General features: G+C 40.7%; 2 protein-coding genes across 3 annotated transcripts; both read right to left on the reverse strand.

The window, feature by feature from the left end:
• Window positions 1-5,586: 5,586 nt before the first annotated feature.
• LOC136857989 (anionic trypsin-2) lies at window positions 5,587-210,014 on the reverse strand. The gene is made up of 7 exons (XM_068225745.1): window positions 209,913-210,014; window positions 93,558-93,631; window positions 74,273-74,379; window positions 59,264-59,414; window positions 52,605-52,718; window positions 39,633-39,788; window positions 5,587-6,254 (listed from the first exon to the last, which is right to left on the reverse strand). Exons 1-7 carry the CDS (start codon window positions 210,001-210,003, stop codon window positions 6,066-6,068), a joined length of 882 nt encoding a protein of 293 aa, XP_068081846.1. The 5' UTR covers window positions 210,004-210,014; the 3' UTR covers window positions 5,587-6,065.
• Window positions 210,015-255,517: 45,503 nt separating this feature from the next.
• Window positions 255,518-282,140, reverse strand: LOC136863064 (trypsin-3). Of its 2 annotated transcripts, XR_010859141.2 has the most exons (5): window positions 282,081-282,140; window positions 280,023-280,136; window positions 263,940-264,098; window positions 259,486-259,638; window positions 255,518-256,035 (listed from the first exon to the last, which is right to left on the reverse strand). XR_010859141.2 is itself a non-coding variant. In XM_067139398.2 (4 exons), the coding sequence occupies exons 1-4, from the start codon at window positions 282,093-282,095 to the stop codon at window positions 255,889-255,891; spliced, it is 435 nt and encodes a 144-aa protein (XP_066995499.1). In that variant the 5' UTR covers window positions 282,096-282,140; the 3' UTR covers window positions 255,518-255,888. The 2 variants fall into 2 exon arrangements, 1 of the variants encoding a protein (XP_066995499.1); XM_067139398.2 differs by lacking the exon at window positions 259,486-259,638.
• Between the last annotated feature and the right edge of the window lie 6,218 nt (window positions 282,141-288,358).

A 288,358-nucleotide genomic window follows, 5' to 3' on the forward strand; every position in this document is an offset into this window, starting at 1 on the left:
AGCAGGATAATGCCCGCCCACACACTGCTCGCATCTCCCAACAGGCTCTACGAGGTGTACAGATGCTTCCGTGGCCAGCGTACTCTCCGGATCTCTCACCAATCGAACACGTGTGGGATCTCATTGGACGCCGTTTGCAAACTCTGCCCCAGCCTCGTACGGACGACCAACTGTGGCAAATGGTTGACAGAGAATGGAGAACCATCCCTCAGGACACCATCCGCACTCTTATTGACTCTGTACCTCGACGTGTTTCTGCGTGCATCGCCGCTCGCGGTGGTCCTACATCCTACCGAGTCGATGCCGTACGCATTGTGTAACCTGCATATCGGTTTGAAATAAACATCAATTATTCGTCCGTGCCGTCTCTGTTTTTTCCCCAACTTTCATCCCTTTCGAACCACTCCTTCTTGGTGTTGCATTTGCTCTGTCAGTCAGTGTATGTTTAAGAGGTGATGGGTGAACTCATGATGATTCAAGTTAAGAATGGGCGGTACAAATGTAGTGAAAGAAGGTGAACTTGCAAACAAAAGCCGATAAGACCTTAAAAAGGCTAAAAAAGGACGAATAAAACCCACCATTTTCTGGCCTACTATGATCCAGAATGAACATGACACTTATGTTCATAAAAAAACAGAACACCTTGAAAGACTAGAGATACAAAGTTCATATTCACAGGACATGTTCATTGGTAAGTTCCGCAGAAACGATTAGCATTTCAGTCACCTAGGTTCAGCATGTGTTATGTTGCCTAGTAGGGACTGGTAATCCATGGGCACTGCGTTCCATGCGTGATGGTATCGCCGCGTATAAGGCGCGAATGGCGTCCTGTGGTAGCTGCATTCACCTGGTTCCACAGTTCATCTTTGGTGGTTGGCATTGGGTCACAGCGCCCCACTCGTCGTTTCATCATACCCCACACATTTTCGATTGGTGAATGGGCAGACCAGGCAACGGTCTGACACCCTGGGACAAAAAGAAGTACCATACGTGTTCGTGCAGCAACATGTGGTCATGCATTCTCCTGTGAAATATGGAGTCTGGAGTGTCGTGCAAAAAGGGTATGGCTACGGGTTGCAGGATGTCATTCACGTAGGTCAAACTGGTCACAGTGCCATGGACACGCACCAACTGTGATTTATGATTGTACCCAATAGCGCCCCACACCATAAGGCCTTGAGTTGGCGCTGTATGTTTTTTGTGCGAATGCAGTCAATGTGATGCCTCTCCCCCTGTCTGCGGCGAACCAAAATGCGGCCATCATTTTCAAACAAAAAGAACCTTAAGCATATATGCAAAGTAGTGTCTTAGTAAAATGTGAGTTGAACAAACATATTATTGCAGTGGAAAGGAAATTCTATATAGTTGTGTATAAAGAAAACAATGCAAAAAGTGTTGAAGGTATCCATGGAGATTAATGAATTTAAAAAATGAAAGTGAAAAGGCACTTGAAGATATGAATTAAGTTAAAATTTATATATTCTTTGTATTAAAATTGTGGAATGAATTCTCATCTAATGCTGATATAAAAGAAAGTAAAAATAAATAAAATTAGAAAGATGTAGGAAATGTTAATGAAATTAAAGGATGTAAAATATTGAAAGAAAGAAAGGAAATAAGCCAAAATGTGGCTCATCTTACGTAACCAAGAGTTGAACATGTATGTAAACTAACGTACCTGGAAGCAAAAGACATCAAAAAAGAAAAATACTAAGGTTTAAAAGTTGAATAAATATATTCTATACTAGTATTATAAAGAGAAAAAATGTGTATGTTTGTTTGTAACGGATAGACTCAAAAACTACTGAACCGATTTTAAAAATGTCTTCACCTATAGAAAGCTGCAATGCCAGTGAGTAACATGGGCTGTATTTTATTTTCAAAACAATTCGAAGTGGGGGGCATGGGGAGGAGATATAAAAATAATAGGCTAGTATAGGCAAAATATCGAATTTGTCGTATAAGGACGAGACAAAACTCAATTTAATCCTCCTGGCGCAACGAACAAAACTTGGTAGGCCCTATGGGCCCGAAAACCATGTTTTAAGGCCCTAAAACCAACCATTACGGAGATATTGGCACCACACTACCCCTGCTCTAGGAATCGGATAAAAGAAGTGAACTGCCTTAACCATGGCAACGTCAGCTCCAGGATTCTAGAGCAGCGAGATTATGTATGTACATTTGGGCATAGCTGCCAACCAAAATTGGTACAAATAAGACTTAATATCTGGAAAAAATATACTGTTGTGTAAGGCAATCATAGGACTCCTTTGGGTGGGGATGGAAAGGGTGTGAAGTATAAAATCTTACTATATATAAAAAGATGTGTGTGTGTGTGTGTGTGTATATAAATGACACATCTCCTAAACCACTGGAGCAATTTCACCAAACATGGTACACTTATCAATTAGTATCAGAAGACAAACTGCGTGGGGGGTAAGACACCCCTAGCACCCTTATGGGCAGGGAACGAGGGGTGTGGTATAAAATAATCTAGAATATTATCGAATCCATAGTTTTCGTGGTCGCTGAAATGAATAGTGACACTCCGAATTTTTTAAAGTTCATGTTCAGCTCCATTTGGGGTGTGGGTGAGGGAGAGTGTGATATAAAAATAATCGAAAACAGTGTCGAATCTGCAGTTTTCTGGGTCACTGAGATGAATGGTGACAATCCAGGTTTTTTATCTCTTAGGGGTGGGGGCGAGAGGGGGCAGTCTCATTGACAGTTGAAATCCTGTACATCGTATCTATATTGTGACGGCTAAATACATACAGTTATCATTTATTAATTTTTGACAGGATCAAATAGTTCCCAGTCGATTGCAGCTTCCATAAGGACGAAGTTTTACTCGAAAATTAAGTAATCTAAAACTTGAAATCAAACACATCTAAATAATTCTAAAACTACATAATAGATCTAACATATCAATCTGCAATTCAAAAAGGAATTCTATAAAAATTCACATCACACATAACTAACTGGTAATGTACAACCTTAAAGGTAAATATTCAGAAACTATTCAGGGAACGCCGGTTACTACACAGCTAGTTATAATGAAAGGTGTTTTGAATGGAGAGAAAAACTTAAGGTGGGGCTGAAATTTGAGGGAATGGGGGGTACATGCTGAGGAGAGGTGTAATGAATAGAATGGAAGATTTAATTTAGATCGGTTAAATTAAAATTTTTGAGAATGATGATTAAATTGTAAAAACGAATGTTGGTTTTTCACATATTTAATTTTGGTTGTAATTAGAGTTAAAATATTGATCTAAATGTATGAAAAATTCTCTGTTATACCAAGTATTGGGCCTTTGTGTAATGTTTTAAGAATTTTTAGGTCTCGTTGAATATCAGTGAAATTATGGTTATAGTCATGCATATGTTGACCTACAGCCGAAAACTTATTGTATTTATTGGCATTCTTATGTTCTGAGTATCTAGTGATGAAGTTTGTCCCTGTTTGTCTGATATAAGATAAAATTGCAATCATGGCATTTGAATTTATAAACACCTGATTTAGAGAAACAATTAAATTTATTAATAGAGGTGGAGTTGTATAAGATGTCTGAATTCTTATTATTAGTTTTGAATGCTATATTTATATTGTATTTTTAAAGGTGGTAGTGCTTTTGTAAATGTCGTTGTTAAAAGTAAAGGTTGAAATTATTGAGGTGTTAGGTTTATCTTTCTTTAAAGTAGTTGAAGCGCGATGTCTGTACTTATTAATTATTCTATCAATGAAAAAGTCGTTGTATCCGTTTGATTTAGCGATGAAACGAATGGTATTTAATTCACTTTTTAGACCTTGTTTGGACACAGGAATTGTGCAATCTCTATGAACTAAACTATTGTTTATAGGTTCAAATGTCATGATTGCAATTTTTCTTATATCAGACGAACTGGGAGAAACTTCATCACTAGATACTCAGAACATAAGAATGTCATTAAATACAATAAATTTTCGGCTTAGGTCAGCATTTGCATGACTGTAACCATAATTTAACCGATATTCAACAAGACCTAAAAATTCTTAAAACATTACACAAAGGCCCAATACTTGATATAACAGAGAATTTTTCATACATTTAGATCAAGATTTTAACTCTAATTACAACCAAAATGAAATATGTGAAAAACCAACATTCTTTTCGACCTTTCTTCATTATTCTTAAAAATTTTAATTTAGCCGATCTAAATTAAATCTTCCATTCTGTTCATTCCACCTCTCCTCAGCATTTATCCCCATTCCCTCATTTTTCAGCCCACGTTAAGTTTTTCCTCCATTCATAACGCCTTTCATTGAAACTATATATTTATTCAAATTTTAAAAATTAGTATTTTTTCATTTCTTTTGGTTCCACGTACTGTAAGTTAGTTTACTAATATGTCCAACTATCGGTTCCGTAGAATGAGCCACATGTTGGCTAATTTCCTTTCATTCTTTCAATATTTTACATCCATCAAATTTCATTAACATTTCCTACATCTTTCTAATTTTATTTATTTTTCCTTTCTTTATGTCAGCATTAGATGAGAATTCATTCCACCATTTTAATGCAAAGAATATACTTTTTAACTTAATTCATATTTTCAAGTGCCTTTTCACTATCATTTTAAAGTTATTAATCTCCATGGACACCTTCAACATTTTTTACATTGTTTTCTTTATACACAACTATATATAAAATCCTTTCCACTGCAATAATATATTTGTTCAACTGACATTTTATTAAAACAATACTATATGATCAATTCCACATCTCATCAAGATTATGAATGATTTTAAAGTGTATCTACGCTTCGCAGTGATAAGAAGAATATCATAAGACTTCTTCTCCTCTACCACAACAACACTATGCATATATGCCCATTTCCACATCTCATCAAGACTGTGAATTTTGAATTGTATTTACGTTCTTGAATACTACGAAGAATATTTCAAGACTTCTTCTCGTATATTCCTACAGCTAAGTGAACTAATTTCTTACAACAAATGTGTTTTAACTGCACTACCATGAGTCAAAATGGTGTTACATGTTGATGGGAACCGAATTAAGGGGTTTCCAGAGGTTTTCATTTGTTAAATAGTAGCAATATCTGCAGACAACCATTTTCGTGGATGCGGAGAATATCTTGTATATCTGCCAAAAGCTATTTTATGTCTCTTAAGTGGAGGGATGTAGTCATTATTGTGTATTTCTATGGCAGTTGGTAGTATGGTGTGTTGTATGCAGATGAAAAGAGGTGTGTTAAGACGTTCCTTCCCTCAGTGAGCCAGAAGGTGCTAATACAGATCAGTCTGCCTAGCCCACTGAAATCCACACCTCCACTGTCACATGCACAAATCACTCTAAATAGGGACTGGCTGTATAATGAACCCTTGGATCTGGATATTCAGCTATAAAATATACATTACCTCACGTTTGTTGATAACATGCCATGATATTCCTCTCTACAGGGTCGCTTACGGTCCTTTCTTCACTTGCTGACATATCCTACAGGTGTTCAGGATTTCTTAACTACTTTGAATTAAAGGCTGGTATAGGCTAGTTGAATGATTTATTAAATGCACGAGAGGAAATTAAGTGAACGTAATAATCACATTATTACTGTTGGAATAAACCTGGATGGCTTCTTGAATTAAAATTAAGTGTAATTATTAAATTAAATCTTGCAAATGAATAAATAAATTGTGGTTCCAAAGTTCAGGAGATTCACCTAACCGTCTGAAGGGCGACTTTAATGGTAAACAATTCCTTACAGTTAGTATCATTGACGAACACGAAAACACAGTCCCCGCGTCAGAAAAATTAACCATACGCAGTAAAATCCTTGACCCTACCCGGAATCGAACTCAAAGCCCTCTGAACCGAAGGCCAGTGCGCCGACCTTTTTATATATGTTTATTAAATAGGAAAGTGAAGGAATATAAGATGTGCCTATAATTGTTTTTATTAGATTGGAATGTGCGTTTATATCAAATTAGAAAGTGGAGGAAAGTAAAAAAGTCAATAAATGACCATTTTTACACATTTATAATTTAAGAAAGTAGCATGTTTTCATTCAGGAAAAAATGAAGAATTTTCCCAACCATCATCAAAGCTTTTGGCAAGAGTCATCTTGATCCAGTCCTTGTAGTATGCCACCTCAGTGTACACTCCTGGATATTTGGGAAGGGCGCAGTCATTGCCCCAAGATACGATACCGGTCAAGAGGCCTCCACACTGTAAAGGTCCACCAGAATCACCCTGGAAGTACATAATATGATGTCATTAAGAAGGACACATTCAAGGAAAACAGTGGGGATGCTTCCATATTTATGTTATCACGATGGGAAATTGAGGACAAAAGATGGGAAGGGATGAAAGTGCCGAAATATAAAAAATGTGGGGTTTTCTTGTTTTTGTTTTTTGTAATAGGGGGATGTATTAGCCATGCCGCATATGGTGGTCATTAGTTTGGTTGGTACGAAGTTCAACAAGTAGTGCCACAGCCCAATGTGCCCAGCTGAGTTTGGTGGAGAAGGGTGAATGTGCCAGCGTCTCGTGCTGCAATTCTTCTGTGCTGTCTATTGTGTCAGTGAGCTATAACTCATGCATTTCCTAATTTCTGAACCACTTACTTAAAGAAATGAAATTTATAGAAGCTAAATATTGTATGTAATTGTATGAAATGTATTGGATGTGGTATAGCCTATTTGCTTTGCAAAGGCCGTAGGTAGTCATTAATTCCAGGTCTCCAATGGTAGAGAAGGATGAATGTGCCACTGTTCTCCGGAACTCAATTATTGGCGTTTACTTGAAAACATGTTTCTGGCACTTTCATCCGTTTCCATCTTTAGTCCTCAATTTCAACTTCCCTAATAGGAGCGTAAGGAAAATGAAACACTTCAACAATCACTGAACTTCTTAAAGGATAAAAGCATGATGCATGGGCAGATTGTTGTCCATCCAGTACCAATGTGTGTGCGTGTGTGTGTGTGCGTGCGTGTGTGTGTTAAAAGAGAATTTGAATGACACTGTAAAAATTGTTAAATTTTTTCGCCTGTCAAGCACTCAAGCTAGAAGTTTTAAATTCTTAGAGCTGTTATTGGTAAAAGATGATCAATAAGAAGCGCATTACGCAAAACAGGACGTTGGTGACCTACTCGCTGTTCCATCTAAGCCACTGGCCACTGAGCCGGAGTTAATTTATGGTAGTGTGGCCAGTTCGTTTCTGCTCCTCCTCTAGCCAACAGGACTCCATCAACCCATCCAAGTGATGACCAAGCCCAATATTGCTTGAATTCTCAAATCTCTTGCGATCCGCTGTTTCTGCCCCTGTGAATGAAGGTGGTAGATCCCCAGTACCCTCCACTTTTTGTAAGAGGTGACTGAAAGAAAACTCAGGTGGTGGTGACTACAAATTTAAGCGGAAGTACAATTAGGCAGCCATTCTCTATATAACATTAATCAGAGAGAAAGAAATGGAAGAGATCCGGCACTTCGAAACATGACGGTATCGGCCAAAGAAAGACAAGGGCCACGAAGGGCGTGAAAGTGAAAGAAACCCTAGCCCTCGGAAACCTAATGGTGTCTGGGTGGGAAAAGAACAAATGTTGACCAAGGAAGGTCGGATAGGATAGATGAAAGTGAGGAGCCTAGCACAAGTAAGTGGAAGCAATGCCAGGACTCAGCTAAGGGCCCCCAGGTCATCGACCCACGCTCCAAAGTTCAGCGCCCCTGGGGCCCCTGTTTGTCGCCCCTTAGGATATGCAGTGAATACCGTGGGTATTATTCTACCGCCCCCACCCTCAGGGGGGAAAGAAGACTCAAAGGGCTTTCAACTCACTAGGGTCGTCTGAGATGAAGTCGTGTGATTGCGGGGTAAGGGGTGAGAGTGGGGCTGCCGCGTATGCGCTTGTCTCAAGTCTCAAAGCCTGACAATAAACATCTGCTCCTTCCGCGGGAACTCTTGTAAATTGAAGTGCTGTTGTGTTCAAAGTGGTAGTGCAATTGTGTTTCAGATACACATTTCCTATGATCATAAGTGACGTATAACGAACAGTTTAATAATGAACATGGATCTGTTTCTTCTGTCACGACTGTTTGTAATGAGTATAATACCGGTATCTGTTACTCCTCCTGTACCTACAAACTGCCACGGCTTCTCGTCAGCGTGTGTTGGCGACCACGTGTCCCCTACCTGAGTCTGGCATTGTTTCCACTTACTTGTGCCCATCTCTTCACTTTTAACCTTTCCTATCCGATCTTTCTTCATCAGCACTAGGCCTAGGGTGTCTTGCATTTCCACATCTTCTGTGGTCTTTTTCTTTCTTTTCCCTATTCAAAGGATCAGAATTCTTCCTTTTTTCCTCCGATTAATTTTAACAGATGGTGACTGCCTGGTTGTACTTCCTCTTACAACAACCTTCTGCAACACCACTACCACAGTTCACCCGGGAAAATCCCGATAGATTCACATCTAATGGTTTATATGTAGATTGACAGACAAATTAGAGTTGACGGCAAACTCAAGCGAGACGCACATAGCGAGCTGATAAGAACGTCTCTACTGGCCCTTCCCTCTGAAGACAGCCTCTGTTCTCTTCAACAAGAAATGATTAGGAAGTATTCTTACTATCGTAAAACTGTAGAAATCAATTATTTGCTCTTCGCGAAGACTTTGCTCAGAAGAGATACACGTCCGACCATACCCACGACTCTTCTAAACAAAGACAAAAGGTTTGACCTTCAAAATCAGTTGATCGTTGTTCCATTGATATGATAATCTCGTTTCTCATCAAATGGCTCACGATGCTCTATTAAACTCCAAGTAGGAATTGATAGCGTCGTATATGCTCCAAGTCACATGTTTCATACTTGCCCGTCCGTGAGTTGTAGACTAAACAATATAAGGTCATCAGACAGATTTGGAGAGAGGTGGCCAGGATGAATATTGTTATGAATAAAAGTCTATGTTATCGATCTAATGTCTGCTCCGTAGCGTAACGGTTAGCACGACTAGCTGTCGTACTCGGGGTTCCGGTTTCGATTCGTGGCGCTGCCATAAATTTAAGAATGTCAGGAGGTCTGATATGTGGTTAAAATTGTGCATGTAGCTCACTGAAAAAGAGCTGTACGAGACTACTTAAGACCCACACATATACACACAAAATAATTCCCTAATAATTATTGGCTATTTACGAAGTATTTAGTCTTCACAGGTGGTGGTGGTGATTATTGTTTTAAGATGAAGTACAACTAGGCAACCATCCTCTATATACACTGACTGACAGAAGAAGGAGTGGTTCGAAAGGGATGAAAGTTGGGGAAAAAACAGAGACGGCACGGACGAATAATTGATGTTTATTTCAAACCTATATGCAGGTTACACAATGCGCACGGCATCGACTCAGTAGGATGTAGGACCACCGCGAGCGGCGATGCACGCAGAAACACGTCGAGATACAGAGTCAATAAGAGTGCGGATGGTGTCCTGAGGGATGGTTCTCCATTCTCTGTCAACCATTTGCCACAGTTGGTCGTCCGTACGAGGCTGGGGCAGAGTTTGCAAACGGCGTCCAATGAGATCCCACACGTGTTCGATTGGTGAGAGATCCGGAGAGTACGCTGGCCACGGAAGCATCTGTACACCTCGTAGAGCCTGTTGGGAGATGCAAGCAGTGTGTGGGCGGGCATTATCCTGCTGAAACAGAGCATTGGGCAGCCCCTGAAGGTACGGGAGTGCCACCGGCCGCAGCACATGCTGCACGTAGCGGTGGGCATTTAACGTGCCTTGAATACGCACTAGAGGTGACGTGGAATCATACGCAATAGTGCCCCAAACCATGATGCCGCGTTGTCTAGCGGTAGGGCGCTCCACAGTTACTGCCGGATTTGACCTTTCTCCACGCCGACGCCACACTCGTCTGCGGTGACTATCACTGACAGAACAGAAGCGTGACTCATCGGAGAACACGACGTTCCGCCATTCCCTCATCCAAGTCGCTCTAGCCCGGCACCATGCCGGCACCATGCCAGGCGTGCACGTCTATGCTGTGGAGTCAATGGTAGTCTTCTGAGCGGACGCCGGGAGTGCAGGCCTCCTTCAAACAATCGACGGGAAATTGTTCTGGTCGATATTGGAACAGCCAGGGTGTCTTGCACATGCTGAAGAATGGCGGTTGACGTGGCGTGCGGGGCTGCCACCGCTTGGCGGCGGATGCGCCGATCCTCGCGTGCTGACGTCACTCGGGCTGCGCCTGAACCCCTCGCACGTGCCACATGTCCCTGCGCCAACCATCTTCGCCACAGGCGCTGCACCGTGGACACATCCCTATGGGTATCGGCTGCGATTTGACGAAGCGACCAACCTGCCCTTCTCAGCTCGATCACCATACTCCTCGTAAAGTCGTCTGTCTGCTGGAAATACCTCCGTTGACGGCGGCCTGGCATTCTTAGCTATACACGTGTCCTGTGGCACACGACAACACGTTCTACAATGACTGTCGGCTGAGAAATCACGGTACGAAGTGGGCCATTCGCCAACGCCGTGTCCCATTTATCGTTCGCTACGTGCGCAGTACAGCGGCGCATTTCACATCATGAGCATACCTCAGTGACGTCAGTCTACCCTGCAATTGGCATAAAGTTCTGACCACTCCTTCTTGGTGTTGCATTTGCTCTGTCAGTCAGTGTAAAACTAATCACAGAGAAAAAATGGAAGGGGTCCGACAATTCAAAAAATGAAGGTATCAGCCAAAGAAAGACAAGGACTACAAAGGGCATAAAAATGAGTCTCCCTAGGCCTCGAGTGCTCTAATACCGTCGGGGTCGGAAAAGAACATGAGTTCACCAAGGGAGGTCGGATAGGATAGATGAAAGTGAGGAGCCTAGCACAAGTGGAAGGAATGCCAGGACTCAGCAAAGAGCCCCGTGTTCGCCATCCAACGCTCCAAAGTTCAGAGCCCCTGGGGCCCCTTTTAGTCGCCTCTTACGACAGGCCGATGTACCGTGTGTGTTATTCTACATCACGTCTCCGACTAGACAGTGTTTACCTGGAACCGAGTGCCTTTTTAAGAGCGCACCTTTCACTCACTTCGCACGCTCAGTCACCCCACTCAACAGCTTCGCACACACAGATTCGAACACACAGTCTGTTAGCAATCATGACGCATGACGACTGTTGCTTGGCTCGACTCCAGACTAGTCCGTCACCACACAGTCAGCACAATGAATTCAATTATCTCATAATCGTCGTGACCACTCCACACAGTGATCTACTCGGCATAATTACTCGGCAAGACGATAACGCAGCGCCGCTAAACAACATTGACCACACTTTAACATTACTTACCGTCGTACTCTTGCAGTACACTCAGCGACAACAACCACGACGAGCGCTGTTACTGTTTATATATCTTCATTTCTACTCATTACACTAGTTTAGGTAAGCACATTATAATATAGAAACACCAGCTTCATCACATACATTCTTTTATTACCAGCTGTTGACCACAACTATCACACACACCAAGCAGTTCAAACCTTCAAAGAACAAAGCAAACCAAGATGAACCACTCGACGCAATTTACCTGAGTTGCCAACACATAACCTTAATCTTATTTTCTTATAACTACTACAAGATATATATACATGGCATCTTATTTTTATTTTTATGTGAAAATCACAACATTCCAACACTTCTCCTTTTCTCATAAATATAAAACAACTACACTTCAATCAGTTATCCTCTCATTGCAATCCTATAAGCCTACAGAAACTCTCAAGCTTGTTGCTTGATAAATTCTTTGTGAACAAGTCTGCAGCATTTTCCTCCGATGCTACATATACAAACTCAATGAACCCCTTTTTACTAGTTCTATTTTTATTGACTTAAGTTTATTACTTTCCCTATATCTTTAATCCCTAACTCATCTGCCAACCTTATTTTAACCATCTTAACAACTTCTATGTCACCTATTACAATTATGTTGTCAGCATACTTGCCAATGATACAACACTCCTTTACATACACACATGGCTCTTTGACACATCTCTTAAAATGTAGTCTTCTAATTATAGCATCAACACAAGCATTGCAGTCTTTACTCGAATTAGGTAGTCCATAGATACCTTTCTTCAATTTATATACATAGTTTTGGACATATTTTCCTACGAACAATCCTGGTTGTTCCATCTATACAGTACATCACCATTTAAGTAAGCACTAGTTACATGTAGATGTTCTACAGTCCAACCTTTACGTACTGCAATACCTATAAATAGTCTCATTGTTTTCCTCTTTATAACAGGACTAAATGTTTCATCATAACTAAGGTTCATCTGTCTCTTAGAACCTTGGGCAACCAACCTGGCCTTATATTTCTGAATGTTATCCTCATTGTCATATTTCAATGCAAACATATGCAAACATCCACTTAGAACTAATTACCTTGATATTATCCGGTCTTTTTACAATTTCCCAAACATCCTTATTTCTCATCTCATTGATCTCCACCTTCATGGCTTCCATCCAGTTATCAGACTCTTGGCTTGACATAACCTCCTCAACTGTTCTAGGTTCCACTACACTCACATGTCTAACTTCCATCACTGTCTTACAATCTGCACTAGTCTTACCTTTCCTCTGTCTTATTGACCTCAGATTATTCCCTGGCTCTTGTATTGCTATAGAACCAAACTCTAGCTTTTCCTCTCCGGTCGCTGATTCCTCCATCCTCCCCTGTGTCTAACTCAGTCCCTAATTTTATCTCTGGAGTATGTCAAAGTATGTTTCACTAACACTCTGCCTTTGGTACATTTATCTTTTCTAAGATATCAGTTCCAGGAATTTTCACCTTAAAGGGAAATATCTGCTCCTCAAAAACCGCACTTCTTCTCATTATTACGTTTTTCCTTTCAAGACTCCATAATCTACATCCATCTTTAGTACCTGCCTCGTACCCTATCATAACGCATGACTCTGCTCTGGGATCTAACTTCCTGCTGTCTGCTGTCACAGCCCACGCCTGACATCCAAATACTTTTAATCTATTTCTTCCTCATCTAACTTTCTACTGAACCACAGTTCATACGGTATCTGAACATTTATTGCTGAGGATGGGCACCTCTTTCTTAAATACACTGCAGTCATTGCCGCTTCTCCCCAAAATGCTTTTAATAACCCAGACTGGATCAATAAACATCTAACAGTATCAAACATCGTTCTAATCTGCCTCTCTGCTAATCCATTTTGTTGTGGAGTGTACGGAACAGACCTCCTATGAGTAATACCACATTTTTGCAATTGTGCTTGAAACCCGCTACATGTGTATTCTGTACCATTGTTAGATTGCACTACCTTAATTCCTACACCATGTAACTTTTCTGCCTTTGCCTGATAGCTATTAAACAACCTCCAACACTTCATCCTTGTTTTCACACACACAGCCACATTATATCTGGAGTATTCATCAACCATAGTTACAAAATATTGATCTTTCCCGAGTGATGGTGGACTAATTTTTCCAATTACATCAGTGTGCACAACATCAAGTGGTTTTTCTCCCTTACGCTCAGAAGAGCTTCAACGATTAAATTTTTATTTCTTGATATTTTTAAACTCCATTGAAATTGAAACTGTATTCCGGATCCAAATGTTCACCCTCAATGGAGGACGAACGATTAATTTCTTTAATACATCTCTCTCTCTCTCTTGTTACTTAGTTTCCCATGAATGCATACACCAGTGTTAATATCATTACTCCTTTTCTATTCTAACATAGGCAGTTTAAACAAAGCTTCAGAATGTGCATGTCCATATCTCTCATGCCACAACCTAACCTGCCCAATACATTTAAATGTTACATTGTTATTACATTCTTGATCTATTATTTGGCCACAATCACTCACAGCTACAATATAATTTCTTCCCTCTATCTGCACTGCATACACATCATTCCTCCTGTTTGCAATAAACAATGTTTAATCTCAATTCTTATCCACAACCACTGCTTACTCTCCTGCAAATCCTATTTTGAAACCTTTGCTGGTTAACTTACAACTGATATTAAATTTGCACCCAAGTTTGGTACATACAACACATCTGTAAATGTAATTAACCGAGCTCGATAGCTGCAGTCACTTAAGTGCAGCCAGTATCCAGTAATCGGGAGATAGTGGGTTCGAACCCCACTGTCGGCAGTCCTGAAGATGGTTTTCCGTGGTTTCTCATTTTCACACCAGGCAAATGCTGGAGCAGTACCTTAATTAAGGCCACGGCCGCTTCCTTCCCATTCCTAGGCCTTTCCTATTCCATCGTCGCTGTAAGACACATCTGTGTCAGTGCGACGTCAAGCAAATAGCAGAAAAGAACGTAACTGTCCATTCTGTTGATATTTTAATTTCACTTTACCTACAGTATACCCCTAGCATCCAGCTTACTGTTATCTCCTATTTCTACATTCCCAGTTACATTTATTGACATGTCTATAAACATCTCCTCTGTTGGACACATATGATGGGACGCACATGAATCGAACAGGCAATCTCTAATTTTCTCAGTTCCTACAGAAACTACCATGCACATTACTTTATCTACTACATGTATAATTTCTGAGCGTACCGCTTTTCCACTTGCATTCACTGATTTACTCTCCCGTGATGATTCGTCACTCTTCATTGTTGAACATACTTTACAATAATGTCCTGACGTACCACAATTGGAGCACTTTTGAGTACTGCGACAATATTTAGGTACATGTCCCTGTTTACCGCCATTGTAGCAACTATACTGTTTTCCTCGTCCCACGTCTTCTTTCTTGATATATCGCTTCAGGGTGCGAAATCGGGATAAAATGGTGGGGGTGGGGGGGAGTATCATAGGGCTTAACTACTAGTGTTTATTTCAAGCAAGCAGTACCCGGCCAAGGAGGGGTATGCAATTCCCTTGTGAGTAAATTACCCCCTCCACCTGAAAAATGTAAATTTAAATGTTTTTGTTTGAATTCTGTTGTTATAACAAGAATGCTATCCAATGAAAAATTATTTCCGGGTTTCAAATGGACTTGACAGAGGTAAACGTGAAAAATAGGCTGCATGTGTAGAGTTGCCACCGCTGCGTTGGTTTATTGCTCAAGGTCTGGCAGTCATCCTATTATTTCTATCTTATGTGTAATATTGTTGATGTGTTTATGAAAATGTGAAAAACATTGATTTCAGTAGATAAATATATGTGTTACATTTTGCTCATTTTATAATGAAATAATACCCCCTGGGCAATTTTAGTGGGGTGGGACCTTTGAGACAAAATCATGTGTGGGGGGAGAGGGGGTAAACCCTCCCTTCCCCCCCCCCCGCCGCGATTCTGCACCCTGTTTAGCTTATGTTGAACAACCATGGCTTGAGCTTCATCTCCTCACGTTTTCCAGTGTCGTAAGACTTTCCTCCATTTTTCTGAAATTTCCTTTTGCTTTTCTCAGTGAGTAATCTCGCCTTCACCTTCGAGATTGTCAGTTTCGCCAAATCAGCTTCCAAGAAAGGTATACAACCTGCATATTCCTCTGTAAGATTTCCGATGATCATTCCTGCAACTTCTTGATCTGTGAAAGCGTATCCGGCTTTACTCGTTCTCCACAGTTGATTTATTTTTGCGAAGTATTCTTGAACACTCATGTCCTTAGGCTTCACAAAATGAGTTAACTCTTTCAGGGTCATCGCACCATTCATTAGCCCTCCGTCATTACACAACTCGTCGAGTTTTCCCATGACTTTTTCGCTGATTCAATATCTGCAATGTCACTTTCAAAATGTTCTCCCACATATTTGAAAATAACCCTAACGCGATCACATTGTTTCGCGCTCGTCGTCTCGTTTCTTTCTGAGGCAGTTGACAACCTGACGTATCATCATACCCTATTACTGATTCTCACACATCTTTCAACAACAGCTCTTGTTTCACCTTCAATGCCCACAAAAATAGTTCTCCACTGTAAGCTTAGCCAGATTCATACTCAGTGTTCTTCCACCGGTCCACGAGGTCGCCATTTTCCCCGTCAATAATGTCACAACTTGCTTCGTCCGTTAATTCTCACCGGGCGAGTTGGCCGTGCAGTTAGGAGCGCGCAGCGGTGAGCTCGCATCCGGGAGATAGTGGGTTCGAACCCCACTGTCGGCAGCCCTGATGATGGTTTTCCGTGGTTTCCCATTTTCACACCAGGCACGTGTTGGGGCTGTACCTTAATTAAAGCCACGGCCGCTTCTTTCCCACTCCTAAACATTTCCTGTCCCATCGTCGCCATAAGTCCTATCTGTGTCAGTTCTACGTGAAGCAAATAGCGTTAATTCTCGTTACTCAATTTCAACTTATATTGTCCGGAATGTACTGCGGCGTTCTGAGTCTCTAGCACTCTGGAGCTCTTCATTTATACGAATTACAATGGTGTAGGTAAGCAAATTATACCATAGAAACACCAGCTTCATCACATAGACCCTTTTATTACCAGCTGTTGACTTCAACTATCACACACACCAAGCAGTTCAAACGTTCTAAGAACAAAGCAAACCAAGATGAACCACTCGACGCAATTTACCTGAGTTGCCAACACATAACCTTAATGTTTATTTTCTTATAAGTACTACAAGAGATATATATATATATATATATATATATATATATATATGCATGACATCTTATTTTTATTTTTATGAGAAAATCACATCATTCCAACAGTTACTTCTCACCCACTACAACAACAACTGCTGTTCTGCTCCAAAACATAATCACAACAACAAAGTACTGCTATCCAGCTCCACAACATAACAACAACAACGACAAACTATTGCTGCCCAGCTCCACAACATAACGACAACAACAAACTCCAATACTACTACTGACACTGACACTCCGACGACAGACAACACTTCTGCTGTCCAACTTCTCTACACTAACTCTCATTCGCGGCTAACCTCCTTTTAATACCCTGGTAACGGAGTACTAGAATCTTCAAGATTCGGCCAGAGTAGCGTTCCGGAAAGGTTCACGGGGAAAACAAACGAAATCACGCAGTCTGGGTGTTCACCGGTCTGATTTACTCGTCTCTTCTAGGAAATACCGAAGGGGGCTTGGACAGGGCTGATGGTTGCTGGGAGTACCAGTGGACTGGCATGTTTAGCCAATGGATACCCTGACAAAGACACGTGGAATGTCGTATACTCAATGGTGTGATAGTGGGGGCAATTTGTCCTTGTTTGTACCTAAACTAAGATCAATTCTTGTGGACAATACATGACACGGTTTTTATACCGTGTTAGCGGAGGGTCTTAGCAATTCCGTCTTGTGGTATATGGATACATAGGGAATGTAGGCACTTTATTCTGTGAGGTTTGTTTATTCTTCCTTCTGGAATGCAGGGCTCGATTAATCTGTACATCGTTGTGCAGAACATGACACCGAAAGTGCCAATCTCGTTCTAGATAGCTGTTCGTTCACAAATTCGTTTCGTGACTGTCGTGATACTACCCTGTGTGGTGGTAAGAATCTGCATGGTGATAGTGATTTGTGCGAGTAGTCTTGCGGTAAACATTGTGTCATACGGAGCCGTGAGGGTGCTTGACACTAGAACCGTCCAAGAAAGGATTTCATCCATCCGATTCCATGTCCACTGTGAATTTAGATGGTCTAGGAACTGGTAAAGTTTCTCAGGAATTCTGTCTACACCACAAAGATATAATTCGCATATCTCCACCAAATCACTGGTTTGACGGACGCGGATTGATTAACCATGTCTGATTAATTCCTCTGGCACGAGGGCTGGGCGTTTCTGTTTATCTTACTACCAGGTGTATGCGTAAGTCTTTTCCGGATTCACTAAGAGATGGCGCCAGCGAACAGTACGCAGCAAATGGATTTGACACATACGTCAGTTTGTTCGTGTGACATTAACCTACCAAAACACACAAACTGAGTCCGCCAAACACTAGCATCTGTGTTGTATCGTTCAGTGGTCATGTCGACGTTTGTGCCTGAAAAAGAACATTTGCGGCACGCATTGCTTTTCTTATTTAATCAAAAGGAAAAAGTCGTGGAAAGTCATCGTTTGATGGTAGAAACATACCGTGAACACGTTTCATGGATTAGAACATGTGAGAGACATGGTTTCGACAATGTAAGACCATGTTTTGTGTCTGGTGGGACCAGAGCGGTGTTGTGTATTATGAACTCTTGAAGTCTGGTGAAACCGTTAATGCACAACGCTATGGCCAACTAATGATTAATTTAAATCACGTATTCTCGTAAAACAACCGGAATGGGCCAGAAGACATCGCAAAGTGATTTTGTTACACGATAATGCGGCGTGTCACACAGCAAAACCAGTGAAAGACACCTTTAAATCGCTCAGATGGGGCATCCTTCCGCACCCGCCGTACTTTCGCGACCTGGCGCAATATGACTATCACCTCTTCGCACCAATGGGGCACGCGTTCGCAGATCAGCACTTCAGCAATTTCGAGGAATTTGGAAAATGGCTCGACGAATGGTTTGCCGCCAAAAAACAAACAGTTTTTCTGCCATTGTATTCATAACTTACCTGAAAGAGGGGCGAAGTGTGTAGAAGCCGATGGCCAATGAATAAACAAAAAAATGAATTTCCCTTGAAAATGACATATTTTCTTTACCACAAAAACCGGCAAAAACTTATGCACAACCTGGTACACACGACTTCATACACACAAGTCATGATCAGTTATAAGTATCAACCACCACCGAAACATGCAAAAGTGAATACTTACCCTTATAACTAATGTTCGGATGTAAAGAAAAATACTTCTTTCCTGAGGTCATTTTACCCGAAATATGAAAAATAAGATTGAATTACGAGTCCCTGACCACGTTGAAAGCAATTTAATATTGCATGTAAATACATATTGCGGCCAGTTATATTGATTTGGTCATTTTTTTTTCGCAGTTTAGTGATATAAGGTAACATTTCGTGACATTTTGAACATTTTAGTTTTAGTTGAAGCACCGTTTTTGACAAGGTATATGTTATTGCGTTGACTTTCAAACACACTATGATTAATGTTCAAACGCATTATTATTGTTGTTTGCATGAAGGAGCTATACCAAATCTGTGGAGAGTTGCTATAGTAGCCCCCGTGTATAAAGGAATGTGTGATAGACATAAAGCTGAAAATTACAGGCCAGTCAGTTTAACATGCATTGCATGTAAGCTTTAGGTACGCATCTATATATTTAAAAAAATATGAAAATTAAAGTCAGTCAGTCCAGCCATTTTATCCGGTCGATTTCCTTCATTTTTTAACTGAAAGGTATTCATACACAGATTTGTCATCAGGTACTATAAATCACTTGATTTCCGCCTTCCTCAAATTATTTGATTTTTCAATTTTTTGTCTCTTGAAGCAATGATATCTTTGGTTCTAACTGAGGTACGGAGTTCATTTTGACCTAAGAACACTCAGTGGATCAAGCTCTTTCATTTCAGCTCTTATCTATTCAAATTGGTCGATTCTGAGGAAAGTTATGAGTGCACATTCAATTTGACGCCTCATTTCTTCAACTTTTGTTCTCATTGAAGCAAACATATCTTTCGTTCTAATTGAGGTTCTGTACCATTCTGTTTAACCATGGGAATGGATATTTAACGCAGTAAATAATATTGCGCAATATGACGCCGCTTGTGAGGGCGTGATGCTATACAGAGCGCGGGAATTCAGAAGGTAATTCCCTAGGCAGGGTGTGGCTGTGTACGAGTCAGAAAGGATATATGTGGAAGAGAGAAAGAGAGATAAGATTTTGTTATGGGAAGTCCCAGCGCCACCCTAACAATATTTTGAGCGGGAGCAGACAGGTTCGCCACACCACAGGAATTGAGCCATAATTCTCATATTTGGAGGTTTCCCAGGATAGCAAAAGGATGGGAATTATCACTAGAATTTTACGAAGCGAAAGGTACGTCAAAGTCTATTAACATATAATTAAATCAATAAATACGTAGCAAGCCGAACCACCGTGGGAAGATCTTTAGTGGCCACATTCCAGACTCAAGTTGTTTCTCGGGGCATTCCCTAGCATCGTTTGGTTTGGTGCTTCCTGTAAGAGCTGAGAGATGAGGAGGAGGGCATTCATTCAACGATCACATTGCTGCTCGTGCGCGTCGCGTCTGCCTAGATTGCGCCAGAAACCTTTTTGTTCAGGACAAAGACAGTGAGTAATTAGTGCAGTGCGCTAACTTTGATTCAGTGGATCAGTGATCTATAAAGTTACATGTGGTAGATTCATAGGTGTGACGATATTTAGATACTTATCAGCGAGGTCGTGTGTGGCTAATTCATTGGCAACAAAAGAACGCTGTACTTATAGACGTCAATAAGAAGCGGTATGGGCGAAGGTCGCGAGGTGCAGAGGAAGTGCGGACAATAGGCTAAGGAGGTCTATATTCATTCTCTGATAGACTTGTGAATCCGAATTAGGCGGGCATGAAAACACGATAAGTGAGTAGATAGGTTCGAGGGCTGAAAACAGATAGTGATTTAGTGCACAAGTTAGTGAGTATACGGTTATACGAGAATAGAGGACAAGGAGTTGTAATGTTGCAGAGTGTTAGAACTGTATGCTAGCTCCAACCTTAAATAAAGGTCCGGAATGATGTTTTGTAATTAAAGTAGGCATCTCATTGTAGTAAGAGGCCGAGACGTGTTCCAAGAGACGTGAGGTGCAAGATCTTTAGAACGTGGCTTCGAGAAGACGCTACCTTGAACGAGGCATCCCTCAAGAAGACAGCACCATGGACCAGCGGTACGTGGAAACCGGACTCCAAGGATCGACCCTGGACGAGACCACTACCATGATGGGCTAAAACATTATAGCCTACCCAGATGGGGAGAGGAGGAGGTCATCATAATGAGATAAGTGAACCATAGTCCTAGGCATGCAATAGAACTGGGGAGTTACGCAGAAATGGAAGGATTAAACGTGTAAATATTAACATAGGATTTGATTGTAGCCTATCAGGCTGCGTATTAAGGTTGTTTTGATGTATTTATAGTGTAAGGGTAGATATATTTTTTTCCTCTATATGTAATGCAGACAATGATGTAACTTAATAACGCGGCAAGATGTAGTGTGCGTAGTTGGTATGAGCTGTTTTAGAGCGATAGACCAGATATTTTTCTTTGTGTCGGTCGTTGGATACGTTTCCCTTATATGTTAGGGCCACTTAGAGTAATTATCATTTCATTATCTGGGGAAGGGCAGGCATATCTGCGTAATGTAGATGTGCATGCTGACTGTATTGGATTATATGCATGGCTCTATCTATGCTACTTTGATGAACATTAATCTATTAACGTAGGCGGAAACATTAACACTATTTTGGGCTCTGTGCTACTCTGCCAAACACGGGCTTGAACCTCTGACCCCAAGGTTACTGTATACTCGTTGCATAATTGGCCGTGATGACCTTACGGGGTTGAATAGTTGAATACTTTATATAATGTAATTGAGGCCCGCGGTGGTCTATTAATGAAGTCGGATACGTAGGGTGAGATGTGTTTTTCCTCACTTATTTTTGTGACCATTCCTTCGCTATTTGTAGAAGTATATAAGCCCCTTTGTGAAGAGAGCTCTGCGAGCGCGAGATGTAGGGTACGAGGCCACAGGCAGTAGTTTGTTTACAATTTTTTTGTGATGGGGGCGAGGCGCTTGGCGAGACAGTAGAGGTCAACGTACGGCGTGCACTGGGGTAGGTGCAGCCATCTTTAAATCGCCCGGGTGAAGAACATTCTTCCTTTGGCAGAGAGGCGTTTGGGGGGCAGAGTCGCCTCATTTATTTGATTTTTACCTCTCTTTCTTTTTTTTGTTGTTTCGCATTCTTATTGAGGCGTATTTTACTTATGTTATTCTGGCACTATGTAATGGGTAGTGGTAGTCCATCTGTTGACACAGTTTTTGCTTGGTGGACATGAGTTCACGCCGATGTATATATGTAGAATATGCCTGTAGAGTAGCTTATCTGAGACGTCTTTGACATTTGTTCTGCTGCCATTTATGTGTCTATACCCAAAAGGGGAGAGAACTTTTAACAGTAGCTCTATTTCTGCGGAGTATCCCTAATTCTACCATCATGTACTTTTATGTCGTAGGCATAGTGGTGCTGTTTCCGTGTAGGGGACACATCCGTTTTTTTCCTGGTTCACAGATCTACAACTTCAGCACAACGTCATCACGCAAAATGTGTTTTCTTTGTTTTCTTTTAAAATTGTAGATGTGAACCCTTGAGGCACTTATTTTGGCACTACAGGTGCAATTATTGTAAATACCCTAATTTTTCTAATATACTGACTTATGCTCAAAATTCATATCGTAGCGAAAGTGTTCCTCATTCAGTAGTTTACTGTAATTGTATTATTCCCCATAATCCTCTCGTCACAAGAAGCCAGTCAACAACCTTCCTGCCGACTGCAGTTGAGCTGGTGCCCGTATGTAATAACAGATGAGCAGGTAAGTATGATCCTGCAGTGTTGTTGTGCCCTGTAGGGTACATTAAGCAGTTCGTTTTGGTCTAAAAACACTCAGCGGATCAAGCGCTGTCCTTTTAAGTAATAACTACTTAAATTGGTAGATTCTGAGAAATGTTATGAGTACATTTGTCTCCATGACGAAGATATTTGAAGGACTTTTAAACAGTTCGGCGGGTAGTGTTGTACCAAGGAACGTTTAATTCAATTTCTGCGTGTGGTATATTTTCAAGTGTTTTATTGACATAATATTACATTCTATTACCACAGCAGATCATGTGCTTGATTTCATTAACTCGAAACTTTGCAAATACATTCATGAGGATAGTAACGAACAACACCACACTTTGTACATTGCGGGCGGAGCCAGCCGGAAACTGCTAGTACTTTCTGATTAAATTAGATGTGTTTGTGAAATTAATAACTGGTTCGATAGAAGGCAGTTCGGGTTTTGGAACGGTCATTCCACTGAAGCTCAACTTCTAGGATTCCAGGAAGGTATAGCAGATATCTTGGATTCGGGAGGACTGTATCGCGATTGACCTGTCTAAAGCATTTGATAGGGTGGATCATGGGAGACGACTGGCAAAAAAGAGTGCAATTGGACTAGACAAAAGAGTGACTGAATGGGTTGCTATATTTCTAGAAAATAGATCTAGGGCCGATGACCTTCGATGTTAGGCCCCTTAAAACAACAACCAAGAAAATAGATCTCAGAGAATTAGAGTAGATGAAGCTTTATCTGATCCTGTAATAATTAAGAGGGGAAATCCTCAAGGCAGTATAATTGGACATTTATGTTTTCTAAGAAGTGGAATCAGAGATAAGGCACTTTGCAGAAGACGTTATTCTGTACAGAATAATAAATAAGTTACAAGATTGTGAGCAACTGCAAAATGACCTCGATAATGTTGTGAGATGGATAGCAGGCAATAGTATAGTTGTAAAGGGGGTTAAAAGTCAGGTTGTGTGTTTCACCAATAGGAAAAGTCATCTCAGTTTTAATTACTGCGTTGATGAGTGAAAGTTCCTTTTGGGGATTATTGTAAGTATCTGGGTGTTAAAATAAGGAAATATCTTCATAGAGGTAATCACATAAATATGATTGTAAAAAAATGGTACAGATCTCTGTACATGGTTATGAGGGTACTTATGGGTTGTAGTAAAAATGAAAATGATAGGGCATATAAGTCTCTGATAAGACCCCCAACTAGAGTATGGTTCCAGTGTATGGGACCCACACCAGGATTACTTGATTCAAGAACTGGAAAAAATCCAAAGAAAAGCAGTTCGATTTGTCTGGGTGATATCCGACATAAGAGCAGCGTTACAAAAATGTTGCAAAGTTTGGGCTGGGAAGACTTGGGAGAAATGAGACGAGCTGCTCGACTAAGTGGTATGTTCCGAGGTGTCGGTGGAGAGATGGGGTGGAATGTCAAGCCTTCTCGGAAAGAATGAAATCCTACTGGAAAAACAAGAAGAACCCACAGAAGAACTGATTGAGTTACTGTACTTGCTTAACGTCTTCCAATATTGGGACAATTCGCTAATGATAATAATTAGAATAAAGATGATGATGATGATGATGATGATGATGATGATGATGATGATGATGATGATGATGTCCGCCTCTTTGGTGTAGTGGTTAGTGTAATTAGCTGCCACTCCCGGAGGCCGGGGTTTGATTCCCGACTCTGCCACGAAATTTGATAAACGATACGAGAGCTGGAACTGGGTCCACTCAGCCTTGGGAGATCAACGGAGTAAGAGTTCGATTCCCACCTCAGCTATCATCAAAGTGGTTTATCGTGGTTTCCCACTTCTCCTCCAGGCAAACGTCGGGATGATACCTAAGGCCACGGCCGCTTCCTTTCCTCTTCCTTGTCTATCCACTCCAATATCCCCCCCCTACAGCATAGCCGGTGAAGCCGCCTGGGTTAGGTACTGGTCCTCCGTCTCAATTTTATCCTCGACTCAAAATCTCACGTTCCAGGACACTGCCCTTGACATCGTAGAGGTGGGATCCCTCGCTGAGTCCGAGGGATAAACCAACCCTACACGGTGAACGGATTAAGAAATAATAATAATAATAATAATAATAATAATAATAATAATAATAATAATAATAATAATAATAATAATACGCCTCGGATTTTTATTTCAAATTATGACAATATTTCTGTTACTTTTTCAAAATGTACAGTCGAAGGTTCCACCTTTACAATACTGAAAAGAGAATATGTTTAATTAACAATTAACAAATATCGGTACATGTTTCGTCCATCTTAGTGGACATCATCAGCCGAAATTGTAAGAATAAGTAGAATAGACAAAGACAAATACGCATTAAAATATGATTCGGATTACCGAATACGTCAGTTAAAATGCATGTTAAAATCTTTGTTTGGAGAATGTTCTTAAAATGCTAGAGCACAAATGTTTGGTTCTGTTAAAATGAAGGGAAACATATTAAACACACGTGATAGTTCCAATAGAATACGAGAATCGAGCTCTTCTTGTTGGCGTGATGATATACTTAGGTTATGAGGCAGGCGGAATATTTGGCTGTAAGTTCATACATGGAGAAATGGTGTTGTAGCTGAGTATCCTTAGAACGAAAACGATGGCTATTAGCAACGTTAAAAGGTAGGCAAAGTTGAAGCATCTTAAAATTACAAGTGAAATTGAATTAATATGCGATGCATGTGACTAAATGCAGATGGCATGAGGGTGGGGGATATATTTATAAAAATACACCGCCCCTTTTGCAATCCTCGCATTGTGTCCAGTGAATGTGAGGCGACCGCACGTCATTCAGACTAACATTATAAACTTGTTGGGGAGATTAAGTCCCCAGGTAGGGAAGGTAGTTTTGGTCAAAGTGAAGATAGACTGGAAGGCAAATTGACGTTATTCCGAAATGTGGAACCACCATGTAGATTCACATCCAGGCAACAGACGGTCATTATAATGCTGAAATCCTGCAGTTGAATTAGAAATTATCATTGATTTACTTTACTGCTTGTGCGGATCGGTGATTCGAGGAACTTGTTCGGTTCGTGAGGAAGAGAACGTGCGAAGGGCATTAATTTTATGTCGTTTTTTTCAGGTGAACGATATCAAATAAAAACGAAAGGAAGATTATGTTTTGTAAAGCCACTATCTGTCGAGTTGGCTAGACAAGGAATTGAGAAAGGCTGGTGAGCCTGTTATGATGCAAGGCCACATACGAGTTCTAGGTACGTCAACTACCATTTTAAGTGTATTTGTTTATTTAATTATGTCACCATTTTATTTGTTTATCTGTGACTCATTTTGGTCACCTTTCTATTTCGTGAAAATGTCAGAGGAATACAAATAAAGGTCATTTTATGTTTCTTGGATAATAGGGAGAGCCGTGAAACTAGCGTGTGAAATGTTGTACAGTAGTAGATTTAATGGCTGTAAGACGAATATAATGTCTAGAGCGAAGTATCATTCCCGTATATTTATTTCCTATATTTGTTGCTTGCCCAAGTTAAAATATTAATTTATCACGAAATTCTGCTCAGTGTAAAGATACAGTTCCTATAAGTGTAATCCGTAGTTTACCATTTAGAGCAGTTGCGTAGTGATGATGGGATGCCAGCTGTTGCGGAAAGCACACCATCCTACGTTCGAAGCTGTAAATTTGTCAAGGGAAGGCACGAGGAGAAAATGGTGTGTGTGATTTGTGGAAGGGAAGTATTATTCCAATGGTCTGTTAAAATTTGTGTAGAACTGACGAGAGAAAAATAACAGTAAAATTTGTGTAAGTGAAGTTGTGAGATTCGGTTTTGGAAATATTTTGTCAAATTCAGATATGAGAGGAGGGATGGTTAGTTTGTCAAAGATTGTTTTATGCAACAACACAGTGGAACACATAAGAGAGTTATTCCATATTATTGTCGTGTAGATAATTTGTGATAGCAAGTGGTTCAAGTCTTGCAGAGATAGAAAGGAATGTGGATCAGGTTGTTGAAATCCTGTACTGTTGAAGATACTTTGTACCGGAATTTTAATTGCAGGGAACCCGAGGATTTATTTTGTATAATTTAACGATATGGGGATATGGTCATCCCATAGTTAGGATCCCACGCGAAACCGTAGGACCATGATGGATAATAATATTTCAAGTGACATTTTAAATTAAATCTCTCTTCTGTGTTGGTCAAGAATTGTATTTCATGCGAGTTGTCAGCGAGGCGAGGTTTTCATTTGATACACTTCAAGATAACGTGTGTGTGTGTGTTTCTTCAGGGATAGCGAGAAGAGGTCTTCTTTCCAGGTAATAAGCCACCCGTGTTTTTCGGCGGTCGAGCCAGTCCATTGTCATAAAGAAACTGTAACTGAGATTTTGTCATTTATAATAAATGTTTGGAATTATATTTCATTATTTAAGAAGAGAGTCGTTTGGTAGAGAACTTGAGATTCATTATCGGTGCGACGGAAATGACACGATGTTATGTTATGTTGTGAAGAAGCATTTTCTGGGTGTCAAAATTTGAGAATCGTAGTGATATTGCTTCGTGTTGTTGAGGGTTGTCCAAAGTTTTGCGATTATTTTATTTGAATGTCATGATATCTTGTCAATCCATAGAGTTCGTGATGGATGATTATTTGTTGTTATTATTGTTGTTGGCTTCCAAGGCACAAATGTAGGTTCATATTATATGAGGTCATGCTTGTGGAGCACACGGGGTGCAGTAGTCCTCCCTAGAGTTGGGTGAAGTGCATTACGAGATTTGAGTCTCATCGGCCTGAAATCATATCGAAGGAGATGCCGGAATTAGTCTGAAGGATAACCGTAGGCATTATAAGTGATTTGACGTGGGTTGTTTATTTTTGCCTCGTGTGTACATTTATGGAGATTATATGATTTAAGGTTCGGATTATCCTACCTAATGTCTTCATTATTAGTGTTATTATTACTTGTTGAGTGACATCATGAAATAAATAAATGTTACCGGTAATTATGACAAGGTCTTTCACCTTCCAGCTGCGGAACAAGAAAAGTATGAGTATAAACCAATAGTAAATCAATATGTTCTTCAAAGGAATGTTTCTGGTAAACATGTCCACGTGATAACGAAAATTTAATTGAAACACTTCGAGAGTTTAAAGAAACTACTTCGTCCGGGATAGATAAATTTGTTTTTAATTAGGTTTATGAGGTTACTTCATTTATTAATTTATTAACTTCAGTGGAACCGTATTTTGTGAATTTGCTTAAAACTAAGTGACTAACTTGATAATTAATTCTGGAAATCTTCGTTTTATTTGCTGGTAAATTTCAACTGATTAACGTAACGATTAAGGGGACATGTCCGATGGCAAGGGACTTTACTGCCACAAGTGTTGTGAGCGTTTGTTGTTGTTGTTGTTTTGATTTCGATTTGTTGAGCATCAGATGTGTTGGGGTTTATTAATGTGGAAACCTTGGTCATCAACTACTTTAACTTAATTCTCTTCAGCCTTCAGCTTAGAAGTTTGGATGGTCATGGGGTCATCAACCTCAGTGACTTAGATTAGGGTCATCTGGCATTATAACATAAGTTCTGTTGCGGTCAAAATCCACAATGACTTCAACGTAAATCACAAAGTTAGATGTCAGTCCATGACATAGTTGCAGGTCACATCGGTTCAATAAAGAGTCCATGCCGTACACGCACTTGAACCTACTGTACTGTAGACTACTGTAGACAAGCAAGAAGTAATCTGAGCAAATTTATTACTCCGCTAAACTACATACCACAGCCACGTAATAGTTATATGTAGTTGTATCGTACCTAGTTTTGTACGATATGTTTCTCATGTTTCAGATTATATAAATTGAAATATCTTTCTTTATTTTATTAGTAAACATTTTGAATATGGACAATAATATATTTACATAATCTGTGCAAAATATGTCAAGTGATATTAAAAACTAAACTGTAAGTGCTGAAACTGTGGTCATAAGTCGTTCGACAGGATTGGGCGTGAACAATAAGTTATTTACAGAATCTGTGCAAATATGTCAAGCGATATTAGGAACTAAACTATAAGTGCTGACTCTGTGGTAAAGATCGTTCGACAGGAACAATAAAATGAGTTTCAACAATACTATTCTCGGCGCTTCTGGAGATGTAGAACGAATTTGGTAAGTCTACTTTTATGATAAATAATTTTCCAGTATATACAAGTGGCCAGTCCATATACAGTTGTAAGAGAGAGATGTTTCATCCTAGCAAAGAAAAGTTAAAATTACATAAATCATGTTTTAATATAATATTTTATCAGCTCGCTCCCCTTACAATATTATATGGGCCTCTATCAAAACGATATGACATTATGAATATTTGTAACTAGGTATGCCTTTCATAATAATATTAGCCACTTATTTTCTCTTAATACTGTATGTTATAAATAACAAGTAGCATTAGAAACTATTATAGCATTGTGAACGTTCAATTATAACACTGAGCCTGTAATTCTGTCCACAATACACTCAACTCGAGAAAAGTGTTAATCCTTAGTTTTGAAACGCTCAAGCAGAGGGAGGATGAGACTAAATATCAGGGGCGGTGCGTGGTATTGTTGCAGGGTTGCACAGCTCGCAATAATTTTACACTTTATTTGTCGTCCTTTATTCTAATGTTTCAGTTTAATAAACCTAACATATATTCAAAAACATATTAGAAACAACCACCTTTGTACTAATGCTTCGTAACGAACCAACAAACGCCGCTGGCTTCGAATCGAACTCCGTAGGTTTGCTTTCCTACGGCAACTCCCAAGCGGACCACACGGCGCGATGAACCTCAGCAGCGACGAGCCTTAAGGCCGGTCTCCACTGATTAACATTTAACAACAACATGTTAAATGTTAACTGGTGACACCATCAACATGTTAAATGTTAAATGTTGAAAACTGTTTCATTTAACATTGTGTCCACACTTAATAAACATGTTAAACTTAACTTTCTTTGTTTATATGTAGGTAGTTCATCATATCGGTTTGCGGTAATAAATTTAGGTGGTGTCTAGTATTTTCAAACAAGGACAATGGACTCAGATGAAAAAGATTTGGCCTTTGTTATTGCCACTGTTTCTTCTTGTTATGATTTACAAATGCAGTTTTATTAGACACATGTCCTCTCCTCATCCTGCTCATTGCTTCAAAAGCAAAACACTATGAAGTATAAACTTCGTCCGTTCCCGTCCCCCGACTTCAGACTTTTTCTGATTTTTTGCTATACTCGACTCTACTGGGAGCGGAGGTACGCTAGGTTTTTTCCGATGCACTCGCGGGAATAATTATAATATAGAGTTCCTGGAAACTGTCGGCTTTCTACGCTTTATCTCTGTATTTCTTTGATGAGACATCCCACAAACAAGGCCTTTCTATTATATCATTAATTAAGTCCAAAGGAATCTTGCTCCACTCCATTTCTGACTATACATTTTAGTATAGTGCAGACAGAACGACAGGCGTACACGTACCGGTATTGGTACTATATTTGGAACTTATAACAAAGATAATGACTGTTGCGGAGTGTTGTAACTATAATCCTACTTAACGAGAAGCTCGTCGTTTGCGTCGTTTGGCTATCTGTAGACATGGAAACGGCAAGGAAGTTGCCGAAGCTGTGCCAACATCTCACGAACAACGAATTGACTTGACATGTTTTCCACTTGGAGCGGAAAACACGCCAACATGTTAAATGTGTTAACCTCAACATTCTGAGTTAACATGCAAAGTCAACTGGAAGACACAAACACAATATACATGTCAATTGTAATATGTTAAATTTAACATGTTGGTGTTAAATGTTAATCAGTGGAGACCGGCCTTAAGGCTACGGCCACACTTGCGTGTTTTCCCGCAGCGGGACTGCGTGTTTTTCACGCAGCTGGACGACCTGCGAGGGGGGTGGTCACACTTGCGGTTTGTTCACGCTGGATTTTTGCGGGTTTTTCACCAACTTGACGACAACACGTGGCCACACTTGCGTGTTTGTACGGCGTGATTATATTAGTGTGTTGTATATTGTGATGCCGGCCCCGTGGTGTAGGAGTAGCGTGCCTGCCTCTTACCTGGAGGCCCCGGGTTCGATTTCCGGCCAGGCTCTCTTGTGGGTGGGGGCGGTAGAATAACACCCACGGTATCCCCTGCCTGTCGTAAGAGGCGACTAAAAGGGGACCCAGGGGGTTTGAACTCCGGAGCGTGGGTTGGCGACCACGGGGCCCTTAGCTGAGTCCTGGCATTGCTTCCACTTACTTGTGCCAGGGTCCTCACGTTCATCTATCCTATCCGACCTCTCTTCGTCAACTCTTGTTCTTTTCCGACCCTGACGCTATTAGGTTTGCGAGGGCTAGGGAGTCTTTCATTTTCACGTCCTTCGTGGCCCTTGTCTTCCTTTGGCCGATATCTTCATTTTTCGAAGTGTTGGATCCCTTCCATTTTTTCCCTCTGATTAGTGTTATATAGAGGATGGTTGCCTAGTTGTACTTCCTCTTAAAACAATAATCATCACCACCACAATTCCGGCCAGGTCAGGGATTTTCACCTGGACCTGAGGGCTGGTTCGAGGTCCAGTCAGCCTACGTGATTAGAATTGAGGAGCTATCTGACGGTGAGATAGCGACCCCGGTCTAGAAAGCGAAGAATAACGGCCGAGAGGAGTCGCCGTACTGACCACACGACACCTCGTAATCTGCAGGCCTTCGGGCTGAGCAGCGGTCGCTTGGTAGGGCAAGGCACTTCAAGGGCTGTAGTGCAATGGGGTTTGGTTTTGGTTGTATATTGTGAGTAGCAAAACAACGCCATTGCTCTTCGTATAGAAGGCATTCCATTTTTAAATAATAATTCCGTTGTTGTGTTATGTGCTTGGTTGTTCTTCGCCGTCGTCAGCGTCAAAGAAAACATTGCATCCATCCTGTATTAAGTGACAGGTCATCAAACGGACAATTTGTGCCCTACACAATAAACTAAAAGACAACCAAGATATTTTTTTTTAGTAATACAGAATGTCCGTGACCTTATTTGAACTGCTTTTCTGTATGTTGAAAAATGCTATCAGCGAAAGAAACACAAGGCTGCGGGAATGTATTCCTGAGGAAGAAAAACTCGCATTGACATTAAGGTGTCGTTGAGGCATGGGTACCTTTGTACCTCCAAAATTACCAGTTCACTGTATAATATTCTCCTAAGTTTTAAACACGAACAAGAGCACAATAAAACCGCAGCGTCTTCTTCCCGCAAGTGTGGCCAGTCCCATTAAAGTTAGTGTTGTGCATTTTTAGCGCGTGTTTTCCCGCGGTCACGCTGCGGGAAAACACGCAAGTGTGGCCGTACACTAAGCCTGTATAGTATCAGGTAGCAGCGCACCAATGTCAGCCTCAGCACGAGACTAGCAAGTCCCTTACGCGATACCCGCTCAGGCTATAAAAGCCGGGGGGTACAGGAGCTCTGGGACAGTCATGAGCCAGGGAAGGTAGAGGCAACAACTGAAGGTCCCGCTGGAATGCCTAAACAAACGTCGATCACAGATACTTTTCCAGAGTCTCGCACAGCTTCCGGCGTCACTCCCAAGAAGACGACCCGCAGTCGTGAATCCTCGAAAGATCGACTCGCCGAGGATCAAGATAGCCACACACTCCGCATGGCTACAGGCACACCTGATCTCTCCACAGCACGTGCCATAACTGAGATTCATACACTTCTCAAAGAGCTGACAGTACAACAAGCAACATTCAACGAACGCCTGCAGAACCTCGAGACCTACGAAGACGACGATCCCAATATGACTGTCATGGAACAACGCCAGCAACAGCAGCAGCAGCTCCCGGACCAAGACAACGAACAACGGCCGCCACAACCACGTCAGCCATCCCCATGGAGAAATCTGCAGCCACTGGAACTAACGGCCGGATGGACCAACCCAGACCCGCAACGAGTACTTCAATTAGCTCAACATCTCAAACAGCAACGTCCCCGATAGATCGCGCCACTCTGCGGAGATTACTTCATTACTATTTTCTCTCATCTTGCAAAGGTAATTACATTTCCATTTTTTATTTACAATTTTTACTTTACGTTGCACCGACGCAGATAGGTCTTACGGCGACGATGGGGTAGCAAAAGGGCTAGGAGTTGGAAGAAAGAGACCGTGGCTTTAATTAAGGCAGAGCTGCAGCATTTACCCGGTGTGAAAATGGGAAACCGAGGAAAACCATCTTCAGAGCTTCCGATAGTGGTGTTCGAACCCACTATCACAGCTACGCAACCCTAACCGCACGGCCAACTTGCTGGGTAATTTATTTTCCATGCCATACCAGACAGGACCGAAAATTTTCACTTCAAGGGAGGCAAAAGTAACTGTGCCAGTCTGAGTAACTCAGACGGTTGAGGCGCTGGCCTTCTGACCCCAACGTGGCAGGTTCGATCCTAACTCAGTCCGATAGTATTTGAAGGTGCTCACATACGTCAGCCTCTTGTCAGTAGATTTACTGGCATGTAAAAGAACTCACAGTGGGGCAAGCAGGCCATTGGATTCTGGGGAGCCTGCATCTTCATGTAAGAGGAAGAAACACAGCAACTATCTGGCAACAATAAACATTAATTCCCTCCTACAAACGGGAAAACTGAAACATACATTGGACGTCCTAACAAAACACAACATCCTTGTTACGGCTTTACAGGAGACAAGATTTACGGACGAAGAACCTTTTGTGTCACAAGGCTTCAGGGTCTCCAAGGGACAGCCAGGTCAGAGAGTGATGAAGAATATGCCTCATCTGGGTACAGGCTTAACAGTCAACAACAAAATGATCAACTTTATTATCTCCTTCTCATCACCGAATGTGAGAACATCCACTATAGCCTTCAGAAGTCTCAACAAAGCCTACACGATTGTTAACTTCCATGCACCTACCAATAATACTAATAAGAGTGATATTGAAAGTGTTGAATATTTTTGGGAAGAACTGGAAGAGACAATGGATAAGATTCCAGAACATCACGTGATCATCTTGATGGGGGACTTCAACGGCCAGATTGGTAAGGAGCGCAGGTTTAAGAACATAGTCGGAGAATACCCGGCCCACAAGAGAACCAATTGTAATGGTGAGAGGCTGATCAATCTGTGTAAAAATCACAACCTTGTTCTTAAATCTACAGCATTCAGTCACCTCCCCCGAAAAGCCAAGACCTGAAGATGTCCCAATCCCTTGCTAGGAGAGTACCAGTTAGATCACGTTGCCATCAGTAGAAGGAATAGCAAGGAAATAATGAACGTCAAGGTATTGAGAGGTGCCAATATTGACTCAGACCACTACCTATCTTTGGTCAAAACAAATTTAATTCCACTCACGAAGTGCAGAGGTAACAATGACACCAGGTCCAGAATCCCAAAATTTAATCCAGCCCAGTTGAAAGAGAACAACAACTTTACTAAGGTACTAAGCAATAATCAGAATAAAACGGATTGGCCTAACCTACAGAAGACACTGACAGATGCAGCAACAGAAACCATCCTTGCAACCAGAAGGAGTAAACACCCATGGTGGACACCAACGTGTGATTAGGCAATAGAGGAGAGAAGACAGGCATGGGTGAAATGGAACTGCAACAAAAACACAGAAAATCATACAGCCTTCCTAACAGTCAGAAAGAACACGGCCAAGACCATTAGAAATGCTAAGAGGCAATATAACAACGACATCATAGATCAGGCAGAGAAAGACTTTCAAAGGAACAACACCAGTAACTTGTACAAAACTCTAAAATCTCAGACAAACGCTTAATCAGCCCCTACACTCCACCTTCGTGGACCAGACGGAGAACTGAAAATGAAAAATGAAGATTGTACTACAGCCCTTGCAAAATATTTTGATGAACTCCTCAATGCAGAAGAACCAGAGGAAAAACTACAGTTTCAAGCTAAGAATGTTATTAACCCTGACTCCCTTCCTCCTACCAAGGAAGAAATCAATCAGATCATCTCTGAACTGAAATCTAACAGAGCAGTAGGCGAAGATGGCATCATTGCAGAATTATATAAACATGAAGATGAAGAGTCAATCGACAGTACCCACAGAATCATAACTGACATCTGGACAACAGAAACACTACCAAGGTATTGGACTTCAGCTATCATCCACCCACTGCACAAGAAAAGAGACCAGTTAGACCCTAACAACTATAGAGGGATCTCTTTCCTATCAGTGATTTACAAAATCTTCCCCAAATCATTGCTTAAAAGAGTGGAGGCACAATTAGATTCCTGCATAGGAGAGTACCAAGCTGGATTTAGGAAGTCAAGATCATGCACAGAGCAGATTCTGAACCTCAAAACTATCTTTACCTACAAAAACCTCAGCACCTCACCCTATGTAGCAATTTTCGTTGACTTCCAGAAGGCTTACGACTCGGTAGACAAACAGTCCCTCTTTGAGACGTTGACTGAAATGGGACTGGATAAGAAGACTTTGAATCTTGTGAAGGCTACTCTAACGAACACCATGTCCAAAGTCAAATTCAAAGGGGCATTATCAAAAAGCGTCGAGATCAAAACAGGTGTTAGACAAGGAGATGGTTTGTCCCCTATCCTGTTTAACTGTCTGCTGGAGAAGGTCATTCGGGAATGGACGAACACACTAGCTGACAACTCTGGATTAAAAATCGGCCACAAGAAAGACAAGTTAACAGTTACTTTCTTAGCCTTCGCAGATGACCTCACACTCTTAGCTTCAAGTATGGAAGAAGCTACGTACCAGCTATCCTCCCTAGAACGCAAAGCAGCTAAAGTAGGGATATTTTTTTGCTATGGTCTTTACGTCGCACCGACACAGATAGGTCTTATGGCGACGATGGGATAGGAATGGCCTAGGAGTTAGAAGGAAGCGGCCGTGGCCTTAATTAAGGTACAGCCCCAGCATTTGCCTGGTGTGAAAATGGGAAACCACGGAAAACCATTTTCAGGGCTGCCGATAGTGGGATTCGAAGCTACTATCTCCCGGATGCAAGCTCACAGCCGCGCGCCTCTACGCGCACGGCCAACTCGCCCGGTAAAGTAGGGATAAAGATCGCTGTCAATAAAATAGAATTTCTGACCAACATCAGAGAAGCACCCAACTTCATTTCTTTGGGGGACAAAATAATACACAAGGCCAACTCATTCAAATATCTTGGAGATTGGATAATCCCTAAAGTTAATGAGGACCTTGCAATGAAAAGTAGATGCACTAAATTAGAAAGAGCTTATCATCTTTGTAAGGACATATACAAGTCTAAATCCCTCTCCTTGAATCTTAAACTTAGACACTACAAAACCGTAGTAAGACCATCTGTACTGTACGTCTCAGAATGCCTAAACATGGCCCAGAAAGGACAACTCAGAAAACTGGAACTGAGAAAGCGAAATATCCTCAGAAGGATTATGGGTCCCATTAAAGAAGGAGATGGCTACAGAATCAGGCACAACAAGGAACTGTACAGTAAAATAGAGAGCATTACAACAGCTATGAGGAAGAAAAGACTAATGTTCTATGGTCACGTAGTCAGGATGGACAGCCAGAGACTCACTTCAAGGATCTTCAACACTGTATCTAGAGGGAAAGCAACAAATACCAAATGGACGAATTTAGTGCGGAAAGACCTACAATACCTAAACATTCATTATATTGACATTTACAACCGAGATAAGTTCAGAAAGTTAGTCAAGACACCTGACTCTCTCCAGTCTATAACAACTAAATCACTGCGTCCAGGAGTAGGAGTGAAATGGACTCAAGAAAGAAAAGACATCCATAGCGTTAGAATGAAGGAATACTGGGCTAAGAGGAAGAAAAGAGCTCACCAGAGTTAAGAATCACGTGGTCCATCGTAGGTCTAAACGAAGAAGAAAAAGAAGAATATAAGTTTATTGACGAATTAGTTTATACATAGTTCATAAATACTGCGCCGTTCCTGCGTCCAGGTCGAGTCGCAATTAGAACCAGACTAGCTCGATGTATCGTTAACTTTCATTTGGGGTCGGATTAGGGTCATGAGTTCAATATCGAGAGTAGCGCATCGGGGTAAACGGTTGAATAAACATAACCTACGCATTGGACGTCTCCAGTTCGCGATCCGGTTTGTTTCCGTCAAATTTTTCATTGACTCTTAACCTACGTTTACTTATGATTACATACTTAGCCTAATACGTCATTGAAAGAATGAATAAGTTTTCCTAATATTATTTTAATAAATAAAGAGAAAATCTTGAAAAATAAATTTGAAAATCCGATATCAAGTAAAAAGGAATCTAATTAATATCAACTGACTTCGAGGTTCATCTATTATTCTTACAATATTCTAAGATAGAGGCCTCTAATTAAATTGAAAACAAGAATAAGTTCATATTATATACAAGTTTAGATTGGGAGCTGGAAAATGTCTCTGATGCAGATTATTCAAGGTGGAATCAACTATAAAAATCACATTTCTTACTTTCATCCCTCTTTACAAAATTTAGTTTCTTAAATTTTTCCTTTGATTTACACATATATCACCTTTACTAATCAATTCATAGTAAGTTAGCTTCACCTGTAAGTAGCTGTCCATATTTCATCATCAGTATCAATGTTTGTTAATTGTCATAAAAAGAAAACTGTTGGTCTTCTATTTCATTTAAGGAAAAAAAATACGTGTTTATTTCAAAATCCTCACGTTTGTCATTCACTTTATATGGTAGAAAAGATCATTCATTAAGTCATCACTTCACTCTAGAAAATAATCGAAATATCATTACTGTTATTTACTCAAGTTGTTCATCAAAAATAAATATTAATTTCGAAAAAATATATTTAAGTGCCAACACATTAATCATAAGTGATCTGTCATCATGCTATCATTTACATCTGGCAACTATTCAATGAAATTATTCTAGATATTCAGTAGTCTGACTTGTAAGAAGACCCTATCAGTCACTGTCAACCTTCAATTACAGATAATATTACCAGTGATATCATTGAATATAACGAAATAAGCTTCCTAACTTTTCTTATTTGAGTGAAAATATTTGTGGTTAGAAATTCGTACTAATATAGGCTACGTTTACGTTATCCTCCCCATGTGGATTTATTTTTGATGATCTACAGGTGCTGTATTTAGTTAACATACACATGTTATATAGATCGTATTCGGTATTATATGTGGATTACTGAAGAACTAGCATGCATTAGAGAATCAAATATAACTATCCTCAACCTTAAAATTGCGTCAATTGACCTAACACCGTCGTTAAAATTATCTATTTCTTCACACTCGACGAAACAATAATCATCATCACCATTACTCTTCATAATACCCGACCATTCATTCTTCACATATATATCATCTACTTCATATTACGCATCTCATGTTTTACTTTACATTACACTAAGCACAATAATCCACTTCAACTTGACGCATGTTTTTATTATAATCATCATTCATCCACTTAATTACCCCATTCTGTTCTCAATTTTCTTCAAATTCCATTAATGATCATCATATGTCTTCCTAAGACGTAGCTATAACCTGTATACGATCTTATTTCAACCCCACTTCGCAGTATTATGCCCTAATGTAGTCCTAATATTAACCACAATGTCGTATCATATCTGCATTTAAGCTAAGTTAACCTTTTTCATTCAACATTGACAACATTACGAACGCAAGGTTTGATTATCACTGGTTAAATACTTCCTAATCCAATGAACTTGTCATTCTGGTCAGATGACTACCTAATAACCTCTAATGTTATTAATTTGGTTGACTTTCAGCATAACATCACTTCTTTGGATAACTCAAAATAGCACTTCACATGTATATTTCACGAGAATAGAAAATGGCACCTCTCAAACAAATATTATTTGAATTACTTTAATATGAGATACTTAAATTACTTATTTTTTCCTCCTGTTTCCCTCGTCGCTGTTATATGACCAACTGCCTAGGACATGCTGTATTTGGGTTTATGACATCTTATCAGCCTCTGGGAACAGATGGGAAGGTCTTTGGTCTTCTGCGGTCATCAGGGAATCAATTTGCCGGCTCGAGTCCCCATAGTCCAAGTAGTTTCCGTCTCGGCCTTCTTAGCACATGACGTAGGTGGTTTCTTGCGCAGTTGAAACAGAAATACACATTGGTATGGTCATTTTTGTCATCTTCTGATTACAAGGCCTGCTATGATATAGTAATATGCTGTGACTAATGCTTCTTCTAATGGTATCTTATTAAAATTCTGCAGTTTATCAATATGGCTATTAAAGCTTCAATCGTAATGTTATTTAATTTCCTACAGCTTGCTCTACAGGTTATTATTCCTCTCCAATTTCTTGAGATTGAACCTTGTCGCTGAGCACGTCGTTTTCTCTGTATATCGCGACGTACCGGTATAATTACGTAATCTGTTGATCCAGCTGTTCTGTTTTATTTTATGAAGCTGTCTAAATGCTGTCACGCGATGACTTGTAGGGTTCTTGTCGACGGCTACTCTTAATTATCTTTTAATTTGAACCTTCTTTTACACGTTCAGTTTTCTTCTTGAATTAATTTGCCGTACTGATCTGCTTGTAGCTCCTTCTCGAATCGAATAATTTTCCAATAATAAATTTTGAACAATATTCCGTCTTCTTTCTTTTTCACCGCCTTCTATACTTCATTCCCTTACTTGTACCTAGTGAAAGCACTTTTTTGACATTTATGAATATGTTAACATGTTATTTCCGACGTTCTCGACGCGTAGCGACCATTTTTGCTCCAGAAATCTTCACTGCTAATAGTGAAATGGCACAATACGCACACAAGGGAGGCTCGGATAAATCAGCAGCACAACTAATTCTGAAGTGACTGAAATATACAGTAATTTGACTGTACCTTTCGAAAAAGTATACGAACAACAATACGGGCTATGCAATGAAATTTGTTTTATGTAATGACCTTTCTGTTGTCAGCAAAGACATAATGCGAATAACTGAACAGCCGTAGGCCTATATTTCTGAATAAATTGTGAACGATATAAGCCACAAAAGCTACATATGTGTTAAGTAAAGTAAATTATGAAAGAAAACTTACAAGACATGCATCCTTTCCTCCTTTCACATATCCAGCACAGAACATGCCCGGCTCGATGCCGCCTTCGGCGATGTTTACGTAACTAGCCACGCAGATGTCTTGTGAGATCAAGGGCACATAAAGTGCTTGCAAGATGTGAGGGTAGTGGATAGAGTTCTGTAAATTGTAATCATAATCACATAAACTAAATATCAGTTGAATGTCTTCATGTCTTAATTAAATGGGTGGGGTGAGTGAAGAGAAGTGAACTTAGTTGAATTATTTTTATTGGGATACTTATACATCAAATACTGATGATGGCACAGACGTGAAAATTGGTATTTGGAATCTGCTTTTGCTTAAAAAGTACGCGTTTCTTTATTTTTAAAGAATATTCCAAATACTAATTTTCACGTCTGTAATATCTTTAGATTTTCAGATACCAGTATCCTAATCAAATAATTCAACCCCTCTTTCAGTCCATTTTATCACCCCCGCAAGTGATTTTTCTGAAAAAAGTGTTATTTTATATTTAAAAGAGATTAGAATACCAATTTTCACGTCTGTAATATGTTATGTTTTTGAGATGGTTTCATTTTAAAAATTTACCCACTTTGTTAGCCCTGTTCACCTCCCCCCTTTAAGTACATTTCCCTAAACAAGAAAAATTACGTGTTTATTTTTAAGGGAGATTCCAAATAAAACTTTTCATGACTGTAACATCTTCAGTTTTCCTCCAAAAAGGTATTCAACCGTTTTCTTACATTTCCTCACCTCCTTAAGAGGATTTATCAGAAAAAATATGCGTTTCCTTAAAATCCACTTAAACGGGGTGTAAAAAGGACTGAAAAGGGGTTAAATTACTTTTATGAGGATACTTATATCTCAGAAACTGAAGGTGTTACAGACATGAAAATTTGCATTTCGAACCTTCTTTAAAAATACAGAAACACGCATTATTTTGTTTATGGAAAATCCAATTAAGGGCGGGTAAATAAATTGAAAAATGAGCTTAATTCTTTGTATGAGTAGGCCTATACTTATATCACAAAAAGGAAGGATGTTACAGATGTGAAAATGGGTATTTGGAATCTCCTTTAAAAATAAAGTAACATGAATTTCTTTGTTTCTGGGAAACCTACTTCAGGGGTGGGGATGAACAGGACTGACAAAGGGGTGAATTTTTAAAATTAGTATATCTATAAAACGTAACATGTTACAGACGTGAAAATTGGTATTTCTAATCTCTTTTAAATATAAATTAACACATCCTTTTTTGTTTTCAAAAAAACACTTGGGGGAGAGGGTACAAAGGACTGAAATAGGGGTTGAATTACTTTTATTAGGATACTGGTCTCTCAAAATCTGACGATATTACAGATGTGAAAATTGGTATTTGGAGTATTCTTTGAAAATGAAGAAACGCGCATTTTTGTTGGGGGCGGACGGGGACAGGGAAAAGGGGATGTAAATGTAGTTGAATCCTTTTATGAGGATACAAATAAGAAGTGGACTTAAAACAATACACCGCTAAGGGCTATTGACTAGGGGAAAAGGAATGATGACAAAAAAATACCATTTGAATTACGAAGTTAAAAGGTCAAATCATATGCTAGGTGTTGAATTGGAAATAAATTGAACCTCTCAGAGAGTTAAATGGGGGTTAAGATCCGGAAAGAAATGTATTAATTCCTTCCTCCGAAACGGTTTAACGTACGAAGACAAAATTCCAAGGTGTGAAATAGTAAATATGTTTAAACGTACCACCGCTAAAGTGTCAAATGAGGTTAACTCCGTAAACTAAATTATTCTTCCCTACATAACCGCTTAGCGTACAAAGTTGTAATCTTGCCAGAAGGTCTTCTTTCATGTCCTGAATATAAAATACCGCTTTTTAAAAACATTTTTTCCTTTTAGTTGCTTAAAGTCGCACTGACACAGATAGGTCTTATGGCGACGATGGGAGAGGAAATGGCCAGGAGTGGGAAGGAAGCGGTCGTCGTCTTAATTAAGGTACAGTCCGAGCATTTGCCTGGTGTGAAAATGGGGAAACCACGGAAAACTATCTTCAGGGCTGCCGACAGTAGGGTTCGAACCTACTATCTCCCGAATACTGGATACTGGCCGCACTTAAGCGACTGCAGCTATAGAGCTCGATACTTTAAAACATTTCTCCCCTAAGAGGTTTAGATTGTACTTGACTCTCATAAACACAATATCCATCCTTCCGAAACAGTTTCAGGTATTGCATCCGCTCACCCTCTGAGTTCCAGGCTAGCATTAATCTCAGGGGTGACCGGTTCTTCAATATATGTCAAGATAAAACAGAATATAAACATACGCGCACAAATAAACACAGGGATGAGCGGGGCATACAAATTAAGGTAGGGGAAGGCTCAATAATAGACACAACTTAAAGGACGCCACAATAGCCTGGCAAGTGACAATTTAAATTCCATGGGCATACTTGACTAACTACAATAAAAAGATATGGTAACAGATTCCGTTTGAAATTGCAATAGGGGCCGATGACCTTCGATGTTAGGCCCCTTAAAACACCAAGCATCATCATCAAATTGCAATAAGGAGCAATTTACTAATATCATCTTGCAAATTTCAATTCATGACACATTTACACCTTGCAGTTTCAATCCTGAAAAGAAAAAAAAAATACATGGTTGCTTTGTTACACCCCTGATAGTGTGGGTATCACTGTGTGGGTTCGACGAGCTGATCCATGGGGATCGAACCAATATCCGTATGAGTGGTTATGACACCACTGACAATCCTTTTAGGAGACGTGAGCGCGAAGGTAAACTTGAATTACCGTCGCCTTCACGTTCCCTGTAATGAGTCACCTCCAGGTATTTACATTCAGGTAGGCCGGATTCCCAACGTGGAAATGTTATCGTATCTAAAACGGGAACTAATTGGACGGATGGACCCTGGCGTACCTATCCAGATACACGAGCAGCCGAGAACTAGCTCGTCAACTCCAAGCTTAAATCAATATTTACATTTGTCAGTACGACAAGAACACACGGGCAGTTTGAACAGAACTGTAAACGTTGCGCCGCGTAAAAGTTGCGCCGTGGAGATTCCCCGCCGGGAATATAAGTGGTTTGACAGCTGTCTTAAGTAACTGCTACCTGCGCTGCACCGTAGGGACTTATTTCCAAGTCCAACGAATATCTGTAGTACTGAGGTTTCGAAATAAATATATACATACATACATTATCATTATAGACTGTTATGCCTTTCAGCGTTCAGTCTGCAAGTCTCTGTTAATTTACTTTTTTTTGCTAGTTGATTTACGTCGCATCGACACAGATAGGTCTTATGGCGACGATGGGAGAGGGAAGGGCTAGGAGTGGGAAGGAAGCGGTCGTGGCCTTAATTAAGGTACAGCCCCAGCATTTGCCTGGCGTGAAAATGGGAAACAACGGAAACCATTTTCAGGGCTGCCGACAGTGCGGTTCGAACCTACTATCTCCCGAATACTGGATACTGGCCGCACTTAAGCGACTGCAGTTATCGAGCTCGGTGTGAATTTACTAAACGTCGCCACAATCCTCGATTTGCAACTAGTGTTGTGGCCCCATTTAGTTCTATACCTCTTATCTTTAAATCGTTAGAAACCGAGTCAAACCATCGTCGTCTTGCTCTCCCTCTACTTCTCTTACCCTCCATAGCAGAGTCCATTATTCTCCTAGGTACCCTCTTCCATTCGCCTCACATGTCCCAACCACCAAAGCCGGTTCATGCGTACAGCTTCATCCATCGAGTTCATTCCTAAATTAGCCTTTATCTCCTCATTCCGAGTACCCTCCTACCATTGTTCCCACCTGTTTGTACCAGCAACTTCTAACTTATGAATAAAATATCCTGAGTCCACCCAGCTTTCGCTCCCGTAAAGCAAAGTTGGTCTGAAAACAGACCGATGTAAAGATAGTTTCGCCTGGGAGCTGACTTCCTTCTTACAGAAAACTACTGATCGCAACTGCGAGCTCACTGCATTAGCTTTACTACACCTTGATTCAATCTCACTTACTATATTACCATCCTGAGAGAACACACAACCTAAATACTTGAAATTATCGACCTGTTCTAGCTTTGTATCACCAATCTGACATTCAGTTCTGTTGAATTTCTTACCTACTGACATCAATTTAGTCTTCGAGAGGCTAATTTTCATACCATACTCATGGCACCTATTTTCAAGCTCCAAGATATTAGACTGCAGGCCTTCGGCACAGTCTACCATTAAGACCAAGTCGTCAGCATAGGCCAAACTGCTTACTACATTTCCACCTAACTGAATCCCTCCCTGCCATTTTATACCTTTCAGCAGATGCTCCATGTAACCTACGAACAGCAAAGATTAAAGATTACAGCCTTGTCTAACCCCAGTAAGTACCCTGAACCAAGAACTAATTCTACCATCAATTCTCACTGAAGCCCAATTGTCAACATAAATGCCTTCGATTGATTTTATTAATCTACCTTTAATTCCATAGTCCCCCGGTATAGTGAACATCATTTCCCTCGGTACCCTGTCATATGCTTTCTCTAGATCTACGAAACATAAACACAACTGCCTATTCCTCTCGTAGCATTGTTCAGTTACCTGACGCATAATGAAAATCTGATCCTGACAGCCCCTCTGTGATCTGAAACCACACTGGTTTTCATCCAACTTTCTCTCAACCAATGATCGCACCCTCCCTTCCAAGATGCCAGTGAATACTTTGCCTGGTATACTAATCAATGAGATACCTCGATAGTTGTTGCAATCCTTCTTGTTCCCTTGCTTATAGATAGGTGCAATTACTGCTTTTGTCCAATCTGAAGGTACCTTACCAACACTCCACGCTTTTTACTACTCCATGAAGCCATTCCATCCCTGCCTTCCCACTATACTTCATCATTTCAGGTCTAATTTCATCTATTCCTGCAGCCTTATGACAATGGGGATTATTTACCATCCTTTCCACTTCCTCAAGCATAATTTCACCAACATCATTTTCCTCCTCCCCATGAGCTTGGCTGTTTGCATCACCACCAGAATGATTACCTTTTACATTGAGAAGGTCTTCAAAATATTCCCTCCACCTCTCCAGTGATTCCCTGGGATCTATTATGAGTTCACCTGAATTACTCAAAACACTGTTCATTTCCTTTTTCCCTCCCTTCCTAAGATTCTTTATTACTGTCCAGAAAGATTTCCCTGCTGCTTGCCCTAGCCTTTCCAGGTTATTACCAAAATCTTCCCATGACTTCTTTTTGGATTCAACAACTATTTGTTTCGCTCTGTTTCTTTCATCTACGTATAAATCCCTGTCTGCCTCGGCCCTTGTTCAGAGCCATTTCTGATAAGCCTTCTTTTTACGTTTACAAGCTGCTCTCACTTCATCATTCCACCAAGATGTTTGCCATTTCCCATCTTTACACACAGTTGTTCCTAGGCTTTCCCTTGCCTGTTTCTACTACAGCATCCCTGTATGCCACCCATTCACTTTCTATATCCTGAACCTGCTTACTGTCTACTGTTCGAAACTTCTCACTAATCATATCCATGTACTTCTGTCTAATTTCCTCGTCCTGGAGACTTCTACACTTATTCGTTTGCAGACAGATTTCACTTTCTCTACCCTAGGCCTAGAGATACTTAGTTCACTACAGAGCAGATGGTGGTCTGTATCATCGAAAAATCCGCGAAAAACTCGTACATTCCTAACAGATTTCCTGAATTCAAAGTCTGTCAAGATATAGTCTATTATGGATCTGGTACCCCTTGCCTCCCATGTGTAGCGGTGAATAGCCTTATGCTTGAAGAATGTACCGTATTCGTAACAGCTAAACCCATACTAGCACAGAAGTCGAGCAAACGCTTCCCATTCCCATTAGCTTCCATATCTTCCCCACATTTACCAATCACACTTTCGTATCCTTCAGTTCTATTCCCAACTCTCGCATTGAAATCGCCCGTTAGCACTATTCTATCCTTTCTGTTGACCCTGACCACGATGTCACTCAATGCTTCATAAAAGTTGTCAACATCCTCATCTGCACCCTCACATGGTGAATATATAGACACAATTCTTGTTCTAATTCCTACAACTGACAAATCTACCCACATCATTCGCTCATTTACGTGCCTAACAGAAACTGTGTTGCGTGCAATGGTATTCCTGATAAAGAGCCCTACCCTTTCTAACACCCGTCAAGTACACTTTATAATCTCCTATCCCTTCCTCGTTATCTCTCCTTACCCGAATATCAATTACTTCTAGCACATCCAGATGCATCCTCTTTGCTGACTCAGCCAGTTCTACCTTCTTTCTTCCATAAGCCCCATTAATATTGATAGCTCCCCATCGAATTCCATTTCGTTCGCCAAGTTGTTTCCAAGGAGTCCCTCGCCTGTCAAATGGGAGTGGGACTCCATTACTCCCATAGGTCCGAGGCTTTCTTAAAATGTTCTGAGCTCGGTAAATTAATGAAGCAGGATGCTACCCTGCACATAGTCCAAGTGAGGATCTCTCCTCTAACGGGTTATGGACCACCGGTGAATTGTATAGTCCTAGCCGCCTGAGCACAAGGAGGGCCATGACTCAGAATATGTCCGAGATGCCCACTCCCATTCCATAGCAACTGGTATCCCAACTCTCAGGACCACTTACTAGGCCACTCAGCCGTTGCCCATGGTTCACGAACTAGGACGTGACTACAGTAACCCACAAACATGAAAAATGTTATTCTCTCTATCAATGTTGGTTTCTTGCACATTTAGAAAACCTGCATCGTATTTATATCAGTGGGTGAAATGTAACCTAACCTAACCTAACCTAAGCTAATCCAACCTAACCTAACCTAACCTAGAATGATTAATGACCACGGCGCAAGTTTTACGACACCGGTTGAACACTATGCTCGCCTAATTATGACAGGTGTCGTCCCTGGGAATATCCGCACATACTGCAAGTAAACTCCCAATCGGAGTACAAATTATGGGTCCGAAACAACCCGACACCAGACGAGAGTCTCTGTTATTATCCTCCTATTATTATTATTATTATTATTATTATTATTATTATTATTATTATTATTATTATTATTATTATTATTATTATTATTATTGCCAACGGCCGTAGCCGTGTCGAAACACCGGATCCCGTGAGATCTCCGCAGTCAAGCAACAATGGGCGTGGTCAAGATTTGGATGGGTTGTCACGCGCTGTTGGTGGGGGTAAGGGAATGGAGGAGCGGAAAGGAAATGGCCCCCCTACCACACGTAAATTTCGGCTCGGGCACACCTCTGCGGTGGTTCGGACTTGCCTTCGGAAAGAATACACTATTATTATTATTATTATTATTATTATTATTATTATTATTATTATTATTATTATTATTATTATTATTACTGTTATTATTGGAGATCATTATCGTAACACTTAATCGTCCCCTAGTTAATATTTTAATTCCCTTTTTCACTTTATACGACCTCTCCGTTCATATATCCGTATATATATGGATATGAATATGTGTATGAAACCTTCATTTAGAGACCATTATATTACTGGAATCAAAATGCATAAATTTTATCATTGTGATTTGTGAAACTCAAGACATGCTATTCACTACCAGAGTCTAATGAATACTATTGACCTATCGGCAGATGTATTCGTTGCTGAAATTCCCTTCTGAAAGACTACGGATCATTTCTAAGCTTTGCAAATGCTGTAATACTGACAGAGTTGTTGTAAAAATTGTAATTATTATTCCTTGCTTCAACATGAAGTATAAAGTAAATCTATATAGCCTACTGTATATATATATATAAAACAACATGTCCTCACTGACTGATTGATTGACTGACTGATTCATCATCGCCGAGCAAAACCTACTGGGCATAAAGAAATGAAATTTTGGGGATACAATCATATTACTGTTTAAGGGCTCACTAAGGGAAGATTTTCGGATATCCCATTCCTAAGGGGTTGAAGAGGTGGGTGAATTTTTAAAATGAGTGTATCTATATCTCACAACTGAACAGTTTAAAGACATGAAAATTGGTATTTGGAATCTGCTTTAGAAACAAAGAAACACGTACTTTTCTGTTTTCGGAAAATGGTGTTAAGGGGGGTGGAAAAAGGTGAAAAAGAGTTGTGGATACTTATATCTCAACAATTGAAGATGTTACAGTCATGAAAATTGGTATATGGAATCTCCTTTAAAAGTAAAGGGACACGCATAATTTGTTTTCTGAAAATCCACTTAAGGGAAAGTGTTAAAGGGGTAAATTTTTAAAATGTGCATTTAATATATATATATATATAAAACTTAACACGTTACAGACGTTAAATCGGTATTTTTAATCTATTTTAAAAATAAAAGTAACACGTATTAGTTTGTTTTCGGAAGAAGCACTTCAGTGGGGTGGGGGTGTAACAAGGAATGAAAAAGGGGTTATATTCTTTTTATGTGGATACTTATATCTCAAAAACTGAAGAAGTACAGAAAAGAACATTGGTATTTGGAATCTCCTTTAAAAATAAAGAAACATGTAAGGGGTGAATTTTTAAACTGAGTACATCCCATAAATGTAACATGTTCAGACGTGAAAATTGGCATATGGAATCTCCTGTAAAAGTAAAGAAACGCGCATAATTTGTTTTCTGAAAATCAACTTAAGGGGAAGTGTTAAAGGGGTTAAAATTTGATGAGCATATATACAGTATATATCAGAAACGGGAACTCAACACGTTTCAGACGTGAAAATTAGCATTTTTGATCTAATTTAAAAATAAAAGTAACACGCATTTGTTTGTTTTCGAAAAAAACACTTCAGTGGCGGGGGGAGTTGTAAACAGGACTGAAAAATGGGTTGAATTCTTTTTATGTAGATACATATCTAGAAAACTGAATATGTTACAGGCGTGAAAATTGTTATTTGGAATCGATTTAAAAATAAACACGTATTTTTTTGTTTTCGGAAAATCCACTTAAATGAGTGGGGTAGGTGAAGAAAAGTGAACTTACTTTAATTATTTTTATGGGAATACTTATACATCAAATACTGAAGATGGTACAGACGTGAAAATTGGTATTTGGAATCTGAAAATCCACTAAAAATGAGGAAACACGTATTTTTTGTTTTCGGAAAAATCCTCTTAAGGGGGGTGAGAAAAGGTGAGAAAACGGTTGAACACCTTTTTTGAGGATACTTATATCTCAAAAACTGACAATGTTACGGTCATGAAAAGTTTTATTTGGAATCTTCTTTAAATATAAAGATAGAAGTATTTTTTTGTTTTTGGAAAATCTACTTAAGGGGGTAGGGAGTAAACAGGACTGCTAAAGTTGGTGAATTAGTATAATGAGTATATCTCAGAAACATAACATGTTACAGCGTGAAAATTGAAGTATAAATTTAAATATAAAATATACAATTTAAATATAAATTACACTTACTTTTTTCGAAAAAATCACTTGGGGGGGGGGGGGAGTAAAAGGACTGAAAGATGGGTTGAATTATTTTATTATGTTACTGGTACCGGGCGAGTTCATTGAGAGAGAGACCGTAGGGTAAAAGGAGGAGAGGAAGCCCCAAACAAACGTAGCGAAGGTCTGTGCACATGGAGGCAATGGAAGAAGACAAGACCTGGAGAGAGGTGAAGAGGTTGGCTGGCAACAGGTTCAGATGGAGATGCTTTGTTGATGCCCTATGTTCCACAACAGCAGGAATTAAGTCAAGTAAGTCACCGGGTGAGTTGGCCGTGCATTTAGGAGCGCGCAGCTGTGAGCCCGCATCCGGGAGAGAGTGGGTTCGAACCCCACCGTCGGTAGTCCTGAAGATGGTTTTCCCTGATTTCCCATTCTCACACCAGGCAAATGCTGGGGCTGTACCTTAATTAAGGCCACGGCCGCTTCCTTCCCATTCCTAAGCCCTTCCTGTCCCATCGTCGCCGTAAGACCTATCTGTGTCGCTGCGACGCAAAGCAAGTAGCAAAATAGTAGGATACTGTTAACTGAAAATACAGACGTGAAAATTTGTATTTTGAGTCACCTTCAAAAATAAAGAAACACGTCCTTTTTTCGTAAAATCCACTTAAAAGGGATGTAAGAAGGACTGAAAAGGGTTGAATCCTTTTCATGAGGATGCTTATATTTCAAAAACTGAAGATGTTACGGACATAAATATTTGTATTTGGAATCTTGATTAAAAATAAAGAAACACTCATTTTTGTTGGGGGGCAGGCGGGGAGAGGAAAAATTAGGGGGATGTAAAAGTAATTGAATTCTATTAATGAGAATACAAATAAGAAGTGGACTTAAGACAATACACCGCTAAGAGGTTTTGACTGAAGGAATGATGACAAGAACGTACGTTTATATGAATCCAATTGAATTACGAAGTTAAAATGTCAATGATATGTTAGGTTTATATAACAGAAGGTTTGAAACAAATTAAATCCCTCAGAGAGTTAAATGGGGGTTGAGGTCCGAATGTTTACATTACATTCTTAATCTTGGTTGGAACTAGTTTCTACCTTGACTAAGCCATCATCAGCCATAACATAAAATTGTACAAATACATCAAATGACTAAAAATAAATGCACAAGCACAAATGACATTTGTACCGGGCGGTACACCTCCACGCCGCTAATTCAAACTTTGCGCCAGTTGAAACTCCTCTGCTGGAGGAAGTCTGAACTTTATCTACTGTGTTAATTTTCAAGTTTCTCAGAAGATGTCACTACTTGGAAATTTTGGAGTTTCTGAACTGGGTCGTTTTCGATGTATTTTTGTTTTACCTGTAGTAAGAAGTGTGAACTTTCTCTTCTAGAGGACACTACTGAAGAACTACAATAGTGCACCCTAGTGCGAAGTGAAAGAACTGTTTTTTTGGAGAAATTTTTATTTCAAAAGTTTGTTTCTTGTTAAATTTCCTTCTGTTATTGTTTAAGTTGGCTGTATAACCCTTTCGTTCCCCTTGTTTTGAATTTAGCCAATCCCGAATTTCTTTAATTAATTTCTGACCAATCCGATGTATCTTCTCCAACTTGTATATCTTGCTTAACCCTAGCCAATAAAGTTTTTGTGGGCGGGTGTTCTCATTTCCGAAACGCCTCGAACTTTCCACGAGAGTATATAAACTGCTGATTTTCGGGTCTCTGCGCCACTTCAGTACTATCTTTCAGTGTGTAAAGTACATAGCAGGGGGCGGGAAGCGCCTCTTTCTTCGGGCAGCAGTTCAACAACAAGGTAATGGCCGTTTAAGAACTTCTTTTCTTGCTAGCTCAGCAGTTGAACTCTCGGGGCGGGTCCGAAGCGTTTCCACCATGTAACTTTCCTCTAAAATGTAAAGACTCTTAGTATCGATTCTCTTTTAAAGCTACATATTGGGATAGAGAGTGCTTAACCCTCTCGAGCTCCCACGCATATTGTTTTGAGGTGAACTTATTTTTCATAACCGATTCTTCCTTAACGTAGTGTAAATTGTTTCCTTCTAAAGTCACCTCTTTAGTATGGGATTAGCCCTTGCATTAGCGGCCTAGAGCCAGATTAGGTTTTAAACAAAAGGTATTAGGAGTGCAGGTCGCCTCCTCTCAAATTGTTATTTTGGAGGTCATGTAATTAACCTTTTTCTCACTTAATAGGCCTCAGTAGGTTGGGTATTTTACCCCTGTGTTTATGTCCTTAGAGGACAGCTTGAAGGTGGAATTTGGTGTGGCCTTTGACAGGCTTAAATTTTGAGAGCGAGTGGCTCTTTCTTGAAAATTGAGTATGTATGCCTCGAGGAGGCTTTTCTGTGTAATTTAGAGCAAGTGCTCCTGGGCATGAATGGGGTTTTCTGCCCCTCTGTTAAATCTTGTTTTGGGGTAAAGTTGGGCTAGTTGCCCGAGAATTGTGAGTTCGGGGCTTGAAGCCCAAATCCTGTAAATACTGTAATTGTACTTTTGTTGCCTTGCTACTCTGTACCTGCCATTCTTGTTATTTCTGAATTTTGAAAAGAAAATATAACCTTGTTAAATTTTAAATTAACTTTAATTTCGTAGCCTGAGACCTGTTCACCCCCGCACCTTCTTTCACCTCTGCTGTTCCACAGATACCTCGGAACAACATTAAAAGGTAATAAATGAACTATGTGCACCACAGGTAAAATAAAATTAATATAAGACTCTAAAGTCCTTGGATGCACTGCATCACGTTGAAATGTTAGTGCTTTTAGTTAAAATATTCTTGAAAATGCTGATGGGGATTGTCGGAAACGGCACACGAAGTGTCAAATGAGGTTAGCTTCGTAAACTAAATTATCCATCCCTACAAAACCGCTTGGCGTACAAAGTTGTAATCTTGCCAGAAGGGTCTTCTTTTATGTCATGGGTGTAGAAAACATATACTTTCAAACATTTCTCCCCTAAGAGGTTTAGATGGTAATTGACTCTCAAAAGCACAATACCCATTCTTCCGAAACCGTATCAGGCACAAACATAACTTTTTTTTTTAATGAAGGGTGGTCTTCAATATCCTAAATGTGAATACATATTTCAAAACAATCATCCCTTCAAAAAGTGTTCATTCCTCCATTACTGTTCTACAGGTTCACAGGTTGGTCGCTTTTACGTCGTAGATGTTAAATCAGATATGGTTTAGAGCATTCAAATTCTTCCGTACGAGGTTCAATTGAGTGGTAGATTACAAAATAAATAATCATTCCCCCAAAAAATTTTGACGTACGAAAAGAGGACGCATTTTATAGGCTCAGCTGACTCTCCACAGTAATCCAGGTACTATCACTACAACAAGAAAACAATATGCGTCTTCTATCACTATCACTTCTGGCTGTGGAAAGTTTCACCAACAAGTGTCTTAAAAAAATTCTGTAAACTGATAAAATAAATATGGGAGAAAAACCCACCCAACTGGAAATTATCTCTTAGGTTGCCAAGACTTGAATCTGGCACTGAATGGAGGTGCCAACTTACCACCAGAGTATTGCCCCAGCCAGATACAATACACATCACGGACGGTAACAGGTGATCTTCTTGTAATGAAATGGCGCTGATTACAGGACTGTTGAGTGGAAATCCACCATCAACCTGAAATAAATATAAAAGAAATATATACTCTAAAGCCGATCCTGCTGTAAGGTGGGAAGGATAAAGTATAAAACAAATAATTGATTTTAGGAAGAGGATTGGAATAATTTACTACGGAAGATGTTTCCAACTGCCCTAAATGCAGATCACTGGTGATTGATTGAGCATGTTAATCATAAAACGGAAATAACAGACATGGAAGGAACAAGTAAGAACGAAGAATTGGAAAGAAATAAGTAGAAGGTAGAAACATACTCTGATATTCATCTATATACAAAAACAATAACAACATTCAATCGGGGCTGAGTCGGGATCAAGCAACAAGGTTTGACTTAAAATCGTCCCACGTGATAGGAATTAAAGAAATAAAGCATTATCTAGTCAGAAGGGGTTTACATTTTATTGCTGACATTTTGCTTAATTCTAAACAAACCAAGACCATGAGTTCAAAATAATAATAATCCTTTGGACGCTCAACATTTCTAATTTTGGCCTTTATAGAATTCTGGTTAACTGCTCTATCCACTCAAGTGCGCTTTCTGTCGTCCGCATGCTGCGACATTTGACGAAATAAAGATATTCATCGCAATTCGACCATCACAAATTTTCTCAAAAATTCTCTAGTTATTTGAACTTCTTATGCTCTCTAAGTGCAGAAACCACTGAAATGAATCAAACGATACCTTGCACGATGTGCTACCACGTCGAAATCTAAAACGACACTGCAATCTTAGTACCTCAAGATTGCAGCACTATTGCATCAACCCATGACGTCATAGCGAGGTAAGACATGTGTTACTAGATACAATATTTTTTCTTCTTTAAAATGAGATATTGAACATTTTCGTCACTCACATTGTCTAGAAATAACTTCGATTTTAAAAATTTCACGTTTTTCAAGACTCACCGACTCGAATACGGTTCCGAAATTACAGATCTATTCTACGTCAAAATACTGCACCCTTGCTTACCGATAGTCAACATCTACCTATGGCTTTTGCTAATGAAGACTCTTTTAATCTCAGGGGTTCCGGGCTATTCAGTCACTTGCTGACATGAATCGGCGGGTAGCTTAAGGAAATCTAATTACTACTTGAAATATAATTTTAGAAGGGGGCTCAAATGGATTTATTATAAAAAGGAAATGTTTACGTTTCGTAAACGTAAAGCATCTAATAACTTTGACACAAATGAAAAAATATGAAGACCTCTGGAATTATTTTATTGATATTTAGGTTAGTTAAACGTTAACTGGCATCCCTCAATAGAATTCAATAACAAAAACAATGAATATAGAAGAACCTGAAAATTACTATCGGATTTCAAGTAGCAATATTGGTCGATTCACTTGATCCGTGAGGATTCATTTTCCGTAATCGGACCTCGAATTTTTCTTTAACTAAGGTACACCGATCACAAAATACCAAGTAGGATATCACCAGCTACCGAATGGACTTTTAATCGAACCGAAACAACCTCAGGTTATATTTGAACCAATTAATTATACACAAAGAAAACAAATGAACATGTTAACTTGCACTTTGCAAGGCATGGTGCTCCAAAAAAATCACTGTTATCAACTCCCTAATATCTCTATAATAATACATTATCGCACCATGTTGTGTCACAACCAGACACCCAGAAATAAAGTTATTTAATTAATTAATTAATTAACTAATTAATTCATATTATATAGAATATTGTTCCACTGGACTGCAATATTTATAAAGTGTAATTAAAAGCTTGAGTTTACATTTAAGTTAACACACAAATAAATTTCAGGTTATTTAGTTTATAATAAAATAATTTAAATTGAATAAACTAATAAGCACGGATTTCTGAAAATTAATCTTATCGCTTCACTGAATTATAATTAAATAAATCCAATCGTCTATGAACGGTACCAACAAACTAAACTGAAAAGAGTAACGTCAATGGACGGTGTTGTAATAATCATCACCATGCTATCAATAGCAACTAATGTGAACTTATTAAACAAGGGTCTTGTAGAAAACATACTCATTACAATAATCATGACCACTACTGTGGCAAGGAACACAGATAAACGTCTCACTCATGTAGAACGATTTGTTATTTATTTCAGTAATCACAACCGTCATCTTGACCATTGAATAAATGTGCTACTCAAAAACCTATGACCAGTGCTATCATAAACCAAAGTAAATTTTTATCACAAACACTTAACTTTAGTGATCAACACCAATAAAATTTAGCTGACGCACTATCATCGCAGACTGAACTGATCGTAATGACTATCCACAAATATTAATTTTCACTAGAATAAACTAACCAAAAGTCCTCACAGACTGAACTAACCATCTAATTGAATTCATGAATGTTTAAACTGGACACTGATAATTGCAGACTGAACTGACTATCTAATTAATTTCATAAATGTTGGAAATAAATCGGACACTGATCACTGCAGACTGAACTACTATCTAATTGATTATATGATCGTTGGAAATACTATCATCAACATATGCTGACTTTATAACTAGTGATCTCTCTCTCTCTCTTAGTGGATGTCTTTATATGCTGTTACAAGAAAAACATGAAATATTATGCATGGCATAATCATTCTGCATCGTTACGTTCACGTACCCTTAAAATTATTTTCATAACTCACAACTATCCGCGTGGTGCACTAACCAACTAATAAAAATTACGTATGAATCTAGCCGCTATCATTACGTCTTTAACAGATCACTACTGTGAAACTAACCACCTGATAGTCCCTCAGTCAACCAGAACTCATCTAAAAATTAAGACAAAATCCCAGTTGTGGGTGCGTGAGAGACGAGTGCCATATTTACTCGTACCATTCGATAAATTCTCCACAACACACATCAACAATCTACTGCCACAACATCTTTGTCAAAACTTCGCCGAAACAACTATTGCACCTCAAAAAAATTATTCCAGTATACAAAATATCATCACTATAAGTTACGAGATTTACTTATTATCAATAGTTCTTCGACCCTCTCAAATCTCCCAGACAGTCGTCTGATAACGGATCGCAGTATTCTAAAAATATCTCACCTTTTTCGCCTAGCGGATTGTCAATCATCCCGTACCACCTGTCGTTGCGGTGAATCTGCGTGGAAAGAGGCTCACTTTGAAACAAGCCAGATTATAATATACTCCTTTCAATTGAATTTATCTCTCATAACATCTAACCTTCCGAGATCACATGATTCCTAAAACCAACAGTTCTCGAACCCTGGACATTGCACATATCTCCCACGGCTTACTGACACATATTATTTCCTCGGGGCATTTCCATCCCGGAATCCAACAAAACTTATTTATTTTGACATTCCCTCGGCTGGTTCTTCCTTTCTCATCATGGCTATTGGATGTCTATATGATCTCAGATTACTTTCTTATACAATTATATGGCATATCTTAATCTCATTTTTATATTTCATTTTAATATTGTGGCTTGTTTCATGGACTCATCCTCGCACTAGAATTACGTAACTCTTGAAACTAACTTCTAGCAAAATATTAACTTTAAATGATAGGAATGTCACGGTGATCTTGACTTAATTTAGACATTACGATATCTTTATCCGATACTCACAAACTAAAATTTTCCAACACTCAACTATATTTACATTATACTTTGACACGGAATCTTGACACACAAATTCTCTAACGATAGACTGGCCTAAAACTTATATTTATCCGATACCTTCTTTAATCCGATTTAACATAATCGTCTGAAATTTTGGGATTTCAACATAAAATGTACGTAAACTTCTCGTAACATCTCTGCGCCACGCAGCACTTAATATTTGAACGAACGCAAAGAAGAACATCAAACTATCGACCTGAACTTAGGCCCTTATTTATACAGAACATAACGATGCAGTAATACACTTTAAATAATACAAATCATGTCACCCACCTTGATTTCTGCTGAACAATGGCATGTTCTGAGACATTGCCATTCGCCGACTGACCAATTATGGCTTAATACAACATGTTGATACAAACTATACACACTTCACACATTTCTTCTCGTAGATCATTAATTAACATTATTTAATTCTATTCTCTTACATTCTACACACTTAATAAATGTATGTGAATCTTCAAGTTTTCGTCGCCATAAGACCTATCTGTGTCGGCGCGACGTAAAGCCCCTAGCAAAAAAAAAAAAAAAAAAAAAAAAAATCTTCAAGTTTATCACACAGACCTGTACTCGCGTACCACCGATGAAGGAATGAAGCTTGCACCCCTGATCACTCTTAGTATATCCGAGCTTTTGGCACGCGAAAAGTGGTAGGAAGATTGCACCACATGACACAATTTCATTATCCCATGGGTCTCATATCTGGTATTGGTATCCGTAATGTTCAGAAATATTCAAATATGAATCTCATGATTTTATACTTTTAATTTGCCTCTAAATGGTCTAAAACACAGAAGCGTGGGTTGAATAAATACTTTTCTCCCTCTATGACAACGTACACGTTTATCTCCGAATCTTCCCAAGGTCTAGCACAATCTTTCCATCTTTCGCCAGAAGAGATTTCATTACATTGCAATTCATTTCAATGTAATAGGCGTTCCACTGTACCAATCCAAGTGTTAATTTACCTATGAATAATCGTCGTATTTTATGAATTAGCCACGAGTATGCTCGAATCCACCTGAAATTCTCCCCTGGGATCTTATAAATCTGGATTTGTTTCCTGCCCAACGAGATTGCAATTTAAATTCAGCACTCTTGTCTCGTGGGTACGAAACATGAAGAAGATACAGGGTGCTCAACAAATAATGATGCGAAAATGGATGCTCCTTTCGCAACAATGTATCTCGCGGCTAAGTTGACTAGTAAATTTAGATATCCCTTCTGATAACTGAGAATGATGGTTTCAATACTGCATGGCTCCTTCAGTGCAATGTGGGCATAGGCAAGGCAAATGGCCTGCAGATATTGGTGTGTCACATAGTCGGTGTAACGACACCCTGAACTGTATTGCTTGGATCTTTTAGCCCTCTGCGATCTTCTATTATGCTCAAATGTTGGAACTGTTCCGAAACGGCAGCTTTTTCGATTTGAGAAACTCTCGGATAATATCACATCTTTAAAATAGCAGTTCCTCTTTAGAATAGATTCTTCCTGTCAAGACGAACAGCCGCTGAACGGTAACTACACTTCATCTAAAACAGCACGCGTGAAGAGCTTGGCAGGCGTGTTCGCTCTCGAGAAGAGAGAGACGAAATCTGGTGGGGAGCACAGACCGTAGAGTTGGCCAGGTGTATTGTATGAGTTTGATCACTAGGGAACGTAGCATGCACGGTTCAGGATGGTGGATCATTGGAAGCGCTGTTGCAAACGCATTCCATTATGAAAAGCATATCAGTAAAGAGAAGAGGTTGCGAAAATTTGTATAATCCTTTAAAGCATATGTGTGTGAGAGATTTTCTTTGTAATGAAACTTCACAAGCCAGAATTGCATGCGACATTATCTGACGACAGCTTGCGAAACAGCTTGCACTTGTCTGTGTGCCGTACGTTTGTGCCGGACATTGGTTTCATCATTACTGGCTGTGCACTTACAGCCACTTGTGATGGTTCATGTCGTGGGACTTCTCGAGGCGGGACGGATAAATCGACGAATTGCTGCACATGTTGGACATTAACCGAACTTTTTAACGGTTGTCAGCTGAACAGGCCTATATATGTATGTTAGATTCGGGATGGCCGCATAGTATAGACATATGTCAATATCGGCGTATTGTTAGGGCATCGCTGGTACACCGTACAACATTCGCACCAGAGATCCGAGGGCCGCATAGTATAGACATATGTCAATATCGGCGTATTGTTAGGGCATCGCTGGTACACCGTACAACATTCGCACCAGAGATCCGAGGGAATATGAAACCAGGGTGTGCACACGTAACACTGGGAACCGTCCACTTGCAGTGATATTACGGAACCCCCTCACCCCCACCTTGACAAGGCTCCACTTGTGTCACAACACCGTCGATACGTCTCCTGTGTCGGGCAAGGATCTCCTGGGCAATGTAATAACGTTCGCTCTGCTGTGTAACTGCGATGAGGGATGCTTCAGCTCTCATGTAAGTGATGACCCTCGTGCAAGTAGATTTGCGCCACGGTCAAGTTCACTCTGGTAGGCTCTAAAGTGTTGATGACATTCAACACGCCTGCCACGAGACGACTCGCAGTTGGGCCTGGAACTGACTGTTAAGATCACAGAATTAGCTAAGCAAGCGTATCATTTAGAGATCAATGTAAAAGTGGCCATCAAAGCCAGTAACGTTAACCTCGTGAGCATCATACTCCACCGTGTATAAACCGCCGACTTATGGACCCAAATCCTGGTATCATGGTACAGGGCACGATAAGCTATAATTCCCGTTCACCTTTGGTGTTTGCCGAGGATTCGTTAAGCAGTGCCCGCTACATCCAGGACATTGTTCGACCCGTCCCGTCGACCCGATAATCAAGACTTCAAATAATAAATCAGAGCTACTCTTACCCGTATTAGAGCAATGTCGTTCAGGAGTGTTTCGAACACGAAGCCCTCGTGCAAGTAGACTTGCGCCAAGGTCAAGCTCACTCTGGTAGGCTCTAAAGTGTTGGTGACATTCAACACGCCCGCCACGACTCGCAGTTGGGCCTGGAACTGACTGTTAAGATCACAGAATTAGCTAAGCCAGCGTATCATTTAGAGATCAATGTAAAAGTGGTCATCAAAGCGACTAATATATTATGATAATTAGAAGTGTATGTGTGTTCAGTCTTTGGGCCTGAAGACTGGTTGGATCGTCGACAGCTCCACCATCAGCTGCCATAACTAGTCTAGTAATCACTGAAGAGGCGTAGTAGGGAAATGGAGAAAAGTAGTTTCCTGGTGTTTTCCTCATTGAGCCAACCCAGAGAGGTCTTATGAGGATGATCGGATAGGACTGGGATGCAAGCGAAATGGCCTGCATTAAGGTGGAAATTTGAAACCAAGGAAGAACATTCTCAGGGCTGCATTCATTGCGATTTTAACCCATTATCTCCCAAAGGCTAGCTCAAAGCTGCGTGAGACGAACACCGCAGCCAAATTTTAGTCTGCCACGCCCACTGAAACGCATGCATTAATCGACCCTATGTATAACTGATATTTTCATACCATTCATAACGGGACTGGCTTCATAAGGAATGGAATTACTATAATCTCTTGTACGTGAGTCACTTGCATATTGTTAAAGCCAGGGACGAGACTACGGCAGATTAATAGAAGCAACAAATTAGTTCTAGCCCATACGAAAAGACATATAGCGCAGTCGCTGTGTAAACACCATCTCACCGGGCGAGTTTGCCGTGCGGTCAGAGGCGCGCTGCTGTGAGCTTGCATCCGGGAGACAGTGGGTTCGAATCCCACTGTTGGCAGCTCTGAAGATGGTCTTCTGTGGTTTCCCATTTTCACACCAGGCACATACTGGGGCTGTAGCTTAATTAAGGCCACGGCCGCTTCCTTCCAACTCCTAGGCCTTTTCTATCCCATCGTCGCCATAAGACCTATCTGTGTCGGCGCGACGTAAAGCCACTAGAAAAAAACCCACCATCTCACCAGCAATGAAGGCCGATAACTAGGAGTATCTCATTCTTTAAACCAGTAGAAATAACAGTTTCCAGCTTCTCGAACAGCAGATTCCCTTTCCGTTCTTGGAAGAGTATTTCTATCCTACAACAATTTCGTGTGTATGTTATTAGCTTGGTGCAACCCTTGAAAGGAACACTCCGATGAGAGTGTAGGGAGTCTGCCCCGTAGAGGAAACTTCGTGTTTTAGAGGATGTGTGTTGTGTAAGTTGTAGAAATTATGGGGACTGGTCTACCTCTCAGTTCCCAAACAGAGTGAAATAACCGTCCACAACTGAATCCCAAAGGCATAGCCTGGAATGGAATTAGAGACTTCTTCTTCTACCGTTTCTCCCACACCTTGTCGTGTCGCGGATGCAAACTGTGTGTGTCGCACATGTGGATTTGCTCGTGTTTTACGACTGGATATCAACCCTATGTGGAGGGATGTAACACTATTGCGTGTTCCTGTGGTGGATGGTAATGTGTCGTGTTGTCTGAATGTGAAGAGGAGAGTGTTGGGACAAACACAAACAATCAGTCCCCGAGCCAGAAGAACTGATCGCACGCGATTAAAATATCCGACTCGGCCGGGAATCGAACCCAGCTCGCTCTGAACCGAAGGCTTCAATGCTGACCATTCAGCCAAGGAGTCGGACGGAATCGACGTACGGACTCCGAAGCCCGAAACCAAGACGCTGGTCAGACCAGTTAGACATGGACCCGGACGTATATTCTATCACTGCATTATTAACCAGAAACTAAAACAACGAAAAAACCTAGCTTAAATACTGCCCGGTACGGGTCATACAAGCTTGCATTCGGTAAATAGAGGGTTCAAACCCCACCACTGGGATGAATATATTATTTCGTAGATTCCCATTTTCACACTTGGACTTGGATCGAAGGTAGATTGCCAGGCAGGAAGATGTCTATTCAGCACTCCATGTTGTACGATGTCGGGATGTAAAAGGTTCCTACGAATTTGGTGCTAACTCGACAAAATTCATTTACCCAGTAATAAATCGCTCAGTAGTATCTGGATTCTGTGATAATTAGTAGAGCAAAAGAGAAGGTGGAAACTAAATCACAGGTAGCTTAAATGATGAAAATTAAAATGAAAATCCAGTCTGATACTGATACTTTATTATTTTTCCCTAGATCTACAGTAATAATACCCATTTGATCCTTTAAATGAGAAAAATAACATGTTCAGCCCATGCCAAAATTCACTCTTTCAAACTCTACATACTGTACAGATAAAAGAAAAGAAAAATAAAACACGCAGAGAACAAAAATGAGCAAACAAAACAATATTAATAAGAAAGAAGAAAAGAAAAAAATCAAACGTACTCCATGGACATGCCATGAAATTCCTCAGATACTCCGGAAACGTAACCCCCAAAGTGAGGGTCACCACGGTAGTCATCCTCGGCCCTTTCATGCCACGTCCAACGTCTTTGCTGAATATTCCTGTTGTCTTCCCAGAATGTGTAGTTTAAATAAACATAATTAAAGGACATAATAAAGTTGAAATAAAATCAGCAGTATTAAGAATGTCAAAGACCTTCATGCCTCTCTTAACTAGACACGCAAACCCTTGCACATTCCATTCCTCCTACCTTATTTTACTTGACCCACTCTAGGTTGCTGAGTCCAGACTTACGTTACATTCTGCCATTGCGTATGCTCACGTTGCAACTTCATCCTTGTCAGCCATGCTTAATCAATTTAAATACCAAGCCATACTCCACCTAAACTTGTCATCACGTCCACCAAACCAAAGTCTACAAACAAACACCAATTCTCAATTCTCCCCCCTCTCAGCACTTAAACTCTGCCATTACATATACCACCCCTTCTCCATCTCCACATTTCAGCAATAAATTACCGTCTCTACTGCAATTTAATACCAATACATCATCACTCAACACTCACACAATATAGCAATAATCAAACGTCCACCATCCATCTGTCATCACGTCCACCAAACCAAAGTTTACAAACAAACACCAATTCTCTATTCACATCCCTCTCAACACTTAAACAACTTTCATCTCTAGCACACACTCATCTACCATACTCAATTTACCATACACTCATACTCATCCTATTACCCATCATAATTACCTACCGAAAACTCCATCTTCCACCAAACCAAAATTTACAAATAGCCAAATTACATTACTACATCTTCATACTTTTCCAACACCACATTTCAACATCTACAAATACCACCCACTCATATACCATCACATTAAATACAACTTACTCATGAGTGCACCACCACTTCTCCATACCTTTCCAGCACCTCATTTCAACATATACCACCTCTACTTCCAACACCACATTTCAGCCCTAGCACACACTCGTCTACCATCAAATAAATCTCCATCTACAAATACCACACACTCATACATCATCACAACCTTCAAAATATCACTTCATCTTCACCTACAAATACCAAACACTCATTCCTCAACACTACATTCTTACATCTAACAATCTTTATTTTCACCACTCCCTATACTATTGTTCTTTTTACTTCTAGTAACTACACCCTTCTCATTTCTACCTGAATCCCACATGTCTGTCAGTTTTCTATACTTTCCTGTTTCTCTGCCACCTCTTTTGGCCTCCACTTCATCACCATATTCACTCTGTTGTGTTCTTTTGCCTCCACCTTCAGCTCCCATCATCTCCGTTAATCTTCTTCCCTTGCCTCTTTCCCAACTCCTATTGAGACATCCTCCGGTTGCCTCTGACGTCACCTTTTTACCCGTCACTTCCCTTACTTCACTGCTTTCACTCCCCTGCCTTTCTTCTTCACTGCTTATGGTCACCCTTTCACTTGTCGCCTCTTCCTGGACTTCTTCACTGTTAATGGTCACATTTTCACTTGACGTCTCTCTCTGACCCTCTTCACACATTACACTGTTACTGTTATCTCTCCTCACTTCCCCACCTCTCGTTGCACTGCTAATTTTTTCTTCGTCTTTTTTAATCTTCATTTCTAAGTCCAGCAGTATATTCACAGACCAGTTCCTCTTCCAATTTCTGCCTGATACCACTAGCTCTTGTCCTTTAATAGTAGCTCTCAGTCCTTGATTTATCGCACGTATCTTGTGTTTTTTGAGTATTTTCTCATTCCTAATAGCCTCCCATCCCACGTCTCTCTTGATCCATATTTTTTCTCTCTGCATGTTACTCGCATTGCCTATCACAGCATCAGCCATCAACGTAGAAAACAGTTCTACTTTGATAGGCCTGTTGCCCCTAGTTCTTCCCACTCTCTGTACGTCATCTATGTCCACTTCGCTAAAGTTAAGTTTCAATTTCCCCTGTATTAAGTCGACTACTTTGTAAATTGTACGTACTTTGTCTTCTCTCACCTCCTCAGGCACCCCATAAATAAATAAGCACTTCTTCCTGCGATTCAATGTATTGGCATTCACTTCCGCTTTCAATTTCAACGTCTCCTCTTCCAGTCGTCCTATTCTTTCTCTTAATATTGCCACTTCCTCGTCGTTCTTTCTCACTTGTGATGTTATATCGTCCGTCATTTCTCGCAGCCATAACTTCATTTTTCCAAACTCCCTGGTTTGTTCTTGGATCATATTCTTAATTTGCTCAAAGGGGCACACTTCTACCACCGTCTCTTTTACCCATTTTTTGAATTCTTCTATGTCTTCCCATCCCTCATTTCCACTAGATGTCGGGCCTGGGTTCGGCTCTACACCTCCAATCAGTAGCAACATTATAACCACCGCCGCTGTTAACACTACTTCTCCTTTGATTACCAAATCCACTTTACACCCACCTGATTTTACTTCTTCTTTCTTGATTCTCCTCTGCCATCCTCCAATAGCCGCCCTGTATTGATCTACTCCAATCATTGTTGTCAAACTCCTCACAAGCTTCCTGCACTCAGCACTCACTCCTTACTCCCACTCCCGAGCTCTCTACTCATGCGTCCGCTCTCCTTCGTGGCTTAAGCTGAACTGAAAATCCAGTCAGTTACCCGGGTTAAGAATGGAATGAATTTAGCGGCGAGGACAGGAATTGTGCCGGCTGCCGAAGCCTGTCGCACTCCTCAGGGACAATGTTCAATGACTGACGGATTGTAATGGAGAGTGTTGCTGGACTGAAAGATGACAGGGAAAATCGGAGTAACCTGAGGAAAACCTATCCTGTCTGCGCTCTGTCCAGCACAAATGTCACATGGAGTGACTGGAATTTGAACCGCGAAACACAGCTGTGAGAGACCGGTGTGCTGCCGCCTGAGCCACTGAGGCTCAACCTAAATGATATTAAATCAAAATGTCTGCACTTGTTAACTGAGGCCAGACGATCATAATAATGGTATATAGATACTAGTTAACAAATTACAGCCTTTTGTCTGCCACACGGAAGAAATCAGGTCATTTCAACTAAATCGATCCTCTTGATCACGAAAGTGACAGTGAAAATTTCATAACAGGTCACGTTTTTGTCTGACGGATGTAACATGGCCCGCCTCTGTGGTGTTGTGGTTAGTGTGATTAGCTGCCACCCCCGCTGGCCCGGGTTCGATTCCCGGCTCTGCCATGAAATTTGAAAAGCGGTACGAGGGCTGGAACGGGATCCACTCAGACTCGGGAGGTCAACTGAGTAGCGGGGAGTTCGATTCTGTCCTCAGCCATCTCCGAAGTGGTTTTCTGTGGTTTCCCACTTCTCCTCCAGGCAAATTCCGGGATGGTACCTAACTTAAGGCCACGGCCGCTTCCTTCCCTCCTCCTTGTCTATCCCTTCCAATCTTCTCATCCCCCACAAGGCCCCTGTTCAGCATAGTAAGTGAGGCCGCCTGGGCGTAGTTGTTGATATATCTTCATTTCTTGCTCGTTACATTGGTTTAGGTAATCAAATTATACCATTGAAACACCAGCTTCATTCACACACAACCATTTATTACGAGCGATTCACTACAACTGGCATTGGTTCACACACACACATGGCAATTCAAAACGTCCAAAGAACTAAACGAAGATAAACCACTCGACTAAATTAATATGAATTACCAACACATAACCTCAATGTTGTTTCTCCTTAAAACTATTTACACATGGCATTTTATTTTTATGAGAAAATCACAACATTCCAACAGTGTACTAGTCATCCTTCCCAGTAGTATCCCCCGACCCAATGTCTCACGCTCCAGGACACTGTGCTTGAGGCGGTACAGGTGGGATCCCTCAATGAATACGAGGGAAAACCAATCCCGGAGCGTAAATAAATTAAGAAAGAAAGAAAGAAAGAAAGAAAGAAAGAAAGAAAGAAGGGATATGACACGGATTATAAAATTGAGCGATAAAATCATATCTCTTCCTAACTTGAATTCTAGTAGAAACATTAATGTAATAATTTCGCTATGAATTCCAGCCAGTTAAAGGTGTCTGTTTATAGTAAAATTAACATAAAATACAAAAACTGATGTTAATGTTTTGAAATGGGTACATATTAGCAATTTTAACTAATGTATGTATACTTCCGGACTAATTACAACTCACTGTGAATAAGGGAGAAATATTCTTCAAAAATTAAAATATTATAATACATTCACTGGTAGCAGGTAGGGACCCTCTTCAGAGGTAGCCCTGCCCAGGGATTGGCGCCCCTGCCTATGTGAGTCCCAGAGCACACTGACCCGGTGTGTAACATCTGGTAAGGGTCCCAGCTCAGGGTTACGAGTGAAGCCTTCAACGGAATCTACAGCAGAGATGGTGGAGATTGCGGAAGAGGCAGCCCAGTACTCGGGGAATAATATGAGTACGCTTGGCATCAGCAGCGTCTGTTTTCCATGTCAGGGGTGGCTGCAAGGGCGTCTGTTCCCCATGTAAGGGGCGGCCTAAATAATTGCTGGCAGTAGCTCTAAAATGCCTTTGGGAGTGGCGACCCCATTGTAATCAACTCTCCTGAATAAGATTCGGAGTGGCCAACCCTGAAGTCGTTTAGTCTTCACTCCTAGTAAATTTCTTTACTAGTTCGCATACGATGATAAACAACGACGCAGATGTCACTACCCCAGGGAGTATCCAATTTCCCGTCACCAATGGTGGCGCATTCAGATCTTAGGATTCTGGGGAGCCTGACCTCATCGTGCGGGGAAAGTCGGAGTTCCCCAATATCACCAATTTATTGAGACCCAAAACTTTCACACACTTTGGAACCATCAATATTCAAACCCTCTGTAAGACCGAAAAACTTAAACAATTGACCGACATCCTGCATAAGCGCAAAATTGCAATAACAGCAGTCCAAGAAACCCGATTTACTGATGATGTGGCTTTTGAGTCAGAAGATTATAGAGTAATTAAGGGGAAACCAGCATCCAAGAACACACATAGCTCCAGCGTTTTTTGGTACAGCCTTTTTAGTACGACGTGATATAATGGATTCTGTCATCGGATTTACATCAACTAGCGAACGCATCTCCGTGTTATCTCTAAGATGTGGCAACAAGGGATACTCTATTGTAAATGCACACGCTCCAGTTAATGATGACAATAAGAAGAACCCTGAAGAGGTCCAAAGTTTCTGGCAGATGCTAGAAGACGAGATCGGTAAGATCCCCGGTCATCATGGCAAAATACTCGTAGCTGACTTCAACGCTCAACTGGGAAAAGAACGACAGTACCAAGATATACCGGGGCCTTACACAGCACATAGACGAACAAACACCAACGGCAAGCCCTTAATTGAACTGTGTAGATTATATCAGTTGAAGATCATGTTCACAGTTTTCCCCAGAAAGGCAAAATACCAGACCACCTGACAGTCACCGAACGCAGCTATAGGATCATTTCAGATCGATCATGTTGCAATCAGTGTAAAATACAGGAAAGAGATCATGAATGTCAGAGTTCGTAAAGGTTGGAATGTTGATTCTGACTATTTCTTCACAGAAATAAAGATCAGATTACTGCCCAAACGAAAGATACCTTCTACCACAATTCCACCAAGGATTGATCCCCAATTCCTGTCGGAGAATAAAGAACGTTTTTGCAACTGACATCTTGCAAAAAGATATGAAAGACTGGAACCAACTGAAGTCCACCATATGCGAAACGACCAATAACCTCGGACAACCTCGAAGGAAGAGACGACATAGGTGGTGGAATACTGAATGCGATCTTGCAGTTGACGAGCGCGCTGCAGCCTGGACGAAGTGGTACTCGACTAAATCAAAGGAAGACTGGGAAAATTTCAGAATGATGCGGAAACTGTCGAGTAAGACCACCAGACGTGTGAAAAGATCTTACGATCGGTCAAGACTGGAGACGTTAGATGAAGAATTCAAAATATACAACACCAGAAACGTTTATCGGGCCCTCAAAGAGGAACTCTCGGGTTATAAACCACAATGTCTTCACTTTATGAATACAGACGGGGAGTTGGTCACCTGTAACTGCTGGAACGTAGAACTTTTGGCAAACTACTTTGAGCAGTTGCTTAATTGCGAAGAGCCCACGGAAAGATTACCCGTTGAAGATCCTCCAAAGATACACTTCCCATCTAACCCACCAACCATGCAGCAAGTTGCTAATGCCATCGGACATCTTAAGAACTGCAAGGCACCCGGGGAAGATGGCATCATTGCGGAAGCTCTAAAAGCAGGTGGAAATAAGATCACAGAGGCCATATACCAGATCTTGATCGACTGCTGGGAGACTGGTAGGATCCCTGATGACTGGAAATCAGCTATCATACACCCTTTACACAAAAAAGGTGACCGCAGTGATGTCAACAACTACCGAGGGATATCTCTGCTGTCAGTATCATACAAAGTGCTATCAAGGATTTTACTGGACAATGTGGAAAGTCAATGTGATTGAACGATTGGTTAATATCAAGGAGGATTTCGGCGGGGACGGTCCTGTACCGAGCAGATCTTCAACCTAAAAACCATCCTCCAACTAAAACAAGTAAGGAGTATGAACATCGCTGTGGTTTTCGTCGACTTTAAATAAGTTTATGATTCCATCGACCGCCAGACACTCTTCTCCTTACTACAAGAACGAGGTGTCGATTACAATACACGCACCCTCATTCAACAGACTCTTACGGATACAACATCTAAGGTGAGGTTCAGGGGAGAACTATCTCGGAGTTTTAAGATAAAATCTGGAGTACGACAGGGAGATGGCCTCTCACCCATTCTGTTGAATCTAGTGCTTGATAGTCATCAAAAACTGGGAATGTACACTGAGGAATCTAGAAATCAAACCAGTTGCCATTGGAGCCGGAACCCGAAAGATTGAGATAAGCTGCATAGCATTCGCAGATGACATTGCAATCCTAACCAACAACTCTAAGGATGCTGTTATTGCTATCAAAGCCCTGCACGAGATATCGGTGAAGGCAGGATTACAAATATCGTACGACAAAACTAAGTACTTTGAGAGTCGGCATCCCGGCAACCCCCTTTGACGACCATACAGGGAACGATTGGAAGAGTCAATCGCTTCCGCTATCTTGGTGAATGGGTCCATCCCAATGGTAGAGACGGTACATCCATCTTAGAAAGATGTAACAAACTCAATGCAGCGTACCAACTATCCCACAACCATTATAATAAGAGGTGCATTTCGAAAAATGCTAACGAGGGAACGGCGAATTTCGATTTGATTTTTACATATTCGTGAAGGTCTCTTTAAGCTGAAACAGATAGTGGAAGTCTAATTTTTCGCTGGTTCTTTTTAAGGGGCCATTTGGGAGTCCAAAGTTGGCGGTGCACGCAATGAATTGTACTGTACATACTGGCACGCGTCAGCGCTCACAGCCAGCGGCTGCCCTGCCTCGCCTTCCCTCTCCACTCCTTCGGTTCTCCTCTGTCCCCCATCACATACGGCTGCCTACAGTTGTGTATATGGGACGGCGAGTCCTATTCTATTCGGTCAAGTTCTCCACGACTGATGGCTATTCCACATACAGGAGATCGCACTGGATTATTCACTTTGTTATGGCTGCTTGCAACATTATTGCAGCTCTTATTAATGCCTACGGTGTTAATATTCAGGAAGCTACAGTGCTTTCTGATGAACAGCAAATTATGTCCTGTATATACAAATAAAGACAATGATGAAATTTTGGAGGGAAAATGTGAATTTATTCAGGAGGAAGAAGCCGTTTTCATTGATTCAGAAGACGAAGATGGCGTTGAAGAGGAGTCAACATCACAAAAACAAAACGCAAACACGGAGATGAGTTTAACGAAGATAACAAGTCTTGTGATGGTCGAGGAAGATCCTGTAAGTCAGTGGAAGATTATGATTCCGAATCATTGTTGGACATGTATCAAAAAATAAAGGACCGAGCTCGATAGCTGCAGTCGTTTAAGTGCGGCCAGTATCCAGTATTCGGGAGATAGTAGGTTCGAACCCCACTGTCGGCAGCCCTGAAAATGGTTTTCCGTGGTTTCCCATTTTCACACCAGGCAAATGCTGGGGCTGTACCTTAATTAAGGCCACGGCCGCTTCCTTCCCACTCCTAGCCCTTTCCTGTCCCATCGTCGCCATAAGACCTATCTGTGTCGGTGCGACGTAAAGCAACTAGCAAAAAAATAAAAATAAAGGAACGAGGACCTATGTACGCTGTACGGAAGTATAAGAACACTCGGAGACAAATTTTTGAAATCGTCAACCACGTTGAACACAATGGAGAAATTAGGAAATGTACAGTGGTTCGAACTTATGTGAAAGAAGAGTTCACCAAGGCAAGGATGCGTTATTTATATGTCACAAAATCGGACATTGAGCGTTGGATTGGTGAGGTTAGAGAGTTGTATTTCCCCAAACACTCTCTCCAAAGCGACTCATACTTGACAAACCATAAAAGGCGTTTGAAAATTCGGTTCCGAAAAGTAACCAAACTAGTGAGTAAAACGTTTAAAACAGACGAAGAAGTACGACACGAAGTGGCTAAAAAGTTTGTATGAAGTGTAAGAAAAAAAAAGAGATACCGGAGGCCAATATCTGGAATTCGGACCAGTCCCGATTTGTGTACGAAATGGCAACACAGAGAAGTTATGATTTTCGTGGTGTAAAAGACGTTCTTGCTACGGTTGTTTGCCGAAATAGTTTTACTCACTCCCACACAGTGCAATATCACATTTCTAAAGCCGGCGAAATGGGACATTTGTTCTTGATCGTTTTCCAAAAAATTAATGGAAAGTTTGGATCTAGAGTACAATAAAGTATCAAAGCCTACATGGATGCCTTTAAATATGTCGTAATTGATTGTTCATCTTCCGGTAAAATGCGGAAAGGGCATGTACGTGACTGGTTCCAAAACGTTTTCCATCCGCAATTACAGGAAGACGGAAGAAATCTTCTTCTCATAGATTTATTCAGTGGCCAGGGCAAAAATGCACAACTTGAATCCCTGACGAACAAACATGTACACATTGAATACATACCGAAAGGAACTACGTATCTTTGCCAGCCGTGTGATCTTGGACTCTTCCGACAACTAAATGTTTAGTCCGTCGAATGGAAAACATTTGCCGGGTAAGGAATTTACACGGCCAGTGAAAATTACAACCAAAAAACAGACTTTTCATTATAACTAGTCAAATACTAGCGCATAACCAATTACAAGCTGATTGTGTTGTACCAATGCTGAAATATGGTTGGAAAGCGGGTGGTGATTCCATTACTGATATTATACTACAATTTCATACTGCCTCGCAAACGAATTTTCATGATTTGACTGATAAAAAGTGTGCTGGAAACGATTGTACCAATTTTTCGTTTATAAGGTGCGCACATTGTTGTCTTGTGTTTTGTTATTCACATTTTGTGTTAATTTTCACTATCATGCCATGAACAATGAACCAATGCCAGACTGTGTTAGAAAAAGTCATTTCTTGAACACTTTGAATGTCATGATGATGCGGATGATATTTGGTTATGTATTATTTGTATGTTAAGTAGTGATTTGTAAACTATTTTTATTGTTTATCTATTCCATACTGAATTCATCTTTGTAAAGAAAATGTCCCAAATAACGTCAGTCTTCACCCGCAATCCCGTGTACACAACTGTAGGCAGCCGTATGTGGCGGGGGACAGAGGAGAACCGAAGGAGTGGAGAGGGAAGGCGAGGCAAGACAGCGCACCACCAACTTTGAACTCCCAAATGGCCCCTTAAAAAGGACCAGCGAAAAATTAGACTTCCACTACCTGTTTCAGCTTAAGGAGACCTTCACGAATATGTAAAAATCAAATCGAAATTCGCCGTCCAACTTCGTACCGTTCACTCGTAAGATCTGTCATTACAAAAATGTTGTCAGATCACATTTTTTGTACGCCTCAGAGACCCTCCCGATGAACAAAAAAGGCACCATGGATGATCTAGAGAAAGCCGAAAGACGTATCCTCAGGAAAATTCATGGAGCGAAATTGCTCCCAGATGGAACCTACAGACTTAAATCGAACTCTGATCTGTATCGACAGTTAGAATCAGCCAATACCAGCATGCGACGTAGGAGTTTTAAGTTCAACGGACACCTACAACGAATGGACACCAACAGGCTTACCAAGAAGATCTTCTCTTTGGTTAAAAGCTACAAGACTGGAAGCTTGTGGCTTAATGAAGTACAGAAGGACTTGGATTCGGATGGGATTTCAGACATTGATATAGAAGATCGTTCCAAATTTTGTGCTATGGTGCAGTCTTGGACCCCACCTCCTAGAGTCCCTAGAAGTAGGAAGCCCGTTTCACAGGAGAGAAAGGAGAAATTATCAGCAGGGCTCAAGAGATATTGGGATCGAAGAAGAGCATTGAGGAAGAACTAGTCATCAGCGCTCTTTAGTGGGATTAAATCAATAATAATATAAAACATTCACAATTAAATATCTAAGAAAATCAAGTGAAATGTTATTTTTAAAGTCACCTTTGGGAGAAGTGAAAAATTAATTTGGCAACACTTAACGGATTTTTTAAATGTTGAAAACACCTCTTAGACGAAGAAGTCAGGGTCCGCCTACCACGAAAATCGTAAAATTAAGCAATTTTCTCAATTTTGTCGAAAGTTGAAGGACAAAAGGGCCCTGAAAGGTTTCAAATTGTGAGTCTTGAATAGTTCTATCAAACTAAGAAACAAATTTCGAAAATCACTTCCGGCCTAAATGCCATTCCGGAAAATCTGTCTAAAATCGCTTGCTTCTTTATTCGTTTTCTTTTCGATTTAAATTCTAGCCAAATTAACTTGTTTGCATAATTATTTCTGTGATGTATTCCGTGGTTCAATACCCTCAGGAGCTTTTTGACTTTTGAAAAATGTCCACATCGAATGTAGTTATAAAGGTCTTAAGTGAAACTCTGCAATGACTCGTAGTAGTGCTTAAGTGAAACAATGCAGGGGCTCACATTAGCCCTTGTAGTGGTAGAATAAGCCAACCTGCTAATCTAATCGACCGCATAACGATAATTAAGAATAGGTTTGTAATTTTTAGGAATAATTAAAGTATATATTCTCATGTGTTATGTACCTACAGTTCGTAGCTCATATCCCTAGGATATTTTCAACATTGAGATGCTTGCCTAAAGGGCTAGAACTGTGTTTTCTTCTTCTTGTGGCGCTTCTCATCTTCTCTAATCAAAAACCAACAGTAGTCACGCAACATGTTAGGATCCCATCTTCTATGGTATCGCTGTTCTATTTTCTGAATATCCTGATGGATTCCTTCCCCTTCTCAGGAAAATACGAATATAAGAAGTGAATTGTTTAATAACTTTCGACAGCCTGGTTGTTTATAACTGCACAAGAGTAATGGTAATGTTCAGATTTATTATTTCCCAAAAAAAAGCATTACCCTCTGCATCACGTTCTCTATCAATAATTTTTTCTCAAAATTCTCACCCATTAGGAGTTTTTTTTTTAAATTTTGAGACTCTTGCATCACTCAGTTTTGAAAACTGGCTTCTGAGACACGTAAAATCATTTACACTCTTGCCTATGGCTTTAATAAAGTTCTTCATATGACCTAATTTCGTGTGTAGAAGGGGAAGTAGTACTTTGTTTGGATTTACCAGTGAGTCATATCAACATTATGCCCTCCTGGAATAAAGGTATATAATTTTTTATGAAGTGGTGAATATAAAATTATCATCCTCGCGTACACTGCGGAAAGAAGCCGAGCAAGTGTAAAATATGTTGAAGTACGCTCTCAGGACAGAGGCGAGAATACAACATACAACTGTACGCTTCGACGAAGAGGATACCGTGATGGTCATCTTCTGTGCACTCGGGAGAATAGCAAGACGAATGTCAAACAGACAGACGTTTGCATGCAGTAGTGATTTGATAACTCATCACGTAACACATAGTGGAAGGAGGATATGCACTTGCAATGTATGTCAGGAGAATTTCAACGGAGGATAAGGTCAAGAAAATACAAGAAACGTCTACAACATTCGGAGAAGAAGCTATGCAAGAACGAAGAGTGCAAGTTAACGCTTTTACCTAAAAACAACCTGAACCCTCCCTGGGATAAAAGTGTACACGTGTCATTAATGCAACAGTGCGTTTTCGCGAATTGTTGTTCCAGAAAAACACAATTGCATTCACTCGGGGGTGAGACTACACAAGTGTACAATATGCGGTAATACGTTATCATGAAAAACTACAGATTAACCAATATAATAATGCTCTTCAGGACCTGCTCACCTGATGAGCTAAACTGAGCACTGTCCCTGCATTGCAGGAGGCCATAGCCCTTAGGGGATTCATACGGCTAATTTATTTATTTAATTATCTCTCGGAGCCCGGGTGGCTCAGGCGGCAGCGCGCCGGCCTCTCAGTGCTGGGTTCCGCACTAAGGTCCAGTAAAAGACAGATCAGCAAGTGAGTGAACAGCTTCATCTAAGTAGTACTCACCCATAAAGGCAGTGTGCAGCTGTGAGAACGTGGTGTTCATCAATAATAGCGCCTCCACAGATGTGCTGGGCTCCGTCCCAGAAGTAGTCCTTCCTTTGCAGAGAAATCTGGAACATTGTAGATTCTAAGTGAGCTGGTTCTGTTAACATTTACCAACAAAATATACCAGTTTTCCATTCAAATTTCACAATCTTTCCGCTAATAAATCAGTGGCGCCTCGTGAAGTTTCGTATAGGAGGGTCACGTTATGGTTCAAATTCGGACATGGATTAATATAAGTCTAAGATACTCACACATATTTACACATGCAAGTATAAGCAATACAAGACAATATGTCAAAACACCCCTAGGTGTTAATTCTTATGTCAGATCCACCCTCATTTCTTTAGCTGTAGGACCGATGTTAGGCCCCTTTAAACAACAAGCTTCATCATCATCGCCTTTAGCTGTAGCAAATCTCTCGATCATAGCTCGGGCATTTTGTCCTCTCACTTACCGTTGTACTGCTAAGGAATGTAGAGAAACACGTTTCTGCACAGTAGTCATTGGTATAGTTATAGCATTACCGATATTTTCAACAATACCACAAGTCAATAAACTGTGTAGCTTTCTTTTTTTCAGAGATCTACCTGCTACCCGTCCTGGTCACACTTTGCATAGCCACCAGGATGATATACCAAAGTGTGTCCTTCCTTTGTAGTAGAAAGGATGGCTTCATCAGAAAATATTACCCTTTTCCAATCCCAACCACACTCTCCCAATGTGACTCTTGAAATTCAAAACACCTACCAAATGTATAGTTAGTTACCATCAACTGGGGTGACTATGGTCGAGAACTAGAACTAATGTATTAAAAACATATCTGGAAGCACTTTGCTGTGTTCATCACATAAGAAGAGAGAAATCTCTTTAGAATTTAGGGATGATATAAAACTACAGGTTTGAAAAAAGTATTCCATAAATAGGTGTAGTTAAGTTGTTTTGACCATAGTCTTCTGCAGTTGATGGTAACATGCTGGGTGAAATCTTGGGATGAAGGATATTAATTTATTACCCTCTTTGCAAAAAGCACATTCATTTCGTGCCATTCAACATGCAGCTGTCAACAACAAAAATAAGTGGCCGCTGTCTTGAACCTAAGTTGCCTTCTGATCCCTTTACTACTATTCAGAAACAGGCAATGTTACATGTTTTTGGACCACAGTGTGTCGTGCCAACGAGTTGGACTGGTATTCATGAGGTCGTATGTTCGAACACAACCTACTGCTGGTTGCTTTTCTAGAGAGAGAAAATATAAATGCTCCTGCCTCCAGGTTCTTGAATTCATTATGCCATGACTTTATCATTATTTACTGTGACATTTTGGTTTCAAATAGAAAGAATGAAAGACTATTCTCAACAAAAACATCTTTCGTGACATAAACATAAAACTTAGAGGTGTCTGCCTTAGAAAATTAAACAATAAAAAATTTAAATATATTAAAAAACAACGCCATGATTCAATATTTACAGTTTGCTTGTGACCGAGGCTGTCTTATTACACCAGGCCTCCTCCGCGAGAAACAGCCAGCGGCAACGTTTCGAGACCAAGTACTTTAATCGACTGTTCTCGGAGTTGTGACCGGGAGCCCATATATATGATTTTACATTCTATCCTGCTGCCACATTTTGCACTTTAGAAATAACAGTCAGCTTCCTTATGAGCTTAAAACCTGTGTGCAGTGTTGCCAATTTAGCGGATTTTCCGCTCAATTTGGCGGGATTAGAAGCCTCTCGGCGGAGAAATATAGCATTTAGCGGACAGCGGATTTTTTGGCGGAATTCTAGATTTATATAGCGGAATTTAGGGTTTTATCCATTTTACGTTTTTTAAAATTTGTACTCCAGTCTGTCTCCGAGCTATTCCGTAGGCTATTTCTTGTCAGGAGCTAGCAGTCACATGAGGAAAACATGATATTTGGATTTGATGTTATGAGATCATGATAATATCATAAATTTGTAATGCATGGGGAAAGTTTACTTATCTCTTAGTTGACGATTGACGACATATAACGAAACTGTGAGAGAGTAGCATTTATATTTATGCTATGAAGGAAGACCGTTTAATGAACTGGCCTGTTCTGTGTGTGGCCCTTGAGGTAGGGGATTAACCTAGTCAAATACAGGAGAGTAGTCTCTACTGTATTTGACCTAGTTTGCACCTGGCAGTAAAACGCCTACAAGTGTTTTTTTTTTTTTTTTGCTTTACGTCGCGCCGACACAGATAGGTCTTATGGCGACGATGGGATAGGAAAGGCCTAAGAACTGGAAGGAAGCGGCCGTGGATTTAATTAAGATACAACCACGGTATTTGTCTGGTGTGAAAATGGGAAACCACGGAAAACCATCTTCAGGGATGCCGACAGTGGGGCTCGAACCCACTATCTCCCGATTACTGGATACTGGCCGCATTTAAGCGACTGCAACTATCGAGCTCGGTCCTACAAGTTTTAGCTCGCCGGCTCGCAAGCAGGGGGTTAATCCCAGTGAAACGCACAGATCAGGTGAGTGCAAACATTTACGCTTATTATTATTGCTCATTATTTGAGACTGGATTTCTTGGCGGAATTTTAGCGGATTTTTAATAGTATTTAGCGGATCTTTAAAATATAAGTTGGCAACACTGCCTGTATCCTCCTGTGTATAATGTACTGAAGAGTAAAAATTAAAACATTAATGTTTATTGGGAGGGCACCGAAGGGATAGACAAGGAAGAGGGAAGGAAGCGGCCGTGGCCTTCAGTTAGGTACCATCCCGGTATTTGCCTGGAGCAGAAGTGGGAAACCACGGAAAACCACTTCCAGGATGGCTGAGGAGGGAATCGAACCACCCTCTACTCAGTTGACCTCCCGAGGCTGAGTGGACCCCGTTCCAGCCCTCGTACCACTTTTCAAATTTCGTGGCAGAGCCGGGAATCGAACCTGGGCCTCTGAGGGTGGCAGCTAATCACACTAACCAGTACACCACAGAGGCGGACTTAAACGTAGTACAAAGTTTAAACCAAGGTGGGGAAAATGAATGTTAGTTTAAACTCAGACTTAAACCAGATTAAAATAAACCTAGTTTAAACTCATTTGGAGAAAACTGCCCTGAGTGGAGCCAGACTTCGTGCAGAATGGATGTGACGAGTTAACTTCAGCGGTGGGTGTGGGAAGTACTGGAACACCTGCCATACTCACCGGATCTGTCTCCGTCTGATTTTGACCCAAAGTGAAAGAACTATTGCGTGGGATGTGCTTTGGGACACGAGAGGACACTGTCAACGCTGTGAAACATGAAATTCCAAAATTCAGACATGGTGAGGCAACTGGTATCTGACGTCTCCGCTGGAGGAGTACGCAAGAGGCTGAGATCAGGCATTCTTGTGTCGAACAATCAGAAATATGTATATTTCGAAGAAAATTGTTTCTCTGCCTTATCTTTATATTCTTTAAATCCATGAAGTCCAAAATAACAGAAGGGCTTAATGATTTACTTTCTTACTTATTATATAATGTATGTCTTAACCTTACTGGATTTGGTATCTGCATTTTCATTTTTTATGTTTCATGTTTAGTTTAATACTTTAATATTATAAAAATGTAGTTACTGTGATCATAATTCTGTACTGTATTATAAGAAGACGCTACATAAAGGGGCTTTTCAGCCTCAGTGGCATGTAAATCATGATCAATAAATACAATTCAATTCAATTCAATTCAATTCAATTCAATTCAATTCAATTCAATTCAATTCAATCGATGTCAACGTGTAGTAGACAATCTAGGCGACTACTTTGAACATTTACTGTTTGGCAGTTACTTCATTCTCTGAGAATAAACATTATGTAGCAAAAGGATTTCATGGCTGACAGTTTATATCCTACACCTGGTAAACCTGCTCGGCATTATTCATGCATTCTACAGCACCTTCCGCTCCCAATTCCCATCTGTATATTTCCATGTATCTGGTAGATCCCGCATTCGCGCGAAAAGAAGTAGTTGCAATTACTTATGCCCCAATCCTCCTATTTAGTGAAGCATTTCCATATGTAAGACAATCAATCAATCAATCAATCAATCAATCAATCAATCAATCAATCAATCAATCAATCAATCAATCAATCAATCAATCAATCTTTCTTTCTGAATCTGCTTACCCTCCAGGGTTGGTTTTTCCCTCGGACTCAACGAGGGATCCCACCTCTACCACCTCAAGGGCAGTGTCCTGGAGCTTCAGACTCTGGGTCGGGGGATACAACTGAGGAGAATGACCAGTACCTCGCCCAGGCGGCCTCACCTGCTATGCTGAACAGAGGCCTTGGTGGGGATGGTTGATTGGAAGGGATAGACAAGGAAGAGGGAAGGAAGCGGCCGTGGTCTTAAGTTAGGTACCATCCCGGCATTTGCCTGGAGGAGAAGTGGGAAACCACGGAAAACCACTTCCAGGATGACTGAGGTGGGAATCGAACCCATCTCTACTCAGTTGACCTCCCGAAGCTGAGTGGAACCCGTTCCAGCCCTCGTACCACTTTTCAAATTTCGTGGCAGAGTTGGGAATCGAACCCGGGCCTCCGGCGGTGGCAGCTAATCACATTAACCACTACACCACAGAGACGGACCAATCAATCAATCAATCAATCAATCAATCAATCAATCAATCAATCAATCAATCAATCAATCAATCAATCAATCAATCAATCAATCACCAAAAGGCTAATGCCTTGTCGATACAACCACTCTCTTCTTTCACTGGCTCTTCGTTTCAGTTCCATGTAATTGTCACAACCTAACCTCTTCTTGATGTCGTCCAAATACTTCATCCTAGGTCTTCCTCTTCCTTTCTTTCCCAGTACTTTCCCTTCAATAATGTTAGTGATGAAAGTGTTGTGTCTGATAAGACATGTCCAATAAATTTTATCACCTGTTTTCCAGTTCCTTTAATAATCTTCTTTAACTTCCCTGAAGATTTCCAGGTTGGTTTTTTCTTCCGTCCAGCTCGTTCTGGCCATTTTCCGCCATATCCACATTTCAGCAGCTTCAAGTCGATTCCTTTCTAATTTGCCAGAGTCCAACTCTCACTTCCATACTGCAGTGTACTCCATACAAATGATTTTGCAAAGGATTTTCTGATATCTATATTCATGTGTGTGCTGGTTAAATGCCTGTTTAGCCAATGCTATTCTTCTCTTTAGTTCCAGGAAGCATCTCTTATCTTCTGTTATCATACTACCAAGATAACAGAATTGTTTCACCTGGTCAATTCTGACGTCATCAATTTTTATATTGATTCTAATTTCTTCCATATTTTTCCGTATTACCATTACTTTCGTTTTCCGTTTGATTACTTTTAATTTCCATTGTTTAAGAGTGTCTGAGAGGACTTGCAGCAATCTATTCATTTCTTTTTCTGAGTCTGCAATAAATACGATGTCATCTGCAAATCTGATACAATGTATCCTTTCACCATTTATTCCCTTTTTTCCTCTCCTTCATGATCTGAATAGCTTCCTCGATGAACATATGAAATACGATGATAGGGGCAACCTTTTCTAACTCCTTTTCTAATCCTGTACAATTACCTTTTGGCAGCATTGCAACTTTAAGGACGTCAAAATTTCGCACTCTTGGCATTGCAACATATGCCATGGTTGAAATCTGGCTGAGATAAATTGAAACCTGCACGCTCCAGTGTTTTCCTTTGAGCTTTATTAATCGTGACACAAAATTCCAAGTGAATTGGAAACTGGTGCTACTTAAAAGAAAATGGAAGTGTTTAATATGATCGTGTTAAATCATCTCGAAGAATTATGGCTCTCTGCCTATTTCGAATGTAAATTGCACTGGTTTGCTATGGCCACAATGTCCGCCAAATCGGAATGAAACAATGGCACATTAGCAGTTTGCTCCTAGTAAAGGTACCATCCTTCGGGTTTCCATGACATCAATTTATGACACGGAGGAACGACTCACTTTCCTAACTGCCGGAGTGGAAGAAGTTCACAGCTTTAGTATTAAACTTACGACATAAAGGAAAGGACTTTTACATTTCTCCGACATCACTTCCATCTAGCAAATATAGGGAGAGCAACGAATACACAGTAACATTGCGCTGAATAGTTTCTTCTCGGATAAGCGACTCTCGGCAATACGATACAGACCGGAACAGCTGACCAGGAACTCGTCGCACTGCGCATGCGTGCTTCGCCCCTTCCACCTTCCCAACCCGTATGCCTTAGCACTCAGAGCTCCCTCTCGGCAATACGATACAGACCGGAACAGCTGACCAGGAACTCGTCGCACTGCGCATGCGTGCTTCGCCCCTTCCACCTTCCCAACCCGTATGCCTTAGCACTCAGAGCTCCCTCTCGGCAATACGATACAGACCGGAACAGCTGACCAGGAACTCGTCGCACTGCGCATGCGTGCTTCGCCCCTTCCACCTTCCCAACCCGTATGCCTTAGCACTCAGAGCTCCCTCTCGGCAATACGATACAGACCGGAACAGCTGACCAGGAACTCGTCGCACTGCGCATGCGTGCTTGGCCCCTTCCACCTTCCCAACCCGTATGCCTTAGCACTCAGAGCTCCCACAGTCCAGGTAGCCTTGAAGTACTGGCGAGCGCTTTGGCCAATCAGAATGCTACATTTTCGTCAATAATTTAAAAATATTTGACAAGGATTGTTTGGGCTTTTAAAAGCACTCTGCAAATCTACAGGAAGAGCTTTATCAGAATGCTTCACGATGACAATTGGTTCAGTCGTTCTCTCAAACTCGTGGTAACGAAAATCAGCCTAGTGTTTTAAATATATTGATTACATAAAGTGAAAGCCTCTGAAATGTGGATTTAACGTAGAATGTTCAAGATGCCATGGATAGAGCACGTTACAAACCAGAGGTACTCCATCGTGCTTGGAAATCAGGAGAAGTGTTAAAACTCGTAAAACGCAGGAAAGCAGTCTATTTCGTTCACATCTACCGAAATTACAATCTGATATAACTGACCACAGAAGGCAAGACAGAAGGACGACGTGGATGCAAACAGAGTATATTATCCTGGATGCAGAACTTTCGACATTGCCGATACGGCTACTCTGATAAGAGACACACAGCATAGGAAAACTTACTCCATAACAATCAATCAATCAATCAATCAATCAATCAATCAATCAATCAATCAATCAATCAATCAATCAATCAATCAATCAATCAATCAATAAATAAATAAATAAATCAATCAATCAATCAATCAATCAATCGATCAATCAATCAATCAATCAATCACCATTGATCTGCACTGACGGCTGTCGCCAACTTTCCGTAAGAATACGGCACATGAAAAAGAGGAGGAGGAAAACGAAACCATGAAAGCTACTGAATGATTTTGAGAATGGTTGTTGTTTAAGTCATCAGTTCACAGATTTTTTGATGCAGCTTTCCATGCCACCCTACCCTGTGCTAATCTTTTCATTTCTACATAACTACTGCAACTTACATTTGCTCTAATCTGCTTGTCGTACTCATACCTTGATCTACCCCTACCGTTCTTATTGCCTACATTCCCCTCAAAAACCGACTGAACTAGTCCTGCGTATCTTAAGATGTGTCCTCTCATTCTATCTCTTCTTCTCGTCAAATTTAGCCAAATCGATCTCCTCTCACCAATTCGATTCAGTATATCTTCATTCGTGATTCGATCTATCCATCTCTCCTTCATCATCCTTATGTAAGACCACATTTCAAAGACTTCCATTCTCTTTCCTTCTGAGCTAGTTATCATCCATGTTGCACTTCCATACAATGCCACGCTCGAGACGAAAGTCTTCAAATCTTCTTTAAAACCAAAACTCCGCCCTGGATACACTATGAACATTGCATTGCCAGTCTCAATCCCGATTATAAGACGGTGATGGGTACCAGTCTCTGCAATAAGATGGTCGATATTGACATATCACGCCACTATTATAGGACTGGAAATTAATATGCAGCTAGCAACGCAGACGAAACGTCGAACGTCCCGAAACTCGCCCGATCGGGTCGATAACTGGTTGAGAGCTACCTGTCCTAGACGAAGAAGTGCAACAGAAGTGGGTTCAAATTATTCGATTTGCGACGACGAATATAGGCATACTGACAGCATGAAACTGGGAGTTGGTCCGCACCGCTGGAGCGAAGTCGGATTGATATTGCCTGCATGCAAGAAATAAAGTGCAAAGGCGTGAGAGTTTGGGATATCGATAAATGCTACAAACCCTTTCACCGCAAAAGAGCATATAATGTACCTGTTTTCATATAAAAGCATATAGAAAATAGTGTCACCGAAGTAAACCACATGGTTATTTACATTTGAACATCCAAATCGTCACTGAGTCAACAACGTTATGATTCCAGGCACCACAAGTTGGAACGCCTGTCGGAAGACATAATGAATGTTGGTCTGATCTAGATATACACATCCGCTGGAGCGAAACCAGAGAGTTCTTATTCATTGTTAATGTTGCTACGTCAAAGTTAGATGACGATACGGCACATACAACGAAGCTGAGAAACGCTTTTTAGTTTGTTGCGAAAAATGCGGCCAGGCACTCGCAAGTAAAGTCTTCAACACACAACCATCGCATCGTTACACTTACGCTACTGCAGTCCCACCTATCATGATCTAAAAGCTATGCCTTGTCGATACAACAATTCCAGTCTAGTACCAGCTGACCTCTTTCATGTGACGTAGTTCTTACAATCCATCGTTGTTTGTATTATCGGCACACTTTTTCTGGATAGACTTGTGTACGGGGTTGAGGAGTAAGGAGGGAGCTCGCCCGGTTCCGGTAATTCTGCCAACTGAATGGAAATGAAATCTGAATTGAATCGATAATATGATCGATCGATATGAAGTTTCTAAACCGTTATTATCTTAAGCCAACAACTGTGTCACACACACATTATATAACATTATAGAACAGTTCTCGGTGCGAATCTTGTTCCTAACATGAATTCTATAGTTTGGCTTTGCTGTGTAAACAACAACAGTACTAGTACATAAAGTGTACGGCAGATGTCGCACAGCGATGCATACGCGATTCATAGTTTTTGTTTAAAAGGTTGCCAGTACGAATCTCGAAGATTGCCGGGGTCTACCTATTCAGCACTACGGTGTAAATCTATCCAGAAAAAATGTTCCGATAATAATTATATCAGTCAGGTAAGATTTCCGAAGTCTGCCCCTTCCCTTCTTCCCTCGTCCTTTCTCTATACGATATTCGTAATTACAGTGTTGTTTCTAAACATACTAGTGGCCTGTCACAGCAATAGCTGCGAATAAAGACTAAACATGAAGCTGATGTTAAAGGAAGCGTGAGAAAAGTAACGGAAAATTTACTTAATACTTCTCCAGAGTTAAGTAAATTTGACTTTAAATGTACACTTCACTTGTGACTAACCTTTTAAGTGCTGAGTTACCAGTTGACTCTTTGGTACCTCAGTGCTGAGTTTTTTCATTCATATGTAAAAAAAAATGTAGAAGCCTCAATTTTTAACTTATCAGTGGGGTGATTAGCTTAAAATGTTTATAAATGTTGGTTGTTTATAAATTTAATGCAAATGGAAAATACTACACTTGTGTTCAATATTATTTTGAGAAAAAACAAAATTACACTTATGTGCCCATGTATGCATTATCTGTATACAAAATAAACAGCCCAAAATAATATTATTTCCTAAAATCTGTAGGCAACTAATACATGTAACTTCTTAGAAGTATATAAGTTGATATTTTAAAATACTTTCCAAAGCTGGAATGTGTTGTTAGTTAAATGTAGAGGCGGCGAACTATCGATAGTAATCGATAGTTTTCAAAAGTGCAACGAATCATATCATTATGCCCGAAAATAGAACATTTATCGAACACAATTCACAAAAGTCAGTGGAAAGCACAACTATTCCATGCTATGTAATATCTGAAATTCAAATCGGAATCACTCAGAAATCTCTTCAGTGGCACGTCCGAGACATTCTCGGGCTGCACGCGCTTGCCCATAACGTGACCGCCCGAGAAATACTTGTTCAGCTGCAGTGTTCATTTTGCGATCGCCCGACATTTTCTCGGGTATTGTAATATCTTGGAAGAATGTTTTACAGCATTCTCAACAGACACAGGAGAATTTTCAGTTGCTTTCATGAAGTCTTTGACTTAAAATGTGCCTTATCTTCTCTCGCCTACATACAGTCACTGACAACATATAAATCTCATTGCTTGTCCCGTTTTGGCATCAACTGAACTAAGGTTAGGTTGAATGGAGAATCCCACCTTCCAAAATGCTAAATAGTCTTTCGGCTAGCACAGAAGTCACAGGTACGCAGAGATACTTAAATGCACGCCTATGAATCGAAACAAACTCCTCACCATTTAACTGCAAACAGCTGTACAATTTCTGTTAGCGTGAAAAATAAGCCAATGAGGGGAAAAAAATACTATCGTTGACTATCGATAATGGGCAACTGACTATCGATGTATGACGATACTGGTCACTATCGATAGCGCTATCGATAGTTTTCCGCCTCTAGTTAAATGTTTTCTACTGGTTGTTTGTGATGCCGATTTGTTCAACTATCTGCACCAACTCCACTGGCAAGAAGTTTCTAAAAAAAGTCAATGATTTTCGGGTTGTCATTAAACACTACTTGGCCTTCAGAGCCTGTCACAGTTACCTGAAACTCTGGTGAAGAAAAGTAATCCATCCGCCACGAAATTAGCGATAAAATTGCTTTTGTACTCGCCGTGTTTTCCTTCTTTCGTTTAGAAGGAGGCTCTGTTTCTCTCTCACATACAATATTTTCGGCACTCTATCACTCTCACTTTTAAAATCGCTTAACAATTCCTTAAAATGATTATCTCCATCATCACTTTCCGCTGTGGTTAATAACTGAAAGATTCTATGATCCGAAATAACATCGCTGCAAGAGTAATTAAATTGTTGTTCCGCCATGCTTGTTTACATCACAGATGAACTCCACAGACGTCTACAAAAGGCTCTGTAAGTTACTTCCCGAAGCTATAATCTCTGATCAGTTAGTTCTAGATAATACCCAACAGATGGCAGAACATGTCAGAGATCAAATTCGCACTCGAAAGTGAACCGGGAAACTCAAAAAAATTAAAATTTTCGCGCACCGTCTATAGACGGGCGTAGCACTGATGGACCGGCCGCGTCAGCCCGTCTACAGGCGTGCGTAACACTCATCGGGCTAGAAATATGGAATGTTTTAACCTTGGCAATTATCGTAATCTTCTTGTGCATGTTGTAGGAGTCATGAATCTCTTTAATAAAGTATGCTAGAGCTCACTGTAAAATTACATTCGACTGTTCTGTTCATTGACTGACTTTAGTATTCCATTGTAAACTATGTTTTTTGTTAAATACCCTTCAGGTTCGGGGAACTGACCCTGATATGGTGCAATTATAATGTTGACGTCCCTCGCAGCTTTAACTCTACTAAATGCCAGATATAACTGATCATGGCTGAAAACGCACCGAGAAAGGAAATGCCTATTTTGTCAAAACTTTGACCCTGTGCTTTGTTAATGTTCAGTGGGAAAGGATGATGTAACGGGAGCTGTCTCCCTTTGCATTTGAAAGGTAGATTACTATCAGTAGATACTAAACCAATCCCAGGTAGATACATTACTTGATTCTTGTAAGCATCTATAATGACTTCTAATTTTATAATTTTGTCATCATCCCTTATTAGAACCAACATGGAGCAACAACTTACCATCTGCATCTCACGTGAAGTCACGGCAGCTTGTAGGTACGCCAGGAGTAACAGATACTACACTATAAGCTACAAATATTAGTCGTGATAAACGTTCTGAAAGAGATGCGTGTTCATTATTAAACTATTCATTACGCAGTATTTACGGTGAATGTGTAGCTAAAGCACGATTGCGCTACCCGTTTGAAACTTCACAGCAGCATCTTAGTTCACAAGAATCACCGCGGACAGAACCGATGCTTATTGTCAGGTCTTGAGACTTGAGATTGGCACATGCACAGCACCCCTTACCCCGCATGCATGCGACTTCTCGTCAGACGAGACATTTTGGTGATAACTTGATTTCACAGAGCCATCTATCGGGCTGGCATAGGAAGATCAGCAGAGACAACTTTCATAGAGCCAGCTACCGGCCTATACAGTTAACTGCAATGACCTAAGCATCATATTATTCGAATAAATTACTATTTTACGCAAATAAAGGAAGTAATGAAATAAACAGCATTTTTCTAGTAATCCTGAGATGGAGACCTTTCTTTTGATGTATAACACATAGGCGATAGTATTGCGGTTTTCTCACAATATTGTGTTACACGTTCAATTCTCGAATATGTAAATGTCCTATAAATTTAATTTTTCTCACATCCACTTCTCTTGTTAACTTCATATCCTCTCCAGCTCATTGCGCGAGAATGGTGAAAAGCTTGGACAACAGGCAATTATCCGTATGCTTTAATGTGTAACTTGGAGAACAAAAGAATGAAGACGTATTTGCCCATGCATAGTTAGCATAGGTGCAATAAGTAGCTGACAAGGGGTGTAAGCTGCCCCCTACCCCCAATATTTCGACGGATACCAAATGTTCATAAAATTACAAACTTTGAAATACATATTTAGAAGTACGTTTCTCGTTACTCTGTTTAATTTAGCTCAATGAAACAAAATGATCGTTAAAAATTGTATAGGCTACCTAGTGTATATAGAAATGCTGATAGAAATAATTTCTATTATTGTTCAATTTTACCTTCACAAGATGTAAAATAAAGAAAAGTTTTTTTTGTCCATGTTGTCTGCTTGATTTTTACCTTTACGGATAAAACAACCCAAGTGATAGAAATAATTTCTATTATTGTTCAATAAAATTTTACCTTCTCATTGTGTACAATAAATAACAGTTTTGGTTTTTGTCCATGTTGTCAGCTTGATTTTTACTTTTACGGATAAAGACAGCAAAGTAACAAATACAATTGAATTAGATCTCATTTTTAATTTTGTACGAATGTTCTTTACTTTACAGAGGTTTGGTTATTAATTTAAGTGATTAATACGGAGCATTACTGATAATTTTACTGTCGCAAATTTCTCTCAGAAGGGAGGACACATGGACTCCCCCCTGTAATCCCTGATTCCCCAGTCAAAATGCTCAAATTACGCCCATGCTTAAGGTAGACTTTCACACAGTGCCCAAAAATTTTCTAAACACTTTCTAAACTTGGAAATTTCCCGTTAAAATGGTGTCAGTACGTTGGAACCGTTTCGTGTAATTGGTCTACTGTTGATGGCGGCTTCTATTTCTGCCAGTATTGTTCTCAGAGTTTCCTCGTCCACTTGAGACGTGCCCAACACTTTTCTCAAGCATCGTTTTGTTGTGCCCACCATTCGTTCCCACCAGCCTCCCCACCAAGCCGCCCATGGAACAATAAACTTCCAGGATACACCGTTGTGGGCAAAATGCTGGCTCGTACGTGGTTCCGTGAAGATCCGAGAAAGTTCCGCTAATTCTCTGCTCGCCGCTTGAAAGGTCTTCGCATTGTCCGAGTAGATGATGTGAGGCAATCCGTGTCTGCTGGAGCAGCGTCTGGACGACATAACGAATTTTTCACTATTCATGTCCGATGTTAATTCCGGGTGCAAAGCCCTTGTAGTGGTGCAAGTGAACAGTACAATATACGATTTCTGTAACATGCTCCCCACTCTGACATAAAGTGGACCGGCGAAGTCCACTCCCGTGACCGTGAAAGGTTTAGTGGCTTATATGCAATCCACAGGTAGGGGTGCTTCTATTTCGTCTCCCTCTTCTCCTCGCACCCTTCGGCTCTCCATATATCCAGTACTGCGAGCGTAGTTCTCACAGCACTTCCAGATGCTGTAGATAAATATGCGTCTGTTCGATGAACTGTTTTGTAAATTGATGGGATCCATCGAGGAGGAGTGGATGCTTCTCTTGAGATGTCAGGTCTGCATGATCCAGGCGTCCCCCCAGTCTGATGAGATTTCCCTCCAGGAAGGGATTGTAGCGTGCAATTTTGGACTTAGATGGGAAATTCCTCTTATCTTGTAGACATGCGTGTTCTGCACCAAAGCTTCCCAGTTGTACAATGTAAATCCAACGCAGTTTCGCCGTCTCCAGCTCCGTGGCAGTTAATTCACCGCCGTGTTTCTCCGTGCTTCGAACATTCTTCATAAACCGTAGAATCCAACCCATGACCCGAATCATCTTCCCATAAGAGCTGAATCGACTGGCATCTATGGGACTTTCCCATGTGCTAACTGTTAATACTTGGCCATTCTTTCGTGCCTCTGGGAGTGGGGTGGTGTAGACACCGAGTGTTGAGGCCAGGAGTTAGGAGCGTTGGCAAACCATCGTGATGCGTGCACCATCGTGAGCTCTGCAACTCTTTTGCTAACATCCCCGTGATAGCATACCTGCTGGATTGTCTTCACCTGGACAATGTCGCCATTGTGCAGGATTGGAGCTCTGCTAGATTTCCGTGACACGATTGGAGACGAATGGTTTTCATCTATTTGGATTGTTCTGAATCCAGCCTAGTGTCATCATAGTGTTGCCCTCGTGATATCATATCCTGTAGACTGACAGAAATACTTGAGAAGTCGTATACCCTCTAGAGCTGAAAGGAGTTCAAGTCTTGGGAGGGTCACTCGCTTTATAGGTGACAGTCTGTTCTTGCTGCAAACCAAGTGTACCGAGACTGCATTACTCTCCACTACTCTGAGATAAAGTACGGCACCGTAAGCCCTCTCCGAAACGTCACAGAATACATGCACTTGATAGTTCTCTAGCGTTGTAGAAGAAGATCCTATGCATCGAGGGATTTGAATGGCTGACAAGTGAATGAGGCTGGAAATCCAGATTTGCCACCTTCTTGCTAGGTCTATAGGTAGGAGATCGTCCCATGCTATCCCTCTACACCAAGTATCCTGGAACAGGATTTTTCCTGTAATCGATATTGGTGACAGGAGACCAAGCGGATCATAAAATCTTGCTGTAGCTTGTAGTACCTGCCTCTTCGTTGCCGGCTCTTCTGGTAGCGTTGCAATGATGTAGGGTCGAAAAGAAGACAGTCCGTGTGCGTGTTCCAGTTAACATCCGAAACTCGTGTCTCCCTCTTCTCCTCGCACCCTTCGGCTCTCCATATATCCTTTAACTGTGCTGAATTGGTCGCCTACTTTGACATCGGCATTTGTACCTCTCGGAGAAGCCATGTTATCTCGTAGTACACAGCAATGATTTCATTTTCGTCTTCTGTACTGGCTGTGAAATCATCCATGAAGGTCCCTTCATCTAGCAGTTTTGTAGTCAAGGGATATTTGTCACAAAATCTGGAAGCCAATTCACGTAATGTAGCTGATAAAAGGAATAGGCTGCATGTAAGTCCAAACGGCAAGCGGGCGAATCTGTATACTGCAGTGTTGTCAGTTGTCTTCCAATCTCCGTTTCCCCCCCCCCCTCTCTCCATTACAAACCATAGAAATCACGTTAAGTCTGTGTCATTTTTATCCAGACACAACTGCAGAAAGGCTTGGGTTCCGTCCCCAATTAAAGCTAGTCCGTAGAGTCGGAAGCCGAGTAGTGTTGCCAGAATTTCTGGTAGGAGATTAGGCCCTGCCTCCGAGGCATCATTGAGCGATAGGGAACCCCTTTCATGAGATGAAGCATCAAAAACTATTCTCCACATCGTCGTGCCGTCTCTTTGCTTCTTTATAACATGGTGAGGCAAATAGAAGGTGTTGGTAACCAATTCAGCCTCGGGGGCTATCTCTACATGTCCCTTCGCAAAGTAGCCGGTCATTAGAGCGCGGTATACCTCTCGGAACTGTTTGTTTCCATTAAGATTGTTCTTCAGGGAATCAAAACGTCTCTCAGCGTTCTTGCGATTCGAGTGTAGTATTGTTCCTTCCTTCCTTGGTAGGGAGACAACCCTGCTTACATCTTCTATTTCGAATGACTCATGAAAGCCTTCCAAGATTGCAGACTCTCTCGCAGTGAGTGCTCGTTGCTGATCTTCCTTTATCCCTAGTGTCTCTAGATCCCAAAACTTGCGTAGATTGTCCTCAGTAGATAGTAATTCTTCATTGATACTGACGTGGTTTACGGGCACGTGATTCACTGTAGTACCAGACTTATTCCCACTAAGAATCCAACCAAACCTAGAGGGAAGAAGTACCATGGAACTCGAGATGCGTATTGGCTGTTCGTCCTTCATCACCTGCCAGTGTCCGGCTCCATGGCTAAATGGTTAGCGTGCTGGCCTTTGGCCACAGGAGTCCCGGGTTCGATTCCCGGCAGGGTCGGGAATTTTAACCATAATTGGTTAATTCCGCTGGCACTGGGGCTGGGTGTATGTGTCGTCTTCATCAACATTTCATCCTCATCACGACGCGCGGGTCGCCTACGGGCGTCAAATCAAAAGACCTGCATCTGGCGAGCCGAACTTGTCCTTGGGCACTCCCGGCACTAAAAGCCATACGCCATTTCATAACCTGCCAGTACTGGTCTCCTCCTATCAGGACCTCAATCATCAGATCGTCTGCATCATCTTGAGGATCTGCTAGTTGCAATTTGTGAAGGCGTGATAGAATCTGGATGTCACGTAGGACGGTTGGGTGTGGTGAGTACGTGTTCCTTCTCTCGAATGCCGAGATTCGCACGGAATATTTCGTCCACATTCCACTTATGCTGAAGTTGGCCAATCTGCGAGTCACCGATGTACTTATTGGTGCTTCAAATGCCGTGACTGACAGATCTCTCCTGTCATCTACCAGTTCCGAGCTGATGAAGCTAGACTGACTTCCGGCGTCCAGAATGCAACGTGTTCTTTTCCGAAGACCGGTTGGTCCGATTACCCAAATTCGAGCTGTTCGGAGATATGTCAAGTTCGGCATGCTAACATTTATTTTTCCTACAATTACTCCCACTTGTCCTTCACAGATGGAGATGTGATGTGGTCCCTTACATTTAGTGCAGGATACTTTGTTCTTCTTGCCACAGTTTCTCAAGGTGTGACTTCTGTTTAGGCATAAAAAGCATCGTTGAGTACACTTCAGCTTGTCTATGAGTTCCTTGACATCTATCATCTTGGTACAATTTCGAGCCCAATGGTCTTTCCCTTCGCAAAAAACGCCAAAAGGTGACGTCTTCATCTTCTTGGTCGTTTGGCCCGTCCTAGTAGTGACTTGCAAGGCAGCAACAGTTGGGTAATATGAGTTTGAGATGGAGTTGTCTCCTTTGATTTTCTGCACCGTCATTGCGCCCTCCACTTCTTCATTGAGGAAATCCATAAGCCTAGTTATGTGTTCTTCGGAAATCTTCTCTCTCTTCGCGTAGATTATCCACCTTCTACAGATATCATCCGGAAATGCACGTAGCAGTTTGGGGGCTAGCATTCTCCCGTAGTGGTCGACGTTTTCCCCTAATGCCCTTAAAGCCTGAATACGTCTATTACATTCTATATAAGTATGATTGAGGGCGTCGGGCGTAGCATCGCGAGCTGGTCTCATGATCTCCAGGTAATCCAGATGCGCCTGGATGATGCGGTTCCTATCGCCATATCGTCCAATAAGAATCCTCTTTATTTCCTCGTATGCGTCTGCAGTCACCGCTATGCCATCGATTAGCTCCTTAGGTTCTTCCTCCAGGTATTCATGAAGGAAGACGTGTTTGTCGATAGTGTTGATGGTCGGGTTGTTGTCTACCGCTGACTGGAATTGCTCCCAAAACCGGGACCATTTTTCTACATCTCCTGCGAATGGTTCTAGTTTGATAGTGGGTAATTTTACGGAGTGCGTGATAAGTGTGATGGCTCTGGTACTGCGGATAAAGGTCTGGAAGGGTCAAGATTCATGTTTCCGAACGACTCAGATAATTTGTCGAATTAAATATCGCGCGCTTCGCGACCTCGATGTATTTCTCACACTCTATGACGTCTGCGTCATATTCAGCGTCTGATAGAAGTTCGTGAAAGCCATTATCGAGGAAAATGAGTTGATCTAAGGTCTCTTGCAATCTCGTCAGGTTATATTCGTGATATATTTCTGCATCTGACGGTGCCTTTGTAATGTGATTACTGAATTTGGTTATGTTTGCTCGCACTGTCTTTCGTTTTCTCTTCATCAATATTAACGCCTTATCTCCGTTCTCGTCTGCCATACTCGTGAAATATTACTTTAAAGAGACTGCAAAGGAAGTTCTTGTTGGTTATGTTGCTATAAGTATCCGATAGATAGCAGCACTAGTCACATATACGTTCGTAGATTCCTTTAGCACTCATTGTATCTAAGAAAACAAGATGGCTGCTCTTTTCCTTCAGTATTACTGGCTACTCTCTCGCAAATAAAGGAATCCAGCATTTAGCTATACAACCTCAAATCAACACTTAACTGGCAAACATTCAATGAATAACTCCCGTATAATATCTCAAAGTAATTCAAATAGGTAATTTGGATACTTATCAGCGTTCTTGATATCTCGTGGCGGAGCACCATGTGATCGTGCTGTGAAGGTCGTTTAATAAGAAATGTTGACAGTTTCGTTCACTTTCTTCGCCAATTCTGAAGTCAACTAGTGAAAGTATTCAAACTTGTCGTCTCGTGTTCGTGTATCTCCGTAATTCATTCCATATTTCCCTAAACTTCACGGGGCGGGTTTCGGCACCCAATTATGTCGTATATATAAACAAGTTTTCTTTATTGCACTTCACTTCGTACCAAGAGAAAAACATAGTGATGTCAAAGAAGATACAAAGAATTCACACAGAGAGAAAATAAAGGCATCGTTAATCCTCCACACAGGGACCATGTGGGAGAATGGGAAGATTGGAAGTGATAAACAAGGAAAAGGGAATGGCCGTGGCATTAAGTTAGGTACCATTCCGGCACATGCCTGGAGGAGAAGTGGGAAACCACAGAAAACCATCTCGAAGATGGCAGAGCCGGGAATCGAACCCGGGCCTCTGGAGGTGGTAGCTAATCATGCTAACCACAACACCATAGAGGCGGACAGTTTCCGTTTAATGAAGGGAATTTAACACGTGTTTCACCACTACAATCACGCGACAGTCAAATATTTCCATTTAACACAAGTTTCCGTTTAATCAAGGGTCCATTCAAAGCAGGGTTTACTGAATTATAACTTTGAGAACTACCTCATTTTTTATCAGTGCTACATAAACAACATCGAAAGTGTAGTAGTTGAGCTTACCTGGTAAGGAAACTCTCCAACACGTGCATTTCGTCCTCCAATGATCTTGCTTCCTCGGGGTCTTGGTCGCCGTCCTGTGAACGTAGAACACACACTAGCTACAAGATTGATGCTGCTTTGATGCGGCTAACGCGAGGGAGTTTGTATGATAGAAATTATATAAAACTGGTCTCTAAAACAATTCGAACGGGGCTGTGTCGTGACCGTAAATGTCGACGTAAAGAACATATCCCATGTTAATTGTTTTTCGAAATAAAGTTGGTGTAGTCAATACAACTTGAAATCCTATTGTTATCATATCATGTCATAATTCCCAACAAATTCACCCAACTTCAACAGTGCTAGTCTCAAATCATTCTCCACCACTGGGATAGTATGTACGTCGGCTGAGGCCCTAGTCACTTAACGACGGTCGGCCGCCTTAAATTTGAGAGGCCCAACTCCATGGCTAAATGGTTAACGTGCTGGCCTTTGGTCCAAGGGGCCCCGAGTTCGATTACCAGCTGGTCGTGGAATTTATAACTTTAATTGGTTAATTCCAGTGGTTCGGAGTCTGGGTGTGTGTCGTCTTTAGCATTAGAATTCCTCACAGGCAGGGCCCCAGACGCTCAGGTCGCCCGTCAGGCGTCAACTTGTATCGGCCACTCGCCTACTTAGACCGCTGTTCTCTCGTACTCCGCTTGTCTTGCTATACATTCCGCTACCAACACTCATGGAATCAGTCTTGTACATTCGCTGCTGCCTCGCTTATCGCCCGAACTGATGGACATCTGCTGCATACTGAACTACCACTGGGTTACGTCACGCGCTACGTCACTATCAGCTGTTTCTCAAAGCCATGTGCGCTTTCTTCACGAACTTTTTGCTGCCCTATCCATTCGTCCCCCGAACCCTCGGTCTGGGACTTCATCGATTTCGTTAGCGGACTCATACTCTCCGTCGCAGAACCTTCAAATATTTTGCTCGGCCGGGTGGCCTTCATCTATACTCACTACCCAGCCGACCTCAAGACAAACATATAGGCTGGCACCTAGTTGGAGGTCAGCCTTCCCAACACCACCATGCATACCTGTCTTATCAGCGGTGTTGATCCCACTCTCACCGATACTGACATCTATCACGAACTCCGCTCAACCGGCGCTCCCATCTACGATGTCTGCAGGCTGTTGGACTGCACTACTGGATTACGGTCATCAGAGGTTCTTCTGTATATCCCCAGAGTGGACGATGTGGCCCGACTCCTCGACACCGGCGTTACTATCTACCAACGCTTTTACCAAGTGGAGCCTACTCCTCCGAACATCGCCGCCCAGCTCAACGCAGATCCTGCTCTTCTGCTCGCCGAAGTTGATTCTCCACCCGGGACGTCGCAACAACAGTCATTGCCCCCTTTTCCCACTTCCCCCACGACTACCACTACCACCACCACCACCACCACCACCACCACCACCACCACCACCACCATTGCGACTTCAGTCTCTACCACTTCCCATACCCCCTCCCCCCACTACTGTAACAACCTGCCATCCTTCGTCAATAATGATATCATCCCTTCCTCTTACTTCACTTCCCGCACAACCTATCCCCCAGCAACCCCCTACGAGCGTCTTGCATTCCCCAGCTGCACCGCCACCGCCACCATCTCCACATGATGACGCCGCAGCAACCGCCGAGTCTCTGTCATCGCCAACGCAGCTACCACCATCATCCACAGCTATGCCCAGCTGTGTACTTCGCGACATCGACCCTACAATCTCAGCACGGGAAATACTCCGGGAATTTCATGCAGCTGGCGTCCCCGCCCGCCCGTGTGCCCAGGATCCAGAACGCCTCCGGTCCTACATACCTGGTCAGGCTACACCTTCCAACTGCCTACGACGTACACCATCTTATTCAAAACGGAGCAACTATCTACCGGCATCGGTATAAAGTGGAACCCTCTCGTTCACCGCCCCTACCTCTTCGCCATTCCTTTCCAAACACGTCTCGTCGCTCCCGACCCCTCCTCCCTTCGAACCTCGTCAACCAGTCTGTCCGCCCCTTCCCCGACAAGTTTCATCTCTACACCCCTTCCGACGTTCGAACTCCTTCGTCTCCTCACTACCTCCCGTTGTAATCTCACCGCTACCCTCCAACTTCTAAACTTTCATCTCCACCCAAGTACACCACTCTAAACTCCACACCTCGCACATAGCACATCTGTATTTGTAAATATGTCACTAAAGCACTACACGTTCTTTATTCTCATCTCCTTCACTTATTCATGCCGCGCTTTACCCATCTCCCTATTCTCAACCCCGTCATCTCTCCTGGCCAGAGAGAGGGCGACACACTCTAGGTGGCCCGCCCCACCCCTTCAGGGTGGGGAATGAAAACAAGTAAACAACAACCTCGGTCTTCAGAGGACGAGCTTGACTGCCGTAGTGGAAGGACGTGTTCCTCTTACTCGCTCTCCCTCTCCTCGCCAGGTGATCTGAAATTTCCCAGTACTAGTCAGGCAACTGTACTTGTTGGTACACTTCCGAAAGAGCTTTGTCTGAGCTGTAGCACTTTTCACTGCTCGCTTTCTCTTTCAGGAAATTTATTTCAGGTGGACTGCGGCGGACATCGACGAGGGCAACCAGGTGGAACCGAAGACGACCGAGGAACGTGCAAGGGAGTTCGGGCTCTTGCTCCGAGACCTCTTCAGTCGAGTTCCACCGGCGCCGGAAAGAAGCACGGACCCGAAGAAGACGGAACCCGAGCCCGAGACCCCGGCACCTGAACCGGAGCTGGGGGAGGAGGTGCTGGAGATCGAGGTGGAGATGAAGCCGTACAGGGACGGGTGCGACCCCACTAAAGGCTTCCTCTTCTCCGAGGGCTACACGGACCCGGGGTACGAGGCGCTGCTCGTGTACTACATGCCGGGGCGCCCTGTATCTTGTGAAAGGGGCCTGGTCCTGGACAGAATGCGGCGCCCTCGCCACGCAGGCAGAATCATCTCGGCGACCATGTCCGTTGAGAGCTTCCTACCAGGAGGCCTCATCATCAGGCATCACGACCAGGAGCGGATACGCGACGCAGAGAAGGAGCTCTCTATTCTGTTCCAGGTCATCCGCCTACCAGGGAGGGACGGCGTGCCAGGGACGAACGCCGGCGCCCTCAGGAGGAGGGCCGAGACGGAGACCAGGGAGGACATTACCCAGACGCCAAGGAGGCTGGGGCATAGGGCGATTAATACCGACCTAGTCCAAGCCACCCAGCCGGAGACCAACGATGCCACCACCCAGGTGGTGCGCACCGCCCCGCGGAGCCGCACTGTGCGACCCAGGCAGAGCGGTTTGGCTCCGCCAGGTGGACGCAGACCGAGGTCCCGAAGCCGCCAGCGATGATGTGGTCGAAGTGGGCGCAGATCAAGTCCTACCAGGAAGGGCCTACCACCCGGGCGCAATCCAGGAAGGCGCTTAGGACGGTGGACGACAGCACAGCAATGGAGGACGCCCCCAGGTGTTCGGAGGCTGCTACCCAGGCCCGGCCCGCCAGCGTGTCTGTCGAGCTGCAAACATCAACGTGCGCCTCACAGGACAGAGAACGCAGGCCGGGAGCACGGCCACCAGGGCAAGGCCTCTTCCCCTGCCGAGAAGAGACCCCTGGGACCGGACGACGATAAAAAGGAAGATGCAGGCCCACCAGGAGCGGGCCGACCAGCCGTAACCCACGATTGCTCCCAGGACAACAGTGGGCCGAGGAGCCAACCAGGAGAGGACCCCACCGGGTAACGGCAATGAGGTGAGACTGAAACGTCCCCCTCAGCAGCTCTTGCAGTGTTTCCGCTGTTTGAGGTGGGGCCACCGGCAGGAGAGGTGTGGGCTCCTAGTGAGGTGCAACCGTTCTTGGGGTGATCACCACTACACGGCCTGCGCAGCACGTAAGAAGGCGCCGGTGTGCGCCAACTGCGCGGAGGGCCACCCGGCCTCCCATCGCAGTTGCCCCATTTACCGGACCATGTCGCGGGCAGAGAGGAAGGAGGCCCAGCTTCATGACCCACCCCCTTCCAGGAGGCCCCCGCCCCGGCGGGCTTGGCCTCATTCTCCGGGATCGGAGACTGGGTACGAAGGACCCCAAGGAGGTGGCGCTGTGCGGCAGGCCCTAGTGGTACTAGACGCATGGCTCCGCAGCCGGCAAGGCCCGCGCTAGTTAAGGCAGTGCCCAGACGGACTGATCCCCAGGCAGATGAAATGGCGAGACGACGGTTCTTGGCTGGTGCATGATACCTCTTCTCAACTAACACAACCACTGGATCTTTCCAGCCCACATCCTTGCATGTGCTATCACAAGATGTCAGGTTTTACATGTAGGCTCTTTATCTGTTCTACGTATGTGGTTTTCCCCTGACACTTCAATACCACACCTTAACACCACCTTACCAACACAAACTCTGGCCGTGGTAGCGAGTCTAACTCGGAAACCGGCAGATACTCCTTGTATCACTTCCCACTCTTCCCTGCTATCTCTTTCTTCTTAGAAATAATAACATGTCGGAGGCCATGTAGATTGAGTCGATGGTCACGCGGGGGAGCGGACTTCGGGGACCACCCGAAAAAAATTAAAAAATTAACTCGGTCTTCAGTCCAGCGCTGATACCGAGTGAGGTTGGAGGATCGTTCCACCAGTTCCCCGTATTCCGCTGGGAAACTCTATTTTATTTTCTACTAGATTGGGTGAGCAACTGAGTGTATTATTATTATTATTATTATTATTATTATTATTATTATTATTATTATTATTATTATTATTATTATTATTTGCCTAGTGGACTTTGGCAATCTGGTCCTAACTTTAATTTCGTCTCCATGGCCAGTTTCAGTTTACATGAGTGTTTTTATACCCAAAAAATGGCATCAAGCAGTGGCGGCTCGTGACAAAATTTTTAGGGGGTTCACAACAACATTTGTGTTCATGTCTCAAATTAGCAAAAAGTAACATAGGTACCTAAATCACTTCACTAAAAGTTCCTTGTACGGTTCCTTTATCACAAATAATATGGTAGAACCCCTTTAACCGCGGGTAAATTTTATACTAGACCAATCTGTTAGTGTGGAACAAAAGTAAATTTCATAATAACTTTACTACTCTGCGAATATTGAAGGATGCAAGCACTATTTTTGTTTTTAAAATAGCACGAAGTTCACCAGGCTGTTAGTGTAAACAAAACCAAATCCATGACCTGCCAAGCGATCGCTGGTCAGCCCAGTGGCCTGCATATTATGAGGTATCGTGTGGTCAGCACGACGAATCCTCTCGGCCGTTATCCTTGGCTTTCTAGACCGAGGCCGCCATCTCACCGTCAGATAGCACCCGAATTGTAATCACGTAGGCTGAGTGGACCTCGAACCAGCCCTCAAATCCAGTTAATAATCCCTGACCTGGCCGGGAATCGAACCCGGGGCATTCGGGTAAGAGGCAGGCGCGCTACTCCTATACCACGGGGCCGGCTGTGTTAGTGTAGAACAAAAGTAAAATTCATAATAACTTTACTGCACTGCGAACATTGAAGGATGCGAGCACTATTCTTGGTTTTCAAATAGCACGAAGTTCACCTGGGTATGACGAGAAGCATAGAAATAATGTGTACCGCATATAACGGTCGAATTTTTAAAAGAATTGTTTCCGAATTGACCCCAATAGTCTCCACATTATCTCGGTTAATCAGGGTTCTACTGTATCACATGTTAATTATTCTCGTCTTGGAAATTATAGACAACACTAGTATAGAGAATTCAATACTCACGTTTTTTTGTGCAATATAATTTTCTTCTTCTTATTTATCTGTTTACCCTCCCTCGGACTCAGCGAGAGATCCCACTCTACCGCCACAAGGGCAGTGTCCTGGAGCTTCAGACTCTGGGTCGGGGGATACAACTGGGGAGGATGACCAGTACCTCGCCCAGGCGGCCTCACCTCCAGCCCTCGTACCACTTTTCAAATTTCGTGGCAGATACGGGAATCGAACGCGGGCCTCCGGGGGTGGCATCTAATCACACTAACCACTACACCACAGAGACGGACACATGAGAATTTTCATTTTTATTTATTTTTGCACTCAAATGAGCAAGGTCTGTGCACCCAGCTGAATTCCATACACTTCTTTCTTTGTTGAACAATAAACAGGGCAAACAGAGCGCATTCCACAGAGCCACTTGCGTATTTCGTACACGTCTCTCTTAAACTTACGCCTATACTCGCGTTTGTCAGTTTTTGTAATTTTTCGATAGTCAAATCTGGTCTGTCCGGTCCAAGTCTTTTAATTTCTAACTTATCCTGATAGGTTAATATTTCGCTGGTTAAAATTACCTGAACTGAATTCATTTGCTCTTACACAAAGAATACCGTAGTTACAAACCTTACAAACAGAGAAGCAAAACACAACGCTGAAATTAATTTCACTTGAAAATATTTTCCAATCACAAGGTAGAGCAAACTTCTTCCCGCGATTACGAACACTTGTTCACAACGAGCCAGAAAATAATGCCTATCCAGAATTACTAGCGATATCTTCCGGTAATGTAATGCAATAGTAGCTCCTGCTGTGGCTAACCGTAATAGGGGAGGTGGCGGACCCTTGTGGTCAACTGTAATACTAGCTCTAGACGGCAAGGCACGTACCTTACCGTGCTCCTCGCTAATGAAAATATCAGTACATAAACCATGACGTCATCTGCTTTGCGCGTGCGTATAGTCTTCAGCACAATAGCGTCGGTGCAACGGAGCTTCGATATAAGTCGAATGCTTTCGATCGATTGTCGAAATCAGGTCGAAAGAAAGGAAAGTTTTAAATTATCCACGAATGCGTAAAGATGTATTAAAACTGGGTGTTCACGTGCTCATGTGCTCCTGAGAGCCCACCGCCACTGGCATCAAGATAATGAACTGATTCAGAGTGCCAGCTTTACATAGCATGTAATTAAGTCTGAGCAGCTAAATAAGAAGTTACTGACACGTCTGGCAAGTATGGCGTCTTAATTGCCGAATCCTTCCGTTGTTTTATTACAACAAAATAAAATGTTCAAACATCGTTATATTTTGTTGCTATTGATGCTTTCACGGCCAGTACTCACAGACATGATACTGTATAGGCTCTTGAGCTTATGCCGTGTCAAGAAAATAAGGTGAAATTCTTTACGTTTCGCAGACAACTGTGTCCTGCGTCATCAGAATAAATCTCGACTGTCCACGGGAAAGGCTTCTTAAACAATGACTCTCTTAATTTAGACGTTATAATAGAAGTTGTAGTGGTACGTTAATTCGCCGCCAGATGGCTCCCATAGCGTTCGAAGCGGAAGGTGACCGAACCATTAGAATCAGTCTAAGAGGTGAAGCTCTTAAGGCAATCTTCAATTCCAAAAGAGGAGGCTAAACATCTGTCCCCGGGGGATGCAGTGCAACCTACATTATATGGACTTTCTAAGATCCATAAAAAAGATGTTCCCTCAGACCTATTGTTAGTGCCATAGGTTCTCCTACGTATGCTTTGCCTAAATACATAAGCAAATTGCTTCAGCCACGCATAGGACGAATTGAAACATACGTCAGGGACTCTCGGTATTTTGCCAACAAGCTGTCAACCATAACCCTTTTGGTGAGTTTCGATGTGGAGTCCTTGTTCACTGAAGTGCCGATTGACTCGGTCATATCTCTCATTGAACACCTGTTTCCTGAGGACATTACTAAGCTATTCTACCACTGCATGACTTCCAGCTATTTCTTGTGGGGTGGGAATTTTTACGAACAGACAGGCAGAGTGGCTATGGGATATCCACTTTCGCCCGTAGTGGGTAATTTCTTTATGGAGCATTTTGAGGAGGAGGCTATTGCTTCGGACGTAAACCAAATAACATTATTATTATTATTATTATTATTATTATTATTATTATTATTATTATTATTATTATTATTATTATTATTATTATTATTATTATTATTATTATTATTATTATTATTATTATTATTGTTACGGAGGTTTCCGTGGTAGGTAGAGGTGAAAGAAGGTGCGGGTGTGAATAGGTCTCCAGCTACGAAAGCAAAATTAATTTAAATTTAACAAGGTTATATTTTCTTTTCAAAAACAAAGAAATAACAAGCATGGCAGGTACAAAGTAGCAAATCAAAAAGGGTAGTTACAATATTTACAGGAATTGGGCTTAGCGCCCTGATTTTACACTGCTTGGGCAATCAGCTCAGTTTTACCCCGAACACGAGTTTTAACAGAGGGGCAGAAAACCCCATTCATACCTAGGAGCCCTTGCTCCAAATTACACAGAAAAGCCTCCACGAGGCATACAACACTCAATTTTCAAAGAGCCACTCGCTCTCAAAATTTAAGCCTCTCCCAGGCCACACCAAACTCCACCTTCAAGTTGTCCTCAACGGACATAACCACAGGGGTAAAATACCCAATCTACTGAGGTCTATTAAATGAAAAGCAGGTTAATTAAATGACCTCTAAAATAACAATTTGAGAGGAGGCGAACTTGCACTCCTAATACACTTTGATTAAGACCTACTTGGCACTAGGCCGTTAATACAAGGGCTAATCCCATGCTAAAGAGGTGACTTAAGAAAAGAACAATTTGTTTTACATTAACGAAGAATAGGTTGAGAAAATAAGTTCACCTCAAGACAATGTGAGTGGGAGCTCGAGAGGGTTAGCACTCTCTATCCCAATATGCAGCTTAAAAGAGAATAGAAGAAAAGATCGTTACATTTTAGGAAAAGGTTACATGGAGGAACGCTTCGCACCCGCCCCGAGAGTTAAACTGCTGAGCTAGCAAAGAAAGAATTTATTAATCGGCCATTACCTTATTGATGACCGCTGCCGAGGAAAGAGGCGCTTCCCGCCTCCTGCTATGTACTTTATACACTGAAAGATGGAACAGAAGTGGCCCGGAGACCCTAAAATCAGCAGTTTATATCCTCTCGCGGAAGGTTCTAGGCGTTAGGGGAATGAAAACACCCTCCCACAAACTTTTTATTGGCTCGGGTACAGAAACATATCCAAGTTGGGGGAGGATACATCGGATTGGTCGGAATAACTCAAAGAAATTCAGGATTGGTTAAATGCAAAACAAGGGGAAAGAGAGGGGTATACAGCCAACTTAAACAATAACTGAAAAAAATTTAGCGAGGACAAACATTTGAAATAAAAATTTCCCCAACAAAATAGTTCTTTGACTCCGCACTAGGTTGCACTATTGTTGAACTTCAGTAGTGTCCTCTAGAAGAGAAAGTTCACACTTCTTACTTCAAGTGAAACAAAACCACATCAAAAATGACACAGTTCAAAAACTCAAAATTTTCCACGTGGTGACATCTTCTGAGAAAGTAGAGAATTAATAGCGTAGATAAAGTTCAGACTTCCTCCAGCAGAGGAGTTTCAACTGGCGCACATTTTAAATTAGCGGAGTGGAGGTGTACCGCCCGGTACAGACCTCCCCCCCCCCCCAAAAGATCCTCCCGGGGTGACACATGCAATTGTTTGAAAACAAGGTCCAAGTTTTGATGTAGATATGGAGATTAATTGCCAAAAAAATATTTATAAGATTTTCTTAATTTGGTTTGATTCAGTTTCAAAATTTGTTGTTGCAGGTGAAGTAAAGTTTTTAAGTTTGTAGAAGTAGAATTCCGAAGATGGACTTTTAATGCTTAAAAGTGATGAAAAATTTTGCAATGTCCACCAAATATTGCAGTTGAATTCCCAAGTGTAGTCATTGCTTATAGTAACTGTTCATGTAGTTGATGTTAATGAAGTTGGATGGCCAGACCGGCCGTTGCAGCTTGCGTCCAAAGGAGGCCGCTCGGACCCCTCAAGTACCCTGAGATACCGCTCGCCCGCACTATGAGGGGAGCAGAGGTGTTGAAACACGCCGCGCCCGCGGAGAACATATACAGGCTGCGGGCAAGTGGCAGGTCGTGCGCCGCACATCAGCCTAGGCCGGGAGGAGAGCTCCGGCTCGCCGTGCACATGTCGTCCTCGCTGGGGCCGAGGGGGCCCGTCCTCGAACCCAGCCGCGGCACAGCGCCGCGCGGCTGCGGGGGCACTGAAACATTAAAGCTAGGCGGCAGAATTGTGTTGGACCATCATGTTTCTTTTGAGGGCACAGGCATGTAGAGAGATTGAGGGGCCAGCGGCGTGCAGATATCCATGGCATTTCATCTAAGCCAGCCACTGCGTGTAGTGGAGCAGGAGACGGGAGCGTGGTAATGGCCGTGGCAAGGACAGGATGGCAGTTTAACAAATCGGGGGAGGTTTACAAGAAATGCTTAAATATAGAGAAATATAATAGAAGGAGCAGAAAGCCTTAAGAGTGGAACTCACAAAAAAAATATAACCTTCATATTCCTATCAAATTATATGAAGCAAGTTGAAACAAAATTTACACCGGTTTCACCTGGGACAGGTGAACCCTAAATATCCTCTCGGTGGCTGGATTGCGTACTAACAATGTAACCGGAGTAAGAAAATCGAGAATGATGCATGGCACATGAAATCTGGGGGCAAGCTTGCCCGCGGGAACAAAATTCTTGACCATCACCTGGTCACCTACCTTCAAAGTGGTGGGTCTCCGTCCACGATCATACTTTTCCCTAACCTTTTCATGAGATACCTTAAGATTGGCTTTAGCCTTCTTCCATAGATCTTTAATATTATCCGGATCTATTGTCTCGGGTAGAATGTCACTCAGAGACCAAAGGTTAGAGAGCGGCGTGTTGGGAACAAACTTGAACATCAAGGAAGCTGGAGTGAACTTATGAGATTCATGAACCGCCGAATTCAAGGCAAAAGCTGACCAATGCAGGGACGTGTCCCACCTGGAATGATCTTCATGATGATAGGCAATAAGTGCGGACCTGAGATTACTATTAACCCGTTCAGCCAGAGATGGTTGAGGGTAATAAGCAGAAGTAGTTACATGAGAGATGGATAAGTCAAAACAGAATTTACGAAATAAGTTAGATGTAAAAGCCTTAGCATTATCAGATACAATATATTGGCACGGACCAAAAGAAGCAAAAATAGAATTTAAGCAAGTAACGGTAGACTGAGCGGTAGCCAGCTTAGTCGGAAATAACCAAGAAAATCTGGTAAAACCATCTACACACACAAGGATGAACTTGTTGGCATTACCCTTTGACTGGGGGAATGGTCCTCAATATACAGGCGTTCCATGGGGCGCGACGCTTGCTGAGAAGACAAGAGGCCTACCTTGGTGGACATGGTCGGTTTACTAAGCAAACAGGATTTACAAGCCTTTACTAGTTCACGGATTTCACCGTCCATACCTTTCCAGATGAACATTTCACGAATCTTTTCACGGGTTTTAAAGATTCCAAGATGCCCTCCTAATGGGGTCTCATGATAATACTTGAAGATCATAGGTACAAGAACAGCTGGAACAACAACTTTCATCATCTTATCATGCCTCGAGGGGCAACATAGAACACCATTCCTCAGAACATAAGGGACAACATGTTCCCCAGAAGAAAGGGTTTCCATTATCGGAGCCAGCGTCGGATCTTCACGTTGGTATTTCTCGATATCCCTAAAGAGCATGGGAGCATCTGTTAGGATGGCATTAACCTCAGATAGTATGGACTCGGAAGGTGATGAACTGTCGACCGGTTCGTGGGTCTCGACGTCGTTAGAAAACATACGGCTGAGTCCATCAGCAACAACATTTTCGGTACCTCTGATATGTCTAACATCAAACTGGAAGGCAGAAATACGGATGGCCCAGCAGGCTATACGACCAGTTCGACGCGGCCTACCTAAGACCCAGCTTAAGGCTTGATTATCTGTCTCCAGGTCGAATTTGGCATGTTCCAGATAGAGACGGAACTTCTCTAAGGCGAATAAGACTGCCAAACCTTCGAGCTCATAGATGGAGTACTTGGCTTCTTGAGCCGACAAGGTCCTAGATGCATAGGCGATGGGTCGCCTCCCTAGTTCAGTCTCTTGAAGAAGGACTGCAGCTACCGCCGACGACGACGCGTCGGTTTGTACGATGAATTTCTTCGAGAAATCAGGCATAGCAAGAACAGGGGCATTACAGAGAGCTAATTTAAGGTCTTCAAAAGCGGCTTGTTGAGAAGGTCCCCACTCGAATTTGATGCCTTTCCTACGAAGAAGGTTTAAGGGCGCCGCTCTATTAGCGAAGTTAGGAATAAACTTCCTGAAGAAATTCACCATACCAATGAACCTGGCGATACCTTTAATGTCCTTGGGAGGTTTAAAATCACGGATGGCCTGTGTTCTAGAATGATCGACTGCTACACCATCAGGTGACACAATATGCCCTAGGAAAGACATAGAGGGCTTAGCAAAGGCAACCTTGGACAACTTAACAGTTAACCCAGCCTTACGAAGGCGATCGAGAACTTCTCGCAGATGATCTAGATGTTCTTCAAAAGTCTCTGAAAATACGACGACATCGTCCAAGTAGTGATATAAGTACTCAAATTTGATGTCGGAGAAGACCCTATCTAGTAGCCTAGTGAGTACAGCTGCTCCCGTGGGGAGCCCGAAAGGCACACGGTTGTATTCGTATAAATTCCAGTCCGTGGCAAACGCTGTAAGATGTTTAGACTTTTCGGCAAGGGGAATTTGATTATAGGCCTGACTCAAGTCCAAGATAGTAAAGAACTTGGCCTTACGAAACCATGAAAAACAAGAATGAAGGTCGGGAAGGGGCACAGATTGTAACACCACCTTCCGATTGAGAGCCCTGTAATCAATGACAGGCCTGAAGCCCCCTTGGGGTTTCGGGACTAGAAAAATAGGCGAAGAATACGCTGACTTAGAGGGCCTAATAATACCGTCCTTCAACATCTGATCGATGATTTCTTTTAGAGCCTTCATTTTAGGTGGAGATAGCCTATAAGGTGGAAAACGGACAGGAATCGAATCCGTGACCTCAATTTTGTATTCAATAAGGTCAGTAACACCAAGAGTATCAGAGAACACCTCGGGAAACGACTGACACAATTTGCGAATACTATCAGCCTGCTCCTCAGGTAGATGTCTAAGGTCTAACAACATCTCATCCTGGGTAGGCGAAATAGAAGAACATGATGCAGAATTACACTTTAATAGAGGGATATTACAATTAGAGGCAAATTTGAAAGTGCAAGACCTACTCTGAAGATCGAGCACAAGACCAGTGCGAGAAATAAAGTCCGCTCCCAATATAATGGGGCAAGACAAATGCTTGGCCACAAACAATTTAACTTTCCATGTGAATTGAAAAATACGAATTTTGACATATAAGGAACCGAGAATTTCTAATGGAGAGGAATTAGCCGAAACGTATTGGATCGCCGACAAACAATAGTTAGGAAGCTTACAAACAGATTTCAATTTTGAATACCAATCAGCCGAAATAATAGAACAAACACTACCTGAATCTAAGAGAGCTGTTATAGGCTCGTTATTTAACTCAATTTTGAGAAAGGGGACCGGTGCGGGGGAATCCGCCGCAATCCTAAGACACTCTTTGGGACCTTCAAAAGATGAATTTGAAAATTGCTCGTTCCCTGAATTTACAACCTGTTTACCCGGGGCTGAGTCTCGGGAAGATGGATTAGTCGACTCAGCCGAAGCCACTAGTCACTTTTTATTATTGGCATAGGTGGAATTTGCACCAGAAGTTGAGCAGGAGGGGGTGCTATTCGAATTTGGACAATTCTTGGCGATATGTGAGAAAGCCCCACATTTAAAACAGCCTTGTGATGACCCGGCTCCATTCCTTGTCCCACTTGACTTGATCAGAGGACACTTGTTGCGCAGATGGTCAGGCGACCTGGAAGCATAACATTTACGGGGATTGACTGGTCGGCGAGGTGGAGGCCGAGTATTACTAAAGGAAGGCGGGGGTTCTTTCGCGACACGCAAAGAATCGGCGTATCTAACTCCTTCCGCTGAGACGGCCAATGCTTCAAGTTCAGAGAAAGTTTGCGGGCACGCCGCGAAACACAAATATGACCTGTAGGGTGGTGAAATCCCTTCCACAATAGCTTGTACAATCTGATCCTCATGGAAATGAAGAGCAAACACCCTAGTATAAAACTTAATGTCCTGTATGAAATCAGCCAAGTTTTCATCCAAGCGTTGTACACGGTAATAGTACTTCTGAATAAGGGAGGACCTGGCCCTAGCCGGGATGAAGTTAGCTAGCAAATGGGCATGGAAATCCTCAATAGATGATTGCTCGGCAATGGCTCTTACGATTTTATCTGAGAGAATACCAATAGCATACGGATAGATAATTTGCAAAATTTGACATGGAGAAAGAGAAAACACAAGTGCATGATCCTGAAATTCAACCAGAAATCTTAAAAAAGAAATTACATCACTGGTGGTATTAACGGAAATCTTAGAGATACCTCTGAGCAACATTGCCAATGGATGAGGCAAGCTGCCAAACCCGGGTGACATAGTAGGTAAAGGTTTCAATGGCAAGGAAGTTAATTCAGAACGGATGTTACTCAATGATGCACGACGTTCAGATTCGTTGTCCAATGGGGCAGGGATAGTTTGAGCAGCAACGGTTATCCTATTAACTTCTCCCTTGGGAGGCGCTTCCTCACTACCTGCATTCGCTGTGGTGGGTAGATCGCTTTTGGGAGGAACCTCCCCTGTTAACAATTGAGTGACCTTGCTAGATAATTCAGACATATTTTCAAGCAGCGTACTAGCTTCCTTCTTCTGAACGTCATTCAACTTTAGAGACAAGAGATCGTTAACCCTATTTGAAAAATGATATAGCCTAGCTTGCACACGCTTAATTTAATTAGGAGAAGGATCATTTTCATCAAAAAAACTAACTACAGAAGCTAGCCCAGTAATATTCTCCGTGATCGTGGAAAGAGAGTCGTCAATTTCTTTCTCTCCCAAATTGGGGATGGAAATGGGCAAATCTAGGGACTCTCTAAGCTTGTTTGTGTCTACTGCAACCGTGCCTCCAGATTGTACATTTCTAATAGTCAATTCATAGATCAACTCCTCCTTGCGCAAATAGTTAAGATGGAGAACATCGCGAGGGCCGGGCATGGTGGCAGAACAATTTTGAAAAACTCAAAAAATTCCAGCAACTGGGAAAATATTTAGAGTTCGGAACAAACAATGTTTAGCCGTCAAAAGGGGCTAAATTGAGACCCATTCAACCACGCTCTGCTACCACTTGTTACGGAGGTTTCCGTGGTAGGTAGAGGTGAAAGAAGGTGCGGGTGTGAATAGGTCTCCAGCTACGAAAGCAAAATTAATTTAAATTTAACAAGGTTATATTTTCTTTTCAAAAACAAAGAAATAGCAAGCATGGCAGGTACAAAGTAGCAAATCAAAAAGGGTAGTTACAATATTTACAGGAATTGGGCTTAGCGCCCTGATTTTACACTGCTTGGGCAATCAGCTCAGTTTTACCCCGAACACGAGTTTTAACAGAGGGGCAGAAAACCCCATTCATACCTAGGAGCCCTTGCTCCAAATTACACAGAAAAGCCTCCACGAGGCATACAACACTCAATTTTCAAAGAGCCACTCGCTCTCAAAATTTAAGCCTCTCCCAGGCCACACCAAACTCCACCTTCAAGTTGTCCTCAACGGACATAACCACAGGGGTAAAATACCCAATCTACTGAGGTCTATTAAATGAAAAGCAGGTTAATTAAATGACCTCTAAAATAACAATTTGAGAGGAGGCGAACTTGCACTCCTAATACACTTTGATTAAGACCTACTTGGCACTAGGCCGTTAATACAAGGGCTAATCCCATGCTAAAGAGGTGACTTAAGAAAAGAACAATTTGTTTTACATTAACGAAGAATAGGTTGAGAAAATAAGTTCACCTCAAGACAATGTGAGTGGGAGCTCGAGAGGGTTAGCACTCTCTATCCCAATATGCAGCTTAAAAGAGAATAGAAGAAAAGATCGTTACATTTTAGGAAAAGGTTACATGGAGGAACGCTTCGCACCCGCCCCGAGAGTTAAACTGCTGAGCTAGCAAAGAAAGAATTTATTAATCGGCCATTACCTTATTGATGACCGCTGCCGAGGAAAGAGGCGCTTCCCGCCTCCTGCTATGTACTTTATACACTGAAAGATGGAACAGAAGTGGCCCGGAGACCCTAAAATCAGCAGTTTATATCCTCTCGCGGAAGGTTCTAGGCGTTAGGGGAATGAAAACACCCTCCCACAAACTTTTTATTGGCTCGGGTACAGAAACATATCCAAGTTGGGGGAAGATACATCGGATTGGTCGGAATAACTCAAAGAAATTCAGGATTGGTTAAATGCAAAACAAGGGGAAAGAGAGGGGTATACAGCCAACTTAAACAATAACTGAAAAAAAAATTTAGCGAGGACAAACATTTGAAATAAAAATTTCTCCAACAAAATAGTTCTTTGACTCCGCACTAGGTTGCACTATTGTTGATCTTCAGTAGTGTCCTCTAGAAGAGAAAGTTCACACTTCTTACTTCAAGTGAAACAAAACCACATCAAAAATGACACAGTTCAAAAACTCAAAATTTTCCACGTGGTGACATCTTCTGAGAAAGTAGAGAATTAATAGCGTAGATAAAGTTCAGACTTCCTCCAGCAGAGGAGTTTCAACTGGCGCACATTTTAAATTAGCGGAGTGGAGGTGTACCGCCCGGTACAATTATTATTATTATTATTATTATTATTATTATTACCTGCTCAATACCCCGATGTGTCCCCAATCGAACATGTATGGGACATCATTGGACGACAACTCCAGCGTCATTCACAACCGGCATTAATCATCCCTGTATTGACCGACCAAGTGCTACAGGCATGAAACTCCATCCCATAAGCTGGCATCCTCCACGATACAATGCATGCACGTTTGCATACCCGCATTCAACAGTCAGGCGATTACATCGGTTATTAATGGACCAGCATGGCACATTTGCGAAGGCTTTTCTCGCGCGGATATTAACCTGTAGTTTTGTACCTTCAATCAATTAAATACGTTACCTCAACAAATATATTGCCAAAATTTCCGTGTTCTACATTCCTTATTTCATGGTGTTTGGATATATTTTTCCGCCAGTGTATGAACAAAAACAAAACCTAACAAACCCCATGGCACTACAGCCTTTGAATGGCCTTGGCCTACCAAGTGACCGCTGCTCATCCCGAAGGCCTGCAGATTACGAGGTGTCGTGTGGTCAGCACGACGAATCTCTCGGCCGTTATACTTGGCTTTCTAGACCTGGGCCGCTATCTCATCGTCAGTTAGCTCCTCAATTCTAATCACGTAGGCTGAGTGGACCTCGAACCAGCCCTCAGGTCCAGGTAAAACTCCCTGACCTGGCCGGGAATCGAGCCCGGGTGAGAGGCAGGTAAGCTACCCCTACACCACGGGGCCGGCTAGTGTATGAACAAGTATTAACAAAAAAGATTGTCCGGCTCAGTGGCTTAATGGTTGGCGTGCTAGCCTTTGGTCATAGGGGTCCCAGGTTCAATTCCCGGCAGGATCTGGAATTTTAACCATAATTGGTTAATTTCTCTGGCACGGGGGTTGGGTGTATGTGTCGTCTTCGTCATCATTTCATCGTCATCACGACACGCAGATTACCTACGGGCGTCAAATCGAAAGACCTGCATCTGGCGAGCCGAACTTGTCCTCGGGTACTCCCGACACTAAAAGCCATACGCCGTTTCATTTCAACAAAAAAAGGTTGTATTAGAATTCAACCGTTACCGTATTAATTTAATGAAATGCTTCTGTACTTATCCAGTCTGGCTAAGCGTAGTCTTTTGTTTCCAAACACTGTTTCAGAATAGTGATAGTGGACAGTGGCGGTGAGCTCTCAGGAGCACATGAGCACGTGAACACCCCATTCTAATGCATATTCACGCATTTATGGATAATTCAATGTTGTTTCCTTTGTTTCGACCTGATTGAATCATTCGACTACAAGCATCCGAATTATATCGAAGCTCTGTTACATTGACAGTTGTTCGTTTCGACTGGCAACGCAGGAAGTACACTGGCGGTTGTGATACGGGCCTGAAGACTATACGCATGCGCATGTAGATGACGTCATGGTTTATGCACAGATAACCCCCATGAGCGAGGAGCACGGTAAGATATGTGCCTTTCAGTCTAAGCCACCCTCAAACTAGAGGTAGTATTACAGTTAACCACAAGAGTCCGCCACCTCCCCTACTGCTGGCCACAGCCAATGTTGCCACAGCTCCCAGAAGTTAGTGTTGCATTACATCGCCGAAAGATTTCACCAGTAGGTAATTATGAACAGGTGTTCGCAATCGCGGGAATTAGTTTCCTTTACATTATAGGTGGAGAATGGTTTCCAGGGAAATTAATTTGAGTACCGGCAAATGTGGTACGACAACGCATTATTTTTATGCTTGTCATACCTAGGTGAATTTGGTGCTATGTAAAACCAGGAATAGTGCTCGCATCTTTTAATATTTCACTCGGCCCGGCAGTGGTAATTCTAGTTTTGTTGTACGCTCACTCGGATAAATGCATCCTCGTTTGCAATGGTTGTACCATATTATGAGAGGAGAAAGAACCGTACAAGGAACTTTTAGTAAAATGATGTAAGTTGTTTTGCACTCCTTTGCATTCTACTTTGGTACATTTGAGGCGTGAACAAAAATGTTACTGTGAACCCCCTGAAAATTTTGTCACGAGCCGCCAATGGTAGTGGAGAGGCTAGTGGTAAGTTTTCCTGGGAGTAGCAAACTGTTCCACGGAGAGGGTAGGGGAGGCAGGGGAGGAGCGAAGGGAGTGATGTGATCCCTTCTATTGGAAGGGGAGACAAGGTTAATTCCTTTTTCATGTTATAAACTAGTATACTGTTCCGCGGAGAGAGGAAGGAGCGATCAAGCGACGGGAACGTTGTGAATCGTTCCTTCTATCGGAGAGGGGAGAGAAGGTTTTTAACCTTTTTCATGTTATGATCTATTGTAGTATGATACAAATACGTTTTACGTAGGCAACGTAATTGAGTTCCAGGTCCACGACTGTCGTTTAAGTTGACTGCAGCACTCTCACGTTAATGTGGGTTTTCTGGTAGCTGATTTCGCATAAACACGCCGCGAAAATCGTGAATGCCTAGTTGTTTAGTAAACGTAGCAACTTGTTCGTGGGTAAGAGTTCGATGTGGCAGTTAATTCGGTAGACGTTCTTTGGCGATATGTCGATACCAAAGCCTTTTCTGAATGGTGCTAGCTTCATATGTACACCTTTACCTCGCAATACAATTCCTTTCAGCATTGTTTGCTGGACTAGCGGCTTCAGGATCTCTGCTAGGTGGCGCTAGTGCTGTAGCAAGTACTGTCAAGGCTGTAGAAGAGGCAAAGCAGCAGTTGAAACAAAGGTAACGTCATAATAAGATGATAGAAGGAATTGCATTGCAATTTGCATTTCAGGCAAGCTAGCCCTGCCCCCATATCAAACTATACTCAAAAGAAAAGTGCCTAGTCCTCGCGTACACTGTCTCCAAAAACGTGGGCAGCGTCTGCTATGTATGAAAACTATGTGTATTTATGTCTCTCCCGATCGAGAATTGCAACATCCAGAATATTTATGTCAGCTTAGATTATAAGCATTCTCGTTTCTACATCGACCACCAAGGCGCGCCACATACAGCTCCACGTGGCAAATCGTTTACTCATGTTTTCCACCAGAATGCAGCTCAAACCTCTTTCCAGCGTTCACACACTAACAACATTTAAACACGCTGCTCCAATACCATCACCATATTCACACAACAAATTAATAACACTACTATCAGGTTGGCCAAACCTATGCAGCTCTCGTTTCCACATTTACCACCAGAGCTCGCCATACACAAGTCCACGTGCTACAGACAGACGTCAGAAGAAGTCGGAACTGTCACCGTTTGTCCCTATGCATAGCAGCCAGCAATTTCGTTTAAGGTAAATATAGAATGATATAAGCATCGAATTTGGGTCTGTAAGGTTTGCAATCCCTCTGTCAGGTTGGCAAATAGCCTAGTTAGGTTAAGCCCTAGGTCGAACCCGCCACGTGCTACTGACAGACGTCAAACACCTCTGACAGCTCGCCAAACATTCAAATTACCCACGCAAACGCACTTCAGATTGGCCAACTTAACCATGCGCGTTTCTACATCGACCACCAGGGTCTGCCACACACAGCTCCACGTAGCAAAACGTTTACATTTTTTCCACCAGAATGCAGCTCAAATATTTTTCCAGCGTTCACACACTAACAACATTTAAACACACTGCTCCCATACCATCGCTATATTCACGCAACAACTCGACAACAACGCCATCAGGTTGGTCGAACTCAATGTAACTAGAATACTAACAGGTAGGCCATTCCGGGGAGCTGCGCTGCCATTGGTTGGTGCGCGTGACGTCACCTGAGGATTGCGCTACCACCAGATTCAGTGCATTATGTGTTATATTAGACCAGGGCCTCTCAGGGTGCATGCACCAGTGCATTGCGCTGTGCACGATGCAAAAGACGACTTCGCTTGGTTGACAAGAGTGCAGACTCCCACTCCTCGATTCGGAGCAATAGCGCTGTCTCTCTCTTTCCTCACACCTGTCTCGCTCGCTCCGCCTGTCTCCCTCTTCCTCACTTGCTCCGTAGCCCTCCAAATCCGAGCCGAGTTGAGCTTAGCTTAGCTGAGTAGCCCAGAGACGAAGCGTTGGTCCGAGCCGAGCCGAGTGGGACCGATGCACTGTGCACAGGACCTCTGCGCCTCAGTTTGCATGCGTGAGATTTTGGGCGTTTGGGGGGCCCTATGTTAAAGTGCACAGTTAGTTAAGTGTTTCTTGGGTTTATCTTGTTAGATATTATGTTAATTACAATCCACTTAGTCATGCAACTTTAGAGGGCATAACATTTATAATTTAAAATGAATACGAAAACACAGTGCCTCAAATATGTAGCTGTAATGATACGCCTACACTCACAGCGGCGATTGCCAAATTGAGAAAATAACATTTTATGAACGGGGTACTCGAACTAATAAGCATACATCAACACTTTACCCTACCTATGGCGCGACGGCTCGTTTTCGGGTCATGGCCTCCCCAGTTGCTCTCCGCCAAACTTGTTGAACTCGTGCAGCTACTCTCCAATTCCGGATCTTGAGGATGTATACTTCCTTCTCCGAGCCTGCACCATTACCTTCGTCTCAGTACTTTCAGTGCTCCGGCTCGTAGAAGTGTGCGTACATTCCTTGTACCAATTGCGTAGTCCATTGCCTTTAGCTTAGCTCGTTGTCTATTAAATCCACCATTCCGAGGCATATTCTGGGGCTTCGCAACAGTTTGTTTTCCGGAGCGAGGTTGTTAGCCTTGCTCCAACCCCCAGCAATCCTGGAGGACCGATGTTTTCTGTTAAGGTTGTCTCCCTTAGCTGATTGGTTCCCATTTAAGCGTCTGGAACTCTCTTTCTGCCCTTACATGACTTAGCCGTGTACCTTAAAGAACGTACCCGTTGCCCAGAGGCCACGGCGTTGACGTGCATGTATCGGACTTGGTAGGAATAAATTGCATTTCCTGTGTTTTGCTAGTGCACTCCCATCAGCAAGAAGTGCACCCACAGGACCACATACTACCCCTTCGACCCCCACATCAACACTTTGGGAGACAGTTTGTGTCCAACTTATTATAGTTAATTATCGCAGCTTCAATAGAAAGAAAAATACGAGTTATATGAATGTAGGTTACAGGAAATGCAATCATTTAAGAATATCTTGTTATACATCTAGATTTACGTCTAGTGGAATTAAGATATTAACTCGTCTTAAATTATGATAATGCTACCCAGAGAAGATTGTTCTTCACCTCATTCTTTCGTGAAATGTCCATTATATCTTCTCCAGTTCGTGTACTCCTAATGAATGTTTTTGTTCTCACATACAGGGATATTACTTTGTGAATTTCAGGAAATTATGCGGACAAATCACGTCATCAGATGAATCGTAGCACACGATCATTTTTATTCATTTCTACGAAGTTAATAACTGCTGCCTTCTGTAAGTGCTGGAATGTTTCTGCCTTTAGCCTTAATGAGATCGAGAACCTCTGCCAAAATTCCAGGTTGCACTTAAAAATGCTTGGCCCAATTTCGAAAGGTTGAGCGACAAGTTAGAGGATATCCGTGTTTTCGCAAATAAACATGTGGCTAAGAAGAGAGAGCTCTTCAGGTAAGGGTATTTGCAATGTTCTGGAGACCCCACTTCATTCTTGTTTTTGTTCCGAAAGGATCGAATTTGGCCGGGAAAGAAACATGGAGACCGGACACGCTTCAATTCGCTATGTGCTTCTGGGTTTGAATTGTGAGGAGATCCTTTCGTCAAGTTGGGACGGGAATGATTTCCTAGGGGGGTTATGACTGAAATTCGTGGAATTTGGGTCGAAAAATCACTTTTTGAGTTTTGTGTTTAAAAAATAGCTCCATATTCCCTCTATCAGAAAATGTTATAAATTTCCTTCCAGCGCCATTTTTAAACCTCCCAGCGGCTGTTTAAAGGGAGAGCGCGTGGGATTTAATGTCCGGTCTACGCCCTCTTTCTACTGAGACGCCACAGTCTTCGTTGTTGTTGAGTTGTTTGTTCGGAGTACTAAAATAAGAGATATATTTACTAGTCCAACAAAAGGAACTAAAAATGTGTTGCAAAACAGGAGTAGATTTATTTTAGCCACACAAGTGCATTTTCAAGGTTGCATATTTTCTCTTCTATCTTTGTTTACATTTTTTACTTAGTATTTGTATACGTCGCGTTGTGGAAGCATGTTCCTGTTTTAATTTGTATACATTTTGCACGAGAAATCTTATTCCTGAGTGATAAAATTATTTATCCAGTGAAAAGCAGTACCCTAAGTTCATTTTACTGTGTATATATAGTGTGAATATTTTAAATTCAGTGCATATAACGGGATAGTGCTTTGTTTCGAGTATATTGGTAATTATATACATTGTTAGGTTAGACAAACATCTTGTGTTATGATGGATAAAGGGCCCAGAACTTCTTATAGGTCAGGAAAGAAACGCCCTTCTAGGAGAAGTCTGGCTGCAAAATTGAGATATTCAGCAAAGAAATGTCTGGAGGTCCATTTAGGCCTAGTGAGGAGGTTCCTGATTCTAGTACCTTACCACCTCCAGTTATTACTGTTTCAGAAGGAAAAATCGACTCATTTTCTGATTCTTACCCTACCTCTAAATGTTCTAATTTTGCACCTGTAAATTACACCTTAGTACATAGTGATGTGTGGAGTGAACTTGTGAAAGAACTGCTATGTGGTGAGTGTCAAACCAAATCAATTTTCATTCAGTTTAGAGAATTCAATTCGTTATGTGCTTCTGGGTTTGAATTGTGAGGAGATCCTTTCGTCAAGTTGGGACGGGAATGATTTCCTAGGGGGTTTATGACTGAAATTCGTGGAATTTGGGTCGAAAAATCACTTTTTGAGTTTTGTGTTTAAAAAATAGCTCCATGTTCCCTCTATCAGAAAAGCAGAACTTGTGATTGCAAATGTATATAGTTCTCCAAGAGTGAAAAATAATAATTCACAGAGGCCTGCTTTCCATGTGAACAATGCTATGGTTGAGACATTTAGCACTCTAGGTAAGGGTCAACGAGGGTTGGAAAAATTCTCAGTTGGTATGGGCATGAACACTTTAGGACCTAAGCCTTTTTCAGCCCATCTGAAACTTTGGATTGATGAGGGAAAATTAATGAGGAAAGAAGTACTTGATATGGTTGCACAAGTTGTACGCAGTGCTCATATAGCTAATGCCAATGAAATATTAGATGTTTGTGTATCATATGATGCCAGCTGGCATAAACGTGGTCATACGTCCAACAATGGAGTAGGGTTTGCTATTGACATTCAGACTGGTATTGTGCTAGATTACCATGTGCTGTCAAAGTACTGTCAGAAGTGTGTGGTAGCTGAAAGGGACTTGGGGAAACATAGTTCAGAATTTGATATATGGCATGAAGGTCATAACAATTCTAGTGAGTGTGAAAAAAATTATTGTGGGTCCTCCAATGCTATGGGAAAAGATATTGGAGAGATTCTGTGGAGGAGATCACTTGACAAGAGGTTCCGCTACACTACCATGTTGTTAAATGGGGATGCTAAGACTCATGCTCATTTAAATCAGATTCAAGCATATGGACCAGGTATCACTATAGCAAAGGAAGAGTGCATTAATCATGTATCGAAACACTTTGGCACTGCTCTTCGCAATACTATTAGAGATTGGAAGGCAAAGGGTGAAACACTAGGTGGGCGGAAAGAGGGCAGCTTGACGGAAACCACCATGACCAAGGTTGGGCATTATTTCAGACATGCCATAGTCAACAACATCCCAGATGTGGCTAAAATGAAAAGGGAAATTTATTCTACCCCTAGACATTGCATGTCAACAGATCTCAACCCTCAGCATATAACTTGCCCCAAAGGTGTCGATTCTTGGTGCTTCTTTAATAGACAGCAGGCAGAGGGGAAACCATTGACAGTCATAGTCGAATGACTTGCAAGCTTAGGCCATCTGTTGTAACAAAGATTACACCAGTATATCAGCGACTGCCTTCGGATGAAATGTTGCGACGTTGTTGTGCTGGCAAGACCCAGAATGCCAACGAGTCACTTCACAGTATGGTTTGGTCTAAGTGTCCGAAGGAAGTATTCATTTCTAAGTCAAAACTTGAACTAGGTGTACTCAGGGCAGTCTCAGAGTTCAACATGGGACACTACAAGACAGCTGAGACCCTTCATGCCATCAGGAATTCAATTATTTCTTCAACCACCCAGTCATTGTGTAAATCACAAGACAACCGTCGTGTGGGTCGGGGCAGGAAGAGGAGCAGTGAACAACACAAAAAGGAGAGAAAACATCACAAACTGCTAAAGATATCAACAGAAGAAAGATTAAGGAGGTCTGAAGGTGCAACGTATGCTGAAGAACAGTTCTGAAGTGAGTTGATTTTCTTATGCATTTTTCTCGAATTTGTTTTTTCTCATGTATTTGTGTCTTAAAAATGCTCCTTGCGACACAATTGTGATCTGAAATTAATGAAATTTAGTGAGTCTACTCTTACTGTATATGTGCTACAATAGGAAGTTATCATAGGTTTTGACATGGACTGGTTTTTTCTATTGATTTCATGATGTAGAATTGGGGTCATGTTGTGAATTTAAAAAAAAAATCAAGATTTCAGAATTTCTGGAAGGAAAACTATAACTCTGATAACAAAACCGTTGATAACTTTTGTTTCTGTATGCAAGAGCTACATTTTAGCAAATTATTAGCTTCATCAGATAAAAACTTCATGGCAAGGGACTTTTCCGCATGAGTGCATTTTAGATGACAAAAAAAAAATTAATAATTTCAGAACCAAGGTACATACACAGCTAAAATTTAGTACAGGGTCTAACTGTATTACAACACATGTGTACATAAAATTTGGTTCCAATAGCACGTAAATTGTAGAAGTTTTAAAATTCAGTCATAACTCCCCTTAATGGCAAATTTTCCGTCTTTAGTCTCTGTATTTCTGTTTTCAGCCGATTGATTTCTTCTCTGGTATTGTCAGATATCTCGAGACTCGTGTCTGTACTCGTTGACTGGTGAAGTTCTATAGAACATAATGTAATAATTTCTGTGTACAAGCGGAAAATCATACAGAGAAGTAAATAGAGTAACAGGAATAGCCTATTCACACAAATTTCAGATTTTTTCCATTCAGAATATCTGTTTAATAATTATCTTAAAACCAATATACCAGGCGATTTTGCCATGCTGTTAGGCGCGCGCAGCTGTGAGCTTACATCCGGGAGATAATGGGTTCGAACCCCACTGTCGGCAGCCCTGAAGATTTTTCGTGGTTTCCCATTTTCACACCAGGCGAATGCTCGGGCTGTACCTCAAATAAGGCCACGGCCGCTTCATTCCCACTCCTACTTTCTCCTATCCCATCGTCGCCATAAGACGTAAAGCAAATTGTTAATACCAATAATGGCACGAATATTGTCAACTTATCGTCATCAGTTCTTGTGCTTGTAGCATCGATGTCATTTCAGTACCAGTTAGGAATGTTTTGGGAGGGTACAGAAACTTCCTTCAATTTCCTTTTATAATGGCAAGCCCAGCAGTTCGTCCTTTTAAGTCCCATTTATAGTTATGAGGGAGGAAATGCGCGGAACTAATTCTAGCAGAATTGGGTTGGTTTTATCAGCTATTTGAAACCATAACATTCATTTAGCCCATAATTTGGGGGGCGGGGGGTAGAGCCGAGATAAATTATATTCTCTGTTTTATAGGCCATATGTTTACACTCTGCAACAGCGCAGTTATCCCTGCTTTTACTGATTTCACTACCTCCTTGCACTAAATTACAGTACGTAATCTAAAATTCTCTCACACATTGCATTAATTCGTTCAATAAACAACTAAACAGCTGACAGGTGACCGGTTACTAATGTTACCGCTTTGAACACGCTATAAAAGTGTCCTCACAGTGACGTCACAAGTTACGAGAGCAGTTAGCGCGGGAAAGCGAGTCTGGCACCCTCTGGGTCAAACCTGGTTTACACACGCTACCACCAGAGCTCACCACACACAGCTCCATGTGCTACTGACAGACGTCAAACACCTCTGACAGCCCGCCAAACATTCAAATTACACGCGGACCACATTTCAAATTCCCGCCACACGACCAACAGCCGGTCACAAGCCTTCCCGCCTTAAATTGACCAATCAGAAGCCCATTTGGTCTGGAAATCTCACAAACTAACTACTATCGGGCCTGGAAAAAGAGAAGAACATAGGGGGAATCTGCCACTCTTTTCAAGGAATTGATGGATATTGGATAGAGGTGGTGATTATTGTTTTAAGAGTTAAGTACAACTAGGCAACCATGCTCTGGACATTGGAGCATGGTTTCACGAATACTTCAGAATGTCAGAAAATGCATTTAACATTATGTTGAACAAAATGGAAGTCAACTTGAAAAAAAAAAAGACACAAAATTAAAAGTTATTAACAGAATACTTCAGTTCTGAGAATGGGTCTCTTCCCAGGTCATTTACTCTCTAGGTGAAAGATAATAAATATATCTAGGTGGATCTAATAACAGTTTACGTGGTTCACATAAGTTGTTGAAAACATTAAATTTATTGTAAAAATTTAGTTATATTTACTGTAAAAATTCATAAAATTAATAAAAAAGTACTTACCAGCTGTTTTCATTTGATCTCCTATTTGACTCCTTGTATTACGTTTAACCGTGTCCATGTACTTGGGGTTGGACTGATCATACAACGCAGGATAATTGCGCGGTGGTTCAATAAGTTTTCCATCATTCAGTTTTAACTTTGAAGCAAATCTTAGAAAATTGAAACAAGCCGGTGATACGACCAGGTAATGAGAAAAATATCGGTGCGGACAAACCTGACTGCCACGGTACAGTGACGGCGGGAGCACTGACTCTACTTCCACGATCAGGTGCTCGGCAAGTATGAACACCAACACTAGGGTGTCTCTTATTTTCCGACTTCGAAATCTTTGAACGCTCACCCTCCAGTTTTGTTGGAGTGACCCTAAAACATGCCCATACAAAATTTTATTGAGATTAGAGCATTCTAACCCGTGCCGACTTGAGCGCGAAGTCGCATGAAGAAAAGGTCCGGACTTGCCACCCAGCGCTGAGTCAGGCCTGAGCCTATCGTTGTCCATCGTGTCACACGTGTATTCGGCTCGCTAATCTAACATAATGCCACATCAACTAAGCAGTGCAAGGGAACGTGTGCTTTTAATAGCAGATATAAAACACCAAATGAATGGACACGAATTACCATGAAATAGATAAGTGCTTGTAGTTTTCTTTTATAACACACGGGACGTAAAACTGACTGTCATTGCGACTACTAATCTTATGGTTCGTGAGTGCATAATATTTTGGAAGAAAGCAAGAATTCCAACAAGAGCTAATCAGCATTGTTCATACAAACTTATTAATTTGTATGCGGAGTGAATAAAATTGAAAAAAAAAAAAAAAGCAAACATTTGAATATATTTTTAAGCATCAAGAAGAGGAGTTTAGAAATAATTTGAACAATCTACTTTATATTGCACATGCGAATGCTCTATAAATGATGAAGTTCGAAGAAGATAGATAGGATGTTTTTACTTCTGCATTAAGAGCCAGGACTTAATGGTTACCTTGCAGGAGTAGACAAAAAACTCGCGAATAAAGAAGAAAGGGCGAGGCTAAGAGTATTAAAAAAGAGAAAAGGAAAGAGAAAGAACAGTGTCCAGCATCTACATTTTTAGCTATATCTCCTTCTCCATCGTCTGGATATTCAGATAAGGCACTTCCAAGTTCAGATGAAATCAACGTTAGTGAATTTTTAGGTGAGACTTCTGAGAGTAGGTGTACGCCAATGCGGAATGCTGCAAGACGTGGTACGAAAACCTGTATTACTCCTAAATTGGTGGCTACTTTGGGTAGATGCCATCTGAGTGTAAGAGATTTAGTATACATCCTTCAGGCTACAGAAGAAGCACATGGCCACAATACTGAAGAACTCTCTGTTAATACATTTTCTATTAATCGAACCAGGCAAAAGAAGTGAAAAGAACATTCTGAAACAATTAAATCCGCTTTCGAGGACAATATACCTGCAATTCTTACTGTCCATTGGGATGGTAAACTGTTGCCTGCAGTGAATGTTAGGGACCCAAAAGAAGAGAGACTTCCAATTGTTGTTATATTTGGTGATATTGAGCAGCTCATCGGGCGTCCAAAATTACAGAATTCTTCTAGTAAATAGCAAGAGAACGCTGTTTGGAATGAATTCACGTACTGGTATATGGAAGACAGTGTATAAATTCTCTGCTATGACACAGCTGCATCGAACACTAAACTTTTTAATGGAGCATGCGTCTTTGAATGTAAAATGCGGTACATGATGTATCAAGCAGTCCTGACATACCCATTTTTAAACATTCTAGTGAGAGCTGGGAAGTGTTAATTACGATGATTTTCGAAGTGGCAAAGATAATGTGAAAATGTCTTTTAGTGAGTCGGAATTTCAAGAAATGTTAGACTTTTATGAAAGTGAATTACATAAACCAACATTGACAGGTGATTATCATGAACTCTCTAAAGTTTTTGGGAGGACACACTGGAAAACAAGTAAAAATACGCCCTCCTGGGGCGATGCATCAAGCTCGATGGATGGCAAGAGCTATTTATTGTTTAAAAATGTTTCTGCTAAAATTACAACTTAAACTATCCAGTGTAAATGAAAATGCGTTAAGAGATGTCCCTCTGTTTGTTGTGACTGTTTATGTCAAACCGTGGCTTCAATGCAGTGCAGATCGTTATTAAGATTTCAATCACTCAATCAATCACTACTGATCTGCATTTAGGGCAGTCGCCCAGGTGGCAGATTTCCTACTGTTGTTTTCCTAGCTTTTTCTTGATTTCAAAGAAATTGGAAATTTATTGAACATCTCCCTTGGTAAGTTATTCCAATCCCTAACCCCCCGCCCCTCCTATAAACGAATATTTGCCCCAATTTGTCCTCTTGAATTCCAACTTTATCTTCATATTGTGACCTTTCCTAATTTTAAAGACACCATCCAAACTTTTTCGTCTACTGGTGTCCTCCCACGCCATCTCTCCACTGACAGCTCGGAACATACCACTCAGTCGAGCAGCTCGTCTCCTTTCTCCCAAGTCTTCCCAGCCCAAACTTTCAACATTTTTGTAACGCTACTCTTTTGTCGGAAATCGCCGAGAACAAATCGAGCTGCTTTTCTTTGGATTTTTTTCCAGTTCCTGAATCAAGTAATCCTGGTAAGGGTCCCATACACTTGAACCATACTTTAGTTGGGGTCTCACAAGAGACAAATAAGCTCTCTCCTTTACATCCTTACTACAACCTCTAAATACTCTCATAACCATGTGCAGAGATCTGTACCCTTTATTTACAATCCCATTTATGTGATTACCCCAATGAAGATCTTTCCTTATATTAATATCTAGGTATTTACAATGATCCCCAAAGGAAACTTTCACCCCATCAACGCAGTAATTAAAACTGAGAGGACTTTTCCTATTTGTGAAACTCACAGCCTGACATTTATCCCCGTTTATCATCATACCATTGCCTCCCGTCCATCTCACAACATTATCGAGGTCATTTTGCAGTTGCTCACAATCTTGTAATTTATTTATTACTCTCTACAGAATAACATCATCTGCGAAAAGCCTTATCTCTGATTCCACTTCTTTACACATATCATTGATATATATAAGAAAACATAAAGGTCCAATAATACTGCCTTGAGGAATTCCCCTCTTAATTTTTACAGGGCACCTACTCTAATTCTCTGAGTTCTGTTTTCTAGAAACAGAGCCACCCATTCAGTCACCCTTTTGTCAAGTCCAATTGCACTCATTTTTGCCAGTAGTCTCCCATGATCTACCCTATCAAATGTCTTAGACAGATCAATCGCGAAACAGTCCAATTGACCTCCTGAATCCAGGATATCTGCTATAACTTGCTGGAATCCTACAAGTTGGGCTTCAGTGGAATAACCTTTCCTAAACCCAAACTGCCTTCTATCAAAGCAGTTATTAATTTTGCAAACATGTCTAATATAACCAGAAAGAATGCCTTCCCAAAGCTAACATACAATGCATGTCAAACTGACTGGCCTGTAATTTTCAGCTTTATGTCTATCACCCTTTCCTTTATATACAGGGGCTACTATAGCAACTCTCCATTCATTTGGTAAAGTTCCTTCATGCAAACCATAATCCAATAAGTACTTCAGATATGGTACTATATCCCAACCCATTGTCTTTAGTATATCCCCCGAAACCTTATCAATTCCAGCTGCTTTTCTAGTTTTCAACTTTTGTATCTTACTGTAAATGTCATTGCTGTCATAGGTAAATTTTAATACTTCTTTAGTATTAGTAACCTCCTTTATCTGGACATTATCCTTGTAACCAACAATCTTTACATACTGCTGACTGAAAACTTCTGCCTTTAGAAGATCCTCGCATACACACTCCCCTTGTTCATTAATTATTCCTGGAATGTCCTTCTTGGAACCTGTTTCTGCCTTAAAGTACCTATACATACTCTTCCATTTTTCACTAAAATTAGTATGGCCACCAATTATGCTTGCCATCATGTTATCCTTAGCTGACTTCTTTGCTAGATTCAATTTCCTAGTAAGTTCCCTCAATTTCTCCTTACTTCCAGAGCCATTTCTAACTCTATTTCTTTCCAACCTCTTCTTAAAAGTTCTAAAACCATATGAAAGGATTCCACAATTTCAAAAGCAGCTCTTAAGAAATTTAGTCACCATATGTGGTAATTATCAGAAAAATTGTCTGCCCTATCACACTTTGATAATGAAGTAGACGTACAAATTAAAATCAAAATGGTAGCAAATTTAGCCAGAGAGAATCTACATAGGTATGGAAAAGATATAAGTTATCCTCTTTGTGGAGAATTTAGTGGACAACTATGTGCTATGTTTATTTTTACCCTGATTACCATTGTTTAAATTTTTAATTCGTTAATATTCAGTACATCTCCTAATTAAATGTTATCTTAATTTCATTGAAAACAATAGACGACTTTGTGTCAACCAAAAGCAGAGATCAGTTCTCTTGCCTGAAGACGGGCACTGGTTTTATTTAAGAATGGCCTTCGACATGGTTGAGCAATACTGTATTTCATATTTAGAAGCTCAAAGGATAGTTACGGAGTTAAAAGCTGTGAATGGCTGTGCTGAAAAGCGTGTTATACTAATGAAAGATTTTCATGGACTACTGACATGAGGAGCAAAAGCAATGTGCGTTGTGTTGTGTTGTGTTGTGTTGTGTTGTGTTGTGTTGTGTTGTGTTGTGTTGTGTTCAAGAACATCGTACACTCTACTCAGACTGAAAGAAACACTTAAAATAGAGTATACACAAGGAAACTAAAAATAATACAGTCTAAGGAGTGAAAATGTATTAAAATCTAGTACAAAATTAGATACTGAACATGTATCAATAGCTTTTCGACTAACTTAAAACTACAGAGCGTATAATTCCTAACATTCAAATTTCATGTTCAAGTCGGCCTATTGTGATGAAATTTTGTTTTCGAGTAAATCTGACCTAATGAAAAATATGTATGGGATAAGCCCCCAAAAATTAGCATTTTAAAATATATGGGACACACTAACCACCACTCGGTTTTATAGAAGAATATTTTCAGGCTCATCGGTAGAAGCACGTGCTTGTCACGCTACGGTCATCTCACCTCTAAGTATAAATAGACCTTTATCATTCTTATGTAGCTCATGTTTATAATGTTTTAGTGTATGTTATTCAGTTTGCAAAATTCAGATTTTAATATAATTTTCTACCTTTTCCCCCTGTAGTAATTGTTCTATGTATGTATTGCACCCGCCCCTACCTAACTGGCACCGGCATGAGATCTACAGGGTCGCTAACAGGTCATGAAGTAAGAAATAAATAGGCGCTGAACTAAAGTAAGCTTAGAGGCGTACAAGGGAGGAGAAGCGGGGCATATAACTAAAAATGAGAACACCTTCGAATTAAAATATTTGACTCACAAACCGGTTTATTGAACCTTAATGATAATGGGAAATGATGCATTAAATTACCCTAATGAACTACATTAACATTTACAAATGCTTGTTGTAGGTTGTTTGTGGACCTCAGTCCGTTATACGTGATAGAAACGAGTACGTTATCGCGAAGCGATCTATCGTGACATATAGCGAATGGAAACTTTATCATAACACTGAGGCTATATTATCGCTAACACATAAAACTAACATGCGTCCGACCACACGTCTGAGCAATCCCTATTATAATAAAGACCTAAATGACAAAAAAAAAATGAAAATACACACATATGATACAACACCTGGGATCGAACCGACCCTCGCTATTCTAGGCATCGTCGAGCTGATGGACAGAACCACCACTGACCTTATGTACAACCACACATGACACAAAAAAAACACATACATGGTACATGATATGCAAGAAAAACACGTAAAAGGCACTTGATCTTCCTTCTGACACTGTAGGCCTCCAATGCCTACGTTGAGCATCGAACTGACAACCTCTTGCGATGAAGGCAGGGTCCTGTAATCCCTATCTAATTATACTGGTACAATTAACAACGATTCATTGGCAAACATTACCATCATCGGCCGGGTCGTGTGTTAATTATTTCACAGCTCTGCCGTGTTAGGTAGATCACATTATTTCGCCGTTCAAAGAAACTAACTTCCCTTTTAACAGCCACGTCCTTCCTTCCTCCGCTTACGGGACATTCAGACAAAAAAATACACGCTGGGCCAAGGCCAGGCGGTGATTCACCCTCCCCTAGGGGTCCACCCACATTAACAGGCGTAACATTCCCTTTTAAAAGGAAACTGTAACACATCACTCGGACGTACTTCCACAATAAACTGCGGTCTTAAAATGACTCGCGCAACTCACCTTAAAAGAAACACACATCTACCCAGCAGTATCATATCGTTCTTACAACGCGACTCCCGTCCCATAATGGTAATCTTTGCCCGATTGTTATTATTATTATTATTATTATTATTATTATTATTATTATTATTATTATTATTATTATTATTATTATTATTATTATTATCGTCGTTCTACATAGCTTACCCGCTACCTTACTTATACGTGGCCATCGCGCGGAATCTATACAGCAATTACAACACAATTAAGCACTCGCGCGGCAATTAACATCTGATTACTGACTGCTAATTAATCGATGGTCGGCACACGGCTACTCTATCGTCACATGGCAATACATGCATTAATTAATTACTTTTCACACGAATCGATGTTTAATACACTTATTATGATCACTTCCTGGTATATTTAATCACCACAACAATCTAAACTTATCACTCCTTATCTAAGTATTTCAAAGGGTGGAAATTTGAGGTTGTCACGTTGGCCGCTGGGTCTCGTAGTGACGTGCCTTTGCATACCGCAGTACTTACCGTTTTATATACCATGCACTTATCAAATTAATGAATACTCTAATAACTACTCTCACTGCACTCCCATAAACTAATTATTACTGGTCTTCTGACGCAAATAAACAACAGAATCTCCCAAGAAAGAAATAATTGAAAGAATCACTATCCCAAGCAAAGCTAAAGTATTATATTCCCTTAATTATTTACACTCGATTACTCAGACCTGTAGTCGGTTTCCTAAGCTAAGAATTAATTACTACGCGCCCATTCCGGCGCTCTATTTCCACAGGACTACATCTTTAAATCCCTTATAGCGTCAGTTTACAATAAATATTCCCATCCCCTCTATGCATGCCAGGTATTAGAACTTTGTACTCATCTCTATCACATGGTGATGATGCCGTCGTCAACTCGGGAAGTCCATCCTGAGTTTACTCCTCCTCCATGGGCACCACGGTGATGATTTCCATTAATATTCCATCTTGAAGTTGCTGAGCCATTGTTTGATGATGTTGGAGCCGCTAACACTTAATCCTGCACAGACACAACGACACTGTTTAAGTCACACTCCGGTTGACAGCGTTCAATGTGAACGTCCGGTCACGATCTCCTATGCGACTACGTAAGATTCTTATATTATAGTAATCATAATAATATGACTCTCCACGTCACGGTTTTCCAAAAGGTTAACACTGGCGTCACAGAGATCAAACTAAACACTGTTTATGCGAATTGGATTATTTCAGCTTAAATAGGAATTAATTTCTATTGAACAAAGACCTAACGAGGGCTTAAAGGAGCGTAGCTGCGCCGTCAATGAACCGCAAACCCGGACTGACGCTTGTCCCGTCCTGCAGTAGTTTTTACTAGGGAGCGGTACCCCTTCCCCTAATTTGCGTAGCGCCTATTCCCGGCGTACTCGAGGTAAAATAGTGCGGGCGACCGGTGACCAATATCTAGTTGGTGCGATTTAGACATAACCACTCAATTATCCTTCGGTGAATCTCTTTAAATTAATTAAAATCTGTTCTGCTTCCCCTACCACACGGGGTGAAGTCCCGATCTCGAGGAGCTGTCGTGAGACTAAACAGATGGCCCCAGTACTTTTCCACGCAGAAACAACACAGTATTCTTTCTTCGGCTGAAAGTTATCACGGAAGAGGACATTAAACACTCTAAATAAATGTCCCAATGACATTTATCCCTTTTAAATCGGGAGATGAGCCCCTAATTAGAGTTTTATTAATTTTCTATCTCGTAGGTAATTAAGTTGGCCAGTCCGATTCCAAGATGGCTCCTATATTCCGTTTCGAAAAAGTTAGTTTCCCCTCATTCTGTGAGTCTTGAGGAGGGATGTCTTCTCTCGAGTGATGTCACAGGGAATCCCCATTCATAACCCCTCCCGGGTCTAAGTTGGCTTGGCTTCATCTACGGGGCCCCCGCTACACAAAGGATAATACTGCGCAATAAGTCGCAGACAAAGAAATCTCGCAGAATAATTTTGAAATACACAATTTATCTATCTCAATGGTATGAATATTAATTAGTTTCGGTATGACCTCTATTAATGATATGTATATTAATCATTTTCAGCGTTCTTTCATTTTAATAGCATTGCGTGTGTAATTATGGAGATCGATATCAACCAAAGGTCCTTGGATCATGCCCCTGTCGGGTTCAGTATTCACTAGCCTAAGTGGCAAATTCTAACCAATACATTTTCTTTAATTCAACGTGAAAACTACAGAATGTGGAGAACAGCTAATGAAGGCAATCGTACGGGACAAGAAACCTAAGTGGTGCAATCTTGTCCAAAGCCTAGATATGAAGTTAAGCGAAAGACGTGCCTGGAAGTCCCTAAAAAACATCAGAGGTGAATCAACTAACCAGCAGAGTAAGATCAGTGAAGTGACCGCAGATCAGACCGCTTGCCAGCTTCTTCTGAACGGGAAGACAGTTGAGAAGGAAAACAGGGAACCACTCACCATTAGAGAATGTAAAGACACCACCCCGTTCATCCTAGAGGAGCTTCAGTCTGCCATCATCGGTCTAAAACCAACAAAGCGGCCGGTATCGACGATTTGAGAACAGAACAAATCAAACGGTTTGGCCCAAGGACCCTCAAGTGGCTCCTACAGTTAACGAATATTTGTATTACGGAATTAAGGATACCCAAGGAATAGTAGGACAATAGGTTTCCCACAGCGGGCCAATCAGAGGCCGCGGAGCGAGTCACGTGACTGCTGACTCGGCAGCACAGGAAATTTGAATTTACGGGAGGTCATTGACCCCTAGTATACCTAGGCCGACTCCAACTCCGCGGTCATTAATCCGAGGTCATTGACCCCTAGTATAGCAGTAGAGCAATGGCGATTTGCGGATTTTGTTTAAGAAAGCGAGCGGAACCTCACAGTCGCCATCTTGAGGGCGTAATCTCACTTTAACGGCTAGTTGCCCTTTCCGACGCCTAAGAAAGCGAGCCTAACCTCACATCCGCCATCTTGAAGGGGCCATCCTTAGTTTTACGGCAAGATGCCTGTCCCGACGCCTATTGCACAAGATGGCGGCTATACACAGCTCCTTATGAGACGGCTTGTGGCACTTGCGCAAGATGGCAGCTATACACGGCTTCTTGTGGAGAAAGATGCCGGCCATGTGCGCTTGCGCAAGATGGCGGCTATACACAGCTTCTTATGGAGATAGGTGACGGCTATGGGCGATTTTCAAGATGGCGGCTATACATACGCTCTTATGGAGAAAGATGTCTGCCATGGGCGCTTGCGCAAGATGGCGGCTATACACGGCTTCCTATGGAGAAAGATGCCGGCCATGGGCGATTGCGCAAGATGGCGGCTATACATAGACTCGTGTAGAAAAGATGCCAGCCATGGGCGGTTGCACAAGATGGCGGCTATACATGGGCTCTTATGGAGAAAGATGACGGCCATGGGCGCTTGCGCAAGATGGCGGCTATACACAGGCTTATATGGAGAAAGCTAGCTTAGAGGCTACTGCGGAAGATGGTGGCTATACATAGACTCGTATATAAAAAGATGCCGGCCATGGGTGATTGCACAAGATGGCGGCTATACACGGTTTCTTATGGATAAAGCTGCCGGCCATGGGCGATTGTACAAGATGGCGGCTATACATAGGCTCTTATGAGAACGCCTAGTGCCATAAGAAATATATTGGTTACAGTTAAGCCCCTAGCAGTCAAACAAATTATCGAATAAACATGTAACTTGAAATTTAGGTTCGGAAATATACTATTTGAATTTGTTGGCATCGGTTATAAGCATGTAGCTCACGCGGAAAGTGAAATTAAACAGAACGCCTATTGCTATAAAAAGTACATTGGTTACACTTCAGCCCCTAGCAGTCGAACAAATTATCGGATAAACATGTTACTTGAAATTTCGGTTCGGAAGTATACTATTTGAATCTGTTGGCATCGGTTATAAGCATGTAGCTCTTGCGGAAAGTGAAATTAAACAGAACGCCTAATGCTATGAGAAATATATTGGTTACATTTTAGCACCTAGCAATCGAACGAATTATCGTATAAACATGTATCATGAAATACCGGTTCGGAAACATATTATTTCAATCTGTAGGCATAGGTTATAAGCTTGTAGCGCATGCAGGAGCGGAATTAAACAGAACGCCTAGTGCTATAAGAAATACATTGGATACATTTAAGCCCCTAGCAGGTCAAACAAATTATCGTGTAAACATGTAACTTGAAATTTCGGTTCGGAAATATACTATTTGAATCACTTGACATGGGTTATAAGCATGTAGCTAATGCAGGAGGTGAAATAAATAGTTCGCGTAGCACTATACGAAATACATTGCTTACATTTAAGCCACAGCCGCCCTCCTCCTCCTCCTGTTTATTCGTATAGCAAAAGGGCAAAAGCGCACGGGACACAACCGTCCTCCTCCTCATCCGTATGGCAAAAGGCAAACGGGCAAAAGGGCTCCTCCTCTTGGCTATACATAGGCTCTTATAGCCGCCGCCTCCTCCTCCGACGGGACGTAAGACGGCAAGAGAAAACATGTTGACTATTGAACAGAGAAAACTTATGACGCAAACATAGTAGTAGTTACTGTGCTGTATGTTTCTATTCGACAAGACAAGTTCAATCCTATTACAATTAGCACACACTAGAATTGATTGTAGAACAAGTTAATGCTGTATGTCTTCATCCAGCAAGAGAAAACATGTTGACTATTAAACAGGAAAACGTATAACGCAAACATAGTAGTTACTGTACTGTATGTGTCTATTCAACAAGACAAGACAAGTTCAATCCTGTTACAATTAGCACACACTAGAAATGATTGTAGAACAAGCTAATGTTGTGTGTCTTTATCCGACGTAACAAAACATGTTGACAAGTAGTGTTGAGAACAGAAAAACTTTTAACGCTACTGTGCTGCATGTTTCTACTCGACAAGACTAGGAACAATTAGCACACACTAGAATTGATTGTAGAACAAGACGAAACAGGTTTACGATTAGTGTTTAGAACAGAGAAACCTATAACGCAAAACATTATGAGATTTGAAATGCGCATAATAAGATTAATCTCTCTGTTGATACAAACGCACTTCTATGCAATCAACACGCACACATAGAACTGCAAATGTTGTAGGCCTATATCTCCATCCGACGTACTTCTCCTTAATCACTCAATTATTCCACTTGAATTCCAACTTCATATTAAGAACTTTCCTACATTTAAAGACCACACTCAAACTTATTTACCTACTAATGTTATTCCACGCCATCTCTGCACTGACAGCTCGGAACATACCACTTACTCGAGCAGCTCGTCTCCTTTCTCCCTAGTCTTCCCAGCCCAAGCTTTGCAACATTTTTGTATCGCTACTCTTTTGTCGGAAATCACCCAGAACATATCGAACTGGATTTTTTCAGTTCTCTAATTAAGCAATCCTGGTGCTGGAACCATATTCTAATTGAGGTCTTACCAGACACTTATATGCCCTCTGCTTTACATCCTTACTACAACCCCTAAAAACCCTCATAACCATGTGAAGAGATCTGGAACTTTACTTAAAATCCGGTTTATGTGATTACCTCAATGAAGATATTTCCTTATATTAACACCTATGTACTTACAGTGATCCACATGAGGAACATTTACCCCATCAACGAAGTAATTAAATCTGAGATGATGCACCTGTACAGTCTGTGTCACGGAGCTCCGCACTCAGGATATTGCACAGGTTCTTCTTACTACAAGAATTTATTGGGATAATTGCATGCCTCAGCTAGCTAGGGTGTCTGAATGCCAGTTAAATGCCGTTACATATATCATCGTATCAGTTGACATCTAAAAATTACCAAATCAAATTTCTTCAGGAATCCTATTGGGCAATCGCCTTACAAGATTGGGAATCCGATGAATCAAGTCATACCATCGAGCTTCATACCGTGATTAATTTTTTGCTAGACGTTATACTATTTGATATACTACATGATCGCGTGTAATTATAATCTTCGTTTCCAGATTGTTTACGTTCGAAATATTGACGTCATCTTATATATATCGATTGAAACAATATCATTAAATACTATCATGGATGATACGGCATATCTAAAATACATTGAACAACAACTAGGTTATTCTGGATAGTAACGTATTTTTTCAAATAAAATCTCTAAACTATGCCTAGACGAAACCAAAGAGTTAAAATTAAGGTAAAATATTCGAACATGAAACGATAAAATTGAACTCAGTTATTAATTTGAACCTATCACAATGTAATGCACTGACTATCGGTTTTCATGGCTTATCGAATTTCAATTGTTCTATTTATACCAACACTGATTCACAATTGATAAATATATTATTGTTTTCTTCAATTAACTTACCATTAATGCAATGTTCAATCTTAATTAACGTTCATAAATTCTGATGTAATGATTGTATTACACCACGTAAACTTATTAATACTGATCAATCAATCAATCAGTCACTACTGATCTGCATTTAGGGCAGTCGCCCAGGTAGCAGATTGCTTATCTGTTGTTTTCCTAGCCTTTTCTTAAACGATTGCAAAGAAATTGGAAATTTATTGAACATTTCCCTTGGTAATTTATTCCAGTTCCTAACTCCCCTTCCTATAAACGAATATTTGCCCCAATTTATCCTCTTGAATTCCAACTTTATCTTCATATTGTGATCTTTCCTACTTTTAAAGACACCACTCAAACTCAATCGTCTACTGATGTCATTCCACGCCATCTCTCCACTGACAGCACGGAACATACCACTTAATCGAGCAGCTCGTCTCTTTTCTCCCAAGTCTTCCCAGCCCAAACTTTGCAACATTTTTGTAAAGCTACTCTTTTGTCGGAAATCACCCAGAACAAATCGAGCTGCTTTTCTTTGGATTTTTTCCGGTTCTTGAATCAAGTAATCCTGGTGAGGGTCCACTACACTGGAACCATACTCTAGTTGGGGTCCTAAGAGAGACTTATACGCCCTCCCGTTTACAACCCTACTACGACCTCTAAATACCCTCATAACTATGTGCAGAGTCTGTACCCGTCATTTAGAATCATATTTATGTGAATACCCCCATGAAGATCTTTCCTTATATTAAGAGCTAGGTATTTACAATAATACCCAAAGGGAACTTTCACTCCATCAACGCAGTAATTAAAACTGAGAGGACTTTTCCTACTTGTGAAACCCACAACCTGACTTTTAACCCCGCTTATCATCATACCATTGGCTACCGTCCATCTCGTAACATTATAGAGGTCATTTTGCAGTGCTCACAATCTTGTAACTTGTTTATTACTCTGTACAAAATAACATCATCTGCAAAAACCTTATCTCTGATTCCACTTCTTTACACATATCATTGATATATAAGAAAACATAAAGGACCAATAATACTGCCTTGAGGAATTCCCCACTTCATTATTACAGGAACAGATAAAGCTTCTCCCACTCTAATTCTCTGAGTTCCATTTTCTAGAAACATAGTCTCCCATTCAGTCACTCTTTTGTCAAGTCGAATTGCACTCATTTTTGCCAGTAGTCTCCTATGATCTACCCTATCAAATGCCTTAGATAGGTCAATCACGATACAGTCCAATTGATCTCCTGAATCCAGGATATCTGCTATATCTTGCTGGAATCCTACAAGATGAGCTCAGTGGAAGAACCTTTCCTAAACCCACTGGCTTCTATCAAACCAGTTAAAATTTCGCACGCATGTCTCATATAATCTGAAAGAATGCTTTCCCAAAGCTTACATGCAATGCATGTCAAACTGACTGGCATGTAATTTTCATCTTTATGTCTATCACCCTTTCCTTTATACACAGGGTCTACTATAGCAACTACCCATTCATCTGGTATAGCTTCTTCAACCAAACAATAATCAAATAAGTACTTCAGATATGGTACTATATCCCAACCCATTGTCTTTAGTATATCCCCCGAAACCTTATCAATGCCAGCTGCTTTTCTAGTTTTCAACTTTTGTATCTTACTGAAAGAGTCATTGTTGTCATAGATAAATTTTAATACTTCTTTAGTATTAGTCATCTCCTCTATCTGGACATTATCCTTGTAACCAACAATCTTTACATACTGCTGACTGAATACTTCTGCCTTTTGAAGATTCTTGCATACATACTTCCCTTGTTCATTAGTGTTTCCTGGAATATCCTTCTTGGAACCTGTTTCTGCCTTGAAGTACCTACACATAACCTTCCATTTTGCACTAAAATTTGTTTGACCGCCAATTATCCTTGCCATTATGTTATCCTCCGCTGACTTCTTTGCTAGATTCAATTTCTCCTTACTTTCACAGCCATTTCTAACTCTAATTGTATTTCTTTCCAACCTGCACCTCCTTCTCAGAGTCTTTGCTTCTCTGTTATAATATAGTGTACATTTACCATTCCTTTGTAGGTACAAACCTATTTTCACATTCCTCAACAATTGCTTTAAACCCATCTCAGAGTCTGTTTACATTTTTATTTACCGTTTTCCACCGATCATAGCTACTTTTTTTAAATTCCCTCATGTCTGTTTTATCAGCCATATGGTACTGCCTAATAGTCCTAATTTGAATATCTTCCTTTCTGTAACATTCATTTTTAACTACCACAAAATCAGCTTCGTGATCACTAATACCATTATTACCTCAGTTTCTCTATGGAGCTCATCTGGTTTCACCAGCACTACATCCAGGATATTCTTCCCGCTAGTTGGCTCCATGACTTTCTGAATCAGATACCCTTTCCATATTAACTTATTTGCCAATTGTTGGTCATGCTTCCTGTCGTTCGCATTACCTTCCCAACTGACACTTGGTAAATAGAGATCACCCGCTACAATCACGTTCCTTCCTTATCGTTTCCCACATAGCTGATTATATTGTCAAATAACAAGCTTATGTACCCGTACTTCGCTATGGGATTTTCAGAAAGACTGACTTTGTGGTTTTCCTAACTGAAGTCAATACAGGTCATTACAAAAACGTCAGTAAGAAAGTAGCAATTAAAAGCAATGTTGTGATATAAAATACTCGATCAAATGAAAAATCGCGTATTATCTCACTTTTAACGAACAGTACTACGGTGCCGATCTAATAGACCAAAGTTCCAGTGCTGGAAAGTCCAGGCCGCAGACAGCCGTGAACACTCCTCTGCCTTTACTCCGTTAAATATGCTCACTGCTCATTCAAATCAGTGGCTCAGAGTAGGGATTGACTAGCTCGAATGCTATAATGAACCAATGTGTTACGTACCAGTAGTACCTGAAAATTTAAGAACCATAGGAAAAGCATGCTAAAGAAGAAAGTTATCTAACTCCGCAGCTACTTCTCGCCAATATTCAGGGAAGGCTGTTTATTACACGCGCTACGACCGGGCGAGTTGGCCGTGTGGTCAGGGGTGCGCAGCTGTGAGCTTGCATCCAGGAGATAGTGGATTCGAACCCCACTGTCGGCAGCGCTGAAGATGGTATTCTGTAGTTTCCCATTTTCACACCAGGCAAATGCTGGGGCTGTACCGTAATTAAGGCCAAGACCGCTTCCTTCTCACTCTTAGCCCTTTCCTCTCCCATCGTCACCATAAAACCTATTTGTGTCGATGCGACGTAAGGCAAATTAAAAAAATACTCGGTACGCAGCAGTAATCCTATCTATCGGAGATGAGTGGCAACAGAAGACAAAGCACATCACAACAAACAATGGTCAATGTAATGTTATTATTGATCAGTTTTATGAGCTTTCTATATTGTAGGCCTTAACATTTAGTTCTTCCAACTCTGTGATATTAGGGCGTCTTATAAAATTATTGTAGTTCCTTTTCCTCCGACTTTACATATCGATTTTCATTAAATTATCTTTACCCATTTTCTCGTGACTCGGCGCTGATTTTGGACTAAGGAACGAAAATCCAAATTCATGAATATATCTACGATCATAGCCGGTACGGTAACAATGTATAAGACCTAAATGATAGGAAATTTAATACTATATAACTTTAGTTACGTAGTATTTATCGATACGACCACTAATAACACAAACATTTGAGAATTAAATTTCAGGCCTTCCCCTAAAATACCATTTCACTCAACGTGAATACAAGTATTTATGGCCTAGATTATAGTGACTTATTCCCCGACTTCGCCTACCGAATTTCGTAAAGATACTACCACCAATGACAAATACTTGAGAATTAAATTTTAGGCCTTCCCCTAAACTACCATTTCACTCAGCGTGAATACAATTATTTATAGCCTAAATTATAACGATTTATTCCTCGACTTCGCATACCGATTTTCATTAAGATACGACCACTATTAGTATGTATATTTGAGAATTAAATTTTTGGCCTTCCCTTAAACTATCTTTTTACTCAGCGTGAGTAAAATTATTTATGTCCTAGATTGTAGCGACTTATTCCCCGACTTTGCGTACCTATTTTCATTAAATTCTCTTCATCCGTTTACTCGTGATGCGTGTAAATACAGACAGACAGACAGACAGACAGACAGACAGACAGACAGACAGACAGACAGACAGACAGACAGACAGACAGACAGACAGACAGACAGACAGACAGAAATTACGGAAAATTAAAAAGTACATTTCCTTGTTACCGTGGACACGACTGATACAGAAATACCACCCTTTTCAAATTCTTAGCAATGTACAGACAAAACTCTTGTTATATATAGATTCTGAATCACCGTCTGCGCAGGCCTTTTCCGATCTGTACACTCCAAAGATATCAAGTTGCCTATTATCTTTAGAGATGAGCCTTACACCTAGAATTTCATGTTTGTCATCTTTAACTTTTTCGTAGCTTACAAATTCTTCTTTCACCAGAATGAATACTCACCCTCCTACCATTCCTATCCTATCTCTACGATACACACTCCAGTTCTGTGAGAATATTTCTGCATCCATTATATCATTTCTCAGTCATGATTCAACTCCTATTACAATACCTGGTAAGTATTAAATTACTTAATTCTATTCCTTTCTTTACAACATTTCTACAGTTAAGCACTAACATGTTTATGTCATCCCTAATTGATTTCCAGTTCCTGTTCCCTTATCACCGCTCCATAGGCCACTCCGTTTCCCTGAATGTACCTGATTATAACCCTTCTAAACAAATTTCCTAACTTATATGTACCACTGCGGTTTAAGTGAAGGCCATCTGAGCGCAGATCCATATCTTGTAGCCACCCATTAGGATCTACAAATCCCACTCCCAGTTTCCCACATACTCACTCCATAGTCTCATATAAGTCCCCAATCACCTTTCAGTCAGTATCCCTCCTACACAGTATTCCACTGTTAACAATCTCCGCTTCCTTAAACTGCACCCGTATTGCATTTACCAGGTCCCACACATCCCCAACTATGTTGGTACTTATACCTGCTTGTCTTACGTTGTTAGTACCAACGTGAAACACTACCACCTTCTCCTTTCCCTCCTCCTTCTCTTATACTTTCCTCAACGTCTGCCATAACCTAATTCCTGGATAACACTCTACCCTGGTACCTTTTCCTCCACACACTTTCCCGTCATGTCTAACAATGGAATTCCCCATGACCAGAGCCTCAAGCTTACCCACCTCATCTGATCCCCTCCCCTCCTGGTCAATCCTATCTTTCCTGACAGCTGTATAAGCTACTTTCTCCTCCCTTTTCTCCGACCCATGACCCTGTTCCACCTGTCTTTTCCTATCCACTACTCCAGATTTCCCTTTCCTACCATTTCCCTTTTTTCTTCCCTTCTCTTGAGTATTCTGTCGTACTATATCACACTCATTAAATTACATGAAAGTTTGCTATCCAGATTTGCTTTCGGCACGTTGTCCTATATAATTAATAATGTTTTGCATAATATGAAAATTAAATAAAATGAACCTAAACTAGCCTACATTAAATGAAAACTGCCCTGAAGACGTTCACACGCATAAAAGATCAAACACATAATAATGTGCACACATATCTCCGAGGATGTATCTTATCGACGAATTAATGAATGATATGATGAATGAATGACATGAAATGATGATGATGATGCTTGTTGTTTTAAGGGGCCTACCATCGAAGGTAATCGGCCCATGGCATGAAATAATAACAAGAAAATAAAATCATACTCAAAAATAAAATAAATGAATCTTATAACATCTAATCTGCGAAACAAACTATTACTTACTTCAATAATAACTACGATTAGGTTATCTATATAAAATAACTTGCCCTGACTGACTGACTCATCATCTGATATAGATGTTGATTCCCATAGGGAATCTGAAATATTTGTCCTGAATGAGCAAATTTATAATACCAATATAAATGGTCCGTTATTGGACATTATAAATTTTCCAGCTAGCTCATTCTTGGTTGCCAGCGTTTCGCCCTCATGTGCTAGGGTGGGCTCATCAGTTGGTACCTAGCACACTTACCAATACGCTGGCTAGTGCATACCGTGGAGGCCACTGCGTAGGCTAACTGGAGCCACCGGCAGTGCCAATGCACTAAGAGACTTTGTCTCATCACTAAAAATTGATGCCTGCTTGGCCATCAGATGATATAGATGTTGATTCCCATAGGGAATCTGAAATTTTTGTCCTGAATGAGCAAATTTATAATACCAATATAAATGGTCCGTTATTGGACATTATAAATTTTTCAGCTAGCTCATTCTTGGTTGCCAGCGTTTCGCCCTCATGTGCTAGGGTGGGCTCATCAGTTGGTACCTAGCACACTTACCAATACGCTGGCTAGTGCATACCGTGGAGGCCACTGCGTAGGCTAACTGGAGCCACCGGCAGTGCCAATGCACTAAGAGACTTTGTCTCATCACTAAAAATTGATGCCTGCTTGGCCATCAGATGATATAGATGTTGATTCCCATAGGGAATCTGAAATATTTGTCCTGAATGAGCAAATTTATAATACCAATATAAATGGTCCGTTATTGGACATTATAAATTTTCCAGTTAGCCTACGCAGTGGCCTCCACGGTATGCACTAGCCAGCGTATTGGTAAGTGTGCTAGGTACCAACTGATGAGCCCACCCTAGCACATGAGGGCGAAACGCTGGCAACCAAGAATGAGCTAGCTGGAAAATTTATAATGTCCAATAACGGACCATTTATATTGGTATTATGACTCATCATCGCCGAGCCGAAACTACTGGACACAAAGAAATAAAAATTTGGGGATACATTCATATTAACATGTAGGTGCTCGCTAAGAGAGGATTTTTGGATATTCCGTCGCTAAGGGGGTGAAAAGGGGGGGGGTGAATATTTAAAATGACGATATCTAAATCTCAAAAACTTAAAAGTTTGCAGATGTGCAAATTAGTATTTGGAATCTCCTTTAAAAATAAAGAAACACGTATTTTTTTGTTTTCGGAAAATCCCATTAAGTGGGGTGAAAATGGGAGATAAGGGGTTAAACACCTTTTATGAGGATACTTATATCTCAAAAACTGAAGATGTTACAGACATGAAAATTGAAATTTGTAATCTCATTTGAAAATAAAGAAACACGTATTTTTGTGTTTTTGGATAATCCGATGAATAGGGGGTGAACAGGAGTGACAATGGGGTGAATTTTAAAAAGACTTATCTGCAAATTGTATCAGACACGTAACATATTACAGATTTGAAAACTGGTATTTGGAATTTCCTGTAAAAGTAAAGAAACATAAATATTTTTTTCGGAAAATCCACTTAAGGGGAACTGAAAAAGTGGGTGAATTTTTAAAATTAGCATATCTGCAGTATATCTCAAAAACTTAACATGTTGCAGACCTGAAAATTCATATTTGGAATCTTCTTTAAAAATAAGGAAACACCAATTCTTTGGTTTTCGGAAAAGACTCCTAACGGGGGGGGGGGGGGGTAAAAGGATTGAAAAATAAGTTGAATTATTTGTATGAGAATGTACAGTATATATAAACATACAAAAATTCTAAAGATGTTAAAACGTGAAAACTGGTATTTGGAATTTGCTTTAAAAATAAGGAAACACGCAAACACGCTTTTGCGGTGGCGGGGGGGGGGGGATCAACTTGGTAGAGGGGTGATTAAAACGGAGATGAATTCCTTTTACGAGGATACATATATCTCAAAAACTGAAGATGTTACAGACATGAAAATTTGCATTTGGAATTTTCTTTCAAACTAAAGAAATACGTAATCTTTTGTCTTCGGAAAATCCACTTAAGAGGGGTGAATGAATTGAAAAATTAGTTGAATTCTTTGTGCGAGGATACTTATATATCAAAAAATTAAAAATTTTGTCTGGCTCCATGGCTAAATGGTTATCGTGCTGGCCTTTGGTCACAGGGGTCCCGGGTTCGATTCCCAGCAGGGTCGGGAATTTTAACCATCATTGGTTAATTTCCCTGGCACGGGGCTGGGGGTACGTGTTGTCTTCATCATCATTTCATCCTCATCACGACGCCCAGGTCGCCTACGGGTGTCAAATCAAAAGACATGCACCTGGCGAGCCGAAGCCGTCCTGGGATCTGCCGGCACTAAAAGCCATACGCCATTTCATTTCAACTAAAAATGTTAAAGTCGTGAACACTGGTATTTGGAATCTCTTTTAAAAATAAAGAAGCACGCACTTTTGGGGAGGGGGAATCAACTTAACGAGTAGGAAGGGGGGTGAAAAGGAGTTGAATTACTTTCATAAGTATAATTATGTCACAAAAAATGAAGCTGTTACAGACGTGAAAGTTGGTATTTTGAATTTCATTTCAAAATAAAGAAACAAGTATTTTTTTGTTTTCGGAAAGTCCACTTAAGACGGGAGAGGGGTGGAAAGAAGTGAGGAAGAAGAAGTTGAATAATTCTTATGAGTATACATTTATCTCAGAAACTGAAGGTGTTATAGACGTACAGGCATGAAAACTAGTATTTGAATATCCTATAAAAATAATGAAACACGGTTAAAAAGAATTGGAAAAGCGGGTGAATTTTTAAAATGAGTACCGGTATGTCTATATTATATATCGTCCGGCTCCATGGCTAAATGGTTAGCGTGCTGGCCTTTGGTCACAGGGGTCCCGGGTTCGATTCCCGGCAGGGTCGGGAATTTTAACCATCATTGGTTAATTTCCCTGGTACGGAGGCTGGGTGTATGTGTTGTCTTCATCATCATTTCATCCTCATCACGACGCGCAGGTCGCCTACGGGTGCCAAATCAAAAGACCTCCACCTGGCGAGCCGAGCCCGTCCTGGGATCTCCCGGCACTAAAACCCATACGCCATTTCATTTTACATTATATGTCAAAAACTTAACAAGAAACTTGGTATTTTGAAAGTCTTTTAAAAATACAGGAACCTGTACCTTTTTGTTTTCGGAGAACGCATTTAACAGGGGGTGAAAAGTAGTGAAATATAGTTGGATTATCTTTTATGAGGGTACTCAGATCTTAAAATCTGAAAATGTTACACACGTGAAAATTGATATTTGGAATCTCCTTTGAAAATAAGGAAACATGTACTTTTGTTTTCGGAAAATACAGTTAGATGGAGGTATGGGAAGGACTGATCAAGGGGTTGAATTCTTTTTATGGGGATACTTATATATATATCTAAAAAACTGAATATGTTACAGATGTGGGAACAGGTATTTGGAATCTCCTTTAAAAATATAGAAACATGTATTTATTTTTTGACTTGAGAGAAGACTGTTTTCTCTCATGTACAGTTCTATATCGTATGGTCGTCTTAGCCCCAAAAGGTAATACCACAAACATGGTTTACAAATAATTTCTGGGGTAAATGAAACTCAATTTTTGGGTGAGTTTTTATACTTTAGGAATTTTCAGATAGTCTCTTAGTACAATGCCGAGGAACGATTACTCTGATCAAATTACGAAATTCACGCGAGCGAAGCCGCGTGTAATTGCTAGTAATCAAATAGTCCCGCAGGTATGTATGGCAATTACTTAACTAAGAATAAGATTACTCGCATTTCGTCTTATATCAATCATTTACATATTAAAATGTGTAGCGGTGATGATCATTCACATAAATATCTAACTTAGCAGGCAAATAACCCAACATTAAAATATCGGTAGCTTACGAGTTGAAATCACAACATCAGTTTGATAGTTATACTCTCAAACATGGATAGTAATTGAAAGTACACACGCTTATTACTTCTGTTATACACGATACGAATACAGCATATGGGTTCGAGCAACAATCTTAATTATTCAAGATCAACGTAAATCTGATATAAATTCGAATGATTTCATCTGCACTCTATGTCTTATTAATTAACACACGCTAGTTTCATTAGGACATACTATGCGTCTTTTACACACCTAGAAGAACAATTCAGTATCAATACAAACTTACCCGTCATTTGTATCAACACTATCATTCATCAATACATTATGTACATTATCATATCACATCAACGAAGACCAACCAACATAAATTCACATGCTCAATTTCACGACGTACCCGCATGATATGTGTCGAAGACCAAATATACACTGACTGACAGAGCAAATGCAACACCAAGAAGGAGTGGTCAGAACTTTATGCCAATAGCAGGGTAGACTGACGTCACTGAGGTATGCTCATGGTGTGAAATGCGCCGCTGTGCTGCGCACGTAGCGAACGATAAATGGGACACGGCGTTGGCGAATGGCCCACTTCGTACCGTGATTTCTCAGCCGACAGTCATTGTAGAACGTGTTGTCGTGTGCCACAGGACACGTATATAGCTAAGAATGCCAGACCGCCGTCAACGGAGGCATTTCCAGCAGACAGACGACTTTACGAGGGGTATGGTGATCGGGCTGAGAAGGGCAGGTTGATCGCTTCGTAAAATCGCAGCCGATACCCATAGGGATGTGTCCACGGTGCAGCGCCTGTGGCGAAGATGGTTGGCGCAGGGACATGTGGCACGTGCGAGGGGTCCAGGCGCAGCCCGAGTGACGTCAGCACGCGAGGATCGGTGCATCCGCCGCCAAGCGGTGGCAGCCCCGCACGCCACGTCAACCGCCATTCTTCGCCATTCTTCAGCATGTGCAAGACACCCTGGCTGTTCCAATATCGACCAGAACAATTTCCCGTCGATTGGTTGAAGGAGGCCTGCACTCCCGGCGTCCGCTCAGAAGACTACCATTGACTCCACAGCATAGACGTGCACGCCTGGCATGGTGCCGGGCTAGAGCGACTTGGATGAGGGAATGGCGGAACGTCGTGTTCTCCGATGAGTCACGCTTCTGTTCTGTCAGTGATAGTCACCGCAGACGAGTGTGGCGTCGGCGTGGAGAAAGGTCAAATCCGGCAGTAACTGTGGAGCACCCTACCGCTAGACAACGCGGCATCATGGTTTTGGGCGCTATTGCGTATGATTCCACGTCACCTCTAGTGCGTATTCAAGGCACGTTAAATGCCCACCGCTACGTGCAGCATGTGCTGCGGCCGGTGGCACTCCCGTACCTTCAGAGGCTGCCCAATGCTCTGTTTCAGCAGGATAATGCCCGCCCACACACTGCTCGCATCTCCCAACAGGCTCTACGAGGTGTACAGATGCTTCCGTGGCCAGCGTACTCTCCGGATCTCTCACCAATCGAACACGTGTGGGATCTCATTGGACGCCGTTTGCAAACTCTGCCCCAGCCTCGTACGGACGACCAACTGTGGCAAATGGTTTACAGAGAATGGAGAACCATCCCTCAGGACACCATCCGCACTCTTATTGACTCTGTACCTCGACGTGTTTCTGCGTGCATCGCCGCTCGCGGTGGTCCTACATCCTACTGAGTCGATGCCGTGCGCATTGTGTAACCTGCATATCGGTTTGAAATAAACATCAATTATTCGTCCGTGCCGTCTCTGTTTTTTCCCCAACTTTCATCCCTTTCGAACCACTCCTTCTTGGTTTTGCATTTGCTCTGTCAGCCAGTGTAGTACCTATGTAACACACGACATAAATGCACCGTAATTATCAGTAACTTGGATAATATTAGACCATTAGTCACAAGAATCCGATTCCTAGCATTCAGATGGGACAACGCACACCGTCGCACGTGCTGGTAATTTTTCCATGATAATAATATCTTGCCAACGGCCGTAGCCGTGTTGAAACACCGGATCCCGTGAGATCTCCGAAGTTAAGCAACATTGGGCGTGGTCAGGAGTTGGATGGCTTGCCATGCGCTGTTGGTGGGGGGTAAGGGAATGGAGGAGCGGAAAGGAACTGGCCACTCTATCGCACGTAAATTCCGGCTCAGGAACACCTCTGCGGAGGTTCGGACCTGTCTTCGGGCAGAATAACCCTTACCTTACCTAATAATATCTTAAGAGAGATCGACATAAATTACAATCAAACCAATGCATATCATACATGGTTTTCACTACACTCTTCACTAATAATCATTGATATCATTATCTATTAACACTACCGAGATCGACACATCACAATAAAATAATCACGTATACGCTAATTAATATAGTTACATTTAGAACATCACTCTCGGATAAGTAATTATCAACATCGCTCGTGATCGCCTTTTATATGTTTGCTCCATAATCGATTAAACTACTTCAGGACATCTACACTAATTATAAATTACATACTACGTCTACAAAAATAGAGGAAAGTCTACAAGAAGAACATTATTTCACATTTAGAATATTATAAATTACTGACTTGAAAGCCAGGGTCCAGGTTGCTCATGACTTTGTACCTCCTTTTCATGTCCACAAGGCTTACGGCGATTGGAGCACACCTTTACAGGTTTTTCTTGCTAGTTGCTTACGTCGCACCGACACAGATAGGTCTTATAGCGACGATGGGACAGGAAAGGGCTAGGAGTAGGAAGGAAGCGTCCGTGGCCTTAATTAAGGTACAGCCCCAGCATTTGCCTGGTGTGAATATAGGAAACCACGGAAAACCATTTTCAGGGCTGCCGACAGTGGGGTTCGAACCTACTATCTCCTCGATACTGGCCGCACTTAAGCGACTTCAGCTATCGAGCTCGGTCCTTTACAGTTTAGCCTTCCATTTCGTGACTCTGGATTATATTCCAATTCAACATTATGTGTCTCCGTTGTAGAATGAGCCAGAAACAATCTTTGTTGACATTACTATGCTTGTATACATGATTTGCTTTAGCTAGTTAATATCAATCCTTCTGCTTGTAGTCAATCTGAACATTACCGTCTCGAAAACTTTTATCATTTTTAACAATAACAATAATCATCTGATTTTCTATTTTTCAACATAAGCAGTGAAGAAGAGAGGAATCTTTAATTCAGTGTGTTCATTGCCACATGTTCAAAGAGTACAGCTTCTATAAACACGGCATGCGCAGCGCAACCATCCTATTTTCGTAACTTCGATACTTCACCGTTATGTATTGCTCATTGATATGTCTTCTTTAGCTTCTCTATTAAAATTAACTAATTACAACACACATAACTTATGAATTAACGCTAAATAACTAACATTACACATAATTAACTTCTTAAAGTACTATAAAAGTCCATTTCTCTTTCTCAAGATTTTCCATTTGCGATGTATATATACATTGCCGAGTCAAGTTATTCCGGTGCCATGTTGGACGCATCTTGCCATGTTCGATTCTATGCACCAGCACTCTCGCTGCTCAAATCGTGGTTATTATTGATAGAATCGTATAGACATCATGTGAAAACGGCACAAGGACTTTCCGTCTTTGTAAAATCACAGCGTAACTTTTCACCCCACTTACCATCATACCATTGCCTGCTGTCCATCTCACAACATTGTTGAGGTCTTTTTGCAGTTGCTCACAATCTTGTAACTTAACTTATTTATTACTCTGTACAGTATAACATCATCCGCAAAAGGCCTTATCTCTGATTCCAGTTCTTTACTCATATAATGTCCGAGTGGTTGGCTGAATGGTCAGCGTACTGGCCTTCAGTTCAGAGGGTCCCGGGTTCGATTCCCGGCCGGGTCGGGGATTTTAACCTTAATTGGTTAATTCCAATGGCTCGGGGGCTGTGTGTGTGTGTGGCGTATTCAGCATTAGAAATCATCCTAGGTAGGGCCCTCATCTTCACAGGTATGCAGGTCGCCTAATAGGCAGTGTACTAGAAAAAGACCTGCACCAGGCCTCTCCGGAAGCCATACGCCATTATTATTATTATTATTTATTATTATTATACTCATATAATTCGTACTTATAAGAAAACGAAAAGGTCCGATAATGCTGCGGTGAGGTATTACCCTCTTAATGTAGAAGAGACTTCGATTATTCTGGATTTCTCGAGCAGGCAAAATTGTCCTTCTAAGTTCATAGCATGTGCTATTATTATTATTATTATTATTATTATTATTATTATTATTATTATTATTATTAATAATAGTAGCAGTAGTAGTTTTGAGTATACCTTCACATATTAACAGGGATTCCTATGGTAACCGCTACTAGACACGAAAGACCCCTTCAGAGCCACAATTCTCATCGGTGCCGGGAAGTCCCGGTACCAGTGAGTGATTTTAGCCCATCGACCCAAACTGGGCCTTGAGTGCTATTTCTTCATAAGATACTAGCTAGGAACTGCATTTTTGTTGGTTGGTTGTGGATATTGAAATTTTAAATCACGCTGACCAGGGTATGGTCTGCACCCCTCTAAGAGGTGGGGGTTTAGGCTAGGATGTCCTTAGGTCTTCGGTATCGAAGACCCACGGTATCATAATTTCCTATGTTCCTGATCAGCGGATTTTTGCTCTAAGTGAGCGCGTCATAAAATTTCGCGGCAGTGTTGCGAATCCTGCTATGAATGGTTGGGAGTTGGTACCGTTCATGCAGGTCGTCATTTGATTCATACCACTGGGCACCTGTCATTCGGCGCAGCGCACGGTTTTGTACGCGCTGTACTTTTAACAGGCGCGTCTTAGCTGCAGTGCCCCAGATAGGGCTGGCATACTCTAGTCTTGGTCTGATAGTCGATTTGTAGAGCAGGAGTCGGTTTTCTATAGTTAGCCCTTTGTCGGCTCTAATCATCGGTAGTAATTTAGATAGGCGCACATTTGCCTGCGCAGTGATATTTGAAATGTGACTTCCGAACGTCAATCCTCTGTCTAGGGTGACACCTAGATACTTAGTTTGCTTGGTCCACCTGATGGGTTGGTCCAAAAACATCAGGGGGTCGGGGGTGGGGGGGGAAGCGTTTAGTAAATAGCGTGGCGCTACTCTTGTCAACATTAATTTTAACTCTCCACTTCTCTAGCCATGGCTCGAGGGTGGAGAGCGCGTCTTGGAGGTAATCTTTTAGCTTAGGTGTCTGCCACGAGACAGAGGATATCGCCGTATCGTCCGCGTATAAGTGTAATTGCGCGTGCGTCGGTTTTGGCATGTCTGATATGAAAAGGTTGAAAATTGTCGGCGAGATCACACTGCCCTGTGGTACCCCAGCCTCTATAGGCCGCGGGTCCGACAGGGCTGTGCCAACCTGCACCTGGAATTTTCTGTCATCTAGGTAGCTTGTTAGTAACTGTAGTACGTAGGGCGGGAAACCTAAGGTCTTTAGTTTAAAAATGAGTCCTTGGTGCCAAACCTTGTCGAACGCACGCGCAATATCGAGAAAACAGACTACTGTGTGTCTACGGTCATTGTACATCTTAGTAATTGTCTCAGTGAGACGAATCAACTGGTGGCAGGTGGAATGGCCCTGCCGTAAGCCGAACTGTTCGTCGTTCATCACTTTAAGGTCGTCAATAATTACATTTAACCGGGTAAGGAAAAGGGTCTCAAAAAGTTTGGAAATGATACTGAGAAGGGATATCGGGCGGTAGTTCTGTGGGAACGTCTTGTCTTTTAAGGGTTTTGGGATCATAATTACTTTCGCTATTTTCCAGCAGGCCGGGAAATGGCCAAATCGGAAAATAGCGTTAAAAAGTTTAGTTAGACATGCCAGTGCCTTTCTCGGGAGATTCTTAAGACCCCTTCTTCAACTGGGGTCCCCTATTTATAGCCCACCTGGCTTCTAAAAGATCTTCCTAGTCTTCCTATTTGTGTAAAGCATCTTGTAACTTTTGGAACGCCTGCCAGTGCCCTATATTCTATTATTATTTCTCCTATAAAACATGGATAGTTGGGCAATCTCTGTACTATGCCTTTATTAACAACATGCCTCTACGCCGTTTCTTAATTATCTTTCCTTCCTTAAATGATTATGCCGTATTTATTGACCATATGAATTCTTCACTTACTGCTATGAGGGTTGCAAATAAAGCTCTGTAATGGCAACGTAGTTCAGACGCTCGCAGGAGATCGGGCATGCGCAAATAGGATATGGGAGCGGTCTGGTGTCACTGTTGTCGATGTGTAGTGAGCATTTGACGGGCATCTAGTTGGGAGTGTTGTTGCTGCGTGGCGATGCAGTGAAGAGTGTCGATTTCACCGCTCTAAAGCATGTTTTCAAAAGGTGATCAGCGTTCGTGGGTTAAAATCGAGGTTGTCCGTGTCAAAAATACTTCAGAATGTTATCGAGGATGATGTGAAGTCTGTGGCGAGAATCTATCACCCTACAGGACGGTTGCACGATGGGTCAACGCGTTTCGTGCGGTCGGAATGAGATTGCGGTAGTGCATTCTTAAAGATCAGATTGACATCGTGAGTGGTCTCGTTTCCGTAGACCATATATGGACTCTCTGGGAAGTATCCCAGAGGTTGGTTTCAGTCAACAAACGGTGTCGCACGTACTGACGACTGCTGTGCCTGAGGAACAAACCGTAAACTATTGTCGATTCCTGCAGCGACATCTGCATCCAGCTAGGTGGCGCAAACGTGCACGTTTATTGCGAGACGATCGTCCTGTCGTGTCGGCGTTGTCATGCCGCAGACAATGTCAAGCTCTTTTTGGAACGGTGGCATTGGGAGGTCTTGGAACGATCTTCCGTACTCACCGGACATGAGTCCTTGTGACTTCGATCTGTTTCCGAAGTTGAAAGAAACCCTCCGAGACCGCCGATTTCCTGACGTGGCATCTGTACTCCGCGCAGTAGGGCGCTGTCGCTGTCATCAACAGAGAACGCCTTGCCAGCGGTTCCCAACGGCTTTCCGACATTTGGAAAACAGTAAGAGACTTTGCGGGCGACTGCACTGAAGGAATGAAATGCAAGTGTACTGGTTAGTTCATTAAATATTGCATTATATCAATATTGCCACTACAGTCCTCCTATTATTTTCCTTCTAACTTGAAAGCAGATGCTTCAGTAGTAGTAGTTATTCCTTCACAGACTCAACAGTAAGTGTCGTTCATTTCATCGGAATCACTCTATAGTCCTCTCCGTGTAAGGACGTACCCTAAGGGTGCAACCTTACCCTTTCTCCCCTGTAATATTAAGGTATTGATTTATAGTTACTTTTCTTGTTGTTGGGTATTTTGCAGGTCTTTTTCAGTGTCGGTAACCATACAGTCTAGGGACCCTACTTGCCGGTACGACGTCTTACATTTACCGTTAATCTGGCACGTTGGCAACGTTCAATCACTGTTCTAGCGTGAATTGCGTGTTGCCACCGCATTGCCGTTAAAGTCACATTTGCGAGAATATTTAAAGCACATTTTCTTTTTCTGTGGGATTGTAAATCTATTTGGCTAATACTAGGTAAGTAGAATTGTGGCATGTTCGGATAATGCATTTAATAACATAGTTTGTGTGAAATGATGACAGTGCTCAAATACGCCAGTCTCATGTCTAGATCTACCGGTACATGAAATAACTCTTGCGGGACGAAATTTGGGCAGTAGAACTTATGACATTATTATTTTCAAATCCGCAGTGAACTTGAAAGCTGACCTAATTTCCGTTCACGGAGCTTGAAGATATTACCAGCCTGCAGGCTGAAAATATGCCCAATAATCTATCTCCTTATTGGTTACCGGTATTGAAGAGAGAAGAAAATGTTCGCGCAAAAGACATGGAAGTCACTGGATGTCTGGAACTTTCGAGAATCACACTGCAAAGGCTTACTAAATAAATTGCATCGTTTAACACGCCCCTCTTTTCAAGAATATGGTTATAGTACGCCTATTGTATATCAAAATAAAGACAGATATATGTAATATTAATTTGAGTGAGAAAGTGTGTTTGTTTCCTTAATTCCTCATTGAGCGTGGAAATCGACTTAATTATGAATATCTTGATTTATTTCATCTTAACTTTTATCATTTACTAGGGTAGGGAAACATTCATTATCGGTGTTTACATTGAGGTTAGTTTGTTATGGTTATGTCTGGTGATTTTAATATATAAACAGGCAGGTTGGCAGCAGTGATCAGCCATTACAAAAAATAGAAAAGAAGAGCATCGGGCGGCGATATTTACTTTCTGGGGTATTGCCTTACGTGGCAATTACTATACTTACCTTCACAGTCTAATAGATGTTGCCTCCACCAAAAGTCGTTGGACGGCCTTTTCAAGCGTTTTCGGGGTTCTATTTTGAATATTATATATATAGAAAATTCGAGTTACAGACGTTCGAGTTACAGAAGTTTATCTAAAAGAATAAGCCTTGTTCGGCTTCGTTAATCACCAACTGCCCGGCATCTACATCTGCAATAAATTCGCAAAGCCTATCTGGCTTACTATCATCAAACTCATTACTAATTAATGTCCGTTGTTAAGAAAGAAACCATATTTTCCAGTGTCGACTTATTAAATGTAATAAAAAATTTACAGTCTCTCAGACACCCACAACAATTTCAAATGCAAATTAAAACACTATAAGCATACCAGTAAGCCCTTTCCGATCCCATTGTCGCATAATACCTGTCTGTGTCGGTGCGACGTAAAGCCACTAGCAAGAAAAAGTGCATGTGAAGAAGGAGATACTTAATTTCTTTCCTTTTTGTAGCTTATTTTAATCGCACAAATAATAATAATAATTGCTTTAGGTCCCACCGACTACGTTTTACTCTTTTCGGAGACCCAGAGGTGTCGGATTTTGGACCCGCAGGAGTTCTTTTACGTGCTAGTAAATCTACCGACACAAGACTGACGTATCTGAGCACCTTCAAACACCACCGAGCCAGGATCGAACTTGCCAAGCTGGAGTCAGAAAGCCAGCGCCTCAGCCGTCTGAACCCTCAGCCCGGCCCACTAGAATATACATGTACACTATTCATAATATTTACACCAATAAGTTGGAGTTTATATCGTGAAATTAGGTAGGAAAGACTTCGGCGATTGTGCGCTTATTCACTGGCTTACTCGAGATATTTAAATGTTCCATCTTTCAAAACATATGCTTTATTTTTATTATTATTATTGTTATTATTATTATTATTATTATTATTATTATTATTATTATTATTATTATTATTATTATTATTATTATTATTATTATTATTGCGCATTATTATTATTATTGCGCTATACCTCCAGAGACTAACAAGGATTCATCTGGCAACCGACACGAAAGACACCGGGGCGGGGTCCCATTTTTATAGCCCTGTTGGCTTCTAGACAAATCCCATAATTTTCCTAATTTTCCAAAGCATCTCGCAATTCCTAAACGCCGATCAGAGCTTTGTATTTCAGTGTTTGTTGTATACGTCACGAGTAGTTGGGCAATATTGTACTATCCCCTTACTGACAACATACCTCCACGCCATTATTTAATCCTCTTCCCTTACTTAAATGATTACACCATATTTAGTAACCATACGAAGTTTATATTGTGAGCCTCTGCGGTTCAGACGGCAGCGTGCCGGCATCTAAGCGCTGAGTTTCGTGGTTTAAATCCCTATCACTCCATGTGAGATTCGTGCTGGACAAAGCGGTGCCGGGACAGGTTTTTCTCCGGGTACTCCGATTTCCCCTGTCATCATTCATTCCAGCAACACTCTCCAATATACTGGCAGTCATTAATCACTGCCCGAAAGAAGTGCGGCAAGGTTCGTCAGCCGGCACAATTCCTACCCTCGCCGCTAGATGGGGCTTCATTCATTCCATTCCTGACCCGGTCGAATGACTGGAAACAGGCTGTGGATTTTTCATTTCGTGAAGTCTCTGGCTTCACAAATGCTAGAATATCATAATTCTCTTTTCTATATCCTTTTATCATTTTGGCATGTGGCGTATGGAAATACTTGTATACAAATAAAATCGCAACTATCGTGTGCCTTTACATTGACTATTTTGGCGAAATTTTCATTCAATTATTCGTTTCACGAGCAATAATAACCATCTGCATGTTTTTTAGTCTTGGTGTTTGTTGTTTTGTTTGTTTGTTTGTTTGTCTGAGTTGTTATAACTTGAAAACTACTGAATATATTTCTACCTAATTTCATATTTAGAATCCACCTTTCCTTTGGTAGGCTTTAGGGCCAATATTTTTTCTAAATCCCTGAAATGACTGCGGGTTATACGAAACCGATGTGTGCTTTTGCACTCCCACAAAATATGCACAACCAAACTTAATGGAAATGTACCTACCTTAATGGAAATCAATTCTAAAACTTTTATCATGCGCATCATTTCGATACGAGGATTAATAAGAGAGATGTCATCAACGGACTGTTTTTCAGTCTAAGTTGGAGCGGACATTTTTTTAGTTTTTTTGTCGATTTGTCTGTTCGTCCGTTTGTTGTATTCTTATAAGTGGGAAACTACTCTCTATACATTTATACCAAACTTTATATCTGTCCTTAGGTACGTATTAGGGTCAATATTATGTCTAAATTCCGGATTGGTTTGGGTGTTTATAGGAAGTCGAAACAGTGATTTTACCCTCCCACTAAACATACATGACCAACCGTAATTGAAAGATACCAGCCTTAATGGAAATCAATTTCAAAAAATGTTTTTATCATGTGAACCTTTTCGATAGAAGGATAACAAGGGCGTTATCGTGAACTGACTGTTTTACAGGCTGGCATGTCATTTCAAGGTGGGTTACAAGGTTTTAGTAAAGAGTCATTTTACTCTTTTCGATAGAACAGATAATAAAAGAGATTAACTTCAACGATTGGCTTCATGAGTCTTCAGCCACACTGCCACTCCCAGTTTCAGATGAACAACAATATGTAACCTCGAAATAGGGAGAATTACGCACAACTTCGGACCAGGGACTGTTGCTTGTTGTTTAAAGGGGCCTAACATCTCGGTCATCGGCCCCTAATGGTACGAAATGAGACGAAATATTATGACAAATTAAAAGTCCAAAATCCTCCACTGACCAGAATTAAAAACGTGAGGACGAAGAATGAATAGATGGATATGAATTTAAAATAATCAGTGGATCCGACTCGCAATGCCTCACATTCACAGAAACTGACGTAAAACAATAGTATTACTGACCAAGGGACTGCTTCTAAAGCACAATACTGAATCGACGATACTTGAAGTCTAAACAGGTCCAAAATCCAAGTCATCGGCCCCTCATAATGGTATTTATCGCTAGGAAAGGAGAACCATGGTATTTGTCATGGTGCGGTACTAACCAAAAGTAACGTAGACTCACAGTATTCCACACATTATGGTACTACTCACAGGTAATGAAATTCGCACATGTAATACAGACCTATTGAACCCATAATTCTACGATGAGAAAATTATGTTTTATTTTTCTCAATATTTATTTCAAATAACAAGCTACTTTTATTTTTGAGAGCAGCCATGTTGCACTTCCAGAGCCTCGCTGTCGCGTGGGAACGAACTCACCCGCGGCAAGCTCGTGAAATACCGTGACACCTCGGTGGACTTCGAGTATCCAACAATATTTTATATTCACGGAATTTATATTCACGGAATTCTTAGTAACGAGAGATTTTGACAACACAGTAAATACAGAAATAAATTATCTAAATTATTCTTAAACCCTACGTGAAGACAGAACCCCCAGGTTAAATATAAATGCAGTTAAGCCTAAGTAAAAATCAGCGTCAGATCAGTGGACTAGCTCCACGTGCCAAGGTCAATGGATGAAGAAAACCCGCGAAACGCCCGGGCAGAAATAATTTATTTCACCTGTTGCGAGTGTGGTAAGATTATGAGATTAACACCTAAATAAATCGCAAGTCTGTCCGGAACTCTGGAACAAGTTTCATGCAAATCGGTCTATTGGACGCGAAATTAGCAGATTACATAATCAAGCTTAGTGGTGTCAGAGGCGTCACCTCATGAGACTATAAAAGAAACCCCCTCTGCATATTTCTCAGTGTCGGTCTGGTTTCTGAAGCAGGGGAAGCTTACGCCCGTCGTCAGCAGAAAATTATATAAGATTGATCTACAAATAACTTAGTACATGTTCGAGGCTGTGGTCCACATCTACTGTTAGAAAGGGAAGGTGATAGAAATTTTTCTGAACTTTTGCCGACAAAACTGTGAAAGCATAGGTGCTGTTTAAACACATAGTTGATTTTATTGTATCACATCGTGTGTGTTGGAAAGTGTTAAGGGAGTTGGGAAGCTAGTCAGAGTAGTTCTGATTTCGTTATCTGCGGGACACCTGTTGTATTAGGGTGAATGAAAGCTGAGTCTGGGGAGAAGGGAGACAGTCGCAGTCGACTGCAGAACGAAGGAGGTTTGCTGTACAAAATCATAACGAAGAAAGTGCGTGATTTGTGTTGTCATTTAATAACGTGTGAAAAGGCAGTATTTGTAAGATAAGGAGATGATGTTCCTTGTACCAATGTGCGGCTAAGCATGAGGTCAGCTGGAATAATGTAGCCAGAATACTGGAGATGACATCAATGCAGGTCTGTCCATATTTTGTATTATGTTGTAGTTAGAATTTTTGTTTGTCCCAACCAATTTTTCAAGGCGAGTGTCGGGTTGATATTTGTAATTATCAGGCGAAAAGTGTTATAAATTTGGTCAGCGTGTGAAAATCTTTAGTTTTGTAAAATTTCACGTCAAGAAACTGTAAAATGCGACGTTTAAATCTGGTGTTAATGTTCTATGAGATATTGTCCAAAGTGAGGAAAATTAGGAAAATGATAATGGTAAAGTAGTCGTGGCGAATGTCTTAATTTCAAATATCGTTTGAATTCAGAAATTTTTTGTCGAAATTAATAATAATATTAATAATAATAATAATAATAATAATAATAATAATAATAATAATAATAATGTCTACCGCGAGATAAAATTTTCCTATGTTAAAAGTGCATTTAACAAGTATGTTTTACAAGGATCGCAGGCATTTAGAAACGTTCCAGTGAAATTCGATAGAGTTATGTTTTATTCATGGAAAGTAACATTTTGTGACATCGTGTATGTCGATGATACGGAAAATCGCGGTGTGTTCTTGTATTCTCGAGGTCCGAAAGTTGTAGTAACAGTAAAATAAAGAGGTGTATTTTATAATGGTTATTGTTTTTCACAAGAGGATTGAAATTTGAAAAGGGTCTTGAAATATAAGAAAATGGATTGAGAGCGAAGAATTTATATATGTGGAGATGAGAGTGGTAGGAATATTGAAGGTGAAAGGGAGCCTGGATTTTAAGTAATACCGCCGGGATAAGGCGAGGAGAATGAGTTATGAGACAGGCTATGTTTGCCGAGGAAGGATTTGTGAGACAGGCTGTATTGAGGCAGGCTGTAGTGTATTCCGCTGACAATCCGAAAATTGAGACGATTACTGTGTGAAAACACAGTAGATTTCTAGTAAGATCCCAAGTGATAAACGATTCTAGTAAAGATTAAAAATCTTGGTAGTAAAAGTCAAGCGACCAGTTACGTAAAGTCAGTATGAATATTAGGATAATGTGACCTCAAGGTTAAAAAGCATTTAGAATACACGGTTGGTGTTGTTTGACCGTGTAAATTTATTGAATTTCGTTTCACTGGATAGTCATGGATATAAATATTTGGAAATGACGGTAGGCGATTTGAGGGTTTCCAATGCGGTGGTGATGATTATTATTTTTGGACAACATTCACTAAAATGGTAGACGTGTGTTGGGAATTATTCTTCCCTAAAACTTCATTGCACATGCTGAGATCGTGTTTGAGTTGGGGGATTGTTCGTCACGTAATATTTATTTTCGAGTTCACGTTTTGTAACGAGATATAGACTTGCTGCATTTTCGGACTTGCGTTTGTTTAATAGTAAGAGACGTTGTTCCGTGTGTGTTATTAGTCTGACCAGGTTTACAACTGAAATGTTAGGGTTTGTTTGAAATTGCTAGTTCGCCTGATATGCTAGGGGAAGCATAATACGACCCAGTTTACGCCCGACAATAGATTTAGGACGTCACATGTTACCCTAGGAGTGTACTGATGATGAGACGTCCTAGTTTACGCTCGACGATAGAATTAGGAAGGTGTTGTGTACATAGAGATTAGTGTTAGGGTATACAGACTGTAAGTAAGCCCGACGATAGGTCTGGGATGTCAGCTGTACATACTCAAGTCTCAGATTAGATGTTTTTTTCTTTTTTGCGAAGTGACCTGGGCGAAGGTAGCATCTAGAGTAAGATATGAAATATGAAGAGGGTTAGATCGGTAATAATGAGGCCAACTTGTGCGCAGCTCCCAGCAGCTGGAAGGTGCTCCCTAAAATATGGGACCGTTATCGGCAAATGAGGGTTGGCCAACATTGGATATCGACCTAAGGGAGATTGAATGTTTTTTTTTTGCTAGGGGCTTTACGTCGCACCGACACAAATAGGTCTTCTGGCGACGATGGGATAGGAAAGGCCTAGGAGTTGGAAGGAAGCGGCCGTGGCCTTAATTAAGGTACAGCTCCAGCATTTGCCTGGTGTGAAAATGGGAAACCACGGAAAACCATTTTCAGGGCTGCCGATAGTGGGATTCAAACTACTATATCCCGGATGCAAGCTCACAGCCGCGCGCCTCTACACGCACGGCCAACTCGCCCGGTGATTGAATGTTTTACTGTAATTCTCCATGCGTGTTGAGTTTAAATAACTTCGATATTTTATTTTATTTTACGGACTTAATTGTTTTGTCGTTCTGACGTCCGTTTCGCTTTGATAGTGTGCATATTGACACTCAATGTATTAGTTTGAGACTTGAGTTGCGAATGTGGATTCGATTCGTCAGCCAGTAATATATTTTATTTTCAATCTTTGTCGTAACATAACCATTTCTAACCTGAAAATCGGTTTGATAATACTTTTCAAGTGATTTTCCACATTTTAATTAACTTCAGTGTTTGGCCTTTCTTCTAAATCCGTGATGAATAAGTGTTTCCTGCATTTCGCAGTTTTGTTCCTTCAGAATGACGTAACGTAGGATCCTCGCGGATCATGTTGTTGTTGGTTCCTTCTGAACAGCTGTTCGGGTGATGCACATTTAGCATCGGGATTATTTTATCACTTAAGGGCGTCATGAAATGACAAAGACATGGTGGAAATTTTATTTCAATTGTGAATGATGCTGTTAACTCGTAGTGAACACCATGCTTTCCCATAATATTTCGCAACCTATCCAAAGCAACTGATAGTCAATTTGGTTCGATTAAGGGTCCATTCGGCGGGTGTTCCGTATCCGCAAGGGTATTCGACTGGTGGATAACCTTAATTGAGGGGAAATCAGGCGTTCTGCTTGTTCAAAGTCAGATTTTCCACGGATCGTGTGGATTAATTCTCAGTTCTCGTTTGGAATAATAGGTGCCCGGTTTCCAGGTCTTTCCTTTTTCAGTTTTTCAGTTTCGCTGTCCACCAATTTATTGCTTTCCCCGGAGCAACTCTTCGATATTGTGAGAAATAAATCAACGCTATGCAATGTGACTGCGTTTGAAACATTCAATAATAAATAATTTATATTTTTTTCAAGGATTTATATAAAATAGTAATGTTGTGCCATTTCGAATTTAATGAAAGTTAGTAAGCACATATTTGCTCCTCATTTCAAGTAGTTAGGCTCTCTTCCGAACCCCATCGTTTCGTTAAGATCGTGACCGATTTTCTTCCCGCAACGACCCAAGATTTAAGAGTTCAATATTTTTTTTGCTAGTTGCTTTACGTCGCACCGACACAGATAGGTCTTATGGCGACGATGGGACAGGAAAGGGCTAGGAGTGGGAAGGAAGCGGCCGTGGCCTTAATTAAGGTACAGCCCCAGCATTTGCTTGGTGTGAAAATGGGAAACCACGGAAAACCATTTTCAGGGCTGCCGACAGTGGGGTTCGAACCTACTATCTCCCGAATACTGGATACTGGCCGCACTTAAGCGACTGCAGCTATCGAGCTCGGTGAGTTCAATATTGCTCTGCTGTAGCAGCTGTGGCCGACCAACGATGGAATGGTAAGTCCAAGGGTTCACTATGGTGTTTCGCACATTGCGGTACCATTTACAGGCAACGCAAGCCTATGGTGTTCATCACATAAGTGGAACAGGAACTCGCGCTATCCGGTGGTGTGCCTCATATAGTGGTACTAATCACAGGTACTGTAAAAGCCGACGGAGCACTCTAAGTGGGGGCTGACTGCATGGTGCTCCTGCGTGCTATTAATCACAAACCTATTTGGTACCTTACATGGTGGTACTACGCGCAAGTAAAAGCGATCCATGGTGTTCCCCGTGTGGTGGTACTGTGATGTTTGGAACATCATAGCAAGTGATAAATTATTGAGATGTGTAATTAATTGATAATATGTGTATATTTATTCACTGGTAGATCATTTAAATTAATATATATAGGGTTTTAATTATCCATTTTCACATCATCATTTCATTTCTTTGTATCGCGGCTATAACGTAATCTGAACGAACCACATTTTGTGTAAAGTATTTCAACATCAGTCGTATTTATAGCTTGCAGTAAATTTTCCAATAGACTTTGTGAGGTGACAAGAGTCAGCAGGCTAATTTCTGCCTATTTCCTAGAAAAGTACGTCATCAAGGTTACGAGAGACCTACCCTCTCTACCTTCTGAAGAGACAGTTGAAACATTATGAACGCCTACTTTTCGTAATTCTCTACCTGACGCTTCGTTTCAGCGGGAAAGTTCAGCCTATGTGAATGGACGTAATGAAGTAACGTGATGGATTCCTAGCAATACATAGGAGAAGGGATGAGACGTCGAATCTTACTGGACCATGTGATATGGCTTATGGAAGGAGACTTTTGACGTCTATATACTCGCCTACAAGAGCTGGAGAGGCCATTCGGATTCTCATTCTGATTCGGATTGTCATTCTGACTCTCATTCTCATTCTTACTCGTATTTGGACATCGGAGAAGATTTTAACTTAGCGCAATTCGCATCTGAGTATATTCTACTCAAAAGTTACTCTCATTGGGATCTGTTATCTCAATGACGAGAGGTAGTCAACGGGAGACTGGTTGTGACTAGTATAGGCGAGGAGAGCTTTCATTATGAATTTAGCTACACTACTGTTCCGTAATACGGAAGAATACAAATGTATTCTCTCCATGAACATAACCCATGGTGGTTTTGCATTGAATATTAGGACTCATTACGACTTTATGTAAGGAGTACAGTAGGAAGTGTTAAAGACAGGAAATGCAGAAGTAGGACTGGAATCCAACAACAGATGAGGCAGCTGGTACGAGGGATCCACCGATCATCAGCTTCAAGACAACAGGATCTACAATTGGTGAGCTAATGGTATAAGTAACTTTAAGTCTTCGCGCAACAGTTCATTTTCTTAGAGTTAATTTCATTCAATTTTTCTCTTGCTTCCGTAAGTTCAGATTTCGTTAATACGCCGTTACGTCACGTTTTTTCATCCTAATAAATAGCTGTTTTAATTTGTATTTTATGAAATGATTATTAATGATCCTTAAATTCCAAGTTAGTGTACTTAATGATTAGTGTCCTGTCACCCTACCCCTGGGAGTATTTTGAGTCACATTACGTATTATTATTATTATTATTATTATTATTATTATTATTATTATTATTATTATTATTAATTATCAACTTTCGTTTTCAAGCCATAAGCTTGAAGACTGGCGCCCATGGGATATTGTTTATTGAGAAACAATGAGATATCATCTAATTATATTACTATTAAAGTGACCCGCCACGTTATAATACTGTCACACATCTGTGGGCTGAGTGGGTACGTCACATTTTGACGTCGCAAGTGTGGGGCGCGTAAATCATTAAGTACTTGTATAGAACGGCTAGAATCAGTATTTTTGGGGTAACTGTTGTGTATCCACAGTATATTCTTCTTGTGTGTTTGATTTTGGGGGTAGCATGGCTGAGCAAGAGGAGAATGACATGACGCTGCGTAGTGGGCACGTGCTGAAGGGTAATACTTTAAGTAATTCTAAGGAAGAGGTAGATAAATGTGTAGAGGAGGAAACTGGTATTAGGAGCGAAGATAGCGTAGGGAACAAGAGTAGGAATGACGAAGTTACGTTAGATTCAAACGATAGTACGATGGGAGGCGAGGCGGAGGTTATCCCTAACATTGAGAGTATTAATAATCAGTTACTTGAAATGATGCAGTTAATGTTGAGTAGGGTAGAGGATAGTAAATCTGAAATAAAAAATGAAATGGAACAAAATAAATCCGAAATAAAAAATGAAATGGAACAAAATATATCCGAAATAAAAAAGGAATTGGAACAAACTAAATCAGAAATTAAAAATGAAGTAGAACAAACTAAACGAGAATTAAGGCATTGAATGAACACAAGGTCAAAGCTAATAAAAGGATGAACGAACATAGCAAACAGTTACAAGAATTATTTAAACAAAATGAAAGATTTAACAAGCAGATAGAGGAACAGAAAGAGAGAACTAAGCAAAACAAACAAGAGGTAGAAAAGAAATTTGTAGAGCAGAGGAGTGAGTTGTTGGGATTAATGGAAAAAGAAAGCAACAACACCAGAAAGGAGTCAGAGACACAGATGACAAGTATTGATAATAAAGTTGAGACCCAAAAGGAAGGAATAAAAGAATTTAAAGATCTGGTACAAAACAAGTTCGATACGGTTAAGTGTATAATAGAAGACAACACTAGGGAACAAAGAGAAAAGTTTGCGATGGTAGAAGGCAATACAGTGGAAATTAAGACATTGAAAGAAAAACAGAACACTGTAGTGAATGAAATTGAAAGAAGAGATAAAGATGTAGAGAACCGCATAGCGATGGCAGAAGCACGCATACAACGAGAAGTAAGAGAAAGGCAAGGTAACACTGACAGGCAAAGTCATCGAGGGATTTACAGTAAGGAAATCGAATTACCGAAGTTCAATGGGAAACAAACTAACCCACTAGAATATCTGAAAATAGTAGGAAAATGGTTTGGGAAACGGATTGAGGAAGGGTTTATGGACTGGGAAGAGGCGATCGACATTATTGATCATGCTTTTGTGGGAGATACGCGTTCCTGTTCCTGGTTTTCAGTCTATAAAAGTAACATGAAAAGTCTAAAGGAATTTAAAACGAAGTTCACAGACAAATACTGGAACGAAAACGTTCAAAGCCGTGAAAGAGAAAGGGTAGTATTTGGGAAATTCAAACATAATGAAGGCGTCTCTATGACTGAGTATTTCTTGTCACATGTTACGATTTGCCAGAATTTAGACGGAATCACGGCTGATTCAGACATTGTCTGGTTACTGTTACGACATTTTCCGGACAGGGTACGCGAAGCAGCGTGTATGCAAAGTATTAAAACTATTCAGGAGATGGAGCAATTATTAGGGAGTTCTGATGCACTAGGAAACACTGGGCATAGAACAGGAAACTCGCATAATTTTGTTCCTCATAGTGAACCAAGGGACAATAGGAGACAGCCAAACTACGAGAATCGTAATCCGTTTCAGCCAAGGAATAACGGTAGGGGTGGAGCAGCTGAAAATAGAACAGGAAATGCCCAACCAGTCAGAGGACAAGTTACTAACGAGCCAAGTGTAGGTACACGATCGCAACCTTTAAACTAAATGCAGGCTGTAATGATGGGTCAGAATTCCAGCCTTACCAGGAAGTAGTTAGGAATTGTGTTATGAAACTATTGCCATATGACCTAGATGTTAAGGAAGATCTTATGTGTGAACCAGATCATAATTATTTAGATTCGGGTGATGAAGTGGTTAATCCTGTGGTTCAATTAGAAGTATGGGGGGCGTATGTTAATGCGTTAATTGATACAGGAAGTCAGAAATCATGTATTAGTTCAGAATGGTATGACTCTTTAGTTAAACAGGGCATTATGATGGAAGAGATGCCTGTTAAGTCTACATTCATTATTACAGCTGTTGGTAAAGAGTCGAAACAAATCTGCAAGCAAGTCGCGGTGCCGATTTGTATAGAGGGTTTAATTTCAGTACAGGTATGTTTGGTTATTCCTCACCTGGTATTTGATCTCATCTTGGGATGTAACTGGTTGACTTTGAAATCGGCTCAGTTAGATTACAAAGAGGTAGTGGTAAATCTGAAGTGGCATAATAAGTATGTCAAACTCGAACTGAAAAATGACATTCAGAGGAAAACGAATGTTTGTGTTATGTGGAGTGTAATTGAGGTTTCTAGATATGAGGAGAAACCCAGTGAGGGGTTTAATTTATGCCAGTTGTGGTTGAAAGAGGATCAGAAGGATGCCTTATTTGCAGCTGCGTGTAACAGTAAATTAGAGGAAGTCCAGAGGGACGAATTGTTGGCAGTGTTATGTGAACACGCTGAGATTTTTTCTAAGAAACCCGGTAGAACACATGTTTATGAACATTCTGTTTCAGTGCTGGATGACAGTCCTTTCAGCGGGCCACGGTATACTATCCCACACAAATATGCCAAAGCAGTTGAGGATCAGATACAAGCTATGTTGGCCGATGGGATTATTGAAGTGTCGAATAGCCAGTATTTAAATTCTTTAATCGTTGTGCCTAAGACTGATGGAAGTGTTAGATTGTGTATTGATGGGAGAGATATGAATAGACGTATTTGTGCTGACCAGTTAAAATCGCAGACTATTGAAAAGTTAATTCAGGGTTTTCAGGGTAAAAATGGTTTTCATCTGTTGATTTAAGAAGTAATTTTTGGCAGATTCCTTTCAGAGTGGAGGACAGGCCTCTGACAGCATTTAGTCATAAGTACATGATAGAAGAGGATAGAGTGGAGGAAGCCCTAAACAGGATAGAAAATTTAATAGGAATGGCAGGAAAAGGTATGAGGCAAAATCTAAGTAAAATGCAGATAAGAGGTGGATGGTATAATACAGAATGTGTAAAGAAAAAGTCACAAGTTATGAAGGCACTTAGGATATACAGGGTGGATGGTGCTCAAGTAGCTAGAAACGAATTTTGTAAAAAAGGAAAGAATACAGAGAATTGTTAAGAAAGACGAAGTTGGAATGGCAACAAAAGTTGGCTGCAGATATAAATAAAAAGTGCAAGGACAATGACAGTAGGAAGGTATGGGATAAAATAAATCAAATAACCAAGAAGAAGTCGGGCTCTGGGGGGACCAATATAAGTTATAGTACATGGGTCCAGTATTTCGAGAAATTATTGAATAAAGAAGACACATGGAGAGCTCAGCATGAGGGGATTACTGTTTCGAGGGGTTTGAGTGTCACTCTGCCTGAATTAGATGAGGCTATTCCGACTCATGAAATAAGAAACCTGTTACAACGAGCCAAAAAGGGAAAATCAGGAGCTATTTCAGGTATCACATATGAATTTTGGAAAGAGGTGGGAGAACGAAGCGGCATGTTGGAAATTTTGACAAAGATGTTCAATAAAATATTCGAGAAAGGGATATTTCCAAAAGCTTGGAAAGAGGGGATTATATGCCCTATATACAAAAATAAAGGGGATAGATTCAATCCAGGAAACTATAGGGGAATTACCTTATTAGATACATTGGGGAAAGTATATACGGGTATACTAGCAAATAGACTAAGGAACTGGGCAGAGAGACATTCAATCCTCTCGAAATTTCAAAATGGCTTCAGAAGAGGGAGAACAACACCAGATAATGTTTTTATTGTGAGAACTCTTATTGACAAATATGTAAAGAAAAAACGTGGAAAGCTCTATATTACATCTATAGATTTAGAAAAAGCATTCGATACTGTGAACAGGGGGGCAGTCGTTACTAGATTGAGACAAGTAGGAGTGTCATGTAAAATGATAAGGGCTATAGAAAAGATATATGCTGAAGTAAAGTGTACTGTGAGAGTCAAAGAAGGAGTAGTAGTAGGAGATATTATTTCTAAAATGGGTTTGAAACAGGGATGTAAATTGTCACCGATTTTATTTTTATTGTTCATTAACGATATACTAGAATTTGAAGTTGAAGAAAGATTAGCACTGCCGTGTTTAGAAAATCAGGATATTCCTGGTCTTGTCTTTGCTGACGACATACTCCTGTTCACACTAACGCCAGTTGCAATGCAAAAAAGTATTGATGGTATCGAGAAGTACTGTAAAGAGTGGAATATGAAAATTAACGTACAAAAAACTAGAGTAATGGTGTGCAAAAACGGGAACAAATTAGCAAAAAAGGAAAAATGGTATCTTGAAGGAGTAAATTTGGAAGTAGTTAATAAGTTAGAATATTTAGGAATTATCATATCAGGAAATGGAAATTGGTCTGAACACGTCAAGAGAGCAAAACTGATTGGTACAGCAGCCCTAGCTAGTATAAGAATATTAGATAACAGGATGCCTAATATTGATTTTAGGGTACAAAGAAATGTATACAACGCTGTGATTAAATCTAAAATGATATACGGTTCAGAAGTGTGGGGCACAGAAAAGGAAATAGTAATGCTCGATTCAGTCACTAGTAGATTTATTAAAATAATTACAGGCTTACCAATATGTACAGCGAATAGTGGAGCAAGATTAATGTGTACTGACAGTAATATAAAAGTGGATATAATTAAGAGATTAATAAAATATTGGTTTAGGTTAAAAAGGGGAGGAGGGGGAGAAATTCTAGATATAGCTTACCGACACCAAATGAGGTATGAGGATGGGTACTGGGCGGGCAACTTAAAGAAAATACTAGAAGGAATTGGGATGGGGAACTATTGGGACAACGATTTAGAAGAAAGAAAAGTCTGTGGGAGAGTGGCACAGAGGGTAGCAGATATAGAAATACAAAGGCTAAGAGCTGAGGGTAATAATAGGAGAACTCTGGAGGAATTCGTGAATATATACCCAGGTATGAAAATAATACATGATAAATTAACCAAAAGAGAATACAGGGGAATGATACGGTGGTTGATGGGAGTTTATAAAAATAAGGCATTTACAGAAGTCGCAAATACATGTTTATTGTGTGAAAAGGACTTAGGAAATGCACATTTCTTGAGACAGTGTGAAAGTACAAGAGCATTACGGGTTAAATACTTGGAAGCGGAAGAGATAAATAAAATGGAAAGAGAATCTGGGTACTATACTCTTGTCAAATTAATAAACAGGGAATGGAGAAGGCCAGGGAAACTATTAAAATTATTCACAATTATAAAAAGCTTGTGGGAGAAAAAAATGAAATTAGTGCATGAGGGAAGGGGCACATGCTGCTGAAAAAAAATTATGAAACAGCGTAATCAGCACGAGTACACATGGTTAAAAGGATACTGAATAAGAAGTTTAAAATTGAATAGTCAGTAGAAGAAAACATACGGAGAGTAGTTATCTCTGAAGTATAATCTCTGTATGGGTTAATAATAACGAAGTTTTGTAATCATGTATATACATAAAACAACTTTGATTCACAGATATGGAACATTATAGAGTTTAACTCACTAATAACTAAGGGAGACAATAATTATAAGTTTAGTATTATTTTCGTTTTTTATATCTGTTATGTTTTGTTCCCTTGTTCCTTAGGTATTGTTGTTTGTCTGCCTGTTTTATTTTCTTTGGTTGTTAGTTAGTTTGTTTTGGCTACCTTCTAATGAGACTGTTGGTTATTTGTCTGCCCGTTTTTATTTTATTTTATTTTGGTTTTATTCTAGTTTGGTATTGTTAGTTTATTTGTTTTTGGCTGCTGACGTAGAGTAGAGTTGGAAGAGGCGGGGATAGGCCTGACCTATCTCAAGCTAAAGTGTTGATTCGGTACGTCTGCACATGTAAAGTAGAGTAAAGTAGTGAATAGTGTTAGGTTAGAGGAAGTAAGTTGTCAATGAGACAGTGAAAGATGAGCCGAGTTATGGAATCCGTCTCGGCAGTGAAATATAGATGTGACAGCCTACATGTAGAGCTAGGCAATCCGCACACATGTGGGTTGTTACAGGAAGGAGTGGTGAGGAAATAACATTGACAGCTTAAAGGGTCTATGAGGTATCGGTTTCCGAGCCTCATGAGACATGTCTGATCGTGACATCCCAGGGAAGGGTGGTAGCAGTTCCTCACCAGGGGTGATGTCGCGGCCAGACAGATTTAGGATAGATTTAGTATATATTCATGTAGTAAAGTAGTTAGTTTCGTTAGGTGGTGTCTTGCATGTGGAGTTGGCGATCCGCCCATGTGCAAGATGCTACAAAGTAGATTTAGAAGTAGTTAAGTAGTATATTCAAGTAGTAAAGTAGTTAGTTTAGTTAGGTGGTGTGTTGCATGTGGAGCTAGCGATCCGCCCATGTGCAGGATGCTACAAAGTAGATTTAGAAGTAGTTAAGTAGTAAGTAGTTAGTGTCTAGCTATAAATAGTCTGTGAGTGTTTATTTTATTGGAACATTGTAACTGGGCGAAAGCCTGTTATGTTCAGTTCAATAAATTCATTCATTCATTCATAAGTACAGCTTGTATCAGTTTCAGCGCGTTCCCTACGGGACGAAGACAAGTTCTGCAGCCTTAATTAGAGCTTTAAATATTGCATTAGGTGATGATACAGGTGATTTCGCCACGGTTTATATTGATGATCTGGTGATCGCTTCTAGGACCTTTGAAGAGCACTTGTATCACTTAGAGAAGGTGTTTACTAAGTTAGAGCGTGCTGGTTTTACTTTGAAGTTAGATAAGTATGTTTTTGTAGACAGGAGGTAACTTTTTTGGGACACCGTGTATCTGCGATAGGGGTTACGCCTGAGAGTACAAGGATTGAGAAGATATTGAATAGCAGTGCACCTAGAAATATCAAGGAAATAAGGTCGTATATTGGAGTATGCAATTTCTTTAGACGCTTTGTACTAAGATTTGCAAACTTACTTGAGCCGTTTAGAGACTTGTTAAAAGCCGGCAGTAAGTGGAGATGGACAGGTCACCACAAAGCTTTTAATGATTTAAAAAGAAGGTTTCAGGTAAGCAGTTGTTCTTATGTACCCCGTGGCAAATAAGAAGTATGTGTTACTCACTGACGCATCTCACTATGGTGTGGCTGGAGTATTATGTCAAGAGGATGACAACGGAGACTTAGGAATTGTGTCATTAGCGTCTCGAGGTTTAAGTGGACCTGAGAAACGGTATTCTATTACCGAGCTTGAATTCCTAGCTATTGTGTATTCCTTAAGTAAATTTAGGATGTATGTTTTAGGTGTAAAATTTGAGATTAGGACTGATCTCATGCTCTTTCATTTATACCTACATGTAAGCTATCATCCAATAGGGTTAGTAGGTGGATACTGGCCTTACAGGAGTACGATTTTTCTGTAGTGCATATAAAAGGAAAAGACAATGTCCTTGCTGATCTGTTGTCCAGAGATCAGAAATTTGTGTGATGAAGGAAGTTTCCTGAAAACACAGGAAGGCATTTTAATTTGTGCATGCCGTAGTAAGGACAATAAGCCTGCTCTAAACAGATTACGCATCCTGTTGGTGGACGTCTGTGGACGAAGAATGTAGGGAATCTTTGTCTGTACTTCAGGGAGGTGAGCAGGTTACTGTAACTCGTGGTAGACACGTTTTTAAATTGTTAGACGGATTTCTAGCTAGAAAATGTAGCGAACATAAATGGGCTATTTGTGTACCCGAATCGCTACGTGTGGAGTTAATTTGGTTCATCCACAGGGAATTAGGGCATTATGGTGCTAATAAGGTTCTGTTTGAAATCCAACAGAATTTTATCTGGGACAAGATGGGAAGAGAGATCAGAAAGGTTCTTGTTACTTGTGATCTATGTCAGAGAAGTAAGATACCGAACCGTTATTTAGAGGAACCTCGTCAGGCAGTAATTGCAGAAAAAGCTGGTGACTTAGTGTGTATCGACCTTTACGGTCCTATTGTAAAAGGGAAATACGGCTTTCAATATATTTTTGTTTTGATTGACGCTTTTTCGAAATTGGTCAGATTATACCCTATGAGGAAAGCAACAGGAAATTCCTGTAGTCGTATAATCCAAGAGAAGTATGTCCCTGAATTAGGTACTCCTCAGAGAATACTGTCAGACAGTGGACCACAATTTACATCGAAGAAGTGGAAAGCCGTAATTAATTAATTAGGTATTACTCAGGTCCACTCATCCATCAGAAATCCTCAGGGGAACATGTGTAAACGGGTGATGAAAGACTGGCGCGCATGTTTAGGTCACTAGTGCACCAGAGACATTCCGCTTGGGTAGCGCATTTATCCCTTATTGAGACATGGATCAATGCCGTACAGCACGATAGCACTAGATTGACACCATTGAAAGTGCATTTCGGTACTAAGCCACAAAATGAATTGGTGAGAGTATTGGGTATTACTGAGGTGCCACAGCGTAATGCTGAATTTTATGTTAGATTGGCCAGAGAAAACCTAGTAAAAGCTGGCAACCTTCGAAAGAAGCAGCAAAAACGTAAGGTACTGGATGAATTCGAGGTAGGTGACCTTGTTCTTTTGAGAGTTCCCATGTTATCTAACAGTGAAGGTTAAGTCACAAAAAAGTTTTTCCTTTTATATCAAGGGCCTTATCGTATACATAAGAAACTCGGACCTTGTGCTTATAAATTATCTGACGGCGATTGGATTTTACTGGGTTCGTACAACATTAGGAGTTTACGTAAATATATTACGAGTCCGGTGGATTTTCCCTAGAGCTGGAATATAGGTCAGTGAGCCAGGCCACGCTTATCTCTTATATAATATACACCTGTCGCAGCGTGGTGTGACCGCTCTCTGGAAGGTGGAGTTTCCCAAGTTTTGTTTTGCTTGCTATACGATGTGTGTGTATACGATTGACACGAGTTCATTACCAAGGTTACGTCTGTTCTTTTTATGTAATGTCATGTATGGGTAATCTAGTAATCGATTTAATATTACGAGGATCATTAATATTGCAGAGTTAGATTGTAAATTCCCCGTAGACTATAAGAAGTCGTCATAAAGACTTGCAATAATTTTATCCTAGGCTAAAACCACGTGAATGTGTTAGCGTGTGTGAAGTGATAGTCATACAGCAAGAACGTATAAACACTTGAAAGAGTAATACGATGCATTTTTGTTTGTGTAAATTTTATACAGATCTAAATTGAATTGTCAAGTGTTGCATACACTGGATTCATGAAATCAGCAAGAGATGACGAACATTTGAGAAAGTGAGACATCAGAAACTCGCTAAGTTGAAATATTGTGTTTTTAAAGGAAATTTTGAAGTGTAAGATATTATTTGTTATAATTAAGTTGTAGGTGGAATCATCAAATTGTAATTTGGTAAAATATTGTTATGTTGTATACAGTAATGAGTGAATATAAAGCTGCTTTTAAAACAAGTGAAGCGTAAGTGGCAATGTGTAGGTGTGAGCCCTCAACGGAAGTGGTACTTGTTTCAGGCTCCGAGGGGCGAATGTGATGTTTGGAACATCACAGCAAGTGATAAATTATTGAAATGTGTAATTAATTGATAATATGTATATATTTATTCACTGGTAGATCATTTAAATTAATATATATATACAGGGTGTTAGGTGTATACCTGCAGATATTTCTTCTAGCAATAGAGAACGATGTGACGAACCACTATATATCAAACTTTTAGTAATTCTCGGAAGTTATTTTCGAGAGCAAAGAGATACGATGTTTTTAGAATAGGTAGTATGCCTTGTTCTTGTGAATGAATAGCTTCCCTTTGAGAACAGGCGAGTCACGCGCCATGCGTGCCAAACTGGTTTCTGTTTATGTTTACGTACAACAGCTGAACGCTACCACGAGATGTTACGTAACATCCTTGTCAAACTGGTTTTATGTTTAAGAGCAACTGAGCTACGATAACAGCTGAAGGTGGCTACTACAGTAGCGTATGCCTTGTTACGTTACATTCTCGCCAGACTGGTTTCGTAGTTGTCAGTATTCAGTTTCCGTCTTAGGGGCTTCAGACAACCCTGGTCATCGGTTTCGGACCCTGGATGTACCGAATTCTCAGTGTTAATACTGGTTCATTTGCTGTTATGTCCTTTAAGGGATTGGGATACGTGTGGTCATCAGCCCCGTGGTCTAGTGAGTATGGAAATGACCTGAAAACCTGAATCGGTGAGGGACCTGTACGAGCGTGTGATATAATTATTGGTTGGTATAGGCGCGCCGGGACGTGAAATACAGTAGATCCCCGTTGTGCATTGCGTAAAGGTACAAGAAAGATGGCAGGTCCTTACGCCAACGAAAGCAGTTATGGGATGCCCAAATGAGTAGGATCGGAAGTGAATTATCGAAACACATCGAACGTTTAGTTTCAAAGGAATATTGGACATGTTATACAACTAAATAAATTAAACGTACCTACATTTCGTGCCTCCTTCCGGGCTGAGTTGCTCAGACGGTTGAGGTGCAGGCCTTTTGATTCCAACTTTACAGGTTCGGACCTGGCCCAGTCCGGTGGTATTTGAAGGTGCTCAAATACTGTAGGTCAGCCTCGTGTCGGCAGATTTTCTGGTACATACAAAGAACTCGTGCGAGACTAAATTCGGGCACCTCAGCGTCTCAGAAAACCGTAGAAGTAGTTAGTGGGACGTAAAGCACTTAACGTTATTATTATTATTATTATTATTATTATTATTATTATTATTATTATTATTAGGTCATTAAAAGCTGAAATACGTGGAAGAAAATAGTAAAATATGCGTGGTTTAAGAGGAAACAAGATGAAATGTATGTCACGTGAGTTAGCATCGTTCGCAGTAGTTACCTACAGATTACTATGCGTAAAACGAGAACCAGGTCAAGCTCGTGGGGATGAGTCAGCTGTAATCTCGTATTGTGTATAAACATCAAACATACACATCAATAAATATAAGAAACATAAACAAGGTTACACGTTAGAGACATGTAGCTATTAACCTGAACGCCAGGCCGACGGTCGCTTTCATGAGTACAGATGAGTTATCAAATTATACACAATCTACAGATGTCGAACTTATCTAAGAAGATTCCGCCACAACTATATTACATTTTACTATGATGTTGCTAATAACAAATCGCAGCAGCTATTGGCTTTACGTCGCACCTACACAGATAGGCCTTATGGCGACGATGGGACTGGAACGGGCTAGGACAGGGAAGGAAGCGGCCGTGGCCTTAATGAAGGTACAGCACCAGCATTTGCCTGATGTGAGAATGGGGAACCACGGAAAAACATCTTTTGGGCTGCCGAGAGTGGGGTTCGAACCCACTATGTCCCGAATAATGGATACTGGCCACACTGAAATGAAATGTCGTATGGCTTTTAGTGCCGGGAGTGTCCGAGGATAAGTTCGGCTCGCCAGATGCAGGTCTTTTGATTTGACTCCCGTAGGCGACCTGCGCGTCGTGATGAGGATGAAATGATGATGAAGATGGCACATACACCCAGTTCCCGTGCCAGGAAATTTAACCAATTAAGGTTAAATTTCCGACCCTCCCGGGAATCGAACACGGTACCCCTGTGACCAAAGGCCAGCACGCTAACCATTTAGCCATGGAGCCGGACTTAAGCGACTGCAGCTATCGAGCTCGGTAAATCGCAGCAGATTACGCTACAGCGTGTTGAGATGATGTCGGTAGAATACAGTATACCTGTTAAGACATAAGGCTGCAGTAGAAGAAGAGGAAGAAGAAGGTAACGAGAGCCACATAGTCAAGCAGCACACAGCTGAACAAAGTGCACATTAGTGACACAGACATAAGAGTGGCGTGGTCGCGGGAACTACAGTCGCATTCGTAACACTCTGTTGTAGAAAAATAATGAACTAATATACAGTACGGGCTCCGTAATTCCAGGTGGACGGTAACAAGACTATCTCGAATAGAAAAGTACGGATTTACGAACGTACACGAAAACGCCTGTGAACAACATAATGTACCTATGTTAAACATTACAGTACAACAGTTTAAAAAACAAAAACATACAGATTGCATTAAAAGAAATGTTAAACTTTCTTTTGTAAATTAACAAAACACTCTAGGCAATCTTCTTAAGTTAAATGTTAACTTAGAGTTCCTATTTCAGTAATGATGAATATAAAACGATTATTTTATTGAATATTTATACGTGACGACGACGACGATGATGATGATGATGATTGCTGCCTTAATGTCATCGGCCCTTAAAACGCAAAGTGTCCTCTGTTTTAACTCGTAGGGAATAAGAAATATAATATAAATTGCTGGAAGCCTTTCCCGATAGATTCATGAAGGGCGACCCGTGTTCTGTTCTGCCACACGATACACTAGCAGCATATAATGGTATTCGTGGTATTCATACACTGGCATTATTCAAATACTACTACTGATGCTACTTCTACGAAGTAACTCGCGTACTAGTTCGGACGATAATTCGCATCTCTGACAGCTGTTATTCAGGTCAAGGTCAGACAGACCGGTTTCATGTAGGGGTGGGGAACCCGTCCAGCGACATCTCCGTCGCTAAGAACAGCAGACAACCGGCATGTGACAGGTCTAGTGCTTTTGTCGAACTGCTTATGTGGAATATTCTCCCACAGTGCGATTTCAATATCATGGTCTTTTGGGAGTCCAACTCGCCGTATGCAGAAACAACCCGTGTTGACGTGTACGTAAATAAAGTTTATTACGTCAACGAAAGAATGCATGGGATAGAATTTCAAAGTGAGTAGTATCGGAATTGAAATGTCAAAACACATCGAACGTTTTACTTCATAAAGTAAGGGACATGTTATAAACATAAATTAAACGTACCTTCCTTTCGTGCTTCCAACCGAAGAGAACATGTTTAAATGTACATGAGAACCTTCTAGCTTACTGCTGATTTTGCAGTGCCTATTCAACGTATCAAAATAAACGTTGCCAGGCTGAGTGGCTCAGACGGTTCAAGCACTGGTTTCATGAACTTAGCAGGCTCGATCCTGGCTCAGTCCGCTGGTATTTGAAGGTGCTCAAATACGACCGCTTCTGATCGGTAGATTTACGGGCACGTTAAAGAATACCAGTGGGCAAAATTCCGACACCGCGCGTCTCCATTGGCACGTGAAGATTTTTTATTATTATTATTATTATTATTATTATTATTATTATTATTATTATTATTATTATTATTATTATTATTATTATTATTATTATTATTGGGCGAGTTGGCCGTGCGATTAGCTTGCATCCGTCGAAAAGCAACTAACAATATTATTATACAAACTGTGTTAGTCTATTATTACTGACTATTATGAAAATAAAAGTTAATCGCCCCACTCAAACTTCGTAGCTCGTAATCTGTCAGAAAACACTAAAGAAAATTCTGAACTTTTAACAGGTCCGAATTATTATTAATAATATAATTGCAGACATGTCTCAGAAATTACCGAAGCATGTACTTACAAATTGTTTTACGTCGCACCGACACAAATAGGTCTTACGGCGACAGTGGGAGAGAAAAGGGATACAAGTGGGAAGGAAGCGTTCGAAGTCTAATAAAGGTACAGTTCCAGCATTTCCCTGATGTGAAAATGGGAAACTACGGAAAACCATCTTCCCGGGTACCGACAGTGGAGTTCGAACCCACTATCACCAGAATACAAGCTCACAGCTGCGCGCCCCTAACCGCACGATCAACTTACTCTAAGCCCCATTGCCGGTCTGCGTAGCTCGGACGATAGAGCGCTGGTCTTCTGATTCCACCTTGGCAGGTTCGAAGGCGGCTCAGTTCGGTGGTATTTGAAGGTGCTGAAATACGCCAGTCTCGTGTCTGTGGATTTACTTGCATTTAAAAAAGTACTGCTTTACAAAATTCTGGCACTTCAGCGTCTTCGAAAACCGTGAAAATTAGTTAGTGGAACGTAAAGATAGTAGTAGTAGTAGTAGTAGTAGTAGTAGTAGTAGGAACATTATTTTTACGGACGTTTTAATTAAACGGGTCCGTTACATTACCTATCGGCACTTACTGTCCGGTAATTAGCCTTCTGTCCACCTCTGTGGTATAGTGGTTAGTGTGATTAGCTGCCAACCCCCGTAGGCCCGTGTTCCATTCCCAGCTCCGCCACGAAATTTGAAAAGTGGTACGAGGGCTGGAACGGGGTCCACTAAGCCTCGGGAGGTCAAATGGGTAGAGATGGTTCGATTCCCACCTCAGCCATCCTGAAAGTGGTTTCCCGTGGTTTCGCACTTCTCCAGGCAAATGCCGGGATGGTACCTAACTTAAGGCCACGGCCGCTTCCTTCCCTCTTCCTTGTCTATCCCTTCCAATCTCCCCATTCCCCCGCAAGGCCTACACAAGACCCCTGTTCAGCATAGAAGGTGAGGCCGCCTGGGCGTGGTACTGGTCATTCACCCCAGTTGTATCCCCCGACCCAATGTCTCACGCTCCAGGACACTGCCCTTCAGGCGGTAGAGGTGGGATCCCTCGCTGAGTCCGAGGGAAAACCAACCCTGGAAGGTAAACAGATTAGGAAAAAGAAGAATAAGTCTTCTATTAGGAATGCCCGGCGGCAATTCCATAGTAGACCGAGCTCGATAGCTGCAGTTGCTTAACTGCGGCCAGTATCCAGTATTCGGGAGATAGCAGGTTCGAACCCCACTGTCGGCGGCCCTGAAGATGATTTTCCGTGTTTTCCCATTTTCACACCAGGCAAATGCTGGGGCTGTACCTTAACTAAGGCCACGGCCGCTTCCTTCCCACTCCTAGCCCTTTCCTGTCCCATCGTCGCCATAAGACCTATTTGTGTCGGTGCGACGTAAAGCATCTAGCAAAAGAAATCCACAGTAGCTATTGTTCCTTCGAGCAATGTTCACGCATGGTTGCAACTACGGTTTTTGAAATCTGTCTCATTAATAACAATATGACTGAATACTTACAGCCTTTTCTTTCAGTGTCCACCGTCCTTTCATTGATCTGAAAAGTTTATGAATAAGCATAGACAACTCGCATTGTCTATTGTCAGAAATTCATCGTAGACTGTCGCAATATGCTCATTTTTCATTTACTTATTAACTATTTCCTTTCATTTTGTCAGGTTGGATCACTGAGTAATGCCATTGACGTCTTATAAATCACACACAACTACACAATACTTTATTCGCACGTATGTGCTGGTGCGTATCTTCGAGGTCACTGTAAGGATCCTGTGTACATTTCACACAGAGTACCCTAGACCGGTTTTCGAGTACAGCAAGTGGCCTGGCACGTGAGTCATCCTCGCCTACTTGCCAAGCCTTTAGGGGAAGTGCACAACAACATGTGTTGGCCTGCGATAAGAAACAGGTTCAACAAGCCCTAGACTCTGCTACTGTACTTCCACTACGCGTGGACAGAATGACGTAACCGGTATATCCTGCTACGGCCGTTCAAAACACATTAGGTCCTGAAATATTTGGCTCAGTTATGGGCAAACTAATAGGACAAGATAAAAAGTACATAGCATATATTGTGAGATGTCTTTTTCTTTGCCGACTAGCTTAATATCTGCACGTATACACCTAACACCCTGTATATAGGGGTTTAATCATCCATTTTCACATCATCATTTCATTTCTTTGTATCGCGGCTATAACGTATTATGAACGAACCACATATTGTGTAAAGTATTTCAACATCAGTCATATTTATAGCTTGCAGTAAATTTCCCAATAGCCTTTTTGAGGTGACAAGAGTCAGCAGGCTAATTTCAGCCTATTTCCTGGAAAAGTACGTCATCAAGGTTACGAGACACCTACCCTCTCTTCCTTTTGAAGAGACTGTTGAAACATTATGAACGCCTACTTTTCGTAATTCTCTACCTGACGCTTCGTGTCAGCGGGAAAGTTCAGCCTATGTGAATGGACGTAATGAAGTAACGTGATGGATTCCTAGCAATACATAGGAGAAGGGATGAGACGTCGAATCTTACTGGACCATGTGATATGGCTTATGGAAGGAGACTTTTGACGTCTATATATACTCACCTACAAGAGCTGGAGAGGCCATTCGGATTCTCATTCTGATTCGGATTGTCATTCTGACTCTCATTCTCATTCTTACTCGTATTTGGACATCGGAGAAGATTTTAACTTAGCGCAATTCGCATCTGAGTATATTCTACTCAAAAGTTACTCTCATTGGGATCTGTTATCTCAATGACGAGAGGTAGTCAACGGGAGACTGGTTGTGACTAGTATAGGCGAGGAGAGCTTTTATTATGAATTTAGCTACACTACTGTTCCGTAATACGGAAGAATACAAATGTATTCTCTCCATGAACATAACCCATGGTGGTTTTGCATTTAAAATTAGGACTCATTACGACTTTATGTAAGGAGTACAGTAGGAAGTGTTAAAGACAGGAAATGCAGAAGTAGGACTGGAATCCAACAACAGATGGGGCAGCCGGTACGAGGGACCCACCGATCATCAGCTTCAAGACAACAGGATCTACAATTGGTAAGCTTATGGCATAAGTTACTGCAAATCTTCGCGCAACAGTTCATTTTCTTAGAGTTAATTTCATTCAATTTTTCTCTTGCTTCCGTAAGTTCAGATTTCGTTAATACGCCGTTACGTCACGTTTTTCATCCCAATAAATAGCTGTTTTAATTTGTATTTTATGAAATGATTATTAATGATCCTTAAATTCCAAGTTAGTGTACTTAATGCTTAGTGTCCTGTCACCCTACCCCTGGGAGTTTTATGAGTCTCATTACGTATTATTATTATTATTATTAATTATCAACTTTCGTTTTCAAGCCATAAGCTTGAAGACTGGCGCCCATGGGATATTGTTTATTGAGAAACAATGAGGTATCATCTAATTATATTACTATTAAAGTGACTCGCCACGTTATAATACTGTCACACATCTGTGGACTGAGTGGGTACGTCACAGTACTAATCACAAGTCCAGTAGTTTCATAGTTCCAATACAATCATCCCTTGGTCGCCCCTTTTAGTCGCCTCTTACGACAAGCAGGTTATACCGTGGGTGTATTCTTCGTCTGCGACTCCCACCCGCAGGGGGTACCAGGAACTGTATCGTTCAATAAACTCTGTTATCTACCCCATTCTGTCTCCACTTTGTTCAGCGTCATAGTACTTTACATTACTACCACGTGTTTTCGTAGAAGAATATCAGTTTAACATGCCGTATTAAACGTTTGAATACAGGCATGTAACTTCGCATAAATTCATAAAAAATCTTGAAATCGATTACCAATTCCCGTGCGAAGAACGGGTAGCATAGGCTAATTATATTAATATGAAGGGTGGCCTCCGGAGAGGCCTGGTGCAGGTCTTTAGATTTGCCTCTGTACAAGCGATCTGTGTGTGTGTGTGAGAGAGAGAGAGAGAATGGCGCCCTACCTAAGATGAAATCTGATGCTGAAAACGTCACAAACACCCAGGCCCCGAACCATAGGAATTAACTAATGAACGTTAAAATCTCCGAATATTAAAAATGGAACTCAGCAACACTAATCATCTTACGTTCCCATCGACTTCGGATTGGTTAGATTCTCGGATGGAGTAGTATCATAGGTTCGACTTGATGCACACAAAACATTATATATCTGTATTATTTTATTTTATGTATCTTTTGTGTCTAAAATGCAATCAAAATTATGACTTTACACCATGTTTTGGTCGAAATATAAATAAAATATAGTAGAAATACACACTTATATGACCAATGAAAAGAATACTATTGTATCCATTAAAGCAAAATACATGTTTAAATTAGCTTAGGTATAATGTGGCAGTCCAGGATAAAAATATTACGAGTTAAAATAATTCTAGGGCCTGGAAATTACTTTTCCAAATTTTATCTAGTGACTAATGTGGCACTGGCCCAGCAGATCTTTATTGTACACCTCTTATTTCACTGATTAGTCTTCTTAACTTAGACGAACTTCCAATCTAAATTAATTCAGTCTTGAAATAATTGTCTATTACCTCAATTACATATTTGAGTGTTGGGCCGAAAAGCAAGTTACACTCATGGAGCAAGGAATGGATAGAAGAGGCGAGAATCTAAGACTGAAGACACATACACTACCTGACAAAAAATGTAAGCATCCAGAAGGTGAGGAGGAAACGAAATGGAACTTCACGTGTTGAGAGGGTGTGTGATGCTATTTCAGTGATTACAACATCGAATCAAATTCACAAAGAACTTGGCAGTATGAGGCACCTTATCAATATAACGTTGCACCTCCTCAGGCCTGGATGCATGCACTGATTCGGTTGGTAAAGAGTGTCTTAAAGCCGTTGTACCCTCTCCTGAGGCAAGTTGGCCCACGACTGTTGTAACTGATCCTTGATATCCTGGATACCGGCACTGGGAGAGTTGGTCCCACACATGTTCTATCGGGGACAGATCTGTGGGATCTTGCTGGCGCCACTGGAGTACCTCAACATCACGCAGACAGTTCATAGAGACTCGTACCGTATGTGGACCACCATTGCCCTGTTATGGCACCAAGATACTGTCGCATGAGAAGTAACACATGAGGACGCAGGATGTCCGTGACGTACCGTTCAGTCAGAGTTCCCTCAATCACTACCAGCCGTGACCTGAAGTCATACCCGATGACTCCCCACCACATGACGCCAGGAGTAACACCGCTGTGCCTTTCCAAAACATTGGAAGAATGGGACTCCTCCCAGGTCACCGCCATACTCGTTGACGATGGTCATCTGGGGTAGTGCAGAACCGCGATTCGTCGGTGAATAAAATACGACGCCATTCATCTGCAGTCCATGCTCCCTGCTCACGGCACCACTCCAAACGCAACTGTTTGTGTCGTGGGGTTAACGGAAGCCTGCCCATGGGACAGAAATTCCCTAGTCCGCCTGCTGCTAATTTCCGTCCAATGTTGCGGGATGACACAGAATGTTACAAGAAGTCCATAACTTTCAACCTATTAGGTCGTGTTACGTACCTGTAGTACGTGTTGAAGAGATGTTAAGTACAGAACAAAAATCGCCAACCGGACAGCAGTAGAATCCAAACCCACAACCTCGCGTCATCGATTTGGCCCTCAATGGGCGACTTTAACGCACTCTACAGTGTGATGGCAGTAGTGCCAGACCTGTAGCTAAGATCCTTTTCAACAGAAGAAAGATGACCTTCGCCACCATAGCTCAATTGGTAGAGCAATCTACGCGAAATTGTGTGGTTATGGGTTCGGATCCCAGTCTGGTTGACCACTTTTGTTCTGTACTTAACATCTCTTCAACACGTGCTACAGGTACATAACACGACCTAATAGGTTGAAAGTCGATTTCGATTACAATGCGGTCGTGAACATTCAATATTCATAGTCCATAACTTGTTTTCGGATGGTGGGCGTAGATGTGAAGGGGTGCACAATACGGCGATCCCCCCGTGTGGTGGTCAGACGTGGTCAGACCATTTGACGATGAGTATGCTTGACTTCACGTTCCCATGCAGTGCAGCATCGGGCCACTGTCACATCCGAATGCCTCACGATCTGAATATTCCACAAATCACCAAACTTTGTCAGGTGCTGATAACGCTGTCTCACACGAGTACGCGGCACCTCCACAGAGATCACTCAACATCTGACGCTGTTCACACCCATGGTACATCCTACCAGGCCTGGGAACAATACTAAACTCGAAAAACACTAATGCACACTGGTGGCCGTTCTTCCTGTGACAGACAATTGGAACTCTAATAATTTACATACCCGCCGATGGTTTGTCCATTTACGAAGTTACATTGAAATCCAAACATTTTTTATAGGTGCTTCACTTTTTTTGTCAGGCGGTGTAGTTTACACGAGGAAGGTATCTGGTTATCTGAATGGTAGCGAGGCACTGACTACGTACAAAATAACGACGTTCACTGTTGTGGGTAATATCCTGCTCCCTGTTGCATTCAGGTTGTGGGAGAACTCTGCTTTGATTTTAACCGGGCTTTGGTAATTCTCTGCTCTGCGGGGAACAGGAATTTCAGTAATTGGTAACGAAGGGGGAAAAATCTCTTCTTCGCATGTAAAATCGGATTTACATGTCAGATTCCCAAAGTCTGAGAAATACAAATGGATCGGCAAGGACCGCGTCACATTAACGCATGTACACTGTAGAGGGTTACCTCCCAGGTAAAGATATTGCAACTTCGGGAGCTGGTTCAAATCTGAAGGGACTGTTTTGATGAAGTTGTTCGAAAGATTAAGTTTCCATAGGTTCATAATGTCACTAAAGCTATTGCTCGGTATTCGACTTAGTCCACAATTAGCCAAACTGACACTCAGATTTTTACCACTGTCAGATTTTAGAAAGCGACCGTCGACGCCTAGATTAAAACCTAAGTTATTTTCAAATGACAACCACTTCAGCTTAAGGAGATACTTAAAGACATAGGCGTTGATCCTTTTCAATCTGTTCTGTGAAAGATCGATTACTTCCAGGAGTCTCTCGTCATCAAAGGTAGTCCTTTCGATGTACCTGATGTGATTTCTTGAAAAATTGAGGGTAACCAAGAATCCGTACGCTCCTAGGCCATCGATTGAAGATTTTATGAGTTCGGTGATAAAGTTGTTTGACAAGTCTACATGTCTAGCAGATGAAGAGTCTCCGTGTGGAAGTTGTGTTAGTTGCAAGCTGGAACAGTTTAGTGTTGACGGTGACTCACAGGTGCACATGCTGGGGCAGATTGCATCTGAAACAACATGACAGACACTGCTGAGTTACCATAGTTGTAAGACTTATTATTATTATTATTATTATTATTATTATTATTATTATTATTATTATTATTATTATACTTAGATTACAGAATAGTTCAACCTCGAACCAGTAGCTGATGTATTTCTAACCCGTAGTTATGGATCACATACGCCTCTGTCGTGTAGTGGTTAGTGTGATTAGCTGCCATTTCCGAAGGTCTGGGTTCGATACCCGGCTCTGGCACGAAACTTTAAAAATAGTTTGAGGGCTTGAAAGGGGTCCACTCAACCTCGGGAGGTCAAATGAGTAGAAGGGGTTCTATTCCCACCTCAGCCATGCTCGAAGTGGTTTTCCATGGTTTCCCAGTTCTCCTCCAGGCAAATGACGATATGTTACCTAACTTAAGGCCACGGCCGCTTCCTTCCCTCTTCCTTGTCTACACCTTCCCATCTTTCCGTAACCCCCCCAAAGGCCCCTGTTCATAGCAAGTGAGGCCGCCTGGGCGAGGTACTGGTCCTCCTTCCCAGTGGAATCCCCCGGCCCAAAGTCTCACACTTCAGGAAACTGCCCTTGGGGCGGTGTAGGTATGATCCCTCGCTGTTACTAAGCAGTGGAATGGAACAGACAACTGTCGTATTTAGAACTAGCAAGATACCCGTGCTTCGCTACGGTACTATAATGATATTTATAATTGAATGCTTTACGTTTTATATATAATCCGCCGAAATTCGCGATCTAACTCGTTTTCTGAGAGAATCCGCCAGAATTCGTGATCTGACTCGTTTTCTGAGAGATTACGGCAAAGTTCCTCCCAATTTTCAATATTTCTTTCCAGCAATCGAGTTCGTACTTCGCGGGCTAGGTCCAGGTATTCCACCCGGCCAGTTCGATCCCTACATCTTTGCCATCTTTTCCTATAAGCATTTTAATACGGATCAAATCCTTGAGGAGATGCGGCGTGGTGTCGTCTGGGGTGCCCTGGTGGTACTGAACCCGCGGCCGAACTGCAATCGTAGTCATTACCCGGCCAGGACCCGTTTCCAGCGCGATCCGCACATTTTGACGACGGTCCAGAACATTATTATTATTATTATTATTATTATTATTATTATTATTATTATTATTATTATTATTATTATTATTATTATACCGCTACTTGGCGGTAAATTATATCCTCTGCCATTGTCGTTGCTGACATTGTGACCAGCACCATCGTCGCGCGTAGGCAAGGTCGCGAGATTTCTGGGGACACGAATGATTTAACCCTTTCAGACCGAGTACGCACAATTGTGCGGGTTCGTATTTTCGTTATCCCTGACCGTATTTGGTGTTTTTTCGGCGCTACACCGGACTGCAGTGATTGTGCAGGACACGTGGCGTGTATTTCAATTGATTTTAGTATGCGCTTGACCGCCAGGGCGAAGGAAGAAGAGTTTAAAAAGCACAGTTGATCGGCGAGATGGCAGGAAGCAGTAGTGCCGAAAGTAAGTATTTATTTACTGCGTTTATATTAATCTAGAAGCTTTACTGAATACCGGAATATATTCAATGAAGTGTGTACATCGGTTAGTGAACGTAAATTTTGAAGCTACACCATCGTACGTGATACAACGAGGTTTTGAATTTTGATACGCACAATTGAGTGGGTCCTGTTTTTCGGATGTTAGTTTTTATTTTGTAAAATAAACTATTAATATGTGTATTGAGGAGCATTTTAGTCAGTTCTTGACGTACAAACAAAAATTCACACCTCCAGTTTTCTTTCCGGTCTGAAAGGGATACTTCTGTGAATTAATTGACCTTATTATAGAGGTGAACAATTGCGCGGTCAATATCATTCATATCGTTTATTTCAAATGTGTTTAAATTTGTATTTATATGCCGGGATAATCTACTGTAATCTAACATTATGTACTCCAAAGGAAAAGATGGTTCTTGAAAACGAACCCAGGAAAGATTAAAAATGATCAGTTTAGGATCAGAATAAGTACATTATGAACAGTAAAATAAATTGGTCTCAACTCCTTTTTCACCCCAGTGTCGTTAAGTTGATTTACCCTCCCCCCACCAAAAAAAAACAAGGCAAGTTTCCTTATGTTTAAAGGAGATTCCATATACCAATGTTCATGTCTGTTACCTTCAGTTCTGAGATATAAGTGTCCCCATAAAAAGAATTCACTTTTTTCACTTCCTTTCACACTCCCCCCTCCCCCCTCAAGTGAATTTTCCGTTAAAAGTATGTGTCTCTTTAATAGTAAAAGATCTTCTAAATACCAATTATCACGACTCTAACATCTTCGGTTTTTGAGATATGTGTCCACATAAAAGAAATTCAACTCTTTTTCACCCCCGCCCTCCAAAATGATTTCGATCAAAAACGCTTTTTTCTTTGTTTTTAAAGGAGATCCAAATATCAATTTTTATGTCTGTAACATCTTTAGTTTTTGTTAGATGTAAGTATCCTTATACAATTAATTCAATTAATTTTTCAATTTTCACCCCCTCCCCCCCTTTCATTGGATTTTCCGAGAATGCATGTTTGTTTTTATTAAATCAGATTCCAAATACCAATTTTCACGTCTGCAAAATCTTTCGTTTTTGAGATAATAGTATCCTCATACAAATAATGCAACTAAATTTTCAATTTCTCTCTTCCCTTTAGGTGGATTTACAAAAACAAAAAAATACGTGTTCCTTTATTTTTAAAGGAAATTCCAAATACCAAATTTCACGTCTATAACATCTTCAGCTTTTGAGATATCAGTATCCTAATTAAAATCATTCAACCCCATTTTTCAGTCACTTTTAACCCTCCACCCAAGTGGTTTTTCAGAAAACCAAAAATACATGTTTCTTTATTTTCAATAGAGATAAAAAGTACTATTTTTCACTTTGGTAACATGTTAAGGTTTTAAGATATACAGTACTGTAGAAATGCTCATTTTAAAATTTCACCCCCTTTTTAGTTCCCCTTAAGTGGAGTTTCCAAAAACAAATCACCTGTTTTTCTTTACTTTTACAGAAGATTCCAAATACCAATTTTTACGTCTGTAACATTTTACGTTTCTGAGATATACTGTAGATATAGTCTTTCTATAAATTTACCCCAATTTGCCACTCCTGTTTAACCCCCATTAATTAGATTTTCCAAAAAAAATATGTGTCTCTTTATTTTCAAAGGTGATCCCAAATACCAATTTTCAGGTCTGTAATATCTTCTGTCTCTGAGATATAAGTATCCTCATATAAGGCATTCAACCCATTTTTCACCCTTTTTCACCCCTCCTATTCGGATTTTCCGAAAACAAAAAATATGTGTTCCTTTATTTTTAAAGGTGATTCTAAATACGAATGTTAACATCAGTACATTTTTAATGTTTTGACATATATATACACTCATTTTAAAAATTCACCCCCTTTTCACCTCCCCCTCCCCATCAATTTGATTTTCCAAAAACAAAAAATGTGTTTCTTTATTTTTAAAGGAGATGCCAAATACCAATTCTCAGGTACGTAATATCTTCAGTTTCTGAGATATAAGTATCCCCATTAAAGACATTCAACCCATTCCTCACCCATTTTCACTCCTCCTATTGGGATTTTCCGAAACCAAAAAATACGTGTTTCTTTATTTTTAATGAAGATTCTAAATACCAATTTTCACATCTGTAAACTTTCAAAGTTTTGAGATATAGATACACTCATTTTGAAAATTCAACCCCTTTTCACCCTCCCATTAATTGGATTTTCCAAAAACAAAAAAAATCGTGTTCCGTTATTTTTAAGAGACATCAAAAGTACCAATTTTCATGTCCCTAATATCTTCAATTTCTGAGATATAAGTACCGGTATCCTGATTAAAGGCATTCAACCCCTTTTTCACCCCTCCTATTGGGATTTTTCGAAAACAAAAAATACGTGTTTTCTTATTTTTAAAGAAGATTCTAAATTCCAATTTTTACATCTGTAAACCTTTAAAGTTTTGAGATATAGATACACTCATTTTAAAATTTCACCCCCCCCCTTTTCACCCCGTCAGCGAGGGAATATCCAAAAATCCTCTCTTAGCGAGCACCTACATCTTAATATGAATGTATCTCCAAAATTTCATTTCTTTACGTCCAGTAGTTTCGGCTCGGCGATGATGAATCAGTCAGTCAGCCAGTCAGTCAGTCAGGACAAGTTCTTTTATATCAGGTGGCTCCCGGACGCCGTACTTTCTACTTATAAATGTCCCGCATGCATAAGTGATGTGTGGGGTGTCTACCTCCTAATTTTAGCAGGGAAACTACTGCCAGCGGGCAGGTTACGTCAGAATATGAAGAGATAAGAAACAGAGTCACACTCGCAGCATGTTACTCAGCGTTCCCGGTCGAATGCACCCCTTGCATTAGTAAACATCGTTTTCGACCGCATACTTCTAGGCTGGTGTATGGTACAGCCGCACTATATTTACTGTCTGCTTATCGACAATGGCTAGTGTGTTCAGCAGCGATGAATACACATACATTACTTTTAACTGGACTGCCAGGTCGGAATGCAACCGAAGCTCCAAACAGACATATGCCGTCTACACAAGTATTTCACCGAACAGTACCGTGTTTGTTTCATACAAGCAACTCTTTTATCGCGTGGAATGTCTACACGTGTATAAATTAACACGTTATTAAATTTCCTTTTCTGCATCTTTGGCGTGTTACCAAACAGTTGCGGCGATTAGGGGGTGGGGCGAGAAGGGAACGTCGCCCCCGCCCCTCGCCACTTTGTGGAATAAACATTACATATTCACTTTAGTCACCTGGAACTAGGAATATAATTTTTTTGCTAATTGCTTTACGTCGCACCTACACAGATAGGACTTATGTTATTGTTGTTGTTTTACGTCCCACCGACTACTCCTAAGGATTACAGATACGCCGATATACAGAAATTCTGTCCAGCAGTTCTTTTGTGTGCCAGTAAACCTATCGGCACGACGCTGGCGTATGTGAGCACCTTCAAAGACCACCAGCGTGAGCCAGGATCACACCCACCACTTTGAGTTCAAAAGGCTACTACTGAACTACTCACGAATTAACGATTATATGAGGGGAGAAACTAAAAACAAGTTTCCTTCTTTCCTTTAAAAAGATGGCCACCATCCCGATAATCGAAATTTTCTTTGAGTATCCGAGGGACAGAGAAGACCAGAGAGCTACAAATATGTGGGTGCCACCGGATTTATGAGACCACGGTGGGGTCGGAGGAATATCTGCGTGCGAGGGTTATGGTAGTGGCGGATGTTCGATTACTTTGTGTTTGTGAGCAAGTGTTCCGGAACATAATACATATATACATACATACATATCTTTATTACCCACCCTAGAATACACCATCGGCTTTACAGGTAATAAAGACAGACAGAGCGAAACCCAAAAACAAAATAACAAACAAACAAACACTAGGCACTACATCTCTCCTAAAACTACTTAGCTAAATTATTTACCTCTAAATCTACTCAGTGTCCTCCCACACGCACGCGGATAGCCGGCAAACGTGCAGAAAGCACCGCACTACAAATTACCCTATTTCCCTATTCCCCTATTCCTACCAACCACCTAGAAAAAAAATATATATAGTAGACCGGTCTCTGCGTCAGCCCTGGTATGGAATACATGCCCACCAACCCGTTGATCGCAGGGACCAGCCTCGCCACGTGAGAACTGATCTTATTTCTCACCTACACCTGCTGACAATGTATTCCTTACCTACCATGTGTGCCAAGCCAGCTTGGCGGAAACCCGACCCATCACATGGCTTGTCACACACTTCCGCTGTATACGTCACACCTTCTCTATTCATTGTCAGCTCACTACCTTCCCTCTTCTTTTTCTTTTCTTGCCGTGCAGACATGCTAAGCCTAGCTTCTTTGGGTTGGGTCAAGCCCCCAACCCCTCCCTCTTCCCTTGATACGCCACCTTCTCCTCTCTCGCACTATTCCTGCCCACTACATCTCACCTTCTTGCACTTAAGACTTAAACATCAACAATTTTTTTTTCACTTACACACAAACAGACAGTTTCCATTCCAAGTCCATCAGTTCACTCAGTCTTCACAATCTACAACACCACACTTGCCTCAAACTGTTAAACTTAATTTTTATACTTCCAACATTCTCTCCTTAACTACAGTCCCCCTTAATCTATCTAAATTACTATTACACACACCATCTTTATCCTCCCTCCTCACACAAATACTTTTTTTTACACCTCATATACACACAAACAAATAGTACTCCATTCCAAGTTCATTAGCGGAACATAATACGCAGGTACAATTTGTGTATCTCATTTATTGGTCGCCATTTCGAACTCTTTTTCCAAGTGGACGCAGAAACACTGTAACAATCGTGGTTTACTGTCCTAAGGAATAATATCACTAATTCTCAAGCTTGCCAGGAAGGCAGGGATCTGTAATTTGACACGCGTGTTCCTTATAAGCTTCCTAGGAAGTAAGAAACTCAGTGATATATTGATTAAGGTATTTACCCCGATATCGCCCATTTAGTCGCAAGAATTAGAATGAACTTTAGTTTTCCTAAATACGTTAACTACTACAGTCAATAAGTTCGTGGATTGGCGCCTACAATGTAGGCAATACAGTGAGCACCTGTGTACTACAGTCAGTATGTTCGTGGACTAGTGCTAACAGTTCAAGGAACACATCTTTTGCCTTGCCTTTTTGCGACCTTTTCCCATCGTGGTAATATGGACGATTTCGGCTTTATAATCTCAAACGTTTCGCTAGCAGATTTGCGTAATTTTTGGCAGAACTTTAAATATGCCTATTGCTCAAAGTACGGCATTCTCAAATTCCGCCGCTCACATTTAACTACCCTCACAACAAAGATCATAGTTCTGCTTGCACTGTAACATGCAACTGCCTCTTGCTGGAACCAGCGAAGAACTCCCACAGCACCATCCTGTTGGGAAAACTTACAGCTGTAGTGCACCATAACGACACTAGACGGCCAGTCCACGAACTTAATATACTATGTAAGGAAAACTGTAGCTCTCTAGCTTCGTAGGAAGTGTGTGAATTAAATATTGTAATTAGGTTAGTTACCCCCATTACACCCCCTTAATCACGACATATCGAAATAAAACATCCTGATATTTCTTAGTTAGCTTACAAGATAAACTTATGCCAAATATCAGACCTCTACCTTTGTGGGAAGTGCGCCATTTAGTGATACTGTGTTTAGGGTTGTTACCCCCAATTTCACCACATTTATCATAAAGTATCAGAATAAAACATCTTTACATTTCCTTGTTAGCTTATAAGAAGGGCCCAGTTTTTTACGTAATATAAAAATGCGAAATCTATTTATGAAAAATAACATGCCTTGACTGACTGACTGACTGACTGACTGACTGACTGACTGACTGACTGACTGACTGACTGACTGACTGACTGACTGACTGACTGACTGACTGATCATAGTCTAGCCAAAACTACTGGACATAAAGCAATGAAAATTTGGGGATGCATTCATATTACAATCTAGGTGCTCACTAAGGGACGATTTTTGGATATTCCGTCGCTAATGGTGTGAAAACGGGGTTGAATTTTTATATCTCGAAAACTGAACAGTTTAAAGACATGAACATTAGTATTTGGAATTTCCTTTAAAAATAAATAAACACGTATTTTTTCGGAAAATCCCATTGGGGGATGAAAAAATTGGGAAAAGTGGTTGAACACCTATTATGAGGCGACTATAGATCTCAAAAACTGAAGATGTTACAGACATGAAAATTGGTATTTGGAATCTCCTTTGAAAATAAACACGTATTTTTGTGTTTTTGGATAATCCGAAGAATAGGGGGTGAACAGGAATGACAAACGGGGTGATTTTTAAAAAATACTATATCTGCAAATTACCTCAGACGCGTAACATATTACAGATTTGAAAACTGGTATTTGGAATTTCCCGTAAAAGTAAAGAAAAATATTGTTTCGGAAAATCCACTTAAGGGGAACTGAAAAAGTGGGTGAATTTTTAAAATAAGCATATCTACAGTATATCTCAAAAACTTAACAAATTGCAGACATGAAAATTGCTATTTGGAATCTCCATTAAAAATAAGGAAACACGTATTCTTTGGTTTTCGGTAAAAATCTTTAACTGGGGGGGGGGATAATTGAAAAGTTAGTTGAATTATTTGTATTATAATGTATGTGTATATACCAAAAAATCTGAAGATGTTACAAACCTTGAAAACTGGTCTTTGGAACCTCCTTTAAAAATAAAGAAACACGCATTTGGTCGGGGAATCAACTTGGTAGTGGGGGATGAAAACAGAGAGGAACTCCTTTTACTAGGATACATATATCTCAAATATTAATGCTGCAGACCAGCCGATCTATATAAACGAACACTTAACTCCCAAAGCAAAGGGACTCTTGAAGAAGGCAAAGGACCTTAGAACAAGAGGATTTAAGTATATATGGTCCAGAGAAGGGAAAATATTTGCTAGGAAAGATGACACCTCACAGATAGTAACCATACGGAGCATAGAGGACATCTTAAAATTAGAATCGGCGTAACTAGGTTATGTTATTCTTAGTCTAATGACATGATTTAGGTAGGCTATTTACTTGTAGGTAGATGAATAATCCATGTTATTTTTTATGGAAGGTTTTGAATTACAACTAAGTGAACTACAGGAGCTTACTAGCAAAGAAGGAACTAGATTTCTATACATCAACTCCCAAAGTATTTGTAATAAGTGGAGTAATTTACTTTATACAGTACAGGAAGCACAATATCCTGAAATCATTGTAATTGTTGAAACATGGGTTTCTCCTGAGGAAGAAAAACATTTCAATCTGAATGGATATGATGGTCTTTTTTGTTCTAGATCACATAATAGGGGTGGTGGAATTGCCATTTATATAAAGGAACCGTATAAGGCTAATGTATTATTATCTATTAACAGTAATGCCAGTTCATATAGTATATTATTAATCGAGATAAAGGGTTTTGTGAATGACATTCACTTAGTAGCAGTATATAACCCTCAAACTAAATTTTCCAAATATTTTCTAAAATTGTTTAGAAGATATTTGGAATAAAGGTGGCGAAACATTTTGTATTACTGTTGGTGACTTTAATATAAATAAATTAGAACAGAGTCAAATATCTACTGAGCTTCAGAATCTCTGTGGGTGTTATAATCAGAGTTCATGTAACACTCTCTTTCCTACTAGAATTTCATTGACAACCTGCACTTATAGACCATTTTTACGTAAACAGAGTCTGCAAATACAAAATATATAACATAATAAATGATCTGAGTGATCACAATTTATTAATCTTGGATATTAATATTACACCCAAAATGAATACACAAAGAAATTATGTAATGCGACCTACAAAATACCATGTCCCATCTATGGAAAAATACATGTCTCAGACGCCATTAACTATAAATGATGAGGATGGTTCGGATATCATAACAGATAAATTAATGACATATTTTAAAGAAAGTACTGCTTTAGTTAAAAATGAAGGTCCTAATCTAAATAAGAAAGTTAGACCCTTTTGCCCATGGTTCACTTCAGAACTGTTAAATTTAATCAAACAAAAAAATATTTATATTATAAAACTAGCAAGATACCCGTGCTTCGCTACGGTATTATACTGAAATTTACAATTGAATGCTTATTGTTTTAGATATATAATCCGCCGAAATTCGCGATCTGACTCGTTTTCTGCGAGAATCAGCCAAAATTCGCGATATGACTCGTTTTCTAATAGATTACGGTATTTTTCCTCCCATTTTTCAATCTTTCTTTCCAGCAATCGATTTCGTACTTCCGGGGCTAGGTCCAGATATTCCTCCCGGTCAGTTGGGTCACTAAATCTTTGCCATCGTTTCCTATAAGCGTTTTTAATATGGATCTAATCCTTCAGGAGATCCGGCGTGGTGTCGTCTTGGGTGCCTGAACTCGCGGCCGCACTGCATTCTTAGTCATTACCCGTCCACGACCCGTTTCCAGGGTGGTCCGCACATTTGTCAACGGTTCAGAACATTATTATTATTATTATTATTATTATTATTATTATTATTATTATTATTATTATTATTATTATTATTATTATTGTTATTATTATTATTAAAAGATGTTCTGGACCCCACAGCAAGATGCAAGACCGCTACTTGGCGGTAAATTACATCTGCTGCCAGTGTCATTGTTACAATGTGACCAGCACCATCGTCGCGCGAAGGCAAGTGTGCGGGATTTCTGGCGATACCAGTGACATACTTCCGTGCATTATTGACCTTATAACAGAGGTGAACAATTTAACGGTCCATCTCATTCCTATCGTTTCTTACAAATGTGTTTACATTTTTATTTATATGCCAGGAGAATCTACTGTAATCTAAGAACGTTCTCCGTATGAAAAGATGGCCGTTGAAAACGAACCCAGGAAAGATTAAAAATGATCGGTTTATGATCAGAATAAGTACATCGAAACTATATAGCCTGTTTCCAGTCATTCGACAGGGTCAGGAATGGAATGAATAAAGCCCCATCTAGCGGCAACAATAGGAATCGTGCCGGCTGCCGAAGCACACATCTGGGGCAATGATCGATGAATGACAAATGAAATGAAATTTGGACAGTGTTGCTGGAATAAATGATGACAGGGAAAATCGGAGTATCCGGAGAAAATCCTGTCCCGCCTCCGTTTTGTCCAGCACGAATGTCACATGGAGTGACCGGGATTTGAACCACGGAACCCAGCCGTGAGAGGTCGGCGCTCTGCCGTCTGAGCAACGGAGGCTCCTTATAAGTACATTATGAACAATAAAATCAATTGGTCTCACCTCCTTTTACACCCCACTGCCGATAAGTTTATTTACCCCCCCCCCAAAAAAAAAATTAATAGAAGGCGTGTTTCTTTATGTTTAAAGGAGATACCAAACGCCAATGTCCACGTCTGTTACCTTCAGTTTTAAGATATAACTATCCCTATAAAAATAATTCACTTTTTTTCACTTCCTTTCACACTACCCCCCCCCCCCAAACCGTAAGTGAATTTTCCGGCAAAAAATACTTGTTTCTTTAATAGTGAAGAATCTTCTAAATACCAATTATCACGACTCTAACTTCTTCAGTTTTTGATTTATGTGTCTTCATGAAAGGAATTCAACTCCTTTTCACTCCCACCCCCCAAGATGCTCCCCCCCCCCCAAACGCATTTTTCTTTGTTTAAGGGGATTCAACTACCAATTTTCACGTCCGTAACAACTTTAGTTTTTATTAGATGTATGTATTCTCATACAATTAAGTCAATTAATTTTTCAATTCTTTCACCCCCACCCTTCATTGGATTTCCCGAGAATACGTGTTTCTTTACTTTTGAAGCAGATTCCAAATGTCTAATTTCACATCTGTAATATCTTCATTTTTGAGATATCAGTAGCTTAATTAAAAGAATTCAACACCATTTTCAGTCACTTTTACCCCCCCCCCCTTCCACCCAAGTGGTATTTCCGAAAGCTAAAAATACACGTTTCTTTATTTTTAATAGATATAAAAAATACCATTTTTCACTTCTGTAACATATTAAGTTTTTGAGATATACTGTAGAAATCCTCTTTTTAAAATTTCACCCCTTTTTATTTCCCCTTAAGTGGAGTTTCCAAAAACAAATCACCTATCTTTCTTTACATTTACAGGAGATTCCAAATACCTACTTTTTACGTCTGTAACATTTTACGTTTCTCAGATATTCTGTAGATATAGTCTTTCAAAGAAAATTAACCCCAGTTTGTCACTCCTGTTTAACCGCCATTAATTGGAATTTCCAGAAACAAAAAAATACGTGTTTCTTTATTTTTAAAGGAGCTCCCATATACATATTTTCAGTTATGTAATATCTTCCGTTTCTGAGATATATGTATCCTCATTAAAGGCATTCAACCCATTATTCACCCATTTTACACCCCTCCTATTGGGATTTAAAGAAAGCAAAAAATACGTGCTCTTGTATTTTTAAAGGAGATTCTAAATAACGATTTTTTACATCTGTAAACTTTTAAAGTTTTAAGATGTAGACACACTCATTTAAAAAAAAAAAACCTTTTCACCCCCCATTATTTGGATTTTCCAAAAACGAAAAATACATGTTTCTTTATTTTTAAAATAGATCCCTAATACCAATTTTCAGGTCTGTAATATCTTCCGGTTCTGAAATATAAGTCGCCTCGTTAAAGGCATTCAACCGCTTTTTCACCCTTTTCCACCCTTCCTATTGGGATTTTCTGAAAACAAAAAATACGTATTTCTTTATTATCAAAGGAGATTCTAAATGCCAATTTTTACATCTTTAAACTTTAAAAGTTTTGAGATATAGATACACTCATTTTAAAAATTCACCCCCTTTTCACACCCCCTATTAAGTGAATTTCCCAAAAGAAAAAAAATACGTATTTCTTTATTTTTAAAGGGCATCCCAGACACCAATTTTCAGGTCTGTAATATCTTCAGTTTATGAGATATAAGTATCCTCATTAAAGTCATTCAACCCATTTTTCACCCCTTTTCACAACTCCTATTGGGATTTTCTGAAAACAAAGAAATTCTTGTTTCTTTGTTTTTAATGAAGATTCTAAGTACCAATTTTTACATCTGTAACCTTTAAATGTTTTGAGATATAGATGCACTCATTTTCAAAATTCACCCCCTTTTCACCCTCCCATTAATTGGATTTCCCAAAAACAAAAAAATACGTGCTTCTTTATTTTTAAAAGAGATCAAAAGTACCGATTTTCAGGTCTGTAATATCTTCAGTTTCTGATATATAAGTACCGGTATCCTGATTAAAGGCATTCAACCCCTTTTTCACCCCTTTTTGCCCCTCCTATTGGGATTTTCTGAAAACAAAAAAATACGTGTTTCCTTATTTATAAAGAAGATTCTAAATACCAATTTTTACATTTGTAAACTTTAAATGTTTTGAGATATAGATTCACTCACTTTAAAATTTCACCCCCCCTTTTCACCCCCTTAGCGACGGAATATCCAAAAATCCTCTCTTAGCGAGCACCTACATCTTAATATCAATATATCCCCAAAATTTCATTTCTTTCTGTCCAGTAGTTTTGGCTCGGCGATGATGAATCAGTCAGTCAGTCAGTCAGGACAAGCTATTTTATATATATAGATTAAAAGACAACAGATGAGATTTAGTATGGGATGTGGCTATATTTCACAGCAGTTAATACAAGACTATAAAGACATACGTAACAGGGTTACTAGAATGAAAAGAGATCTAGAAAATAATTATTATATCAATAGGTTAAACAGCAGAAATAATCAGTGGAAAGTTATTAATAATATTTTAACAACTAATAACTGTATCAATGAAGAAATACAATTGAAGGTAAATGATAAGTTGGTGACTGACTCTAGTTAAATTTCTACTATATTTAATGACTATTTCACTGATATGGGTCTGTCTTTAGCTAAGAACATTCCTCAGTGTAAATACCCTCACCTTGAACCTGGCCCATCTAATTCCTTGTTTCTAACCCCTACTAATGAAAATGAAATTGAACAAATAATTAATAATCTTAAAAACAGTTGTAGTGTTGACTGTTTTGGTATTAGTAATACTCTTATAAAGAGACTCTCTAAATTTATTATACCTCACATCACAAAATTAGTTAACAAATCTCTATCAGAGGGTAAAGTACCAGCCAAACTTAAAATCGCCAGAGTTGTACCAATCTATAAAGGCATGGATAAATTTAATGTAAGTAATTACAGACCAATCTCGGTACTACCTCCTCAATCTAAGATTTTAGAACAAGTGGTTAAAAAAGATTATTAGATTTTTTGTTAAATAATAAGTATTTTTATCAATTTCAGTATGGTTTCTTACCTCACTCTAGTACCAGTAATGATATTGAGGATATTATTATTAAACTACAACACGCTTTAGACTCAGGTATGTTAGCAGCTGGTTTATTTATAGATCTTAAAAAGGCTTTTGACACAGTTGATCATAAAATTCTATTATATAAATTAGAAGTAGCAGGCATTAAAGGTATTGCATTGGATTGGTTTGTTGATTACCTCTCTAATAGGGAGCAGTTTGTTACATGTAATAATACTCAGAGTAATGTAAAGGTGATATCAATTGGTGTGCCTCAGGGTTCTGTTCTTGGACCTTTATTGTTTCTTATCTTCATTAATGATATTGGTCACCTTAAATTAAATGGAAGACTATCCACTTTTGCTGATGACACTAATATTTTTATACAGGCTCTAGCAATCATGAACTTGAACAAAATATGCAGCAGGATATTCGATTACTTGAAACATGGCTTAATTCCAACTGATTAACTATAAATCTAACAAAAACAAACTACATAAATTTTCACAAACCTTTATATGCATTAAATTTGGATAAAATCTGCTTTTCTTCAATCACAGAGTAATGAAAGTACACAGTACTAAATTCTTAGGACTGATTATAGATGAAAATCTGTCGTGGAGTAATCACGTAGAGACTATCTGTAATAAAATTATCCCTGTGATTGGTATCCTCAGTAGATTGCGATATAAGTTCTCTCGTGGGTTGTTGAAGGGTATTTATTATGCTCTTATTTAAAGCCACATCTCTTATATGATACATGCCTAGGCATGCTGTAATAAAGAATTATTTGGAAAGGTGGAGGTCCTTAGGAAGAGAGCACTAAAAATAATTTTCAAACTGCCCATTCTGACACCGACTAAACATCTGTATAAACATTGTAATATATTATCACTTCCAAACCTCCGCATAAAGGCTTCTATAATTATGATCTATAAAATTCAAAACAAATTGGTCCGCTCAAACACATCAGTAATTACTAATTCACCGGTTCATAATTATGAAACAAGAATTATTTATAATATTCACTACAATCAGATTCATTCCACTAGTTATGGTCAAAATTCTCTTTGGCATTTTTCTATAACTATGTATAACTCGCTTTCAAAAAGTATAAAAATGTTACCAACTTTATCTATCTTCAAGAGTAATGTAACTAAATTCTTGAAGTAGTATAGTAATTATGGTTAGGAAGCTTTGTCCTATCTTATCTATTACATCATGTTAAATTATATACTTACTGTATTTTATTTTATAATTACATTGTGAATATAGCTGCCATTGTAATTTATTTGTATTGCACCAATAAGAGCCTTGGCTCAGGTGCCTATATTGAAATGAAATAAATAAATAAAAAATAACGGGTGGACGGGGAGTGAAAAAGGAGTTGAATTTTTTCATTAGGATACTTATATCTCAAAAACTGAAGATGTTACAGATACGAAAATTTGTATTTGGAATTTTTCTTCAAAGTAAAGAAACACGTGTTCTTTTGTGTTTGGAAAATCCAATTAAGGGGGGTGAATTAATTGAAAAATTAGTTGAATTCTTTGTGTGAATATATTAATATCTCAAAGACTAAACATGTTACAGAAATGAAAATTAGTATTTGGAATTTCCTTTAAAAATAAAGGTCGTCACCATAAGACCTACCTGTGTCGGTGCGACGTAAAGCAAGTAGCAAAAAAAAAAATTTTAAAAATAAAGGAACACGCATTTTGGGGGGAAAATACACTTGGGGGCGGGGACGATGAAAAGGGAGTTTAATTCCTTTTTATGAGGATACATGTACCGGTATCTCAAAACTGAAGATATCACAGTCGTGATAATTGGCATTTGGAAGCTCCTTTATAAATGAAATAAGTATCCTTAGTTTTCGGAAATTTCACTTAAGGGGGGAGGGTGAAAGGAAGTGAAAAAATGTAATTCAATCAATCAATCAATCAATCAATACTGATCTGCATTTAGGGCAGTCGCCCAGGTGGCAGATTCCCTGGCTGTTGTTTTCCTAGCCTTTTCTTAAATGATTTCAAAGAAATTGAAAATTTATTGAACATCTCCCTTGTTAAGTTATTCCAATCCCTAACTCTCCTTCCTATAAATGAATATTTGCCCCAATTTGTCCTCTTTAATTCCAGTTTTATCTTCATATTGTGATCTTTCCTACTTTTAAAGACGCCACTCAAACTTATTCGTCTACTAATGTCATTCCACGCCATCTCTCCACCGACAGCTCGGAACATACCACTTAGTCGAGCAGCTCATCTCCTTTCTCCCAAGTCTTCCCAGCCCAAACTTTGCAACATTTTTGTAACGCTACTCTTTTGTTGGAAATCACCCAGAACAAATCGAGCTGCTTTTCTTTGGATTTTTTCCAGTTCGTGAATCAGGTAATTATGGTGAGAGTCCCATACACTGGAACCATACTCTAGTTGGGGTTCTTACCAAAGATTTATATGCCCTCTCCTTTGCATCCTTACTACAACCCCTAAACACCCTCATAACCATGTGCAGAGATCTGTACCCTTTATTTACAATCCCATTTATGTGATTACCCCAATTAAGATCTTTCCTCATATTAACACCTAGATACTTACAATGATCCCCAAAAGAAAATTTCACCCCATCAACGCAGTAATTAAAACTGAGAGAACTTTTCCTATTTGTGAAACTCACAACCTGACTTTTAACCCCGTTTATCATCATACCATTGCCCACCGTCCATCTCACAACACTATCGAGGTCACCCTGCAGCCGCTCACAATCTTGTAACTTATTTATTACTCTGTACAGAATAACATCATCTGCAAACAGCTTTATCTCTGATTCCACTTCTTTACACATATCTTTGATATATATATAAGAAAACATAAAGGTCCAATAATACTGCCTTGAGGAAATCCCCTCTTAATTATTACAGGATCAGATAAAACTTCGCCTACTCTAATTCTCTGAGTTCTATTTTCTATAAATATAGCCACCCATTAAGTCACTCTTTTGTCTAGTCCGATTGCGCTCATTCTTGCCAATAGTCTCCCATGATCCACCCTATCAAATGGTTTAGACAGGTCAATCGCGATACAGTCCATTTGACCTCCAGAATCCAAGATATCTGCTATATCTTGCTGGAATCCTACAAGTTGAGCTTCAGTGCAATATCCTAAAACCGAACTGCCTTCTATCGAACCAGTTATTAATTTCGGAAACATGTCTAATTTTCTTATGGAGAAACTTAGATCTCAAAACTTAAGTTTACACACGTGAAAATTTGTATTCGAAATCTCCTTTAAAAATAAAGAAACACGCATTTTTGGATGGGGGATCAACTTAATGGGCTGGGGTGAAAAACGAGTTGAATTCTTTTTATGAGGGTACTTTTTCTCAAAAGCTAAAGATGTTAGAGGCATGAACATGTGTATTTATAATCTTCTTTCAAAGTAAAGAAACACGTGTTCTTTTATCTTCGGAAAATCCACTTAAGGGGGGTAAATGAATTGAAAAATTAGTTGAATTCTTTGTATGAGGATTCTTATATCTCAAAAGCTAAATATGTTAAAGACGTGAAAATTGGCATTTGGAATCTCCTTTAAAAATAAAGAAACACGCACTTTTAGTTTTTAAAGCGGGAGAGGGGGTCGACAAAGAAGAAGAAGAATAAGTTGAATTATTCCTATGGGTATACATTTATCTCCTTTAAAAATAATAAACACACGTACTTTTTTGTTTTCGGAAAATCCAGTTAAGGGGCTGAAAAGAATTGGAAAAGCGGGTAAATTTTTAAAAAAGTACCGGCATATCTGCATTATATGTCAAAAAGTTAACATGTTAGAGGCAAGAAACTTGGTATTTGGAAAGTACTTTAAAAATACATGAATATGTACCTTTTCGTTTTCGGTGAAGGCACTTAACAGGGGGTGAAAAGAAGAGAAAAATAGTTGAATTATTTTTATGAGGATACTTATATCTTAAAAACTGAAGATGTAACAGACGTTAAAATTGGTATTTGGAATCTCCTTTAAAAATAAAAAACATGTATTTTTGTTTTCGGAAAATACTGTACACTTAGATGGGGGTGGGGTTTGAGGTGCAGTGGGGGAAGGACTGATCAAGGGGTTGATTTATTTTTATGGGGATACTTATGAATATCTCAAAAACTAAAGATGTTACAGATGTGGGAATAGGTCTTTGGAATCTCCTTTGAAAGTAAAAATAATCACATGTATTTATTTTTTCGACTTGAGAGAAGACTGTTTGTTGATAAACTTAACCGTGATAGGTTAAAATGATTGTTTGATCCGTATTGACTAATTTGAATGTAGTACAGGCTGATTCAAATATAACTATTTTAAATATTTCTGTACTACAGAAGACTTTTTCTCATATGTACAGTACTATGTCGGATGGTCGTCTTAGCCCCAAAAGGCAATGCCACAAATATGGTTTACAAAGAATTTCTGGGGTAAATGAAACTCAGTTTTTGGGTGAGTTTTTAGGCCCTATACTTTAGGAATTTTCAGATAATGTCTTAGTACAATGCCGAGGAACGATTACTTTGATCAAATTACGAAATCTAATCGAGCGAAGCCGCGGGTAATTGCTAGTTTAAAAATAAAGGAACTTTATTTTTGTTTAGAAAAATTGACTTAAGGTGGGGGGGATAAAAAAATTGAAGAACGAGTTGAATCCTTTTTATGAGGATACTTATATCTCAAAAACTGAAGATGTTACAGACGTGAAAATTGGTATTTGAAATTTCCTTTAAAAATAAAGACACACATATTTTTGGTTTTCGGAAAGTTCACTTAAAGGGGTGGGATTAGAAAGAAGCTATAATGTTGAATTCTTTTTATGAGGATACTTATATCTCAAAAACGGAAGATGTTACAGACCTAAAAATTGATATTTGAAATTTTCTTTTAAAAAAAGAGAGCACGAATTTTTTGTTTTCGGAAAATCCACTAAAGTTGGAGGAGTGGGTAAGGACGGATAAAGGGGTTGAATTCTTTTTTATGCGGATACTTATATCTCAAAAACTGAAGATGTAACACACGAGGAAACAGGTATTTGAAATCTCCTTTAAATATAATGAAGTTTTTTTTTTTTCTCGACTTGAGAGAGGACTGTTTCTCCCATACACAGTTCTATGTTGCATGTTCCAGAGTTAACTCTGCCAGTAGTCTGGTCACCTTAACCCCAAAAAGACAATACTAAAAACGTGGTTTACAAAGGGGTTCTGGTGAGTTTTCATACTTCAGGGATTTTCAGATATATGTCTTAGTGCAGTACCAAGGAACGATTACTTCTATCAAATTATGAAATCCTCGCGAGCGAAGCCACAGGTAACAGCTAGTATGTACATAAAAATGTAGTAAATAAATCGGCGAAATATGTAATTAAATGTGTAATATTCATAAAATATTTAATATTCATAAAATGTGTAATTACATATGTAATATTCATAAAATACGAAATATGTAATTAAATGTGTAATATTCATAAAATACGGTATGTGATAAATTAGTGTTGTTGTTTGAGTCATCAGTCCATAGTCTGGTTTGATGCAGCGCTCCATGCCATTTCATTTCTACATAGCTATTGCATCCTACATCTGCTCTAATCTGCTTGTCATATTCACACCTTGGTCTACCCCTACCGTTCTTACCACCTACACTTCCTTAAAAAACCAACTGAACAAGTCCTGAGTGTCTTAAGATGTGTCCTATCATTCTATCTCTTCTTCTCGTCAAATTTAGCCAAATCGATCTCCTCTCACCAATTCGATTCAGTGTATCTTCATTCGTGATTCGATCTATCCATCTCACCTTCAGCATCCTTCTGTAACACCACATTTGAAAAGCTTCTATTCTCTTTCTTTCTGAGCTAGTTATCGTCCATGTTTCACTTCCATACAATGCCACGCTCCACACGAAAGTCTTCAAAAACATTCATAAAATATAGAATAGTATTAGTGAATTTAATTTACCAAAAAGTTCGTACAGTCCTTTCATTATGACTTATGGTTGTGATATGAGTCATTAAAATAGTTTTAAATACCTCCATATTTTATGACAAAGTCATCGCTCTTGCTTTAGATAATTTTTATAGACTACTGTTTTCTAATTTTGACAGTATTAAACAATCAAATTAAAGGCATAATCAGAATACTACAAATATTCAAAAAATTAATGTCAAGCTCTCTAAATCGCGGAGTATAATACACACCGTAGCTAATTTACTGTCGGCCTCAGGCCCTGAAAACGAAACAGATAAATGTTACTAAATAAAGTTAATATAGAATCTGTCTTTATAGCCCTATTAAGTAACAGAAATAATACGATAACTTTTTTTTAATCGTGATGCGCAGTGTGTTACCATGTTTTCCATTGTGATGTTTCGGCGCTGATCGGATAAAATTATCTTGTAAGCTGAGAAGGACCGTTCAACATCGCACTAAGTCATCGGTGCATATATTAAAGGATAAAACTAGCTGGGTTAAATATCTTCCGAGGGTCCTTATTTTTAGCCACAAATGATCCTGCAAATATATAGAGAGCATGAACAACTTAGATTTCTTTTCAAGACTGCATGGAGTTTGTTAGTAACTCTGACAAATGAAAGGTACCTAGCCATCCCAGATTCTGAGATAGGATCAGTGCTCTTTTACGCAGTTGAGGAGCTCCGACCCACCGTATTTCACAGACAATGGATTACAAATCGCAATTGTAAAGGACTTTTGTCAAGTTGTTTTACGTCACACCGACATAGATAGGTCTCATGGCGACGTTGGGATAGGAAAGAGATAGGAGCAGTAGCGGTGCTAAGAAGCTCGCCACCCCTCCCCCCGCCCCCTGCGCAATAATTGAAAATGGGTCCCTCGTTTCCTGGTAAAGAAAGTTACAAGTTTATTTCGTAGTATAAGGTCGTACTGTAGATTATTATAATGAACAACAACAACGCAACGATAATAATAATAATAATAATAATAATAATAATAATAATCATAATAATAATAGTAATAATAATAATAATAATAACATAATTTAGTTTTCAAATCCGAAGGAATTAAAATAATGCACTTATATGGTGCGAACACGCACATACAAGAAATGCGTATTCCAATTATAGTAAGCAAAACACGCTGACCGTGATCTCGTTCCTAGGTCCAAATAATTTACAACTCAACCGTCGATCGTAAAGCCTACTTAGCTACACTGACTGCCCAGAATTATAAACAGGCTCGAAACTTCAGTATTTGGAGTTTAGATAAGGTGGATGTCTTTGTTATCGCATCTTCGCTGACAACTGGGTTCTCAGAACTGGCTAATTACTTCAACAGCCTTGTTGATTGTTGTGAGTGGCAGCAAGGGATTGTTATTATTGGAAGAGGTTTGGAAATCCATATTTTTTCAGAAATAACTACCGTACTCCTACTGATGAGAGAAGCTCTGCACTACGACGGCCTAAGTTTGGAATAACCCTCCGTAATACAAATACTGTGTTGTGTGCTGTAACTTTATGAATACGTAAAATCACTCTTCAGGTACTACATTAAGAAACTCATGGGACCCCACCCCGCGGGTTCTGCGGGAACCAAAAATGTTACATTCTTCACATAATATGTAAAAATATGTCATACTACTAAGAATAGGCCTATGTAAAAATATGTAAAATGAAACATAGGTATAACCATATATGAGAACAACAATCCGCCGACATTTTCAATTTTCAGTTGTCTACAAGTAAATGAATCTTCATCATTATCTAAAGGCTTTGCTCTCTTCTCTCTGCGATCCTTTTCATCTCTCCATAACCTTGGCATCCCATCATCTCAACTACCTCTTCAATGATCTTTCCGTCGTTTCCCTCTGCCTTTCTGTCCAATCACCCTGCCTTCGAACAAATTCTTTATGAAGTCATGATGCCGGAGAATGTGACCAAAAACTGAATTAAGAAACAGTCATGGGCCCCTCACAAGCCATGCCCCCCCACCTCCCTTCCCCGCCCTGCGGGATCTGCGGAGTCCTTATCGCCACCACTGGATAGGAGTGGGAAGGAAGCGGCCGTGGCCATCAGCATTTGCCTCGAGTGAAAATGGGAAACCACTGAAAACCATCTTCAGGGCTGCCGACAGTGGGGAATGGAATATGTAATTACATAAGAATGCGGACCCTACTTATGCGGAAAACCTGTGCAAAATGTCAGCCCTCTAGCTTTGTGGAAAGTGTGGGTTGTGATGAGTGAGTCGGCTAGTCAGGGCTTTCTCTTAGATATATACAGATTATAAGAGTGAAGAACTAGAATCAGAGATGATGTTTTACTTATAGAGTAATAAATAAGAGTTATGAGCGATTGAAAAAATACCTCGACATTGTCGTGAGATGGACAGCGGACAATGGTATGATGTCTGCCTCATCAACAGGAAAAGTCCTCTCAGTTTTAAGGTCACACTCCGGGTAGGTCTACCTAATGCATGGATTTTCACGAAACTTTGCGGAAATGTCACCTACATAAAAGTGGAGATATCACGAATATTTCTTTCATGTACAATTAATAGTTATTCCAATTTGTTTGTAATTTTAAATTCCATTTTTCATGAAATTTAATTTTAATGTTAATTCGTAATTAGGTAAATAATACTTCTTTTAAAAGCACTACGTATCGATTTTTCTGTACACAAAATATATAAGGAGATATATTGTACTAAAGTTCGTGTAATTGTTACGTTCAAAAATTTTGGACTTAAGGATTGAAATAATTGACTACGAGAGATATTTGATAAATATCCAACTTCTTTGAAAACATTTAAGATTGTATGTGTATGTTGAGTGCTCAGCCCAGAGGCTGGTGGGATCCTCAACGGCTCCACCATCAGCCGCCATAGATGGCCCAGGCGTCACTGAAAAGGCGTACTAGGGAAATGAGGAGTGAGGTAGTTTCCCCGTTGCTTTCCTCACTGAGCCAGAAGCTGCTATTACATATCAGTCTGCCAAGCCCACTGAAATGCATGCACCAACCGACCCTATGAGCAACATTTTCACACCATTCATAAAAAGGACTGGCTGCATTAGGAATGGTGGTGGTGGTGGTGGTGATTATTGTTTTAAGAGGAAGTACAACTAGACAAGCATCCTCGATATAACACTAATCAGAGAGAAAGAATGGAAGGGATCCGACACTTCAAAAAATGAAGATATCGGCCAAAGGAAGACAAGGGCCACGAAGGGCGTGAAAGACTCCCTAGCCCTCACTAACCTAATAGCGTCGGAGTCGGAAAAGAACAAGAGTTGAGCAATGGAGGTCGGACAGGAGCCCGGCACAAGTAAGTGGAAGCAATACCAGGACTCAGCTAAGGGCCCCTTGGTCACCAAAGTTCAAAGCCACTGGGGCTCCTTTTAGTCGCCTCTTACGACAGGCAGGGGATACCGTAGGTATTATTCTGCCACCCTCACCCACAGGGAGTCATTAGGAATGGCATTACTAGCATCGCTCACACCTCAGTCACTTTCATTTTGTCAAAGCCAAGGATGAGACTGAGACAGATCGGTGAAAGTACCAACATTGTTCTAGCCCACACCTGAAGACATAGTGCACTGTAAACACTAGGTCTTGCCAGCCAAGGCATCATTTAAGATTAGATAAACAATTGATAGAGAATCTGTCACCTGGGTGACAGTCCCAACTGTAGACCGCCAGTGATTTATTGTATTAAACGGAGAAAGATACCGCAGACCCAGAAGTATATCTTATACAAGATTTAATCGACATTCTGTACAAAAGATCGCCTCAGTTTTATGTACACATAGAAAGGATGGAAGAATCAAGGCTCACCAGCATAACTGAGAGAGCCTAATATCGTACATCACCATCATCATCATCGTCATCATCATTTTACAGTTCCAGTTTCCCGGGTACTGTTGGCGAGCCTCTTCCATTCTGTCTTATTGAGATACGTTCTGTTGTTAATGACGTCCTCCATTGTCCTTCCCCGATCTACAATGTCCATCTTTACGATGCCCATCCAGTGGGTTCTTGAGAAATTCACTTCAGTACATCCCAGGAGAATAATCACCCTGGGCTCTATCTCGTTCCTTCTTATTCTTATTTTTGCGCCTCTTCTTGGTTTCTGAATCCCTTTTCATGGCCTCAGCAGCTCTGTCAGTATAATATAAACGCTTCCGGTCGATGGACTTCAGTGATGCCAGACAGTATTTCCCAACTCACTCACACACACACACACACATTTCCTTTAACACATGTTCCCTTCCATTGACACCATCACTAAATATAAGTGCAGCCTCCATTATCCTTACTTTCAAGGCCTCAACCCTTGCAAATACATTTCTTGGTATTCGCTCCCATATGTACACTGAAATGAAATGACGTATGGCTTTTAGTGTCGGGAGTGTCCGAGGACATGTTAGTGTACGTCCAAGATGCACGCTGGTTTTCTGAGTCAGACAGTCGACGCCGATTCGGCATAAGTATATCCTTTGTTGTTGAGCGGGACTGGCCATAATGCACCTGCGCACTGGTAGTCTGACTCAGATATTTACCGGAATGATTAGTTCATTCTGGTTTCAGACAACCTGCCGCGCAGTCTGTTGATTTTCGTGTTGAGTGTGGTAATTCGCCCAGTTCTTCGTAAGCCTGTGTTCAATTTTTAACAAAATAAAACGTATCCGAACTCATTCTGAAATATTCGAAAAATCTGTTTCCTTCGGCAAGTAACTGTGGAAAAAGGTGTTTGTATTCCCCGTAAATATATCTTAATTCATTAATTGAATGTACAGTATATCACTTCTCATTGGTTTTAACTTGGTTGTAGCATTGTCACTTGGCAGCAATAGAGCTGCAGCCTGTTCTCTTGTTAGTTCCATGCTACACTGATCAGTTGTACCTCATGTCTCTTTTTGTGTGTGTGTGTGTGTGGCAGCTCTGTCTGCGCTGACAACCAGCTTTCATAATGGCCGCATCCCACCTGCCGCTCGGAGTCAGACAGTCAGCGCGCATCTTGGACGTACCCTTAGGCTCTCCCGTAGGCAACCTGCGCGTCATGATGAGGATGAAATGATGATGAAGACGACACATACACCCAGCCCCCGTGCCAGCGAAATTAACCAATGATGGTTAAAATTCCCGACCATGCCGGGAACCGAACCTGGGACCCCTGTGACCAAAGGCCAGCACGCTAACCATTTAGCCATGGAGCCGGACATATCTACACTTATCCTGTGTCAAGCAATGTTGCTGATAATACACCATGCAGCTAAGAATGTCCTCTTCGCATCCATGCTCCGTCCATAACATTTACATCAGCTGAACTATCATTTTCACTTACGGCTTCTAAAGCAGCAGTTGTCATAGAACCCAAGCTGACTTTTGCTACACTATTTCCAATAACAACATTTTAGTTTGTAAACCTTGATGGAGGAGGTGGAAGATCCAGCACCCCACATAGAGTTTCTACAAACTTCTGTCCCTTGCCTATGCCTATACCAATCGCAAGTTATTATTATTATTATTATTATTATTATTATTATTATTATTATTATTATTATTATTATTATTATTATTATTATTATTATTATTATTATTATTATTTTCTTATTATTACAATTTACTTTACGTTACACCGACACAGATAGGTCTCATGGCGACGATGGGTCAGGAAAGGCCTAGGAGTGGGAAGGAAGCGGCCGTGGCCTTAATTAAGGTATAGTCTCAGCAGTTGCCTGGTGTGAAGTTGGGAAGCCACGGAAAACCATCTTCAGGGCTGCCGACAGTGGGTTTCGAACCTACTATCTCCCGGATGTGAGCTCACACCTGCGCGCCCCTAACCGCACGGCCAACTCGCCCGGTACGAATCTTTTACGTGCCACCATTGCACGACGTGAAGTGATGGATGGAGTTCTCTCTGTCTTCAAAAATCCGGCTGCCTCTGCCACGTTTGAACTGGCAAGCTCGAGACTTTTTTTTTTTAAACAAGTTGCTTTAAGTCGCACCGACACAGATAGGTCTTACGGCGATGATGGGACAGGAAAGGGCTAGGAGTGGGAAGGAAGCCTTAATTTACAACCCCAGCATTTGCCTGGGAAACCACCGAAAAACATCTTCAGGGCTGCTGACACTGCGGTTCGAACCCATTATCTCCTAAATGCTGGATACTGGCCGCACTTAAGCGACTGCAGCTATCGAGCTCGGTCTTGAGACATCTTACACATCTATGATGGGCACAAGTCAGTAGCATCGCGAGCTATCGACCTATCAAGGACGGATACATTCCGCTAATTATGCGTTAAATACATGACACTATTCCTCTTCTGTTTATGTAAGGGGGGAGACCTTGCTGAGTTTTTAAGCCAAAATGGTCCAAAAACCAAAACGGAGGTGTTTGCCATGAAAGTTACCTCATTCCTTGGGGCACATGGAGATATATTTTTTTTCATGTGCGGCAATTTTTAAATGCCCTGCTGAAGTATTTAAAAATTTCTTCGAAATGCCAAGCCCAATTCTTCGATTAGTAACTTCGGAATTTCACTGTATTTCATAATTCCGCATTTGAATTTCTGACGGTTCCTGGCGTACTGGCCAGTGTTGTCATCTGTGGACAGTTTCCATATTTATGTACACAAAGGAACATTAGAGATAGTCGAATTAACCCCTAAGAACTAACACAAAAGAATTTCAAATTAAAAATTCAAATAATGGTACGCAAGGCCTGTTTTGAAATTATTCTAATTATTTTTATAAAATGTCTTGTAAATCTGAAACTATTTTTCTATCGTCTTGTTTTCTATGGGGTTGCTCAGGCTACAGAGCCTGGTATTACGCCCAACCATAATACAGTGTCTAATTTAAGTTAAATTTTACAACATGCGAAAATAGACTAACTGTAAAAGCGTATCGTCTAGCTCCTACGGTTAATATTTACATGAAGAAAGTAAATTATCTTTGATATGTGCTATAGATTATATTCTTACATATAAGTAGTGTTTGCAACGCCTTCTTTTGAACAGCTGAGTACCGTATGGGAATGTCTCTAATTTCAGTCGGCAGGTAATTTCACAGGCGGATAGTAGCGGGGATCAATGAATCACTGTAATTAGTGGTGGTGATGGTGGTGATTATTGTTTTAAGAGGAAGTACAACTGGGCAACCATCCTCTATATAACACTGATCAGAGAGAAAATATGGAAGGAATCCGACACTTCGAAAAATGAAGGTATCGGCCACAGAAAGTCAAGGGCCACGAAGGGCGTGAAAATGAAAGACTCTCTAGTCGTCGCAAACCTAATAGCGTCGGGGTCGGAAAAGAACAAGAGTTGACCTAAGAAGGTCGGATAGGATAGATGAAAGTGAGGAGCCTGGCACAAGTAAATGGAAGCAATGCCAGGATTCAGCTGAGGGCCCCGTGGTCGCAGCTCACGCTCCAAAGTTAAGACCCCCTGGGTCCCCTTTTAGTCGCCTCTTACCACAGGCAGGGGATACCGTGGGTGTTTTTCTACCGCCCCCACCCACAGGGGCAATGTAACTAGTAGTGTGATGGGTAAGGAGATTTTGCAGGGAATTAGTTAATGACCTTGTTTGGTCATTATTTCTGGCTGATAGGTACTGAAGATCATCTCTCAAGTAAGCCGGTATTTTGCTCCGTAGTACACAATGAAACACTGACACAGAGTGCAATTTTCGTCTCTCCTTTAAATATAGCCAAGATTGAGGTGATCATACTAAAAGGTTCCAAACTTTAGAATAATCTTAATTTTGGTAACATAAATGAACTCACAGAATATGGTGAATATCGAATTCAAATTCCAAGACTTACAAAACTCAGTAGATCCGCAGTTACAGTAACTGCTAAGATAATGTAGGCTTGCAGCCATTCTGACTTACCTACAGCTCTGGCGATCAACAGAAACAAACTGAAGACTTTCCCAATTAGTTTGCCTTTTCTTCCAAACTGATCATCCACAAGTGCCACCATTCTAACTCTCACACCACGTATATTCTGAGCCACAGAGCCAAATATTGTATAGGTAGTTTTCAGCTGCAGATAAGAAAAATCAATATCCTCTTTAGTAAACAGGAAGTACTCCAACCAATGGCCTGGCATCCCACTACAGAATTCGTTGTTCGCAATCTGTATACGAAAATTCAAAACATGTACAATAATGAGAACAGGCTCCCAACACTGTGTTAAGAATGTGTCAAGCCATTTATATGAATAACAACACACCACGGTCCCACAACATTGGAGAGATCGTGGCAACTAAGGCAGCTGTGATGAATCAGGAATTGCTTCCACCACGGTTGGGATTAGTGACCCAGATGGTAAGTACTTGCCTTTGTAAGCTCAAGTTCACTCAGTCCGACAGTAATTGAAGGTGCTCAAGAAAGCACGTGAAGGAACTCCTACGGGACAACATTCTGACACCTCTGCGTCTTCGAAAATCGTAAAAGTAGTTAGTGGCCAACAAATAATATTTCTCTTCTTTGACGTGTCTTCTCCAAACTTCTATTCTCTCCTGATTTCATGGTATTTCTATTACAGGCTATCAGCCCAGAGGCTGGTTGGATCCTCAGATAGTCCCACCAAAGACTATGTGGTTATAGGGAAACCGCAAAAAGTAATGGCAGCGCCAAAATGAGGCGTACTAGGCAAGGTGAGGGGTGAGGTAATTTGCCATTGCTTTACTCACTGGACCAAAAACTGCTAATGTAGCACATCTGACCCCATGAACAACACCTTTCATAAATATCAGACGCTCTAGTTGTGCTCCGAATACAATTAGTCAGCGCCACCCATACACCGCAGTTTCCGTAGTCACACCCATGGATGAGACTGGAACTTTCGGTGGAAGATACACTTTGCTTTTGCCTGTGCCACGAGATGGATCCAAAATACTCTATCCATCAAGAAAAGACAATGGACGGTATTAATCCGTTAAGCGTCAGTTTTTCCCATAATTGTTTTCTAAATTTCCTAAACCAGTATCCAGTATTCGGGAGATAGTAGGTTTGAACCCCACTGTCGGCAGCCCTGAAAATGTTTTTCCGTGGTTTCCCATTTTCACACCAGTCAAATGCTGGGGCTGTACCTTAATTAAAGCTACGGCCGCTTCCTTCCTTCCCACTCCTAGCCCTTCCCTTTCCCATCGTCGCCATAAGACCTATCTGCGTCGGTGCGATGTAAAGCAACTAGCAAAAAAAAAAATCCTAAAGCTTCCAGTAGCGACGACTGCCCCCCTCCCCGCCCCCTTTTGGGAGAAAACATTTCAATTCCATTTCAACTCTCTGAAACTAGGAATTATTATTTTTCATAAAGCAATTTTTATATACCCTTTTGTCTTGTCAGGTAATTCTTTCCTTTATTTTCTTTCATTATTAACAACATTTTTAGCGCAAATACGCACAAAATATCGTTCTTTGCGGCTAACCGATTTGTATAGTGGAGACTTTTGCATGTGCTGTGAGGAAGGGTAGCAGGGGTATATTCTTTTGGCGAAGTCATGGACACTGAAGTATGACTCACCCAATTGCCGCGCGCATTCGTCAGTCTGGCTGTCTCTTTAGTGTCTGTTAGTTTCTTAGTGTGTAGTCAAATACTAAATGTTCTTTAATTGTAATCAGGGCGTACGTCTATTTAATTGTAAAGTGTAATATTGTTCCTTTGGTGAAAGCTTTATTGTGGTTAGGAGCACACAGCTGTGAGCTTGCATTCGGGAGATAGTGGGTTCGAACTACACTGTTGGCAGCCCTGAAGATGGTTTTCCGTGGTTTCTCATTTCCACCCCAGGCAAATGCTGCCTTAATTAAGACCACGGACGCTTCCTTCCCGCTCTTAGCCATTTCCTATCCTATCGTCGCCATAAGACCTATTTGTGTCGGTGCGACGTAAAACCAGTTGTAAAACGAGTTTTATTGTGTATTATTGAATCAAAATGTATAAAAACTATTATTACCGCACTTAAGTTGGTAAACTGTCAACCTTTACCTCTGAGCCCTTATGCCTGCGTGCTCATTATGTTCTATATAAGCATTAATTGGAGCCAGTTCGCAGTCACGAAATCTAAGTGTGAATTGTATGATTAGGTTAAAGGCAAGACAAGAAGGAGGAGAGAGAGAGGCAGATGAGTAAAAGGACGGACAGACCAAAAACACGACAATACCGCCCATAAATACAGTATGTCCCTACCCGTCATAAACCATGGCTGAGAAAGTATACAGACGAAAGAACGGATTGCTTACCCGGCAAAACAATATGTCGCAGGAGACAAAGCCTGGACCGACTGGATATGATTGATGAAAGGGTGAGCAAAGAAAATATAAGATTTGTAAAGAACTCTAGAAGAGTGTCATGAAAAGTAAACAAACCTTGAGAGAAGGCCGAAAGTTCGAAAACATCTTGCAAGTCTCAAGAATGGAAACGTGAAGAAAGAGGCAGATTGAGGCCAGACCCGGTCAACTGACGCCAAGGGGGAATCGTACTTTTTTACAACTTGCTTTACGTCGCACCGACACAGATAAGTCTTATGGCGACGATGGGACAGGAAAGGGCTAGAAGTAGGAAGGAAGCGGCCGTGGCCTTAATTAATGTACAACCCCAGCATTTGCCTGGTGTGAAAATGGGAAACCACGGAAAACTATCTTCAGGGCTGCCGACAGTGGGGTTCAAACCCACTATCTCCCGAATACTGGATACTGGCCGCACTTAAGCGACTGCAGCTATCGAGCTCGGTGGGAATCGAACTTGGGGACCAAGCCATCCGACACAAAAATGAAGCGAGGACCAATGAGGGATAGCGTGGGGAGGAGGATTAAAATGTGATTGGAAGAGAACCCGGGAGATGTATCTGAAAATCTAGCGTAGGAGGCGCTACAGAAGTGTTAATAGCGCTAACTCGGAGCGTGGAGCAGGATTACCTTAGTACTGTTCATTTTATTTGCCTATCAGTAACTTTTACCGGTCTGTTGTCCGCCTCCGTAGCGTGACGGTAAGTGTTATTAGCTGCCGTCCTTGGGGGCCCGAGTTCGATTCCCGGTACTGCCAGAAATTTAATAATGGCAGGAGGGCTGGTATGTGGTTCAAATATTACACGCATCTCACCTCCATTGGGGATGTGCCTGAAAAGAGCTGCACCACATCGCGATGAGGAGACGAGTTTTTACCAGTCTGTTAGCAGCCTATTAATACATTCGATCTTCTAAGAATGTAATACTTTACGTAGCTAATTAGAGGGGTTTCCATAATTAAATCATTTATTTAATTCTTAGTGATGAGGAAATCACCAGATTCATTTAACTACAGATAATGATTAATTGGTCCGTGAATCATGTTCATTTCATCCCGATTACATTTTATTTGTGAGAAACAGTAAAGCAACAAGCATTTCATTTGAAGTAATTGTATATACGGGAATAAGAGAATTCCTCAAGGCAGTATTATTGGACCTTTATGTTTTCTTATATATATATATAAATGATATGAGTAATCAAGTGGAATCAGAGGTAAGGCTCTTTGCGGATGTTATTCTGTATAGTGTAATAAATAAGTTACGAGGTTGTGAGCAACTGCAAAATGACCTCGATAATGTTGTGAGATGGACGGCAGGCAATGGTATGATGATAAACGGGATTAAAAGTCAGGTTGTGAGTTTCACAAATAGGAAAAGTCCTCTCAGTTTTAATTACTGCGTTGATGGGGTGAAATATCCTTATGGGAATCATTGTAAGTATCTAGGTGTTAATATAAGGAAAGACCTTCATTGGGTAATCACATAAATGGAATTGTAAATAAAGGGTACAGATCCCTGCACATGGTTATGAGGGTGTTTAGGGGTTGTAGTAGAGATGTAAAGGAGAGGGCATATAAATCTCTGGTAAGACCCCAAGCAGAGTATGGTTCCAGTGTATGGGACCCTCACCAGGATTACCTGGTTCAAGAACTGGAAAAAATCCAAAGAAAAGCAGCTCGATTTGTTCTGGGTGATTTCCGACAAAAGAGTAGCGTTAGAAAAATGTTGCAAAGTTTGGGTTGGGAGGAATTGGGAGAAAGAAGACTAGCTGCTCGACTAAGTGGTATGTTCCGAGCTGTCAGCGGAGAGATGGCGTGGAGTAACTTACCAAGGGAAATGTTCAATAAATTTCCAATTTCTTTGAAATAATTTAAGGAAAAGCTAGGAAAACAACAGATAGGGAATCTGCCACCAGGGCAACTGCCCTAAATGCAGATCGGGATTGATTGATTGATTGATTGATTGATTGATTGATTGATTGATTGATTGATTGATTGATTGATTGATTGATTGATTGATTGATTATATTCATCTTAATCAGCAGGCTTAAAGGACCAAGGCAAGTGTAAAGTAAGCATATCAGCCTCTAAGATCATGTCAGGTCTAGCGCATTTGAGTAGTTGCATGTTCAGTGTTATGATTATGAATATAAGCATGGATGTAAAAGTCATTCAGGGAATGTGATTCTGACTGAAATGGTTGCCATTTCAGTTTATTTGTGTTTAGAGTCATCGTTGAATTCTTGTGTGTTCAAATTGGAACAAGGGTCAGTGTGAATTTTAGTTAGATTCGGATCTCATGTTTAATTTGAAATCAGTTGAAAGCTGTAGGTCTTCTTCTTCTTCTTCTTCTTCTTCTTCTTCTTCTTCTTTATCTGTTTACTCTCCAGGGTCGGTTTTTTCCTCGGACTCAGCGAGGGATCCCACCTCTACCGCCTCAAGGGCAGTGTCCCGGAGCTTCAGACTCTGGGTCGGGGGATACAACTGGGGAAGATGACCAGTACCTCGCCCAGGCGGCCTCACCTGCTATACTGAACAGGGGCCTTGCGAGAGGTTGGAAAGAATCGAAGGGATAGACAAGGAAGACGGAAGGAACTGGCCGTGGCCTTAAGTTAGGTACCATCCCGGCATTTGCCTAGAGGATAAGTGGGAACCACGGAAAACCACTTCGAGGATGGCTGAGGTAGGAATCGAACCCTTTCTGCTCATTCGACCTCCCGAGGCTGAGTGGACCCCGTCCCAGCCCTCGTACCACTTTTCAAATTTCGTGGCAGAGCCGGGAATCGAACCCGAGCCTCCGGGGGTGGCAGCTAATCACACTAACCACTACACCACAGAGGCGGACGAAAGCGGTAGGTCGTGGTTAAATACAGTAATTGCTGGACGCAAAATAAATCATCGAACGAAGTCAATCGGTTAGGTTAGGACTGTGGAATTATTTTATTGTGAAGTCCATATATTAATTCGATAGAGAGCCCTTTGTGCCATGAACAGGCAATTAACTGACAGGCCTTGGGGACACTAATAATGATGTTTTGCAGCATCCTCTTCGAAATGAAGGCGAGGCCGTGGTTGCCGGTGTCTTAGATATGCGCAATTTGAATCTTTGAGAGAAATTATTGAATTAGAGGAGCATGTGATCTCCGCATGTACTGGACGTAGGAATCGTCTAACGAGAGGAATACAGTCCCAAGGATTGTTTAGATAGTAGCCTACATGCAGGGAATATCCAGAGTAGAATTATATTGAGTGAGTAACCATAGCTGTTCCGATGTCCGACTCGTTGGCTGAATGGGTCAGCGTACTGGCCTTCGGTTCAGAGGGTCCCGGGTTCGATTACCGGCCGCGTCGGGCATTTTAATCGCTTCTGATTAATTCTTCTGGCCCGGGGACTGGGTGGTGGTGGTGGTGATTATTGTTTTAATAGGAAGTACAACGAGGTAATAATCCTCTCTGAACAAATTAGTGGAGAAAAATTAAAATAAAAACGAAATTTTTATTCAACAAATTAATTTGGAAACGCAGTACAAAATAAAATAAAAATTAATTTAATTAGGCCGAAAAATTACTAACGAATTAAAATGGAACTTGCGTTCCCTGAGTAACAGTATACTTGTAATTTATATACCCTTGATTAGTCCACTGTCGCACATAAAGCGGATGACGAGATCAACAGTAGTCGCGTCAACGGCTAGTATGCGTTCAAGTGTTTCCTGCAGGCCGAGGCTCCGTCTTAGGCCAGAGAGATCGGCGCACTCTGTGAGGATGTGGGCCACGGTGGAGTCGGCACCACAAGAACACACTTGGGGGGGGGGGGTCTTTCCTCTTTAGAAGATAAGAGTGCGAGGATCGTAAATGACCTCTCCTCAGCCAGCACAATACTATGGCCTCTCTCCGTGAAGGTCGGAAAGAGGACCGCCACACGGTAGTTGTCTTCTTAATTGCTCTCAGCTTGTTGGGAGTTCGGATAGCTAGTCACTCTGATTCCCAGGACGCCAAGATGGCTCGACGTAGCTGAGAACAAATATCCTTAGCAGGTACATTGACTGGTCTTGGAGGTAAAAGTACCGCTTCATTTGCAGCTTCATCCGCAAATTCGTTTCCCGCAATCCCAACGTGGCTTGGAAGCCACGCGAAAGTGATTCTGGTGCCAGCATCCCTTAACCTGGCTAGAAGGTCATGTATCTGCTGTACGAGTGGGTGTTGCGGGAAACAGGTTTCAATAGACTGCAGAGAGCTTAACGAATCGGTACACATAAGAAAGTGGCTTCTTTCGTCACGCAGTGCAAACTGCAGAGCCTCTAAGATGGCGTAAAGCTCTGCAGTATACACGCTACATACTCTAGGACGCGAGATCTTCGTGCTCATATCATCAATGACGAAAGAGCAACCAACACTATCTCCAATTTTAGAACCATCCGTGAAGATATGTCTCGCAGCCGGATATTGTGAACGATGTCCTGGAAATACCTACGATAAACGGTGGAATCCGTGTTCTCCTTGGGTCCACGGAGCAGATCTAGACGTATATCCGGTCGCGGAACCAACCACGGAGGTACCTCGCTAAGAGTTTGTTCAAGACAACCACCGATATCGATATTCAAATCGTGACACAAGCTATCAATTCGAAACCCAACCGGCCGTGTGGCATTCGGCCGGTCTTGGCACCTCTGGTGGTATTCGGTACGATAGATGCATTGATAGCTTGGATGTAGCGGCATTTCACGAATTTTGGCAGCGTACGTGAGGAGTAACTGCTGCCTCCTTATCCGTAAAGGTGGAACTCCCGCTTCAGCGAGTAGGCTGGGAATGGGGCTAGTACGGAAATCTCCCGTTGCCAGCCTAAGTCCACTATGGTGAATACTGTCTAAAAGGCTCAGCGTAGATTTTGATGCTGAGCCATAAGCCATAGTCAATTCGCGAGAGGACGGTCGCCGTGTAAAATCGTAGCAGTACCGCACGGTCAGCTCCCCACGAAGTGTCGCTGAGAAACTTAAGCATGTTAAGTCTCTTCATGCAGGCAGGCCTCACGGATGTGAGGCTGCCACGTAAGTCTCTTATGAAAATGGAGACCCAGGAATCTGCAGGTGTCAACCACTGGTAAGACACTGTTTCAAAAGCGGAGTTCTGGTTCGGAATGCACAGGCCAACGTCGACCGAAGTGTACAACTGAGATTTTCGCTGCTGAAAATCGAAAACCATGTTGCAGGGCCCATATGTCGACTCGACTAACAGCTTGCTGTAGCTGTCTCTCAGCAAACGCCACCCTTCCGGAGCTGTAATGTAGAGCTACGTCGTCTACATACAGCGATGGAACGACGGCGGGCCCAGCACCGGCAACTAATCCGTTGATGGCTATTGCGAACAGCGTGACACTCAGTACCAATCCCTGAGGTACTCCATTTTCCTGAACTTAATATTGAGAAATTGCATTCCCTACTCGGATTCGAAAGAGACGGAGGGACATGAAGTTCTCAATAAACGTTCGCAAATTTCCCCGAAATTCCCACTGGTGTAGTGTGGAGAGAATACCATATCGCCAGGTAGTGTCGTAAGCTTTCTCCAGGTCAAAAAAACACGGCGTGACTAGGTGTTCCTTCCGGAGAAAGGCCTCCTGAATGGCGCTCTCCAGTCTGACCAGATGATCAGTGGCAGACCGATGAGAGTGAAAACCACACTGGTAGTTAGACAAGAGACCCTCCTTTTCCACGGCCCACACAAGACGCCGGTTAACTATCCTTTCAAATAGCTTACAGAGGCCATTTGTAAGGCATATTGGCCTATAACTATCCAGAAGTTTTGGATCTTTACCTGGCTTGGCAATTGGTATCACAATTCCCTTACGCCATATTCTGTTGAAAAGGGTGAGGATATCCTTGAGATATCTGTCACTCAAAGGCTTAAGCGTTTGATTATGGATTTTGTCCGGTCCAGGAGACGTATCTCTGCATAGCGCGAGTGCACTCCGCAACTCCCACTCCGTGAAGGGCACGTTGTAGGGATGCGAAGCACTAGAGGCAAAAGAGAGATGGTGTGCCTCTGCCTCGCACTTAATTGGAAGAAATGCAGAGTCGTATCTACTACAGCTTGACGTATCTGCGAAATATAATGCGATGTGGTGGGCAATGACTGAAGGAATCGTAACTATACCTCCATTAACGGAGATTCCGGGTAATGAGGGCACATTCTGTACTCCGACAATACGGCTGAGTTTTGTCCACACTTGTGATGACGGAGTATGTGGCGTGATGGATGACACATACTTTTCTCACGTAGTTTTCTTACTTTCTAGAGTCTAAAAACGGGCCCTCGCGCGCATACGCTTAAATGTGATATGATTGGCCATCGTAGGATTCCGACGATAATGCTTAAAAGCCCGTCGGCGATCACGTATGGCTGCTGCAATTTCATCCGTCCGCCATGGGACCTGTTTCCGGCGACGATTACCGGAAGAGGAAGGAATTGTTTCCCCTGCAGCAGCTAAAATTCCAGTAGGAATGGAAAAAAACGTGGTCGTCAACAGACTCAAGCATATTATCAGCCATCACTGCGCGTTTCGTAAATTCTGGCCAATTTTCCCGCCGAAGTAACCAGCGCTTGGGTACTTTGGACTGTCTTTCATTCAAGAGAGATAGAATTATCGGGAAATGGTCACTATCACAGAGCAGGGAAACTAGCGCACGGCTGCACAAAGTGACATCCAGGTGTGAGAATGTGCCATGTGTACTGCTGAAATGTGTCGGTTCCCCTGTATTAAGCACGCAAAGATCAAACAGGTTGATCATTCGCTCGATCATCCCCCCCCCACCTATCACAGGAAGATGAAGAACCCCATAGTATGTTACGGGCGTTCACGTCTCCCAGTATAAAGAAAGGAGGAAGCAACTGAGTGATCAAATCTTGTAGTGCACGCATTTCAAGGTTATAATCCGGTGGAATGTACACGTTGCAAACCGTTGCCATTACTGCCAACGGCGTGCGAACTGCAACTGCATCTAGCTGAATACGGAGCGGCACTTCTTCTCTGAAGACGTCGGAGCGAACTAGGCTACAAACGCCCCCAGTTGCCGCGCCATCTGTCTTTGGAATAAAGACGATATCCTCTCATAGTCGTGTCGTGTCCAGGTCTCAAATGAGATTCCTGTAGGAGGCCGCATAGACGGATATCAATTAACGTAACTCAGCTAGGCAATAGTGGTAACTACTGCAGTTCCACTGCAATAGTGCTATTGTGTGGATAGGTAAAGCCTCGAATTCAGAGCAATTTCTTGCCCTTCGTTCGGTCGTTTACCTGCCGTCTTTGTCGGTATCATTTTTGTCACAATCACCATCCACGACAATGAGTGGTTCAGTCCCTATTGTCTCCTCAGAAGAAGGAGGTGAGGTGACTGGACACTCCGCGTACGGTGATCGCATTGATCGGGAACAGTGGACCTTCTTCCTAGGAGAATTAGGTTCTACAGAAAGTGATCGAATAGGAGGGCGGCTGGGCCTCTCGTTCTTGCCAACCGTTTCTGTCTTTTTTGGAGGAGAGTCGGCAGATGGCTTGCCGGATTTCTTTGGGGATCCTGTGAACCCCGACTGATTTGGAAAAGGCTTCGTCTCCAATTTCTTAAGGGAGCTCTGTGGCTTCACCTTCTTCTCCTTTATGATCTGGGCATTGGGGAAGTCTTTTCCCCTGCCCTGTTGGGGGAGGACTTCCCAGCCGAACGTTCCTGGGAAGGGCCCTTCCCAGGCAACGTCGACAGTAACGCTCTTTTCATTGCTTCACGATTTGAATCTCCAGTTTCTTTAGTTATTGAATTTTGTTGCTGGCTTTGACTTTTCGATGCATTTTCAGTACTGGTGTTCTGTACAAAACTCTGTGGAGTGATCCGCACGTTTGCGACCTTTTCAGCGAACGAGATGGAGAACTCCGGAGCAGCCATGGACTTGAACTTCCTCCGTGCGTCTGGATAAGATAGCTTATCTAGCGTTTTTATCTCCTGGATCTTCTTCTCCCGCTTGAATGTGGGGCACTCCTTGGAGATTGGAGCATGTGTACCCGGGCAGTTGACGCACATAGGTGGTGGTGTGCAGTCGGCCCCAGCATGCTCGCACTTCCCACACATTTTGCAGGTCGTCAAACCTGTACATCGCAATGAGGTGTGGCCAAACTTTTGTCAATTGTAGCACCTCATTGGTGCCGGAATGTATGGACGAACAGTCAGACAATACATTGCCATTTTTATCCATTCAGGTACGATCTCGGCGTCGAAGGTAAGGATGAAAGCACCCGTATCGAGTAGCTTATCACCCACACGCCTCTTCACGTCGGTTACACCCCGACGTGCTAGGTACCGTATCATAGGATCATCGGAAGACTTAACCAAGTCCCTGTGGAATATAACTCCCTTGCAGGAGTTGAAGGTTTGGTACTTCTCGATTTTCACCTCTACCTTTCCGAATAACTTGGCTTTAAGTAGCCGTCTAGACTGTTCAGTCGTAGATGTCTTTAGAAGTACGGATCCATCGCAGAGCTTGCGCATCTCGTCGACTTCAACTGCAACAATTTCTTCGATGGAATTGCTGATCATGAAAGGACATTCATCAAGAAAACTCTTACCATCGACCCTGGAAGCAACCAGGAATCGAGGAAGACGTTCGTCACTTACACAATCCACTGGAACTGGAGTATACCGCTTTCGTTCCTTACCAATTTTTGACGCTGTGTTTTGAAGGGTGCCACCCTTTGGAACAGAAGAAATAGAAGAGAGAGGTTCCGTTTTTGGTCCCACGAGTACTCCGGAAATATGAGGTCGACCTTCGGCAGAGCCAAGGAGATGTACCGAAGGCAAGGCTATATACTCCAGATGGCGCCCGGTATATGGAGGGGGTCGCTAGGAACTACTCTCCCAGTAGCCATACATCACCTCGCCACGACCCGAAACTTGTGATTGGGGGAGGATAAAACCTCCGTACTAACCTAATCTACCCGAGGAAGAGAGGGTGGTGATGAAGAATAAAGAGCACAGATACCTCTCAAGCAACTCGGGGGACATCATGTTAGTCTGGCCCTACACCGAGGCCAATCCAGCATGGGTAACCCTTAGCTGGCACAGCCCTCGGGATCAAAAAGCACACAAGCCCCCACACCGACGTCAATGTCATGGTGTCCCTAGAGGGGGCTCGGGGACTGGGTATATGTGTCCGTTCCAACACTCTCCTTATCACATTACCAACCACCACAGAAACACGCAATAGTGATTACATCCCTTCATATAAGGTTGGCGTCAGGAAGGGCATCCGGTCGTAAAACAGGGCCAAAATCCACATGTACGACGCAATTCGTACCCGCGACCCCACAGGTGTGGGAAAAGCGGTAGGAAAAGAAGAACCATAGCCGTTCCGAACCTTAGCACCAGATTAGAAACGACGACGCACAATTAGGAAATCTATAGAGGAAATTAATGAGGGAGCGTAAACTGAGATTCACAGACGTTTAATCAGCGTCGGTATGCTTGAGAAAAGATGAACGTGGAATGGTGGAGATCTCTCTTGGTCAGTGTGTGTTTTCTTTTGTGTATGCTTGTGAGAATGACATGATGTAACAGGTGCGTGTGCTACAGGCCAATTTATTGATTTGATTTGTTGTAAACATGTGTTTTACCCTGGTGAATTGAAGTCCACGTGAGGGTTTTAGGTGATTGTATGTCATTTTATTGTGTGTGTCATTAGTTATTGCGATTCACGCACGATCATTAAGCGTAGGCTAATTGATAATACCCCCTAAATAATTACGTAAAGACGGTTAGGACATCATCGCTGTGTCTGCGGACATAAAATTTTAAGCTACTCATTTCTCATGAATGAAATACAAGTCAGTCATGATTAAATCGCAGGTTTAGTTTGGTTATAATCGAGTTATGTGATTCTGAACTGATAAACGTATCTACGTTGGATTATGCGTGTTGATGGACTCGTGTACATCTGTTGATATAATGTAAAATTTATTTTGTGTGTGTTTGCTTGGTCTTTTTATTTTATTTTATTGAGTTCGATCATTTGTGGTTTCATACCTGTTTATTTGAATGAAAATAAATATCCATAGCCTGTTTCCAGTCATTCGACCGGGTCAGGAATGAATGCAGCCCCATCTAGCGGCGAGGATAGGAATTGTGCCGGCTGCCGAAGCCTGTCGCACTCCTGTGGGGCAATGATTAATGAATGACAGATGAAGTGAAATGATATTGGAGAGTGTTTCTGGAATGAAATATGACAGGGAAAAACGGAGTACCCGCTTTGTCCAGCACAAATCTCACGTGGAGTGACAGGGAATTGAACCACGCAACCCAGCGGTGAGAGGCCAGCGCGCTGCCGCCTGAGCCACGGAGGCTCTTCTGTTTATTTGAATAAACTTAGTTGCGCCCATCCTGCGTCCATGTACGACACACGTAAAAATATCCCGGTAGCTCGTGTTATCTCAGGGTAATTCTTCGTAAAAATGGTTTAGATTAACGTGGATTCAGAGAAAAGACTCGGCTCGGGCGCGACATACATGTCTCCGGATGAACGTTCCCATCCTATCCCATTTTCGAATCAATCAGTCAATCACCGCAGGTCTTATAGCAAACCGCGTGAAAAACAACTTACTAAGTAAACATACATCTAACATCACATCGTGCAGAGATCTCGGCTGGAAAATGTGCGGGTTGTCTCTATCCCAGATTCTATTGTTCTGTCGAGGGACAGAGTGCTAAACAGCTGCGTCACTGATCTCTATATATTTAAATATTTAAATATATTATGTACCGTACCGTATTTGTATTATTTACATTTAGGGATTCGTATTTGTGTTAATCGTAGTAGTACAAGCATGGCTCCCTTGTTTGTTTATATTTTACTAACATGCAGAAGTAACATGTGGTTTCAATTCACCCCCGAAGGGCCATGGCCTACGAAGCGACCACTGCTCAGCCCGAAGGCTTGCAGATTGCGAGGTGTCGGTGGTCAGCACGACGGATCCTCTCAGTCGTTATTCTTGGCTTTCTAGACCGGGGCTGGCATCTCACCGCCAGATAGCTCCTCAATTATTATCACGTAGACTGAGTGGACCTCGAACCAGCCCTCAGATGCAGGTAAAAATCCCTGACCTGGCCGGGAATCGAACCCGGGGCCTCCGGGTAAGAGGCAGACACGCTACCCCTACGCCGCGGGACCGGTGCGTGGTTTCAATTCAGCGAGTGAAATATCTAAACTAGTGATTTTTCATTGATGTGTTTCGTCTTAATTCCTTTGTAAATGTGTGATTTATAGCGTAGAGTTCATAGTGCGTCGTTTTAGTGTATAGAAAAGTGGTAATTATAGTGTTAACCACGTAAGGCAAATGCTGGGGCAAATGCTGGGATGGTGCCTAACTTAAGGCAAGGTCAGTGTCCTGGAACTTCAGACTCAGGATCGACGGATCCAACTGGGGAGGATGACCAGTACCTCGCCCCGGCGGCCCCATCTGCTAAGCTGAACAAGGGCCTTGCGGGGGAATGGAAAGATTGGAAGGGATAGACAAGGAAGAGGGAAGGAAGTGGCCGTGACCTTAAGTTAGGTAGCATCCCGGCATTTGCCTGGAGGAAAAGTGGGAAAGCATGGAAAACCACTTCCAGGATGGCTGAGGTGGGAATCGAACCCACCTCTACTCAGATGATCTCCCGAGGCTGAGTGGACCCCGTTCCAGCCCCAGTACCACTTTTCAAATTTCGTGGCAGAGCCGGGAATCGAACCCGGGCCTCAATCACACTAATCACTACACCACAGAGGCGGACATTACAAAAAATCAATACGTAGATAGTTGAACACGTAAAAAAAGCAAAGTCACCTCCTTACAGGCCAATAAGGCCCGTGGAGGAGTGGAAGGTAAAGGCTTCCACCATTGTTAACCTCGGCACGTCATGAGGTAGAGTGGTTAGCTCTACCCCCGGCCACCTTTGCCCCCAGGAATTAACCTGGTACTCATTTTTGGGGTAGGCTGAGTGAACCTCAGGGCAATATGCACCTCCGGAAGCGGAAATCTCGTTTCTTAAATTTTACGATTTCCTGACGGGGATTCGGACCCACGTCCTTCCGGGCGAACCAAGCACGCCTTTACCGCCTCAGCCAGGCAGCCCCTTGTTGAACACGTATTAAAATAAAATAAATCACACTGATATAGGAAACTATGAGCATTTCAAAAATGAATGTCCTTGGACGTATTATTAGTGGTAAAGCCGAAAAAAATGATTAATTAAGCTTTGAAAATAAGTTTTGAAAAACGAGTAATGGTTTTCAATGACAGAAAGATCGGACATTACTGCGCCTTTCTTCTTTACTCTTAAACCTGAAAGAAAGAACATTTAATTCTGAATAATTTGATACCGTCCGCCTCTGTGGTGTAGTGGTTAGCGTGATTAGCTGCCACCCCCGGAGGCCCGGGTTCGATTCCCGGCTCTGCCACGAAATTTGAAAAGTGGTACGAGGGCTCGAACGGGGTCCACTCAGCCTCGAGAGGTCAACTGAGTAGAGGTGGGTTCGATTCCCACCTCAGCCATCCTGGAAGTGGTTTTCCGTGATTTCCCACTTCTCCTCCAGGCGAATGCCGGGATGGTACCTAACTTAAGGCCACGGCCGCTTCCGTCCATCTTCCTTGCCTATCCCTTCCAATCTTCCCATCCCTCCACAAGGCCCCTGTTCAGCATAGCAGGTGAGGCCGCCTGAGCGAGGTACTGGTCATACTCCCCAGTTGTATCCCCCGGCGGTAGAGGTGGGATCCCTCACTAAGTCCGAGAGAAAAACCGAACCTGGAGGGTAAACAGATGATGATGATGATGATGATAATTTGATACCAATATGATGTATGTGATGCAATTCACTCATGAAGTAGGTATGGCACAGAGTTATTCACTGCACACATAACTGTCATCGATGTCAGGTCCTCGCGGTCCGATGCACGGTGAGCAGCTGTGACTGTGCGGAAATCTTCAGAGGTAAAATAGTAATTTCCCACATAAAGGGAATCCCTTTCGACAACAACAAAAAAATCACTTTTACTGTCTAAATCATCTGAAAATTCAAGGATATCGGACTCATTCGACCTTGAATACGGTCATTATGAGAAAAAGATACGACAACGGAGTAATGAGAAAATGTATAATTATGGTTCGGGAAGTACAGTGAACACACGATATACCAAAGAAACGAACTCCAAACTAAACTGATAGCAAGATCAAATTGTTGCATTCATAAGCCAAGCAAAAAAACAGATCCATGCTATAAAAACTTCGAACAACCACAACATAAACATGCACGTTCAACAGTCCGGCTCCATAGCTAAATGGTTAGCGTGCTGGCCTTTCATCACAGGGGTCCCGGGTTCGATTCCCGGCAGGATCGGGAAATTCAACCATCATTGCTTAATTTCGCTGACACGAGGGCTGGGTGTATGTGTCGTCTTCATCATCATTTCATCCTCGTCACGACGCGCAGGTCGCCTACGGGTGTCAAATCAAATGACCTGCATCTGGCGAGCCGAACTTGTCCTCGGACACTCATTTCATTTTTATGGTCAACAGATTTCATTTGTCGAAAATATTTCGTAGGGCTGGTGGAGTAAAATATGTAAATTCAACGCTTTAAGTTACTGTCACGATCATCTGTTGCCATTTAGTAGCCATGCAAATGACCAACATCCCTAAATAGGACAGAGCCGATGTATCGGCGCCGTGAGCGTTCTCGCCGTAACCTCTTGCGCTGAAAGATCGGCGCGCTGAGTGCAAGAGAGTTAAAACAACGTTATTGTTTCATATCATAACCACAAGTCATAATAAAAGGAATATACGAACATTTTTGTAAATGTAGTGCATTAATACTATTACATATTTTTAATACTACATATTTAATAACATATTTCACTGTTATGTACTGCATTTTATGTACATATTTCGTACTTTGAATACATAAAAATCCGGGCCCTATTGATAACCATGAGAACAAACGAATAAAAAATAGCATATCAAACTTTACATATGCGCATCCCTGTGATGGTTGATGTGATGAGTTGTGTGTTTAAAGACAAGATACGGATCTGTTGACCGATATGACTCAAGTCTCTGAACTGAAATAAAGTTTATCAAACACAGAGCGGCCGTCTAGTACAGCTTATTATCTCCCTATACCTGTGTCAGTCCAATGACCTAGATGTTAGGCCCCTTAAAATATTAATAAGCTCTCTGTGTCCTTAGTTGTGGGATCGAATATCCAAACAAAAACAATAATATGTCTTCATGTGCTCTGCCCTCGTGTATTTTCCATTTGGTAAATAATGGGTAGATAGGAATATGATCGCATTTCCTGTCTTCGCCGAAAGTAACTGCCCGAGTGATAGTGTTTATCTCAAAGGAGATACCACGCCTACAGTAAGCCTTGTCATTCATCCAGCAAAGCACATTGCTTCTGTGCTAGATTCAAGTGTATGTATGTTTTAAAAGAATTGAGCAGACTGTTGAGGTTGACTCAGAAAACAAAGAGAATATTTATGAGACATGCTCCCCACAGTGTTGCCAACTTATATTTTCAAGATCCGCTAAATACTACTGAAAATCCGCTAAAATTCCGCACAGAAATCCGATCTCAAATAATGAGCAATAAAAATGAGTAATAATAATAATAATAATAATAATGAAAGTAAATGTCTGCACTCATCTGATCTGTGAGTTTCACTGGGATTAACCCCCTGCCGGCGAGCTAAAACTTGTAGGCGTTTTACTGCCGGGTGCAAACTAGGTGAATCCCCTACCTCAAGGGCCACACAGAGAACAGGCCAATTCATTAAACGGTCTTCCTTCATACATAAATATAAATGCCACTCTCTCACAGTTTCATTATCTGTTGTAATTCGTCAACTAAGAGATAAATACCCATTCCCCACACATTACAAATTATGATACCATGATCTCATTACATCAAATCCAAATAACATGTTTTCCTCATGTGGCTGCTAGCTCCTGACAAGAAATACGAAATAGCTCGGAGACAGCCTGGAGTAGGCCTACACATTTTTTTTTAAAACGTAAAATGGATTAAACACTAAATTCCGCCATAATAAATCTAGAATTCCGCCAAAAAATCCGCTGTCCGCTAAATGATATATTTCTCCGCCGACACTCTTCTCATTCCGCCAAATTTAGAGGAAAATCCGCTGAGTTGGCAACACTGGCTCCCCATATCTGAGCGAACATTACAACACCGACTTGAAAATTTGTCACTTGAAGGATTGTTATTAGGTAGTAGGGGAGAATAATAACGGCAAGTGGCTACCAGCGTGTCTTTGATGAATTCTAATGCTGAAAACGGCACACACACCACGCTATAGAAATGAATCAAATAAGATTAATCCGGGACTCCTTGTACCAAAGGCCAGCATGCTAACCATGGAGTAGAACCGCGCAGTGGTGACACAGCAAGAATACGCTTCTCCAATATTAATATATATATATATATATATATATATATATATATATATATATATATATATAAAATATATTTTAGACCTTTTTACTGATATATTTTTTTCTAATTCTCTCTGTGTTTTTCCTGTATTTTCTGTTTAAGGAAAGACACACACCCCCTGTCCCCGGGCCAGTGGAAATAACCAATAATGACTAAAATCCACGACCCGGCCGGGAATCGAACTCGGGGCCCCTTGAACCAAAGGCCAGCACGCTAACCATTTAGCCATGGAGCCGGACAACCAATTCGAACCACATATGCTCAATGGGGTTCACATCAGGACTAAGGCATAAAGCAAATTCACTATCATGTTGCTCGAACCAGTCCTTAACAATAATTCTGGTAGGGTGGCGTGGCACATTGTCCTGTTGGAAGTGGCCGTAACTTCAGGGAACGCTGTTGACATAAAGGGATGGCTTTGGCTCCCAGTAAAGTCCAGGGGATAGCTATTTGGGATTGGTATTCTGGAATAATGGGCCGCAACAAGGCCGTACCAAGGATTTTTTCCAGTAGTTAGAATTTTTTCCAGTAGTTAGGATGTTTTCTAGGGGCCTTCCAAAACAAAAGCTATAGGAGCAAATTTAAAAAACAGTGGATAGGGGTCGTAGAATACACCCACATTATCCTCTGCCTGTACATGACTAAAACGGGGACCTGGGGCTCTCAGTTTTGGAGCGTAGATTGGCATCCACGGCTCCCCTAGCTTGTGTCAGGCTCCTCGCTGTCCGGCTCAATGGCTAAATTGTTAACATGCTGGTCTTTGGTCCGGGAGTCCCAGGTTCGATTCTCAGCTGGGTCGAGGATTTTAACATTCATTGGTTAATTCTTACCGAGTTGGATAGCTGCAGTCGCTTAAGTGCGGCCAGTATCCGGTATTCAGGAGATAGTGGGTTCGAATCCCACTGTCAGCAGCCCTGAAGATGGTTTTCCGTGGTTTCCCATTTTCACTCCAGGCAAATGCTGGGGCTGTACCTTAATTAAGGTCACGGCCGCTTCCTTTCCACTCGTAGCCCTTTCCTATCCCATCGTTGCTATAAGACCTATGTGTGTCAGTGCGACGTAGAGCAGCTTGTGGTTAATTCCAATGGCTCGGGGGCTGGGTGCGTGTTCCGTTTCCAGCAACAGAATTCATCATACAAAGGGCTCCATCCACACTCGCGCAGGTCGCCTATACGGTGTCTAGTCGAAAGACCTTTCCCAGGCCTCTTCGGAGACCAGCCGTCATTATTTTAGTCTCCTCCCTTTTATCTTTCCTATCGACCACCTTTGATTAACTCTTGTTCTCTTCTGACCCCGACATTATTAGGTTTGTAAGGCTTAGGGAGTCTTTAATTTTCACACCTTCTTGGCTTTTCCTCCGTGGCTCAGACGGCAGCGCGTCGGCCTCTCACCGCTGGATTCCGTGGTTCAAATCCCGGTCACTCCATGTGAGATTTGTGCTCGACAAAGCGTAGGCGGGACAGGTTTTTCTCCGGGTACCCCGGTTTTCCTTATCATCTTTCATTCCAGCAACACTCTCCATTATCATTTCATTTCCTTTGTCAGTCATTAATCATTGTCCCAGAAGAGTGCGACAGGCTTCGGCAGCCGACACAATTCCTATCCTCGCCGCTAGATGGGGCTTCATTCATTCCATCCCTGACCCAGTCAATGAATGGAAAACAGGTTGTAGGTTTTCATTTTTTATGGCTTTTGCCTTTCTTTTGCTGATGACTTCCACATTTCCCCTGATTACTGTTAATAGAGTCCGCCTCTGTGGTATAGTGGTTAGTGTGATTAGCTGCACCCCCAGAGTCCCGAGTTCGATTTCCGGTTCTGCCACGAAATTTAAAAAGTGGTACAAGAGCTGAAACGGGGTGCAATCAACCTCGGGAGGTAAACTGGCTAGAGGGGGGTTCGATTCCCTCCTCTGCCATCCTCGAAGTGGTTTTCCGTAGTTTCCCGCTTCTCCTCCGGCACAGTTGTATCCCCAACCAAATATCATTCGCTCCAGGACACTGCCCGCGAGGCGGTTGAGGCAGGATCCCCGGCTGAGTCCGGTCAGAAAACCAACCCTGGAGGGTTTTTCTTTTTTTACAACTTGTTTTCCATCGCACAGACACAGATAGGTCTTATGGCAACGAAGGTACAGGAAAGGGCTAGGAGTGTGAAGGAGTCAGCCGTGGCCTTAATTAAGGTACAGCCCCAGTATTTGCCTGGTGTGGAAATGGGAAACCACGGAAACCATCTTTAAGGCTGCTGACAGTGGGGTTCGATCCCACTATCTCCAAGATGCAAGCTCACAACTGCCAGCTCTAACCGCACGGCCAACTCACCCAGTGCCCTGGAGGGTAAACGGATTAAGTACAAAATTAAAAAAAGAACTTTTAATAGAGTACTCACTCACTCCGTAGGCTTCTGAGGGACGTGAAGTTCCCGTGCCGATCTCACAATCCTCATCCATCCTTTTCGATCTTGAGCCTGCTCTTCCCAGTTATCAATTTGGAGGGTCCGCCATACCTTGTTGATCTCCTTCTTCCAGGTGCTTCGGGGTCTTCCTGAAGATGTTTTCCCATTAAGAGATATCTCGTATAGATCTACGGGTGCTCTGTTATCCTGCATCCTCAGCACATGTCGAGCCCAGCGCATTCTGTTGGATTCTATCACACCCATTACTGTGTGTTGTTGAGAGAGGATGTAAATCTCATAGTTAGATCTTTTCTGCCAGCTTTGAGAGATACGATCGAACCATGGGCCAAATATTTTTCTATAAACTTTATTCTCAAAGACTTGCAACTCCTACTGCTCTTTCTTGGTTATACACCATGTCTCAGAATCATACAGGAGTACTGGTCGAATGATTGTATTGTAGATACTCATTTTTGCATTCCTTGTTAAAAACTTGGAGCCTAATATAGGGCTCATAAATTAAAATGCCTTATTTGCATTCTTAATTCTAGCTTAGTGTTCCTGTTGCCTTCGGTTTTGCTCATCGATTAATACACCAAGGAATTTAAACTCCTCTACTCTTTTAAATATATATTCCCCAATTTGCAAAGGCAATCTGTCAACCTTCTCATGATTCGGTCTCTGTACAACCATGTAATGTGTAGTAATAATAATGAAAATGAAATGGCATACGGCTTTTAATGCCGGGAGATCCCAGGACGGGCTCGGCTCGTCAGGTGCAGGCCTTTTGATTTGACACCCGTAGGCGACCTGCGCGTCGTGGTGGTGGTGGTGGTGGTGGTGATGATGATGATGATGATGATGATGAAATGATGATGAAGACAACACATACATCCAGCCCCCGTGCCAAGGAAATTAACCAATGATGGTTAAAATTCCCGACCCTGCCAGAAATCGAACCCGGGACCCCTGGGACCAAAGGCCAGCACGCTAACCCTTTAGCCATGGAGCCGGACAGTAATAATAATAATAATAAGAAGAAGAAGAAGAAGAAGAAGAAGAAGAAGAAGAAGAAGAAGAAGAATGGTGTGTGGCCTTCAGAGAGGCTTGGTGCAGGTCGTTCGAGGCGCTGTCCAGTATCTCTTAATTTGTGAAATTTTCACCATACATTAATATAACTAAATGTATTCCAGAATATTATTTATCTACTAGTGCAACAAAAACAAGGCGTTCCTTTAACAGTTTTGCACTTGAAAAGTATGTTTTCTTTTTCTGGACACTGTTAAATAAAGGTATTATCCCACCCGAGCAATCAAGTAACGTTATTGGTTTTACGTACTACTAATAATTTTATGGTTTTTGGAGACACCGGGGTACCAGATTTGGTCCTGCAGGATTTTTTAACATACCTTAAAATCTCCTGACACAAGGCTGGGGTATTTGAGCACCTTCAAATATGACCAGGCTGAGCCAGTATCGAACCTGCCAACCTGCCGAGAATGTTCAGAATGGCTGATGCACACACAGCGTGGAATCACAGCCAGGTGATGCCCATGGGCGACCTGAGCACCTGGATGAGAGGTGATGATGGTGATGAGGCAGAGAGAGGGTGAAACTCGATGTCGGCACATAGCCTACTCCTGTCGAATAATGCGAAACTCAAGGCTTAATATCCTCTTCCGACGAAGAAATCACCATCAACAGCATAATATGCCATACTTCACATGAATACTAGGGAGAGGTTTGTAATATAATCCACACTTTTGGCCTTATGGTATGATGGCAAGCAGGATGAAAAGTTAGGTTGTAAGTTTCACCAAGAGGAAAAGTGCTATCAGTTTTAATCACATTAATGATTCTGTAAAGAAAGGCTACAGATCTCATGGTTATGGTTATGAGGGTGTTCAGGGGTTGTAGTAAGGATGTAAAGGAGAGGAAATATAAGTCTCTGGTAAGACCCCAATTAGAGTATGGTTCCAGTGTATGAGACCCACACTGGAATTACTTGATTCAAGAACTGGAAAAGATCCAAAGAAAAGCAGCTTGATTTGTTCTGGGTGATTTCCGACAAAACAGTAGCATTACAAAAATGTTGCAAAATGTGTTCCTTGGTCTGCCTCTTCTCCTGCTACCTTGTGGGTTCCATTCCAGGGCTTGTCTTGCTATGTTGTCTTTATCTCACCGTAATGTATGCCCGACCCACTTCCATTTCCTATGATGCATCTCAATATCAATGGGTGTTTGATGGGTTCTTCTCCATAGCTCTTCATTGGAGATTACTTGTGGCCACCATATCCTCAGGATTCCTCAAATGTTCACAAATGTTTGAAGTCTGCTAATCAGTTGTTTGTTAGTCTTCCATGTTTCACACCCATAGAGCAGTACTGACTTGCATCAATGAGTCTGTCTCTCTAAATTCACTCCATCCCATCTTACATACGAGTTAACTAAAGAGCTTTTCTTCAGAGAGGAACTACATCAACACTTCCTGTATACGTATATTCCTATACATGTATAGTGTATATTCCTACTCTATGCACATTGTAAATACTTTCATTCATAACCTGACTTTTCATCCCGTTTACTATCATATCATTCTCTGCTGTCCATCTCACAACATTGTCAATGTTTGTTTGTTTTTGTTTTTTCCTTTGCAGTCACTCACAATTACTTATTTACTACTCTATTCAGTATAACACCATAAATCATACATCATAACATCATACCGGTACGTAAAGGTCCAATAAATACTGCCCTGCAGAACCCCACTCTTAATCATTACATCTCTCAGTTCTGTTTTCTAGAAATTTAGCCAACCATTCAATAACTCTTTTATCTATACCTCTAATAACTAAAGACGAGTTCTGACAGCTGCACGTGCCATTTCACAATTTTGCCACATTCCAGCATTCCTTTCTCTTACCCCTCGCTTCTGGCTTACTTGTTCCCTCGTTCATTCTGACTGCTGTGATCTGTTGTAGACTACCTGGGCAGACGGTGTCGTCCCATTTTGCGATCACCCTTATCAGTGACATACAAACAGTCAGGTTGCTGTGAGGGAATTCCTTACTGAAGGACTGATACATCCCTCAAGTAACTGGCGAAACTATATGCATACTGGGATCCTTACGAATCGTATGTTGAAACTCATTAAATTACTTATATTTACCGTTTGAGTTTGAGAGTGATGTGATAACATTGGGACTGACAGAGAATAAACGGGAGTCAAATAAATCTTTCGTGGTGTAAAGGCGGTTAAATGAGTTTTAAGAAGTAGGACAAAAGATGAGGGTATTTTAAACCATTGAATTTTACAGTTTCCGATTTCAAAACAAAGGATTTTGCTGTAACATTTTGCTTCTTTGACAGTGCTAGTCTTTTTGAAGCAATTGTAGCTCATTTCAAACTTAACATTTAATGTACATTAGGGGACAATATTAAATTAATGCTTACATAATGCTCAAACTGTTCAAATATTCATACTGACACATTAAGTAAATAGCTGCTTAAAATATAATTAGCCTACTTTCCTATGTCTGTATGTATGTCTACCCCTCAGTTTCGTTTCTTGATACCAGGTCAGGATGAGATGAGATTAATTTATACAGCATGTTTCTACGGCCGGGTGCCCTTCCTGGCACCAACCTCAGTTCAGGAGCTAATTAAGATGAAATGCGTTATGGGGAATGAAATTGGGTAAGGGGGTGCTAGGACTCAGCTCTGGCCTATGGTTAGGAACTGTACCGGCATTTGCCTGGAAGTGAAAATATTAAATCACAGAAAACCATTCTGAGAACAGCCGACGGTGGGGTTCAAACCCACGCGTTTCCCGAATGCAGACCTTGGCTCCATAGCCATAGCACGTTAAAACGCGCAGCCACTCAGCCTACTTTCACCTATATATGTAAAATTATAATTTTTGTCTGTACGTTCAGATTAGATGTACAAGGTTCCGGAACTGAATGTTAAGAAAATGTTTAGATTGAAATAAGTTGAAAAAATGATCATTCTATCATGACAGTGCGAAAAGATTACATTACATTAGGAAAATAGTGGTTTCAAATCCCGTTGTCGGTAGCCCTGAAGATGGTTTTCCATGGTTTCCTATTTTCACAACAAGCAAATGATGGGGCTGTACCTTAATTAAGGCCATGGCCACTTCCCACTCCAAGCCGTTTCGTATCCCATTGTCACCATAAGACCTATCTGTGTCGGTGCGACATAAATCCCCCGGTAAAAAAGCCATGTCACCAAACATCCCTGACTTTTCCGTAAATTTCTGTAAGAATATCCATTATATAAAGCAAAAGGCTTGCCTTTCTTCATCTCAATGACCTGCATATCATAAGTAAGCACGCAGATAGCATAACAACAAAAGCACATCAACAATGGATGTCTACAGCTGGAATAATTACAGTATGTTAAAAACTATAGACTAATATTACCTCAAAAACCGTTCAAGAGAGAGGGTACGGGTTGGGAGAATGCTTATCACACAGTTGTGTTGAGTACACCCTAATTAGCAGTCCACTTGCCGCATTGACGTTGGAAAACCCTGACAGGCTGCTGATAATTTCACAGTGATCACAAATGGGACACGAACTAGTCTTTCTTCACATTCTTGTTTTCCACTGTAATGGAAGTGATCGCAAATGGGACACAACCAGCCAGACTATGAATGACTTGGTCTCATGATCCACAAAACAGAAATAGAAAGCCACTCACAATGAATTGCTTGCGACAAGATCTAACTCAGAAGTGAGAGATTTGGCAACTCCTAGTAAGATGAGTTGGCCAGAAGATTTATCTCCATGGCAACCACAGTCACCCCACTCTCGTTTCCATGGAAACCTTACCCCCACTTCCTTTACCCCACCCCGGCAGGCAGTAAACGGACCTCCCTCTCAGAAATGTCAGAAATGAACTTTAGATATTAGAGATCTAGTCCAATAACACTCAGTTTTGTCATCAGTCTCCCATAATCTACCCTAACCTATGACAGGTCAATAGTGATGCAAATGTTGCTGCCCAGCACCCAATGCCATATAGTACAACAGAATGATCATCTTGCAGATCCTGAATTTAACATGGATTGCATTCATCTGTTGCATAGTATACTTGTGAACTCGCATTGATGCATCCATGCTATGCTCTATGCTGTTGGAGAAAATAGCCAGTATAACAGAATATGTCCTTTCCTTAATGTTTTGCCAGTTAATTAGAATCATTCCAGTGTGCCCATTACCTTAAAAATATTAAAAAATTACCAGTACTTTACATTTCCATTTTAGACAATGGCTATCTTTCATCTTATCATTCTGTTATCTCACTAGTGTTGCTAACCATGGAGACATGTCTCTAAGCATAGGAACATTCTTCCTTGTACAATAATACAAGGGATGTAGGAAGGGATGGCACAAAATGGCAAGAAATGTATGATTTTTTAAATTTAATGAATGATACATAAATTAATGCAATTTGTGACTAGTACTGATAATGTTCAACAACAAAATATACATTAGCTGCGGAATACAGCAAACATATACTAATCAACAATGAATACTCAGCAACTGTTCATTCATTTCTGTCACTGACATAACTTGCTCATTCACTCTCCTCTCTTTGTTTTCTTAGTGGGTGCTTCCCACTTCACCCTACAAACCCAAGGCCACTACAATCGAGGCCCACCACTATAGTTCCCTGTCCGTGTCTTGACCTACACAACAATGCTGTCTGCAAGAAAATGCATTTATATTAATGTCTGTTTAATAATCATTTGTGACAGAATTTAGATTCTTAAACAAACTGCATTAATATTCTGCCAAAGATGTTTGATTTACACAAAAGTATACCCTAATTTATTTTAAAATTACATAAATAACAATGAATATTCATGTGATTTAATGAATGACATCCAATGATTCAAAACTGTACCACCTTTCATCTTAGTTAATTTTTGCTCCACACTTATAGAACTAGTTCTTATTCTTCCTCATTCAAATACAGAAACAGAGAAATTTAATTTCTTTGCTGAGTGACACAAAAACTAAAAAAAGAGGAGAGTTCAAGAACATTTATACAATCAAACAATGGTAAAAATTATGTAGAGTATAGTAGAATTTTGATTAAAGAATATACATTCAGTTTGAACATCTAGAGTTGTAGTGGTTTTAGGTAAATTGTAAGTATATTCTGCTTTGCTTGTAGGGATATGGCTTAAAAATTTGGCAACACTGCATCCCACTTCAGGTCACTCAGCTGTTGAGAACTTCAATGGTAAAAATAATATTTTAAAATTAAATGATTATTTTTCCAGCTAAAATAAACCATATCTATCTACAGTAGAGTCTCGCTCAACCGACCTTCGCTTATCCGACATTCCGTGTTATCCGACACTGGTAGACATAATTTTCAACTTTTGGTGGAGACTAAAGGACCTGCCAATATCTGGCCCCCTTCTGCAAGAAAAGGCGATGTATTTCCAGAAGGAGGTTTAATGAAGGAGACCCTAAATTTACTGCCAGTGCTGGGTGGCTTCATCGGTGGAAAAAACGGTACGGAATTAGGCAGCTTAATATCTGTGGAGAAAAACTGTCAGCTAAATCCGATGAGGTTGTGAAATTTAAAAAGGAATGTCAAGTAATAATACTTGCTGAAGGATTAACCGGTTAACAGATTTTTAATTGTGATGAGACTAGGCGAAATTTCAAGATGCTGCCATCAAAAACTCTCGCAGCCCAAGCCGAGACGTCTGCACCTGGCTACAAGCGTAGTAAGGAAAGATTTACTGTTCTTGCCTGTAGTAATGTTACTGGGTACTTAAAATGAAAATTGCTTATGATTGGTAAAGCAAGGAAGCCTAGGGCATTTATAAAAATAATTCTGTTAATGCTCTTCTAGTCCATTACACGAATCTGAAGGCTGCCTGGATGTCTGCTGACATCTGTAAAGACTGTTTTGTTACACAGTTTGTTCCAGATGTAGAAAAATTTCTAGCTTCAAACACTCTCCCTAGAAAACCTCTTCTTCAACTAGACAACGCTCCATCACACCCAAATGAACAGCAACTTAGAAGTGGTGCTATCAAATTCACGTTCCTCCCTCCTAACGTGACGTCATTATGCCAGCCAGTGGACCAAGGTGTACTGGAAACACTGAAGAGGAAATATCGGCGGAAACTCCTTTCATCCTTGATTGTTGGCAAGTTTCTTTTCGTAAAATACTTGGAATGTTTTCGTTCAATACTGCATGTACTGTGCAATTGAACTGATAATTCAATAAATAGAGTGCTGTAAAACACGTTATTGTTTTAGTAACACAGTACGGCCTTCCTGTTTGTTTTAGTTAATTTTCAAAGTAATTCTGTATTATCCGACATTTTTGCTGATCCGACATACTCCAGGTCCCGTTTGGGTCGGATAATCGAGACTCTACTGTATCTATCTATCTATCTATCTATCTATCTATCTATCTATCTATCATCCATCATATTGTTAGGTATGTGGGCATCTATAATAATATAAATTTTGTGTGGTATTACTAGCCTGGTGCCAATGGCCGTAGCCATGTTGAAACACCGGATCTCGTGAGATGTCCGAAGTTAAGCAACATTGTGCATGGTCAGGAGTTGGATGGGTTGCCACGCGCTGTTGGTGGGGGGTAAGGGAATGGAGGAGCGGAAATGAGCTGGCCACCCTACTGCACGTAAACTCCGGCTCAGGAACACCTCTGCGGAGGTTCGGACCTGCCTTCGGGCAGAATAACCCTTACCTTACCTTACTAGCCTGGTGCAAACTTTATTAGTGATGAAGGTGGATGATAACTATCGTGAATGGGAAACTGTGTATTATTGTGGTGGAGGATAGGATAGTATTATGTGTGGTGTATGAGTTTTAGGGTTGTTTGGTATAGCACAAGTTTTGAGTCCCCGAGCCAAGAGAATTAACCATTTGAGGTTAAAATTCCCAAACCAGTCAGGAACTGAACCTGAAACCCTCTGAACCAATTACCATTATGCTGACCATTCAGCCAAGGAGCTGGACTGTGAGCAGGTAACAATTTATTAGATTTGTGCACTCAGATGTAAGAAGTTATGTATGTTACCAGAACAAAAGAAGCACAGAACTCATAATCCAGGGTAAAAGACATTCCAATGTGAATACAGATAAAGTAATGGAAGGCCTGCATCCCACCACCTAAAGACTAACTTACAGAGGGTAAGTTTAGAGGAGTCAAGTGTAGGCCTTGTGTAGACCAGGGAAGACAGCCAAGTTGCTGACTTTCGTTCGAACAGAACGTAATTTTAATGTGGATATGTTTTGGGGCTAGTGAGCCTTCGTGGTTCAGGCAACAGTATGCCGGCCTCTCACCGTAGATTCCGTGGTTCAAATCCTGGTCATTCCATGTGAGATTTTTGCTGGACAAAGCAGAGGCGAGACAGGTTTTCCTCCGAGTATTCCGGTTACTGTGTCATGTTTCATTCCAGCGACACTCTCCAACATAATTTAATTTCATCTGTCAGTCATTAATCATTGTCCCAGAGGAATGCGACAGGCTTCGGTAGCCAGGACAATTCCTATCCTCGTCGCTAGATGGGGGCTTCATTCATTCCATTCAGGACCATATCGAATGACTGGAAACAGGCTGAGGATTTTCATTTTATCATGCTTTTGGGCTGAAAGTCTATCTGGAATTAGCATCATCAATTTAGCGTAGACAATTTTACGTGGACAGAAAACCTACACTGTGGTAACCAGACAACCAGTGTTCATACTAAGTCTTCGCCATCTTCTTGACCATTCTTCGAGTGATATACCGGTACAAGTAACAAACTCGAGCACGTGGTGTCAAGTAGTTCGTGGATGGCCGGCTAAGAAGAAATCTACAACTGAATTTCCGGAAATAAACATTAGAAATAGGTTTTCTGCCCTAAATAATTTAATCCTGGAAGAAAGTGATCGCGCGTGTGAAACCAAATCATCGCGATCCGTTGCCGTGCCGAGTTTAAAATTTAGGTCTAGAATTCAGATTCAAGACCCAGTTAGGCCTAAATCAGCGAAGGTAGCTGTGTTTGGTGATAGCCAAGGAAGGGGAATTGCGGGAGTGATTAACGACGAGAATATAGCAGCAACCGGAGAAATATATCCAGGAGCTTCTATCAGCAGTGTTGTGGAAAACGTAGAAGCAGCAACTAGGAACTTCGGGAGCGGCGATGCAGTGCTTATCATCGGTGGGACGAACGACGTAGCTCGCGACGACGCCAAGAATGTAAGATCACAACTTAAACATACACTAGGGAAGCTGACCCACACTAACGTTTTTGTAGTGAACGTGCCCCACAGGCATGATTTGAGTAGAGACTCGTGTGTGAACATTGAAGTGGACAAGGTCAATACAGATATTGTTAAAATTTGTAAACATTTTCGGAATACTCAGGTTATTGAATGCAGCAGTTTTGAGAGATACTGTTATACAAAACATGGCCTCCATCTAAACAATTCAGGAAAACGAAAGATAGCAAATATTGTTCTAGATTTTATTAATCTTAAGATATGTACTGTAAAACAGGCAACTCCCTTGAGTTATAATACTGACCAGGAAAACTAGTAGAAAGAGCCAGCTGTACTTCAAGCTGGCTCAGTCAACTAGAAAAAGAAACTCAGGATAGTAAGGAATTTCAAGTTACCCAATTGCAACAGTCAAGTTTTAGGGAGGAAGGGGGTCTGAGATTGCTCTTGGTAAACTGTCAAAGTGTAGTAAATAAACAATTAAAATTCGGTACATTGATGGAATCTTATGAGACTGATGTGGTGATAGGAGTGGAATCGTGGTTGAAAGAAGGGGTGGGTAATAGAGAAGTATTTCCAGAAGGGTACACAGTCTATCGTAGAGACCGAGGAGATAAAAAGGGAGGGGGTGTGTTTATTCTGGTGAAGGAAACTTACTGTTCACATGAATGGTTTACCGATGAAAGGGATGAAATGTTAGGGATAAAATTAGTTTGTGATAATATGAAGGAGGTGGGAATTATAGGAACATACAGGCCTGGAAGAGAGGAAAGAGACATGGAAATCTTTGAAAAAATAATAGATTATACTCATAAAAACAATAATAATGATATGGTAATAATTGGGGGAGATCTAAATTTGCCTGAAGTTGAATGGAAAGGAGCTGCAAGCGAAGCCCATGAACAGAAACTGGCAAATAAGTTAATTTGGGAGGGAGGATTTACACAAGTAGTACAAGAACCGACTCGTCTCAATAACTTACTAGATGTATTCTTGGTTAAACCATGGGAAATTGTTGATAAAACTGAGGTAATTGAAGGAATAGGAGACCATAAGGCTGTAATAATGGATGTAGGACTCGTACCAAAAAGGCTTAATAAGAGGGTTACACAAGACAAGAAATTGTACAGAAAAACTAAAGTTGATGAATTTGGGACTTACCTTAAATCACAATTCAGTTGTTGGATAAGTGAAGGGAGTAACGTGGATACACTTTGGGCTAAATTTAAAGGAATTATTTGGGAAGGAGAGAAGAGATTTGTACCTGTTAAGAAGGGTAAAATGACCTCAGACCCTGTTTATTATACAAGGGAAATAAGAAAATTAAAAAGAAAATGTAGAATAGTAAACAGGAAAATCAAAGAGGGTAGGGAGAGTAGAGAAACTAGAAAACAGCTAATGAGGGAACTGAATAGAGTGAAAAAGGAAGCAAAAGAGAATTATATGAATGGCATACTTCAAGAGCGAAAAATGAAAGTATCCTCCTATTCAATACATCATATTATTATGATGTATTGAATAGGAGGATACTTTCATTTTTCGCCATTGTAAAGTGAAAACCGTCAATACGGAATGATTCTAATATCTTGTAATACTTCAAGAGGGTAATGACCACAAAAGGAAATGGAAAAAGCTGTATTCATATATCAGGAATCAAAAAGGAAAAGAAGTCCAAATTCCTACAATGGTGGGAGAAGGGGGTGAACACTATTTAACAGATACTGAGAAAGCAAACCTATTTAGTAGGGAATTTAGAGATTCAGTCGATGATTGTCAAGAGTTGGAAACCGAAACAGGAGATAGAGAGGGAGAGAGACAGAGGGAAACAAGAAGCTTCTCATTCACAAACGAAGATATTTTCAGAGAAATCCAACTGCTTCAGCAAGGAAAAGCTGCAGGAAGTGATCAAATTACTGGGGAGGTATTAAAGACAATGGGGTGGTACATAGTGCCTTATTTAAAATTTCTCTTTGACTATGTCATAAATAATAGTGTAATACCAAAGGAATGGAAGGAATCTATAATAATACCAATTTATAAAGGAAAGGGTGATAAAAGGAAACCAAAGAACTACAGACCAATCAGCCTGACCAGTATAGTTTGTAAAATTCTGGAGAGTTTAATATCGAAGTACATCAGAGGGATATGTGATGATAAAAATTGGTTCATGAGGAGCCAGTATGGATTTAGAAAGAAATTTTCTTGTGAGGCACAACTGGTGGGATTTCAGCAGGACATATCAGATCAGTTGGATTCAGGAGGTCAGTTAGATTGCATAGCCATAGATCTTTCCAAAGCCTTTGATAGAGTGGAACATGGAATATTATTAAAGAAATTGGAGGGAATAGGATTGGACGTAAGGGTTACACGTTGGATAAAAGCATTTCTAAATTCAAGGGTTCAGAAAGTCAAAGTAGGAAATAATGTATCGCAGGAAGAGAAAGTTTGGAAGGGAATTGCACAGGGTAGTATAATCGGTCCGTTACTTTTCTTAATATACGCAAATGATTTAGGGAACAATATAACATCAAAAATAAGATTGTATGCAGATGACATAATTGTTTATAGAGAAATAAACAACATTGAGGATTGTTCAGAATTACAAAGGGACCTTGAAAGTATCCAACAATGGGTTGAAGAAAATAATATGAAGGTTAATGGAGGCAAATCAACTGTTACAACTTTTACAAACAGGAGCTTTAAAACTGAATTTGAATATACTTTGGATGAGGTAGTTATCCCAAAAGATGGCAAGTGCAAATACTTAGGTGTGAGATTTGAAAGTAATTTGCACTGGAAGGGTCATATTGATGACATTGTTGGGAAAGCATACAGATCATTACATGTCATAATGAGGCTACTTAAAGGATGCAACAAAGAATTAAAAGAAAAAAGTTACTTGAGTATGGTTCGTCCATTATTGGAATATGCAAACAGTGTTTGGGATCCTCACCAAGAATACCTAATAAAAGAAATAGATAGTGTGCAGAGGAAAGCAGCAAGATTTGTAACAGGGGATTTCAGGAGAAAGAGTAGTGTATCAGAAATGTTAAAGGAACTTGGGTGGGAAACTTTAAGTAAGAGAAGGGAGAAAACTAGACTTACAGGATTATATAGAGCCTATACAGGAGAAGCAGCATGGGGAGATATCCGTGAGAGGCTTCAGTTGGAAAATAATTATATCGGCAGGACTGACCACAAATATAAAATTAGAAGGAATTTTAGCAGAAGCGATTGGGGTAAATTTTCATTCATTGGGAAGGGTGTGAAGGAGTGGAACAGTTTACCAGGGGTAGTGTTTGATCCTTTTCCAAAATCTGTACAGATATTCAAGAAGAGAATAAACAGCAACAGAGAAAATAAATGAAGTGTTAGAGGGCATTCAACCGGTGCAGGTTATTGTAAATAAAAAAATGTGTGTGAATAAATTAATTCCATCCCCTGGTCTAAGGAGTTTGGACAGCCAAAGTAGGGGACTGCCTGTAGGGGTGAAGTACAGTGGGGACTTCGAGGGCCCTGGGACCGCTACGGTAGCTGTGAAGGCCCTTCAGGAACTCTGAAAAGTGGTGGCAAAAGGGGCTCTGGTTAAGACGCAGCAGGTCGTTATGCTACTTAGGATCCAGAACGGGTAAAAAAAAAAAAAAAAATAGTAAATAAATAAATGCAATGTAAATATTAATGTTATACCAGTTTTATAGTATCATTTGAAGCAATTCCACATACTGTATATCAGTTGACTATATTTGTAAGTAGTACAGGAGATATTACAATTAGAATTTTGTAAACAATATAAATTTATTAAGGATGAGCTGTGTGTTTAATAGAAAACATTGTTAGCGTAAATTGTATAATATTGTATTATAGGAAAAATTTTCTTCTCTTGTTAATTTAATATTTAGTGCTTGACAATGTATTTTAGTGTACCATTTGCCACCGAGGTAGACACCTCATTTGCAAATAAAGAGATTTTGATTTTGATTTTTGATTTGATTCTTCCTCAAGTGTGCCAGAACTCTAGCTTCTATATACAGTAGGTACAAAGTGTTTTCACTGTCTTTGACTGGCATTTCGTCAAAGTCACAGCAAAGCCCCTTACACATGGTAACGTCATCGAAGGCGGCAACATTTTTCTCATAGTACATATCTTCCAAATATTTATGGCCATAAAACTGTATACTATTTCAGCAACCATTTTGTTGGACGTAGATCTCGATAGGTGACATGGCATAGGAATGTTGTGTGCTGGATCAGCTGCCATATTGTTGCACATAGATCACAATGGTACATATTTCTTTCAATTTATCAAAACTCTTTATCTCCCCTGTGAGTGGAGTGAAAGGATGCATTATCTGTCTTGCTGCATGTTGTAAGAGGCTACTAAGAGAAGAATGACCAAAGAATCTGTACTCGCTTTCTTGCTTTCTTCTGTGCTTTCTATGTAGCAGAGAAATTTACATACTGATGGTGTACAGGCCAACTGGCGTAAGCCACAAAAAGCAAAATTTTAGGAGAGACAAAAAAAGAGTTTGCCTCTCACTACAGGCATTGATCTGTCTTAATTGTTGTTTATTTGAATTCCATAATGTTTCTAAGATTGTAATCTCCTGGAATATATGGTGTGGGATCGTACAGTTTCTTGAAATTAATTCGTCAACGTAAGCTTTAAGGGTTATTCCATTGACTGAGACTAATACAACTTCAATGTTGGTTACAACAATGTATATTTTGGGATTCACTAAATAATAATAATAATAATAATAATAATAATAATAATAATAATAATAATAATAATAATAATAATAATAATAATAATTACGAAGTAATGCTGAAATATATCAAAAAATAGAAAATATATCAGATGTAATGAAGAAAAGGAGACTTATGTTTTTTGGACATTTATATCGAATGCAAGATAGTAGATTAACCAGTAAGATTTTCAGATATTTGTGGAGTAAGAAATCAACGACAAGCTGGGTCAACGAAGTAAGAAAGGATTTAGAAAAAAACAATATAACAACAGAAGAAATAAATAATAGAGAAGGCTTTCGGTTAAAAGTATTGAAAATAGAAGGATTCCAAGGTAGGAAAGTAAAAACGACTGGTTCAAAGTGGTCTGAAGACAGAAAGAAGAAACATAGTGAACAGATGAAAGCGTACTGGAATAAAAGGAAAGAACAAAGAAGAAGGAATTGAAATTGGCACGTGGTCCTCTGGTGGCCCATTCGAAAGAATAATAATAATAATAATAATAATAATAATAATAATAATAATAATAATGGTAAGTCCACAAACTACAGATTCGCTTGGACCAAGAAAAGGAAGATCTTCATGAGAAAAAATGAGGACAGCCCCATACTGCAAATCAAGACTGCAGCTGACCTATCTGCAGCTCCTATGAAGCAAAGAGACTGAGCATTCAAGTTAGGGTACGTATAGCTGAGCCAAGTGATTCATATATACAGTATACTTCCACTGAAGTTCTCTCTCGAATTGTGCACCAAGTAATTACAAATAGAAATACTAGACAATAGGCAATGGATATGAAACCAAATCTTGAGTTAGAGCTTACCATACAAGATGTGATCACTACAGGCATTGTAAACACCCCTCAAGACTTGAATAAATTAATCAACTATACTGCAGGAATGAGAATTATGCACCTGAATATACGTGGCATGATAACAAATTTTGAAATCAGCTGGACAATAAACCAGACATAATACTATCTAAAACCCAATTCATTAGGAATATACCCTTCTCTATTTTAGGATGTAATGAGTAGTTCATACCCCCACAAAATTCTACACATGACAGTTCAAAGATATGCACACATGTAACCCTCATAAAAAATGTTGCAATATCTACTGTGAAAACCCTAAAAGCAGCAAATGGTAGCCTACTCAACTTAAAATATAATAAAGACAGTTACTTGATACTTGCTATGTACAGATCACCCTCTTCAAGCCCAAAGAAATTCATAGAAGAACTAGGAAATACACTTCAGCAGCTACCTGCAGCCACACATTATATAATAATAGAAAACATTAACACTGACATTTTAAACCCAACTGGTCAGTACGCTCAAAAAATTAAAAAATGAATACCGGTACATAAACACCTTAAGTGCTAATGGTTTCATTTCATACACTGACTGACAGAGCAAATGCAACACCAAGAAGGAGTGGTTCGAAAGGGATGAAAGTTGGGGAAAAAACAGAGACGGCACGGACGAATAATTGATGTTTATTTCAAACCGATATGCAGGTTACACAATGCGCATGGCATCGACTCAGTAGGATGTAGGACCACCGCGAGCGGCGATGCACGCAGAAACACGTCGAGGTACAGAGTCAATAAGAGTGCGGATGGTGTCCTGAGGGATGGTTCTCCATTCTCTGTCAACCATTTGCCACAGTTGGTCGTCCGTACGAGGCTGGGGCAGAGTTTGCAAACGGCGTCCAATGAGATCCCACACGTGTTCGATTGGTGAGAGATCCGGAGAGTACGCTGGCCACGGAAGCATCTGTACACCTCGTAGAGCCTGTTGGGAGATGCGAGCAGTGTGTGGGCGGGCATTATCCTGCTGAAACAGAGCATTGGGCAGCCCCTGAAGGTACGGGAGTGCCACCGGCCGCAGCACATGCTGCACGTAGTGGTGGGCATTTAACGTGCCTTGAATACACACTAGAGGTGACGTGGAATCATACGCAATAGCGCACCAAACCATGATGCCGCGTTGTCTAGCGGTAGGGTGCTCCACAGTTACTTCAACCAATCGACGGGAAATTGTTCTGGTCGATATTGGAACAGCCAGGGTGTCTTGCACATGCTGAAGAATGGCGGTTGACGTGGCATGCGGGGCTGCCACCGCTTGGCGGCGGATGCGCCGATCCTCGCGTGCTGACGTCACTCGGGCTGCGCCTGGACCCCTCGCACGTGCCACATGTCCCTGCGCCAACCATCTTCGCCACAGGCGCTGCACCGTGGACACATCCCTATGGGTATCGGCTGCGATTTGACGAAGCGACCAACCTGCCCTTCTCAGCCCGATCACCATACCCCTCGTAAAGTCGTCTGTCTGCTGGAAATGCCTCCGTTGACGGCGGCCTGGCATTCTTAGCTATACACGTGTCCTGTGGCACACGACAACACGTTCTACAATGACTGTCGGCTGAGAAATCACGGTACAAAGTGGGCCATTCGCCAACGCCGTGTCCCATTTATCGTTCACTACGTGCGCAGCACAGCGGCGCATTTCACATCATGAGCATACCTCAGTGACGTCAGTCTACCCTGCAATTGGCATAAAGTTCTGACCACTCCTTCTTGGTGTTGCATTTGCTCTGTCAGTCAGTGTACATCAACTGTGCAACAAGGATAACCCCAAAATCTAGAACGTGTATTGATCACATGTTCATTGTACATGTTAAATCCCATAGAAATAATAATTTTGAGTCATATGTTCTACACAGGTACTAGTACCACAGATCACAATCCTATTTTTTTCATACAAAAACAATCCCAGAAATATCATATACCGTACAAAAAATGGAAGGAAAAAGACTGAACAATGCCACAATAAATTATGAGAAGGAAAACTGGGAATCTGTCCTGAATGAACATGATGTCCACAAAGTGACCGGTAGTTTTATTGGGCTATTAACTCAATATATCTCTGAACACTCTACTAACACAAGACATGTAAGATCAAAATTCAGAAAGATAACACCATGGATCACAACTTGAATCCTAACTTCCAGTAGAATAAGGGACAAATTACATCAGACAATTGTAAAACAAAAGATGAGGTCCTCAAATAATGACAAGATCACCAACACTATTAAGAAACATTAAAAACCTGAAACTTGATAAACAGGCTCATTAAAGCAGCAAAAGAGAAGTAGCATTCTAATAAAATTATGTCAATCTTGAACAATTCTAAAATGCTATGGAAAAGCATAAATGATATAACATGTAGTAAGGAGAACAGAAATTCAGATATAGATAGCATAAATCTTACATACTCACAAGAAACAACCCAACCATCATTGCAGACAAATTTGTAGATTATTTCAGTGGCATAGGTTTAGAACTTGCTGACAAAATAATAATTACCAGCAAAGAACCTAATGACACATAGCTGCACTAGAAGATAACTCAGCCAATGGCTATGACAACATCTCTAGTAAAACACTTAAAAAATTAGTTCACATATTCTACAGCCTCTGCAATACATTTTTAATCTATCACTAACGAAAGGACACTTTCCAGACACATTCAAAATAGCTATCATTGTCCCAATCCATAAATCAGGCAATAAGAGAGAGAGTTAAATAGTTATGGCCCAATTTCTCTTACAACCCACCTTTCAAAATTATAACAGAAATGCATTAAAACCAGATTACTTAATTACCTGAATAAGTATAACATATTGTCACCAAATCAGTTTGGTTTTAGACCAAAATTAGTGTTCAAGATGCAATATTCTCCTTAGCTGATTATTTGTATAAAATCATTGATAGCTCCAAAAGGATTATTACTATATTTTTGGATTTAACAAAGGCATTTGATATCATAGAACACAATATACTCCTTAGAAAACTTGAAAAAGTAGGCATCCATGGAATTCCTCAAAATCTAATTAAAAGCTTTTTTCCTAACAGAATACAAAAGGTAAGAATCAAGGATACCCTAAGTAAAAATCTCAAGTAAAAAATTGGAGTACCCCAAGGAGCAGTGTTTGGACCAATTCTTTTTCTGTTATATATCAATGATCTGTGTGAGCTAAACTGTAATGCAAAAATTAACTCATATGCTGATGACACAGTAGTCACAGTCACGGATAAAACTTGTGAGGAAACCTTCTAAAGAGCTCAAGAAACTTATTCATAGTTCAGAAATGGCTAAACAACCACCTACTTACTTTAAATCAAAATAAAACCAAATTCCTCTTCTTCTTGCATAATACAACAACATACATATATATATATATATATCGTGCCAGAAGCATACATATTTGCTAAACCTTAGGCTAGCATCTCCACTGATCAGGGATTGAGCATTGGCAGTAGGAGAGGCTGGGGTAGTAGCCTGTAAAGCAGCCTTGAAAACACAGCAGGCTTCTCTGTTGGCTGCAGCAGAAACGCTGAAGGCTTGACGTTCTCTAAACCAACCATCGAAAAGAGGTAACGTAAGTCTAGTGGCAGCCCATGTCTTAATCCCAGCATACGCCACTGGCCAATTGGCCTGTACACCACCACTGTGGGCATTTGTATGAGTGCTTCTGTTTGGAAAAGTCTTTCCCCCTGCCCTGCTAGGAGAGGATTCCCAGCCAAACATACCTGGGGAGAGCTCTTCTCAGACGACATTGGCATTGATGCTAGTGGCGTATACTGAGGGCTACCAAGGCTATTGGTGAAGCCCAAACCTCAAATGACAGCGATGGAAATCTAAAGAACATTATAATGTAAACATCTGACACATTGTTCCACAGAGGCGTAAGAGACTGATCTTGCAGCCCAGGCTCTGTGTCCCTCTCCCCTTGACCCACCTCGTGCGGCTTGCTGATATATGCTTGATAGGCGCAGGGACCAGGTGAATAGGTGTGCTAGGCTTCGCTCTGTCAGATCACCACTGCTAACTATCAACCATGTGTTACTCATCATATATACTTCCTCACCTCATACTTCTGACTTAATTATATAGATAACAGAGTGCTGGTATTTCACTCCTATCTATTTCTGCATTCTTGTACAAAGACACTGCAGGGCTGCTGTTATAGGAGTAATATAGTTTTCCTTTTTACAGGTATATCTGCTAAAATGAAATGCAGTCTTTCAGGTTTAATGTTCTCGTTTGTTGGTTGGAATCAAACCCGTGATCATGGATCACTTCTCCTGAGGAAGCTAATAAACCAGTGAATGATGGGTATTACTGCTGATAATGCTGTAAAATTCATTTTTATTTAATAATAATAATAATAATAATAATAATAATAATAATAATAATAATAATAATAATAATAATAATAATAATAATAATATTTTTTTTTTTTTTTTTTTTTTGCGAGGGAGTGTGGAAAATCTTTCATAAGACGCTTGTGAGGGTCCGCACTCAACAAGTGTGTGGAGATTCTTACCCACTAAAAACCACACTCCCTTTTCCCACGACGTTTATCTCCGCCCCGGAACCGCTCTCGCATTACTTCAGGGCGGATGTCGTGCTTAATGCATCTTGTGCTTCATCTTCCTTCTTCTGCTTTACTATCTGTCGTAATCGTCCAGGTCCTTCTTCTTCTGACGCAGAATATTTTCTACGTAGACTGCCACCTGGTCCCAAGATTCTCGACTTCGTAGCATTACTGACACGATCCCTTCTGGCGTCAATTCTCCGTGCATAACTTCTAAGCATCTTCTTTGTGGCAGCCAATGAACACACACAAAGAAAGTATGTGATACGTCATCGATATCGCCGCAGTATATGCACACCGGACTAGTTGCTAGCCCTAGCCTATGAAGAAATTTTCGGAAGTATCCATGACCTGTCAGGAACTGTGTGAGATAGTAGTTCACTTCACCATGATTTCGGGCAACCCATACGCCCAGAGAAGGTATCAGTCTTTTCGTCCATTTCCCTCTAGAATCATCTTCCCATCTTGTTTGCCATCGTTGCATTCTGCGACTATGAGCCAAAGCCTTTGCCCTTTTCCTTCCTAGCTCTTCTTGTGTGAGCCAAATTTCTTGTCTTTCGAAGGCCAACAAGTCAATGGGAGCTACTGCTGCTACTACTAGAATCGCGGGTTCTGATACTGTGCGATATGCGCAAGCAATTCGTAAAGCTGCTCTCCGTTGTACAGCCGCAATTCTTCTCCGATATTTCACAATTTTTAACGATTCAGCCCAAATTTCCGAACCGTATAGCAGTATCGATTGAACAATTGACATGAGAAGCCGCCTTTTACTAGATATCGGTCCCTTGATATTTCCCATGAGTCTGCTCAGTGCAGTCATGGTTTTCGCTGCCTTATCTGTTACCCGTTGGATGTGGTCCCAATATGTAAGCTTAGTATCAAGCGTTACACCAAGATATTTTGTGCTCCTAGTTGTTTCGATGGCTATCTGTCCGATCTGCATCGGTACAACAGTATTAATCCTTTTCCTCGTCAGGAGGACAATTTCCGTTTTGTGATCTGCGAGTTCTAACTTGTGATTTATCATCCATTCTTTGACACGTCGCATCACCTGATTCAATTTAAATTGAGCCAGCTCTAGGTTACGGGTTACTATCACAGCAGCCACATCATCAGCATAACCCACAAGTTTTACATCTTCTGGCATCTCCAGCCGTAATAAATCATCATACATGATGTTCCAAAGGTGTGGTCCCAGAATTGAGCCTTGCGCTGCACCAGCTGTGAGCCGTTTTCTTCTCTGACCATCTTCCGTGTCATATAACAATGTACGGTCTTTCAAATAGTCTCGCAGTATATACATGAGATATTCTGGTAGCTTGAAAGTTTCTTCTAGAGCTTCCAAAATATCACTCCATCTTGCCGAGTTGAAGGCATTTTTAACATCTAGAGTCACAAGAAGCGTCAGTTTCCTAGAATAATGATTACCCGTTTGAGCTCGTTCTGCTGTCTTCACCACTTCCTTCACAGCATCTAGCGTTGAGTGACCTCTGCGAAATCCATGTTGTTGGTCGGATAGGTCGCCAGCTAATCGGACTGCTGCTAGTATTCTCGGTTGTAGAAGCTTCTCTAAACCTTTCCCGGCAGTGTCCAGCATACATAGAGGTCTGTAACCCCCAGTTTTCCCTTTACTGATCAGAACCAATCTAGCTATCTTCCAACGAAAGCTAAAAATTCCCGCTTTCAAACAATGATTATACATTCTCAACAGCAGTTGAGGACATAATTCGGCTGCCACCTTTAGTACTTCTGCTGGAATACCATCTGGACCAGGGGCTTTCTTATTTCTAAGGGAATTAATTGCTGTTATCAATTCTTCAATTGTAAAAGGTGGTACATTGTCTAGTTCTTTCTCGGCCTCATCTTCAATCCTCTCTGCATGATCAGGGAATAATGTGTGCACTATTTCTTCCATGGTGCGTGGATCCATGATAGGGCTTGGTATCATCCCGAATTTCTTCATGACAATTTTATACCCTAATCCCCATGGATTTTCATCCACTTCCTTGGACATTTCCCACCACTTGTCGGCTTTACTCTTTTTAATTGTATTTCGCAGTCTTTTCTTCATAGTCTTATACTCTACTGAGAGAGCTGCGTCGTTATGTCGTGCTCTTTGTGTCCTTCGTCTGAGTCGCAGGCATTGTTTCCTCAACTCAGCAATTTCTTCATTCCACCAATATGCTGGACGCTTGCCTCTCCGTTGTTTGATTCTGGTCATAGATGCGTCGCATGCTTGCTGAAGGAGTCTCATGGTGTGTTCCACGCATTTATTAGCAATAATGCTTCTTTTGCCTCCGTGACATGTATCCGTCATACAATCCATTCCATTCTGTATTACTTCATGAAATTTTTCTCTGTCCATAGTGGCTATGTTCCATCTTTCTGACTTGGGCGTGGTAATCCTTAGATTCGGAGTCTCTTGAAGTACACGAAAAGTGATATACTGATGATCGCTTCCAGTATATTCTTCAATTACTCGCCATTCAGTTATCCTAGACGCAATGTCTTCAGAAGCAAAGGTTACATCTGGTATGGTTCCCTGACACCCTGGTCGCCGAAAGGTTGTCACATTACCAACGTTGATAACCATTAATCCCAATCTCGCGACCATCTCCATTGTACGCCGCCCCCTAGAATCTGTTTGAGGCATGTTCCATTCAACTGCTTGAGCATTAAAATCACCAGCAACAACTAGGTTAGTGTTCATCCCTTGCAGAGTATCTTCAAGCCCATCTAGTTTTGTCTGGAAGTCAGAAATAGCCTCGTTCGGGGTAAAATAACAGCTGACAAAAATTACCTTCTCAACTTGGACCCAGACGAAACCATCTCCGCATCCTTGATTTGTAACTGAGTATTTTCCAAGGTCTGGTACCCATATCGCAGCTGTCCCTAGATTGTCTGAAAACCAGCCTGGTTGTTCTCTGTCTTGATATTGTTCGCTGAGAATCAAGATGTCTGCTCCTATCTCATAGATTATCTGCGTCAATAGATCATTGGCAGTTAGACTCCTGTGTATATTGGCTTGAAGGATCTGTACCATTCACCACTGCTTTTTGGCCTTTTCTAGTGCTTCACGAAACACAATACACTTGCCTGAGCCAAGAGCATGATGTCGTTTTGGCTCTTCAACGCCCATATCTGTGCAAATTATGCATCGTGGATTCGTTTTGCATCCTACTGCCTTGTGACCAGCTTCTCCGCACTTAAAGCAGAGCTTACTTCTGTCCAATCCTTTACAGTTTCGTGCTTGATGCCCATATGACAGACATCTAAAGCACCGAGGAACTACAGCCCACCGTCCTACTCTGCAGTATAGCCAGCCTAGTTTAATTTTGCCTATGTCTAACAGCTTTCGTGCCTCGCTATCTTCTATCTCCACGATGGCGAGTTTTTGTCCCCTGCTGTTCGGATTTGTGATTGAGACCTTCAATTCTTGATTAAAATTTTCTAATTCATGTCTTACAGCCTCCTCTACGTCGGAAATAGTGGTGGCACTGTCCATATCCCGAATTTCCAATGTAGTTCTAGGCGTCAAAACCTTTACTTCGCCATCATGTCCAAGAGCGCCTTTAAGTGATTTATTAAAATTGTCTCTATTCTCCTTTTCCGTGGCCTTATTAAATTCAAGAAGAACTGCTCCAGACATAGTTTTCCTGATAGATCTAACACTGGCGCCACTGTCTTCTGGGTTCACCTTGCTGCGGATATCCTTCACAACATCTGCAAAAGTCTTGCCATTCATCGGTTTAATAAGTACGGCTTCTGGGCGGCTTCTTATAGTTGAACGTTTCCGTTGCTCGTTCTTTTTAACAGTTTCAGATACCGGTACTGGTTCAGGTTGAGTACCTTCATCTTCATCTGCCTTCTTCTGCCTCTGTTCCCTCTTCTTCTTCTTCTTGGATAACGCTATTTCCCAGTTATCCTGTTCTACGTTTCTGTTTGCGGTGCTCTGTTCTACTTTCTCTTGATCGGTCAAATCCTTTTGCATTAATGCTCTAGTTGCTTTCCAGGCTTTTCTGTGCGTAGATCCCGCATCTAGGGCTTCCTCCAATTTCCTTAAACCTTGCTGAATTTCAATCTTCATATTTTTCTGCTGAATTGCAAGAATACTTTTCAACAGGCCCCTGGCGATTTCCAGTTGTTCTTCCTCTTTTAGCATATCCTCCATAATTTGTTGAGTGATATCAAGCCTCAGATTCGTTTCCGCATTCTGCTCAATACTTCTGTTGCATGTATCATGTGTGCGCTCCACGTCCATGATATTGTGGCCATGTTCCATAGATGCTGGATTCAAATCCTCAGAGTCGCACTGGATTCCAGCTCCCGACATCGTGCCGTGAGTAGGGAGTCCAGCTGGCCGTGACTCAGGTCGCAGAGATATATCTATTCTCTGTTATTTTCTATGACGAAACTAGGTAACCTTTAAACGCATTTTCACTAACACACAATGTCAATGTCTTGAACTTTTCACCCACTACCGTAGTTTATCCTGTTAAATATTGAAAGCACGGATATTAAATATCTAGGTTCATCATAGAAAATGAAATGATTGAAGATTTCGTTGGTAATCACCCGGATATTGACATGGAATGTGAGTGTAAGTAATAATAATAATAATAATAATAATAATAATAATAATAATAATAATAATAATAATAATAATAATAATAATAATAATAATAATAATAATAATAATAATAATAATAATAATAATAATAATAATAATAATAATAATAATAATAATAATAATAATAATAATAATAATAATAATAATAATAATAATAATAATAATAATAATAATAATAATAATAATAATAATAATAATAATAATAATAATAATAATAATAATAATAATAATAATAATAATAATAATAATAATAATAATAATAATAATAATAATAATAATAATAATAATAATAATAATAATAATAATAATAATAATAATAATAATAATAATAATAATAATAATAATAATAATAATAATAATAATAATAATAATAATAATAATAATAATAATAATAATAATAATAATAATAATAATAATAATAATAATAATAATAATAATAATAATAATAATAATAATAATAATAATAATAATAATGGGCGGTAGCTTGTGAAGCAGCCTTTGAAGCAGCCTTAACAACACAACAGGCTTCTTCACTGACTGCAGCTAAAAATTCTTAAGGATTTATGTTCACTAAACTAACCATCAAAAAGGGGTAAACTAACTCTAGTGGTAGCCCATATCTTGATCCCAGCATATACCTACCAATGATTAACGCCCTTACAAATTTACCCGGAGGTACGGATACCTTCTTGGGAGAATCATCTTGCTTCATTTCTATTTTTGTGTCCACTTGCCCATCACATGAATAACTTGACTGCACCACTGACTGCATGTAAACCTCAACTTGCATTTGACTTCACTTGACTCACCATGTTGGTTTGAAGGCACAACCTTTCCAAACATGAGCAACTGGAACTCAAAAGATGTTATTAATATGAAATTTTGTGGAATGTAAGCACACAGATTATGTTAATAAAAACAAGTGGGAGGTTATGTTTGAGAGGCTTGTCCAGAAATTCAAAGACCAATACTTTGTTGACATAGAAGTTGAAATTATACGCAAGAAATTAAAACCTTGAAATCCATCTGTAGGTAAGATCTATTGAACGTTTGATAGGGGATTCTCTGCAACCAATTATTTCAATAGATTGTTTGATGCTCCACACATTTCTTGTCTACAAATCCATTCCTTAACCTAAGTTTTCCTTTTACTTGTCTTTCTTTCAATACAGTTCGTACCTACCTCTGGGATCAGCAATGCAATAATTATTTCTATAGTGACTTAGATTACAACCTAAGGCATTTTAATATCAAACTTATACCTATCATGTTATATTCATAATAGTGATTTGGTGTCAGTCTGAGTGTAATAAGAACAGTGAAATGCTCCAAAACTTTACATGTATGCTTTCCTTGTGTACAAATACTGGTTTCAAGTTTAGAGGCTTCAAGTACTTGAACCTTCCTGCCTAAAGTAGCCTTAAGGTACAGAGAGTCTGGTACCATATGATAAGATACTCCAAATCAAATGCATAATAACTATTTTAAAATTAGCTGAACGTGGATTATAAAAATTTTATCTGAAAATTGCACAAACAAATTAGAAAACAGTTCATATGAAGTATTCACACTCCTGTCCTATTCCTGATCCATTCACGAAACTTGGCTACATTGGTATATACTCCTGGAAGGTTTGGTAAACCACAGCCTCTTCCCCAAGACACAATTCCAATGAGAATACCATCCATCTCCAGAGGTCCACCAGAGTCACCCTGGAAACAGAACCAATATGTAGAAAATTGTGATAGCTACATACACCGTAAAACTGAATCCTACTATTCCACAACACTTGGCACAGTCATCCAGAGAAACTTAAAATCTAGCCAAGACCTCAAAATGTGATGTTATTAAAACTGATCACCAACATAACAATTCTAGGAGTTAATGACCTGTGGCTGGGTAATCATGAAATTCCCAGCTTATAGTCCGACAAAGACTTAAGTGAAAGAGTGCTTGAGCACCACAATTGTTCATCATTTTTCAATTTAGTAGTGGTAAAACTCTTAAATTCAGAGTCATAAGTACTTCTTAATGTACCGTATTTGAATATTTACTCATAAAAGCCCTGTGTTCAATTTTTTTTTTGTTTGCTATTGTCTTTACGTCGCACCGACACAGGTATGTCTTATGGTGACGATGGGACAGGAAAGTGCTAGGACTGGGAAGAAAGCGGCCATGGCCTTAATTAAAGTACAGCCCCAGCATTTGCCTGGTGTGAAAATGGGAAACCATGGAAAACCATCTTCAGGGCTGCCGACAGTAGGATTCGAACCTACTATCTGGTAATTGTTTTGTTTTTGTTTTTTTTTGCTATTTGCTTTGCGTCGCACCGACACAGATATGTCTTATGGCGACGATGGGATAGGAAAAGCCTAGGAATTGGAAGGAAGCGGCCATGGCCTTAATTAAGGTACAGCCCCGGCATTTGCCTGGTGTGAAAATGGAAAACCATGGAAAACCATCTTCAGGGCTGTCGACAGTGGGGCTCAAACCCACTATCTCCCGATTACTGGCCGCACTTAAGTGACTGCAGCTATCGAGCTCGGTAATTATGTTTTCAAAGTCACAGCTACCGGATAAGAAGCACAAGAAAACAAGTGCAATAAATGCAGTTCAGTGTAAACTACTCGCTAAATTTACCTTAAACATTTCTGTCCAACAACTGTCTGATTGGCTGAATGGTCATCATTGAGGCCTTCGGTTCAGAGGGTCCCAGCTGGGTCGGGGTTTTTAATCACCTCTGATTAATTCTTCTGGCCTGGAGACTGGGTGTTTGTGTTTGTCCCAACACTTTCTCTTCATATTCGCACAACAAACTACGCTACCAAACATCACAGAAACATGCAATAGTGATTAAATCCCTCCATCTAGGGTTGACATCAGGAAGAGCATCCGGCCGTAAAACAGGGCCAAACCCACAGGCTCAACACAATTCGCACCCAGGATCCCATAGAGGTCGGAAAAGCGGTAGAAGGAGATGAATAATTTCCGTCCAACAACTATCGGTAAAAAAATTACAAATCATGAAAACAAGACTGGTATATAAAGTAGAATTAAAGCGTACAGGAAACGAATGCATATCATAAAAATAATGGGAGAAGCGGCTGATGACTCTGATGCAGGGGGAGAATAACCCTACCATCGGCCATCTGAAAGGTAGGAAATCATAGCCTGAATATTACAACATTAATAAATTGAGGAAAATGGTAGGCTTATAATGTAAATAACAAACATTAATTATGATGAAAATAATATATTGACAATTTAATGAAATTTTTAAGGAGCCAGATCTGCAGGACCGGTAGAGTTAGCCGTGTAGTTGAGGGCGCGCAGCTGTGAGCTTGCATCTGGGAGATAATGGGTTCAATCCCCACTGTCAGCAGCCTTAAAGATGGTTTTCCGTGGTTTCCCATTTTTACACTAGGCAAATGCTGGGGTTATAGCTTAATTAAGGCCACGGCTGCCGAAGCCTATCGCACTCCCCTGGGGCAATGATTAATGACTGACAGACGAAATATAATGATACTGGAGAGTGCTGTTGGAATGAAAGATGATAGGAAAAACTGGAGTACCCAGAGAAAAATTGTCCAATACAAATCCCACATGGAGTGGCCAAGATTTGAACCATGGAACCCAAAGGTGAAAGGCCGGCGCGCTGCCGTCTGAGCCATGGAGGCTCTTCAGCATGCTCCTTACTGGACCTTTATAACACTTTGTAATCAAGTTGAGATGATTCTCTGCAAAGTTTATATAATTTTCTTTTCCGATTAACCACCACCATTACCTCTGCCATGCTATTGAACTTGACACTATCATTTTGAGTCACCTACTGAGTTAGCTCAAGGAAACATGAGCAGGCGCTTACCAGAAAGAGTGCCTGCTTTATCTTTATTCACCAGAAATCTGGAGAGCCCACTCTGCTACTTGAGCGACTGGAGTGTGTGCTCAAGGTCACAGGTCTGCTGTGAGTGACTGCTTCCGACAGGCGGTTTTTATTCACCTCAATGCGAGTGCCTGCTCTAAATTCGCAAGTAAAGAGTGCATGCTCATTTTTATTCACACCACCCATTGGGTCAGGGATACAACTGGGAAGGAGGACCAGTAACTCGCCCAGGTGGCCTCACCTGCTATGTTGAACAGAGGCCTTGTGGGGAATGGGAAGATTGAAAGTGATAGACAAGGAAGAGGGAAGGAAGCAGCTGTGGCCTTAAGTTACTTACCATTGCGGCATTTGCCTGGAGGAGAAGTGGGAAACCACGGAAAAACACTTCGAGGATGACTGAGGCGGGAAGCAAACCCCCCTCTACTCAGTTGACCTCCTCAACCTGAGTGGACCCCGTTCCAGCCCTCGTACCACTTTTCAAATTTCGTGGCAGAGCCAGGTATCGAACCCGGGCCTCCGGGGGTGGCAGCTAATTACACTAACCACTACACCACAGAGGCAGACAGTCTTCATCATGGTTCTTATTATAAAATGAGGAGCTGAGGACAGAATGGTTGCATAGACAACTGATGATGATGAAATAATTATTTTCCAAAATGTTGAGAGAACCATCCTCTTTCACAGGAACTGCGAGAAAAATGAAAAACAAAAATACCTATTTTAGAAAGTATTTTGATTTATTCCATCAGTTGCCACCTGATCTTCTTAGCTAGTGTGTGCAATGAAGCCCTCAATGAAGGTTGGTGTCCGCCCTCCTGATGATGCTGAGAAGCAGAAATGAGCTCGTCAAGCTCTGAGAAGAGATGGATGAAGAACCGCGATTTATAAGGAGAGAGTCTAACTGTTTGAAGAAAACAGTGTATGAAGATGTGGAGATTGTCCTTGTCATTTTGTGTTTCTGTGGTTGTCTGTTTGTCCTCCTCTCCTATTTCTGTTGCATCAGGCGAGTTGGCCGTGTGGATAGGGCCGCGTAGCTGTGACCTTGCATACTGGGTTTGAACCCCACGGTTGGCAGCCCTGAAAATGGTTTTCCGTAGTTTCCCATTTTCACACCAGGCAAATGCTAGGGTTGTACCTTAGTTAAGGCTATAGCCACTTCCTTCCCACTCCTAGGCCTTTCCTCTCCCATTGTCACCATAAGACCTGTCTGTGTCGGTGCAACATAAAGCAAATTGTAAAAAATAAAAAAAATTCTGTTGCTCCCTCTTCCCATACTGACCTGCCATTGTGTTCGTCCTATGATGTGTTTTCCTTTCTTATTATTCTCTCTCTCTTTGACTTAAGGAGCAGAATATATTGTGCCAATGAATGCCTAGTGTTGGGCAGCTGGCAGTGGCATATACTGGTCTGAAGATCTGGGCTACAACTCAGCCTAGTAATACAACAAAACATTAAATTACTTTTTTTAAATTTATCTTTTTATATGTGAATTTTATACATCTGGTTTGGGATAAAAATTCCTTGATGATGGTGTCATTGAAGTTGTAGTCAGACCACTTCCGAAGTTTTTGAAGAACTTTTCAGTTGATATTGATGACAAACCGCATAAGCTTTCTAGTGTCTGCGTGGAATGGCAGTATGAATTTACCCCCTTTAGCGCAGGAAATGTTCTTTCTACAGATGCTGAAGTTGCTGGTATTGTCATAGTCAATGTTGCCAATTTTAGTACTTCAGGAATCACTTGGTCTATTCTGTTTTCATTTATGGCGGACAGAATTTCATGGATAGTTTTTGCGCGAAATCGAATATATAGGCCTTGTAAAATTTCATGATTACAAGAGTATTATATTGGTCAGTGTGCAGACCATGTTGTTTATCTAGTTGTAAATCTATTCTTGTATTACAAAGTTTGCAAAGTTCATGCAACTGCAAATGTGAGTCTTCAATTAATCATATTTTTGAACTGCCACACAAAAAGAGTCATCTTTTCATGATTATCTTCATGATTTAATAACAACATGGCCAGCAATACAGTTTAGACAGATTAGAACTACCAGACAACCAATTCTATCTATCATTATATACTATAGGTGATGTGAAATGATGTGTATACTCATGCTGTTTTTCTTCACATTGGCACAAAATTGTAGTTCAGGCATAGGCCTCATTATGTTCATAATTTGAGCTTTGTCACTGTATGGACAATGGCTGAAAGGAACTTTCAACCAGCTCTCTATTGTACAGTCAATGCTATTTAAAGCCTCCACAAAACCGAAGATGGCTCAGTTAAAACAAGACATTATAAGTAAAGTTATAAAATTCTTTAGCATGCAGACACTTAAACAAACCACAAATCAAAAATACTACAACTTCCAAAACATATTTGCATCTATGCATGCGATAATGTATATTTATTGTAGGCTATTTGTTGCTTTAAACGCTTTTAACTAGGTAAGAAACTGCTAGCTGTAGCGGCAACTGGCTCGCTTTCAGTGCTAAGCCTGCACTGAATGAGTGTAGGTGCGGAGAGAGGGGGAAAGGGGTGTAAGGCTGCCGCTCTCTGGTCGCGGTTTCTATAGAGTTGCTACATTCACTGCCCACCAACCGTAATTTCTTTCAATAAAGAAGAATGCGCATGAATGTCACGCTTGTTTGACTGCTCTGTTGAAACTGTAATAAAGTGTGATTTATTTTATGTTATTTATTTTATGTATGTAATTTTCTTGGGAAACCGCCTGTATGCCTGTATTGCCCCTGGCAGCTGGCAATAATGGTGGTGAGAGACGATAATGGTGTGCTAGAGTGTGGAATGGAGCTAACCCACAAATTGTTAAAAAATTAGTTATTGACATATTTGGATATTACTCTTATATATTTATTATCCCACAATATATGAATAATTATTATCCACTTTTACCCTCCCACTGTACAAAAGAAAGATTTTGGAATATCTCTGAACAGCAATCTTACAGTGCGAGAGTGGAGCTAAGCCACTCGGTAACAACACGTCAGCTAGTGGTAGCCAATAGCGCACATGCTTGCTGTCATGTTTTAGAGTTGACATCATGACTGACAGTGACAGATGGCTGCTTAGAGTCAGTGTGACTTAAACCCCAGACAAGATTAGTAAACCTTAAGCTGTGAGCTTGCATCCGGGAGAAAGTGGGCTCGAGCCCCATTGTCGGCAGCCCTGAAGGTGGTTTTCAGTGGCTTCCCATTTTCACACCAGACAAATGCTGGGGCTGTACCTTAATTAAGGCCATGGCTGCTTCCTTTCCACTCCTAAGCCTTTCTTATCCCATCGTCGCCATAAGACATATCTGTATCGGTGCGACATAATAAAATTGTAAACATTAAAAAAATAAAATAAACCTTAAATGTAACAAAGATATTCATGTTGAAGTAAATCTGAACTTAAGTGTATTTTAAAACAAATAATTGATGAACATTCAACTGTTGTAAAAGTAACTGATTTATAAAATTTCATTTTTCAGATTTGGCAATTTGAAGCTGACATTTATCAGATAAATAATGGATATTAGATGCCAATTTTAATTTTTCTATATTTTTAGGACTACAAATAATTGTTTACGAATCAAAAATTTGACTGTTAATGTGCTCAATTCCATGCAATAAAGACCAAATGCAGAACTCGAAATTTCTCAGTTCCATGTCTGTATGGGTTAGCTTCCTCTCACATTCTAGCACTAAATTGTAGCACAGTGGCGACAATGTGGACGTGTCCAGCAGTGAGCAGAACAATAGCACTGGCGAACTGTTGAGGCTCTCCGTAGGAAGCTTTTAAATGAAGCTAGAAGCTGATAAAGAATGCATCAGGTACCCAGAATAATCTGAAAGTGGGAACTGCTAGAATCTTCTGCAGGTCTTTATAAGAGCGCAACTATGAGAGTGCAGAGTTCTTGACTGAGTTGGTCTCAAGAGTGCCAGTCATGCGTGAAAGTAAGCAGTTACGAGGCAGTCACAAGTCCGTGATGAGTCATTCATCATGAATGAATCCATCAGATGGCTATGCAGAGTTCAATGAAGCTTACTAGTTGTGAACTGTTCTGCAATGACACTGTGCTGTGATAAGTCTTGTGGAGAACAGAAGTTCAACATGCCGGTGTACTGCAGGATCACCCAAGTATATAAGAGAAGCTTATTTATGAAAGGTACCAAGTCCAGAAGGGGCTACCTGGACGAGGCGGTAAAGGTGCGCTTGGTTCACCCGGAAGGACGTGGGTTTGATTCCCTGCCAGGAAGTCCAAAAATTTTAGAAATGATATTTCTCCTTCCAGAGTTGCATATGGTCCTGAGGTTCACTCAGCCTACACCAAAAATGAGTACTGGGTTCATTCCTGGGTCAAAGGCAGCCAGGCGTATAGCTAACCACTCTACCCCACCAAGTGCCGAGGTTACGGATAGTGGAAGCCTTTACCTTCCACCCCTCCAAGGGCTTTCATGGCCTGTACGGAGATGACTTTTACATTGACTTCATTGAGGTAATCACATAAATATGACCATAAATAAAGGGTACAGATCTCAGCACGTGGTTATGAGGGTATTTAGGGGTTATAGTAAAGATGTAAAGGAGAGGGCATACAAGTCTCTGGTAAGACCCCCAACTAGAGTATGGTTGCAGTGTATGAGACCCTCACCAGGATTATTTGATTCAAGAACTGGAAAAAATTCAAAGAAAAGCAGCTTGATTTGTTGTAGGTGATTTCTGACAAAAGAGTAGCATTACAAAATGTTACAAAGTTTGAGCTGGGAAGACTTGGGAGAAAGGAGACGAGCTGCTATACTAAGTGGTATGTTTTAAGAACTAGTGTTAGGTTTAATTGTCCAGCCAATCAATACACTTCACTTTACAAGTGAAAACTATTTAATATTAAAATGAAAATTATTTAATATTAAAATATATTAAACATACTAAATAGTTTTCACTTGTAAAGTGAAGTGTACTAATTGGATGGACCATTACAGTAAACCTAACACTAGTTCTTAATTTAAACTGTATCAATACGGATCTATATGATGAAGCTTGTAAATTGTAATAAGTGGTATGTTCCGAGCTGTCAGTGGTGTGGAATGACATGATTAGACAAATAAGTTTGAGTGGTGTCTTAAAATGCAGGAAAGATCACAATAGGAAGATAAAGCTGGAATTCAAGAGGTCAAATTGGGGCAAATATTTGTTTATAGGAAGGGGAGTTATGGATTGGAATAACTTACCAAGAGAGATGTTCAATCAATTTCCAATTTCTTTGCAATCATTTAAGAAAAGGCTAGGAAAACAACAGATAGGGAATCTGCCACCTGGGCGACTGCTCTAAATGCAGATCAGTAGTGATTTATTGTTCACTGATTGTTCATCGCATAATTTTATTCACTCTGTATAAAAAGGTTGTATAGCGGAATGCACCTAAAATTTAATTTTTAAGTACCTATGTTATTATTCAATGTAATAAAATCTTATTCACAACGTGTACACGATTCCATCTAGAATTCTGTATGAAATGTAGAATTCCATAGTGAAGCATGGGTACACCAACTAGTATAATATGTTTCCTCTCAGCCTTGAGAAATATTTCTGTATATTCCATTTATACCTGAAGAATTTGAAAATGATAACACACAGTGTCTAACAGTGCACTACATAAGTTTGGCTTTATTTATCACTCAACACATATCAGACAGTTAGAACAACATAGGATACATATTTAAACTCACCCTGCAAGAATCCACACCACCTGTAGCTAAATATCCTGCGCAGATCATAGTATCATCAATCTTGCCTTGGCTACCATGATCCTTCTCACATGTTTCTTGAGAAACTAGAGGTACATAGCCAACTCGGAGAACATCTGGGAGAGAGGACCAGTTTCCAGCCTGCACATTTAATCTATTTATAATGGCTGAATCAAGAAAACTTAGAAAACAAGTGTAGTGATCTGTGATACCCTTGTGATGGCTCTATCCACATTAAAACAACTCCAAAGACTTAGTGACCAATCTTCACATTTTCTCTTTGTTTTTTAAAGATGGTGTAATCTCCTTGTATGTGTGTGTGCGTGTGTGCGTGCGTGCGTGCGTGCGCGCGCGTGTGTGTGTGTGTGTGTGTGTGTGTGTGTGTGTGTGTGTGTGTGTGTGTGTGTGTGTGTGTGTATGTATGTATGTATGTTGAGTGCTCAGCCTGGAGGCTGATTTGGACCTCGACAGCTTAGCCATTAGGTGGCTCATGCATCACTGGAGAGGCGTACTAAGGAAATGAGGAGTGAGATAATATCGCATTGTTTTCCTCATACAGCCAGAAGTTGCTAAGCCCATTGAAATTCCCGCATCAACTGACCCTATGGTATGGACAACATTGTCATACCATTCATAAAAGAGACTGGCTGCATAAGGAATGGCATTAATAGCATCATTCATACCTCAGTCACTTTCATGATGTCAAAGCCAAGGATGAGACTGAGACAGGTCAATGAAAGTAACCAAGTTTGTTCTAGACTACACCAGAAGACATTGTAAATACTAGGTCTTACCAGCAAAGGCATGTAATTTTCTTACTACTACTACTACTACTACTAAAAGGTTTTCATTCCTCCCCTGAAGTGGGAGGCGGGCCTCTCAGACAGTGACACAGTCTCTCAGTCCAGGAGATTTGTTACGGAGAAGGTGAAGGTGTTGGCGGCTGTGTCCTATACTAGGAACTGTCCTGGTATTCACCTTGGTGCAGGAGAATGGAAAACCACAAAAACCGTTCTCACGACAGCCGACGGTGAGCACCAGCTGTGAGGTCCAGTCCTTTCCCGTCTCCCGAATGCAAAGGCGTAGAGCCGTGGCCTCTGCTCAGTTGGCCGGTCAGAGAGCAAAGCAGTTGGACCATGGACCAGCCGTGGCCACTTGTAGGCCGAAACCCACTCTGCATCCACTGACGTCCTTATGAAACTTATTAGTTATCTTTATCTAGGGTTATTCATATCCGGTTGTTAATTGAATGTGCTGTGCCAATAATAAATCATTGTTTTTACCTCAGACTTAATTCTTAAATAATAACCTAAGAGCATGAATCAAGTTAGACTATTCTAACACCCTAAAGGTGCCACATTTTATAATTGTCCAGTTGTTTGCTCTATCTTTAATGTCAAGGCATCCTGCATTTAGGGAAAGAGAGCATTTTTACAGGTACAGGTATAAGGGCAAATGATGGAAGCATCATATGATCCAAAACTATCCATTAATCATTTCATCCCTTTCACCAACATCAAAATTTCAACTAAACATACCGAGTGAGTGGGCCATGCTGTTAGGGTCACACATCTGTGAGGTTGCATCATTTGGGAGATAGTGGGTTTGAATCCCACCATTGGCAGTCCTGAAGATAGTTTTCCGTGGTTTCCCATTTTCACCCCAGGCGAATACTGTGGCTGTACCTTAATTAAGGCCATGACCGCTACTTTCCCAATCCTAGCCCTTTCCCATCCTTCCATCACTGAAAACCTTTGTATCAGAAATAATGTTAATGTTATTTATTAATCAAAGGTAAAAACCTAAGATAGTAGTATATACAAGCACACTGAGAGGACAGTGTTGGAAGAGGAAGAAAACATGGAAAACTCAATAGAACAAGAAAGAAATGTACATTTTCTTCATAACTGGGCTTCCTACCAGTGGCGGTTCGTGCATGAAGGGCTTTTGGGCGCTGCCCCACCACCTTTTCTGAAACATTTGACATTATTTTACTGTGTAATTGATTACATAAAGAGATGGACAAATGTAGTGAATCAGACTTATGTGGTGTGCTATTCTGTTATACAATGTTATCTTTATTATTTTGGCTGTAAACATTTTACTTTCCTATTTTCAGGGAAAAGGCAAAGGCTTTCAGACCATGGCTGATGTCCAACAAGCACAATGTTTTCTCTTTAGTCTCGAGGCACCAGGATTGTGGCAAGAGAGCCCTAGTAGGTCCCTAAACTTACCAAATGTGCGGGGTGCAGGAGGAGCCTGGAAGGACAATATGGGCTCGTCAGAGGAAGGAAGAGTGCAGGCAGGTGTATGGTTTGTCCGGCAGAGCCCTCAGTAGGTCGCTAGAGCTAGCAAGTGTGCGGGGGGTATGGGAGTATATGGGCTTGTCAGGGAAAGGAAGGGTACAGGTGAGTGTAACCGCTGAACAGCTGAGCTCTCACCAACCCGCCAACCACTTAATAATGTGCCTAGGCTTTTTCCCCCATGTCTTACTTTAATTGTTGTTAGAGATTAATTCCAAAACATTTTACAAAACAATGAATTCCATTATACTGACTATTTAAACAATTCAGTTCTATAAAGAAGCTAAAATAAAGATTCAAAGTGTAACCTTAACGTGATGGCACTATTTGTAGGGTGGTCATATTTTTTAACACCTTTTCATGAATGTCGTTATTACCACTTGTGATTGTGATCAATGAAACAGTGCAGTTCCACAGTAGTGCGGATTGCATTAACTGTTAGTCTGTTAATATGTGTGCATAAATACCATTGTAGTGTAGGTAATTAATTAATTACTGTTGTAGTGCAAGCACATTTCTATTCCGCCAGCATCATTGGATTATTATTATTATTATTATTATTATTATTATTATTATTATTATTATTATTATTATTATTATTATTATTATTATTATTATTATTATTATTATTATTCATCTAAAAGTATCGTGGTGCTGGTCAGTGAAAACTGGACCAATTGGGGAGGGAGAAGAGATGGCAGCACAGCCCTGCCAGAGTGAAATGTCACGAACCGCCACTGCTTCCTACATATAAACCCAATTTCCTTAGATCCACCTCTTCTCAGCCACTAATAATCCCATTCTTCAATCAATCAATCAATCAATCAATCAATCAATCAATCAATCAATCAATCAATCAATCAATCAATCAATCAAGCATTGACCTACATTTAGGGCAGTCGCTTAGGTGGCAGATTCCATATCAGTTGTGTCCCTAGTCTTTTCTTAAATGATTTCAAAGAACTTATATCATACATTTCCATTGATAAATTATTAGCCTACATTTCCTAATCCTCTTCCTTAAGGTACAGTAGAGTCCTGCTCATCCGACCTTCGCTTATCCGACATTCCGTGTTATCCGACACTGGTAGACCTAATTTGAACATTTGGTGGAGACTAAATTCAGGGACACCCGGTGTGGAGGGTGTGACCGTGGGACAAGCACTGGCCTGACCGCTGGTGGTAGGACCGGTTTTTCTCTCAAGAAGAGGTGCAGCGAGTCTTGAGTCATTGTTCATTGTAGTATTGGTTGGGTGTGGATGTTATAGTTTTCATATCCTTTGTGAGTATGGTGAGTAAACGGAAGAAAGTGATTGTTTCTATGGAAGAAAGTTGAGTGCATTAAAGAGACTGGACAAAGGGGAAACTCTTCAAAAAGTGGCTTCAGATTATGGTGTTGGACATGTTATAGTGGGAGACTGGAAAAAACGGAGGGAAAAAATTGAAGAGTGGTGTTCTACCAGAGCAACAAGTGATGCACTGAAAATTAGAAAAAACAATGGAAAAATATGAGTACGAAAAAGTAAGTGAAGTGCTATTTCTTTGGTTCACTCAACACCGGGAAAAGGGCCTCTCCAATATCTGGTCCCATTCTGCAAGAAAAGGCGGTGTATTTCCAGAAGGAGTTTAATGGAGGGGACCTTAATTTTACTGTCAGTGCTAGGTGTCTTGATCAGTGGAAAAAAACGGTATGGCATTAGGCAGCTTAATATCTGTGGAGAAAAACTGTCAGCTAAATCCGATAAGGTTGTGAAATTTTAAAAAGGAATTTGAAGAAAAAATTCTTGCTGAAGGATTAACCGGTGATCAGATTTTAATTGTGATGAGACTGGGCTAAATTTCAAGATGCTGCTATCAAAAACTCTCGCAGCCCAAGCCGAGACATCTGCACCTGGCTACATGCGTAGTAAGGAAAGAGTTACTGTTCTTGCCTGTAGTAATGTTACTGGGAACTTAAAAGCAAAATTGCTTATGACTGGTAAAGCAAAGAAGCCTAGGGCTTTTAAAACATTTCTGTTAATGCTCTTCCAGTCCATTACATGACTCAGAAGGCTGCCTGGATGTCTGCTGACAACTTTAAAGACTGGTTTTGTACACAGTTTGTTCCAGATGTAGAAAAATTTCTAGCTTCGAATAATCTCCCTAGAAAAGCGCTTTTTCTACTAGACAATGCTCCATCACACCCAAATGAAGCGCAACTTAGAAGTGATGACATCAAAGTCATGTTCCTCCTCCTAACGTGATGTCATTATGCCAGCCAATGGACCAAGGTGTGCTGGAAACATTGAAGAGGAAATATCGGCGGAAACTCCTTTCATCCCTGATAGAGGAAATGGACAATGGCAACGACATGATAGAAAAGTTAAAACGAATCAACATGAAAGACGTAGCCTACTGGAAAGCGCAGTCTTGGGAAGAAGTTGAAACAACGACATTAGCAAAGTCTTGGAACATATTGTTGAGTGAGGTTGAACATCGAGAGGAGGTGGTACGAGAAGACATGGAAAATATTGTGCCCCTACTGCATTGCATTCCTGGCTGTGAGGATGCTACGACTGAAGATGCGAGTAAGTGGTGTGCACAAGATCAGCTGTTTGAACTAACTGACCCTGATATTATTGATTTTGTGAATGCTAATGGAAATGAGGATGATGATGAAGAAGAACTAGGCATTGCAGAACAAGAGGGGAAAAAAAAGATGACTCACAGTGAAGAACTAAGTGCATTGGAAATGGCATTAACCTACGTTGAGCAACAGCCGGAAGCAAGCGCAACGGAGGTGCTGATTTTTCACCGAAGGCGGGATCTCGCAGCAAGAAAACACAGATCAGCAGGCAAGCAGACATTGTCAAAAAGTTTCTTTTCGTAAGACATTTGGAATACTTTCGTTCAATACTGCATGTCCTGTACAATTGAATTGATAATGCAATAAATAGAGTACCGTAAAACATTTGATTGTTTTAGTACTAGAGTACAGCCTTCCTGTTTGTTTCAGTTCATTTTCAAAGTTGCTCTGCATTATCCGACATTTTCGGTGATCCAACATACTCCAGGTCCCGTTTAGGTCGGACAATCGAGACTCTACTGTATATATATATATATATATAGGTTCAAGATAGCGCTTTTGGGCTAAATTTGCCATTTTTAATTTTTAGAATGTATGGTTCGTATGGCTAGGGTAATAATAATAATAATAATTTAGTGTGGCTATGGGTGCAGCCCTTGTAATGCAGACCCTCCGATAAGGATGGGCGGCATCTGCGATGTGTAGGTAACTGTGTGTTATTGTGGTGGAGGATAGTTTTGTGTGTGGTGTGTGAGTTGCAGAATGTTGGGGACAGCACAAACACCCAGCCCCCAAGCCATTGGAATTAACCAATGAAGGTTAAAATCCGCGAACCGGCCGGGAATCGAACCTGGGACCCTCTGAACTGAAGGCCAATACGCTGACCATTCAGCCAACGAGTCGGACTCGGCTAGGGTGACTAGAAAGGAATTTAAAATGGGTTTAAATAGAGCAGTGAGTGCCTCTTTATGACAAGGAAAGGGCATCGCCTCAGTTCATACTTGTGTTGGAATGTGGAATGTGGAATGTGTTGGGTGCTATCAAAAGCGTTTAAGCTCAGCCCTCCGTAAACTGGCTGAGAAAAGGAAATTGGGAGGAAAAGGGAAACTAAGTCGAGCCCTGACTGATAATTGCCAAAACATTGTCATTCACAGATGGCTCTGTTATTACAGTAATATTATGTTCTATAATTAGGGTTGCCAGATGTATGTTTTTTTCTCATTTTGTTCCGCGTATGATGCACCCTTTAAACCGTACGCCCTATGTTCCGTTTTTTTTAAATATCGCAGTTTAGACAATAGTACGGTATCAAAAAATTTATACAGATGATGATTCCCGTAGGGAATCTGAAATATTTGTCCTGAATGAGTAAATTTATAATGTCCAATAATGGACCATTTATATTGGTATTATCAAAAAATTGCGTGATTATGATCAAAATATTCTGTATTCTGATTTCCGACCAATGATCAGCCATCACAGTTGAGAACAGCGCCTCTAGCAGTGTACTAGCAGTACTAGCGGGCATATAGAGCATGGGTCTCCTCCATTTTATTCTTGAGTTGCATTGTGAGTGGACACAGGACGTGTACGGTAAACATGAAATTGCTTTCGCATAGTGTGTTATGTAAATGACAGCTACATTAACCACATGGAATATTTTGAGTGATAACCGTAATGGATAAATTTATAAATAAACGAGAACGGGAAGAGATCGATGAAGTTGAAGAGAAAGACACAAAGAAGAAAAAGAGGTTGCAGCAGTATCGTTCCGTCTGGGAAAAATATTTCCCAGAATTACACCACGTCATGGGTAAGCCCTAATAAGTACAAAACGAAATGCAGAATGTGTACTGGAATAGCTGGAGAAGGCTTTTCTATTAGTCATGGTGGAATAATGGATGTACGGTAACATTTGAACCGTGCTTCGCATAAGGAGAGGCAGAATTCAGCATGGCATGCAACAGTATTGAAAAGCTACTTTCAGAAAAATTCTTCCAGGTAGAAATGTTAAGTCAACATTTTCATAAGAGATGGGCCAGCATAAATTTTTTAAGTGAGTAGACTCTAATGTAGGCCTACTTTTTTACAATAAATTGCATCGGAACTTACGCTTGTAAACCATGCTGTAAAACACCACCTAAGTTACGCCAGCATAGACTGCAATGTTAAACTTCTGTCAGAATTGATTCCGGATTATTCCCTAGCAAATAAAATATCATGTGGGAAGACAAAGTGTGAGACTCTAGTGAAAGCTGTACTATGCCCATATAGTGTGGAATGTATAACAAAAGAATTAAGAGAACACGTCTTTTTTGGTGTGGGTTTTAATGCTTCAAATAAAGGAAACCAAAAATATTTCCCAATAGCTGTGAGGTACTTCGACGAAAAACTAGATATTTGTAACAGAATTATAGACTTCTATGAAGATGCAGACAAAAGTGCTATAAAAATGTCTCAAGAAATTTTTAGCAGAATTTTGGAACATGTTTTCATGTTGTCTCAGATTTCAAGCTATACTGCTGACAACACAAATTCTAATTTTGGGAAAAAAATTCTGTGTAGGCAGAAAATCCAACCTTGGTTAAGCCTAATTGTTGTGCACATATTGTTCACAATTCATGTAAAGCTGGGATGAATTCTATGTCAATTGATATTTGAAATGCTGATAATTAAAGTATTCAATTACTTTTCAAATTCAGCAAAAAGAGTTTCACACTTAAAAGAATTCTTTCAGTTTGATATTGAATACACTAATTTGTTAAGACATGTGCCAACAAGATGGCTTTCTATAAAGCCTGCTATCGAAAGACTGCTGAGAAACCTCCCAGCGATAGTATCTTATTTTACAAGTGTTGATAACTGTCCAGTATTCATTAACATACATTATTAGGCTCCTCAGAATCAGATTTTGATAAGCAAACACTTCTAGTAGAATTGTATCTACATTTTTTTGTTACATTTAGCAGATGTTTTCAATAAGGCAGTTCTTAGTCTTGAAAAGAGTGATCTGACAGTCTGTGAGGTATATACTGTTATGAAAAATTTGAAAATGCAACTGGAACAGAGAATGGGGGATCAGGCGAGTTGGCTGTGCGGTTAGGGGCACACAGCTGTGAGCTCGCATCCAGGAGATAGTGGGTTTGAACCCCACTGTCGGCAGCCCTGAAGATGGTTTTCCATGGTTTCCCATTTTCACACCAGGCAAATGCTGTGGCTGCTCCTTAATTAAGGCCACGGCCGCTTCCATCCCATTCCTAGGCCTTTCCTGTCCCATTGTCGCCGTAAGTGTCAGTGCGACGAAAATCAAATAGCAAAAAAAAAAAAAAAAAAGGCGAGAATGGGGGAATTACTTTTTGGTTACAAGGTGACTTGCACATTACAATAAATAAATTGAATGAATTGTTTACGGGGTAAGTTAAGGTCTGTGAAAATGATTTTATACATGTCTATGAGGTTTGTGTTAATTATCTATGTAAATGGTTTGATTTTAGTGATGATTCTAATGTTTTTTCACTGATGAGTTGTATAACTATATAAAACTCACCTCAGTTCAACAAGATTTTAAAGTTAGTGGAGACACTGGGTTTACAGGGAAAGCTGAACATTGATGACATGTGTTCAGAAGTTGTAGAAATAGTCTGTTTTCCGGTGATAGTGGTGCTGGTGAAAAGCTAAAACTAACTCTCCTAAGTAAAACAATACCAGACAGGTGGGTATACATCACCAGTTTAATTGGCTCAGAAAAACTGAAGAACATTTTGATGGTACTTAAGTTTGTTTTAAGTATATTTCCATCGAATGCATGTACTGAAAGAGTATTTTTAGTAATGGCAATAAAAATGGAGAGTTGACAAAAACAGATGCTCAGTAGATTTAATAAAAAAATGAACTTCTTGTGTACTTCAGCTATGATGAGAATTGTAAGGAATTTCTCGAGAATTTTTATTTATTTATTTATTTTTTGTATAAGAAACTGTTACAAATTGCTTCTTCAAATGACAAGTACTTGTGAAATGTTTATTTCTATGTAAAGACTAATGTATTAATAGTTTGTAATAAATTAACTACCTACATATTTCACACTGAAGCTGTTATATTATTACCGGTATTTATTTGTTAATATAACCCTGGTCTCTTCTCTTAATCATGGCTATGGTGCCTTAATTTAGCGCTATATGGCAGAGAAATGGAAGTGTTCCTTATTTAATATCTGGAATTGAGTGACTGTTCCTTATTTGCCATCCAGAAATCTGGCAACCCTATCTATAATAGTGATGAGTTCTCAGTCTTTTATTCATTATCTGTGGTAAACAATAATGGCCGTTTCCTTGGTAACTTGATTGGGTGAAATACTTGAATTCTTCACTTTATTTTGTGTTTGTAGGAGTGATTCATTTGATCATGGGCAGCAGTATCAGTCTCTTGGTACTGGTAAAGTGCTTGAGGTTGAAATTATGTCAAAGAACTGTATAGGTTGCAAGAAACACTCACATGATGATAAAGAATCTGCATCTTATTTAGCAAAACATGGCGTCATATGGACCTAAAGAAATGTTGGTCCTTCAAAGGAAACCAGAGGATTAGAGTATGTTGATTTCTACAGAGAAGGGGGCTTCAAAAGCTACAAGTGTGTAGTTGAATTTGATCCATCATCATAATCATCATCATCATCATCATCAGTTTTCCACTCCAGTTGCCTGGGTGTGGTTTATGAGCTCTCTCCACTTCTGTCTGTCCATGTACCACTCTTCTCTCAAGACGACATCTCAGCTGACTCCTCTTGTTCCTATGTCCTCTTTCACTTGGTCCAGCCATCTCTTCCTAGGTCTTCCTACCGGTCATTTTCCGGTCACGACTGTGTGTAGCCATTGTTTTGCTGTCGTTCTATTGTCCATTCATTTGACATGGCCAAATCATTTCAAATGGGCCCTTGTCACTTTTTCATTCAGGGATGGGTACACACCAGCTTCCTCCCTTATTCTTTCATTCCTTACCCTGTCCCTTTTTGTCTTCTGTACCATAGTTCGTAGGAACTTAATTTCTGTGGCTTGTAGTTTGCTATCCACTTGTTGGGTTGTTGTGCAGGTTTCTGGGCCATATGTTATTATGGGGGTGAAGTATGATTGGAATAGAATCTGCTTTGATCTTAAGGGAACTTGTTCGTTCCAGAGGAGGTTCCGAACTTTATGGTAAAACTGAGCTGATTTTTTAATGTGGTTGTTAATCTCATGCTGTATTCTGATATCACTTAAAATGATGGACCCAAGATATTTATATTGATCTACTGTTTCCAGCTGTGTACCTTCCAGCATTATTTTTCCTTTCTTCTTCTGCCTGTTGACAGACATAGTAATAGTTTTCGATTTATTTATTGTTAATCCGTGTGCTTTCAAATGTTTATTCCAGGTGTTCAGCCTCTCTTGGACATCCTTCTCTGTATTTCCCCAAATTACTACATCATCTGCAAATGCAAATGCATTGAAGTCCATATTGTTCTTCTGCTTAATTTCTTTCATGACTTCATTCATGACAGTGATAAAAAGTAAGAGTGAAAGGGTACTGCCTTGTTACAGTCCTTTAGTGGTTTGGAACCAATCAGAATTACCGTTTCCTATCTGTACGCAACTGCAGCAGTCTTCCATATAACGGTAAAATAATAAATAAGCTGGTATGTGTTGGGCGCTATCAAAAGCGTTGAAGCACAGCCCTCCGTAAACTGGCTCAGGAAACGAAATTGGGAGGGAAAGAGAAACTGACTCGAGCCCTGATTGATAATTGCCAAAACTAGTTTGGCATAGTCCTGAGTTCTGGTACAAGCAATGTACAAGTGGTGAGGATGCCTTATGGGCAACTCTTTATCATTTGACCAGCACTGAAGAGAGGCAAACACATCACAGGTGTTCCCAGAGAAGGACAGCTGGAGTTCATACCAGCGAGCCAAAGGCAATAATCAGCTCGACAACTACAAATATAAACCTGGTATACCATTAAAAGTTATCCATGCTGTGAAACCCAACATACTGTCCAAATATCTTCATGGTTTGACTCAAATCATCAACGAATCATTCAATAGATCAATATGCGACGATGTACAAAGGAGATATATGTCGGGCTTGCTACACTGAAATTAGGCATTATGGATGGTGTTTGCACTTCAACTGGGGCAACAAAGTCGAACTAGATGTTCTAAAAAGAATGAAGATTGCTCCTGGAAAGTATAGTGTGACTGGAGTGTTCAAAGCAGATGAGCTCTGTCTATGTAGGAGTAAAACCAGACTACACCCAAACGAAAACAGTGCAGAAGGTACCTAAGGGAAAGGAGAAAGTTGAAAGGTGTAAAAATCTTGAAAAGGAGGGTCCCGACCTATGGTGCAGGGGAATTCAAAAGTTCAAAGTTGAACAGGGACTTATTGCCAACTGTCCACCCTTATTTTCTCTGATTTAAGAAATTACTGCAACTATCTGCATTTAAAATCAAATAATGGCAGTATAAATTGAGCTAGGAAGTCCATTTATATGTCAAATGAAAGATCATAAACTAAGGCATGATGTTAACCTCCGTTGTTGAAATATATGTTAAAAACAGACCAGGTAGAGATGGTTGTAAAATAATATATTGTAAAAAATGTACAATTTATTGAAAACCTTAAGTTACCTCAAAAAATTAAGTAATAAGAAAGATTCCCACAAGGGACTTCATAACATTATGTACAGAAGTATTCACAAACTAGCACAACATCCATTAATATTTGAGACTTCTGGGAGATTTGAAAATTGTATGAATTTTTACATTTAAAAAATTATTTTACAAGTGTGTAAACATGAATTAAGGAATTTACAGCTGTTAATACTTTAGTAAAATAGTATCAGAACTGTGGAAAAAACTTCAGCTACTCAGGTTCAAAACTGTGGATTTTTTACCTAAACATATATGTATACCTTAAAGGAACACAGTGTTTGCCCCAGTTTGTCCTTTTGAAATTATTTTATGATCTTTACTACCTTTAAAAGCTCCACTCAAGTTTATTTGTCTACTAATGTCAATCCATGCCATTTCTCCACTGGCAGCTCAGAATATACCACTTGGTTGAGCAGCTTGTCTTCTTATTCCCAAGTTTTCCCTGCCCAAAGTTTGCAATATTTTTGTAACATTATCTTTTGTCAGAAATCACCCAGAACAAACTATGTTGCTTTCCTCCAGAACTCATTCCATGCAATTTTTTGACTGCACATGTAAATCGTGTACTAGAACACTTACAGAAGTGAATAGGGTAAAGACTGGTTTATCCCTGAGTAGCTTTCTACTGTTACCAAACTACCAAGGTACTAAAACTTTTTGACGTCTTCCAGTTTTGTTCCACCCAGAGTGATCTTGGTATGAATGCTCCATTGAATGACAGCAATTCTACTGTTTCAGATGACTTACTTCAAGGCTGAACTGCTTAAATACTGTATTCCAGTCATTCAGCCTATGTTAGACTTCAGTTTCATCTTTATCAGAAATGACTACATCATCTGCAAAACATTGCATTCAATTCAGTCACTACTGATCTGCACTTAGGGCAGTTGCCCAGGTGGCAGATTCCCTATCTGTTGTTTTCCTAGCCTTTTCTTAAATGATTGCATAGAAATTGGAAATTTATTGAACATCTCCCTTGGTAAGTTATTCCAATCCCTAACTCCCCTTCCTATAAACAAATATTTACCCCAATTTGTCCTCTTGAATTCCAACTTTATCTTCATATTGTGATCTTTCCTACTTTTAAAGACACCACCAAAACTTATTGGTCTACTGATGTCCTCCCACGCCATCTCTCCACTGACAGCTCGGAACATACCACTTAGTCGAGCAGCTCATCTCCTTTCTCCCAAGTCTTCCCAGCCCAAACATTGCAACATTTTTGTAATGCTACTCTTTTGTCGGAAATCATCCAGAACAAATCAAGCTCCTTTTCTTTGGATTTTTTCCAGTTCTTGAATCAAGTAATCCTGATGAGGGTCCCATACACTGGAACCATACTCTAGTTGAGGTCTTACCATAGACTTATATGCCCTCTCCTTTACATCCTTACTACAACCCCTAAACACCCTCATAACCATGTGCAGAGATCTGTACCCTTTATATACAATCCCATTTATGTGATTACCCCAATGTCTTTCCTTATATTAACACCCAGGTACTTACAATGAATCCCAAAAAGGAACTTTCACCCCATTAACACAGTAATTAAAACTGAGAGGATTTTTCCTATTTTTGAAACTCACAACCTGACTTTTAACCCTGTTTATCATCATACCATTGCCTACTGTCCATCTCACAACACTATCGAGGTCATTTTGCAGTTGCTCACAATCTTGTAACTTATTTACTACTCTATAGGGAATAACATCATCCGCAAAAAGCCTTACCTCTGATTCCACTCCTTTACTCATATCATATATATATCAGTGGCGGCTGGTGGTATCTGAAGCTGGGTGTTGCACCAACATTTTCAGTGTCACATTTTAATAGCTTACAGAAATAACAAGCAACTCTATTATCGATAAGTAATGAACTACATTCCTACCAAAACTGTAATATATCTGGCAATTACAACCCAGGAAATAAGAGGCTAATTATACACTGTAATTACAGTTGCTCTTAATAATAACGTTCCCCACTGTCAACAGCCCTGAAAATGGTTTTCCATGGTTTCCCATTTTCACAACAGGCAAATGTTGGGGCTGTACATTAATTAAGGCCACGGCCGCATCCTTCCCACTCCTAGCCCTTTCCTGTTCCATCGTCGCCGTAAGACCTATCTGTGTCGGTGCGACGTAAAACAACTAGCAAAAAAATAATTTCTTGGCTTTACTACATCGCACTAACGACTTTTTACGGTTTTCGGAGATGCCGAGGTACCGGAGTTCTTTTACATTCCAGTAAATCTACTGACACGAGGCTGACGTATTTGAGCACCTTCAAATACCACCGGACTAAGCCTGAATCGAACCTGCCGCGTTGGGGTCAGAAGGCCAGTGCCTCAATCGTCTGAGCCACTCAGCCAGGCACAGTTACTTTTGCCGTCCTGTTTTTCATTGAAGCAAGATGTTGACAATATTGTGGGTAGTCTTGGTATGGCGTAGAAAAGTAACTACCCAGCAAGTTGGCCATGCGGTTAGGGACACGTAGCTGTGAGCTTGCATTCGGGGTATAGTGGATTCGAACACCACTGTCGGAACCCCTGACGATGGTTTTCCGCGGTTTCCCATTTTCAAGCCGGGCAAATGCTATGGCTATGCCTTAATTAAAGCCACGGTCGCTTCCTTCCAACTCCTAGCCCTTTCCTATCCCATCGTCGCCATAATACCTATCTGCGTCGGTGCAACGTAAATGAAATTTGTAAATTTAAAAAATGGAAATGAATTACCTTTGCGAGAGGAAAGTAGGAATGAGGTAATCTCCGCAGAGTGGCGCAATCTATCGGGAACATTTGGAACCCTTTCTCGGTAGGGGACTTGCTGGTCTAGTGCAACTCCCTGAGACCGATACAGGCGAGCATGCTACCTGATGCTATGCAGGCTTAGGCTCATCCCTGCTGAAGTAAACTGCGCCGTGCTGTCCGCTAGGAAGTTGCCGTGAGAAAGCACACCCCCTGCGTTTGATTCGAAGCAAGCAGCGTTTGTTGGTCCGTTACGAAGCATTAGTACAGCGAACGACCGAAGATTGTTGATTTTAGCATGTTTTCGAATACATGTTAGGTTTATTAAACTAAACCTTAGAAGAAAAGATAACAAACGAAGTGCAAAATTATTGGGAGTTGTGCAACCCTGCAACAATACCACGCACCGCCTCTGATATATATATATATATATATATATATGTGTGTGTACAGTAGGCTTAGTTATTTTTGAAAGTATATAGTTATCACTCTTCATGACATATGCGAAAATTGTAGACAGTAGGCTATCACATGAAAAATCCAGTGGTTTTGTTCTAGCTGTGGGCCCAAAATGGATGTTACTTTTCATGCCTTATTTTGTGATTAATAAAATGTTACAACCCCAGATCAAGCATTTTGTACTTGAAACGCTATTTCATAATTCCTTTAAAACTTAAAACTAATACATTTTCATGTACAGGTGAAATTTCGAGATCTCTGGTTCAGGTATTAAGTCATAGCAGCCACAAGGAGCAGTCGACAGCTGTTTGTTTTTACACTGCGAGCTGCCAAATAGTGCTAGTGGCGCTGTCTCATCAGAAAGCTATGCACTTTCGAGAGAGTTTCTGCTATTATCTTTATGACCTATTTGATATTACTTACCTATAATGACATGCAGCAAAAAGCTGGACAATGACTCAGAGAGATGAGAGCAAAGTACAGGCAGCTGAAATGAAATTCCTAAAGATTATGGTACAGAGGGCAAGAAGGAATAGAGTGAGAAATGAAGACATATAAAAAGAGCTAAATATGCAAAGTAAAGTAAACTTGTGTCGTCATCCCGAGGAGGTACTGTACAGCTCTTTTCAGGTACACCCCCATTGGAGGTGAGCTGCATGTACCATTCCAACCACATACCAGCCATTCTTAAATATCTGGCGGTACTGGGAATCAAACCCAGGCCCTCAAGGACAGCACTAACCGTTACGCTATGGAGGGGGACAAATGTGAAAAAACTAAACAACAAACTGGAATGGAACAGATTGAGGTGATTTGGACATGTCAAGTGGATGAAGGAAAAAAGACTGCCAAGACAAGCACTGGAAAGACAGATGATAAGGAAGAGAGGATGAGGAAAACCAAGATTGGAATGGATGGACTCTGTGAAGAACAGTATCAGACGACAGAACCTGGACTGGAACACAGTGTTGGATGAGGAATGGTGGAGAGACAGGGCGAAGTGGAGAGGAATCATATTTTCCCCTACCTGGTGTCAGATGGAAAATGGTAAATAATGATAATGATGATGATGATGATTTTACCTCCAGTGAATACGGATATAACTGTTTTATTCACAAGTTATAGATCTTAAAAGTGTTCAGCAAAAAATGATCTAACGGTAAATACGATTAAATAGCACACAACAGCCAAAAGTTATATTTGAGGGGAAAATGCCAAGAATTCAACAGCAGGTCTGTACAGAATGTTCCAAAAGTATCATGGGAAGAAAGTAAAAATAATTTAATACACCAAAAGTATCTGCTATTCTTACCTGAGTGAAACCCCAGCCAGAGACCGATACATTAGAACCCTCTTCAAAGACATCATCAGGTTCCGGAAGCTGAATCCTCTGAATATTTCCCCCAAACTTAAATTCTCGTTTGACCTATAGAACAGTATTCAATAATGTTTTAAAATTCCAACTTGTCAACTCGCCAAAATTTAAGGAGGGTCATTTAGGTAGATACATTTCAAAACTACTAAACATTCTTTCATAGTGGCAGTATATAAGGAGAAACATAAAAACTAGTAAAGAAATTCTGTATTTTGGGTTCAAAATATGATTACACTCAGCCTGCCAGGAACTACTGCTTGTTTACGTGTGGTGCTCTATTATATGGCTTTGAGGACAGGTGACTGCTTAGTTAGTGAGTCGGTTACTCCTCGGTGATGCAGTGGTTCTTTTCACCCTACTGTAACATAGCTAGCCTCTGAACGATCAACCACATCCAATTCTGAATTCGTCCTATTGGTTTTGTATTTGATGCACCCACAAATGCTTCTTTAAAATATGTCTTGACCTGTCCGTAATGCAAGACTCATGTGATAATGCACTCAGTCCACTGACATGCCCACTGCCCTCCTCCTGTTATTTACCAACTGCAATAACAAACACTAGTGCCACTTTGCCCAAGTGCAAAGGTATTTTGAATAACACAAACAAGATGCAAACTAACTAGCTGAAGAGAGATGTAAAATTAGAAACTGTCCATAATGTCAGTATTAAACATTACCAACCAAACATGACTTTTATTATTATTATTATTATCATTGTACAGTACTGTATATACCATACACAGGTGTTTGAGGAGGAATAGTGAATATTTCAGGAGGCAGTAGTAAGGACTACATAAAGTACAAAACATATGTCCAATGTGCAATGTCTGTATGGAATTACAGCTGTGTGTATGGTATGTACAAGAACAACCTTACAAAAATTATTAACTCGCTGGCATACGTACCAGCCTGCAGGCGATTGTGCATGCATTGACCATTCATGTACAGACGCTCGGCAGGTGGCTGACTGCATGGTAACTTTCTGCAACTACAGTAGTTTAAGCTTTCTGTCCAGTATATATGCAGTATATACAGTAGTTTGAAAGCTGAGAATTTGATCTATTTCTTGGTGTTGGAACAAAGATCATAGATTCCATGATGTAACTGGAATTCATTCATTCTCAAAGTAGGGTGATTCCCTGATTCCCTGCTTGGTAGACAGCAGAAAACCAGCCCTAGTAAACCTTGTATTACAAGGAATAAAATAAAATGTACTGTTTCTTACAGTATAGCCAGAGTGAATCAGATAGTGATATAGTTTCAAAAAATCACACAATTTTATTTAAGTTACTAGCAGTGAAAGTAATAGCAGACTGATGGAAGGTTTTGAATGAGAGTTTGAATGCAACAGTGATGATGAAGCCTAGTTTGCTCCAAAAAAGACAAAGAAGGCAAAGTAAGATGGCTGGAAATTAAGCAAAACAGAAAATAAACCATCCAAATACTATACTGTTTCACAGGAAATTCTGGAATAAATCCCATCATAAACAGGAACCTTCCTCCAGGTTCCTCCATTTTTCAACACATGGTTGAAGACATTTTAACAGATAAGATAGCTATCGAAACAAATTTTTTTTCTGATCAGTTTTTTTCATAATATCCCAACTCACCCTGTATGAGCTCAGTAGGCATATTTCACAAAGTTTATACCACCCAAACTCTAAAAGAAAGACTCCATGCCATGAATGTGTTTCACGCAAGGCTGGCAATGAGATACGAATGTGAAAAGTGTTTGGTGGCTTTGCATTTCCTGGAGTATTTTAAGGTGTTTCACACCACTGAAACTTTAAAATTGTTTTTCAGGGTGCAGTCCACCATCACATCGAGCAAAGGTACGATTAAAATTCAGTATGTTGCAGATTACACACATAAAACCTAGTAGTGTAAAACTGTATCTAATATAATTTTCTTAAAAAAGATAAATACATGAATTTTCAGTACCAGTACATTAAAATTAGCATGTTAATGGGTTACAGACATTAAGATGACTTACTGATGCAAAAACCATACGACATTGATGCACAAGTCTACATGGTCAAAAATACTATTGCCGATAGAACTGAAAAGTGCACTGAAGACAGTTGTGGGATTTTTAACATTACTATGATTTGTTTCATAGAATGTAGCTTGTGCATTAATTTAATGTACTGATAAGTCATTTATGTGACTTAAATACTTTTTGTAAGGATGTTCTTGTGCATACCATGCAAATAGCTGTAATTCCACGTACATTGCGATGTCTATACGACATTTTATACTCAAAATAGTCCATACTAGTGCCTCTACTATTCCTTCTGAAACACCCTATATATCACCATATTTACTCATGTATCTCCCTCTACCGAGCAAGTGGTTATGTAGTTTTGGTCACATAGCTATTAGCTTGCATTTGAGAGATAGTGGGTTCGAGCCCCACTGTCAGCAGCCCGTGGTTTCCCATTTTCACGCCAGGCAACCACAGTGTGTTTCTGTTTGATGCTTATTTCTCGGCATGGCTCTCAAATCACTCTTAAAACAGGTGCAAATTTAGCAATACCACCTCACAAAGCCCATTTGAATTCACCCATGAAGCAATCTGATTGGCTAACTTCAGCAGCTGGTAAAATGATGATGGCACAAAATATCAAATGATTTTTTTCTAATTAGGTATTTATGAGTATGAGTAACCCTCTAACAGCCATATACCCGGTTCACATTCTTTTCGACCACCCTGTGTAGGAAGGAACATCAAAGGGAACAAATAATAGGACAGACATCAAGTGTGCCATGATTAACATGAACACAGGTATAGTACGCACACCTTTTAGTGATAGATGGACACCCTAGTGCTGAATCCATCGACCTCGGTTATCTTCAAGATTTGTATTGGCAACCTTTGAAACACAAACTAAGAATCGCTTATGCATCGCTGTGCGCCATCTGGCATACACTTTACATACTCGTACTGTTGTTGTTTACACAGCAAAGCCAAACTATAGAATTCATGCTAGGAACAAGATTCGCATCGAGAAATGTTATATAATGTGTGTGTGACACAGTTGTTGGCTTAAGATAATAAAGGTTTAGAAAATTCATGTCGATCGATCATATTATCGATTCAATTCAGATTTCATTTCCATTCAGTTGACAGTATTATCAGAACAGGCAGTGCTCAATCCTTACTCCTCAATCTAGTGCAAAAATCTATCACTAAAAAGTGTGTGCATAATATGCAAAATGAGAAACAACTGTTAATGCAAACATTCCTATACTGTATAGTAACAATATTCACAAACAAACAAACAAACAAACAAACAAACAAACAAACAAACAAACAAACAAACAAACAAACAAACAAACAAACAAACAAACAAACAAACAAACAAACAAACAAACAAACAAACAAACAAACAAACAAACAAACAAACAAACAAACAAACAAACAAACAAACAAACAAACAAACAAACAGACAAACAAACAAACAAACAAACAAACAGAAAAAATCTAAACAATAATAAAGCTTGTTTCTCAAATATATTTTTGAACGAGTCTTATGAACAGAGTTTTCAATAATATTCACAAGTAAATAGAAAAATAGAACCTGATTCATAAATAAATTTGAAGGAATGTTTTATGAACAAAGCTATAAAAATTAATTGCAAGTAAAAAAATTAGAGCTTGCTTCATAAATACATTATATTAATAAATGTCCTATTTCTATATATATATGTCGTGACCCTAAGGGATTTCAACAGGCTGAGGACTTGGGTTCAAATTCTGGGAGCGTATAGTCAGATCAGCAAAGTTTGAATACTAATTATATTCTAAAACCCAAGAATATTCACACACAAATATATACAAGACAAATGTACAATTTTAATACAATATCTCTGACACCATTTACTCTCAATCCCTTCTCAACTTCAGATCCTTCTGAATGTCTCCAAGTCTTTAAATTACACTCAATAATAATAGTTATGTTCACTGGTTGGATACTTAACTACGGAGTGGAATTGGAACACATCCAATTGAAGTCTTGTTTCTTTGTTTATTCATTCTTCTGCGTAGATATCCCTCGAACCCGTAGCTCTTCACGGTGAGGTGTTATTCTCCCAAATATAAGTATTTACTAGCTTATGACAGTGATTATATTCCAACACCTACTTTGACAATCGGTGTGGCAAACCCTTGTGATCACTCACTGATGAATCACACTTACTTTAAGAGCCTAATGTCCCTTTAACTTGCTATTACTTTACTGCGTACTTGCGGCTCTACACTAAGTCTACTACAAAAGCCTCTCCGAGAGTTCACCGTCAAAAACCTCCTTCGAGGGATGGAAGTCAAAAGCCCTGTTGTTTACAAGTTCTGAGTTTATATTCCCTATTCCATTCCTTCTAGAATAATTCACTGAGTAATACCACCATCATGTCACTCATACACGTCACAGTATCACTGTTCTCTGACTGGTTCTTTAGCATGGAACCACCCAGTCACGCGGCACTTACAGGTGATGTTCTCAAACAATTTGGAAGCTGTTTCTATGTCTCTTACACGTGACTCCGTACAACCCACAAGAAGTGTGCATTTAACTTGCACAATATTTCACAATATTAAAACACAAAGCTTACGAGCTTCTACACAACATCGAATGTTCTAAATCCTTCTTTGGAATATTCTGTCATTCCTGTTATTATTATCATCACTCTCATTTATGAATTATGAATTATAGACATATACAAACTCTCTTGTAATTTCCCTTCATATGTACATGTGTTTATATGCCTGCTACTTTTCAAATCACAGGCTTTCTACCCTGGAGGTCGTGGATTCGAATCCCGTTCGAGTCCGTTCGCTCACTCTTATATATCCGAAAGGCGCGTTGTGAATCGCTGTTCATGACATATTTTGCATTTCATGATATGGAAAGCTCTACCATCAGATATACCACGTGAACAGTCTCCACTGGGAAATGTAGTTCTCGGAAGGAATGCCCGCTTTCTAATCTCATTTCTTGATATAAAAGCATCTACCACCTTCTCCAGATTTAATGCCTTAGCAACCTCCAAAGAATACCAAACTCCCAAACTCTGCATTTTTAAGGGGACTTAACATCTAGGAAGAGAATTTTTTTGTGGGGGTGGGGAGGGGGGTGGTAAAATGATACTCTGCCCCACTAGGATCATTTTTAGGGAGACAGAAAATGCCTTGCCCTCCAAAGTCAATGCCACTGACAGATACAATGACAGGTGAGAGTGGGAATAGAGTGAAATAGAAAAAACAACACAGAAGGGCAAGAACAATCTCCACATCTTCATACACTGCCATCCTTAAATAGATAGGCTCTCTCCTCATCAACCCCTGTTCTTCTCCAATCACCTCTTCTCAGCAGCCAACGGACTCATTTCTGCTTCCCATCCTTGTCAGGAGGGCAGGCTTCAACACTCACTGAGGCCCTTGACAGATCTTCAGTCTATATTTGGGAAGTGCAATATAAAAAGAAAGCTGGATAAGCACGCGTAAAACGAGGAACACAGGACAAACACAAAAGAAGGAAAAAGTAATGGAAAGGAACAAACAAGTTGAAATCAAGTCATGTACCATATAGCAAGACTGCAACATCAAAGGGATGTTAGATATTAGTTAAAAATACTTCTGAAGTACTGTAGCCTGCATATTTATACATACAATGCATTATTTCAGCATAAATAATGATAGATATGGGTGGGAAAAAGTAGAAAGCACTCCCTCCTGAAAGTATGTAACATCAGACAAAATACTGTTTGATAGAGGTGGTGCATATTGGTTTTGTCCATCTGTATGCTATTGAGGAGTAATATGACAGCACTGTTAACACATTGAAGACTGGGCAGATAGAAGATAGATCTTACACTGTGGACTGAGCATTTTACTGAGTTTTCATATTTTAACACAAAAATAACTGATAACCTTACTTACAGTCCCAAACCTATTTTGGATTCAGCAACATTTGAGCTATATATACATACCTTGTTTTTCAAATTTGGAGCAAAACCACTAAATTTTATAAATACATTTTTTTTAAACCATCTTTTCTACTATCATTATTTTAAATTTTCATAATGAACATTAGAAACATGAAAAGTTACGTAGTCACGTACACCATGAAAAATGTATGAAACACAACGTACATACTTATCATTGAGAAATGAAAAACTTAATTGTGGAAATTGGCTCTATTCGTTGTAATACCAATATGAATGGTCCGTTATTGGACATTATAAATTTTCCAGCTAACTCATTCCTGGTTACCAGTGTTTCGCCCTCGTGTGCTAGGTTGGGCTCATCAGTTGGTAACTAGCACACCTACCAAGACACTGGCTAGTGCATACCGTGGAGGCCACTGCGTAGGTTACTTGGACCCACCGGCAGTGCCAATGCACTATGAGAGAATTTGTCTCTTTACCAAAAATTGCCTGCTTGGCCATCAGATGATATAGATGTTGATTCTCGAAAATGAGATTCCTCCAGGCCTGCAAAATACCTCTACAATTATCACTACTAATTATTATCACTACTACTGATCTGCATTTAGGGCAGTCGCCCAGGTGGCAGATTCCCTATCTGTTGTTTTCTTAGCCTTTTCTTAAATGATTGCAAAGAAATTGGAAATTTATTGAACATCTCCTTTGGTAAGTTATTCCAATCCCTAACTCCCCTTCCTATAAACAAATATTTGCCCCAATTAATCCTCTTGAATTCCAACTTTATCTTCATATTGTGATCTTTCCTACTTTTAAAGCCACCATCCAAACTTATTCATCTACTGATATCCTTGCACGCCATCTCTCCACTGACAGCTCGGAACATACCACTTACAGAGAGTTACAATAAGAATTTGATACAGAAAATGAAGCTGATTACTTGCAAACATACCACTTAGTCGAGCAGCTCGTCTCCTTCCTCCCAAGTCTTCCCAGCCCACACTTTGCAACATTTTCGTAACGCTACTTTTTTGTCGGAAATCGCCCAGAACAAATTGAGCAGCTTTCCTTTGGATTTTTTCCAGTTCCTGAATCAAGTAATCCTGGTAAGGGTCCCATACACTAGAACCATACTCTAGTTGGGGTCTCACCAGAGACAAATATGCTCCCTCCTTTACATCCTTACTACAACCCCTAAATACTCTCATAACCATGTGCAGAGATCTGTACCCTTTATTTACAATTCCCTTTATGTGATTACCCCAATGAAGATCTTTCCTTATATTAATACCTAGGTATTTACAATGATCTCCAAAGGGAACTTTCATCCCATTAACACAGTAATTAAAACTGAGAGGACTTTTCCTATTTGTGAAACTCACAACCTGACTTTTATCCCCGTTTATCATCATACTATTGCCTACTGTCCATCTCACAACATTATCAAGGTCATTTTGCAGTTGCTCACAATCTTGTAACTTATTTATTACTCTGTACAGAATAACATCATCTGCAAAAAGCCTTATCTCTGATTCAACTTCTTTACACATATCATATCATTGATATATATAAGAAAACATAAGGGTCCAATAATACTGCCTTGAGGAATTCCCCTCTTAATTTTTACAGGGACAGATAAAGCTTCACCTACTTTAATTCTCCGAGTTCTATTTTCTAGAAACAGAGCCACCCATTCAGTCACTCTTTTGTCAAGTCCAATTGCACTCATTTTTGCCAGTAGTCTCCCATGATCTACCCTATCAAATGCCTTAGATAGGTCAATTGCGATACAGTCCAATTGACCTCCTGAATCCACGATATCTGCTATATCTTGCTGGAATCCTACTAGTTGGGCTTCAGTGGAATAACCTTTCCTAAACCAAAACTGTCTTCTATCAAACCAGTTATTAATTTTGCAAACATGTCTAATATAATCAGAAAGAATGCTTTACCAAAGCTTACATACAATGAATGTCAAATTGACTGGCCTGTAATTTTCAGCTTTAAGTCTATCACCCTTTCCTTTATATACAGGGGCTACTATAGCAACTCTCCATTCATTTGGTAAAGTTCCTTCACGCAAACAATAATCCAATAAGTACTTCAGATATGGTACTATATCCCAGCCCATTGTCTTTAGTATATCCCCCGAAACCTGATCAATTCCAGCTGCTTTTCTACTTTTCAACTTTTGTATCTTACTGTAAATGTCATTGCTGTCATAGGTAAATTTTAATACTTCTTTAATATTAGTCACCTCCTCTATCTGGACATTATCCTTGTAACCAACAATCTTTACAGGTGGAAACATGTCAGAATTAATTGTAT

Source organism: Anabrus simplex, chromosome 1 (genome assembly GCF_040414725.1).
Source record: "Anabrus simplex isolate iqAnaSimp1 chromosome 1, ASM4041472v1, whole genome shotgun sequence".
Taxonomy (NCBI): Eukaryota; Metazoa; Arthropoda; class Insecta; order Orthoptera; family Tettigoniidae; genus Anabrus; species Anabrus simplex.

Excerpts from the sequence above, each read along its gene's own strand:
- LOC136857989 (XM_068225745.1), bottom strand. The coding sequence starts at position 210,003 with ATGGTGGCACTTGTGGATGATCAGTTTGGAAGAAAAGGCAAACTAATT. Across the intron at positions 74,380-93,557 it reads TTGGAGAGTTTCCTTACCAG|ATTTCTCTGCAAAGGAAGGA; the intron begins GTAAGCTCAACT and ends ACAATGTTCCAG. Across the intron at positions 39,789-52,604 it reads GCTGGGGCAATACTCTGGTG|AACTCTATCCACTACCCTCA; the intron begins GTAAGTTGGCAC and ends TACAATTTACAG.
- LOC136863064 (XM_067139398.2), bottom strand. Across the intron at positions 264,099-280,022 it reads CTGGCTGGGGTTTCACTCAG|GCTGGAAACTGGTCCTCTCT; the intron begins GTAAGAATAGCA and ends TTAAATGTGCAG. Across the intron at positions 256,036-263,939 it reads GTGGTGTGGATTCTTGCAGG|GGTGACTCTGGTGGACCTCT; the intron begins GTGAGTTTAAAT and ends TTCTGTTTCCAG.